Below are 283,333 nucleotides of genomic sequence, written 5' to 3'. Positions count from 1 at the left end.
GCTTTTCTCGAAGTATCTCGTCTAGAGCTGGTGCTCAGAAGTCCTTTGGGAGGTCAAGGGAATGGGCCTACAGAACCCAGAAATAGAAAACAGCTTGGTCCTTTCTCAGCGTATGTGACGTTGGTGTTTTCTGCCGGCATGGGAGGTAGGAGATGCTCATCACAGCCAGCTTGTTCAGGTTGCTGTGCTGTAGAAAGAGCACTTGGTTTGGGGCATGAGGCATGAAGCAGTAGTAGGTTCTGATGCTGACAGGGCCCTGGGCATCACTGGACCTCACAGCTCTGGAAGCCCTGTCTGCGATAGGGGGTGATCGTGTCTACCCTTCTCTGCCCCCTAAGTGGTGGGAACAGTCAAATGAGGTGGTACAGGGATGTGGACTGTAATGGTGTAAATCCAGACTGAGGGGAGACTGTTCTTTCCAAAGAGACAGCAGGGACAGCCGCAGAACCAGCCATGGTGACCCAGTTTCATCCCAGTTCTGCCCCACAGTCTCTGCAAAAGAGGGGATCAGTCTCTCTCTGGGCCAGGCTCCAGGACATTTTGAAAAGAAGGGTGGGGAGAGGGGGATGACCCTGACAATCTACATTTTGTGTTGGCTGGTTTGTCATTTACATTTTTTTTTTAAAGTCCTAGTGTGGGAATTTACAAGTACTGAGCTTTCCCATGATGGACAAAGGAGTTTTAAAACATCCTAAAGCTCCGAGGAGTCACAAAGGAGTAGAGAGTGCTTGAGGCCTCCCCCAGGGGTGGAGAGGGAATGAAGACCTAGCACCAGGATGACAAGATCGGGTCTAGAGAGAAGGGGGAAGAAGGCCTCGAGAAAGGTGAGATGGAAGAGACAGGCGGCAGACAGTCCTCCCTCCATCCTCTGGGCTCCCGCCGCGTTTTGCCCCTGGCCCACTTGGGGACCCCGATTGTGGGATGCATCTCATTGCACTGGTCCATCTGCTCAGGTCTGCCCCCATCCCTAGACTGAGCTCTTGAGAATACAGGCTGCATAGGATTTGCATCTTCTCAGAGCCAGACGGAGGGTCTGCAGACGGCAGGAGCACACGTATTTTTGAATAAGTGAATCAATCAATCACCATAAACATGGAAATATTAACTATCATCAATTTAGTCCTCACCATGGGCAGGTCAAACACTTCACATCTATTACCTTTTTTTAAAATCTTTATAGCAATCCCATGACATCAGTACTATTATTGCTATCTTGCAGCGGGGAGAAATGGGTTAACTCGAGTCTCTGCAAGCTGGAGATTCACACCCATATGTGAGTGATTCCAGAGCCTCTTCGAGGAAGTTGGCTGGCCAAGTGAGGTGGGAAAGACTGAGTTCTCTGGTCGCTCCAAGTAAGGTGGCACCGCACCTATGCCAAGCAGAATGTGAAGACGACCTCTTGGCTCTGGAAGACGACCAAGAAGAGAGTGGAAGGCAGAGGGGTATGTGGCATGGAGTGTTGCACCCCAGTTAGGAGGTGTGGGTCTTAGCCCCTGCCATGGCACTGGCTGTGACTCTGAGCAAAGCCCTCCTTTCCTGCGGAAACCCTGAGAACTGAGTGCATTGTTTTGATTGAATGGGTGCAAAAGTGTTCTGTACACTCTTGAGTGTGGCATCAAGAGGAATTGTTTTTTTTTTTAAAGATTTTATTTATTTATTCATAAGAGACAGAGATAGGCAGAGACGCAGGCAGAGGGAGAAGCAGGTTCCTTGCAGGGAGCCAGATGTGGGACTCGAACCTGGGACTCTGGGATCACGCCCTGGGCCAAAGGCAGATGCTCAACCGCTGAACCACCCAGGCGTCCCAAGAGGAGTTTGTTTGTTATTACTACTGTTGTTGCTGTTGGCTGGGAGCTGAGAAGAACTGGACCCTGGGCACTCCTTCTAGAATGAGTCGACCTAAGATGTGCTACTTTGGATGGGGATCATTCTGAACTGAAAACAATCAAGGCCCACGAGTCTCAGAAAGAAACTTTCACCTCCCTGTTCCCCCATCTGCCTAAAATGTTTTTTTTTCTTTTTTTTTTTTTTTTAATAGAGGACCTGTTCCAGTTAGGGAGCTATTACCATACATAATGGCAGTATGACATGAACTAGATTTGGTGGGCAGGGAGGAGCCCAACACGGCTAGTCTGATCCAAGTCCTCCCTTTGTCCCATTGTTCTGGGATGGCCCAGGAATGATCTGCTCACCAAATCTTTACCTTCCCATTCTTCCTTTACATTACCTTCCTTCCCTCTGAAGCCCCAGGCCCCTGAGTCCTTAGTCTAGAACAACACAGATTTTGCCTGTCTTTGGTATCTCTCACATTTATGTGGGTTCTCTGCATGTATGTAATTAAATTTGATTTTCTCTTGTTCATCTGTCTCATATCAATTTAATTCATAGACCAGCCAGAAGAACCTCGAGGAGCAGAAGAAGATTTTTTCTCCTGAGTAGTTGACCTCACTGGTCAGAGATGCTGCAAAGGAGAGATCTGAAGACAAACAGTCAGTAGAAATAAGAATTCTTACCATATCAGCAGCCCAGAATCTCTGTCTGCGCTGTCTGATGGAGCCAAAGTTGGGTGGGGAGCGTCCTTTTTCTCTCTCTAAATTGAGATTAGCAGGAAAAAGAAATATTTGTGGAAGTAGTTCCTTGGGTGTAGTGACAGGCAAATTTGGGTTTTACTGATCCATTTCCTCTCAAAGAGAGTACACTGCTTTTCTCTTCCTGTGTCTTCCATGTCATTTGTCATAAGAAGGAAAACCATAGGATGCAAACTCTGGCCTAGGTCCCATAAGTCTGCTGCTGGAGCAGCCTCATGGCCTTGGGGAGCTCACAGTTCTCTCCAGACCAGCGTCTATTTAAAGAAACTTGCTGCAGGTCAATGGGCACACGAGGTAAAGGCTGTCGCTAAGGGATGTCTTGGAAGCCAAAGTCACAAAATTGGTGGGCATAGGTGGAGCACTTAAGAGCTGTTAGAGTGCTTGCAACCTAACCCAGAGACTCCCTTGTTAGAATAAGTGAGCCACAGAATGGGTTGGAGGACACAAGGTCACCTGCTAACCTCAGAAAAACTTCTGTGCAACGAGGTACTCTGTAAAACAACACACAGTCCCTCACCCCGCAGCACATGCCTCTGAGGTGTCAGTGTGGTTTGGGGGAAACCCAGGACTTAGCTAAAGCTGTTAATGTGCATATAAAAAAAAACTGGGTGAGGTTTTTCCTTTCATCTTGTTCTGTGTTCTGAGAGCTTAATTTTATGACCAGTGAGGACACTCTCTCTGGTCTCCATCATCTAGAGGTGTATTTACCATAAGTGGAAGAGGCTGGCACTTCAAGATCTCCTCTTTGCCCAGCTGTGCCAGCTCTCAAGGGGGAAAAATATGTCAGGGGTGCCTGGCTGGCTCAGTCGGTAGAGTATGTGACTCTTGATCTTGGTGTTACAAATTTGAGCCCAAGTTGAGTGTAGAGATGATTTAAAAATAAAATCTTAAAAAAAAAGGACTTTAGGGTGCCTGGGTGGCTCAGTTGCTTAAGTGTCTGTCTTTGGCTCAGGTCATGATCCCATGGTCCTGGGATGGAGCCCCAAGTGGGGCTCCCTGCTGAGTAGGGAATCTACTTCTCCTTCTCCCTCTGCCCTTCCCCCTCACTCATGCGGACACACTCTCTCTCCTAAAGTAAATAAATAAATTAATTAAAATTTTAAAAAAATATAAAGCAACGGTTCTTGCTTTTGCAACCTACATCTTTAGAAAGGCAAAAGTGTAACACTGAGAGCATGTAAATCCCATTCCCTATATGCCTCCAGACAATTGTAGATGTTGCAAGAACCTAGAACATTAAAAGAAAAATTGTGTTGGACTTAAGAAAAAGGGAAGTTTAAGAAGCAATTTCCCTAAACCCCATTATCAACCTCAGAAAGTTCATTTTTCTCCTCAAGAGGGATGGTTTCCCCTCCAGTTGAACCTCAGCCACACCCCAGAGCCTACCATTAAACCTAAAATAGAGGATGGAGAAGTGGATTTCTTAATTGACACTGGTGAGGTTTTCTTTACCATCTGCTCAGAGGATTTCCTTCCACCTGTCCCTACTGATTCTATCCAGGATTGTTTGAGTCCCTGGGCAGCGCATTTTGTTGCCCATGTCCCAGGCCACCCCAATATCTTAGGCTCTCTTAACACTGTTCATGCCTTTTGAGTATCAAACCGCTCATCAGCTAGCCTTTTTGATAGAGCTGTGTTATGTAAATTTAATGCCACTATAATGTAGTGAAAAGGGCATTTTTCTCTCCCTTTCCTCAGACCAAGCCCTAAATCTCCTACTTCCTTTACTAGAAACTCAGTTTGATTTAAATTCATCTGAAAAGGATTTTTTTTTTAAGATTTATTTATTTGAGAGACAGAAAGAGTATGGTGGGGTGGGGGGGAGGTGGTGCAGAAGGAGAAGCAGACTTCTCACTAAGTGCAAAGCCCAATATGGGGCTCGATCCTAGGACCCTGGGATCATGACCTGAGCCCAAGGCAGCTGATTAACTGACTGAGCCACACAGGTGCCCTGAAGAGGATGTCTTTAAAAGATATTCCAATTAGTCCCTGGGCTACACATGCAAGTGGAGTTGGGTCGAATGCCAAGTCTGTGTGCACTGCATTACTTTGGAGAAGGAATAAATAGGTTCCATCAGTGGCTCAATATAGATTTTCCCTGCTACACGTAAGTAGAGCATCCCTATGAAATCTTTCACAAGCCCAAGTGGCAGAAAGTACAGAAGCAATTACTATCAATTCATATGGAAAAATTTTTTTTGACCATTTCCAGACCCAAAATTAACCTCTCTTTGGCTTTGGTGATACCTTAGGACACATCTTGCTAAGAGATGCACAGAATAAACCAAGACAAAGCACAGATGCTCGCAGACACGCTTCAAAGCTATGATGCTGAGACGCTGAAGGAGCTTCTTCGGGGAAGGAGCTTGGCAGGACGGCTCTCAGCCCTGGGGTGTGTGTGTGCTGCCTCTGTGAAGGCCCACTGCAAAACAAACGCTGAATGCTATTTTTGCTTTTTGCCTTTTTTTCGTAAAAACGAAAATCCTTTTGGGACTTCTTTCAGTTAGAGAAAGCAGAGACCAATGTAGATCTTTCATAAAAGCCAAGTGGTGTAAGGCAAACTTGTGAAAAGCGGGGGACACCTGGATCTTCTCTCCAGACATACAGAGTGAGGAGTTGAATTTATAATAGACTTTCTCTCGTAGGAGGGTGTACTTTTCTTTACTTCTTCACCCTGTAGCTCTCCAATCTTGCCAGTAAAAAAAGAAGGTAAATTTGATTGAGACTAAAATAAAATCTATCTATTTGTGCAGATCTTAGGGCCATAAACCTTTGTACTTCCTCTGCATCCTGTAGTCGCAAATCTGGCTATTATTCTTAGCTCCATTCCTGCTGATGCAGCCTGGTTTATAGCAATTGATCTCTGCTCAGCTTTCTTTTCAATCCCATTGCACCCTGACTCACAATTTCTTTTTGCATCTGCATTCAGAGGGAGAAAATGAACACCGGCTTGCATATTTCAGGAATATTGTGAGTCTCCCTCAACATTTTCTGAGAATTTAAAGCAGACTTAGATTCTGTAGCCTTTACCCAAGGCTGCATGCTTGTTCACTATGTTGATGATCTTTTACTTTGTGATCAAACTAAAGCACTTACAGACTCTCATTCTCCTAAAGGCCCTAGCTGAACCAGGCCAGAGAGCCTCCAGATTTAACTACAATGGGTGCAAACAACTATTATCTACTTAGGACATGAGATAATCTCGGGGCATTCGAAAGCTCACCCTAAAATGCCTGAAGTCAATTTTGTCTTTCTTCCCAAAATGCGAAAGCAGTTACATACTTTTTTAGGGGCAGCTGGCTATTGCTGCCGGTGGATCCTTAATTTTGCAACCCTTGCTAAACATCTGTATACCCTTCTCCTAGACAACACCTCAGAGCGTATATCCTGGCCCTCAGAGACATTAACCTCCTTCAAAGCCTTGGAACTAACATGCCAACACCCCTAGCTCTGGGCTTACTGAATTTTTAACAAGCTTTTTCAACTATATTGCCATAAAAATTGTGGAACTTGCTACCGGCATTTTAGGACAAACTTGTGCCTCTCAGATATATCTTACGGCATATTTTTTGTGCTAGTAGACCTTGTTGCATCAGGTATGGCCCCATGCTTCCATGCAGCAGTGGCTTCTGCCAGTTGGTTGACAAAGCCGATGCTCTTCTATTAGGCTTCCACATTCACCTCTGTTCTCGTGCGATGTCTTATAAGTTCACAAAACCCAGCATCCCTCTATACAGTGACAGACCACTTGTGAACAAGCTCTTGACTAGCCCTTCCATCATCGTACATGGTCGTACTACTTGAAATCCAGCTACCTTACTACCTCCTGATGATGGAGAGCCCACTCTATTGCCCAGGATTGCCTTACAAGTATAGAAATGGTCTCAAAACTACAAAAGGATCTCTCAGATATCCCTTTAAACATCCAGACTGACTTCTATTTTGTGGTGGCTCCTATAAATGATATTTCTGGGGAAACATAATAACTGGGTATGCCATAGATTCCCCCACATGAACAGTAGAGGCATATTCTTTTCCCATTAAAATCAGCCCGAGCTACTGAACTCTTAGCTCTTACTACAGCTTGCACATTGCCAGGAGGGAAAACTGCCACTATTTACACAGACTGCAAATATGCTTTTGGAGGCTGCCATGCTGTTGGCACAATTTGGTAATCCTGTGGATTCTTAACCTCTGCTGGTACTCCAGTTGCTAATGGGCCTATAATAGCCTGTTACAAGCTATTCACCTTCCTTCTAAAGTCACCATGGTTCATTTGTTCATTGTTCCCATACAAAGGAAACTGATGCTATATCCTTAGGAAATGATAGGACTAACACACCTTCTAAATACGCCACTCAGAATGGACCCCCTTAACCTCTCTCTACCCAATTTTCAAATCTGCCTTCATCCTTGACCGATACTATTAACTTGCAGATAGATGCTCCACAATCTGAAAAAGACAGTAGCATACGAAAGCATGCCAAACAAGTATCAGATGGATTATATATTTATTGGGCCAAATGGACTTCCTATGGCCTCCTTGTCTTTTTTTTTTTTTTTTTTAAGATTTTATTTATTTATTCATGAGAGACACACAGAGAAAAGCAGAGACATAGGCAGAGGGAGAGGCAGGCTCCCTTTAGGGAGCCTAATGCAGGACTCAATCCCAGGATCCTGGGATCATGACCTGAGCCAAAGGCAGACACTCAACCACTGAGCCACCCAGGTGCCCACCCCCTTTTTAACCCTTTGGTTTGTCCTTTTCTTCCACCAAATGGGACATATGTGCAGACAGGGGATAGTTAAGGAACTAAAAGCCAATTGGTTTCACCTTGGCATCTGCAAAATTTCTGACCAAATTATTTCCCTGTATACTACTTGTGAATCTCACCAAATTTCTGGAAGAAATTGATATGCCCCAGGAAGTCCTCCTAGGCTCACACTGCCCTTGGCTATATTTCAGATGGATTTTGTACATTTGCTCTCAGCCTTGGGCTATCACTGTCTGGTTATTATCTGAACATTTAGTGGATGGACTGAAGACATCCGGCTAGACAAGCTCATGCCACAACAGTGGTAAAGAAATTAATAACTGAGATTGTTTCTCATTTCCGCATCCCTTGATGGACTGAATCAGACCAAGGAACTCATTTTACAGCAGAGATAAACCACTTGCTTGTAAAAACTCTGGGGTACTCATTAGATTTCATGCCCTATATCATCCTCGATCATCAGAGCAAGTGGAAAGTAACAATCTAGACAGAAAAAGGACTTTAGGAAAAATCTGTCAAGAAACCGGACTTAAATGTCCAGAAGCATTGTCCTTGGTGCTTGTAAAGATCCAGAATACTCCAAGTAAGGGACATGGATTGACTCCTTTTGAAGGAGCATTTGGTTACCCCATACCTGTGGGCATCTCTCAAACTTCTGTGTTTAGTTAAGTGAACATTATGGGAACAGAAGTGAATAATTTAATGCTGTGACTAGCTAACTGTGAGAACTAAATAGTATACTTGAAACATATCACCCACAGGTAAAAGAGGCATGGCCACTGACAGATAAGCACTGCCATCCCTTCCAACTGGGAGACCAGGCATATATCAAGGTCTTTAGAAGCAAATGTGCTATCACCTCTCTGGGAAAGATCTTTTGAGGTACTGCTAACCACTTACACTGCTATCAAAATAAAAGAAAAATCCCCCTGGGTTCATGCAAACCATGTCGACGCAGACCCAGATCACTGCTGTCAAGACCATTGGAGACAAGCCTACAGGTGACCTTAAAGTGAGGACATCTGGGGCCAATTCCAGGTGCCAGAAGTGGTCAGCACCATGAAGTAGACAATTTTTCCCAAGATCATGGAGCAGGCAACTTTCCTTTCACCTATCCCTCCTTCAAAACAAATGAGCAGGTGAACAAACAAAAACACCCTACCTTCACACTACAGGCCAGCCTCAACGACAAAACCAAACACTCTCTTTCTTATTAATACTTTTCCATGTTTATGAATCAGAAAGCTGGTTGGAGAGCACATGTCTCTACTGTTGCACTTCCTGCCTCTGAGTCTCCACTATGGGTGCCTTTGCAATCTGCATCTTGCCTGTATTGGCTCTCTTTTTTTATCAGGTTGAGTGCGGACCACACACCCCCTTATGCCAGGTCACAACATCTGGCCCCACTGCTGGATGACCCCACTCCTGGAACTGGGATACGCTTTAAGAAGCTGTGGGGACACGTGGCTCCATTTGTTCTTTCCTGTTTGTCTTTGCTATAATCCATGTCTTCCCTCCCGCGGCAGCTCCCTTGCCACTCAGCTACTAGCCGGTTTTCTCTCTTCACAGTCCCAGACTCAGGTTTTTTGTTTTTTTTTTTTAAGATTTTATTTATTTATTTGACAGAGAGAGAGAGTGTGTGTGTATGAACGAGCGCAAGCAGGGGAATGTGAGGGAGAGGGAGAGAGAGAAGCAGACTCCCCACTAGGCAGGGAGCCCAACCTGGGGCTCTATCCCAGGACCATGAGATCATGACCTGAGCTGAAGGCAGATGCTTAACCAACTGAGCCACCCAGGAGCCCATGGCCTCAGTTTTTAATATGCGAAACTTCCAGGGAAGTTTTAGAGGAGGGAACTGTCAGGGTTCAGAACAAGTTGCCCTAAGCTGTGCTACTTTGGCATGTGGATTATTTCAAACTAAAAACAATCAAGGCCCACAAGACTCAAGAAGAAACTTTGACCTCCCCCCTTCCCCAACTGCCTAAAATGTGTTTTTTGTTTGTTTGTTTGTTCGTTTTTATACAGGACCTGCTCTAGTTAGGGGGCTATCACCATAGATAATGGCGATATGAAATGAACTAGGTATGGTGAACAAGAATGAGCCTAACAAGGCCAGTCTGATCCAAGCCCTCCCTTTGTCTCTTTGTCCATTGTTCCTGGGTGGCCCAGCAAAGATCTGCTCGCCAAACCTTTACCCTTCTCATTCTTCCTATACATTGCCTTCCTTCCCTCTGAAGCCCCAGACCCCTGAGTCCAGAGTCCAGAATGACATAGATACCTCATTTTGCCTGACTTTGGAATCTCTCACATTTACGTGGGTTCTCTGCATGTATGTAATTAAATTTGATTTTCTCCTGTTCATCTGTCTCATATCAATTTAATTAATAGACCAACCAGAAGAACCTCGAGGGGCAAAGGACATTTTTCTTCCCCAACACTTTCAATGACCTGGCAAGGCCACCTGCAGAGGTGACAAAGAGGTGGTGCTTTATTTATTTATTTATTTTTTTTTTAGAGGTGGTGCTTTAGACATCACACAGATGTGGGTCCAAATTCTGGTCCTGTCAAGTCATCTCACTTCTCAGAGCCTCCATTTCTTCATCTGTAAAGTCGAGGTTGAGGTGCAGCAAGAATTGAAATAGACAATGAATAGAAAGTACTGAGCACAGTGTCTACCTGGCATAGCCCAGTGCAATCTGTTAGTGGACATTATTAGCATTCTTATTACTCCTTCGGAACCCCTCTGTTCCTGAGTGGTGCAGATTTTGCCCTGGGACCCACAAGCACGGACAGTGGTGCCTGACCACTTGGCAAGTTCTGTGGCTGATCAGTCTTAGCCCTAGTGTGGTAGGAAGATACCCAGGTTGGACTCAGAAGACCCAAAGGAAAGCCAGACCTTGTGGCTTGCCCACCCTGTGACCTTGATGGAGTTCTTTGACTTCTCTGAGCCTCAGTTCCCTTACTGGCCTATCTACACACCTCCCAGGTCTATAGCAAGGCTCAACACTACAAAATCCCAGATATGACACTCCTTTGTAGATAAGGTGGTATTGCACAGATGTCAAGGTTGGCTTTTTTCTTCCCCTCCCTGCTGCTCTGTCAGCTCCCCGGCAACCTGCTGACAGCCCAGCAGCAGGGCCCTGCCTGTGTCACAGAGTCTGCCTTGAGTTGGCCTAATGTTAGCTGCTGGAGGATTGCACCATGGTGGTAGCCACAGCCCCAATAATTTGCATGCTTATGTCACAATTTTAGCTAAATGACTTTCAATTCATAGGTGGAGTCACCCAGCTACATGCAGGATGAAATTCCTGCTTGGCCACGCTCTGCATCTTGGACTCCAGTTAAGATGGAACATACACATATGTTTGTTTGTTTGTTTGTTTGTTTAAGATTTAATTTATTTGAGAGAGAAAGAGTGGGGGACGGGCAGAGGGAGAGGGAGAGAATCTCAAACAGACTTTTCACTAAGTGAGGAGCTGGGTGTGGGGCTCAATCTCACAACCCTGAGATCATAACCTGAGTCAAAACAAAGAGTTGGATGCTCAACCAACTGTGCCACCCAGGCACCCCCAAAGATGTGTTTTTTAAAAAAGGCAACCTTAATTGTTTGTCTTTATTCTCCCTCAAATAAAGGGATTTAGGGCTGCTGGAGATTTGTAACCTGTGGAGAGGCACAGAATCTTCTGAGATGTCATCGACTCAGCCTTTCTTGAAGCACAAGAATCCCCTTTCCTGACAAATCTCTCTTGAAAACTCCAGTGGTGGGGAACTTGCACTTCTCAAAATAGCCCACACTCACACTAGATGGCCCTCCCTGGAACAGTCACTTCTGGGGTGCCTCTGTGCAAGGAGTTTCTTCCCTCATTTCCTAGGAGTTCCATGAGGGTAGAAACTGTCTGCATCCATCATTGTTCCATCCCCAGTGCATCCCTGTGCTTGGGGCATGCCATGAACTCTCAGTAAACTGGGGTTCAAGTGCATTGAAAAGACCAAAAAGTTCTTCCTCATTTGAACTGAGAATTTGTCCCCCAGAGCATCTATGCACTGATCCTCATTGCTTCCCCCCAACCCCTCATTGAGCTTATATGAACTAAGAGTGTGTTCTCCCTCAACACGGGGGCAAATCTGGCAAACACCTTCCCCATACCCACAAGTTTTCTCTTTTCCAGGTTCAAGGTCAGTTTCATCAACCATTCCTGATGAGTCATGATTTAGAGACCCTTCCCCATCTTGGTGAGATCATGTTACTTGCCTCCTCTGAAACCTTTAATGGCTCCCCATGGCCTCCTGCAGCCCAAATTCCTTAGTCTGAATATACACTTAGTCCCTCCACTGTCTGTTCAGTCTTAATTCCATTGTTTTCTCCTACTCAGCAAAACACATCTAATCCTATTTCCTAGAACCCAACCTACTGGACCCTGCCTCTACCCTAAAATGCCATTGCCTGAAACACCTTCCTCATTCCTTCTGACTCCCCATCTCATCATTACCAAGGTCCAAAGCAAGTCCCACCCTCCCTCCTGATCCTCCCAGTGTATCGTGGAAAGAGGATATGCAGCGAAGCAAATCTAGGTATAAGTCTCAGAGACAGATCTTCACTGATCACAAGCATGTGCTTTTATAATCACATCGACCCTGGACAATTCCCTTATACTCTCTAAGCCTAAGATTTCTTCTTTCAAAAATGTAATGACCCCAGCCCCCCTCCCCATTTAGAGCAGTCTGAGGAATCATGAGACGATGTCTGGAAAGCCTTCTGTAAATGACAAGATGTACCAACTCCACACCTTGGAGCCTCTCAGATGTGCCCTGTGCCATTCACCAGGCACTGACAATACACGATCTAGATGTGTTAGTGATGCTTCTTCAGGGCAGGAGTACGCCAGTCCACATGGCTGGCTGTCATTTCCTGATGCCAGGCTCCATGCTAAGAGTTTCACAGGAGTTAACTTTTAAGCCTCATGGCAACCCCAGGAGGGAGATACTCCTATTCCGCTGCATAGATAAGAAACCAGAGGCTGGGAGAAGCTCGGAGTTTGTCAAGGTTACAGAGCTAACCATCCAGGGTCTGAATCCAGGTCTGCCTGACAGCAGAGGCCCTGTTTCTATCACTCTGTCTCTGACAAATTCTCCAGTTCAGTGAAACCTGGGTCTTTCGTTTGGGAGACTAACGAAATAGTATTAATAGTATTAATGATAGTATTAATAACTGGGCTGAATGGGAAGGCGAGGCTATCTCCAGGATTAATATCAAAGGCTCCACTTTAGGAGCACCTGGGTGGCTCAGTGCTTGTCTGCCTTTGGCTTAGATCATGATCCCAGGGTCCTGGGATCGAGTCATGCATCAGGCTCCCCGGAGGGAGCCTGCTTCTCCCTCTGCCTATGTCTCTGCCTCTCTCTCTCTGTGTCTCTCATGAATAAATAAATAAAATCTAAAAACAAAATAAAAAAAAGCTCCGCTTTAATAAATTTATGCTCAAATTTTCCACTCCCTCCAGACAAACTCTTGAAGGAAGAGTAGATATGTCAAAGTCCTTATAACCCATGTTGTTCTCATCCCATCAAATGCTTGCTTGCATGATGTGGGGCATCAGTGCTAAGAGACACCCCGCCCCTGAGAAGATAGAGATGGGGAGCAGTAGAACTTTTTTTTCAAGACAGAAACCGATAAGAACTAAAAAGATGTGCATACTGCTCATGGAAATAGTTCAGAAGGAATGATTTATGCCACTGTGGAGATAAGAGATATTTCTTGAGGAGGATGCCTCTCGGGCATACGCTGAAGGAGGAGATCATGGGGAGACATTCCAGGCAGGAGGAAAAAGAGTGGAAGACAGCACACAGCCCTGCCCAGGACATCTGCAAATGAGTTTATCTGGAGCACTCAGTGCCCAAGGACAGTGGGTATGGGCCAGAGAGGCCCTGCTCCACCCTAGACGGAATCAAGGTGCTTAATCCTGAGGTATGGGGAAGGTAGAGCAGGGGGCAGCTCCTGCTTGCCAGGTGTCTGATGCCTCTTGACGGAAGGGTGGTTTACTCTGCCAAGCTGTCACTCGGCTGTGAGGGAGCAACGGAAAAGCCAGCCAGAGAGGAGAGGAGACCGCCACAGCCCATCCCTTGTGAGCTCCAAGGTCATTACTGGGAAGGCCAAGTGGTGGTTTGCGAAGGAATGCTGGGGGACAGGGCAGTCAGAGGGCAGGTCGCTGGGGTTGTGTAAATTTCCAGAAAGGAAACGATCAGAGAGGTCATCCAGCCTGATTGGTCATTTTAGAGATGAGACAACAGGCCTTCTGAGAAAAGACTTGCCTGAGGTCACCAAATAATCAACTGACCTGCGTCTCAGAGCCAGAAGAGGGTTTAGAGGTCATGTTGTCCAACTTCTCCTTTTCCTGGGGAGGACACCAAAGTCCAAATCACCTGGGACGAGAAAGCCTCCTTTCAGGCCCTCTGTAAAGCCTTTCAGGCTTTCCTCTGCGTGGGCTTAGTCCATCCCTGTCTTTCAGTGGAGAAACCCATCTTAGAAAGGCCTACGGATGGCCTACAAGAGTAAGGAAATATTTTTCCGTGTTATCAATAGCAGCAAATTTTATTAACATTGCTAAACACTTGTACAATGATCACAAAATTGGCTCTTATATTCGCGCTCTCACCTGATTCTTAACTCAGCTCCTAGGAAGCAGATTTTATCAGCACCACTGCCGTGTGTTCCAGGGGAGCAAGTGAATGCTTGGGTGGACCATGACATCTTAGGAGAAGCCAGACTCAAATGGGAGACTTTGGGTCCTAAATTCAGTGTCCCCTCCCCACTTCATGTTAGGGCTAATAACAAATAGGTTTCAGAAAAAAGTCTGTTTGGATCACACCAGTGCTGCCTGCTTTATAGTAACTTTTACGTACAGTGCTTTGCCGTATTTTTTTTGCCATACAACAGAGCATAAGCTGCTTGAGTATAAGTGTGATTTATGAAGAAACCTGAAAACTTGGGAAGAGGTGCAGGGCTGCCTGGGGGAGCATGGTTGGGCTGGGCTGGGAGTCTGCTCTCTCGCAGGGAGCTCAGTCTGGCTTCAGCCCCGAGGCTCCCTACAGGCAGACTCAGAACCAGGCACTCCCTCTCAGGGCCCATCTCTTTAGCTGATAAGAGAATGCAGGTGGCTCGTTTTTTCCCACTCCCTGCTCTGATCTGCGTCCTTCCCCAGGGGGCCTGAAGAATCAGTAGATCTTCCTCTGAGGTCTCCAAAGAAAAAAGATCTGCGGGAGGGCAGACAATTGCTTCTGAATTCTATTCATTCATCCACCCAACATTTGTTATGTCCATTGTGCGCAGGGCTCTGTTTTGACATTTTTGGGAAATTAAAAATGAATACATTTTATGGAGGGCAATGCCTGCCCAAACCTGGACAAGTGTATATATACAGATACATACAAAACAGTAGTTGATAACATTTTTTAATAAAAGGAAACATTTTGGGGGGATCCCCAGGTGGCTCAGCGGTTTAGTGCCTGCCTTTGGCCTAGGGTGTGATCCTGGAGACCCGGGATCGAGTCCCACGTCGGGTTCCCTGCATAGAGCCTGCTTCTCCCTCTGCCTGTGTCTCTGCCTCTCTCTCTCTCTCTCTCTCTCTCTGTATGTCTATCATGAATAAATAATTTTTTTTAAAAAAAGGAAACATTTTGGAAAAAATGTGTTTGGTAAAAGGAAGCTTATTAAATCTTGGCAGATCCACATATTCAGATATTAGAAAGGATAATGTAGATATTTATGTATTTGACATTGAAGGATATCCATGATATGTTCAGTAAAAAACAAAATTGTGTGTGTGAATAAACATACTTAAATAAATGTATATGAATGTGATACACATATACATACTTGATCTCACAAAAAAATCTAGTCTGTCTGGTATACAGAAGACTATGTACTAAGACATAAACAGTAGTCTCTAAGGTGTGATTAAAAGATAATCTCGAGGGTACCTGTGTGGCTCAGCAGTTGAGCGTCTGGCTTTGGCCCAGGTTGTGATCCCTGGGGTCCTGGGATCGAGTCCCACATCGTGTGGGTCTCCCTGCTCAGCAGGGAGTCTGCTTCTCCCTGTCCCCACACCCCCTTAAATAACTAAATAAAAAAATTTTAAAAAAATGTTGAGATAATCACAGATGTTAATGATTTATGGAAATATAAAAGTAGATTCAAAAACTAGGTATAGGATGATCCAATTTTGATGCATCTTTATAATGAATATAGGAATTTTAAAAGCCTAGGATGTCATTCAACAAAAGGGAAATGGTTTGTTTCTTGATTTTGCTTTGCTGTATTATCTGGTCTCTATAACGAATATGTATAAACTGGGTAACAAGAAAGAAAAAGGAGTTTTCATTTTCCTAAGAAAGCATTAATAAAATAGAGTCCCTGCCTTTAAGATTTGATAAATTAACAGAGGAGGTGAGAGCAGTACACCCAGTGAAGTATATACCAGGCCTCTGTAGGTTTACTTTCTGTAAGAGGTGAATAACTAAAGTTGGGCAAGGGCTCAAGAGAAGATTTATGGAAGAGAGGACATTTGGGCCCTAGCTTCAGAGGTAAATTTGAACAAACTAAAATTGGAAGAAAAGCATTCTCAGCCGAGAAAAGGCTGGGGAGCTGCACACTGGATCAACTCTTCCTTATGAGCCACCTGCCAGGCCCACCTGAGCATCATGCTTCATCATGGAGCTAGCTCATACCTTTTCAAACAAGGCAACTAGGAATGGGTGCCAATCGTCCACTTTACATTCTGATTTGATCTTGTTACATATCAAATAGCTAAGTAAAAATGGGTTCAGCACCAACCAGGTAACTTCCTAATGAATTATTTCACAATTTGATAAATCATCAAATTTATCCAACACTCAAACTTCTTTAAGTCTCAGGGACAAGTAGGAATATCCTGTGCAGCAGATTAAGATCCTGGTTACATGTACCTATTAAAAAAAAAAAAAGCTATACGCTTGTCCTGGCACAACACAGGCCTTCTTAGCAAGGATGTTAGTAACTTTGCACCGGCAGAGTAACTTGCAAATGATTCTAGAATGCTCTGTCCCAGAAGAGAGTTGAGATAACTGGAAGGGTGGGGGATAAGTTCTGAGAATGGATTTGTTCACCTCTCTGGAATGTAAAGGTCCAGAAAGTCCTAATACGTCTGTTCTTAGAGATGTAGGAATATCCGCCTAAATCTCAGTAGAAACAGTACAGTCTGATTTTGAGTCACGACCCTGTCCACTCTGGCTCTGTGTGATGAGAGCTCTGCTCCAGGCAGGTGACTGATTCTTCCCCCAGTGCCCATTCATCTGTGTCATGGAACAACTGGGACCTTGATCTTCGAGAGTCTGGACTTTAGAGGTATTCAACACATAGCATTTGCTTTTGTTTTGTCTTTAATAGCAGAGCCCATTTTTAAAGGCAAACTTTGGTTCTTCCAGGACTGTAAAGCCCAGATTCCCCAGTATGGCAGAAAGCCAGGAAACAGGATTAAGAACCAAGATATTTAGTGTTAGGTACTTACTATTTTCTTGGGCAAGTCACTTTCCCTTTCTGGACTTCCACTCCTGAGAGAGAGAGAGAGAGAGAGAGAGAGAGAGAGAGAGAGGGAGAGAGAGAGGGAGAGGGAGAAAGCCTATTTAGGAAGACAACATGGTACTATCCCAAAGACTCAAAAGTCATGATCAGACTCTACTGTCCCCACAACCCTCCCCTCCTAAGCTGTTCCTCTCTCCTCCATTTCTGTCTCTCTGTCTCTGTTTCTCTGTCTCTGTCTCTCTATATCGGTTTCTCTCGTGTCTATTACAATGTTTATCTCCCAAAAAGCTCTCTGGGAGATGTTTTGGAGTGTGTTAGAGATGAGGATTGCCTATAGGTAGTTAGAGCCTTTGACACCTGAGGGCATCCGAAGTCTTAAGGCAAAAAGAATGTCCTGATGGGAGAGATGAGAATGGGGTAAGGAAGCAATTTGTACATAAAAGGAAACTTGGAACAAGAAGAGTAGGCTGAAGTAGACTTAAAAGTTAAGTAGGTAGGTAAGTAAGTAGGTTTGCTTCCCCTCTCATTCCTCCCTCCCTTTCCTCGTCTCCTTCCCTTCCAGTCCCAAAAAAGAAAGGAGGAAATGACCCTCAGTGCTTGCCATGTGGCAGCTGCCATTTTTGGTCCTGTATCAACTCAGAGTTCCCATACTTCAGCCATTTATGTAGCATGTTCATGGGTTTTGCTATGTCTATACTCCAGCTATACCATTGTCTACTTAAAATTTTTCTTTAAATCAACTGTCTTTTCTTTTCTTTCTTTGACTTACATACCTACTCTATCTTTGCATCTATTGGCAATATCTCTAAAAGGGTTGGGTATGTTAGCTATTTTTCTAAGGTATATTTAGATTGATATACAACTATTAGAATTTAAAGATGTTTGTCCCCATGTTACAGCCACATGTGCCACACTTTAAGATCTATCTAGATTAGCTCATTTGGTCTTCCCAGCTGCCCTAGGAAATAGAGATGATTGCTTATCCTACACATGAGGAAACTCATCCCAGAAGAGTCAAATAACACACCCAGTATCATGAAACTAGCAAAGACAAAGTAACACTTGAAGCTACTTATATCTCTAAGGCCCATGGTTCTTCTCTGAACACTGCCCAACAGTGAGAAGGGAGGAAGAAAAGAGCTATACAAAAACAAGATCAGTCCAAAGACATCCCAATGCATTTGATACAACCAGCTTGTTCAGTTTCCATAAACCAAGCCCCATCACCCGTTCTTGCCTCCCTGGCAGACTCCTGGTTTCCTCCTCCACAAGCAAGCCCCGTGTCTGGCACAAACCTGGTGCTTGCTTTATGTTTGTCAGGTGGTGGCTTTGGTCCAAGGGCAGATCCTGCAATGGCTGTCCTGGTGCCAAGGCTACTAGAGGCCACCCCGAACCGTGCCCTTTTTGCTTGCCAGCACTCAGATCACTACTTTTGTTTCAGTTTCTTGCCCAGGCAAACAAGCCAAGGCTCTGCCCTCAAGTTGAGGCTTGAGAAGAGTTTGCTATTTTAGGTAGCACGTTTATGACAGTGGGTGTTCATTCTGGAACAGTTTGAAAGGATTCTTTCATCTTCTCTCTCAACCAACAGCGTCTAGCTGCTTAGCACAGATACCTTGTTTGGCAAAGAAGGGCAAGATTTGCTGCCACTTCCCCCTTGGCCTCTTCACCTTAGTCCTTTCGGGGGTGCAGTCCTTCTGTGAACCTGAGAGAACGTGGCCAGGCTCATGTGAGGAAGACCTGGACTTGACATACCCCTCTGTTACATTCTCTGCCTTGCCAGTCGCTGGCTCTGGGGTTGGGGGCGTTGGGGGAAGAGATGGAAGAGTGTCAGGAGTAATGGAGCAAAGGAACTGATATTTCTTATAAGCCTATTGTGTATCAAACACTATACTAGATACTTGATATCTGTTATCTCATTTGATACTTTTAATAGCCTACAAGCTTAACTAATAGGGTTATCATGCTCATTTTGCAGATGAAGAAATCCAAGCCGGGAAGATTAAGTAACTTGCTTGTAGGCCACACAGCTATTAAAAAGCAGAGCCAGGGGGCACCTGGGTGGGTCAGTGATTGAGCATCTGCCTTTGGCTCAGGTTGTGATCCCAGGGTTCTGGGATCGAGTCCCGCCTCAGGCTCCTCAGGGAGAGCCTGCTTCTCCTTCTGCCTATGTCTCTGCCTCTTTCTGTGTCTGTCATGAATAAATAAATAACATCTTTAAAAAATAATAAAAAATAAAAAGCAGAACCAAGATTGGAGCCCAGGTCTATCTGCCTCCAAAACCTCAGTCTTTTCACTATACCAGGCTACCTTGTCTCTAGATGAGATATAGTTTACAGGGGACTAGGAAATCATTTAGTGCAGGATTTCTCAGGCTATGTGCGTCATAACACCAGTTCCTTAGATAGGAGGAGACCAGAGCATTTTGGAGAAAGTTGGTTTAAATAAAATTAAGTAAGTGTCTTTACTGTAGGACTTTTGGAGTTTTCAATATTCTGTGTACATAAATCTCCAAGAGGGAGCGGTAATGTGCAACAAAGTACCTAAGGAGACTGTTTATTTTCACACCAACTACCCAAGAAACCAGTATTTTACAGAACAGTTTGGAAAGTATTCATCAAACCAGACTCCCTTATTTGAGTATAAAAAAAGGAGGCAGGAGACTTGCCCAAGTAACATGACAAGCAGAAGCAGAGTAATTCCAAACACCCTGCAATCTCACTCTTGTCTTGCCTTCCCGTCTCAGTAGAGAGGCTCTGCCCATTTCCTCAGTCATTAGGAATGGAGTAAATACCCACCCCGTGCCAGGCACTGGGGTAAACAAGACACAGGGGAAAGGCAGCCACACAGCAGTGCAGAAATGATGTAGTGAATGGCACTGCCCTTAAGCCAGGCTTGTGGGGGGCAGAGGAGAGCTTCTTGGGAGACTGAGCAGGTCCAAGAACTCTGTTCCTGCTGGGTGCCAGCATACCTCACAAGAACCTAGAGCATATGCCTCCAACCCCTGACATACATTATGGATAGCAGGGCCATTTTAAGACTTCACTTCCTGTCACTTCCTCAAAATACTTCCTTCCCCTAGGGTGCCTGACCACAGAACAATGATAGAAAATCAGAGCTAGAAGAGATCTTGTTGTCTAGTTAATCCCCACCATACTACAAACAGGGGAAGTGAAGCTTGGAAGCCAACCAAGGTCTTGCAGTCATTGAGATCCAACATGGTGCTCTTACTCTCTTTGTTAGCCCATGGTTTCCTTGCAGTGTGATACTTAAGCTATTTAAGGTGAGACATCAAAACATAGTGTTTGTGAGCCTGCATTCCATCTGTGCAACGATGGGTGAAGGAAGGGAAGCACTTACATCCAGTGCCCACCTGCAAGGGAGCCTTCATGGTAGATCCTAGAAAAAACAAGACTGGCTGCTCCAGGTTCTAGGAGGTGGGTTTGGGGCCAACCTCTGCCTCTATATCACTATGTGCCTTTGGGTCAGTGTCACTTCCCATCTCTGGACCCGTTTCCTCATCTATGAGAAGGAGGAAGTTGGGTTTGTGATGTTTCTTTTAGCTAGTTCTGTGAATGTTTCATGGGAGGTAGCTTCATGTCAAAGGCCAAAGCCTGGATGACATCTGACTGCCTTTCAACCTCCTGTTCTATGGTCTCATCTTTTTAATCTCTGGCATTTACTGGGCACATTTTCTCTCTTGAGGTTATAGAACCTGTGTTTGAGAGACTCAAGGCCTGAGGTAGGAAGGCTGTGCTGCTGGCAGAGTATAAATGACAAGTCATTTGCTGTGGCAAGAGTAGTCTGGTAAGGTGGCCGCTTAGGCTGCAGGGAGGGAGGGTCCGCCTGTCCCTGAGGGATATTCTGGAGAATGCGGTCCCACCCCTCTGCTGGGCCCACCTCCACAGGCTTGAGCCAAGGCCAAGCCCTGATACAGTGCTGAGCTATTGACATGGTGCTGCCGATTGCCTTGGCAACCCAAAACAGTCCCAGGACATGGGCGCCACTAGTTCTAAAGCTTCCAGTTCTGAGATCAGAGACCATCCTTCCATCTACACTGTCTCCCTGCTTAGTATGCATTTTTCTGAGCTCAGAGGTAGATGTCAAGTAATTATTCTAGAGGAAATGTCCTCTGTAGTTCAGGTTAACTCTGGTATTCAGCGATTAATGCTCAATTTGGCCAGGATGATGGCCAAGATGATAATGGGTCTAGAAACCCAATTCTTATTGGAATGTTTTAAGGAATTACCTTCTAACTGAGATATTTAGCTTAGAGACATTTAGCTTCACGAGACAGAAGCAAGATTATGGTCTTCAGAACAGATGGGCTGTCACATTAAAGAGGGATTGGCTTTGTTTGGAATGGGCTCCAACATAGGAGTACCTGGTTGGTAGGTTGAAGCTCGACATAAGGACAACACTTTCCAGAACTCAGGTAAAGAGAAATAGTATGTCAAGGGATGCCGGATTTGTCCATCACTGAAGGACAAATGGAGTCTTGATGATCGTGAAAGAAATGTTTTTGAGACAACTGACAGATCAGCCAGGGTCAAGGGTATTTTATTAGGTGGTCAACTTAAGGTCCTTTTCAATTTGAAGGTGTGATTTCTGGGAAAATCCTCATAAGAAGATGGTTGCCCAGTAGTGCCTGAATCCTTCCTGAAAGAAAACAATTTGTACATTTCTCCAAATATCTCTGGATTTGTAGAAACCTCATCCTTTCCCTTACCAATAACTGTCATTCCTCCTTTGGACTTAGTAACAAATGCCTAGAGTTCTAAACTTCTAAGATTTCTCTATCTTGAAGTTCTTGGAGAATAAATAAGCATTCTCTTCTCTGTTGAGACATCTATCCCATAAACTGGGATTTCAGTACCCCATACTGCCTGTGTGTGTGTGTGTGTGTGTGTGTGTGTGTGTGTGTATTTTTCCATTTTTCTTTGCTAAGCTGGCATTATTTTACACTTGTGATTGTTGGATTGTAAATTAACGCTTCTGCTTTGGTTTCTTGATGAGATGATTAGAAATTTGGCTATAATTCACTGTTATCTTCACTCTGCCTTGGGCTGTTGGGAGGTGGAACGTCAATCTGATCTTTTTATTGCTGTTCCAGAGAGAGTGAATAGTGATTTAATTTATATAAATATAAGTGATTAAGAATGATTGAAGAGGCGTTAGATACTCCCAAATCCTTATTTCATGAAAGGTCTGACTATTTCCTCCAGTGATATTCCATCATACATGTTTGGAAACCAGATCTCAAGGGAGCACCCATATAACAACATGATCAGACTCGAACTCAGAAGATGCGAGTTTTAGTCATGGTTCCTTCACTGGGACAAACCACCCAGTGTCTTTGGATCTCAGTTTTCTCACCTGTAAAACAGAAGTCCATCTATTCATTCACTCAACAAAGCACTGTATGCAAGAGGTAATAACTGCTCTCTACCTGTGGAACTGCTACACATATGAATTGATGGAGATCTGTCTAGAGAAATTTCATAAATTAAAAAGTGCACTGAGAAGAGAAGGGGTTGTATTTTATATATAAGATGTAATCTAGAATATATTTTCCTTCCCAATAAAACCTGTTGTTCTAGGAAAGTGTTTCTTAACAGTTTTCCTATTTCTTTTTGGCTGATACCACTGGAAATATAGTAGATGAGAAGATTATTTTCCTCTCTCACCATCCTGTCCAAAGTGAAAGGTCTATGCATTTATGAAAGAATGCAGGTCATCCTCCTTCTAGGCTTGAGTTCTCTCTAGTTAGCTGGAAGTCTGCTCAACTGCTAGATCTCTCTGGACATGTACTTCTATGAAGCTCTGCACATGCCCTAAGTTGCATAAGGCATCAGGGCCACTTTTCAGTTCTGGGGAAGCTTAGGAAGGCAGCAAGACATAGCGATGAAAAACAGAAACAAAGCAAATAACACCCTACTCGTACAGACATCTTTGACATTCGTTAAAAGCCTCTGTCTCCTTCTCTGTACAATAAGGATTCTAACACACAGCATACCTAGCAGGCAGAGCTGTTGTGATTCTCCAGTGGTGCAGTTCTATGAAAGCACTTTGCTTTCACTTTAAAGGCCATATACCAATATCAGGGATGACTTTTCAGTGCTTACCATCTGAATGTGCCTTAACTATGCCGGCCCAGGCTGCAACCACAAGTGATGGTATCTGATTTTATGATCATTATCTATTTAATGAGTTTCCAACACTTGTATTTTCTAAGAGTCATTCTCTGTCTTTCTAAAAACCTATGTAGAATCATTCTCCCAACACAAAAGTTGAAAACTGACTTTACCTGAGAGTCCAGCTGTATGGCTAATGCCAACCTGTTTTCAGGAAGTAGAACTCCACTTCCTTTCCCTATTTAAGCTGCAGTCTCTCTGAAGTCATGGCCACCTATGAGTTAATGAAGGTGACTTTTTATTTCCAAGCCTTCAAGTCAATTCCAACATACTCCTTGCAACACCTCCTATCTTCCCACAGATAAACCTGCTGATAGACCGGAATGATTACTTAGCATTTATAAAGCACTTGGTGTCACAGAGGAATTTATGACTTGTTTTATTAGTTCTCCCTTAGAAACTCCCCAAAAGGATGGTTAACAAATGGTGAACAAATTGAGATCAGCATGTCAAACTGTTACCATAGATAAGACTTGTGTGGTTAATTCTTCTAGTAAGATCCTACAGGGTTGATCAACTTTTGATATTAATAATAAAGGGATTGTGAGAGCTCCAGCAACACTGTCAAGGAAAGTGGTTGGTTCTGATGGCCTTTCAAAACTCTAACCATTAAGCTAATGATTTCCAGATGCATATTCCCCCCAGCTGGCACAAACATTTCTCTGTTTCCTATATGGGTATCTTAATCTTCTCAGAAGTAGGACAGGGAGTCTGAGGCCCTGAGAAGTGACTGAGCAAGTTGGCTGCAGAGCCAAGACCACAGCACTTAGCACAAAGTAGCTGTGCAATAAACACTTGATGAATGAGTGACTGAAGGAACCCAAATGCAGTAATTGTTTTTCTCCCTCCACTATGCTCTACAAGGAACTAATTAGAGTCTTGTCATATTTTCTACTTTTCAGAAGTGAAGTGAGTTTCCTCAAGTCTACTTAAGTTCTTGTTCAGCACTATCCAATGCCACAGTCACAGGCCACATGTGCCTATGGAGCACTTAAAGTGTGGTGGGTCTACACTGGCATGGGCTATAAATAAATCTCAAATTCTAAAGGATTCATGTGAAAAAAATATTGTAAAAATCTCTCACTAGTAATTTTTCATATTGATTACATGTTGAAATGATAATAGTTGGGATATGCTGGGTTAAATAAAATATGAAAATTACACTTTAAAAAACTAAAATGACACTTTTTAATTTTTTTAGTGTGGCTACTAAAATTTTTAAAATTCTACTCATGGCTTGCATTTGTGGCTTGCATTATAGTTCTATTGGACAACACTATAGTCTAGAGAAGTTTTTAGAAAAGTAATTATATATAAATTTTTAATCTTTCGATAAAAGTGATTTCTTCAGGCTAGCCAAGAACTTAGGAAACAAATAGAAGGCTAATTAACTTTCTTTAACAACAAAAAGAAGACACTCCTCCTGCTTTTTCTTTTTTCTACCTAAGTCCTTTCCCTGAAGTTTCCATTGCATTCTACTTAACTACACGCCTGAAAACCTGGGAGTGCCATGAAAGCCCGGAGCTGGCTGGGTAGCTGGCCCGCCAGCCCAGGAAGCCAGGCACTAATCAAAAGAGCAGCTACCCCCATCCCAACTGCCAGAGGCACAGAAAGTCATCCAGAAGACCAGGGACATGTTTTTGGAGTAAACGCTTGGTAAACAAGTTTTGATCAAAACGATTACCATAATGATTGACATTTCTACAGCCCTTTGCCATTCATAAGGTACTTACACAAATACCTCCCATTTGATTCTCCTAACAGATCCTTAACATGGACATAATCAAGATCTCATTTAACAGATAAAAGTGCAAACCTCGAAGAGGTTAAGAGGCTGGTTCACAGTCACACCGCTATAAAGTGGTAGATGTGGTTTTAAACCCTAGTCTCCTAATATAGGGGTTAGATCTTATCTGAGGGCACTCCTGAATCTAAGGTGTAAGCTCGGACAGCCAGACCCAGGGCTCAGTGGCCCCAAGGTCTCCTGCAGTGCCTCTCTAGCACAGACCAATAGTGCAAAAGGAAAGGAAGATGTGAGAAGCAGCATAGAAGAAAGAAATCCTGTTAAGGAGATTACAGGTGTAATATACTGAAGAGAAACTGCCCTAGTGACACATCATAATCCCCACTGTAATTAACTTTTATGCCAGTACATAGAAGGAGTGTCATGGCCAAATCCTTATTGGCAGAATTCCTACTTACTGTTGGGCAAAAGTAAGCATTATTACTTCCATTGGAGAGATGAGGAAACTGAGACTCAAAGCCCCAGTGTCCATTCCACTGTCCTAAATTGGTTTGTGCATAAATATATAAATCACATGGGAGAGCCTGGCTGGGTTAGTCAGTAGATTGTGAGACTCTCAAGCTCAGGATCACGAGTGGAAGCCCCATGTTGGGTGTAGAGGCTATTTTAAAAAATAAAAAATTAAGAAATATATAAATCACGTGTATTTTTATTCTTGCCCCTTATTTTTTGTTTTTATTCATTAACTATTCAATAATTATCTTGATTTATATCCTAGTTTCTTTGGGTTTACTTTGTTTTCTTTTCCTGGCTTTTAAGAACACTTTAGGTTCTTAAAAATAAAATCTTTGTTTTCTAGTAAACACACTTAAGATTATGAATGTTCCCTCAAGTACCTCTCTCGCTGCATCCTTGGGTTTTGCTTACTTCCATTATGTATGATAGTATCAAAACCCATTTCATTAATAATTTCATTACTATTCAGATCTAAATATTTTATAATTTTCCTTGGGTTTCCTCTTTAACCCATGGATTATTGGAAGTGTCTATTTTTTATAGCTCTTTGGAATAGATATAAAGATTACACTTATTTTTTGAATAGATAATATATACAGATGGCACAAAATTTAGGGGATACAAGAAGTGTACAGTGAAAAGTCTTCAAAAGCTACATCTGAGAAAAAAAAAAAAAGAAAGAAAGAAAGGGATCCCTGGGTGGCTCAGTGGTTGAGCGCCTGCCTGCGGTCCAGGGCGTGATCCTGGAATCCCGGAATCGAGTCCCAAATCGGGCTCCCTGCCTGGAGCCTGCTTCTCTCTGTGTGTGTGTCTCTGCCTCTCTCTCTCTGTCTCTCATGAATAAATAAATAAAATCTTAAAAAAAAAAACTACATCTGAATGATTCCATTATGAGACATAACAGAAAAAGCAACTATAGGGACAGACAACAGATCAGGAGTTGTTACGGGCTGAGCTGTCCTGGGACAGGAGAAAATCTGGAGGCTGACAGGGCTGTGTTATAACCACATTGTGGTGGCAGTTACATGGCTGTATGCATTTGTCCAAATTCGAAGAAATGTCTCCTGCCAAGAGTAAATTCATTGGATGTAAATTATACTTTACATTTTTTTAAAAAAATAAACACTCTCTCCAGAACTTAATGGTAGTTTTCATCTAAAATTTGCAGCCATGGTTTTTCTCTTCCATACCATAGCAACCTCTATTTTAGTTACAAAGAAACTTCTAAAACTATCTAATTTTTCTAAAAGCTGCCTCACAGAATGATATTCTGAACTAGGACATATCCTTCATGGATCTTCCTTTATGGATCTCTGTATTCTACTGGGATTCACTGGGAGTAAGTCATCTTGAACACACATACCCCTATACCTGGGAGCTACCACAGCTGTTAGAAACTACTAGCACTGTCCAAAAAGCATAGGGATGCTGGCAAAGTTCAGTATCCACCTGTTTGGGTCACTGCTTGAGACCCAGCTGAAAAGTCAAGTTGACATTGTACTTAATGCCTTGAGGTCACTGGCTCGGCTATGATAGGTGAGTTAGCATTAGGGGGCCATAGGAGAAGCTTGCTAAGATGGCATGTTATAACTATCCATAGTCAAAGAAAAACAATCTAGTAGTCATTAATATTGCTAACTTTGTGATAGCCAGACATCTAGGATTAAGCAGGGAGTAGGTAAGGTATATCACCAGGAATAATAATCACCGTCCCTCCCTGAAGTCTGTATGTAGCAGCAGGCAGATGGGGTAAAAGAAAGCCTACTTTCAAAGGACTATTTATTAATGTATTCTTTACCTGAAGCCACAAAGTATTTAAAGATGCTGAGTCCTTGCTTTGCCATTAAGTGCAAGAGTATCAACAGAGAAGTCAACCTTTCTAAGCCTCAGCTTCCTCCTCTATAAAATAGAGAACATTCCATCCATTTCACCAGTTACTGGAGAGAATGAGGGCGATAGTGGGCAGAAAGACCAGCTATAGAGATGGCTTCAGTAACCACTGCATTTGTCAAATGAAGGCCTTCAATCCACCTTCTGTGATGACGAGGTTAGCCTTCCATCCTCATCCCAAGGAATGGGGAATGCCCAAGAGAAAGTATCAGTCTGTGAACTTCCAAACCAGAGTCATATCTACACCAAATGACATAATACATGAGTAAGGGCTCTAGATTCTATAAAACACTGTAAATGGCATCACTATCTCACTGTAAAAGGCATCCACACATCCCTTCCTATCTGGATAACTCAACCCGTTCTTCCAAACTCAGCTCAAGGGCCACCTCCTCCAGGAAGTTTTCCCAGCCACTCATCGTGAGCATTAATGGCCCTCCTCTGGGCTCCCAGAGTCTTTTGCACTGCAGCAGGATTGCGTCCATGTTTGTTTGTCTGTCACCTCCTCTGATCTGGAGGCTAGAGATCAAAGTGTACCTTCTTCTCGTTTGCATCTCGTGGGAAGCGTGGAGTCTGGCACGGGGTGGGCGTGCATAGGTGTTTGTCAGGTTTGTCAGCAGATTCTCACTGATGAAATGTAAGGCATTATTATGGCTTATCTCACAAAGTTCTGCTTTCACAAAGTCTCCCCCATGGCTTGGTGAGGCACAACCTCGCTTTATTCAGAACAACCTAGAGTGTTTTGTGTCTACTTCCTCATGGGACTTGCAGTGAGTCACCTCACTCTCTGGGCCAGACAAAAGCCACAGCACCCACACTGATGCTCTGAAGGAGCTGAGGGAGATGAGCCACCTGGCCAAAGGCACAAACTCCCGCTTCATTTTTCCCTCCCTATCCTTTTCCGGGGGCATCAGGAACACATTTCCGAGCTTGAGCCAGGAGGAACTCTCAGCCATGCATTTACTTCCCTCCCTGCTCTGGAATGCCTGACCCCTCTGATTGCTCTGCTGTGGAGCCCATCACTCGTTCCCACTGGCTTGCTGTGGGTGACACATACCTTGGTGACTTCCCAGAATCCTTGAGACAGTGGTTCCCAGTCTTTGCTACCCATGGGGATCACTAGAGAGCGTTCAGAGGTTCTTCACTGCAGCCCCACGTTATAGAGTCTGATGGGATCCATGTGTCATAGCTGGGATCCCTCGGAGAATAATGTATCATGTAGAAACTCAGTGGTCTTCAGAATGCCACTAGCTTATGACCCTACATGTTTCTCACATTCCCTGTGCCCCAGAGATGCAGAACCTCCAAAGTCGATGGGCCCAGCCCCTCAATCTCAGATCTGGAAGCTGAGGCCCAGAGAAGGTATGTGAGATGGCCGGGCCAGGACCTGAAACCACCTCTCCTAACCCAGGCTGGTGATTCTTCCGGGCCGCCTTCTGGGAGTGTCTAGCTCTCTGCACCAAGGGATTGGACGGGGAGGTCCTTAACACTTCTTTCAAATGAACTGCTAAGGCTCATAATAAATCTACACTAACCCCAGAAGAAGCCTACTTCGTTTGTATACTTTGGCCAAAGCTGTTCGTGGCTGTTGTCCAGACAATAATGAACAGGAAAAATTTGAAGTTAAGGGAGTCAGGAAGGTATCAAATGGGGATGGGTTGGGCCCAGCCTACCATGTAGAAGCAGAGTGACCTTGGTCAAGTTACTTCTGTGAGCCTCGGTTCCCTTACGTGGGCAGCTGGCCAGACAGTGTTGGCAGTGATGCCTCAGACAAAACCTGAGTGTCACGCTAGATTCCTCCAGTTCCACACCCCACACACCCATCAGGCATCAAGTCCTGACCATCCCTAAAATGATTCCTTTAATTCATGCATTTTTCTTGATCCTCTGACACTAGCCAGTTCAGGCTACTGTTCTTGCTGCTGTGCATCTCACCATGGCCCTTAGCTGACCTCCCTGTATCTCGTCACATCACTTCCAGTCTGCCCTCCATGCCAAAGTCAAAGCCTTCTCTTGAGGACAGGGACATCCGATGCTGGCATCCCATCCCCTGAAACCTTTCCTCCCATCTCAGGATGAATCTGAACTTCTTACCAGGCCTTCCAGGCTCTGGAGTCTGCCTACTCCAAAGGCCTGGTTTCTTATCTTCCTGCCCTACCCATCTCCATTCTCATACTCTTGCCCTGGTCACCTGGGCCCTTTCGGTTCCTCCAGAAATCACTCCCTGACTTCCCCAAGTCTGATTAGGCACCGTCTCTGCACTCCTACTCACTCTGAACTTCTTCAGTCATAGCCACAGACTCAGTTGCTACTGCCCCCTTATCTGTCCCTCCTCCACACCAGGTGCGGGGCCCACCCCCACCTGGTCTTCATTGTATGCCCGGTGTCAAGGACTGTGCTGGGTACTCTGGGAGACTCTTCAGTTTCTATTTCTGGAGGCATGAATAGGTGTGTAAAATTATGTGACATCGATTTAACAGGATTGTCACACAGAGTGAACAAGGTAACACAGGCAGGAAACCTGCGCAGTGTCTGATGTCACACAGTGTCACTGCACCACAGAGCAGTGATCGATAATCAGTTTTCCCCATCCCTGAAACCCTTCCAGTTTTTTATATCTCAGGTTCTGGGCTCTCATCTAAGTTTGCCTCTAACCAGTTACTTGGCTCTTCTGGTTCTTTGTTTTCTTTTCATTAATGTGATAGTATCACTCTAATGAGCAGAAAGAAAGAAAGAGAAAAGAAAGAAAGGAAAAGAAAAGAAAGAAAAAAAGAAAGAGAAAGAAAATTCTAGAAGTCTGTGAGTCCTCTTTCCTTCCGCCTTCTGGCTCACCCTCTCTCCCTCCAGGAATCAGAAGTGGGGAAGGACATAGTCCATGCTCCTCCTCAGCCCTTCTATGTCTACTGCAGGGACCATTTATCAGGCTGTTAGAAAAGATTATATTCTCTCAAGTCCAAAGAAGTCCAGGCCAGGCCTGCTCCCTTAATGGGCATACAAGGGACACCTCCTGGCTCTTGGCACTTGGCAGCCCTGGGGACTCAAAGTACCTTTTTGTTCCAAGGCTGAACCTTGTCTAAGCGATGACAGGTGAAGTTTCCCCCACACCCTGTGCCACTATGTGGTCATTCTGAGTGTTAGGGTGGGGAGTAGAGAGTGGGCAGGGCAGGCTAGATTGCAAGGGAACCTGAAGAAAGATGCCTGCACACACCCTTGCATCTACTGTCTCACTTCTGTGGCTGCCAACAAAGGACCTGGAGCCCTCTGGCAAGAAGCCGGAAGGAAGGAGGCAGGAGAAGAGCCTCCCCTCCCCACAGTGTACTTACTCTCCTGGTCAACCTTTGCTTATCTGCCCTCGAGTAACCTAAGAGTTCCCAGGGTTTCTTCTACACTCCTGCTCTCACAGCAGCTCTTGAGTCTATGCTAGACTGACAAGCTGGAGCAGGAGTAGGAGCAGGAGAGGAGTCGACCACCAGCTCTGGCCATGGTTGGGACTTGCAATGCAGCTCTCACACCCCTGGGCATCCTACTAAAGAAAGTCCATTCTGTGGTCTCCTCCTTTGTCTATTACAACTCGGGGGCCCATGATCCCACTCTCAAAAGTGCAGGAGCCACTACTCCAAAATAGAGACATCTATCAATTCCCTGTGAATATGCTTGCCAACTGGTTTATGGAACACACAGTCCCTGGAGTGCTTTCTCCTTAAAAGCAATGCAATTTCATTCAGACTTTGACTGAGCAACTGATTTATGCAAGTCCACCATCCCCAGTAGAAAGAGACAAGCGAAGCCAGCCTTCTTAGAACCCCTCCACCCAGCATAGGAAACAAGAGAGATATACAAACAGCTCAAGAGAGAACTGGGTAAATATGACAACCCAGCCAATGGACCAAAGGATTGACTCTGACTGGAAAGATCAGAGATTTTCCACAAAAGAAACCACATTTGAGCTAGACCCTGAAGGAAGAGTTGAATTCTCATGACCTGGGCTTTCTCATTGGCTCTCTTGAGTAAGGCTCTGTTAGTTTGACTTGGAAAAAAAAATCTCTGGGTTTTAGTAATGTGTGTTCTTAGTCTCTACTGCCATGTCAGATACCTTAGTAAAGGGACTGCTGTGCCGTGTGTCCTGAGACAGTCACCTTATCTCCATGGGCCTCAGGTTGGTCCTCTTGCTTTGTAAGATAGGATTCAGTTGTGTGCCCTGCTCCTCTTTCCATCCCTCTTGACCTCTTTAGATGCAGAGACCCACCCCAAAGCTAGAGACACAGCCTGTGCCCCACAAAAGTATTCCAAAGAGAATTATAATTGGCATGTAGGGTTCCTTCTAGGATTAACATTGTGCCATCTCCTAAGACTCCTTAAAAATATTAAAATTAAAACTAAAGAAAATAATAAAGAAGCTGTGGATTTATACCTGGAAAAACATTTGTTACAAAAATGGCGATTGCATTACCATGTTGAAGAAAATTACTATTTTCTTAAAGGTGGGGGGCAAGGGGGAGGAGGGGCAGAGGGAGGAGAGAGAGAGAATCTTAAGCAAGCTCCAACCCCAGCATGGAGACTGACTCAGGGCTCAATCTCACAACCTTGAGATCACAACCTGAGCTGAAATTAAGAGTCAGATGCTTAACCTACTAAGCCTCCCAGGCACCCCAGAAAATTACCATTTTAAAAGCAGATCAAAGAGGTAGACAACCCAACAGAGAAATGGGGGAAAGACTTGAACAAACCCTTCATAAAAGAAGATATCCAAATGGCAAATAACATTTAACAAGATGTTCTATTTCATTAGTCATCAGGAAATGCAAATTAAAACCACAATGTAATCCCACTCCCACCATCCAGAGCACCTACAATGAAAGGATTATAGCAGATGTTAACAAGGATGTGTGGCTACTAAAACTCTCACATGTTGCTTGTGGGTGTGTAAAACAGAGCAACTACTTGGAATAATGTTTGGCAGCCTCTAGTAAAATGAACATATGCATACCCAAAGACTTAGCAATTCCACTCCTAGATGTGTACCCAGCAGAATTACATACCTATATTCAGCAGAAGATATATGAGAATGTTCATAGCTAAGAGTGAAAACAACCCAGATTTCCACCAACATCAGAATGGGTAAATAAGTTATTCTTTATCTACACAATAGAATTCTACATAGCAAACTATGCACAAATCATGGATGAATTTCACATGCATCATGATGAGTAAAAGATGCCAGACATAAGAGAGAACATACAACATACTTCCATTTATGTGAAGTTGAAGGACAAAACAGATTATGGTGCTAGAACTCACAAGAGGGGCCCCTGGGTGACTCAACTGGTTGAGCAACCAATTCTTGATGTCAGCTCAGACTGTGATCTCAAGGTCATAAGATAGAACCCCAAGCCAGGCTCCACACTCAGTGGGGAGTCCACTTGAGATTCTCTCCCTCCTCTCTGCTCCACCCCTTGCTTATGCTCTCTCTCTTTCTAAAATAAATAGGTGAATAAATAACTAAATCTTTAAAAATTAAATTAAAAAAAGAGGTTACAAAAATGATTACCCTTGGGGAAATGGATTGATGACTAGAAGGGGGTACAAGTGGGGCTTTGGAATCCTGAAAAGTTTTATTTTATTTTATTTTTTAATCGAAAATAGTTAACATACAATGTTACATGAGTTTCGGGCATACAACATAGTGATTTGACAAGACTTTATGTCATCCTATGCTCACTGCAAGTGTAGCTACCACTGGTCACCACACAAGGCTACTACTATAGTACCATTGACTATACTCCATATGCTATAGCTTTCATCCCCATGATTTATCATTTCCTAACAGGAATCCTGTATCTCCCACTCCCTTTCACTCATTTTGCCCATCCCTCCACACCCCTCATCTGGCAATTTTTTTTCTTGATCTAGATGGTGGTTATGGAGATATATTCACTTTGTGAAAATTTATTGAACTATACACTAATGGCTATGCACTTTTCTGGATGTATGTTAAACCTCAGTAAAATTTATATTTAAAAGAAAGCAGGTCAGAACCTACTTTGGTTCCACATCTACATTTCAGACAACAGAAAATAATTTATGATAGGATAGAGAAGGCGATCTTCTCTCTCCATAAGTCATATTATTATTTAGCTATAATTAATAATGCAATACAATTTACCAAATCTGTGTACAATTTGATGAATTTTGAAAAATGTACAGTAGTGTACCCACCATCACAATGGTGATCTAGAAGATTTCCATTTCCCCAAAGGGTTCCCTTGTTTTCTACAGCTGACCCTTTCTCCTTACCCCTGGCTACCACTGACGGGCCTTTTTAAAAAAGAAATTATTAATTTATTGAAGTAATTTCTACAACCAAGGTGGGGTTCAAACTCACGACCCTGAGGTCAGGAGTCACATGCTCCACTAACTGAGCCTGCCAGGCACCCCATGCTTTTGAAACTTCACTGTATTTGTCCCTATTCTAGAATTTCATGTTAATGGCATGTGAGGATATTCTCTTGAAAACAATTTCCTTTAAACATGACAACGTACAGTAGGTTACATTTACTGAACTGAAAGTGTCACACTGCATTTGTCCCTTAATACAATTCTATCCACCCTGACAAAATGCACAATGTCCTTCATGAATGTTCTATGTGCAAATGAAATTAACTGGCTGAAGGCTGCATACTCTAAACTCAAAGAAGGATTATGTGAGAGGTGAGGAATACCCTATGGAGCCCCAGAGGTCAAAGCCAAAACCCAGGGGCCAGGGGCATGGGAGGCTGTAGTAGGCAGCTTAACAAAAGGAAGATTTCTCCGGAAGCCAAAGTGTATCAAACCCTGGAATGTGCTGAACCCAAGGCAAGTCAGCTCCCTGTCCAGAATGGACAGAGAGCAAGGTGGTTAACCATCAAGGTGTCAGAGAGGGGATTCAGGCAGGCAATTGGACTCAGTGGCTTCTAATGCCTATTGCAAATCTTATAATCCCATTACAGCTAATTGGGCTCTAGAGAAAATCACAAATATTTTTGACATCAAGTAGGATAAAGCAAAAAACTACATTTGTCAAGCACACATTTTACAGCAAGATGGGAATTTCCAGCTACAGTGAGGGGACATAACTCAAGGCTAGAGAAGCTTATTAGGAGGAACAAAAACATAAGAAATACTTATAATTAGAAGATAACAAGCCTGCATTTTTTTCTTCATCAATTTTATGAACAGCTTCCAGGCTGTGAAGTTAAGGAGGAAGTAGAAGAGATGTTTTTCAAGGCAATGCCTCGGTGCTTGCTAAGACTCTAACCTTCTCTGTGCAATTAACATACTTGGTGCACTTGGTGAGCCCCATGCAGTTCAATATAATCCAGCGAACATTAGCTGGGCCTCTGAAGCACTCAGCTGAGCACTGCACAGGACAGGACATGACTGAGTTACTGTCCTTGCCTTCAAAGTAAAATAAGCCTCTGCACAACGCCAGTCCGGGCCAGCCCAGGATGCTAATGGAGGAAAGAGCGCAAACTCCCACGAGAGCAGAAGACAAGTTAGGGCTTGAAGGGGAATGGGTTGCTTACCCTGGACCCGAAGAACAAGTTGATGGTCCACGATGAGAATCAACATTGCGGCATGCTTGGGAGAATTTCCCAAAAGCCAGGCCATTTGCTTATTTATTTTCTGTCTTGAGAATGAGTCTTGAGAATTCGGAGGTATTACTGGGAAACGTTGGCTTTAATCCATTTTGTTCAAGAGGCACTTAGTAGAATTTACTAACAACAATATTAGTAACAAAATGAGCTGGGTCTCCAAATAAATGGGTTCTGTATCTAAGATCGCAGAACCTTAGCCGAGCCTTTGCTTTCTCCAACTGGAAGAAAAATGAGATGGTCCCAAATCGATGGTTTCCACCAGCACTCTTGTGGAATGGCAGGAGTAAGAGGGAGCGGGGTGGTGACCCCCAACTCACTCTGCCCATACTGCCTCTACTTTTGTGCTTTGGTTGGGCTTCCTTTGAATAAAGAGCTATGCTACTTTAAAAGGTTAAAATATAGGGCTCACTACATAAACTGATGGGACTGTCCTGCAGCGGAAGGTTGGGCCTTGAATGAATGATCTCCAAGTACAAGTTCAGGACATTCTGTGATTTCTTTTTTTCTATTCATTATGATATTATTATGAGGGGCTCACTGTGCTAAACCATATAAATCACGTGGTTAAAGCTTTCCTTCTGGGAGTCTTAGTTTCGGCCCATGCTGGGGAAGGGGAGTGCCCGTGTGACTGACCCCCAATAAAAGCGTGGGGTCTTGGATGCAGGTAAGCTCCCCTCAAGACAACGTTTCAGAACTGCTGTCACAGCTCCTGGTTGGAGGAATTAAGGATGACCTGCCCGACTTCCCTGGGAGACTTGGAGGCTGGCACGTGTTTCCTCTGTGTTTTGGCCCCTGCGCCACTCTTCCTTCCCTTCACTGACTTTGCCTAAAAAGACCCTGGTTGAGGGTGGCTCAGTCGTTTATTGCCAGCCTTTGGCCCAGGGTGTGATCCCAGAGACCTGGGATCGAGTCCCACATGAGGCTCCCTGCATGGAGCCTGCTTCTTCCTCTGCCCGTGTCTCTGCCTCTCTCTCTCTCTGTGTCTCTCATGAATTAATAAATAAAATCTTAAAAAAAAAAAAAAAAGACCCTGACTGAAATACCTTTTGAGAAAAGGAAGGACAAAAGGGCAGGAGATGAGGAGTATTTGGTGTCAGGGTGGCTGTGGAGAGGCAGGTGGTATAGATGCAGAGGCTGAGCCACTGCTTGTCACAAAGAATCATCCAGCAATCTGAAAATGACAGCTCCCACTTTGTAAGAACTGACTTGCTGGCTCCTCTGGCTGCTTTTGGGAGTGCAGGCTAAAACGAGGGGCCAACAGCAGCCTGGGTGATGCCTTTGGTTTGGTTTTCTCCCCCAAGTGGGAGGAATAGAGGACTAGCTATTCTAAAAAGTGAGCTTGCCAGGGGAGGGGGGCAAAAAATTTGCCCTAGATGGTGGTTACAGAGATGTATTCATCTACTGCCTCTACTTTTGTGAAAATTTATTGAGCTGTACACTAATGGTTATGCACTTTTCTGGATGTGTATTAAACCTCAATAAAATTTATATTTAAAAGAAAGCAGGTCAGAACCTGCTTTGGTTCCACATCTACATTTCAGACAACAGAAAATAATTTATGATAAGATAGAGAAGATGATCTTCTCTCTCTCCATAAGTCATACTATTTATTGAGCTAGAATTCACAATGCAATAAAATTCACCAAATCTGTGTACAATTTGATGAGTTTTGAAAAATGTACAGTAGTGTACCCACCACCACAATGGTGATCTAGAAGAAATGAGTTCCCAGGAGCAAAACTTAAAATTGGAGGAAAAAAAGTGGGGAGGGTGGTCAACCATTTCTTCAGGCCCATACCCACCTCACATTCCAGCCAAGATCTCCCCACCAGCTGTAATGTTAACTCTGTAAATGCTGGATTCACTGCTTAGGATCAGAGTTTATTTGCAATGAGAAAAAAACAGGGAGAGGAAGGTTTTAGAATGACTTTGGATTCTGCTGCTCTGGCCTCTGAATGGGCAAAAGTGGAGAAGTGTTATAGGCTTGTAATTTCATCAATGTTAGAGAGATCATCCCAATCAAGGAAACTGGGGGAGGGGGGGAAGTATTTAGTAAGGCCAAGTTCCTTGCTTTTTTGTCACTGATGAGCAAATTAGAATTTCAACTCTTTGGATATTAAAACAAAATACGTCTCCATACTGATAATTTTTACTATGATTTTCGCCTGCTGGAGCCTCTGAGGAGAAGCAACTGGTAGGAAGAGGCAGAGGCACTCACCAGCTGAACACACACTTGGAGTTTTAAAAAGCTGTTTTTAGTAGCTGATGACCTCCTGTGAATCATATCCGATCTTGTAAACGCTGACCCTCACAGGCTAGTGACTTTCTTGCCAGCTGTGCATGTTTTTGAGTGGGTCAACTTGAACTCTACGCTGACAAGCCAGAAAGCCCTGCTTGTCACCTGGGCTGGGAACCCAGGCCTCTGGCCCTCCAGCATTGGCCTTTTTTGCTTGCCAAAGAAATGCCTTAGACCTGCTAGGAGTCCTGAATTCACTGATCCTAATTGCCTGGGCTAGACTGTGAGCTGAAACCTGATTCTGCTCTGAGCCATTTAAGCCTCAGCTGAGCTGAACTAAATTAAAGGCTGCCCACAGGCCCAAATAAAGCAAGATCTCTAGGCCGCTGGGTCTGGTGCAGGTATGGGGCACTCCTTTGGGATCCTAAATTATGAGGACATCATGGATCTGGCTGGACTGTCAGCATCCACAGAAATGTCCCCAGGAAAGACTTTAGGCTCTGATGGGACATCTGAAATCAGCTACTGATAGGATCTGTTCGTCTGATGCAGAGACCAGCTGCATTCTAACATGAGATTATCGCAGGAAGCTACAAGTCTGGGGAAGGTACATGATAGAGCCTCTGACTCCTTTGCCCTCTTCTGACAGATGGGACCCTGGACCACCTCGGGGACATGCTCCCTGGTCAGGCTCAGTTTGCAACTGTGCACTCCCTGGCCTGGCTCCTGGGGCATGTATCTTGTGAGGCATTTTTTATTATAAAATGCTGCTCCAGAAAAGGCTGCTCTCTGGATAGAAGATTAGGATAAAAGGGATGGGATGTTATGTAAACCCATTTAGAACACTGTTGAAAATTCAGGATTTCAACCTGACCAGTTCCAGAAGGTTCTTTTTGGTTCATTTGTATGGAAAACTTTTTCTATGAGAATGTTTGTGTTCCTCCTGCATGCAACCCTTCCAGGCGAACTTTTGGATGCTAGTTGGGGACGATTTTAAAATGTAAAGTTATGATTGCTAAATGGGACACAGTAAGTTTGAAAACGGCAGAAAAACAACAACAACAAAAGCGCCAGCATCCAGGGAGTTTCAGGGAGCATTAATGCTCTGTTTTTCAGAACTGTCTCTGAAAAGAAGCTTCCCCCTCTTTCTGAAGGAAAACACCCTGAGCTGCCTTTGCAAGCTGCCGGGAAGCTTTCAGCTCACACTTCCCGCTGAGCATCTGATCACAGCTGACAGCCTGACAGGGACAGCAGCAGGAGGCAGCCCCGTGCTTCCCAGCTAAACACAGAACCCTTCCAGATGCCTCTACACTTGAACTGGAGTCACAGACTACAAACCTTTGGTAACTGACAGCCTCCAGCAGGCCCTCAAAATCCAGGACTGAACTGAATTAATTGGATGGGGCTGGGAGCCTGTGGCCAGAATGCCCAGGAAAGGAGACCAATGCTGGGGTCCCTGGTAACCCGAGCTTCCTGTCTCTTTGTTTTCAGGAGGACAATGTGTACTCCTGTCACCACCTCGGCCCCAGAAAACCTTCAGACGAGCTTCAGTGAACTGTCCAGGGCTATGCCATACCTCGGACCGCTCCAAAAGGGTCACACTAACATAAGGAGAAGGCCCCCTGGGTTTTAAAGATAGACCCTTTGATTATCAGGCTGTGTCTTAACTGGTAAAGTCTGGAACTCCAAACCCCAGAACCCCAAAGTCCAGAACCCATGAGTGCGTTCAGTACCACAGGGTGGTCTCTTCCTGCTGCATGGGTGACCATAATTTTCCTGTAAAGATGCCTTGGCTGAGGGCCATGCAGAACACGAAGTGAACAGAGCAGACCCGAGACTGCCATTTTCAGAAAGTCTTCACAAGTTTGGTCCTTGACTGGCGCTGGGTATATGGATTTGGGGGAGGGTTCTTACTATTCCAGAAATGAGGAGTGGCTTCCCTGTGCTAGCTGTTTGTACAAACAGTGTGGTTTACGCTGACCATCTTTCCTTCTGGGAGACTAGAGCTTTGGTACATGCCAGGCAGAGGTCCCTATGTGACTGACCCCAGATGAAAAATCTTGCACCCCTAGGGTCAGGTGAGCTTCCCCAGTAGACAGCATTTCACACTTGCTGTGTTAGGGCAGCATTAAGTGCATCCCGTGTGACCCCCCTGGGAGAGAGCCACATCACACTCCTGAAGGCTCCTGTCGGCTCTTCTCCTGACTTTGCCCCCTGCACCTTTTCCCTGCGCTGGTCTGGCTCTGTGTCCTTTTGCTGTAGTAAGTCACAGCTGTGAGCACAGCTATATGTGAGTCCTCCTAACAAGCCATGGAACACAAGGTGGTCTTGCACACACCAACACTGTATGGAAAAAGAACAGGAAGGATGAAAGGGATTTACAGGAGGAAAAAAGAGAGCATAGGACAGAAAATGAGGAAAGTGAGGGAGAGAATCAATAAAGCAGTGGCACTGAATTTAGTGGCTGCTGGGGCTGTCACACCCAACATGAGTGTGAGGGCTCACAGAACTGTTCAGGAGGACAGTCCTCAGCTGACCCCCAGCCCAGGGGAATAGAATGACCAGCACTCTCAACTCTACCTGGGAAACATGGGTGGAAATGATCATTTTTTACCGGACATACAGGATCTGAGAGCCTCCGTGAAGTGTGCTGAACTTCCGTAACCACTCTGTGAGGCAGCCAGGATAAGGATTATTATTGCTCCTAACTCACAGAGTATTTTTTTTAAGATTTTATTTATTTACTCATCAGCGACACAGAGAGAGAAGCAGAGACACAGGCAGAGGGAGAAGCAGGCTCCCCGCAGGGAGCCCAATGTGGGACTCGATTCTGGGACTCCGGGATCCCGCCCTGAGCCAAAAGCAGACGCTCAACCACTGAGCCACCCAGGTGTCTCTTACAGAGTGTTTAAAGGCTTCCTGCTCCTTCCATCAAACCTGTGCCATATGTTCATACTTCTTCGATAAAACTTTCCTATAGTGTATGTTGGTATACTATGCACACTTGTCTTTGCTCCTGGACTTTAATGTACTTTAAAAGGGCATGGTCTGAATATTTCGCTTTCTTGTCATTTTTTGAGTGGGGGAGGGGATGATCTCGTCTCAGGATGAATGTGTTGTAGGAAGATAATGAAAATAAAACATGATAAAAACCATGTGCAATCTCTATTTTAGTCACCTCTGTATGCCACCCAGATCCAAGAATACCTTGGCACAAAGAAGGGGTTCAATCAAGAAGTCATCGATCTATTGTTAGCTAAAAGTGCTAGCCTGACAACACCTGCCTCATGGGGCTGTCTGGAGGATTAAATGAGCTAATGGATGGAAGTGAACTTTATAAATGGCGAAGCACTTTGTAGATCTGAACTATTATTAGAGCTAATAATAATTATGCATCATCAGCTTTATATTCATTTTTACAAATCTTTGAGAAGATGACTGCATTTTCCAAGTAGGCAGATGATCTGCTTACAGGGAGCCTGATGTTTCCATTCACAGATAGGGACTTGCAGGGCAGAGGGCTCAAAAGACTTACACAAAGTCACGTGCTTGTACCTGTGTCGATCTGTGGTTTCTCCTCAGAAATGAGATTTGACTTTACAGTCTGTTCTCAATTTCCAAGTAACATCATAATAGTTTCAACATTATAAGCTTTTTCTCTGCTCATTCCCTTTTTCCCTCTTGCTTATCAAAATTGTCACAAAGCTTTGATACCCAGAAATGGTATGCTGTCTCTTTATAAGGAGGTGGACAGAATGTGAGTATCGGAATAGATGGACTTGAGTTTGAATCTAGGCTCTGCTTCTTACTAGCCCAGCAACTTTGAACAAATGACTTAATTTCCATGAGATTTACTCATCTGCAAAGTGGGCCACTAATCACTACTTTCTAAAGATATGAAGACTAAAGATAAGGGATGTGGAGTCTCTAGCCCAGGCATCTAATAGACACTGCAAATAATAAGAGTTGAGTATCCATGTCATTGTCACTGTTATTATTAACAAGGTGAAATGGGAGAAAGAAGAATGACAAATTTCGGCTAGGAGAACCCTAGTGAAACTGGTCTGAGAGGTCCCTTATGAAACCAACCTCAAAAGGTCTTTCCCCTGAAAGACAACAAAAATAAGACCTTCGAGTCAGCAATTTCCAGCTCTGGGATGAGGCATCGACTAGAATCGACAGTCTCACCCAGGTGCAGGATTTCTTTCTAGCATCGGCTTTGCTGCCTCCCTGTGAGTCACCATACAGAGGAGACAAGGGTAGGAACAGCAGGATTTATCACTGCTTCTCATGAGTGAGTGTCTGTGGTAATGACAAAGGGATGATTGGGGTGGAGAAGGACAAATAAAAACTTTGATGAGGAGGACGAGGACTGGACAGGAACAAGCAAAGAGTAGAGGTGGAACCAGTCAGCCTGAAATCACGCATCATGATGATACCTTCTTAACTCAATTATCTCTTTGTAAAAATACCAATTGGGGGCCACCTAGGTGGCTCAGTGGTTGAGCGTCTGTCTTTGGCTCAGGGCGTGATCCTGGGGTCTTGGGATCGAATCCTCCATCAGGCTTCCCACAAGGAGCTTGCCTTTCCCTCTGCCTATGTCTCTGCCTCTCTGTGTCTCTCATGAATAAATAGATAAAAGTCCTTTTAAAAAAATAAAATGAAATCTCCATTCTTTATTAAAAAAAGAATACCAGGTGAGGTTGAACTATAGTAGATGGAAAATGTGGGGGGAGGGGTTGGGGGAGATGTCGCCATCATCAGAAAAAGACACATGGTCAGTGAGCTGGGAAGGAGCTCAAGGGTTACCTAGTCTCATGATTTTCCCTGCATCCACAGGAGTCTTCAGAGATGCTTCAAGGCCTCCACAAGTCATGAAGTGTTTCTTGCCAAGAGGATGGCTTGCTGCTTGAGAAACCTATTCGAGCTTTTAATCTGTTTTTGTTCTAGTCCTAGCGATCTAAAAATTAGTGATGTATGCCAGTGCCTATCTAGCTTCCATAGATAGACTCTAAAGCCCAGAGAGGACAATATACTTGTTCAGTGAAACACAAGGGTAGACCTGGGTCTCTAGCCTGTAAGTCTTGCTTCCCCATCCCATGTGGGAATTGTAGACAGACATACTGGTGACCAACCCATCACCATTCCATGTGACAGAAGATGTCAGACATGAGACTCTACTTTCCCCAAACCCAAAGGAAGTCTTCATGAGAGCCCTCTTCTTGTCATCAGGACTTGAGACTTAGAAGGCTGCAAGATTTGGGGATTGGAATTTCCAGCTTCCTGAGACATGGTCTCCCCAGATTGCTCTTCACTGACCTCTTCCAGCTTCTTAACCCAGTCTTTTTTACACATGTTGCCCTTCACCATCGGGCCCCTTGGGCTTGGCCTGCACCCACACACTGTTCATCGAGTGAGAGGTGCTGGACTTCTGTGCTCCCTGTTCTACTGGCTCTCACTGGGCCTGGATGGGCTCCTTGCAGTGCCCTTGGGCAGCTAATCAAGTCCATCCTTGAGTCCTCGAGTTCTTAAAGCTAGAAAAAACCTTTGAGGCCATCTAAATTAATCCCTTAATCTTGCAGATGAGGAAACTAGGGTGAAGAAAGCCTTGTAACTCATACAAAATCACACAGTTAAAGCAAGATTCAAATTCAGGCCACCTAACCCAACACCCACATCCAACACCTTTCCAATAATCACACCACTATTCTCCCTTCTAACTCAACTCAGTTTATTTTTTTCAAGATTTTATCTATTTATTTATTTGAGAGAGAGAGAGCGTGAACATGAGCATGCACGAGTAGTGGGGAGGAGCAGAGGGGGAAGGGAGAGAGAATCCCAAGAGGACTCCACGCTGAGCACAGAACCAAATGTGTGGCTTGATTCCATGACCCTGAGGTCACGACCTGAGCCCAAACCAGGAGTCAGACGCCTAACCAAGTGAGCCACCCAGGCATCCCCAATTCAATTCAGTTTCTTTTCTTTTTTTTATTTTATTATTATTATTTTTTTTATGATAGTCACACAGAGAGAGAGAGAGGCAGAGACATAGGCAGAGGGAGAAGCAGGCTCCATGCACTGGGAGCCCGACGTGGGACTCGATCCCGGGTCTCCAGGATCGCACCCTGGGCCAAAGGCAGGCGCTAAACCGCTGCGCCACCCAGGGATCCCCTCAACTCAGTTTCAATCAACACACGTTGGTGGACTATTTAATGTGCATTTCAGGAAAGGGGGAGAAGGAGGAAGGACACAAGGAGAAAGAGGCAGAAATCATGAATCGATCCAAAAGCAGCTACAAGGGGGACCAGGATGTGAAGGGTGTGTTTGTCATCCTTAAGCTTATCATCCAGAAGAAAAGTTAAGCAAGTACCTAACACGAAGCAAAATATGAGGGCTCTAAAAAGGTTCACACCTGCTAGATAAAAGCACAGGAAGTTTAAGATGCTTGAAAAAGGCTTCAGGGAGGAGGTAATACTTAAAACAGGTTAAATCACTTGACAGCCCATTCAAACTTCCTTCTAGTTGGCTCTTGGAGGCTAGAGAGCTAAAGAGCTTCCCTGACTCCCTTGCAGTTGGGGGTGGCTAGGTGACTCCTTTCCAGTCAAGGAGACAGAAACAGGTTCCTTTGACGGCAGCTTCTACCTCTTCTTTCTTCCTGCCTAGAACTTAGGAAGTGCTCAGATTATAGCTGCTCTCATGACAGCAGGTGGAAAAGGGCTGACAGAGAGAGCTGGTTTCTGAAAGGAGCCCAGGATGGAGCATCCATACCAGCCATAAAGGGCCTGCTCCTGAACTTCTTGTTGCATGACATGAATCCCATTTAATTCAGCCAGTGGAGCAGAACTTCTCCTAGATGGGAAGGGAGCAGTTGAACCCAAACCTTACAGGTTCACAGGCCTTGCAGAAGCCATCAGATTTTACCAAGCAGACACAGCGGGCAAGACCAGTGTAGGCTGACACTTCAGGATGGGGAAAGCATGGGGCATGTACTCAGCAGAGTGGGAGCAAGGACAGAGGGAAGTCAGAAGAGTGATAGGCAGCTTGGCCGGGGTGAGAGAACCCCCATGGGCTCCTAGTGTATGTGCAGACTCATTCAGAAGGCCAAGAGGAGGTGTTGAGGGAAGGGAGATCTTGCAGAGTTGGTGTTAATTCTTGGCACTAAACACCGAGTGCCTCAGTGAGCGTGCCGTGAGCCCTGGTTGAGCAGGCTTGGTGGCTGGTAAGGAGCCCTGGGCAACAGTGGGTGGCCTATTCATTCTAATCAGCAGTGCGCGTGTTACATTCCTGTTTGCTTAGTGTTTATGTGGAACATCAGGAACCACAGTACCGCAAACTCACTCCCATTCTGCTGGCACTACCCTTACTAGGCCACTTTCTTCCGCAGCCAGTTTTCAGGCTGGCAAACCGCAGCTAGGGCCCTCTGGCTGCCCCAAGCACCCTGCTTTGATGGCAGTACACGTCAGGCCACAAACATCTTCACTGAGAATGCTCGAAGATGAAAGCAATAAGAAGGTAAATATACAGTTGACCCTTGAATGATGCAGAGGGGAGGGGTGCTGCCCTGTGTGCAGTCAAAAATCTGCAATATAGAACTCTGGACTCCTCAAAAAATTTACTAATAGCCTGCTGACGACTAGAAGCCTTACCAATAACATAAAAAGTTACTTGGTGCCTATGTTGTTTGCTGTACGTATTATGTACTATATTCTTACAAAAAAGTAGGCTAGAGAAAATGTGATGTCCCGAAAATCATAAGGCAGAGAAAATACATTTTCAGTGCGGTACTATTTTACTGGGGGGAAAAATCCACATAGAAGCAGCCTCATGCATTTGAAGCCTGTGCTGTTTAAAAGTCAAATACTCATGGACAAATAAATATTATCTGGGATCATGTATAGGCAAATGGAAGTGGGAAAGATATTCAACCTGTGATGGCCTTCAACAAGTTTAAGAACCTCCGGGCAAACTACATGAAATAAATTCTTCCCAGGCCACTCTCATCCTTGTGCATGCTTCTCTGATTCAGGCACTTGAACTTCAGAGGCAGTGAGATGCAGTGGAAAAATACTGCTTCTAGGCTGTTTCCAACTAGCTGTTTGAACACAAAAGAATGTTTTCTATTACCTCCCCCTAGACTTCAATCTCCCCCTCTCTCGCCCTATACCTTGAGAGGTCTGGACCAGAAACACTCGTTTCCTCGTCTGAGCTCCCAGTGTGGCCAGTAGAGGGCCTCGCTCTGCCCCCATCTTCATACCAGGCCTCTGGGCTCAAGCCCCCAGATCGTTCTCTGGTGGCAAGAGTCCTGTTTCCTTCAAAGTCAGGGCATGCAACAGAAGCTCCATAAATCTGTCCCGAATGGAGAAATGAGCTGCCACAGTTACTCTTTGCTAAACGTTCTAGGAGAGAGGTACAGATGCTCTACAGGCCTAGGGTCCACATATGGCAGTTAAATGGCCCCATAATCGCAGCCCCCAAGCCCCAGACTAGTCTGCATGCAGAGAGAATGGGTATAAGTTAGTACAGTTTTTCATCAACCACATTCCATAGAACTAGTCCCACTAGCTCTTGATAAGGTTCTGAGAAAAAGGCTCTCTAGTCAGAAAGAGTTAAGAAATTTGCTAATTTGGGGTGCCTGGGTGGCTAAGGTCGTGATCCTGGGGTCCTGGGATTGAGTCCCGCATCAGGATCCCTGCAGGGAGCCTGCTTCTCCCTCTGCCTATGTCTCTGTCTCTCTCTCTGTGTTTCTCATGAATAAATAGATAAAATCTTTGGGGAAAAAAAAGAAATTTGGTAATTTTATTGCACATTCTCTCCCTCCACCCTTAAATTAGCCTAGTAAAAGATTTGAGAAGATGGTAATGGTATCTGGTCAATTTTGTGCGAGTGTTTCCCAAACATTTATTTCTGGAATTTGTTTTTTGGAGAATAACTATGAGCATAAATGTGGTTGGAGAAACACTGGTTTAATGTAAATGGTTTTTGCAGTGAAGTTTTCACTTATGAACCCTACTGAGGATGTGAAAAGCCCTCCTAGGACAAAAAAATCATCAGTTGCTGCATAAACAAATTGGCAGGACAAGGAAATGAGAGCAGATGTAAGAATTCAGGCCATTACTGTTATAATTATGATCTCATTTAGTGAATATCTATACAACATCAACAAATTATCTACCATGTATCAAAGAGGGGTTGTCAAGATAAATAAGGCAGGGTCCCATCTCTCCATGAGAGCATTGCCTAAATGGAAGAGTAAGTAACTTGCAAATACCTTCAAAGAAGGAACCCAGAAGAATCATGGAAACTGGATCTTGAATAATAAAAATAACGATAACATGAATAGTAGTACCTTTATATAGTGTTTACTATGTACCAAGTGCTGTTCTAAGTAAGCACTTTATGTATATGAACCCACTTAAACCTCACAACAATTTTACTGGGTACTTTGAGTACTTGCTTTTTACAAATCTGTTCAGTGAAGCTCAGAGAGATTAAGTAACTTGCCCAAGATCACACAACTAGAAAGGTGGCATAGGTGGGTGGCCTGGCTCTAGAGTACATGCTTTTCAGCACCAGGTTACACTGCTTCTCTAGGGAAGAGCAGTATACCAGACAGAAAAGGACAGAAACCTTCCCTGCAAAGGCAATAGGGAATGGTAAGTAGTTCTGTATGTACGAAACACAGAACACAAGGGGAGAAATAGCAGGCACACCTGTGCCAAAAAGTTCTGACTGTATCCTGTGGACTTGGGTTCTAGACCATTCTGCTAATGACCTCTAAGGAAGAAAGGAGAACATGTGCCATGGGGGCTCTGGGAGCGTCGCTTAAAGAAGCCTCCACCACCATCTGCAAAATTCATGAGGATTCCACATTTTACGCCATGATAGAATTGTTGTCTTAATATGAAATTTTTAAATAAAAAAAATTGTAATCACTTACCAGTTCCATCATCACCTTTCTACTTGGAACCCCAAGCAGATCTATCTGCATCTCTGGGGCCCAGTTAGGGGCAAAGCTGTAAACGGTGGAAGTTATGTGGGAGACCTGAGTCAGGGAAGGGCAGAGATTAGATCTGTGTCTTCAAGGATAGCTCTTTAGAATAGCAAGAGCCTAGGGCACCTGGGTGGCTCAGTCAGTTAAGCATCTGCCTTTGGCTCAGATCATGATCCCAGGGTCCTGGGATCGAGCCCCTCATTGGACTCCCTGCTCATTGGGGAGCCTGCTTCTGGGGCTCCCTCTGCTTGTGTGGTCGCGCGTGCTCTCTCTCTCAAATAAAATCTTTAAAAAAATAGAATAACAAGAGCCTAGAAGTAACTGAAATATCCATCAAGAGAGAACAGGTTACATAAATCATACTCATACGCTAAAACCTAGAGAAAAATGCAAAAGATCACATAAGGAAAAGTTTCTAAGGTAACATATGAAGCAAAAAGAGCAAAGCATGGACCGTGTGTACAGTGTACTCTCACTCATGTGGGAAGTGTACAAAGCCTGTGTGTTTTAAGGATGTCCACACATGCTTGTATAGGCAGGGAACATTCTGGAAGGATATGCAACAAACTGTCAGTCTCCAGGGAAGGACACTGGGAATGCCAAGTGAGAGAGCTTACTTTGCGAAAACTGCATACCCTTCCTAATTTGAATTTTTATCATGTGCCTGTGTCACTTTTCCAAGTAAAAGAAACAAGTAAAAGAAACAGTTTAGAGAGTCAGACTGCTTCAAACAAAAAATGGGAAAAAATGGTTTTTAAGGAAAAGAAAAGCTGAGGAGAACCCTGGCAGTAGCATGTTATGGATAGCGGCTGGGACAAAGACAGAGAGAGCGAGTAATTGTAGGGAAAGACCTAGAAAAAAAAAGAAAGAAAGGAAGGAAGAAAGGAAGGAAGGAGGGAAGGAAGGAAGGAAGGAAGGAAGAAAGAAAGAAAGAAAGAAAGAAAGAAAGAAAGAAAGAAAGAAAGAAAGAAAGAAAGAAAGAACTGCCCTAGAGTAAGTGGCAACAGGGATGAGAAGTTGCTGGACGCATATGCAGTACAAACGGGAGGACGTGGCAACTAATTAGTTGTGGAGGGTAGAAGAGAGGTGGAAGTTAACGATAACTTTGGTGCAGGGAGGAGTGCAGGAGCTGTTCACTCATAGAATGTGGGGGATGAGAGCTTAGTCTGGGACACACGGGCTTTGAGGCATCCTAGGACACCTATTAGAAATGCGAGTCTGGCGCCTATGATGACAGTCGCCTTGCTTACAGCAGCACTGGGCTCTCACAGAATCGAGAATGAAACGTGATTTCCTTTCCGAGCAGACAAGTGTTGACACAGCAGGTCCGAGATTGCTTATCCTCAGAAAGACCCGCTTTGCAAGGTTGGCCCTTGGCTGGTGTCTGTGAACTTGACTGGCAGCCAGTTTCCAGCACTGACAGGAAACTTCCTTGACACGACAAAGGGGGCTCGCTGTGCCTGGACTCTGTGCCAACAGCATGGTCTGTGCTCAACACCTGGCTTCCTTCTACAAGCCTGGGATTTTGGTGTGTACTAGGTCCCTGACCGGCCTCCAGTACAAATCTTAGATGTGAAGTCTCCCGTGAGTTTCCCTTGCAGCCAGCGTTTGAGCTGTGTTGTCACAACTGGCTGCTGGAGGGATTAAGCAGGTCCTGCGTAAGGCTGGTGGGAGAGGACTCTTGGGAGCTGGCTTCTGGTCTCCTCTGGAATTTGCCCCAAGTACCTTTGCCCTTCGTTAATTCTGCTTTGTATCCTTTCCCATGATTCATACAACTATAGGTTGAGGCCTGTGAGTGCTTCTGACAAATTAGCAAACCCGGGGGTGGTTGTGGGGACCCCTGAGCCACCTTCCCTCTGGAGGAGGTGGGGTGGGAGTTATGCTATAAATCTGCATGGCCTGTCTATCCTCCTCGCCAACCTCCAATCTCTGTCACAGTTCCAAATGAAGATGTAACATTGAATAAATGTTCAAAGAAATCCTGGAGCTTCTCAGAAAAAAAAAAATGGTGTAGTGCAAGGAAGGTGTGCTCCTACAGCTACACTTGTCTTGTGACTACGTCTTACCAGCTCTGTAGCGTGCTTAAAGCCAAGCTTCCCGTCTATGGGAACTTTAACAACATGCTTGGTGATGACTGCATGATCTCTAAATGCCTATACTTTCTGACCGCCTCTGACTCCGTGATTGCTCCATAGTGGATGGTTTGGGATTATCCCGAGACAAATCCCAACAGAAGAAACAAAGGCTGAAGGTCAAAAAGCCTGTAAAAGAAACACAGGGCAAATCTTCCAACCCTGGCCAGAATCCAAAGCAACCCCGATTAACATGTGACAGGTGGAGTGATGCACCAGAGACTTTTGATCTTTATTATTCCCAAGCTGTGCAGTCTAGGAATCTGTTCTTTCTCCCAGCCAGTCCCTGGCTCCAGGGGGTCTCAGTCATAAAGGCGTGGCTAAGGGAGGGGCTGTTAGGACAAGCAATGGTTCCTCCAACTGGCTCTACTCTGGAAACTCCCAAGGTCCCAAAGTGCTAAACCCTGTGTTCTCTGGGTGATGGGCGTGGGGGGTGGGGGATTTCATGGCCTTTTGGTGCTACAAGTCATAGTTTTGTCACCACCACACCTTACAGGATAATATCATGAGCTGGAGGTAAATCACGAGACCCGGCAACATCCGAGAGGTTGACTTCCTTCCTAGAGCTTTAATGTTGACCAATTAAGACTTGTTTCTTTTTAGTCTTTCCAGAATCAGCCTCACTCCTCCCCGGAAAACAGAACATCACTAGTCTTTCATCATCTCTGCAGGTGGGAGAGTTGATCCGATTACAAAAGGAGAGGCAAGAGGGCTGCTCACGCACCCTTTCATACCTGCATGCACAAGTAGGTAACTGAATTTCCTATTTAATTATAAAGACATCCAACTCTTTGTAAGACTTACTTTATTTTTTGTTTTTTTAAAAGAGAATCCTCAGTTTTAATTCTTTGATATAGGTACCTGAGTCTAGCCTTGCCTAATGTGGATCTTTTTCTTGGCAGTTTACTAAAAAACTTCTATTTTCTTCTTAATTCCACCCAAATAATCTGTTATTCAATACCTTGCAAAAACTCCCAGAGTCCTGAGTAGTTATGCTCCAGAAAGTCTTAGTTTCAAATGCCACACCACCTATGGACTTTGGATAAGTTACATAATCTCTCTTGGCCTCATTTTCCTCACCTGTAAAATGGGGCCTGGGGGCCATGAGGAGTAAATGTAATCATCCGTGTGACACAGTTAGCCTTGCACCTGTCACACAGCAAGCAAGGAATTATTCTGGTGAATGTACTCTCTGGTTCTCTTTCAACTCAGATCTTAGAGCATCCAACGTTGACAAAAGTAGTAGCTTATCTTCTCATTTCTCTCTCTTATATCAACTCATATTTGTTTTCTCTTTTCTTTTCCCCTTGTAGGTTCTTCTTTTAGACCTGCGAGTCCTATAGGTCCTGTCCAGTGGGCTCAGCAACTGTTGATGATGCTTCCTCCTAAACATCCACTATGAACACTTCCATCTTGGCCAACCAGCATGTGAGAACTTTCCAGACCAAAGGCAGCATTTTCATGTCAGATAAGACATCAAATTTTCCTTCATAGGAGGGGCTTCTGAGGAATTAAGGACTCATGGTTTCAGCCCAGGTCATAATCCCAGAGTCTTGAGGTTGACCCCACTCAGCATGGAATCTGCTTAAGACTCTTTCCCTCTCCCCCTACTCTCTATCTCTGATAAAATAAAGAAAATCTTAAATTTTTTTTTTTCTTCAGGTGCCTGGGTGGCTCAGTTGGTTAAGCATCTGCCTTCTGCTCAGGTCATGATCCTAGGGTCCTGGGATCAAGCTCCACATCAGGATCCCTGTTCAGTGGGGAGTCTGCTTCTCTCTCTCCCTCAACCCCTTCCCCCTGCTTGTGCCCTCTCTCTCTCAAATAAATATATAAAAACTTTAAAAAAATGTTTTCTTCATATGTGGCACTAGAAATTAATCATTAATGAGGGTTTCTAGAAAAAAGTTCATCTCTTCATTTAGTTCAGAGTGTTATATGTAACAAGGATATATGGTTAATTGAGATATCTAAATAACCACTTTTCTTTTTTGATCATGAGCCACATGCATTCTAGATGCTTCTTTCCTGTTGAGGTTGTATTCAAGTCCAACTGTTCATGCCAGAATAACAATGGTCACATGGCATGTTGTCTAGTTGTGCAGGTTTCTGGAAACTGCAGGGAAAAATAAGCATGAAACCTCATCACAAATCTAGTCAGGGTAGCTCCAAGGGGAGAAAAAAAGATGACATTTAAATATCACATTCAGGTAGCAGTATAGTTTTAAATGTCAGGGAATTGCAAATCAAAACCACGATGAGATATGGTTTCCTACCCACCACAATAGGATGGCTATAACAAAAAAGACAATAATAAATAAATAAAGATAATAACAAGTGTTGACAAGGAACCCTCACACAATGCTAGTGGGAATGAAAATGGTACAGTTACTTTTGAAAATAGTTTGGTAGTTCCTTAAAAGGATAAACAGTTATCATATATGTGATCCAGCAATTATACTCCTAGGTGTATACACAAGAAAAATGAAAACATATATCCAGATAAAAACTTGTACATGAATATTCATAGTAGTGTTATTCATAAGCCAAAAAATAGAAATAAGCCAGATGTCCATGAACTCATGAATAGGTAAACAAAATGTGGCAAATCCACACAATGGGATATTATTTGGCAATAAAAAGAAATGAAGTAGTGATAGAGGATGAACCTTAAAAGCATCATGTGAAGTGAAAGAAGTTACTCACAAAAGACCACATAGTGTATGATTCCTTTTATACAAAATGTGCGCAATAGGAAAATGTAGAGAGACAAAGTAAATTTGTGGTTGCTGGGGCTGAGGAGGATTATAGAGAAATAGAAATGACTACTAATTATGTACAGAATTTTTTTTTAGTATGGTGAAAATGTTCTAAAAGTAATCACAGTGATGGTCACTCAACTGTGAATATACTAAAAAAAACAAAACAAAACATTGAATTGCACACTTTAACTGGGTGGATTGCACAGTATGTCAATTACACCTCAATAAAAGTGTTGTATCAATAGGTAGAGAAGGAAGAAAGGAAGGAAAAGAAAAAGAAAGAAGAAAGAAAGAAAGAAAGAAAGAAAGAAAGAAGAAAGAAAGAAAGAGGAGTGAAGATAGGAAGAAAGAGAAAAGGAGGGAAGGAGGAAGGAAGGAAGAAAGGAAGAAAGAGAAAGGGAGGGAGGGAAAGAAGGAAGGAAGGAAAGAAGGAAGCAGTATAGGATCCTATCTTGACTTTAGAAACCAAACGCTAAGGTCAAAAACTCCTTTGAGTAATTGCAAACCCCTGGGCAAACCTTATCACCAGTGCAAACCTGGTAAGACGCGCAGTAAGGAAGACACTTCCGAGAAAACTAAACCTTCGGAAACAGATAAGAGTTGATCAGCTGAAAAGATACTTCAATATCACCTTCCTTTAGCCACTTTAAATTATTCTGTAAGCCAATCTAGATGACTCAACAATACTATTTATGAGGTAAAAGAGGAACCCTTGAGTATTCAATGCTATATGGCAACCAAACCAAATAAAGACGGTATTGACCAACTGAGTACTCCACACCCTGTAAACAACTCCTGGCTTATTCTAATCCCTGCCTGGGAGCTGTTTACAGTGTCTGATTTAGCACTGTGCCTGTAACATGGCAACTGAAATCAGCTTAGCCATCTGTCTTAGAAGTTCTCAGTTCACCACTTACTGTGAGGAACCAACTGAAGAAATATAATAAATAAGGCCCTCTTGACAGTGGCAACAAAGGAATACAAAATGTGTGAGACCCATACAGAGGAACTATAAAATGTTACTAAAGAACATAAGAAACTTGAATAAAAGGAACAATATCACATGTTCTAGGATGGGAAGACTCAGTATTCAAATGGAACCCCTCCAAGTTCTTCTGCAGGTTCAACATAATTCCAGTGAAATTTCCAATGGATGTACACGTGTGTGAGAGTGTATACATGAATTTGCACTAGCAGATGTGTGTGCACACGTGTATAGACAAATGCTTTGCAAGGGTTGGGGCACAACTTAGACAACTTGATGCTCAAGTTTTCTTGGATGAGACTATATCCAAGGATTTTTTGAGAAACATGAACAATGGTGATAGAATGAAGGAACAGCTACAGAACTAGATGGAGAGTCTGGAAATAGACCCTTATATAAGAAATGGTGTGGGATAACTGGCTAGTGTGAGAAGCCATGGTGTGTCCTGCTGCTGAGAGGCACTGGGCTGGAAAGCCTCTCGACTGCAGGGAAAGCCCTTGTGTTATATTGAAAAGTCCTAGATCTACAACACAGCTGATCTGATGACAAAAACCCAGACACAAGACATCTAGACAACGAGTCTAGATTGGCAATTATAGACTGGTTAATTGTCGCGGGGGGGCAGGGTTGAGAGTTGTTGTATTACTGGCATGACTTCCCACAGTACCAGGAATGAAAGCTCGAGCACAGAATATATAGAAGATTCCCCTAGGAGATGCCTTTGGTTGAGAGTCTGCCTTTGGCTCAGGTCATGGTCCTCGGGTCCTGGGATCCAGTCCCACATCAGGCTCCTCACAGGGAACCTGCCTCTCCCTCTGCCTGTGTCCCTGCCTTGCTCTCATGTATCTCATGAATAAATAAATAAATCTTTTTTAAAAACCAAAAACCAGAAGATTCCCCAATTCTAATCTCTGCAACCTGTAGTGAGCCTCAGAGGGATAAGGGAGACAACAGGGAGCAGTGAAAACTGTCCATCAAGGTATCCTTTACCTGACTTAAGTTAATGCTGGTGGTCTCTGATCCCGTCTGAATGTCTGATTTCTGCTGACCCTGAAACATACAGGGCCTTTGGCCTCCCATGACTCTCCATTTGGAAAAGTGCAAAATTAGATCTGTCTCTTACTCTATACACAAAAATAAAAAGAAATTCACCTTCTAAATCAACAATTCAACTTCTAGGAATCTCATCTATTACAATCTTCATAAAAAGTGTATCAAGATGTATGTAAAAGAATATTCCTTATAGCAATACTTCTACTGGCCAAAAGAGTAGGACAGTAGTCATGATAATAGCTAATGTGGAGGATTTGCTATGAGTGTGGCTTTGCTTGGAGCCTTTACACAGAGTCCCTTATTTGAGCTTTACAACAACCCCACGAAACAGGTGGTATTATTAGCTCCATTTTACAGATAGGGAAATGGTGGCACAGAGAGGTTATAGCACTATCCAAGGCCACACAGCTGAATTGGAGTCCAAATAATCTGTCTCCAATGCTTACCCTCTTATCTAGTACTCTTTACTGCCCTACCCAAACATCCATCATTCATTCATTCATTCAAAAATGTTTACTGAGTGCCATCATGTTCTAGGCACAGTGAACAAAAGTGGCCATGGTCTCTACACTCACTGAGCTTACAGTCTTTGGTGGGGTGGGGGGGGACAAGACATATAAAAACAATGTATAACTGCTAACTGTGATGAGTGCAAGAAAAGAAGGATATACAGTGCTTTGCTATGAGACCATGTCATAGATCATGTGATGGAACCCAGGGTGCAGGGAAGGCTTCCCGGAGGAAGTAACTTTGCAAGTGAGATCTGATGTGGGTGTAGGTTAGGGGCAGGTAGGTGTATGTGTGTGTAGAACAACTTGCACAACAATTCTGTGGCCAGAGGGAATGTGGTGATATCACTTGTCCCGGTAATTTAGAGGCCCTATTTTAGAGCCCTGGCCTCTGAGAAACCCACTCCTGTCACTCTGTAAACTCTCAACCAGAAGATCCTGGAGCTTGGTAGGGTGGAGGGTTATGGCAGTTTGGGCCATGTCTGGAGTGTATGCCTCCAGGGGTTGGGAGGGAAGGAGGTGCCCATACATTTTAGTTGTTGGGCTGGGACTCAGCATTCTTTGCATGCAAATAGCACTTTTGGTAATGCACATCTGTGGAATGGAATGAGTCTCATCAGGTCTAGAGGGACACCACTCCTTGTGACCAGGCCTTCAGACATGTTCCTCCCCAGAGAAGAGATGCAAATACAGACAGGCACAACAAATTGCCAGAGATAGAACTCAGTGTCAAAGGCACTATGCCATGGCACAACTGGAAGGTCCTGGCTGCTTCCTGGAGTTGGACACAATCACGCATCTGCTCCCCACTGGAAAGCAGGCTGCCCTAGACACGCTCATTCACTCCACAAACAGTAGGATTAAGGCACAGCTTGCATGCTGCAGGCAATACTAGGAAATACTGTATTTATAGATCTCATAGGGCCTCAAATCCTTTTTGGAATAAGAAACAGTAAAAAATAAATATGACACAACAGTTAGAAAAAGCAAGGCAAGCACACGTAAAAAGACCAAGTTTTGTAACAAAATATATTGTGAATATAACCATATGAAACAAACCAACCAAAATACCATAAATAGTAAACGGATTTGGAAGAAATATATACTTTTAAAAGAGTGTAAATGATGTTTTGCCTCTTAAATGTGGAATTATGTAAAGGTTTCCTACATTTTTATACTCCTCAAGGTTCTCAAATAAACACAGGCTACATTTTTGATGGCAAGATAGTAAACTTTATCTAAATCCACTCATTAATTAATTCAGTAGCTATTCATTGACTGCCTCTGGCACCAGGCATGGTTCTAGGCACCGTGATTCTATTGAATCTAGGGGATTCAACAGAGTAAGTGTTTGACATTTCAAGGGTCAGGAAGGGCAGTGTGACCAAGGCAGAGAGTAGAGGCAGGAGTGAGGAGATTACAGGGTATCAGGATGATGGAGACCCTGGCAGAGCATGAAAAGACTTTGGATTTTACTCTAAATGGTATTAAACAAAACACTAAGCAAGAGTCAAATGCTCTGGCAGTAAAACGGTACATAATCGCGTGGTTCTGATATTACAGTAAGTACTTCCGAGCAGAGTTAGAACTCTGGGTAGAGCTGTGAGGGAAGGTTCCCCAGGACTAGGATGCAACCAGCCAGGCCTGAAGGAAGGTGGGATTCACACAGATGTAGAAAAGGCCACACTGGGCAGACAATACCTATTGTGGCACAGACCTCTCTTTAACAAAATCACAACTGAAGGCTTACCTTGACAAGGAAATATTTTAAAGGTAGGAAGCTCTGTGTTGATAATAAACAACTAAACTTTTTGGGATAAAAATATGCCCAAAATGATGGTAGGAAATTATCAAGATGTTATTTCATAGACCCCTATTTGTTTCCATAAGACCTCCTGACTCTTATAAAATACTCACACTAGGGAGAAAAAGGAAATTCTAGAACTTTCGTGAAACTATGGAACAATGAGGATGAGCTTCCAGTTCCTTTTTTTTCCTCCCTGTTTTCCTGGTACCTGCTAAGTGGACCTGCCTAGCCATCAAATACAGGCATTTGACTGAACATGACAACCATCAGCCATGTGTTCTGCAAAGATGAGTTGGACTTGGCTCCCCAAGTCATTACACAAGGGTGTAATTTCAGAGTGCTTTGGAGACAGGTAGAGTGCCAGGCACAACATCAAGTCAACCATGAGGGTCACTCAACAAGCAATTATTGTACAAGGATCAAGGGAAGAAGGGAAGGGGGAGGAGGCCAGGGCATTCTCACGAAAGTAACTGACGATCTTTTACATCCTCCCACCAAAAGGAAGGTGACTTAGGCCCAACTTTTCCTGGCAACAGAAGGCAGCCCAGGTTGGGCTCGCTTTAGGTTCATTTCTCTCCCAGATCTAACAAGAGTCTCCCCTACAACAGCAGGTGAGCTGATAGTACTGGCAAGTGGGCTAGAATGGGAGACCCATTGGGGGGGAAAATGGGCAGCCAGAGGAAGTGCTCTGCATCTCCATGGCACTCAAGACTTCCATCTCTACCAAGAGATGCTGGGGTGATGGGTGGGAGTGGCAGGAGTGACTGGACACCATAAGCAGCCTGGCCCAGGAAGCTTATTTGTCTCTATGGGCCTGAAACTCCATTCCCCCACCCAGAGATGGAGGTAGCCAAGTGACATCAATGAGAGGGGTTCGGCCACAGCAAGTACCTAGCCAAAGAAACCTCTTGGTCCCCGTGGGCCTGAGACCCCTCCAACTTCCTGACTCTAAAAGACACCTATGCACCCCAGTCTGGGGAAACCCCTTTCCCCATAAGGAGCACCAACAGGGGCCTATGGTTCAGCAGGTGAACCAAACAGATCCGAATAACATTGCAAAGGCTCTGAAAATTAAACTGTCATCAAAACCACAGCCCCTCAAAGTAGGCCAGGACTTGGATGCTAAACCTCAGCACCCAGTGAATGCCTGCTAACCATCCTAACCTGAATACCCCACCATCCTAACATAATAGACAACATATCCAGGAAACAATGAAAAATAACCCATTGGGGCACCTAGCTGGCTTAGTCAGTTAAGTGTTGACTCTTGATATCAGCTCAGGCCATGATCTCAGAGTTGTGAGATTGAGCCCCACATCAGGCTCTGAGCTGGCCATGGAGCCTGCTTAAGATTCTCTCCTTCAACCTCTGCATCCCCTTCCTGAACTCCCCTGAACCACCCCCCACTCATGCATGCCTATATGCGTGCTCTTTCTCCCTCTCTCAATAAATAGATAAATTAAATTAAAAATTTAAAAAACTTCCCTTTATACTGAGGACCAAGAAAATCACAACTTGGATGAGAAAGGACAATCAACTGATGCCAAGATGTCAGAGTTATCAGACAAGGATTTTAAAGCAGTTATCACAAAAATGCTTCAACAATCAATTACATATCCTCTTCAAACAAAAGAAAAGATAGAGAATCTCAGCAAGAAATACAAACTCTAAAAAAGCATCAATGCAAATGGTAGAACTGAAAAATGTGATAATGAAAATCAAAATCTCACTGGATGGTTTCCATGTTAGAGAGGAGATGAAAGAATCTAATCAGTGAACTCGAGGGCAGACCAATAGAATTTAACCAGTGTGATCATCAGAGAAAATAGACTGGAAAAGAAAAAATGAACAGAGCTCAGAAATTGGTGGGACAATACCAAAAAAAAAGCCAACGTCCATCATTGGAGTCCCAGAAGTAGCGGTGCTAAAAGAGTCTTCAAAAGAACAATGGCTGAAAACTTTCCAAATTTCACAGACACAAACCTGCAGATTCAAGAAGCTGAGCGAATCACAAATAGAGTGAATCTCAAGAAATCCACACTAAGATACATGATCATTAAACTTCTAAAAACTAAAGGCAAATACAACAATTCTGAAAGCGGTCAGGGAGGAATGATGCATAGCCCATGGGAGAACATCAATTTGAATGACAGATTCGCACCAAAGCCATGGAGGCCAGCCAGAAGGTGTACCACGTTTTTCAAGTGCTAACAGAAAAGCTGTCAACTGTGAATTCTATGTCTAGCCAAATTATCCTTCATGAATGAAGGGGAAATAAAGCCACTCTTATGCAAAGGAAAGCTAAAAGGCTTGGACACCAGCAGATCTACCTTAGAAACTGGCTAAAGGAAGTTCTTGAAGTAGAAAGGAAACAATAAAAGAAAGTGTCCTGGAGCATCAGGAAGGAAGAAGGAATAGTGGAAAAAAACAGAAATATGGGCACACACAATAGACTCGTCTCCTCATGAGTTTTACAAAGCACATTGGATGACTGAAACAAAAATAAAACACCATTCGATACTCATGTAAAATATATTTAGAAGCAGGGAAGGTAAAGGGACTTAAATGAAAATAAGGTTTCCACACTTTATTCGAAGTGGTGAAGTCACATGTGTATAATGTAATACTGACAGCAACCACTAAGAAAACCATACAAAGAGATATACTCAAACATTATAAATAGGGAGCCTGGGTGGCTCAGTCGGTTAAGGGTCTGCCTTTGGCTCAGGTCATGTCCCAAGGTTCTGGGGTGAGCCTGGCATCAGGGTCCCTGCTCAGCAGGGGGCCTGCTTCTCCCTCTGCCCCTCCCTCTGTCACGCTCTCTCCCTCTGTCAAATAAATAAATAAAATCTAAAAAAAAAAATACTAGTAGGAAAAAGATAGTTATGGCAAAGATGTTGCTGGACTACCCCCTCAGCATGCTGCTTGTGCCTGTGCTGTCCACTAGGTAGCCACCAGGCACATGTGGCTACTGAGCACTGGAATAGTGGCTGGCCCGAACTGGGATGCATTGCTATGTGTCAAATACACATCAGGTTTCAAAGACTTCACACAAATAAACCAAAACACTCCCCCAAAAATCTCATTAGTAATTTTTATATTAATTACATGCTGAAATGACATGGAGGCTTACTGCATTAAGTGCAACAAACACATTTTGGACATTGATTTCAGCCGAGGTTTTTTTGTTACCACCTGGTTTTAAATGTAGCTACTAGAACATTTTCAATTCCATACATGGCTCCTGTGATAGTTCCGTTAGACAATGCAGCCCGACCCGTTGCTCTCTTGTCTGCCTTTACAAGAAAGGTTGCAAAACTGCACACGCACAGTCCAGCCATTCTTTGAGTCACGGGGCAGCTACGTGACAAGGTCTGGCCCTGGGGAAGCCTGCTGCAGTGGGACGTGAGGATGGGGATCTGAGAATGCTCTTCCTTTCCTGAGAAAAAGAGCCCAAGCCAGCTGCCACTGCCCCTTCTCCATTTCTTCCTGCCTTGAGAGAAGATTAATGCCAGGAGCTAGGGCAGATGATCTGTGGCCATGACAACAGAAGCCAACCTGCCAAGGAGGAGGGGAGAGAAAGGATATACAAGCCTGAGTTTCTTTTCTTTTTCTTTTTTCTTTTTTCTTTTTTCTTTTTTTTTAAGATTTTATTTATTTATTCATGGGAGACACACACACAGAGAGGCAGAGACACAGGCAGAAGGAGAAGCAGGCTCCATGCAGGGAGCCTGATGTGGAACACCATCCTAGGACCTCGGGATCACCACCTGAGTGGAAGGCAGATGCTCAACCACTGAGCCACTCAGGTGTCCCTAAGCCTGAGTCTCTGAGAGTAACACTTAGCAGCAGAGCCAAGGCCAGCAACTACTCAATTCCTATCCCTTGTAACAACAACAACAAAACAACAACAACAAATCCTTTTTCTCCTAAGGCACTTTAGGGGGTATGCTGTTACTTGCACAGGTTCCTAACTGATGGAATAATTAACTTTGCAGAGGGCAGATCTCTGGGCCTCAGCCCACAGCATGTGGCCTCCAGGGCTGGCATAACCTTTCTGGGCTATATCTGGGCTCTCTTCTCCTTGGCTCCTCTCCAGCTCATGAGCACTGCCCACCCACCCCTGCCCACCACCACCTTACTTCATGCCCATTACAAAACGATTGCCTCTCCCTGTAGGTCAAAACCCAAAAGATCTGGTTTAAAACTTCAGACCCCCACCCCCAGGCTAAATCAATCACAACAATTAAAATCCTTTAAAAAAAAATCCTATTTTAAAAGAATATTTAATGGCACAGGAAAAGGTTCATAATATATTTTAAAGTGAAAAAAACAGGTTATAAGATGTTACACAAATCTTTATTCCAACTTGCTTCAAAATTTTCAGTCTGGGAAACACACATCAGTTACAGGTTGGCAAAACCATGGTGACAAGGAAGGCTGGCCTCATCTTCAGGTCATCACATGCTTTCCTCTCCAAGGGGAAGTAGTCAAACCCATCAAAAGCCTAAGGATAAAACTTTCATTATATGAAAACCACGATGATATCTAATCTGAACCAGCAAACACATGGTGGTGGGAAGCAGGCCCTAGTACACAGGTCCTGGTAGCCAGAGGAAATGCTCCAAACCCACGGAATCTCCAGACAAAATCCCCAGCTCCACTGGCTGTCCCGTCTTCAGCATCCATGTTCATCCTGGCCAGTCTGAACATGCTCTTCCCACTGGGTTCCGGTGGCTCTCATTCTCCATCAGTGTGCTCCTGGGGGAAAAGAAGAGGCTGGCCCTCTTGCCAGTGCGCCTGACAGAGGCCCTTCTCACCGCACTGGACCACCTGGGCATCAAAGCCCACTTCATGCCTCCGGTCTTAGCTGCCTGAACCCGAAGTGGAGCCAGCAGAAATGAAATTTTGTTGATACTTCTAGGCACCAGGTGGCCTTAAGGCTTGGGATCTGTTGATCTAGTCTCTAGATCCAGTTTGTGCAACCTTGGGCCAATCACTGTTATGGGAAAACTTCAGCTCAAACACTCAGTCTCAGAGCTTCCAGCATCACCATCGGGCAATTCCATGTCCATCATGAAGGGCAGCTGAATTGGCAAACTGTGGCGCATGTCTTGTTGCCCCTCACCCCCCTTCACTCACAGGAGATGGCATCTTTCACCCAGGGGCCCAGGCCCGAACCAGTCTGGACGCCGCTCTCACACCCAACATGGAACTCAGTGGCAGAACTTTTAGCCTCTGCCTTCAAAATGTATCCCAAATCCAAGTGCCTCTCACCTTTTTATACTCTACTGCCCCAGTTAAGGCTATCGTCACCTCAACCTGGACGCCTTTGAGAGCCTCCTTACTGGCCTCTGCTCCTGGCTGCTACCCTTGCTCCCTAGAATCTGCCAACCTGTAGCCAGAACAGCTCCATCCATGAGGCCATGTCGCTCCTCTGCTCTCACTGCCTGGATGTCTTTCCATCTCCCTCAGAAGCAAATCTGAAGCCCTTTCCAAGGTCCCCGAGCCCCGAGTCTAGACCCCACCTCTTGTGTCTCCCCACCAGTTCCATCACTCCTTCTCTCCGGCTCAGAGACCGCACAGCCATCCATCCCCTCTGCCTGGACCTTTATCCATCTGCACTTCCTTCATGTCTGTTCCCATGTCACCTCCTTGGATGGGTACTACATGACATAAATGGCCTGTCTCCTCCCACCAGAATATAAGCTACTTGATGGCAGGAGCTTCCCTTGTCCATTGCTGTGTCCCCAACACCACATAGAGTGTCCAGGAGTGTGCTGAATGACCAAATCAGTGCATAAATACCTGGCTCGAAGCCTATCTGATGATTGTGCTGATTTGCTGTCGTTTCTATTGAAGAATGAAAAGGAACTTGTTCCTCAAAAGAGAAACATCCAAAGATGTCACAAAGCTGACTCTGATTCAACCAGAAAGGATGCCCAAAGCTCAGCCTGCTCAGAGAGTTCTCCCCAAAAAGCAATTCCTGGTTTTGGTCCGGAAGGGGGGTCTTTTCAACCCTCAATCCTCCACAGAAGAGTATCAAAAGCTCTGGTGTAGACGATTCCTAAAGGCTTCTCTAACCCAAAAGTCAAATACAGGGAGGGGATCAGAGGAAGCAAAGATACCTTCCCTGGTTTGTACTTCCCTTGGAGTCGCTACTGCTCTGAAAGTGGCCAGAGAGGCACAAGGAAGAACCTGATGCCGTGTGACATTATTGCCCTGATAATGAAGGCCCTTGCAAGCGTTAGGGCTGCAGTGGTAAATTCTCACTGAGCCCTGCTGTCTCAGGAGTGTAATGTCAAACAATCTGCTAACAGATGAGGAAATTGCATCAAGGAAGCCAGCTCATCCTTGGGGAAATGAGAACACAGGCTCTGACGTCAGCGCGACACCAGCATCTTATATTAGCAGAGGCTACGTTGTTTCAGAAATGCTGCTGCTGTCTGCCTCATTATGAAAATTATACAGAAATCTACAGCAGATGTCACTGCCAGCTTCTAGACTGTGAATCAATGACACCAATGCTTCAGGAGTCAAATTAGAAGGCTAGACAAGGTCATTGAACTTGAGTATTAAACAAGGTAATGGGCTGTAATACAGTTTCTGGAACAAGTGTTCAATAAATGCTAGCTGCTGGTAGTCAGGGCAATGTGAAATTGACTGTTACTAGTTTCCTGGGTGGATTGACTCATTCATTCAGCACGCATCTTCAGGGCCCCTACTATGTGCTAGGCAAACAAGAGAGGGAAAAGGTTATGAACAATGACCCTGCCTTTTGTAAGTTAACAATAGAAATCACAGTGCTTACGGTAACAAAGAGCCACTAACATTTTCTGAGCACTTGCTCTGCACTGGGGACTGCTGGATCCTTTTCTAAAATTTTATTATTATTATTATTATTATTATTATTATTATTATTATGATTTGTTTATTTATTCATGATAGAGAGACAGAGAGAGGCAGAGACACAGGCAGAGGGAGAAGCAGGCTCCATGCAGGGAGCCCGATGTGGGACTCGATCCCGGGACTCCAGGATCACGCCCTGGGCCAAAGGCAGGTGCTCAACCGCTGAGCCACCCAGGGATCCCCAAGTTATTATTATTTTTAAAAAGATTTTTCTAATTTATTTTGCGAGAGAGAGGGAGGGAGAGGACAGAGGGAGAGAGAGGGACAGAGGGAGAGAGAGACCCTCAAGCAGACTCCCAGTTAAGCTCAGAGCCTGATTCTCAAGGAGGATAAATAGAGGCCTCACCTTCTGGTGAGTTAAAGGAAGATTTCTATAAACAAAACAAGAAAACTGCTAATATGAGATGCTACTGCTTCAGCTGGTGGAGGAGGTTAGCCCGGAGCTCCAAATCCCAGAATCTGTAGCAGCAGCCTAATCAGACTGGCGGGCAGGAGTGCATTTAGCTGCATCGCTAATGCGGAGGGGAGGGTTCTTCCCAGATCTTTTGCCAGAGGAATGGAACCATCCTCATTTGACTTCCAAACTTCCTGGCATTGGTACCTATGAGAAATACAAAGAATAAACTGAGACATTTACTCCCCCTACGAATCCCCACAGCATCTCGTCTATAAGCCCTCAAGGGCACTTGCCACTTTCTGCCCTACTACTGTAGAGACTCCCTGATACAGAAGGGGCTAATTTTTACTGAATGTATTACCTGGAAAGGCTAAACTTGTAAATAAATAATACCAGGCACCCTTTGTGGAAAGAGCCCTCAAGGCGCTTGAGGAAACTGTACTGTGATCTGCCCGAGGTCATGCAAAGAACCAGTAGCACACCAAACACCAAAATCCAGCTGAATCACCACCCAATGGTCTTTTCAGGACACCATATTGCCCCTTCTAACCATGTCAAAGGCTGAAAAACTTTGAGAGGAAAAAGGAGAAACGCAAGTAAGAGTATCTAGAATGTAGCCAGAGGCTGAAGAACTTGATGGCAGTAGGGCAAAATCCGTGCCTCTTCACCTGGGCAAACGTGCTAACAGTGATAACAAATATAATCATGGTAATCACGGAGAGCATTTATATGGCTGGTACCATGTGCCCGGTACCATTCCAGGGGCTTTACAAATAGTAACTCTTAAAATCCTTACAGTTGCGTCAGATGGGTTCCGTTACTATCTCCATTTTTCAGCGAGGTTAAGTACGAAAGGTTAAATCACTTGCCAAGTTAGCAAGCATTAATTTCTAATAGAAATGGACATTTATTGCACACTTGCCATGCGCCAGAACCCGAGTCCAGCTACCGTACAAGCCCCATTATTTCGCTGAACACTCAAAGCAACCCTGAGATAAGTACTATCACGGTCGGCCCCGGCCGAGGAAACCAGGGGGCTCGGGAGGGTAACTTCCGTCCGGCTGAGCTCCGAGGCCGCGCGCGGCGAGCTGCTACAGCCCGGCGGCCAGGGGACGGGGCACCGGCCCGAGCTGTTGGCTCCCGGGCGCGGAGCCGGGCGCCCCGCGCACTCCCCGTCCGGGCGGCGCCAGGGCCGATCTGCGGGCGAGGAGCGCGGCGCCCAGCCCCCAGCCCCCAGCCCCGAGCCCCGAGACGCAGGCGCCCAATTCTCGGCGCGCGGCGAGCCGCTGCTGCCCCCTGCTGCCCGGGACCCCGCCCGCCTCGGCCCTCCCGGGAGCGCGGCCCGGGCCGCTCGCGGCGCCACCCCGCACCCCCGCGGCCGCCGGAGAGAACCCAAGTCCGCGGCCCTGCGCTCCCGGCGCTGCCCCTCCGCGCCCCCTTCGCTCCCGCAGCCAACCGCGCCGCTCCGACCCCTCCACGCGCCCCAACCCGGGGTTGCCATGGTGATGCGCGACCCGGGAGACGCGCCGGGAGGGGCGGGGTCGCGAGCGCGCGCCCGGGGTCGGCAGCGGCGGCAACACCCCGCCCCCCGCCCCCGGTTACCATGGTGATGCGGGGCCCGGAGATGCGCCGGGCGGGGCGGGGTCGGCGGGCTGGGGGCGCGCTCCCCCGCTCCAGGCAGCTCGCGGGAAGGGCGGCGGGGCGCGTTCTTCCTCGGCCCCCGCCAGAGGGCTTCGGGGCTCAGGGGAGTCGGGAAAGTTCTCTGCAGCCCTCGCCACCGGGTCGCAGACACTAGGGGGGCTCCCTGAATTCCAGGGGTGACGGGGCCTCGGTTATCAGTTGCCATGGTGATGCGGGAGATGGTGGGTGACGAGTGGCCTGCGGCTGGCCTCCAGCTTCCCCCCTCACCTCTGGCTGTGGGTGACGGAGAGGGGGGCGCCTGGGTGGCTCAGTGGTTGAGCGCCTGCCTTTGGCCCAGGGCGGGATCCTGGGTCCTGGGATCGAGTCCTGCGTCAGGCTCCTGGCCCAGAGCCTGCTTCTCCCTCTGCCTCTCTCTCTCTGTGTCTCTTGGGAATAAATAAATGCAATTTTTAAAAAAAGAAAAGAGTCACACCAAGGCCCTACCTAGACCCTTAGGATGGTTGGGGCCGGGGTCACTGGGGCCTGGGACTTGCTTCCTGAGGCCCCTGGTGATTCCACCCTGTTGGCTGCCAAGAGTACAGGAGGGTAGGCAGGTCCCTGTCTTGCCAGACTCCTTGACCTTTTCAAAGACGCCTAATTTTAACCATTCTCCTACTCCTACTAATTTTTTATCCAATCTCTCGTTACCATAAACAATTCTATAGTAACATCCTTGTGTATACCTCTGTGTGCATGTGCGGTTTTTTCTGTAGAAGTTACAAAAGTCAAATTGCTGTCAAAAGACAAATGCAATTTTGATTTTCATGGATAGGGCCAAACTGCTCTCCAAAGACACTAGCAAATTTACAACCCTACCAAAACTGGAATCCAATAATTTTAATTAGAATTATATCAACTGTGATGAACTGTTGTGAAAGAATTTTTCCAGAGCCAATGCCATTAAGCCAATTTAATTCTTTTTTAAATTGTTGTTGTTTTAAGTAATCTCTACCCAACCTGCTACAGAAACTGGTGACTCTGAGATCCCCAAAGTCAAGAGTTGCTTGCTCTACCTGCCAAGCCAGACAGGTGCCCCACCAATTTAATTATTTGATCAGTTTTTAAAAAATCCAATATAGTCAAACAGTATCCATCCGATTTTTATTTACTTCATGGGATGACTTTTACATGTAAACTTCTTAATAAATATTCTACTTATTTAATAATTTATATATCAAGTTTTACTTTCATTTATACTATTGTGAAGTATCTTATGTCAACATCATTTTACTGAAGAAGAAAAAAAAAGAGAACTGACATTCTGAAGCTGGCCTGACACTGGGGCTTGGCCATATTACTCTCCTATTGGACATAAACAAATCACAGAATATTGACCTCAAACAAGGTTACTCTGAGGGCATGATAAAATGAGCAAGGCTACTTTATAACTTTGTCTAAGCACAGACAAAAACATGGTCACTATCACACTTAGAAAATACGGAACATTCTCTCTTGACTAGAATGAGTGAGTGCTACTTCTTTACCTATTAGTTTTACCCTTGTTATAGTTTGCCTTCTTTAGAGGTTAGATTTGTTGAGATACCCAATCATAGAATTTCCCTTACTTTCTGAAAGCATCCAATCTAGAGCAAACCCTGCTTTCATAGACATTCCCCGAATCCCCCAACCAAAGCTCAAACCGTGTAAGGTTCTTTCTAACCCTTTTTCCTGAGATGGCACATAGTTCCCCCAGGGCGTGTGTTCTCCCTCCTGCAATTTGTTCAAAGACAGGTGTGTTCCCGGTATCTTTGGCTAGAGGGCATTGCCGCTAGCACGTTCAAATATTCTTCAGTAAAATTTTGCAAGCTTAAAATTTCTCAGTGGCAGTTCTTCATCAGTGTTTAATAAAGTACAAATTTTACCTGGGCAGTCTATTTCAGTTTGATTATTTCAACCTGCTAAAAAACAAAACTCAACCTAATGAACTTTAAGATCTAACTGGCTTTATTAAGCAATTTAAGAATCCCGGAGCATCCTAACAAGTAGAGGGGAGCCCTGAGGAGTTGTACAAAATGGAAGGCTTTTATAAGGAAGGAGGGTGGGACAAAAAGTTATTAGCAAAAGAAAAGAAAGGATTGTTTCAGGGCAAGGTTACAGGCCCTTAGGGGGATAGGTAGGGGGGCTTATTAGGTGGATTACTTCATTCTCCTTTGGGGGATGGAGAGCCCAAATGACAAATTACCTCATTGTTGTTAACCAGAAATTTCCAGATTGATTGGTTTAAAATTCCACTCCTGGAGAGATCGAAAGTTCAATTAAATCTTGGTTTGGTTTGAGGGCCTGGGGGCAAGGGACTCCTCCTTGGGACTAGTGGCTTTTTTTTTTTTTTTTTAAACAAACCAGATCTGAGTTTTTCATTTTTCCAATTTTCAGTGTTCCCTCAAAGGTATGAGTCTTCTGAGTCTGTTTTTAATAACATCTTTAGCAGGTGGATCTTAACCCAGTTTAACCCAAATAAACTTTGTCAGTTTTATTTTGTGTTATTTATTTTTATCACTGATAGTCATTATGAATTGGACAGAGGTGGCTAATTTTTGTCTGTTTCTTGAGTCAAGAACCATCAGTAATGCAATGATGTAGGACCTGGCTACAAAGCAAAGATGTTGTGCAACTGACAGGCTTACTATGTGCCGCATATCCTTATTAGGCACAGGAAACACAGACCTTGCTTGAAGGAATTCACAGTCTAATCAGAAAGATGTAGGAACTGCCTGGCCTCAATTTGCCATTGGGTGAGAATGAAACAGGCCTTCCAGATGGAGGGGACAGCCAAATACAAGGCTTTTATTCATTCAGTATATATTCATTGAGTGGGACTCTCTGCCAGGAATTGGGCTTGGCATTGGGATGCAGGGATGAGCAAGTTCCATGAGGCCCCTGTCCTCACAGAACTCTCAGTCCAGTGTGGAAGATGCACGTTAGATAATCTCACCAATGATCACTATGTGTGATAACCGTTGCAAAAAGAACCCCAGGATTCTGTGGGAGCTGGGATAATGGCCACCTTATCATTCAGGTCAAGGAAGTGAGGGTTCAAGGCAGGCTTCTTTGAGATAGTGACTTTTAATGTGAGATGTGAAGGATGATTTGGAAGAGCGTTCCTGACAGTGGGAACAATCCATGGCCATAAATGAGAGCCACTAGGCTCTTTTGAAAGCATGAAAAGAGCAAATGTGGCTGGAATAAAGCGGGCCTGGGTAGGATGCTGGGGGAGGAAGTTGGTAGCCAGGTGTCTGTCCTGCTGATGAGAGAGAGCTTGGTTCTTGTCTCCCGGAGTCGAAGAATGAATCTCAAGGACCAAGGAGAGTGAGGACAGCAATAGAAGTTTATTAAGCAAAGATACAGAGAAAACTCTCAGAAGTGAGAGGGGTCCTGACAGGGTTGCCACCAAAGGTTTTTTTGTCTGGCCTTTTATGCAAAACCTGACTAGGGAGTGGATGGCCTTGAGATTGTTTGAGTGAATGACATATGACTGTTTTGAGTCTTGGTGATTTCTTGATAGCCATCAAAGGAAGATACTCCCTAGTATTTTGGAACCACGGGGCCAGATTTACTGCCTTATCTCTGTTTTTGTTGCCTTATCTCTGTTGCATCTCAGTGTCCTTGGGATTTATGGGAGCCTGAGTCTGGGGCCCCCCCCTTATCTTTCCCTGCCTAGCCCTATCTGTCTCAAACTCACTGCAAGTTTTCATCCAGCATGTTAAGGAGTTTGCATTTTAACTGCAAAGCAATAGCCAAGGAAGAGTATCAAGAAGAGTGGTGTGATTAGATCAGAAATACATTTTTACAGTGTCGATGTGGAGAGTGGTTGATGGTTGGTGGGAGGGTAATAAATGCACGAAATCAATTAGAAGGAGATTACTCCACTTGTTCAAGGGAGCAATGATCATAATTGGACCAGGCAGTGCTCAGAGGGGGGAAGTCTTCAGTGGGATGTTGAGGATGGCATGAGATTGGTATGGCTTGAGGACTGTGTGAGGTAAGGACATGTCTAGTGAAAAATATGGAAACAACCCTGTTTGTGAACCGAATTGTGTTCCCCTCAAATTCGTGTGTTGAAGTCCTAATTCCCAGTCCCTTAGAACGCAACTGGAGGGGCGCCTGGGTGGCTCAGTCAGCTAAGCATCTACCTTCGGCTCAGGTCATGATCAGGGTCCTGGGATTGAGCCCTACACCGGGCTCGCTGCTCAGTGGGGAGCCTGCTTCTCCCTCTCCTGCTCTTCCTGCTTGTGTACTCTCTCTCTGTCTTCAAAAAAATAAATAAATAAAATCTTAAAAAAAAAAAGAATGCAAATGGATTTGGAGACAGGTAATTAAGGTTAAATAAAGTGGGTCCTCTGGGTAGGTCCTAATCCAATATGACTGGTGTCCTCATGAGAAGAGGAGGAGATACCAGGGATCAGAGGAAAGGCTGTGTGAGGGCATCACAAGAAGGCAGCCATCTGCAAGCCCAAAGAGATAGGCTTAGGGAGAAACCAGACCTGTCCATATCCCTATCTCCGACCTCCCCTGCTCCAGAGCTGTGAGAGAATATGTTTCTGTTGTTTAAGTGACTCAGTTAAAGGTTTTTTGTTATGGTGGCCTCAGCAGTCTAATATAAACCCAAATGTCAAAAAAATAGGGCAGTTGGAAAATAAATTATGCTGTATCCGTGCTATGGAAAAGAGTCTCCAAAAAAAAAAAAAAAAAGAGTCTCATCCTGAGATTGGCCCGTGGAAATTCAAGATTGTGACTTCACGAGTCTCACTTAATATCCTCTCTTCAGCTGAAGGAATTTCATTGCATTTACAAGGACCAATATTGAACTTTAGGAGCAGACATGGGCTGTCATGGTCACGGTGGCCTCTTTAGTGCAGGCTGTAGTTAAATTCACTACTTTGGGCAGGGTTGCCTTGGGCATCCAGCGGGAGAAAGAGCTAAGAGCTGGTGCCTTACCTCCAGGCAACAGCAGCTGGCCCAGGGCTGTGAGGAGTGGGGGATGTGGCTCCTGGATAGCAGAAGGTTCAGTCTCAGCAGAAAATTGCCAAAAAGCAAGCTGGACAAAAGAAGAAAGAAAGACATGACGAAAAGGCTGCTGCCAAAGCCACCTTCATATATGCTTGCACTATTTGTAGGACACAAATGCCAGACGCGAAGACCTTCCAGCAGCACTTTGAATGCAAACATCCTAAGACTCCACTTGGAGTGGACTCCATTGACTGATGTTTTAGACATAGTGTTGTTTATAGGTGAGTCTGTGACATCTTTGACTCTTGTACTGTCTCAGAACTTAGGCAACAAACATGCAGCTTCTTGCTTGCTTTCTTCTTTCTTTCATTCTTTTTTTCTTTTAAGATTTTATTTATTTATTCATGAGAGGCACACAGAGAGAGGCAGAGACATAGGCAGAGGGAGAAGCAGACTCCCTGTGGAGAACCCCATGTGGGACTTGATCCCAGGACACCAGGATCAACCTGAGCCAAAGGCAGATGTTCAATCACTGAGCCCCCCAGGCATCCCCTGGGCAGCTGCTTTTCTAACAAACCGTTCATCAGCAAAAATAAAGGGGTTACAGAAACGCTCATTTTTATGCTGTCCCCTTCTGGGCTTCATGCAAAGAAAGACAATGCTGTGTAAATGCACAGTTGACTCTGATGTGAAAATCTGAAAATCAATCCATCCTTGTTATAAATTCTTTTTTTTACAGCTGTGATTATACCGATGTTTCAGACCGTGTAAAATAACTCATTTCATGAAGTAGTACTTTGATTTTACAACAACAATAAACAAATGTATAAATAAATTTGCTACGTTATAGCAGCAACGATCCCAAGCATCACTTGCATTGTTTCTTTTGCTTTCCTTTGTCTCTATTATTCTTTCTTTCTTTTTTTCCCCCAATTTATAACCTCTTGCAGTAATTGCGTGCCATTGGCTTATGTAGTAATTTTCTTTTCCATTTATGAAAATTCACCCTATGAATTTTTTAAGGAATGAAGTAACCTTGTAATGGCAGTGGCGGGGAGGGGAGGGGGGGAGGAACTATTCTATGCAAATATTTAAAAGAATAAGGCAAGGGGGGAAAATAAGGTAGAACTCTATATACTGATATGAAAAGATGCAAACCATATGGCTAAGTGGGGAAAAAAGCATGTCGATTATGAACCTATTTTTGTTTTTTAATCAAACCACTTATTAAAAGAGGTTTAGGAAAAAATCTGGAAGCCTATGCAGCCAACTTTTAAAATACCTGAAAAGTTCTACCATTTAAGTATCTAAGTTCTGTCACATGGATAATTTCCTGCAGCAGGGAAACTGTAATACGCTGGAGGCTAAGAAAGGACTTACTGTCCATGACACATGAGTGAGTGTGGGCTTTGGGGTCAAACCACATATAAGTACTAGTAAATCTTAATATCTGTCTTAGTGTGTGTGTGCATCTTATTTTTAAAATAAGCATAGCCATAAATACAAGTCCTAATATTTTCTTCTCCCACCCCAATGGATTATCTTGTATACCCCCTGTATCCTACTTGAGAGAATACCAGTAACTCTACAGATAGAACATTCCAGCAAGTGGTAGTTTGTTAGAACAGTGTGTTTATGCAATTAGAAGACAATTTTGTGTATAAAACACGCACTGTGTATGATTGAGAGCACACAACTGTTCGGAGAAAGGAGGTAACAACACTCCCAGGTATTTGTTTTCTAATTCAAGAAAGGGGGGATAATGGACTTTGACGATCTCTAAAAAGTTTTCCCACTGGTTTTCTGAAAGTCCCGGACCTCTCAAGTCATTGATTAAAGCATTTGAAGTGGCTGTACTGGATTGAAGTGGTGTCCTTTTTTTTTTTTTTTTTTTTTTTAAGTGGTGTCCTTAAAGGAAATTGTGTCCAGAATGGCGGTTCAATAGTGTGCTATGTGGCAATCTTTGAAATAAAGTCATTTAAAGTCATTTAGTGTGATTTGGTGTGGTTTTTCAACATTGAAGAGGGTTTGTTTTCTGAAACTTGAATTTAATAAAGGAATTTAATAGCCATCTGCTCATAATACATCAAAATATCGGTTTTTCAGACTTTTAACTACTGCTGGAGGTGGAGGTTTCGGAAAGAAGCATAAGCATAAGCATAAGCTAAATGTTAATCACTGTTACTTAGTGGATAAATGAAGATTGCACATTGCCAAAACAATTGGGTACATTTTTGAGAAATTATTTTGTTTATCAAAATGAAATTCAGAGAACTTTTAAGCAAGAAGTACACAGACAGTCAAAATGGTATTGAGTTAGAAAAAGTTAATGAATCAGTACTTCAATCTTTACTGAAACTCTCTGTGCTAGAGTTAGTGAAGGACGCACAATACTACTGGCTGACATTTACCATGACATTTATTGTGCTATGTGACAGGCTGAGCCAAATCAAAGGCTTGGGTTATCTGCACAGCTGCCCACAACACTAATCTGTGAGTAGCACTAAAATGTCAACGGGACAAATGGGAAATAGAGGCCAGTTCCTTGAGAACTTCACACAGGATCCTTTCAGAGTTGGCAAACTGTTAAGTGGTCTTGCTCCCACTAATGAGGGTAAAGGGACGTAGATCAAACTGAGAAGGGGACTTTCAAGATAGGCTGACCTGAAGGTGAAGAAGGAGCCTGCAATGTGGGGAACCAAGAGAAGGATGTTCCAGGCAGCAGGATGGTGATTGCAAATGCCCTGGTCTCGAGTGTTAAGGAAAGAGAAGGGAAGTAACTGTGGCTGGAGCACAGAGCCTGGGAGGGAGATGTTTGGCTGGAGCGGATGAAAAGAAATGGATGGACCTGGAATGATACTTCTAGTTAGAACTGACAGGGTTTACTAGACAGAAGACAGGAGGTAACTATGACTCCTAAGATTGCAGTTGCTGCATATGGGTGGATGGTGGACAGGTGGCTGTCTCACCATCCCCCCCAGTTGCTAAAGCTCAAAAGTCATCCCAGATTCCGTTTGATTTACCCCCCTCCCCCATTTGAGCCATCAACTAATACTGTTGGTTCCTGTCTGGTAAGCATCCCACACCCATTGCTCATTCCCTGTCCTCACTGCCACCACCCTGTGCCAAACCATCATCTTTTCCTTCCTGGACAACCACAGCCCTTCCTAACTCGGCAGGACTGCCATGCTGCTTGCATGGCATCTCTGATGGGCCATCCTCCATGCAGTAGCCAGAGGGCTCTTCCTAAAATATAAATCAGTATGGCACTTCCCCTCAAAACCCTCAGGTGAGATAAGCTAAATGACTATCAGTAGGGAACTGCTTGAATAAATAATCCCTTTTAATTAATTGATTAATAATTAACACTTACTTATTATTAATTCCACCCACATAATGGAAGACTGTGCAAACATACCAAAAAAAAAAAAAAAATGGTCATGAGAAGGTTCTGCCAGAACTGATACAAATGAGCTCTAGGACAGGAAGTAAAAAAGCCAGGTGTGGCTATTATGGCACCGTTTGTAAAAGCAAAAGGGGACAGGGAGAGTGTGTGAGCATCTGATTGTGCTCGTGTGTGATGTCTCTATAAAGAAGCACAAGACACTTGCACCTAAATGGCTTCCAGAGAGAGGAGCAGGCAGGTTGGGGATGGTGAGGAGAGAGGTAATTTACCTTTGGTACTTCTGAATTTTGAATCACATGACCATGTTGCCTGTTCAACAATAAATCAATTAAATTAAAATGTTTATATGAATTAAGTAATGGAATCTCTGATCTCACTTCCCATCTCACTTTACAGAAAATCTAGTCTCCTCATCCTTCTGCACAAAGTCTCCCAGCGGGACCCTGCCCCATCTCTGTCTTAGCCTTCCAGTACTTTCTCACCAAGGTCCAGCCACCCTGACCTCCTCTTGAACCTCAACAGACTAAGCAGAGTCCCTTCTTGGGGTCTTTGCTCTGGTTGATTCCTGTATCTCAACCTCCTTGACGGTCCTCCATGGCTCACTCCTCAAAGTCTCTGTTCCGAAGTCACCTTCTCAGAGATGTCTTCCTTGACCTCAACTAATTTTTTTTTTTTTTTTTTTTATGATAGTCACAGAGAGAGAGAGAGAGAGAGGCAGAGACACAGGCAGAGGGAGAAGCAGGCTCCATGCACTGGGAGCCTGATGTGGGATTCGATCCCCGGTCTCCAGGATCGCGCCCTGGGCCAAAGGCAGGCGCCAAACCGCTGCGCCACCCAGGGATCCCTTTTTTTTTTTTTAATTTTTTTTTTTTTTTTAATTTACCTTGACCTCAACTAAATGTCCTTCTCTTCATCTCCCACATTCTGCTAGAAAAATCCACTCTCTACTTTCCTCATAACAATTACTGTGATCTCACATTATTTTATTCACTTGTTCACTGCATGTCTCTCCTGCCATGCTCATCTGCCACCATAATCTCCATGCCTAGAACAGAGCTTGGCTCATACTCTACAATAAATATTTGTTAATGAATGAATATCATTCTGTTTTTGCTGCAGCCTCATGGTGGCCCTGGCAGCCATGATATATATTGTAGCTCTTATTTCTTTCTAGTTCCTGGTGACAGCATGCAGACTAGAGTTCCAATGCTGGTTTCTCTTTTTCTTAGCTCTATGACCTTGGGCAAGTCACAAATGTCACCAGGCTTTGTGGAGATCAAACGAAATCCCAGGTATAAAGTGCATCTCTGGCAGGGCTCACCCAGTGGGAGCTCACTGCAACCCAGGGGGCTGACTAAATAGGAACAGCTGTTGTCCATTTGAGGATGAGGAGATGCACCCAGTCAGGGGCAGTGACCTACTCAAGGTCATGTAACATGGGTGGCAGAGGCAGGTCTTCACTTCCAGGGCTTCTGACTCTCTGCTAAGCACCTGAAGCCAAAAGGATTTTTCTCCTTACTGCGTTTGAATCCTGCAAAAGCTTCTGCTCTCCTCCTCTGGGAATGGAGTCTACACTTCTAAAATCAACCACCGCAATAATTTCCCTCTTTAGTGGGAATTGGTCATTTGTCTTTTGCTTTTCTACTCATAAACACTTGATATGTTTTGGCCTGGAAAACAGTACATAGGGTTTCTAAACAACACCATCAAATTAAATGCAGTGACGCATTGGCTTAGGGAAGCCGTTCTTCTCATCATTTCTTAAAAGCAATGAAATGGTTGATCAGTTTTGCCTGTGCATGTTTATTTGTTATAACTGATAGAAACACCACCATTGAAAGCTGCAGAACTGAACCTGCCTTAGAATCAAAGTGCCGAAATATAAAGTCATTTTCCAGACATTATGCTTACATTTTATTTTCTCAATTCAGACCTCAGACTGCAGGAACAAGGGCTGGCTTTGTAATCACCTGGAGGAAGCAGTGAATCTCTGAAATTTGACAACAGATGTCACCAGCACTGTGTTGCTCACAGAACCGCCCGTGCTACCTTGCATTTTGGCACTCATACATTTTCTGGGATTTACCTACGTTATTGGAGAGAGTGTGGAGGCTTATTGTCAAAAATGCCCGCCTCCCTGTGCCACCATATCTGACCTTGTTTATCCCTGCAATGACTTTGGGAGGTCATGAACATTCTCTCCATTTTATAGGCAAGGGAAACCAAGGCTCGGTGTGGCCCAGTCATGCTCCCAGTCATACCTGTCTGTCTCCAAAACTGTGGTCTTTCCGTACCGTCCTTGGACAAAGTCCAGTGTCACGATAACAGTCCCCTGTGTGTGCCACCCCTGGAGAGTATCTACCTTGTAGCTGTGCTTCTGAGTCAATTAGAGCTGCTCAGATTAGGGATGTCACGCTGGAGCAGATCAATAGAGGCAGAGTGGGCTGAAATGCAGAATCTAAACGAGTGAAATGAAGGCACGGAAGCTCCTAGAAGCAGAATCCCAAAAGGCCCCCTGGCTTGCAGCTCCCTGATGCCAAGTCACTGACATTTGAAAAGCTTTAACAAAATGTGTGTCCTATTTTCCTTTTTTGCCTTTTCTCTGTGAAGTAGCAATCAGCTTTGTCATTCATTCTTCAGGCAACCAGTAGGGATGTGCCAGGGAGACTGCAACTGAAAACTTCAGATGTCTCTTTCTCGCAAAATCTAGGAAACAAAGAAGCTGTTTTGTGCTCTTTAATTCACATCAGTGTTCAATAGAGTGCCGAGATGTACCCTCATGCCACCAAAGCCTGCAGGCGGTCGGGGAGGGCAGGGATGAAAGAGTGTGAGGCACGGAGGCCACCTCCAGGCTTTTGGGGGAGGGGACGTGTGGGACAAAGGACAGCAGCCTGGTGAGTAGGACCTCTGGCTGTGGGGCCCAGCCACCTGTTTTTCCACACGTGCAACAGGTAAGGCTGGTGCTGGCTCCAGCATGACAGCCACAGGGCTAGACCATCTCAAGGGCTGGGAGGAGGTAAGGGCCCCACAGCCCTCACTTTAAGCTCCCCCATGTCCCCCTGGCCTCAAGGTTTCTGGGGCTTTTTCTTAGTCTCCAAGCTGAATTGTCTAGTTCCTTTGTTCTGCACACAGAATCACCAGGTTGGCCAAGGGGAGTGGGGGAGAAGGGAAGCTCAAGTCAACAGGTGCTTCAGTTGTGAAAACAATGATTTTGGGGCCAGAAGCAGTTCCACAGAGACACCTCCTAAGAAAGTGTGGCAGCATGGGCCTGCTCCATCCATCTGGTGGTGTTGATGAGTGAACACGAGTGGCCTCTTAAGCCCATTCATTTCCCACCCCATGAGGGCAGGTTTCTGGCAGGATCTATACCTGGTTGAGGGCAGCTATGAAGGTGTGCACCTGTCCAATGGCTTGGTCTCAGGGGGTGGAATGTAACCCCATTCCATGTATCCTGTTTTAGTTTCCTTCCACCTGACATTATCCCACATATTTATCTGTTTATTATATACCACCTTTCTCCACTAGAACGGGAGTTCCGCGAAAGCAAAGACGTCTTTGTCCACCACTAAAACCCCAGCTGCTTGAACAATATGAAGCCCATGGTAGGGACTGGGTCTTTATTGAATGAATGAACGAATAAATTAATGAGGTCCTCATGATACCCTTGGCTGAAGTAAAAAGCTGCATTGGCCAGGTATAGACACAACCTTTATTTTCTCATGAGTAAGTGTAGTACTTACCTCCTGGGGGTGACTGTAAGGATTAATTAGCTCATTCACATAAAGGGTTTAGAGCAGTGTCTATCACCCAGTATGCATTCAATAATGTTAGCTATTATTATTGTCAAATTTAGCCTGGACTGGTATTGTTATTCCCAAGGAACCGAGGGTAAAACTATAGTACCGAGAAACTAAGCCACATGTCCAAGGTTGTTAGGCAAAGTGATAGACAGCAATTCAAACCCTGTCTAATCTCTACATTATGAGACATGTCTGCCACCAAAATAAATAGGGTGGCTGAGTGGGTCAGTTCTCAGAGTAAAATTCCAAATTCTATTCTATAGCAGATCTGGAAAGTTTGTGGGGATAGGCATGAAGGGTCCTAAAGCAATGAAGCCACCTTGTTAATAGCCATTCATTCATTGCTAATTTTCCATATACATACTAAGCGCCAGCCCCAGTGCTGCAAAGGAGGAATATTGAAATATTCAAAGCATAGGTCCTGTAGTCAGGACATGCCAGTTCGCACAGGCAACAGAAAAGACTTTGGAGAGATCTCAGCTGAATGAGGTGTGCTGGTTGCACTCTCTATGCCAATATCAAATAAAGGCTTGTACTACAAAAGAAAAATATGAATTTCATTAAACAAGATATCACAGTCTAGTGAAAAAGAACAGTAAACAGAAAAAAGTAACACAAAAGCATTATGGGTGTTGCGATCAGGTGCCTTTTATGGGATGTTGCCTGCCTAGATGAGGAAAATTCTGCTAACCTCTGTTCAGACTTCTGTAAGTTTAGGACTAATCTGTATGTTATTGGCTGTAAGGAACAGAAACATGCAAGCAAGAAATCAAAGAAGTTTTTATAGACCTCAAACAAGGAATCAAAGAAGTTAGTAGACAGGGAATCTTCAAGGTTGGCTAAAGCAAAGATCCAAGTTTTATCTTTGAAACAACTTCCAGAATGGTGGCATGAGGAGCTCTGTAGACCATCTCCCCAGTGAAACAGCCATAACTGGCAAAAGTATTTTTTAAAAAGACACTTTAAATTCTCTACAAAAATTGACTTACTGACATAAGGAAAATGAAGAAACATTTCATGGTAAGTAAGAACAGCAAAAGTCTATGCCATTTGAGCCATGGCTTGTTCCCTCCTCTCTCTCCCAGCTCAGCACAGCGAATGAAGCTCTGCCCCCAATGGATGCAGATAAGAACACAGGACTCCTTCTTTCCCTAGATCCCTCCTGATGGCTAGAATACTGCAGGCCACCTAGACTTCTCATCCCACCTAGCTCCATGTGACAGAGGCTAATTCCAGGTAAGAATGGCTAAGGCATCTGGGATTACTTTCCTCTACTCAGCCCCCACTCAGAAGATAGAAGCTCTACCCCAGGAATGGCACATTGAGTATACAGGCACTCTGACTGCCCTTTCTCCACCTCGATCATAGGGCAGAAGTTCCATACCAGGAGAGGCAAGTCAAGAGGACCAGAGGCTATGACCCCACCCAGCAACCCACTTGCCCAGCAGGGATATTATTGCAAGAGAAGTAGGCTGCTAGAGGAGTGGTATGGAGGTTTATTTCAGGGGAAGAAGGGAGGCCTAAGAACAGAAAACTCTGACGCTCTCCTCAAAAGAGCTGATGTTATGGGAACAGAATGAAGCAAAGTTCAGACCTAAGGGGGCCCTCAAAAACACTGAAGACTTTGGTATAAGTACTTACCAGAAGATTGGTACACCCTTGAAAGCAACAAGCTAGCCCTAGACCATCTAATAGGATAATAGAGAGAGTCATGCAAAAAGACAGCTAGACTAGCCCTTCTGGGATCAGAATAAGCCTTAAAGACTATCCCTGCAAAGAAGTCTAGATGTCACTGGAGCAAACTGTGTAGCAATTTATGCCCCCAGGGCATTGTCAAAAACAATAGAACAATCAGTCATCAATTAATGGAGGCTAACACCTGGGTATGATACTGAGAGAGGCAGACAGTCACACAGAGATAAGAAAAAAGGTAGTCTAAGAGTCCTGACAAATACATTGGCTTGGAAGGGTGACTGTGCTCATGCCCAAGGCTATACTTTCTAAGAAGCAACACCAGAGGCTGGACCCTGTAGGGGAACTAGATTCTACCAAAATATTCCAGCAAAGTCACTAGCCAAATAAATAAGCAAACAAGTCTAGGGGAGGTTGGGGACTCTATCTAGAGTTGTGACAGTATATTATCTAAAACGTCCAGTTTTCCAAAAACATCATGATACACACAAAGAAATCAAAAGTATGGCCAATCAGGAACAGAAGCAGGCAACAGAAAAACCTCCTTTCAGAAGGCCCAGATGCCAGACTGAAGACATCGACGCAGCTGTCATGAATATATTTCAAGAACTAAAGGAAGCCATCCTAAAGAAGGAAAGGAATAGAGCTAAGGCAATTGGTAGAAGTGAGAAGTGAAAGCTGAGAGTCTAAAGAAAAGAAATTCTTAAAATGAGACCCAAGAGCATGAAGAGGTTGGGCTTCTGAGAATAGGCCAACAGCCTTCAATAGCTACTTACCTTCTCCATTTTATAGAGCACATTTCAACAGTTCTCATTTTCTAAAAAAAAAAAAAAGTCTAAATGCTCAGTGTTGTCTCATAAGAGAGGAAAACGTGTTCTGGATGGATTTTCATCAGTGATGAGTAAGCCTTAGCTATCTGGAAATTTCACATCAGCAACAGAAATGACTTCTGAGAGATCTCAGTTGAATGAGGTGCGCTGGCTGCGCTCTCTATGCCAATATCAAATAAAGGCTTGTACTACAAAAGGAAAATGTGAATTTCATTAAACAAATGCCTATTCTCATTAATCTTACTATTTAGTATTGGATGCAATCATCATTAAAAATACATCAATGAATCCATCAAGAGCATTCTGCTGCTTCCAGCTAAATGTTTGTTCCCATATCTTGAAATGTGGGAAGTATCTCATGTGGCTAAATATTTTGATGATCAAGCTTCCTGGGAGTTTCTTCATTTGGCTGTTGGATTGTAAGCAAAGGCATCCAAGAAAAACAAGTCCTGTTCAAAAACGAGGCAACTTTTTTTCTGTTGCTCACTTTCCTTTTGTGCAACAAACACTTGCAAGAGCAGGTCTTCTTATAATCAGTGAAACAAAGTCAGTAACATTTGTCACATTAGAAATAAAAAATTAAAAACTTGGTTTTTTTGAAAGGGTAATTTAACAATAGTTCTAAGTAAATATGTTTGGTTTCATTAAAAAATGAGTTAATGAAGGTAAAATGACAATGTTTCATCCAATGGAGCATACCAATAGAGAGATGGAAATTATAAAAAAGAATCAAATGGAAATTCTGCAGTTGAAACGACTGAAATGAAAAAAGTCACTAGCAGTATTTAATTGTAGATTTGCGATGGCACAAAGAAGAATTCACGAATTTGAAAATAGATTAATAGAGATTATGCAATGAAGAACAAACAAAAAAGAAGAAAGAAAAATGAACAGATCCTCAGAGACCAATCCTATCAATGTACACATAATGGAAGACTAAAAACGAAAGGAACAAAAAAGAATATTTGAAGAAATTGTGGCCAAAACCTTTCTAAATTTGTTGGAAACTATGAATCTAAACATACCAGAAGCTCAGTGAATTCCTAGTAAATTTAGAAAGATCTACACTATACACATCATAACATTGCTGAAGGATGAAGACAGAGATAGTCTTAAAAGCAGCAACGGAGAAGCAATCATATAGATGGATTCCTTAATCGTATCAACAGCTGATTTCTCATCAGAAACTAAAGGGCAGTGGGATGACATACTCAAATGCTTTTAAAAACTCTACATCAAGTAAAACTATGCTTCTGTGAAGAAGCTAAGACATTCCCACATAAACAAAAACTGAAAGAATTGTTGCTAGCAGAATTTTCTTTAAAAAAAAAAAGATTTTATTTATTTATTCATGAGAGACAGAGAGAGAGGCAGAGACACAGGCAGAGGGAGAAGTAGGCTCCCTGCAGAGAGCCCGATGTGGGACTTGATCCCAGGACCCCAGGATCATGCCCTGAGCTGAAGGCAGATGCTTAACCGCTGAGCCACCCAGGTGCCCCAAGATTTCTTTTTTTTTTTTTTGATGATTGAGTAGTATTCCATTGTGTGTGTGTGTGTGTGTGTGTGTGTGTGTGTGTGTGTGTGTATGGAGAAATAAGATGTGAGATATATATATATAAACTCTGTTGATGGACATCTGGGCTCTCTCCATAGCTTGGCTCTTGTGGACATTGCTGCTATAAACATTGAAGTGCAGGTGCCCCTTCAGATCACTACATTTGTATCTTTGGGGTAAACACATAGCAGTGCAATTGCTGGGTCATAGGGTAGCTCTATTTTCAATTTTTTGAGGAACCTCTATACTGTTTTCCAGAGTGGCTGCATGAGCTTGCATTCCCACCAACAGTGTACGAGAGTTCCTCTTTCTCCGCATCCTAAGAGACTCACTTTGGATTCAAAGACACAAACAGTTTAAAGTAGAAGGATGGGGCAACCCCGGTGGCCCAGCAGTTTAGCTCCGCCTTCAGCCCTGGGTGTGATCCTGGAGATCCGGAATTGAGTCCCACGTCAGGCTTCCTGCATGGAGCCTGTTTCTCCCTCTGCCTGTCATGAATAAATAAATAAAATAAAAATAATAAAGTAGAAGGATGGGGGACACTTGGGTGGCTCAGTGGTTGAGGATCTGCCTTTGACTCAGGGCATGGTCCTGGGGTTCCAGGATCAAGTCCCACATGGAGCTCCCTGCATGGAGCCTGCTTCTCACTCTGCCTATGTCTCTGCCTCTGTCTTTCTGTGTCTCTTATGAATAAATAAATAAAATCTTTTAAAAAATAGAATAAAATAAAGTAGAAGGTTGGGACAAGATCTACCATGTAAACAGCAACCAAAAGAGAATTGGAGTGGTTGTAAAAACAAGGGACAAATAGACTATAGATAAAAATTGTTATTAGGGAAAAAGATATTTATATGACAAAATGGTCATTCTATGATGCACATATAACAATTATAAACATATATGCAGCTAATAAAATTACCACAAAGTACACAAAGTGGAAACTGAGAGAATTGAAGGGAGAAATACACAATTCAACAATAACAGTTGTATATTTCGATAGCTTATTATTAATAATGGATAGAACAACTAGATAGTAGAGCAACAAGGAAACTGAAGACATGACCAACTATACCCAACAGACATCTATAGAGCTCTACACCCAACCAGAACAGAATGTACATTTTTTTCTCAGGTGCCCATGGAACATTCTATAGGACACACTCATACATCAGGCCTTTGGAGAAACCTTAATAAATTTAAAAGGGCTGAAATCATATAGTGTATATTGTCTGAAAACAACAGACTGAATTTAGAAGTCAATAACAAAAGGATATTCGGGAGTTACATGAATATGTGAAAATGAAACAACAAGGGAATCATAGGGAAAATTGAAAATACTTTGAATAAAAACAAAAACACAACCAACCACACCAAAGCTTATGGGATGCAGCTAAGGCAAAGCTCAGAGCGGTAAATATGTAGATTCAAAACAAAGCAAGATCTCAAGTTAGTAACCTCATATTTCACTTTAGCTTTCTTTAAACAAGAAAAAGAAGAACAAACTAAACCAGGAGAAAGCAAAAAGAAAGAAATGGTAAATCTCAAAGTGGAAATGAATTAAACAGAGAACAGAAAAACAAGGGGAAAAAAATCAACAAAACCAAAATTAGTTCTTTGAAAGATCAACAAAATTGAAAAACCATTAGTTAGACTGACGAAGAAAAATGAGAAAAGACTCAAATTACTAAAATCAAGAATGAAAGAGGGACACTATCATGAGTCTTATGAGATTAAAATGTATTACAAGGGAATACGATTAACAATTGTAGTGGATAAACAATATGAAATGAACAGACTCCTAGAAAGACAAAAACAACCAAAACTGTCTTAAGGAAACATGGAAAATCTGAATAGATGTATCATAACGATATGAAATTGGTAATCAACCTTCTCACAAAGAAAAGCCTGGCCCACATGGCTTCTTGTGACTTCTACCAAATGTTTAAAGAAGAATTAATATCAATCCCTTACAGGGACACCTTTAGTGGCTCAGCGGTTGAGTGTCTGCCTTTGGCCCGAGGCATGATCCCAGGGTCTGGGATTGAGTCCCACATCGGGTTCCTTGCGGGGAACCTGCTTCTCCCTCGGCTGTGTCTGTGCCTCTCTCTCTGTGTCTCTCATGAATAAACAAATAAATAAAATCTTTAAAAAAAAATCAATCCCTTACAAACTCTTCCAGAAAGAAGAAGAAAACATTTTCTAACTAATTCTATGAGGCCAATATTACCCTGATATGAAAACCAGGAAAAATATTGCAAGATTCCTCATAGATATAGATGCAATAATCCTCAACAAAATTTTGTTTTATTATGCTTCTAAGTCTTTCCTTTCTTTTTTTTTTTTTTTAAGATTTATTTATTTATTCATGATAGACATAGAGAGAGAGAGACAGAGGGAAGGAGAGAGAGGCAGACACAGAAGCAGGCTCCATGCTGGGAGCCCAGCGTGGGACTTGATCCTGGGACTCCAGGACCACAGCCTGGGCCAAAGGTCGGTGCTAAACCACTGAGCCACCCAGAGATCCCCACCCTGCCTTGGCTTTTTTCCTTTCTTAATCAGAGCTAAAGTCCTTATGATGGTCCCAAAACACCCTCCATTATTGAAGCTCTTTCCCTCCTCCTTCAGTACTGCTATGCCACAACCTCTCCAAAATTATGTGATCTTTATTATGGCACCTCTAAGTAGGTGAGATCATATGATGCTGAGATCAGAACCTGAGCTGAGGGGCTAATGGGTGGCTCAGTCTGTTAAGCATCCAATTCTTGACTTCGGCTCAGGTCATGATCTCAGGGTCATAAGATTGAACTCCGTGTTGGGTTCCCTGCTCAGTGGGGAGTCTGCTTGAGATTCTTTCCATCCCTCTATATCCCTCCCCATCAGCTTTCTCTCTCTCTCAAATAAACAAATGAATATTTAAACAACAATAAAAAGGACCTGAGCTAAGATGAAGAGCCAGATGCTCAACTAACTGAGCCACCCAGGTGCCCCTATATTGGGTATTTTTAAAGTATCTGCAATGTTTAAGATTATTTGGTATATTGGAATGTCTAATTAAAAAGTGTAATTGAGTCATGGATTTTGATTTATGATTTTAACATTAAAAAGTTTACATGACTTAATTAAGTTGTGAACTGATTTGAAACATACAAGAAGCCTTAAGGTCACCATATTGCAAGTGTTACCAAAGTATTTCAAAGTTTTTATTTAATAGACAGATAAAATACCTAAAAAAATAAAATCAACTTATTAAATATAATGATGCAGTTGAAAATGTTAAGTTAATTGCAAAGGCCCCCTGAAACTTGATTACTAAAGTTTGCTAGATCGGGTGCCTGGGTGGCTCAGTTGGTTAAAACGTTTGCCTCGGCTCAGGTCATGATCCCAGTATCCTAGGATGGAGTCTTGCATCTGGCTCCCTGCTCAGCTGGGAGTCTGCTTCTCCCTCTTCCTCTACGCCCCCCCTCATGTTTTCTCTCTCACTCTCTCTCTCTCTCAAATAAATAAAATCTCTTTTAAAAAGTTTGCTAGATGTAGAGGTAGAATAAAGATTTAGAAGTTGGATTTAAAAGTTTAAAGAACAAAGTTTTTAATTTTGAACTTTAATATAGTGTGAATTTAAAACTGCAAGTAGGGGATCCGGGGGTGGCTCAGCGGTTTGGCGCCCGCCTTTGGCCCAGGGTGTGATCCTGGAGTCCTGGGATCAAGTCCCACATCAGGGTCCTGCTTCTCCGTCTGCCTGTGTCTCTGCCTCTCTCTCTCTCTCTCTCTCTCTCTCTCTCTCTCTCTGTGTCTCTCATGAATAAATAAATAAAAATAAAATAAAACTGAAATAAAAAAAAAAAGTAGTCTTTTCTGTGTATAAAAGTCATCCTTCGGTGACCCACGCTGATACTTCAAGGATGGGCATATAACCCACCAGAGCCAGTGAGAACATGTTTTCCAGAATTTCTAGAAAGGTGAAGCTATTATTTTCTCCTTTCTACGAGAGCTATCAAGCATATCTTCTCTTTTCCCTTAGTCAATAGTATAGCTGAGGGCTGCTTGGGTGGCTCAGCGGTTGAGTGTTTGCCTTCAGCTCAGGTTGTGATCCTGGAATCCTGGGATCAAGTCCCACATCGGGCTCCCTGCAGGGAGCCTGCTTCTCCCTCTGATTGTGTCTCTGCCTCTCTCTGTGTGTCTCTCATGAACAAATAAGTAAAATCTTAAAAAAAAAAACCAATGTTTAAAAAAATAGTATAGATGATATGAAGTCTAGAACAATGGGACTATTGTGTACACAAGAGAACCAGGACCTATTTTATGATGGGACAAATATGGAGCCAGAGGAAAAAGCTAAAAGGACAGCACAGTCAGATGAAAGGAAACTAAGCCTTTGTGACATAATTTGAGCTGCTGGATGAACACTTACCTAAACCTACTGTTAGACTCTTTGGTGATGTGATCTGACAAATCTTTTTCCATTTAAGACAATATCAGTTGGGTTTTCTGAAGGTATCTTGACCAGTAGAAGGAGTCTGAAGTGGTAGTGTTGTGGATCGAGCCAGGATTTGGATTCAGATGCACCTGAGTTCATATCCTCACTTAGCACTCACAAGCTGTGAGGCCATGGACAACACTTCTTTCTGGGACCCGGTCCTCTTTTGAAAAATGGCAATAAACCCCCACCCACATACCAAAGGTGCCTAGCATAGCGCCTCTCCAATACTGTAGGTGACTAATATGCTCATTTAACACATTCTAGTTGCCAAGGACCAATGAGGAACAGACTCTCTGCCTCATGGATGTCTGTTCCTTTCCTTCCTTCCTTTTCCTTTTATTTTTATATGCTTATGTCACATGTGCCCCAACAGTAACTGTGCAGCTGAATGGAATCTTTCTCCCATCCATGGGAAATACAAAGTCAGTGTTGTCTCACTTTTCGGAGATTCCAGCACATTTTGTTCCTCCAGCAAGATGCCCAAGATCCCTTTGGTTTATGTTATTGTTATTTGTGTCCTTGGTTTATTGTCCTCACTATGCTCAGTATCTTACTGACAACCCAGCATGGGACTTGGTATACATTAGGTGCTTAATAAGCATTTGCTGAATGAATCCAGTAATTTAAATCCAAACAAAGGATGCCTGGGAGGCTCAGTTGGTTAACTCTCCGCCTTCAGCTCAGGTCATGATCCTGGAGTCCTGGGACAAAGCCCCATATCAGGCTCCCAGCTCCGTGGGGAGTCTGCTTCCTCCTCTGCCCATCCTCCTGCTTGTGCACTCTCTCTCTCTCTTTCACTCTCTCTCTCAAATAAATAAAGTCTTTAAAAAAATTGAAATCCAAAGAAAGGCCTTTAAACTCTCATTCAGTCTGTTTTCTCATATAGAAAATAGGGACAAGGGCTATCTACACTTGGCTGCTTTCTCCTGCCCATGAATGCCTGCTCCTGTTCCTGCAAGCTAGATGGCGCTCACCTTTTCTCAGCTCTCCTGTTTGATCGTCCACTCCTCCACTGGGATCTTGAAGCTGTTGACGATTAAGAGACTGAAACCATAGCACGCTAACAGCTGATGTGGCAACTTCCATCACGGGCTTCATTTTGCTGCCTTGGCTTTGCCTGTGGATAAGATTGAGATACACTATTAACTTGGATGCTTCACTGGAGGGCTGTTTTGTGCCTTCAGTAATGAGATTTGGCAGTTCTCTGCTATTCTCTACCGGAGCTGGAGCTGAGCCTGTTGGTTCCAGGCATCTGGTTAAACTGTCCTCTGATTTTATCTTTAATTCTTATGTATGAGTAAAATCAAGTCATTTGGGGAGCAGTTTCCTTCACCCACCTCTGTATCAGTTAGCAATGTGTTTAGTGCAAGAAACAGAAAACTAGACTCAAATGGTTATAATCCAATAAAGGCTTCTTTATCTCATATAACAAGACCAAAGGTAGTTGGCTGCTGGTTTGGGTTCAGCAGCTCAACCATGCCAGGACACATACCTCTGTGATTCCCTTGATACTTCCCTCATGGTAACAAGATGGCTGTCACCACATCAACCATCATGTCTGTGTTCAAAGCAGAAGGAGAAAAGAAAAGCTTTCAGAACCTCCATCCCCATCCTACACACAACTCAGCAGAACTTTGGTGTAGGTCTCTTTAGCCAGAACTGGATCATGAGGCCACCCATAGCTGGGAAAGTGGGGAACAGGACCATAGAGATAGGCTTAGCCCAGTTGTGATCCATGGCATCAATCTGGACACAAAGTCTTCCTGGGTATGCCTGCCTCAACCTTCTTCAGATGCTGCTGCTGTGGTGTTTGCATGATGATGCCCAGAGTTGCCACCTTTTAGGTTTTTATTCAACAGGTCATGTTTGCTGGCCCTCTCTGCCTCTTGAGATCTGAATAAGATTGGCTAGAACTCTTGGCTCCAAGTCCTGTCAGATTCCCCTGAGGTATCGGTGAATTGTCAGGTGGGGTAGGAAGGGTAGGAATATGGCTGACACTCTCAATGTCAATTCTACCTTCGGACTCCTATTTCTCCAAGTGTTATCTCTCTTCCACTCTGGGTCCCTTTGAATGTTCCCATACTGTTCTGTCCTCTCCAGCATCACCCAATCTCCTCCAAAGAAAAGAAAACCAAACCACACAAAGTGAAAATGACAGACTTTAATAATGTGTGACAGTCCCAGGGACAAGTAGCCTTGTGCACCATCCTGCAAGCACCACATTGCATTGCCCACCTCATTCTTAAAATCCATCTGGTCACCCAGGGGCTTCCTTCAGGCACTTTGCCCCACACAGTCCAGGCCATCATCTTGCGGCAGCTACCCACACCCCCTTCTCTGCTTTCTTCTCTCCTCTTTCCTTCTTCCTTTCTGGATGAGAATATAGTTCTCAGCAAAACAAAGACCTAAGGCAGAGCAGTTTGGCTTCTCCTCTTTGGTGCCCTAACCCTGTCAACACTGGAACTCCTGTCTTTTACCCTTAGTGACTTATCAAGGTATTTTTTTTTCCAAAATAGGAGCAATTCCCACCTCTACTCCCCACCAGAGAAATGCCAAATATGAATACCATTTGACTTTGTTACATGCCCCACTGTAATGTTGAGTGATAGAGATCTCAAATAATTCTTGAGTTTGAGCATCTGAAGGGGAGGGGGTGAGGCTAGACCAGAATTCATTGGTTTGAAGCTTTCTTTCGGAGGACCTTCAGGTAGGAATGGCTCCTCGTGGCCCATATCACTCCATAGGCTCTCTTCACTGATCTCTGGGGCAAAGCTCAGCCCCAGAGCTCATAAAGGCTTACCATGCCTCCACTTTGTTTTGACATTCTTTATGTAGATAGCTACTCAAGGTGAGAGTGCAGAGGGTTTTTGTCTTTTTGCTTTTGTGCAATGAGCATGCATAAATGAGCACATTAGTTTGTAAGTATATATGTGTAAACCCACATACATGAAACTTGACTTCACACAAGGCTTTCACATTCAGCATCTCCCTGGATTTTCCAGTGACATTGAAGTTTGGAGCTTCCAGGGAAATGTTCTGTTTCTAGACCTGGATATCAGACATACAGGAATTTTGTGAAGATTTTGTGAAATTCACTGAGCTGTATGCTTATGATTCTGGTTTGTCCTTTTTTAGAATTTTTAATTGAAGTATAGTTGACATACAACATTGTCTTAATTCCAGGTGTACAACATAGTGGTTCGACAATTCTGTACATGACGCAAGGCTTGCCACATAAGTGTAGTTTACCGTCTGTCACCATACAAAATGTTTGCAGTATTATTGACTGCACTCCCTATGCTGTACTTTTTTTCATCCTTTTGACTTTTTGTTTCTAAATCTATATTACATTTCAATTTTAAATATGCTGCCCCAAGATCCCCACTATAGGTTTCATGGAAGGTGGACACAGCTTGGCGTGATAGGGAAGGTACTGCATTAAGGCTCCAGAAATTTAGGTTCTAGGCTAGCCCACCTTTGTCTTAACCTGCCTCAATGTCACTACCTTATTTCTGAAGTATTACTAATACTTCTGCCAAATCCATAGATTATTTGAGGGTAAATGAGATGGTGGATGTAGAAGAATGTTGAAAAGAGGTGTGCAAGTAATAATGCTCTCCACTTCATGGCTCATAATTCTCCTTTGTTGGGGGGCAGTGAGGGGAGAGCAAGGTGCTGGCTCAAAAGTGACTCAGTGATCCAAACCCTCCCAGAAGCAACTTAGAGCCCTGGCCTGGCGCTGGACTTCAAAATCCGGTTTCTGATGAGGGCAGCAAATCAGGTGAAAATCAAGACAAATTATTCGCAGGGTTGGCCAGTCCTGACCCTCCGGGCATGCTCTCTGTAGAAGCTGACCCCTATGTCGATAAAGTCCCAGGCATTAGCCGCCTCCCTCTGCCCTCTGTCAGGACTCCTGGCCCACCACCAGGAGATGCGGCCAGCGCCTCCTTGGGTCTCTCTTCATTAGCAGCCCCTTCCAGAGGAAGGGAGCAAGCAACCTCTGCTCCAGGCCAGAGGGCCCAGAGGGAGGGGTAGATTGGGTTCTCTGAAAGATCAATTGGGCCAGTGGAGGGAATGGTCAGAAGCCAAATTAAAAGCATGGCATCACTCATGCCATGGGTGCCTATGACGTTGTAATATATGGTCCAAATTAAAGACTTAAGAAAAACACTGTGGTGTGGGATCAGGGGGAAGAGAGCGAGGCAGAGGGGCTGAGGGTGGGCTGAAGGTAGAGGAGTTCAGTTCCAGATAAGTGGGCTCTGCAGCTCCCCCATCCCCTAGCCCCCTTACTCTGCAACACATGACACCCCCTGCACCCCTTACCTTAGATACATCATGCAAATTGGTTGTGGTTATTTTCGATTACGTCTGCGGTGGGTGTGCACTGCTCGGAGGGACCTCTCCCTGCCAGGGGCTTCACACTGCAAGCCCCCAGGACTCTGCCTGAAAACCCTTTCTGGCGGCAGAAGTACCTGGGTGTTGCTGGTCTTAGGAGCAGCCCTTAGCCACTGCGGAACAGGAGGCGGTGGATTAACCAATATTCCCATCCTGTCCCCCTCACGTGGGACAACACCCCCTGGAATTCCCCTCAGAGTTGAGTCCTGTGCCCACTCCCCTGGATAACTCCTCTTCCTGTCCTGTTCTGCTTCCCCAGTCCCCTGCTGTGCCTACGGGTCCCTCCCAAACAGCCATCAACACTCAGATCCTAGCTTCTGCCAGAACCAACCTGAGACGGTATGTCTTCCTTGCTGGAATGTAAACTCTACAAGAGCAGGAGTCTCTGTTTCCTTCAGGGATGTAGTCTCAGTGCCTAGAAACGTGCCTGGCACATCAGGGGCTCTGCAAAAACATTTGTTGAACAGATTGTGCGCTGAATGACAATTCACAGATATTTGTGGCGTGCCTACTGCCAAGTTCTGTGCCAGGCAGCCAGGACATTGTGAGAACAAGACAGGTGCAAGACCTGCTGCCTTCGGGCTCACAGTCTAGTGGGAGGAGAAAAACAGACAGCCACTGCAGGTGATCATGACGGGGACGCACAGAGGAGACCCAGGGTGGAGACCCCAGGGTGACAGAAGCAGACCTGCCTTCCCAGGTGGGCAACCTGTGCAGTCATACAGGGCCCGTGCTGGTTTGAGGCTTTGCTGTTGCCATCTGGAAACTCAGTTAGTTTCCAACAGGGCCCCACATTCCCCTTTTGCATGGTGCCCAGCAAATCACGTGTCTGGTACTTATGGGTGTAAGATCCACATTAAGACCTGAGAGGCTGTGTGGAGGGAGAGGGAATGAGAAGTACTGTGGCTCCACGCAGGAGCCATAGCGTGTAAAAAGCCTCAGAGGTGGGAAAGAGTCCAGAACTTTCTAGAAACTGAAGTACTTTTGTCCCTCTGGAGGTTCGAGGACACAGGGATGCCAGAGAGGGTGGCGGAGGCCAGACTGTGAAGGGCTCTGTGAGTGTCCAGAGGTCCTAGCAGGTGTTTCAAGGGGCCGGGCAGGATGGTGCAGAGGCAAGGTCAAGGGCAGAGAGCCCAGTTAGAGCTGGTTCCAAGAGTCCCGGGCAGAGAGACAGGGAGAAGCTGGCAGATCTGAGTGGCCTTAGGAAGTGGGAGCTCTCTCAGTGACTGATTGGATATGGAGAGAGAAATCATGCCAAGTCCATGTTTACCCAACTCCTTGGAACGGAGGCCCCTTGGGGAGTGGCTCCCATGGAGGCCCGGGCATCATGCCCCTCAGGTGCGGGCTTGTGATGCACCCCAACTCGAGCCGGGGGTACGAAACCCCTGCAAGAGAGGCCTGGCTCCAGCTTCTCTTCTCCCAGCTAAAACACAAGCTCCAAATGAGCTTTCTGCCAGGAACTTTAAAATGTGAAAAATGACCGTAGAGCCTGCATCTGCCTCCCAGCGCCTGATGCGGTGGGAGCCTCCTCAGGGCGTGAGACGAGGAGAGGGGAGCCCATGGCACCAAGGGGACTGAGTCCCCAAGGTCAGATCGTGCCATTCCGGTGAATCCTGGAGCACGGAGTGTCAAGCAGGCCGTTGGCTGTAATCTCACCCCCCCCCCCCTTCCACGGATGGAGAGGCAGGCTCTGCAGGGCAGAAAGGAAGCGCCCCAGGTCCTGAGGGCGGGGAGAGCATCCTGGGCTCCTGACTCCCATTCCGGTGCTAGTTCCATCCTTCCGTGCGGCCCCCTGACCCATTACTCTTGGCCTCCTCTGCCCCAAAGGATTTGGGAAAAATGCAGCTCCAGGTCACGACGTGCCTCAAGGTGCTTTGGGCTTCGGAGAATAAAAACGGTAACTCAAAATGCTTTAACCAGTAGTTCTCAGAGTGTGGTTTCCCAGGACCAGCCAGCAGCAGCATCACCTGGGAGCTTGTTAGTAACGTAAATGCTTGGCTTTGCCTGCTGAATGGGAGATGCTGAGAGCGGGGTCCAGCCACCTGTGTTTTAACAGGTGACGTTAATGCTCACTCAAGTTTGAGAACCACTGACATAAGCATTAAAGATGTTTATTATCTCACAAAACCCGAGGCCCCAGGGCTGGATATTTCAGCAGCCTGAGGGCTTTAGAAGGACCTAAGTTCCCTCTGCCTGTCCATGCCTTCCTGTCGGTGTATGGGCCTCTGTCTTTAGGCTCCATCCTCCCCAGTCACCAGCTGGCTGCCTCCACTGACAGCTTAGCTGTGAGAACATCAGGTAGCAGAGCAGACTGTGCTTGCCAAACATCTCTCTCTCACTCTTTTTTTTTTAGAGAGACAGGTGGGGGGGGGGGTGCAGGTGTGCTTGGGGGGAGGGGCAGAGGGAGAGAGAATATCAAGCAGACTCTCTGCTGAGCATGAAGCTCTACTCGGGGCTCGACCTCACAACCCTGAGATCATGCCTTGAGCTGAAAGCAAGAGTGGGCTACTTAACCAACTGAGCCACCCAGGCCCCCCTGCCAGACATCTCTCTTAATCAATGAGGGAACCTTTCCGGGACGACTCGGTGGCTCAGCAGTTGAGCATCTGCCTTTGGCTCAGGTCGTGATCCCGGGATCCCGCATCAGGCTTCCCGCAGAGAGTCTGCTTCTCCCTCTGCCTGCGCCTCTGCCTCTCTCTCCATGTCTCCCATGAATAAATTTTAAAAAAAAATTTAAAAAATGAGGGAACCTTTCCTAGAAGTCCCACAGCAGACAGCCCCCCGCATCTCATTGGCCATAAGGGGGCCATGTGCCCTTCCCAAACCAATCCCTGGATGGCAAAAGAGAGCGATTATAATTGATTAGAAGTCATCTCCTGCTCCTGACAGGAAAGCCAGCAGAGCGACCAAAAACTCAGATTTGCCAGCCCGTCCAGCCTTCAATCCTGGCCCTGCCATTTACTCATTTTGTGACCTTGGTCAAGTTACTTAACGTCTCCATGCCTCTGTTTCCTCATCTGCAAAATGGACATAATAATAACACCTATCTCAGGATTGTCAGGACCAAGTGAATTCCTATTTGTAGAGCACTTCAGATAGTACCTGGTGATGTGGCAGTTTGTTAAATAAGTACCATACACGCTGTTCTTTATCTTGATCTTTTTCTTTGTTTTGCTTTGTTCTAACTTCATGATAGAGCTCAGAGATCATCCAATAATAGTACAGAGAGCACTGCTTCATCCACTTAATAGATATTTACGTATATATTTGTTTCAGTTGCAGAATATTCCATTACATGAGTACATAATTTGCTCAATAATTAGGTTATTTTCATTTCTTTGCTCTTACAAACAATGCTGCAATGGAGAAACCTGTGTGTGAGTACATAGGTAGGACTGCATCTCAGAAAGAAAATGAAGGTTGAAGGATTCATGCATCTGTAATTTTGATAGATACTGCCCCACGGCCCTCCCTAGCAGTTAGACCAACCTTCCCTCCCACGGCAGTGTGCGAGAGGCTGCTTCCCCTAGGCTCACCCCCCCAAACAGCCACCATTGCTCAGCCCCTCCCATGCCATGACAGTCCATGTGCCTTGTTGCTCTCATTGGCTGGGGAAGAAAGAGCTGGGAGAGGTAGGAGAGGAGCTCACACCTGGTAAGGTCCTTCCCAGTTTTCAGAGTACATCCTCTCCTGTAGCAGATGATCTTTGGGTGCCGGCTCCCAGTACGCTTCCATCGCCAACCCACTACAGTCAACACTCGTGTCTTTCAGAGGACTGCACCTGGCCCGCATTGATGGAGGACAGGAAGTGCCTGGAAAGGCATGGCCTCCTCAGGAGAATTGACTTTCCCCCATCACTGATGAGTGCAGGAGTATAAATAGCTCAGCATCTTTGCTCCCCAGATGTGACAACTCTGAGATGTGGCCTACACTATCTGCGGGGCACCCCTGCAGGATACACCTGAAGTGGGGCTTGGATGGAGAGATGACACACCCTTTGCTTGGCTTCTGTCCATTCCCTGCTTGATTTCCAGCTTTCCTGGGAATGCTCCACAGTGAGATACAGTCTATTCTCTATCATGATATTACATCATATTACATGGTTTCTTTTCATAGGAATCCTTGTCTCAGGGTCAACTCTTGGGAGCCCTAACCTAAGGCACCTTCTGTGGTCTCCTTCTTGCTTCCCTCTCATTGTACTTATTATACAGAAGAGAAAACAGGTCGGGAAGTGACTAGTTGGAAGTTGTGGGGCTGCCAAGCAGTGCAGGTGGGACTAGTACCCGGGACTTCTAACTCCTCATCTGCCATCCTTCGAAAGACACACTGAAGCACCAATCCTGGCTGAGAGTGAAATTTTTTCCTTCCTCTTTCCTCATCTCCCAAACACAGTGAATCTTCTCTAAACACCTGAGCATTGCAGGTGCATCTCTCCATATGGTGTGTCTGGGTCCTTGGTCCTCTGCTTCATCTTGTCTCCGAAGTGATTATGCTGTCTGATAATAAAATCAGTTCCTTATTTCATGTCGGTCACATCCTAAATGCTGAGTTTGACTATAATTGCAGCAAGCAGACCATAATACATTTATTTAACATACCCTGAGTTAGGACCTCTTGCATACATTTGCATTCCATTTGCATCTATTTGATTAAACTCAGGGAAAAAAAATCAGTAGATGCAGCCCTTAAGTCAAGCTGGCTTGAAAGCACTGGAGGAGCACTGAGCATGGCCCTGCCCCCGGGTCTGCACTCCATCAGTGGCTGAGCAGACTCTCCCCTCTGCTCTACCTACAGGGCTTACCTGAGCAGGAGCTGAGACTCAGGTGAGCCTCACCTTACCCCAAGACTCACCAGACCCAGAACTGGGGCGATGTCCCTGTGTCCCAATCCCCTCTCCCACCCATGTCACCTCAGACCATGCTCCATGAAGGCCAACCTCACCTCTGTCTGGTTACTGCTGGATTTCCAGAGCCTGTTAGATGAATGAATGAATGAACGAACAAGTTCCTTCCTGTTTATTTTTGTGAAGGACATCTCTGCTCCTGTCCTTCTCTTGCTCAGAAACCCACAGAGGCTCCTTACGAACTTACAGGGTAAAATCCAGGCCTTCCTCCCAGCGTTCAAAGGCATTCATGTCTTATTCCAAACCTCGGAGAGTACAGACACTGGCTGCATATCTACCATGCCAGGCCTGGGACAGTGATCCTGAAACTGGGCTTGCAGAAGTGAAAGAGGTGAGCTCTCTGAATTTCCCCTCCTCCTTCTGCACCCTCAGTTAGAAGATCCCTGAGGTCCAGGAGAGATGGAAGAGAAGGCTCAGAAATGATACAGAGACCCGCCTGGGAGGGGACAGTGGGTAGGAATGACCTGGCTGGTATCTATCCCGGAGGACGTAGTGTCAGGGTTAGCCTCAGGTAGGCAAGACCCTGCCTGCACTTCCCCGATCTTTCCAGGAGGGGGCGGCAGCATCCCTGGTTACAGGCACCTGAGCATCTCCGAGTTTCTGGGGCAGGATGTCCTGGGAGTAACCCAACGAATGCGTGAGCCAGGTGTTTGCAAGTATGGGAGAGGGTCTGGGCATGTGACTGAGGGCCCAGAGTGAGAACACGTGTGTCTATGGGTGCATGTATTCATTCGCCTCTCTCCCTCATTCACAAGTGTTGCAGTAAGTGTCTACCCTGTGCCGAGCCCCGCTCTAGATGCTGAGGACACAGCAGTGAGTCAGATGGATAGGGTCCTTGCTTTCATTAGACCAGGCTGGGTGGAGGGGAGACAAAGAAAAAAAAGGAGGCACAGAACTAGAGTGACATCAGAGGGTGATAAGGAAGGCCTCAGGTGGAATGTGGGGGTGCATTTGGACCAGGAGGTCGGAGAGCAGCCCCTCCAGGCAGGTGGCATTGGAGCTGAGGCCAGAAGGACAAGGAGGAAAAGGCCAAGCAAAGCTGTGAGAGAGAGTTCCCACCAGAGGGAAGAAAGAGCAAAGCTGTGACGGGTGCCTGTACGAGTCTGAGTGTGAACAGTTTGCATCGTGGTCTAAGATAGAAGGTCCTCAGACTTTAACTCGGGGATTGGTGTGATGTTTGGGTTACAGCTTGAAGCCTCTCTGGCCACAGAGTGGAACATGGTTTGGAACTGAGCAGTGTAGACAGTGAGGAGGCTACTGCAATGGTCTGGGCGAGAGGGGTTGAGGCTGCACCCCAGTTGTGGCGCTGGAGCTGAGAAGGGCCCGGACTCAGGTGCTTCGGAGGGGGTGCTGATGGTGGGGCAGGAGGAGGAAGCAAGGGCACCCCTGAGGTCTTGGCCTGGGCCAGGCTGGACTCCTATGTGTGTGTGTGGGGGAGGGGGAGCAGCTTTGCATGTTAACAGCCTGTTTTTGCCTGGAGTCTGGCTTCCTGGTTCCCCTGACCAGCTCAGGCCTCTGACAGGGCTGGCGGGGGGACAGTCACTTCTCCACATCCTCCTCCCTCCTCTGCCTTTTGGAGAGAGGCTTCCCCATGCTGGGCCTTCAGGGACAGAACATTCTGCTCGGGTCCTGCTGGGGCCTGTCAGCTCCAGGCAGCTTCCCACCGCCCATAGCTGTTCTCCCCACTCCTTCGGTCCTTCCTGGGGGAGACCATGGGCTTTGGAGAAAAACTCACAGGACTTAATTCTCGAGCCGCGGTCCCACGTCATGAGGAAGCCCAGGCTGCATGGAAGGCTGCTCAGCTGAAATCACCACCACCAACCGCCACCAACGCCCCACGCACGAGTGAAGAAGGCAGATTCCAGCCTCAGCCCCCGAGCTCCCCCAGTGAATGGCAACAGGAGCCGAGGGGCCGGTCTCTGCCTCCCGCTGGCCACGCCACACAGCCACACACACATAGTAAGCGTTGCTGTTTTAAGTCATGACTGTCAGCAGCAGATAACCGAGAGCTCTGCCCTGAGCAGGTGGATGAGTCAGTAAGCTGCTTCCCTTCTCTGGGTCTCCGTGTCATGCGCTGTGGGATAAGGATGATGACACCCAGGGTGAGGTACCCGCAGGAGAAATCCGAGTAACACTGGAAGGGTGGACTCATCTGGGAAGGGTCACCCAGGCAGGAAGCAGGAGCTTGAGTCTATGTGATATGTGGTCTAAAGTCAGGGTCCCATACCCAGAAGCACCCCCAAAAGGGCCAAGCTGGATGGGCCAAGGATGGGATGAGGTGGTGTCTGCAGAAATGGAGCAATATTCAGGGGCTTAGTGCTCCTAGGTGCATGGTCCTATGTGTGTCATTGTGGGGACTGCCTCTCAGAGCCACACAGGTGCCGTGCAGGCCCTTCCCACCCCAAGTAGCTCAGGGCCTGGACCACTTCTGCTGTGGTCACACCCTGGGCCTCACCTCACCAGGACCTGGGAGGGATTGACCCCTAGACGCCATCTCTCTCCACCCCGTCTTCTACCTCCACCACTAAACCTGCTCTGAAACCCACTTTCGGCCTCCGGCCTCTCTGCCTTCCTCTCATCAGGCCCCAGTCGAGGGGCCATCTGCTGATCCACCACCTGATCCTGGGCAAGACACACAGCCAGCCTGGCTGTCACTTTCTTTGCCTGACCAGAGGGGAGGACCATCCCTCTTTGCTGAGTTCTCATCAGGATTAAAGATGTTAATAACCGCACAGCAGTGCCTATGTGCTTCTAGGAGGTGCTAGAAGGGTGGAGGTGGGGAGAGTCACATGGCAATGCCCCTGCAGGGGGAAGCCTCCCTTCCAAGCCTCCAAGGATGCTCGGCCTGCCTCTCCAGCACCCGGGCTAAGCTAGTCTGGGCTGGTGATGTGGGCCACCGCCAGAACCCCTGGCCGCCCACGGTGTGTGACGGAGCCTGTTGCCAGGCAACAGGCCCCAGCTAGGGCCCTAAGTCCCAAGGTCAGCCGCCCACCAGCTGGCCTGCTATTTCTGGACTGTGGGGGCCATCAGGGGCCTCCTAGATTTCTCTCCTCCATCTTGCCTAAGAGGGAGGAGGGAGCAGGCTGTGCTTTACAGACTCCATAAGTTGTTATGCCCCTTGAGAGGCAGACCCAGGAGAGGCAGGATTGGCAACACCCAATCTGCCATCAGGCTTGGGGACCTGTGAAGGGAGGGGGCAGGGGGCTTGCCAAAGACAGAGCAAGGCAGGGGAGGAGCACAGGCTCTAGAACCTGGGTCCACCTGCTACTTCCCATGCCCACTGCAGAGATAATACAGACAGGTCAGAGAGGGCAAGTGATTGACCCAAGACCACACAGCGAATGAAGGCTGAAGTGACGTCCAGACATGGTGATTCCAAGGCATGGTTTATGCACGCGTGTAGCTTGCAGGCTGGTCTCCCTGGAGCAGCAGGTGTCTACAGAGTGTCTCAGGGGCCTTGGAGGGGAGGTGACAGAGGAGCTGGGCTCCCAAGTGGGGCTCTGACACTACCTCTCCTTTTCATTCATTTTATTTGGGTCTCACATGGAACAATGGAAGGCTAACTGTTTTTGAAAAATCACTGACCCCTTTTGCAGCTTAATCACATCGTGACGTGGAAACTAAGGCTCAGAGAGGGGACAGGGCTTGGTCAGGCAGCACAACCAGGACTAGGAGCCAGGGCTCCTGACCCTCACCACCACCTCACCCTCACTGCATCTCACCAGGGCTGCTCCAGGAGGAAGGGAGATCCCACAGATGGTGGACATGGGGACTTTGCACACACCAAGCAGCACCTGATCAAATGCCTAAGCACCAGGACCTTGACCTAAGCCATGCCCCGTCCCCTTCTTTCCCATTCGTCTTGGCACTTGGTGCTCTCAGGAATCATCATGTTATCTATGGACTCGCTTGTCCAGAGTCAGCCTCCCTGCAGCTGAAGGCCAGCCCTGGGGGGCAGGGACTGGGGCCACCTCGCCATTATCTCTGTCCCCCTGCACCACGCTGGGCTAAGTATCAGGAATGATGACACTGAGTCCTCACAACATCCCCCACAGGGACATTTATCGTTTTTGGTCACCCACTATCCATCCTCCTCTTCCTAATATCACCCTGATTCCCTCTGAGGGATTACCTTTCCCACCCCATGGGATAACTTCTCTAGTTCTCCCCTCCCACTGCAGAATGTAGTAATAATAATAATAATAATAATAATAATAATATCAAGTAACTTTATCAAGTGCCTTCTGGATGCCAGCTGTTATTCTTAGGGCTAAACACACATCTTCACTGCATCTTCTCAGTAAACACAGCGCACTTCCAGAGGGCCAAAGCAAGCTCAAAGATGAACGTGTTTCTATGGAGCCGACTGGGATTTGAGCGGAGAAGGGCTGGCTCTAGAAGCTACACGCTTTATCACTGCCCTGTGCACGTCACTTCTCACTGTGTTCATATGGCCCAGGCTGGACACATTACCTCATTCCACTGTGTGGGGTTTTGACTCCCGAGGATGCAGGGATGGAGGGATGCAGGAGCTGCTCATTTTATCCTCAGGGCCCTGATAATCTGCTAGTGACTGTTCTGATTCCTACCTGATTCCAAGCCTGGTTCTGCAGACTTCCCCTCAAGTCTGTGATTACTTACTGAGAAGTAAAGGAGAAGTAAATTCTCCTTTTACTCCAGTACCAGAGGATCTAACCAATGCAGGACGAACAGCTGATGTAGCGGTTAGCTGCTACTGTGGAACAAAACACTCCCCTGAAAATTAGTGGATTATAACAACCAGCGATTATTTCTCACAATCCTATAGGTTATTTGGGAAGTTCTGGTTTGGACCAGCTCATCTGGGGTCAGATGGTTAGGATGGACTCATGCACCTTCCTGGCAGTTGACAGGCTGATCAGTCTGGGGGCGCTCAGCTGGAAGGCCTCATGTGCCTCATGTGGCCCCCATCCTCCAGCAACCTGGCTCAGGCCCAATCCCAGGGTGGCCTCAGCATTCTGAAGCGCAGCAAGCACTTTGCAAGCCTCTGCTTATGTCACATTTGCTATTGTCCCATTGGCCAAAGCAAGTGACAAGGCCGTGCGGGTGGGAATCAGGTATGGGAGGACGGCAAAGGGCGTGAACTGAGGGAGGGGATGTATGCGGGGCCATCTCCACCATTTACCAGGGCGGGAGTGATTCCCAGAGGCGGGTGCTGTGACCATTGCTTTTGCACAGACGAGTCACTGAGGTCAGGGGGGGAGAGTGACTCTCCCAGGGGCACAGTGTGGTAGACGCAGAGCCAGGGGTTTCCAGACACTCTAGAATCTCTGGCCTCAGCCCCCGAGTTAAGGCAGGGCCAGGGGTTTTCTCTCTGGTGTGAAACAAGCTGATACGACAAATCCTTCTTGCAGTGAGGAAAGGCTACATTTGTTGGGCAAAATTAGTGAGTCCCAGTCCCCGTGTGGAGTGCTGACCTAGGATAATTGCCTTTATGCACAGAAAAATAAGAAAGAGACCTGAAAGCGCTTTCCAGAGCCCAGAAAGGTCGCCTTCTTTAAAAAATCAATTACCTATTCTCACTTCAGAGAAAACACTTCACACACCCATTATACATTCTAAGGAGAATTCCCCGCTGCCGGCTGAAACCTGCCTGCGAGTTCTTCCCAGGGCCGAGCGGCCAGAGGACCCCAATTACCTTGGCCATCCACACTGCGGGCGCCAGGACGCGGTGGCTGTCTCCACAACCTGCCGTTTTCATCCCGAAGAAAACCCCGGAGTGTAAAATAGTCCTCGGATTTGGATTCTCCGCGCCCTGCCTGGGGATGGATCGGGGTTTCTGTCCCCTTCCCCTCCCACCACGCTCCGTGTCTCCTGGGGGAGCTACGAGGACAGCTCTGACAGCACACGGACCCCGTTTCATCCTTGTTCCTGCCGCTTCCTAATCAGGCGAAACCGGCTAGTGACTCAACCGCTCTGGACCTTGGTCTTCTCGTCTGTAAAACGGGCACAATAATAGCATCTCACATTGCTGGGCACAGCGCCGGGTGCCCTAAGGAGCCATCGCAGGTGGCAATGCCTTGGGCAAGGGCAAGGGCAAGGGCAAGGGCAAGGGAGGGGATGTTTGTCATGCACTTTCCCTGTCTCTCAAGTCTTGGCCTCTCCCCAGTCCTGGCTGGTGGACAGTGGAGGGTAGGCTTGGGCTCTGGAGTAGGGTTCAAATCCCCCATCAGCCACTCACCAGCCGGAGGACTTGAGGCAAGCCAGCTCACTTCTTTGTGCCTTGGTTTTGTCCTCTGTATAATGGGGCCAGCCCTGGTACCTCCTTGGGAGGGAGAGCAGAGTCTAGCCTAGTAGGGAGTGAGCTAACCTTCCTGAGTGCTGAGGAAGGCACAGGGTCCTCCCCCCTTGGCTCCCTCCCCGGGGATGGCAAGAGGATCAAGGAGGAGGGTGAGAGAGGTCAGCTCCACTTCAACCCATGGACTTGGAGGTGCCCTCAGGTGGGTGAGTGGAGGTCTGGGAGTACCAAGGTGCAGGGCGGGGCGCAGGGCGGGTGGCCGAGGCTCGGGTGGACAGAAGGCATGGACAGAAGGTTTCACTAGGCTTGTAATGAGATGGAGAACCAGGCTGCGTTCTCCAGGAGCAAAGGACTGCGTGCAGCTGGAGGGAGGGAGGATGTGTGACGCCACAGGTGGGCAAGCCCTGGCCTGGGCCACAGCACCCCTGTAGAGGACATCTCCCCAAGGAGGGCAGTGACGACTCTGTGCCACTCTGCCCCAGGTCCACGTCCTCCCTTCTCACTGACCCCCATTTCTCTGTCTTTAAAATGAGGATGGGGGCATCTGGGTGGTTCAGTGGTTGAGCACCTGCCTTTGGCTCAAGTCGTGATCCTGGGGTCCTGAGATCGAGTCCTGCATCAGGCTCCCCATAGGGAGCCTTCTTCTCCCTCTGCCTCTCTGTGTTTCTCATGAATGAATAAATAAAATCTTAATAAAAAGAGAGAGAACAGTATGCAGTTTCCCTGGCACTGTGCCCTTAGAGACAGTCCCATAGGTAAGGACTATGAGCAGGGTGGGTGGCAGCAGTTGTCATGTCATTGATGCATCTTGGCATTGGTCAGCTAGTCCTGGAGGCTCTGACTTCAGATTCCGCCCCCAGACTCTGACCATTGCCCAGCCTCCTGGCCTGGGATTATGGCGCTTGTCCCCATGTCCCCTCCCTGCCCCTCACACAAATCTATTACCAACATGGAAGCTGAGGGACCCTTTGAAAATGGAAGCCAGATCTTGTCTCCAGGCTCAAGACCCCCCAGAGACTCCCCCTACCACTGGGAGGAAAAGCCAAAGACCTTGCAGAGACCTCTAGGCCCTGCCTGGTCTGCGACCTCCCACCTCGTTCCCACCCACCGCCCCCCCTCTGCTGCAGCCACCCTGGTCCCCCCACCCTCCATCAGCATGTTTGTGCCTGCTGCTCCCCCTCCCCAGTTGTGGCCTGGCTTGCCCCCCACTTCAGTCGGTCCTCTGCTGCATGTCCCCTCTGCAGGGAGGCCTACCCTGCTACCCTGACACTCTCTAGCCCATTGTCCCGAATTCTCTTCTGCATTTTTTTAATATTTTATTTTTATTTTTTTAAAAGATTGTATTTATTTTGAGAGACATAGAGCGTGTGTAAGAGAGAGCATGAGCAGGGGAGGGCGTAGAGGGAGAGGGAGGAGCAGACTCCCCACTGAGCAGGAGCCCAATGCAATGCAGGGCTCCATCCCAGGGCCCTGCGATCATGACCTGAGCCAAAGACAGACGCTTAACCGACTGAGCCATGCAGGCGCCCCTAGAATTCTCTTCTTCAAAGCACTCACTGCCCACTACATACTTTTATTTGCTGTACCTGTCTCCCTGCCCTGGGCCCTAAGTGCCAAGAAAGTAGAAGCTGAATGCTTGATGGCTGTGGCTCCCCAGCAGCCGGCCTGGGCTGGCCCATTGGCTCCTCTGTGACGGGGACATACCAGCCCCTCTCACTTGCTGACCTCTGAGAAGGAGTGGGCCCCCCGTGGGCATTGCTTCCAGTAACATTGTGAGGGCAGTTATCAGCATGACTTCCTGGATAGACAGAAGAGGACGCTGAGGCTGCCAGAGCCCCATGACCTGCCCTGGGTCACTCTGTGGGTAGGAGGAGGCCTGAGGCACTGGGTTGTGCCCCTTGAGCCAGCTCAGGCCTGGAGTCCCCAGGCAGGAAAGGTCAGTGGGCAGATGGGCTGGGTTCCCAGCAAGCACCTGGAAGCCCCAGCATATGTCAGCAGGTGGACAGGTAAGTGCGGTCTTGAAGGGTGGTCAAGATTCGGGTGGGGCTGAAGCCCCAGGCAACAGCATCTGGAACATACCAGGGCCTGAGCTCCTCCCAGGCTCCGGGCGTCCGTGCAGGCTTCTTTCAGGGCCAGTGGGCAGGGTGAATGGGCGGTGGGCCCTGTCGGGGCAATTAGAGGGCACAAAGCTGAAGGGTTGGCAGTTTGGGATGTGGCCTGGGGAAGCTTCTCTGGGCAAACACAGAATAAAGGCCCTGCCTGCCCCTCTCACCCCTGCCCAATGCCAGATTATGTAATGTGTTGATGCTGTGAGTGGCATCCACCCAACCCTGTGAGAACTCTGCCTACACCCCAGGAAATGAGTCTCGGGAGACTGACCCAGCTGGCTCCTGGCTCACCAGCCCCCAGCCTGCCCGACGCACACGCACACGCACACGCACATGCACATGCATACACACGTGCGCACACACACACGCACACCACTGTCCAAACAAAAAGTAAAAACCTGACTTTGGACTCAGTCACTTCAGAACTTTGTATTGAGTACCTGCTGTGATAGTGGGTGTTCTTCTAGGCCCCGGGAATACCGTAGAGTACATGACAGGCAGACATGGCAGTCCTTGGGGAACTAGCACTTGGGGGTGATGGGGACACAAAGGACACGACAAACACTTGGAGGGCGAGGTTGTGAGAGGTGCTTGGGAGAAAGATAAAAAATAAAGCCAGCAGTTGGAGATCCCTGGGTGGCTCAGAGGTTTAGCGCCTGCCTTCGGCCCGGGGCATGATCCTGGAGTCCCGGGATCGAGTCCCATGTCGAGCTCCCTCCATGGAGCCTGCTTCTCCCCCTGCCTGTCTCTCTCTCTCTCTCTCTCTCTCTCTCTCTGTGTGTGTGTGTGTTTGTGTGTGTCATGAATAAATAAATAAAATCTTTAAAAAAAATAAATCCAGCAAAAAAGACATGAGGGAAAAGAGGGACCTGGGTGGATACTGGGGTGGAGGATGGGAAGGGAAGAATTTCAGGAGAGCAAACAAGTGCAAAGGCCCTGCAGCAGGAATGTGTGGCTGTTATGTGAGTCCTCAAAACTAACACAGTCGTGTGGGACTGGAACAGGGTGGGGACAGTAGCCGATTAAAGGCCTGTGAGGGTCTGCATGTGATGGAGAGGGTTTCAGTTGTTACCTGCTATGAGATGGAAGCCACTGCGGGGGTTTTAGCGGACGGACCTTGGGTCAGACGTGGCCCTGGAAGCATACACAGTGTTACTCATCTACAGATGGAGCTGGTGACCTGGTACCTCCTGAGGGGATCTACAGCCTGCCGGGTACCACACATGGCACACCCATGCTTTATTTTGAGTTCCCGGGAGCTCTGGGATGGAAGAGTCTGGCCGGAGGGAATAACCATCCTGTCCTGCTGGCAGTGGCCTGATAGGACCAGACAGGGCTATGGCTGCTGTTGAGAGGAGAAAGAGGCCTCTATATTGCCTGGTGGTCTAGCGTCTGAGCCCTAAGGTGACCCTCCAGCTGGAAAAACCCTCTGGGCCACCAACGCCTACTGCTTCTCCTCCCATTTTTACCTGTAGTGTTTTCATACCGATGGAAGAGTTAAAAGAATCATACAATGGACACACCCAATGACGCTTGACCCCACTTATTTGCATGTGATCCCATAGCTTCTCCCATCTCCCTCTCCCTTTCTCTCTTTCCCTGTCTCTAGAGAGCAGGGACAGAGGAGGTATGGCTCTCATAATGTTTCACCCCTAAATGCTTCAGCATGTACCCCCTTACCACCTAAAAATAAGGCCATTCTTCTATACAGCAAAAACACCAAAATAACCCAAATGCTGAGCAGTGTTACAATACGGTCATCATGTGTTGGTACCAGCCCCTCGGCTTCTGGTCTGTCAACTCCTAGCCCGTACCCTGAGTTCTCCAAATAGCTCGACCGTGTCCTCTACAGCCGTTTCACTTTGACTTTCCTCAATCCAGGATTCCATCAAGGATTAGACACTTCATTTGCCTGTTACACTCCTTCAGTGTCAGATGTAGAATGAATAGTGCCCACTGTACCACCCACATCGCCTTTTTTTTCCCCCCCTTTCTTGACACTGACATTCTTTAAGAGAGCCCAGTTGTCATGAATGACCCTCCATTTGGGCGTATCTGATTGTTTCCTTGTGATTAGGTTCGGGTGGAACATTCTGGGCAACAACACCACAGAGATGAGGTCGTGTTCCCCGCACTGACCTTCCCCTTGTGTGTTACATAAGGAGGACATCATGCCAGCTTGTCCGATCTTTAGTGATGTTAAATGTGATCATTCGATTCAAGTGGTTCCAACAGATCTCTCCATTGTAAAGTTAATCTTTCCCTTTGTAAATAATAATCCATCTGTGTAATGAATTATGATGTTGCAGACTGTGTGAATGTCCTGTGTGAATTCCCCCCACAAATTTTCACACAGTGATTTTAGCAGCCTTTGCCTGAGACCTTGCCTGAATCAATGACTGCATTGCTGGCTGCAGTGTGGAGGTTTTCCTAACTTTATTAACCATTCTACATTCTTCAGTAAAGAAAGTCCTCCCCCACCTTTTTGTAGTATTACCACCCACTTATGGACTATTTAATCATTCATTGCTATTCAATGTGTTAAAAATCCAGGATGATTGTCACTTTTTTCACGTTCAAATTGTTCCAAGTTTGGTCTGTGGAAGTGCCTTCAATCTGACTCTATATGTGCCCTAACTTTTTTTCATAATAAATTTATTGAGGCATACTTGACATAGAATAAATTGCAAATATATTTAAAGTGTACAGTTAATACGTTTCGACATATGTCTACACCCATGAACTCATGATCATGTTCAAGAGAGCGAACATACCTGTCCCTCCAATTGTTTCCTGGTGCAATTCCATCTTCATCTGATCACCCTCCTCTCCAGCCCTTCACCAATCCGCTGAGTCATGTGGATGAGCTTGCTTTTGGTAAATGGAAGCACCCTTCTGCACTCCCCTGCGTTATTTCATTCCCCTCAGCATCGTCACTGCCATCCTTCCCTGTTACTGTGGGTACCCAGACGTCATCACTCTTGTGGCCGAGTGGCATTCCGACAGATAGGCACATCACAGTTTGTCCACGTGTCGATATAATGCTGGACATCCTGGCTGTTTTCAGTTTGGGGCTATTACACATAAAGCTACTCTGAACATTCGTGTAAGTCTTTGCAAAAAACATACACTTCTTTTTCCCTTGAGTAAACATCTAGGACTGGGATGGCTTGATCATACAGGAGGGGTATATTTAATTTTTTGAGAATCTGTCCACGTGTTCTCAAGGTGATTGTGACACTTTCCATGCCTGGCTGCAGTGCCTGAGTTCTCACGGAGCACATCCTCCCCCAGACCGTCGTGGTCAGTCCAAAGAATCATAGCCATTCTATTAGGTGTGTGGTGATAATCTTGCTGGGATTTTCCTTTTTAAATTTCAATTTGAAAAACTCAAAACATTTAAATTCCCTTAGTGACAAGTGATGCCGAGCATCTTTTCACGAGCTGTTTGCCATATGTTTGTTTTCACTCGTTACATGTCTATTGAAATCTTTGGCCAGTTTGGTACTGGGTTGTTTTTCTTACTCTTCAGTGTTGGGAGTTCTCTAAATATTCTGGATACAAATCTTTTATTAAATATGTGAAGATTTGTAAAGATTTGTAAAGATTTGTAAATCTTTGTAAAGATTTTCTCCCAGTCTGTGCTCTGTCTTCGCGTTCTCTGAAGGGTCCCTCGAAATGCAGAAATTTTACATTTTGATGTAGTTCGATTCAATCACTTGTTCTTTTATGGATTGTGCTTTGGGTGGCATGTCTAAGGGATATCTGCTCAACCGTAGACTAAAAAGATTTTCTCCTGCGTTTTTTTCTGGAAGTTTTATTGTGTTTGGTTTTATCTTCAGGTCTATGAACTGTTTTGAGTTAATTTGAGTATACAATGTGAGGCATAAATTGAAATTCTTTTTTCTTCCTTCATACGTTTATCCAGTTATTTCAGCACCATTGTTTAAAAAAGATTTTATTTTCATTTTGTTCTTATTTTTTATTTTTTTAGATTTTGTTTGTTTATTCATGAGAGACACAGAGAGGCAGAGATATAGGCAGAGGGAGAAGCAGGCTCCCTGCAGGGAGCCTGATGCAGGACTCAATCCCAGGACCCAGGGATCACGACCTGAGCCAAAGGCAGACGCTCAACCACTGAGCCACCCAGGTACTCCCAAAATATTTTATTTTTAAATAATCTCTATCAGCAACCTGGGGCTCAAACTCACAACCCAGAGATCAAGAGTCACATGCTCCACTGACTGAGCCAGCCAGGCACCTCCCACTGCCATTTTAATTTTTTTAATTTTTTTTAAATTTTTATTTTTTTTTAATGAAAGTCACAGAGAGAGAGAGAGAGAGGCAGAGATACAGGCAGAGGGGGAAGCAGGCTCCATGCACCGGGAGCCCGACGTGGGATTTGATCCCGGGTCTCCAGGATCGCGCCCTGGGCCAAAGGCAGGCGCCAAACCGCTGCGCCACCCAGGGATCCCCCCACTGCCATTTTTAAAAAGGCGATCCTTTCTCTACTGCATTGCTTTCATAACTGTCAAAAATCAGTTGTTCGAATGTGTATGGATCTATTTTTGGACTCTGTTCTGTCTTATGATCTATATGTCTGTCTTATGTCACTATCCTACTGTTCTGATGACTGTAACTTCATAATAATTCTTAAAAACAGTATTAGTCTTCTAAGTTTTTTTTTTTTTTCCAGATCTGTTTTGAGCATTTTAGGTCCTTTTTATTTCCATATGAGCTTTAAAATAAGCTTGTCGGGATCCCTGGGTGGCGCAGTGGTTTGGCGCTTGCCTTTGGCCCAGGGCGCGATCCTGGAGACCCGGGATCGAATCCCACATCGGGCTCCCGGTGAATGGAGCCTGCTTCTCCCTCTGCCTATGTCTCTGCCTCTCTCTCTCTCTCTCTGTGACTATCATAAATAAATAAAAATTAAAAAAAAATTTAAAAAAAATAAAAATAAAAAAAATAAAATAAGCTTGTCAATTTTTACAGAAAACCTGCTGGGATTTTGGTTGGGATTGCACCAAACCTATAGATCAATTTGGGGAGAATTGCCGTCTTAATATTGAGTTTTCTCACCCTGAACAAGGTACAGTTGACTCTCGTTATTCACAGTAGTTATGGTCTATAAAGTCTCTGTGAATGTTGAATTAGTGAATACTGAACTATTGCTTCTAAGGGAAATGCAAGGTTAGGTTCCTAGAGCCTCTGGTCATGGTTTTGTCAATTGATCAATAAACAACCTTATTTTATGTGTGTTTTTGTTTAAAGGGAACTTATGTGATATCTATGGTTGATTTATTAAACATTGAACTCACAGCCAACAGCGCTATAACTCATGCCTGAATGAAGTTTAACACACACATATTCTCAGTAAGGCATATCACAGCCTTCTCGCACAAAGGAACCCCAGATCCACTTCGGCACTATGCTTGGTGGTGATTTTAAAATCACCAACAAAAAAGGCAAATGTGAAAAATGTAGCACTAAAAAGATTGCAAAAAGGACACTTGCTCACTTGCTTATGGTATGAAAGCTGAAACAAGAAGGCAGAACGTCGCCTGGTTTGACCTCAGCTGGGAATGCACATCAGGCTACTCAAATTTTTTGCTGCCCTGTGCACGTCTGAGTAACTGCAACACCACTGCCATTATTGATTTTGGGGTTCTGGATACATTTTAGCATATTTGTGAATTTCCAAGTGTGGAATCTGCGAATAATGAGGACTGACTTACATTTCTCCATGTATTTAGGCTTTCCTTAATTTCTCTTAGCAATGCTTTGTAAGGTTAACTGTGCAAGTCTTTCATATCTTTTGCCAGATTTATCTCTAAGTAGTTCAGCATTTTTAATGATATTGTAAATGGGTTTTTTTTCTGTTTCAATTCTTGATTATTCATTGCTAGCATATAAAAATACAATTGACTGTTGTATATTGATCTTATATCCCGGAGCCTTGCCAAACTCAATTAATTCTGGGAGGTTTTTTGTAGATTCCATTGGATATTCTACATAGATGGTGATGTCATGTGCTAATCGAGACAGCTATACCTCTTTCTAATCTCATGCCTTATCTTTAATTGTATTTCTCACATTTGCACTGGCTAATTGAATAGTAAGTATTGAATAGTAAGAGTAGACATCCTTTCTTGTTCCTGACATACGAGGGAAAGCATTCCGCCTTTTACCTTTAGGTATGACGTTAGCTGGAGCTTTTCACAAATGCCTAAGGAAGAACACCATGCAAGGGTTTTTAGACCTTGCTGAGAAAGGTATAGCTCAGTCACTGGTAGCAGAAAAATTTGATGCCTACCCAGGCTGGAGCTGACCTGGAATTTCTTGGGGGTGGGGGTTAGCAAAAGGCCACCCTTCAGAGGGAGTGTGTTTGTCAGGGGTGGGCAGCAGGCCTTCAGCCAACCATCATGGGCAGCGGAAGGGGAAGACTGGGTCCCCGAGGGATAGGTGGCCTTCAGACTACCTGGACTGCACACGGACTTGCAGAGAGAGCATTGCTGCATCTCTGAGTCACACCAGGCTATGGGCAATTGTGTGCAGGCCATGGAGGGGTTTTGGATTCAGGAGGGCTGTAGACAGATTTTCACCTGGCGGAGGCTGCAAGGTCATGGGTGGATCAAATGCTGGGCCCCTGGCAGGGGTAAGAAACCACCATGGTTTCTTTTTCTTTTCCCCCATCGCCCCCTACCAGGCTACCTCCCAAGCTGGAAATTGCAGGAAGCCTTTTCCTTCTGCAATGTCCCCCCAGAGTCTTCTACTGAGGTCTTAAAATTGTGCTCACTTTACAGGAGAAATGCCTAAAGGCTTCTGCTGCTCATCATGGAGTATTTATAGAAGGAGCGTTTGAAACAAGAGGGGCAATGAATTAGTAACTGACACAGGTGGGCTGAACCCCAGATTTCAACCACTCTCTGAAGCTGGTAGGGGAGGGCCAGGAGGGTCTCAAAAATAGGTAGGGTTGGGGAAGGGGTCAAAGGAACTGTCAGAGGAAGAGAGCTTGGGGCCCTGAGAGCAGAGAACTGGCAGGCTCCAGTGGGAGGGCAACTGGCTCAGCTCTGCAGGCACCCACAGCTAATCACCTTTGTTCCCAGATTACTGTTCATTTGATGACCCAGGGAAATAAAGGGCTACTTTTCTGTGCTGGAGTTGGTGGCCTCCTCTCCCAGGCCCCGTCCACAGGCCTGGCCAGGCTGCCTGTCCAGAATCACGGATGTCTGCAGGCTGCATGCCGCCCACAGAACTGGGGCCGGACCCCAAGTGTCCTCGCCCCTAGGTCCACGTCTGAGCCAGGGTTCTCAGAGCGTGTCCTCTGTGTGTTCCGCCCCTGACTCCACGCCTCTGCCTAGTTGCCTTCAGGACTGTCCGCTTGTGACACGGAGCTCGGCACACAGTAGGGGCTCAGGGAACATCCTGATGATGAAGGAATGTAGGTCTAGGTGTATTTCATCTTTGAATTTCCAGTGAGCGGCGGCAGAGAACACGCTCAGTGAATGCTCAGCATGGGGAGGAAGAAAGCAGAGTCGGTGTAGAGAAGCTCGTGAGTCCACTGGAGAGATCAGAGGGGGGTTTTTCAGTGTTCAATAAAGTGCTGAGCACTTTATTTGTATTAATTCCTTTGACCCTCAGAATAATCCTGTGATGGTGTTTATCATCTTTTCTCCATCTTAGAGCTTGTAAACTGCCCAAGATCACACAGGAAGTGGCAGGCCTGGGACTTTAACCCAGGCACTGGATTTCAGACACCACTCTTAATCACCACAAAATACTGTCTCTTCACCCATCTCTGCTGTGTCCCCAGCACTAGAAAATGGCACTCCATACATACTAACTGAAGAAATGACATATTAACAGACAATGATCCCAAGCCAACTCTCTGCATCAGGTGGTTCTGTTGGTTGCACCATGAGGCTGTTATCCCAGCTCTGAATAAGCTTCCTTAGAGGCCCCCTAGCCAATGTGGTTCTTTCTTTTCTTTTGAACCCAGGCCTGCAGGACTTTTATTAATGATAATGCCTAACCTTTATTGGGGTGATCTAGAGAGGCACGCACATGGCACAGATGGCTACTTGCCTCCCTGACACCCAGATTCCGTCAACCTTGGTAACAGGACTGCTGCCCCCTCTGCTTCCCAGCCTCCTTGGCACTGGACATGGCCATGCTAAGCTCTAACTGATGTGATGTAAGTGGAAAGGTGGTGTGGGACTTCAGGGAAGCTTCCATGGAAGGAGGGGGCTGGCTCTCTTCCATGTCCCTCCTTGATGTTGCCTGGGATGAGGAGAACATGCCTGATGCTCCACTAGCCATCCTGGACTGGGAAGTGACCTTGTTTCAGCCACTTGCTGAAGAGGTCAGAACAGGAAGACAGAAGGAGATAGGATCTCCCCATGTATGAAGCTGTGGATTGCCCTGGATTAATAGCCTCTCATTTCCTTTATTTTTTTTTTTAAAGATTTTATTTTATTTATTTGAGAGAGAGTGAATGAGTGGGGGGAGAGATAGAGGGAGAAGCAGACTCCCCGCTGAGCAGGAAGCCAGAGGCAAGGTTTGATCCCAGGACTCTGAGATCATGACCCAAGCAGAAGGTAGACACTTAATCTACTGAGCCACCCAGGCACCCCCTCACATTTTTTTTTATGTAAGAGAGCTCAGCTTATCTCTTGCTTCACCTGCGGCTATCTGGGATCTCCGTTCAGGTAACCAGACCTAATCCTCACAGATAAGGGTGCGGTTATAATGCCCATTTTTTTCATTGGATAAAATCAAGTCCTAAAGAGCTAGAGCAACTTGACCCCTGGCAGTCTTGCAGAAGGGCCTGCGAGATGCATCCACCACACTCGGGCGCCCCCAGCAGAAGGCTAACTGCTCAGAGTGCTGGGTCAGCGCTAGCTGCAGAGTAGCTGGTCTCTGCCAGACGGGCACCGGGAGTGTGAGGATTTTGGCAGAGGCCTGGTCTGCTGGCTGGAGGAGCTGTTCTCTGTGTTCTCACCACATTCAAGTTGTCTGGGCCAGGGCCCTACAGCATTTTGGCAGGGGATTCAGACTGCGGTTATTAAATTCCTCATATTCTGCTCTGCCCTCAAGGAACCGGTAGACCAAGCGGAGACAATTATTGGAGGCCTTTGCAAGAGGGAAGTCATTCCAGCTCCATGTGAAACAGGATGGGGTGGCTAACATCCCCTGATGGGGAGTCAGGATCTGAGAGCTGCAACAATGGTCTTGTTTAGCTTCTCCTGAGGCAGGCCTCAAAGCATTTTCCCAGAAGCCCAGTGTCAGGAGACGTTAATAGGTGTTCAATGTGGAAACATTAGTGATCACAGAAGCTTGAGAAACTGGGCTCATGCAGACCTTCTCAGGGCCTTTATCATGCACTGGGACATGAGCAGGGTGAGAATGAGACACACAGAATTCCTTAACAGTCCAAGCATCTTTTCTAGAGAAACTCTTAAAGAATTTAAAAATATTAAAAATATTATCAATAGATACCATTTATGGATTTACTTCACATCAGGCACTGTGCTATGGATGACACACGAACGATCTCATTAATTCTCAGAAAAACCTATGAGGTGGATACTGGTATTGTTGCTATGTTATAGCTAAGAGGACAGGCTCAGAGAGGAACATGCCAAGATCATGAGACTGTACGTGGTAAAGCAGTAATCCAAACCCTTCTGTCTGATTCCGGAATCCACCATACGATTAGGCCCCAAGAGGAGAAAGATTGCCACATCCCACACAGCTGGCAGGAGGCCAGGCTGGATCAGGATCCAGGTTTTTTGATTCTTGTTCCAATTGGGTTTTCCTACTTTGCCGCTTCTAGATTTGAACGTATGTCAGATGGTGAGTGATGTCCATCTCCCTATCCAGCACTTCCCTCCATGCACCCAGAGTGGCAGTGGCTAAGAGACCAGCTGGAGATGAAGCAGGAATCCGGGGCCTGGTTCTTGCCTCATCGCCAGCATGCTGCATGGCCCCCTCATTTACCTTTATGAGTCTGACACATGACACAGGGACACAGCCCTGAACTGGATCCGTCCATTGTGGGCCATGCTGTCTACCACAGGCCCTGCTCACGAATGCTGCCCTCTGCCCTGTGGGCTCCCCAGCAAGTTCCTTTCGCCGGGGCTGTGTTCCTACTGATATAATCAGCTCTCATCTATCTACTTACTAGATATGTATGGAATGCCTCCTATGGGCCCTGTCAGGGGCTGTTTAAGGATAGGAGAGACTATTTACATCTATACACACACTTGTGCAGGTATTTATATAGGTATGTTATACAGAAAACGACTTTCTGCTAGTGACAGTGCTAAAGAGTGCTAATGTTAAAGAGAGAGTGATGGTGAGGAGGCATTTCTTTAAATGAGGGGGCCAGGGAAGGGCTCTCAGGTGTGTAACTGGAGACCGAGATGAAGCAAGAAATTATGTGCTCCAGGCAGAAGGAGCAGCAAGTGCGAGGGTCCCAAGATGGAAATGTCCTGTGTGTGCTTCAAGGTCAGCAACAGGGGTGCCTGGGTGGCTCAGTCGGTTGAGCATCTGACTCTTGATTTTGGCTCAAGTCATGATCTTGGGGTATGGGATCAAGCCCTACATTGGGCTCCACACTGGGTGGGGAGTCTGCTTAAGATTCTCTTTCCCTCTCCCTCTGCCCCTCTTTGCTCTCTCTCTCACAACAAACAAGGAAGGAAGGAAGGAAGGAAGGAAGGAAGGAAGGAAGGAAGGAAGGAAGGAAGAGCAATAAGGCCCAACAGGCCAGAGGGTAGAGGCTGGAGGTGCTGGGTAGCAAGCAGGCCTGAGCATTAAGTGTGGGGAGAGGCGGCAGGTGGAGGAGTGCCTTCTACAGGCCAAGGAGAGGGTCTGGGTAATATCCTCTGTGCAATGAAGATCTACTGAGGCTCTTGCACCTTGGCTTGTTCTGCTGTGTGTGGGCTGGATGGAGAGCTGGGTCTCAAATGCCATCAACCCTCGTTTAGCTCCTCAGGGTGGGATGTGGTGAGGCAAACACCTCCCAGGAGCCAGGGAGGTGCTGCGACGCTTCAAGTGGAGAGGCCAGCGCAGGGCGAGGGACGGTGCTACATCCGCTGCGGGCTATCTGGGTGCTGCTGGCTCAGGGGCCGTAGTGGGGTGGGAGAGGGCTGGGTCCACATAGGGAGCTCGGACGGATGAGTGTGGCCTCAGGCCTCCCACCTCCAGCAGGTCTCCAGGTCTTTGCTCCAGAGCCCCTGGAGCTTCCCTCCTGCTTGGCCCGGCCCACCATGATGCCCTGCCTGTCCTGAGGCTCCTTCCTCTGGACCCAGGGCTCCTTGCTAGCAGGGCCTGGGAGGCTTCGGGAGCAGGTTTAGTAGAGGTCAGTGAGGGCCCAGATGCCTGCCTGCTCCTTCCATGGGAGCGAGCCTGGCCAGCTCCAGACACCTAGAGCCCTCCCTCCCAGGGCCTGGGTGACACAGACCTCTCTGCTCGGCATGTGTGGTCCTCAACGGACCCTGCGTTATGGTGACCTGTTCCTCATCACCCATGCCGAATCCAACATGTTGGGAGCCCTGAGAGCCTCATTTCGGAGGCCTGCCCTACTTGGACCCCATGCCTAGGACACAGGGACAAGGAAATGCTCTGAGCAGTGCCCACCATGTAGTTTGCATGACAAACCTTTAGTCTCGCCAGCCACCCTTCCATGAAGTGGGTATTTACTACTTCCTGGATGAGAAAATGAAGTCAGAAAGGTGATCTGTCTCAAGGTCAAGGGAGCCAGTACATAGCAGAGTCAGTCTGCTAGGTACCTAATACTTGCTGGATCAGTGACTGCATCGGACTCTTAAAGTCCCTATTTGCGATTCTCCCCTCATCTGCCATTAATAAGTAGTACAATGGTGTCGACATCTCTAACACCCACCAGGATGACTGCAATAAAAAAGACAGTAGCAAGTGTTGGTGAGGAGGTGAAAAAAGGAGAACCTTTGCACCTCGTTGGTGGGAACGTGAAATTGTGCAGTGTCTTTGGAAAGCAATCTGGCGGTTCCTCAACCACTGTAGTTACCGTACGACCAGCAATTCTGCGACGTATGTTAGGTGTCCAAGGCAATCAGAAACACAGGTCTGTGCAGAAACTTGTGCACAAAGGTTCACAGCAGCATTATTTCTAAGAGCCCCCAAACAGGAATAATCCAATGTCCACCAACGATGCATGAAGACAGGGAACACGGTGTTTCCACACGATGGAGTACGATTCAACAATAAACAGGGACAAAGCACTGACACACGGGAGGACATGGATGGGCCTGGAGACTACTGTGAAGTGAGAGGAGCCAGACACCAAAGGCCACTTAGTGTGTGATTCCATTTACATGGAATGTCCAGAATAGGCAAATCCATTTACAAAAGATAGATTAGCGGTTGCCTCGGGCTGGGAGTGAGCATTTGGGAGGGGATGAGAAGCGATTGCTAACGGGTGTGATTTCTTTTCTGAGGTGGGAAGAATGTTCTGGAATCGGACGGTGCAATGGTTACACAACTAACTTTGAATATATGAAAAACGCCTGACCCGTATGATTCAAAAGGGTGAATTATTTCAGCTAAGTTATTAAAGCAAACTTGTGGGTCGTCCTTCTCCAGGCTCCAGGCTAAGCCCAGAAGGATCCTTTGCAAGAAGCTTCGTCCCCAGACACCAAAGCCTGTGCCTGGAATGTGGCGTGTTCACTCTCAGATCAGGGAGGAAGGCAGACTTATCTGTTCCTCTGGCACACATTCCAGAGGCCTGACTCGGCCTCCAGTTTTATGATTCCTGGGTCCACAGGTCCAATCCCCGAGCAGCCCGAGTGGTGGGCCCCAAGTAAAACACTGGGGCCCACCACTTACCTTACAGACTGAGCAGCTTTCCAGAAGGCTGTGCAGGCCCGGGAGCCTGGGCTTAGCGGCCAGCAGACTCTGGGAACATCCCAAACCTGCCTTTCTGGGAGAAGGGAACTCTAGGAGCATCTGTTGAAAGCCTACTAAGTGCTGGGCCCAATAGGAGGTTCCCAGTTGGCCTCAACGGTTCTGGAGGGAGCACTGTCACTGCCATCTTGCTCGAGAAAAGAGATGTGCAGTGAGACTAAATGCCCTGTCCTCACCAGCAAAGGGTAGAAGTTCCCTTTTCCTGGGGCACCAAGCACTCACCCGGCACTCCACAGGACTCTGGGCTTTAGCTGTCTCATCAGCAGAGGGACACACATCTACCCCACCTCCCATGTGGCCTGGTAGCTATTAACAGAAGCACCTGGCTTTTAATGAGTGCCAGGCCTCATTCCTCATGGGCTGTGGCTGCCGCTGGCCAGGCCAGGGGAGATGGGCTAGACGGTCTTTCTTCCACCAAGGTCACCACTGTGGCTTCACCCAGTTAGAGCCCTCTGCTCTCTGGATGTGGGTGTTACCCCCTCAGCCCACAAAGGTGCTCTCTCCTGCCCCTCCCAGAGCCCACCGCTCCCCCTGAGCTTTTCAGGGATGGCCCTGTTCCCTTCCCCCGCTGCTGTGGTCTGGGGACTTCTCTTATCTCTAGGATAAAAATCCTGAGGGCAAAAGTTGCAGAAGCAGTGCTGGGGCTGGAGGGGAATCCCTGTGACAGCTGGCCAGGCTGGTGTGGATTCCTGTGCCCTGGGCGGGTTCTTCCTTCTGAGGGCCTGCTCCCAGGGTGGGGTGGGAAGGCTAGTCCAAGGCCACCAGGCAGTTTTCTCAGGCAGCCAGGTGTCCCTTGCTCTGGTGCTGCTCAGCCACGAGGACTGGGAGCTGCGGGGCTGGCTTCTCCCTCCCCCCAAGGACGGGCGGCAACAAAACCACAAAGCACTCATTTTCAAATCACATATGGCTTCTCTGACCCCATCAAGTAACTTTATTCACACAAACGTCCCTTAATTTACAAAGCCTCAGTCATTCATACACATTAGGGGGAATCCACAGTGTTCAAGGAACTTAAATATAATGTATCATACCAACCCAAGTAAACCAAGTACAAAAAATATTCATATAAAGTTGTTCACACGAAGGTCCTAGATTACCAGCTTCTGTGCAAAAAAAGAAAATAAAGAAAAATAGATTTATTAACTAGTATTTGAAGCTAACTCTGTGCCTGGGTTACTCTGTGCCTCCCTCACACCCAAGTCAGCCCCACGGTGAGTGCTGAATCCTTGCAACATACTCCCCGGCTCTGATGGGAGAGGCCCCCTTGGGCACAAAAGATTTCTTCAAAGTGTTCCTGAACAAACTCCCTTCCACTTGTGGCCTCTCTTGGAAAAAGATGTGGGGACCTCCGGGCGACTGATGGCAGTGGGTTCACCTCTTGATGGTGGCCATTGGAAGCTGACATTTGCCAACTCTCGTGTCCCACCTCCTAGCTCCCCCTCTGAGGAGCATCTCCATGGACAGGAATCCCCATCCTCTGAGCCTGGCAGGCAGGATCAGGGCCGGCCTGGTGTCCCAAAGGCTGTGCCTCAGCCCAGTGTGGGAGGATGGTCTCAGCCCCAAGCTTGTCTATTGTCAGGGGGTCCTCCAGTCGCACCATGCCTGTCTGGGGGCCAACACAGGCTAAAGAAGGGGAAAGGAATTGGGGGGAAGCAACAGCACAAGAGCCACCTGTGCCCCCAGATGTGTGTGTATGGTGGGGCAGGGGTGCAAGGAGGATCAAAGGTGAGAGGTGCTCTTGTTGGGTAGGGCCAGGGGCCCAGGCAGCATGGAGCAAGGTGAGGGCACAGAGTTTGGGGTTCCCTTCATAGGGGGTGGATGCCCAACTTCTGCTGTTCCGAGTTTCCAAAAGATACTCTGAGGCTGAAACCCAGGCATCCATCAAGATCTGTCTTCTAAAAAGGTAAGCTGCAACACAGAAACATAGAAAATAGAATGTTCCTACAGTGCCAGCTTTTAAACCTTTTCTTAGAAAAAATGACTCAAGCAAAAATAATGTTATTGCTCCAAACACTGGTTTTCTAGGAGACAGCTGATATGTCAAGGTGCAGAGAACCTTGGAGGAAGGGAATGGTTGAGGCAGGGAATGTCCGGGGGGCGAGAAGGCTGCGAGGAAGGTGGTGAGTGGTCTTAGCACCGCGGGGTCGGGAGCAGAGGGAGTGCTGGGCGCGCGCCCCTCCCGTCTCCACTTTCATTCGCTCTGGGACTACCACTGGCAGTGCTGGACAGGAGGCCAGGCCAGGAGTCAGCTCTCCACCAGTGTTGGGCACATTTCTCCTCCAGCTGTAAACAGGGTATTTCTTAAGTAAACAATGAATAGCTCCCTCCTAAAGGCAGCCGACAGGGGGCCAAACCACAGCAAGGTGGGAGGCCAGAATTTTCACTCTCCTGTCCCAATGCCTCTGGGATGAGTGGAGGGGCTAAGGCCTGAAGCCTTAGTCCCCGGTGCCCAGAAAGGGGTCAGCCAGAGCCAGGCTTGAACGCACAGACTGTGGCATCCTCCTGGCTAGAGGTAAGAGGCAGGGGACCTGCTGGGTCATGAGAGGCAGAGAGAGAACACCTGGTGGAAGCATGGTTTTTCTGTTCTCAGCTAAAGTTGCTGCTAGTACCCTGGTGGTGGCGGGGAGCCCTGTGCCCGGCTGCAGCCTAGAGGAAGGATTGGGCAAGGACTGGGGGCGGCGGGGGGTGGGGGGAGACCCTTTCCTCGTGGCTCTCTGTGGGTGGGAGTGAAGTTTAAGTGCCAGGAGGACAGGTAGGGAGGACACTGCCGACCTCCAGCTGAGCCAGCAGGTCTGGTCAAGGTAGGGCATGGGATAAGGCACTATGATCTGTCTTGCTGAGTCCTCTTGCCGGTGGGGAAACTGAGCTTAAGACCCACCGGGTCTCAGGCCCAGAACCTCCCCACTATGGGCTAACTGGTTCACAGATCCAAGGAGAAAAGAATGACCACTATTTTAAGGTTTGGAAACTCCTAGAACTTGGACAGGCCTTACGGATGTGGTGATGCTGAGGTGAGGTGGCAGATACAGGTGGAGGGAATGAAGGGCAGGAAGAGGCAGGAGGCTGGGCCACAGCGGGACTGCTGGGGGTGGGGTGGCTGAGAAGTGGATGGGAACTAACCGGGTCTAATCACGGCTAGTCCACTGGCTGTGGGCAGAGCCGGTGTTTACTTTGGGCTGCCGTCCACCTGACTACCTGGGCACCTAAGCTGGGCAAAGCAGGGAGCAGGGATGGGGGGGGACAGGAGGGAGAGACAGGCACTCGGGGCTAACGAGTTGGCCGTGGTGAGCCAGGGAGGGAGGCCCTGCCACCAAGCAAGGGTAGGCTGAGTCCTGCAAGACCAGGGTGTGTAGAAGCCTGCCACCCCTCCCAGGCTGCCTGTCTTGCCCTGAAGGCAGAGAGACATCCTGTGACCTACACGGTTACTCTGATGCCAAGAGAAATAACAGAGGGGGACTACCCCAGCTCTGAGACCTGATCCAGATGGAGGATAGAGCCCTGGGAGGGCAGAGGAAAATCAAAGGAAAGGGAATACCTTGTTAGGCCTGAGCCTTCACCTGGGACCTGCAGACGGGGCTGCAGCCAGGGAGGGCGGGGGTGGGGGGCACAAGCAGAGAAGGGGAGTGAGCTGCAGGCAGGGAAGCTGTGCTCCCTACCCTCCCAGGGGCAGTTCAGGGCACACTCCTGGAGGCCCCAGAAGCCAGAAGGGAGCCAGGGTGCAGGCGGGCACAAAGGATTTCACAAGGAAGGGAAAGGCATGGCTCCCACCCGCTGCCCTAACTGTGGCCAACCGGCTGCCTTGGTACTTAAGGGGCTTGAGAAAGGGTGAGAGGATGCCAGCAAACACGTGGTGAGTTTGCAAGTTTGGGCTGGTGCTGCCTTAGTCTGTCCCAAATGCCCAGGGCCAAAGGACTGCCGCTTTTGGGGAAAAGCCCTCCTCCTTGGTCACACACCAACCCGAACAATCTCTGACTGCCTCCCCTATCAATCCTATGCTGGTTTAGATAGAACAAAAAATGAACATAAAAGAATTCCTTTCCCCTTCCCCCTGAGACCCTGTCTTGCTTGACTGTAAAGGGGGGGAAAGCCTTTGGAGATGCCCCAGTAGCTTGTGGGTGAAAGGGACAACATAGGCCCAGCCACCTGCCCCTTTGAGGAACAAACACTCCGGTTCAGAAGCCCGAGAGGAGGGAGCAGTGTGTGAGCCGCAGAGGGCCAGATGGCCACACAGACGCTGGTGCTGAGGTCAATAGGGCCACGCTGGGGAAGCTCTAAGGTGGTGGCAGGCCACAAATGGACACCTGACAGCTGCGGGGGGTGGAGGGTGGGGGTAGTGGTGTTCCTAACTCATCCCCTCCCTGTTCTTGGCGGGTCTATTCTTTTCCCACCAGACACGTTTATGCTGAGGGAGGGCATCTAACAGTGAGTCCCTGGGGGTGAGGAAGATGGCGCTTGACACTGTCGCCGGCTCTGACTCCACGGGCCCACGTGCAGGGGACACACCCTTCACTGCAAGGAGATGACAGTGGCAGCCAGTTCAGGACACCCTGTTCTTATGGCCAGGTCACAACCAGATCTCTGGGACTTAGGTGGTCTCTGTGACAACCAGGATGTTTGGCGGGCACACATGGGAAGGAGATGATCCAGGAGGCAGGAGGTGATGGGTGCTGTCCTCACAGGAGTGACAGATGCCCACCGAAGACCCAGCCATGTTCCAGGCAGAGGTTTGGCACGACAGTTTTTTCCTGGGGTCTTCCTCTGGGAGGGAAACCACTAACAGAAAGGTAGGCTTGTAGAGCTAGGCTGGGCTGGCGCTTGACCACTGGGAAGTGGGGAATAGTCACCTCTGTAGGGCCCCCCATCGCCTTTCCCTCCCCTTCCCCCCCAGTACTCCTGGTTATAAAGGGCAGAAGAGGGAATGGACTCCCACTACTGCGAGTCCTGGTGTGGCCCAGGTCTTCCAGCAGCTGAAAGAGAACAAACCCGCAGTTTAGACTTTCTTTTCTGCGTCCTCCTGGCCAAACCCTGTCTTCTTCCTCTTTCAGGTGGTTCTTCGCCTCGGACCATTTGTAAGGCCCAAGGGCTGGCCAGGAGCAGCCCCCGGGGGGTCCGGCTGCCTCCTGTCTTCAAGTCTCACTCATGTTCTGGGACCCAGCCTGGTTCTCCACAGAAAGGCTGGCCTTCTCTGGGGAAGTGAGGTGTTCTAAGCAGAACCAAGGGGCGGGTGAAACAAAGGAGATAGAGGGAAAATAAAGGAACAAAACAACATAGCTCCCTAACCCCTTATAAAAATTAACAATGAAATTTATACATATGCTTTGTCCATGTTGTTTCTCCGTAGCATAGTTTCCTGCTCTTCTGAAGTTTTAATCGTTTAAATTAAAAAAGGAGGAAAAAAAAAGGACAAAAAATAAAATAAGATTTTAAAAAATTAAGCAAAACTAAAAGGAGTGGGAGGGAAACCCAAACAAAAGCTTCACATTGCCGGAGATCCAGCTGTCGGGAGATCACCAACTGACCAAGCCACTGCCTGCACCCTCTGCCGTCCTCTGTGTGAGACACGATGAGACTGTGGGTCCCGAGGATCAACCTGGAAGACAGAAGATAGAAGGCAGGGGATAAATGGACACTAGGCTGGTGGGCTTGGGGTACCTCCAAGCTCCAGATGCCAGACTAGAGGCCAGCACCCATCCCAGAGACGGCAGAAGCTGTGATGGGCTGGGGAGGTTTCTAAATACCTTACAGGGAGTGACTCTAGATTCCCTACAACCGTCCTACCATTGACACACATTATTCTCCCAGGGAAACTGAGGCACGGGTTAAGTCACATGATTAAACATCACACTGACAGAGAAGCAGACCCTGGCTGGGAACCCAGGCCTGCTGGCTGTGGCTACAAAATCCTATCACGAACCCCATCCCTGCACTACTAGGAAAAGATGCCATGGGACCCTAGCCATCAGTCTTTCCAGGCTTCGGCCCCCGTCCCTCCTTGCCCTAATTGTGCTGTACTGAAGCTTCATGGCACGCTTGAGTTTATCCTATTTCACAGACAAGTGAGGCTCAGCCCCCTAACCTGTCTGAGTTAACCAAAGCTCTTAGGTCTCAAAAGGGACCAGAATCCCACAGCCAGGGGCAGGGGTGATTCGGGAGTTGGGTTAAGAATGAGGTTCTGGGGGCTCTGGGTGGCTCAGTTGGTTAAGTGCCTGCCTTTGGCTCAGGTCATTGATCTCAGGGTCCTGGGATCGAGCCCCACGTTGGGCTCCTTGCTCTTGCTCAGCAGGAAACCTGCTTCTCCCTCTGCTTGCTCACCATCCCTGCCCTTCTGCTCTGTCAAATAAATAAAATTCTTAAAAAAGAAAAAAAAAAAAAAAGAACGAGGTCCTAGAGCCAGAACCTGTGGCCATTAACAGGTTCTGCCACTTGACTGTGGCAAATTTAAGCCCTTTGCTCCTTGGTCTTGTTTCCTGTACCGAATCACAGGTTATTATGAGGGCCAAATGAATACACAGAACTTGACGCAGTGCCTGGTCCTATTATGATTAGCTATTCTTTGGGAATTGCTGGGTGCCAGCCTCATGAACAAGACCAGCTACCAGCCTTTCAGGGACCCGTCTTAGTGCAGGCCTAGAACACAAGAGCCTACGGAGATCAGCCTCGAACCAGCGACTGCCACCAGCCCGCTGTCGCAGCCCGAGCTGCTCAGTCAGGGCTACGTAGAACCCCATCCTAGGCAGGCACCCAGGGCAACAATGCTTCATCTACGCGGCACATGGACTCATCTTGGGCTTTCAGAGTGCCTGCTCTCACCCTGAACAATGCAAACAGAGCAGTCTTCCATGGCATGCTGGAAATCCCTCCAAATCCCCCCCTGCTCTGGCTTCATTTTTTTGGGGGGGGGGTATTTATTTATTCATGAGATAGAAGGAGAGAGGCAGAGACACAAGCAGAGGAGGGAGTCCGATGCAGGACTCGATCCTAGGACCCCGGGATCACAACCTGAGCCAAAGGCAGACGCTCAGGGTCCTGAACCATCCAGGTGTCCCCTGGCTTCACTCTTGTGTAAGCTCCACGCAGCCCGAAAAGGTGTGCCCTCCCAACCCTGCATCCTCCTCACCATCACTTGGCACCTGTGCAGTCTGACCACATGGGCCTGTTGTCCTCAGCTCTCAGGGAGACACTCAGCTAGTCCTCATGGGAGGCAGTGGGGTCCAGCAATGCTGAGCCTCACTTGTCTGTGAATGTTTGCATCCTACCATCAACCTGTGCCTCTGTGAGAAATGGCTCTTCTTTGAGGTCTGACTAGAGTAACAACTATCAAGTACCTGGTCCACAGCAGGAACTGACTCACTCCATGAGCCCATCCTGTCCTCGTCCCCAACTGGAAATGATGGATGTGTTAGGTTTGGACAGGATGTAGTCTGCAGTCACTGGACCACCCAAACTGCTCCTAGGTGGGTGAGGGTGGCATGGAAGGAATGCAAGGCCTGCCAGAGAAATGTACCAGTGCCTTCTGGAAAGCCATCTGGCCAGGTATTTTCAGAGCCTCAGGTAATTTTCGACCTCTAGACCCTAAAATTCCACTTCCGGAGACCCAGCTTGACTGGTCACCTTACATGTGAAAAGGACTTCACAAATAAAGACGTTCATTGAAGGGTGATCTAAAGTACGAGGCAACAACCCACAAATCCAAAAAGAAAAGACTGAAGCAAATAATCTATCCACTCAGTGATGTATTACAGAGGAAATGAGAAGGCAGGTGGCATTCTGACATTACGGCAGAAGCACTTCCCCGGCTTAAGGGGAAGGAACAAGCAGGCTACGCCTTCCTGCGGCGTACAGTATGGGCAGAACTATGTAATAAACAAAAAACCTCCATGTGTAGGAATATCTGTCAAGAAATGCATCAAAATGCTGTACTTGTCACGTGTGTATTTTCTCCTTCCCCTGGTGAATACTGAGTACACATCACATTGCCATGCTTTACTTTGCAATGGCAAAAACAGAGCACTCTAAGGGATGAGAAGAGCTGGCAGCCCCAAAGAAAGGTCCCTGGAATAGCAGGCCAAGAGCCTAGACCCAGGCTCTCTTCTGGGCTCTTCCACACACAGTGGGCAGTGGAGAATTTTCTGTAGCTGTCAGGTGAGGTCAGATTGTACAATTTCTTTCTCCAGCGCAAGGCAAGGAGTAAAGTGGGGATGAATTATAAAGGTGCCGGAGAAGTATTTCATCTGGAAGAAAACAGTGGTTTTCTCAGCCTCAACCTCTGCCTCTGCTGCTTGTTTCCCTGTCTGTTAAGTCTCCTCAATCAACAACAACAACAAAATCCATTGGTGTGTCTTGTATCCCAGTTTCTGACTTGGCAAAATAAAATTACCAGAAGCACATCCCGGGCTGACCTAGAAACTATCTCGAGCTCTGGCTTATTCAGCATGCCTAGGCCTTCTTATGCTTTCAGGACAAAGCAGAGCAACCAGGAGCCGGGGGGAGGCTCGAGGGGAACCTCACCATCCAAGTCCTTGTGAAATACAACAAGAAAAGCCCAGGAAACTGTATGCTAACATGTTATCTGCTAAGATAATCTCTTGGACCAGTTATGACATTTTCAGCACTGCTTTCCTCCATCCCTTGCAGGACCCAAGCTAAGGACAACCTACTCAAAGGGATGCCCATCAGCAGGAAGGTGGCCCATAGCAGCAGAAAAGCAGTGGTCAGGGAGGCAGAGAGATTCAGAGGCCAGAGTCTCCTTTTACATAATAAACCAGCAGAACAGAGTGTGCCCACGGAAGGTCAAACCAACAGCATAGCTCTCTGCAAGAACTCCTGAGACACCAGCGTGTAATGACCGCTGTAATCACTGGGTCCCTTGCCAGGAAGCCAGGCTGACATTTCCCACAGGCTCCTCCACCCTCCCCTGACTTTGGCACTGGGTCCCGTCCTCCTGTAGGATGCCTCAGGACAGCCTACAGGTCTAGGTCTGCTTCTCTCCCGGGGACAGGGCCAAGAAAGAGGACTCTCAGAGAGAGGGCCGTGCCTTCGGGGTTGGTCCTTTTATAGAAGGCCCACCTGCCACCTGCCTCAGGGAGCCAGTGGTGGCAGCTGCATCACCAGGGAGAGAGGCTCTACAGCCATGAGAAGGGCTCAGACTGCATGGTCCTGGGTTATAGCAGCAGCCCCTCCCAGGCACATGCTGGGGCAGTAGATGGTTCAAGGGCCCAGCCCGGGGAAGGGAGGGCTGGGGCGCTGGAGGAGCTTCTGACTTCACCCGAGCAGATGTCACCCCTCGGCTCCCTGACTCCTAATGACCAGCTCTGACCTGGGCCTGCCTTGTGTGATTAACCTCTGCGTGATGTCAGCAGCACACCCCCTCTTTCGCCTTTCTGATCATCTCATTTTGTGAGGATGACTGCCCCATTTTAACAAGGGGATGGGCCCAGAGAGGTGGAGCAGCTGGGCCCATGCACAGAGCTGCTGAGCCACAGAACCAGCGATTTGTCCCCGCAGGCCCAGCGCCACTCACTGCCCGGGCTTCCCGCTCGGACTCTGTCCGTGGTCCCTGCAGCTCCCTCAGCACTTCTGACCTTATTTCTCTGTAATTATGGTCACAGCAATTGCTCATCCAGCATCGAACATTCCAAGGGCTTTGTAGGGAACAACCCTATTAGGGCAACTTTCAGCTCTTCCATGCTGCTTCCCACTAACCACGTTCCCACACGGAGCCTCCGTGTTACGGCTACTGCCCCATCTCACCTCCACAACCCTATGAGGTAGGCGCTCCGGTTGCCCAGTTGCACCAACGCCCAGAGAGAAGGGCTGCACAGCTAATGGGTGGGAGAGGACAGGGTCTGCCCACGGCTCCTACTTTTAGCATTAACTGTCCTGGGAAATCCCTTCCTGGAGAGACAAGAGCTTAAGTGGAATTTAAAACCCACTTAATCCCTTCATTTATAAACACATTTACTCAGAAAAGGGTTCATGGAGGGCTTGGCTTAGGTATTTCTGCACAAGTCTGGTGTCTAGAGCACATTGGAGGATGTGGAGCCACCAGGCTATGAGCAGACTTCTAGCAAGTTCCTCTGCCAGCTAAGCAGTTGTTTGGGCTCCCATTAATGCCACCAGCAGTTTGGAGAACAAGAAGTGGGGAGAGGATGGGATGCATGGGTTCCCCCGCCCACCACCTCCCCTACCCCTCGGCCCACAGACATGATCATCTAGGGAAAGAGAAGGCTATCCTGTACTCTAGAAGTGTGGTCCTCCTACTTTGTTGATGTCAACATGTCATTTTTAGATGAAACTAAATGGCGGTGGTTCCCTGTCTGTACCATCCTTCCAAATGTTTAAGTCTGGCAGCGGCAGGGTATAAGAATCTCTAGGAGCCTAGAGATTCAGCTACGTTTCAGTTGAGCATCTTTCCTCAAGTGCTCTCTCGGGGGAAACAGTACAAGCTGTGGTGACGGTCCTGGGTTCAAATCTGGTCTCTGACACTTACCAACCATTTATATTATCTGAGTCTCCTTTTCCATACTAGCAAGTGGGGATGCTGCTCTTTACCCTTCTAGGGTCTGCAGTGAGGATTCAAGTAAGCTGCCTATTCCAGCACCTGGTACGGAGTCGGACACTCCATATGATCTATCCTGTTGTTCACTGTGTTAATGGTCACTCTGGTTCTTCGACCAGAGCTGTGCAACTTATCTAGAGATGAGGCTTAATTCAGGAATTTTCTGTCCTACATCTGCAATATGGAGACGTAAGGGGAAGGCAGTGGAGGTGGTAGTAGAGGGAAGGGGAGCTCTCCAAATACCCTCTTGAAATGAGTCTCTGCCACACCATTGCTGTAATGCCCCCAGGACAGCCAGATGGTGGCAAAGGTATCCTCAGTACCTTTCAAACTGCTCAGGCCTAAAGATGGATTTTTAAAGCCCAGGAACCTCGAAATCTGAAATACAACCTAGCTGTCTGCGAGGACCTATCCTCTGTGGTATTATACAAAAATGTCATAACTACGTTGAAAGGATGGGCCGGTAGCCCAGGTACCACAGCACATGTCAGAAGGAGGACTCACATAGCAGTCTACAGGTTCTGAGGCGGCACAGAGCACTGAAGCTCATGCCACCTGCTGTGAAGGTGTGAAGCAACCATAAGCATGTATGATGTCAGGTGCCAGTCACTACATACACTCGTGCCACTCAGCAAAATAAAAAGGTTAAATGATTAGTGCATGCTTAACTGGGATTCAAACCTAAAGTCTGGTTTTCTCTGTCCCTCTCATCTATTTTTTAAAAAAGATTTTATTTCTTTATTCATTAGAGACACAGAATGAGAGAGAGAGGCAGAGACACAGGCAGAGGGAGAAGCAGGCTCCATGCAGGGAGCCTGATGAGGGACTTGATTCCAGGACCCTAAGATCACAACCTGAGCCAAAGGCAGATGCTCAACCACTGAGCCACCCAGGTGTCCCCCAAGAACTCATTCTTAACCAAAGCTCCCCGTGCAGTCCTGCAAGCTGATATTATTACTGTACTTAAGGCTATCTTTGACATGCTAGACATCATGCATGCCAGGCTTCATAAGCAAAGCTTCCTTTGTCCAAACAAAGGACTGTGTAGGAATTATCTCCATTTTACAGACGGGCAAACCAAGGCTCAGGTATCCATTTTCTGTGTATCATCTGTGGAGGTACAGAGGCAAGGCAATGGATGTCACAGTCACAGAGAGCAGGCCTCTCCTAAGTAGGATTAGCTTCAAAATGAGTCATTCCTCACTTGTTTAATACACCAAAGCAGCTGGATTTTCATACTCACATATTGACATGTCAGCCCTGGGCCAGGGGGGTGGGGGGTGTCAGTGGCCCTGGCACTACTGTCCATTCCCATCTGTCAGAGGGACAGAGGCCAGGGAGCCAAGCTTTCTGATACACCATTTAGCTAAGGCTTTGCTAGCCACAGCGGGGCTCAGAGAGGGGCAAGACTAGGGTCAACCGTGCTACAAGTGGCCCACAGCACAGCACAGGGGTAAAAAAAACCAGGGGTGGACATGACAGATGGGGTAGCCATACTGTCCATCTTTGGATCTACAGAGGGCATGATGTCAGGGATGCCATCTGCTCTGGGCTCTGAGCCCTGACCAGGAGGCCAAAAGAAGGCACAAGTTTAGGGGTAGGTACTGAATGTGGGGTGAATGTCATTCAAAGAGCATCACGTTCCAAGAGTGGCAAAGAGCTGATGCTCCGTCAAGGGTCTGGGCTTTGAGGTAGGAGATCTAAAACGGGTAGCTTGGCTCTCCCCACTACTAGGTGAGGTCCCCAAGCCAAAACTTTCTCAACATTGTAGTCATGTCTGCCGTGCAGGGTGTGACATCCAGTGACAGTGTCTGTACTGGGCACAGTGAAGTACACAGGAGGCAATTAACATATGGGGACAGCAGCCTTACGTCCCACCCCAACCCCAAACCTCACCAGCTCACTGGCCTGGGCGAGACAACTTGGCATCATGCCAGCCCCCTTTCTGCTCTGGGCCTCGGTAAGTGCTGGTCGGCTTCTAAGCGCCAGTCCCTTGACCCGCCCTGTTGCTGTCAGCTGGCCCCCTCCACATGCCTTCCCCCAGGGACGCTGGGCCCTGTGCCCCGGCAAGCACTCAGGGAGTGACCACAGACCTCCACGGGCCATGCCCTGTGCGCCCCCCATCTACCCTAAGGACAGGACAGTCCTGTGCTTCTCGAGCATCTCAGGTTTGCCAGACCCATGAATCAAACGCTGGCTGACTGACAGGAACTGGGAGCTAGTGTAGGGTAACAAAAGAATTAATTTACAAGTCTCACAGAGTCATTCAGCATACAGGATCTTAACACAAAAATACGGTTATAAAATCCCTGCCTATAGCTGAGTTCCCACGGAACATCCCACCATGCTAGGTGAAGAGAGAGATGCTCACCATCACCTCAGAAAACCGGGCCACTTGTCCAGGCTCCAGCAGGTGGCAAGGGAAGAGCTGGGATGTCCTCAGTGCTCATTTCCTATCTGGCCGCACCGCACCACCTCCCCCCACACACCTCCAGAGCCCTGTGGGGAAAATGAGGCACATGGGGACCAAGGGTCTCCCTGACAGGACACAGCCCACCTGCTACAGAACCAGGAGGCTCTGCTGCCAATGTCAGCTCTCTGCCACTCCTTCCCTCAGGAGGCCACCTTGCAAAGGGAAAGAAAGTAAGGTCTTCTGTTCAATCTGGAGAGGGAAGCCTGAAATCCAGGGGTGGCCAGCAGGACCCAGCCTGGCTTCAGTAAGTCCCCCAGGGCAAGCCAGCCACAGAAAGAGGCAAACGAGAAGGCTGGCCTTGCAGACTAGGAGCCTTGGCTTTGGCCTCAATGCTGTGGTCTTCCCCAGATCTTCAAGACCACATGGCCTATCCTTCAGGTCTGACCACCTATAAAATGCAATGATGCCCAACACTGCTCCTCAGCGGGCCAGTGGCTCAAGAGGTGGTGGTGGCGTTCCAGCTGGGGGTGCTGTCAGGTAGGGTGAACTGCACCCCACATTCGAAGCACATGGGTTGCTTAAATAGGTAGTGATGGTGGTATGGGGCAGCAGCAGGGCAGGCCCCCCACCCCCTGCCCTGAGAAACTGAACACCAGCTCTCAAGCAGCTGGGAGGGAGGGGCCCTCCCTCCCAGCTTCCACATCCTTTTCACCCACTTCTGCGTGTCCAGAGGGGGCAGCCCTGTGAATTCTGAAAAGCGGCCTGTTGCCCAGGCTGTAACAGCACAGATGCAACCACAGGAATGGACTCCCATGTGGCCACCTACTAAGAGACACTGAAGCAGAATGTAGAAAAAACGATGAAGGACCCCGTGTGGTGGTAGGAACCCCCGTTTCCAGTCTCATCTAGCTTTCTCCCTGCTCCCTGCTGGGGATCTTGTTTCTTTCTAACGTTTTTTGAAGATTTTATTTTATTTATTCATTCACAAGAGACAGAGGCAGAGACACAGGCAGAGAGAGAAGCAGGCTCCTGGTGGGGAACCCGATGTGGGACTCAATCCCAGGACCCTGGGATCACGACCTGAGCCGAAGGCAGATGCTTAACCACTCAGCCACCCAGGTGCCCCTGACCTCGTTTCTTCCTATGCAGCTGAGGGGCTTGGGACCAGGACAGGGGTTCTCAATCCGGGGTCCTTAGAATTGTGAGGAGGCATAGGGTCTGCAAATGCCAGAGGGCATATGAAGTATCACAGTGCAGGTCAGCCCCCTTTTTCTGGAGGGACACCCCTGATGCTTGGATTCTGAGAAGGGCCCACGCACAAGGAATCTAGATCTACAAGCACTTCGCCAAGGCTCTTATCTATCAAGGCAAAACTCTTACCAGAAAGCAGCACAGGAGTGCTAAAAGGGGTTCCCCAGGGCACAGCTGAGCAGGGCAAGCTGCATGGGGGCTGAGGGCTAAGGGGCGTTCTGCGGGGGAGGCAAGCTTCAGCCTCCTGTACCATAGTCCTGCCTACCAGTGGGACAGGGGAGGTCCCTCTCCTTACAGATTCTCCAGGCAAACTTGAGACTCAAAGCAGATAAAGGCCATGGAGAGGAGACAGGCTCTATGCCGACCGAGTCAGCTGAGCTCAGTCGGTGGCCCACTTACCACAGTGAGGACACGCACTCTCTTGCAGCAATCGCTGGCAGGCCCAATGTACGGCAGGACACGGTTTACTGAGAGAAGGGAGGCGAGCGGAGCTTCAAGCCAAGATGGCGTGTGCTGCACACAGACGCCAGCCTTATCTCCAGTGTGTCAGAAAGTTGGGCTGGGGCAGTGAATGCTCCTACATAAATTGCAGCAGGCAGTTACCACAGGAGCTTACAGACTTGGAGACTTGGTCATATTATAGCAGTGCTCATGTTGTCACCATTGTGGACTTGCTTCATATTGTTTTCTTTTTTTAAAATTTTTTTTATTTATTTATGATAGTCACAGAGAGAGAGAGAGAGAGGCAGAGACACAGGCAGAGGGAGAAGCAGGCTCCATGCACCGGGAGCCCGACGTGGGATTCGATCCCGGGTCTCCAGGATCGCGCCCTGGGCCAAAGGCAGGCGCTAAACCGCTGCGCCACCCAGGGATCCCTGCTTCATATTGTTTTAAACCTTTTTGATTTCTCAAAGTGAGCTGCCCCAAATGCTAGATTCAAAAGCTTGCCAAATGCACAAAAGGAAGAATGGCTGGGGCGCCTGGCTGGCTCAGTTGGTGAAGCATGTGACTCCTGATCTCCGGGTTGTGAATTCGAGCCCTATGGTGGGTGTAAAATCTTAAAAAAAAACAAGCCCCCCAAAACCCCAAATACCAAAACTTGAAATCAAAGGAAGAATTAAAGGCAAGACCTAAGAGTCTGAGATCTGGAGGGCTCTCTAGTGACCAGCGAGCGGTCCATAGGACTGTACTCTAAGTCATCCCATGGGGGGCTGATGACGCAGACCTATTTAAACCTGGTCTTTCTGGCCTTGAACGTCACATCTGGAGCTCCTCAGGGAGCTGGGAAGCACCTGAGCTGGTAAACAGGTACTGGCTGGCACTCCAGACTGTCTGCAGAAACAGCCCTGGTAATTGGCAGTCGGCTACAGGGACATCCTCACTAATTCCCTCCCTCAACTTATTAAGTATAGGGATGAAATGAAAGCTGCCAACTGCCTCAACAGTCCCCAAAGAGACTGAGGTTCAGCTGTGGCTGCTGTGATTAGCAGACAAAGGGCTCCAGGGAGAGGCTGGGCTCCCGGGAGAACCCTCCTCACCGGCCCTTTGCCAGGAGTGTGTCTAAGGTGCTGTCCCAACTGAAGGAGAGGTCGCTCTTCCACATGGCGACAGGACAGTCTGTGGTTGGAAAAGGAAAGACTCAAACAAGGTCATGCCCAGAGTGGTCTGGGCAAAGGGAGACCATATGGACTTCTGGTTATAGCAACCAGACTGAAGCACAGTGAGCTGAGGAGAACTCACTGGGGGCACCTGCTAAGGGGCTTGGAGCTCTCTTAGGGAAAAGAAGAGCACTGCAGATTGCTAGTGAAAGGGAATGATTAGCCTGTAAGGATTTGTCAAAAACAAACAGACCGAATGAAGGCAACACACAGAGCTGTCCGTTAGTGAGCTCTCGCGGTGCACGAGGAAAAGCACTGGGGACTTCCTATTTCTTGTGCATTTAGTCTTCACACCAGCAGACAGTGAACGTCAGTGATAAATGAGTATCATTTAGCAGACAGGAAATGGGGACCCCGAGAAGTTAGGGGACTTGCCCAAAGTCACCCAGCTGGGAAGTAAGAGAGTGGCAATTTAAACCCAGATTTATCAACATACCAGGTCCCAAAACCAGTCTCTTACAGACACTAACATGGAAGCACAGGGCTCCCATATGGGCCGTTGCCGCCTCCCTTTGTGTGCTCAGGAGGGTGTCACCTCACACCTTCTAAAGAAGGCTGGCCCTGTCAGGTGTAGCATCTCTTCCCTCCCGCAGGGAGTCAATAGCTCTTGCCTGTGACCTGCTCATCTGCCAGAAAACCACGGCCTTGTACATACACCATCACCACCACCTGCTTCCGCTTTCTTTTCCAGGGTGAAGGTTACCCTCCTTAGGCTGACATTCAAAGCTCTGGACAACTTAGTGCTATTTAGCTCTCCCACATTATCTCTGCATGACCCAACCCAAAGATCTGCTCTTGACACAAATTCTCAATGTTCTCATGCTGTGTTCCTTGCTTGCACCACCCTTGCCGGCCCTCCTTTCTTCAGGGGTTATCTAAGTCACAGGTCCTACAGGGTGCCATTACTTCTTCAACCAAAAGCCAGCGTTCCCTCCACTGAGTTCCGGGGAGCATGGAGGTCTGCACCACTGCAGACATACGAATGTGACCTACCTTCAGAAGCCTATGGAAAAAGAGCATGGTCTCCAGGGCTCCAGCCCTGGAGCTGGTACTTGCTAGCCATGTGGCCAGTGGGATAAATCACTTACTGTCTTTGGAGTGGGAAGGACATCCTACCCAGGACCTGCATGAGGATTTCAAGAGGTAAGAAACAGTGGGGTGAGACACATGGGCGGCTCAGAGGTTGAGCGTCTGTCCTTGGCTCAGGGCGTGATCCCATTGTCCAGGGATGGAGTCCGTGATCCCATTGTCCAGGGATGGAATCCCGCATGGGGCTCCCTGCAGGAAGTCTGCTTATTCCTCTGCCTATATCTCTGCCTCTCTGTGTCTCTTATGAATAAATAAGCATTTGTAAATAAGTATAAAACTTGGATCCATTCTCCAGGGAAGGAGATGAGGTTAACAGGTAGAGCAAGCTTCTACCCCACACCCTACACATAGTTCAAACCAAGGGGTCTGAGGACAGCTGAAGGACTGACTCTGAAATCCCTTTCCATCAGCTTGATGTCAAGTTCAGGCCATGGGGTCGCCCCTCAGCTCTTCGCACTGACGTGCCTGAGGGCAACTGAGAACAGAGCGCCCTGCACCCCTCCCCCTTCTCCTCTCCTTAACCCAAAATAAAAAGTTATTTCCCAGTGCACAAATAGAAGTGGCCCTCAAAGTCAATTTTATAGCCAGCGATCATGATCCTGATGTTACATAACCATGGGGAAAAACAACAACAAAAAAACCAACAACCCCCCCCCCCCCCCCACCACCACCACAAAACCCAGAGAATGAGATGCAGGCGCTTCAAAGCTGCTCTTTGGCAGAACCACCAGCCTGCCCACGTGACAGGACACTGCACAGGTTTTCGGTTTGGAAAAGCAAAAGTAAACACACAAAAAAACAACTAATCGCTATGTTCTTGGGACACAATTATAGCAGAGTGCATATGCGAATAAAGACAGAGAAGAGCCAGACACATCAGTCACCTAATGAGAAGCTGATTACAATGGAAACAACAAAACACAGCAAGATACAGTCATTGCATGAAGGCTGTGAAGGCAGCCCTGGGTCTCAGGAGGGCACCTGGGGCTCAGGAAGGTGTCCTATGCTTAGCCCCAAATTTGGGATCCAGCAGCTCCCCAAGAAGATGCAGATAATCCCTTACCCATCCAGAGGAGAGGATGGGTTTGTGGCCCTATGTCCAAGACCCACCTTGTATTTCTCACTCCCCAAATCCCCTCCCTCTCCTGCAGTGTCCACAGTCTCGTAAATGGCTCTCCTCCCCACCCAGTGATTCATGGGGGCACCCTTCATCTCCCTCATTCAGCCCACTTGCAAGCCCCCAGCAATCTCCAAAGGCACTTTAAATTCACTCTGCCCCATCCCGTGTACCATCCACCCTAACCTGGGGGACTCGACTTCCTAGCTGGGCTCCCACATCCATGCTTGCCCTCTCTGATCCTGGCCGAGTGCTTCTGTAGACACGGAAACTGAGGGGGCAAGCTGCTGTGACTTATCAATACCTCCCCAGCCAGGCTCATCAGGTTCCTGTCTCCTCCCAGCCTTTCCCACTTTGCCCCTGCCAGTTCACTGCCCCTCTGCCTGGCAGACACACCTCATTCCTCAGGTCTGAGTTTCAATGGCATCTCCTATGAAAGACTTTATCAGACCCCCTTGGGGAGCTCCCTGCTATTCTATTTCCTCCATCCATCCATGCCTGGTCAAACCTGTAGTTGTCCCTTAGGATAGGTCTCTCAAAACGAGGTCTAAGTGTTTGGAGGGTGGGGACCAGGTCTGAGCTGCCCCCGATGTGCTGCAAGAACCAACCACTGCCTGCACCATACTTAGGCTACCCAAAAAATTAATGGGCCCCTATGGGGTGTGTGTGTGTTTTCTTTATTGGCAGGGGTGGGTGGGAAGCATGCGAACCTGCACATGTTCTGAGACTACTTCCAGCTGTCACAGTGTGGCTGAGAACAAGTAGGAAAAGACAACAGAACCCAAGAGCTATGGAGGGCCTATTGCGTGCCTGGCATCCCAAGGCTAGCTTTACATCAACTTTCCATTTAATCCACCTGAAAATCCTATGGGGTTAGTACTATCAGTAATCAGTTGTATAAATGAGGACTCCAAGGCTCAGAGAGATGCTTAAGTAGTTTAGCTGGACTGAGGTCAGGGATTACTCTCATCTCCATGGCCCAAGCTGGGCACAGAGCAGGTGCTCAATACATGTCTGGGGAATGAACAAGTGAAGATTTCTCGTTGTGATTCAAAGCCTATGTCTGAGACTCCACTTAGAGACCTAAGCCAGACCTGTGCATCCTATTGCTTCCCCATTCCCTACGTGCAGCTGCCTCTCAAGTTCCCCTTTCTGGAAGGGTGATCTCCCCTTCTACCACAAAGACCACACAGGGCCCCATATTCCCCTGGTGGTACTTTGCTGGAGATCATCCCGAGATGCTCATTGTTATTATGGCTCAGAAGTCTACTCTCCCAGGGCCAGGAAAGCCCATGGAGAAATTTAATTTTCTTCTTCCTCCCAGGAACAGGTGGCTGCAGGACCTCACCTCATCCTAAGGATACATGAGCTGAGGGAGAAACCAAGTAAGATCAGGAATCCTAAGTCCCGGAAACACCCTCTGTGGGATTCACAAACATAACAGGGCTGAGGGAACAGGGAGAGAGGGGGCGGGGGAGTGGTCCCTTAGGTACCCTGGTTTTCTGGACAAGGAAACCACGGCCCACAGAGAAGTAACTTGCCCAGAGTCCCAAAGTTAGGTAGTTATGGAAGGCAGAGACATGATCAGGACCTGGCAGGCCCCTCTTCTCAGCTCTTATACCTAGATCTAAGCTTTTTGAGGGCAAATGGTTAAGAGGTAAGGTATGTGGTTGTGTGTTTAACAGACAGTAATGTGGCAGATTGTGCCTTTACCCTCTTTTGCCAGAGCAACTCTCAATCCTAAGTGTGCATCAGCATCACTCAGATGGCTTGCTGAACAGCCCCCTCCCTGGTTTTCAACTCTGCAGGACTGAAGGGGGACCAGAAGTATGCACTCGGACAGTTCCCAGGGGATGCTGCCAGTCTGGGGACCACATTGAGAAAGTTGCTCACTGACACTGTGTTAGGGGATGGGAGCCAGGGAGTAGGCATAGGGAGGAGTATGGCAGTAGCTTGTCAATCTCTTCAAGTTCACAGGATAGAATCCTGATTTATTAAGTAGGAAACCCCTTACTTGTGACTTCCTCAGTTCCTTCCACTGATAAAATGGAAGCAATCTTCTGAACGCTCATCAAACTTTACCCAGGCCACATAACCAGGCTGCAGATCCTAAAGACTCACATCTGGTTCCGCCTATAGCGCCACGAGCTTACACCCAACTCACCCAACACCCAAGGACACCCAGGGTAGGCAGGAAACCAAAGTTCCAGAACAGCTATCTCACTGCTCTAGGACTTCCAAAACCCTGGGCCGCAGTGATATGCTCTCCAAAGGCTTCCTGTGCTACACCCGGTAGCACAGTGTCCTGCCCTGAGCATTTGAGGGTGGGGAAGGGAAGAGGATCTCTGGGTCACATCCGTGGTGACATCTGGATTTCAGTTTAGGCAATCTGGCCTAAACTACTAAATAATTTTTTCTAGAAGGTAAGAATCACTGTGTTGTCTGGGGTGTGGTATACTCACACTCATTTCTGCTGCCCCATGCAAACCAGGGGTTCCTTCCAAACATTCATTAAATCCTAGTATGCAATCTGGTTACTAACAACAAATGAGTCTTTACTTGCGACTTCCAGTTCTCCTTATGTCTGTACAAGGCTGGGCTGGGCCGGTAAGGTCCACGCACTCTGCCAAGATCTGACTGCACTGTACTTCCAGCCCATGCCTCAGATGTGCCCCAGACCAGAGCCTTCTAGAAGGACATGTCTTAGACATGTCTGAAAAAAGCAGAAAGGCAAAAAATAGAAGGGTGCTGTCCCTGATATATGTAAGGGTTTCCTTCTAAAGGGATGGGAGTAAATGCACAATGAATCAATGGGCTCACACCATCTCTGACTCTGCCTGGAACAGCTGGCTAATACTAAAATCCAACATCATATACCAAAGCCCACCTGCCTTCCATCATTGCCACAGTACTGGCGTAGGATGACGTAAAGCCCAGGTTACCCTCTGTGAGATTACCACCCAGGCTCCACATCCAGCTCCTTTTTGCAGCCTAGAAAAACAGACGCCTTTTCATCTTCCTCAGTATGCCCTGTGGTGTGCCTAGGTGGCTCTAATCCATTCCTCCCGAGTCCCTAGACATCATTTTCTTTTACAAAGAAACAAAACACAGAAATCTGACCTGTGTATGATGCAGGCTGAGTTATAGCTTTCCCTTGGCACCTCTAACTGAAAGTGAAATTCCTTTAAAGTTGGGAAATTCATTGCAGTATTTTATGGTATTGATTTATTTTAAACTTGGTTGGCAGTTTTAAGGCCTGCCATGCTTCTGAATCCTAGAAATGCTGGAAGAGGTCTCCATTTCCTTTGATTGTGTAATACTGCAGAGGACTCACCAGTGGCAATGAAAGGAGGGCTGGGAGCTTGTGTGTCACTGCCCTGGTTTATCAAGATGGAACCCTGGCTTTTCTTTCCCCAGGTCCAGGGTCTAGAAGGCATCTCTGGTTGGGATCTCACTACCAGAACAGTAGTACCCTTTCCCCTGGCCAGCTGGATCCTGTACCCGACACACCCTCAGGGCACTAAGGTGAGCTTCTGGTGAGGTCTGAGCTATGACCTGCTCACTTGTCACCTGGCTTACAAAGTGCCTCTCAACTTACCTTCAAAAACCAGCCCAGGGTGCCACCTCCTCCAGGAAGCTTTCCCTCCACCCTCTTGAGGCTTCCTGTTCTCTCTCCTAGGCCACAGCTTCTACAACTAAGTATCCATGTCTTTCTCCCACTGCTACATCGTGAACCCCTGGAGGATAACACTTGTAGTCTACACTGTCACCACCACCACCATCAGGAGGGCTCTTGTTCATTAAATGCAGCTTGGCTCCAGCATCTTGCAACCACAGGGCTGAGGACAGCCATATCAATGATGGAGACTCCCAATGACGACTACTGCCATCTTGCTTTGGGTCCTCAGTGTCAAATGCCCAGGCTAAGTCCACTTGGGAAGGGCTTCTGCCAGGATCTGTCCTGGCAGAGGGAAGGAAGAGAGACAACAGGCTGCCAATGGGTCCCATTGGAGTCCCTTCCTCACTGGTGCCACAGGCTGCCCCGTCAGCACTCCCTCTGTGCCAGTGCTTTCCCAGAAGCATGCTTCCAGTCTCCCACCTTCTGACCTTTGGGTAGTTTTGACTTCTGCCTGCTACGTGCCTTCTGCCTACTACTGCCTGCCCCCCAGGAGTTAGGTGGGTACCTCAGCTGCCCACATCTGAGGCTGTCTCAGTGTACCCCAAGAGGAATCCACAGAGCTGACCTCACCTGAAGGAGGGGACGGTATACATCCTTAGACCCTGAGAGATGCCCATGGGCAGCACCATACACCAATAGCTAGGGGGCCACCTAAATGGTGCTCCTCTGAGGAGGGAGTCCACCATCCACCTGAAATTAGAAGCCCATCAAAAGCTGCTTTTAAAGAGGCTGCAGGAAGCAGAACTGAACAGTGAAAATTTCCAGTCAGCTACCTCGTTTGGAATCCTGGCTCTCAGAACTCAGCAAAGGGATTCTCCACATCCTCATCTGCAGCAGGATGGAAGGCCGGTGGTGGTTACGCAGATGCTATGTGATAATTACATATGTGGTGTCAACGATCAAAGAAAGTGTGGAAAGTATTTAATTCAGAGCTGAAGAGAAAGAACAAGGCCTCTCTGCTCAGCACAAGTCAGGGGCCCCTCGAAGCAGGTTTTTATAACCAGAAGCTGTTATTGTTGGTAGGAGTGTCTGTGTCCCAGGGGAAGAGGAAATGGGACTTGGACGGACCCCAACCATCAAGCAACCTTGCTTACAGCTGGCCGATTACAAAAGTGACTTTGCTTTGCCCAAAGGGCCACCGTCTGGGCTGGGAGGAGCCAAGGATGCCAGGGAGGAGTAGAATGTGAGCAACAACAGCCCTGGGGCAGGCCTGTCCCCTCACAGATGCTTTGATGTCCTGCAGAGCTCCAAGGGACAGACTATCCCTGGGGGCCACCAGCCCCATTACATAACCCACAGCTCAGCTCAGCTTTCTACCGTTGATACAGCTGGAGCTGTTAGGGGATGACAACTCCAAGGGCAAAAGCTGGCCCCCAAGGAGTCGCCTGGCCTTAAAAACATCAGCCTTCCTGACCTAGGGGAACCCCTAGAAAACATGAGCAGACAGACCAGGCCTCACAGTCTCTCTATATGCCAGTACCTAAGGCCACCAAGTCCTCACAGTAGAGGCAGAGCTCCCAGGGAGAAGAGAAGTAAACCTTCTGGAGCTTCACCCCCATCTCTCTGCTCGTAGCCCTGTGGAATGCTAGCGAGACAGGCAAGGCAAGGCTAAGAAGTCCACTTTACAGACTGGGACTCAAAGGAGGCTCAGAAACTGGAGATCTGCTTGGGTCAAAGGATTGATGATCACCGGCTACATACATTCCCCTCCCAATTATCACTCAACTTGAAATAAAACCCTTATTCTCTAAGGATCTAATCACCTTCTTCAGGGTAAGGATGGCATTTTCCTCCTTCCATACTTCCTTTGGAAAGTTCAAGGCTCCACCAGAGACTAAGTGGGATGAGCCTCTGGGGTGTAGGAATCAAACTGATGCTGGTCTCTTTGGCAGTTAAGGCTGCATGGAGAAGGGGTCGTCCTGGCTTATCCCTCTCGTTGGGCTACCTGGCTGTTCACCATGAGCACATTGCATTTTTTTTTTTTTTTTTAAGTACAAGAAACCATCTCCCAACTAAATAGAAGGCTACTAACTGCCCTGCGCCTTGTGCCCGCATCATTCATCTCACATGCCACTCCGTGTGCTTTGTTGAATTACAAAGACATGTGATTCCTACAGATGATGCAATGAGGCAACATCCCCTATCAGTGGACACCAGGGCCTTAGACCTGGGTTCAAGTCTATGCTTTGCTCCTTATTGCTGTGACCTTTGGGAAGATGAAATGATGGGTCAAAATGCACTTGGCCCCAGGGATGACCAGTGATTAGGAGCACCTTCGGCCACCTTTAGCACTGTTGCCCTTCTTTCAAAACCTAACCCCTCAGCACCCCCACCCCTGACACAGGCTCCAGGTGGGGGTGTCAGGCCCCCGCAGCTCAGTTTCATGCAGCTACCTCCCACAAGGGCCTGTAGTCTTGTGGGTGAAGGCCATGTCTTTTTTATTTATTCAGGAGAGATGGGGGTGGGGGTGGGGACAGAGACACAAGCAGAGGGAGAAGCAGGCTCCATGCAGAAATGAAGGCCATGTCTTAGAAGCTCCTGGACTTGTTCATGTCTGTCCTCACGGCTGGGCAAGGGAAGTAACACTCAATTGAGTGAGAGGCCCGAAAACCTATTTGTCCCATTCCCAACTTCTCACCGAAAACTTGGTTTTAACTCACCCTCCAGGGACTCTGTTTTGAAAACTGCTGTTTAAAATGAACTAACAATTAGAATTTTTCTTTCTTTCTTTATTTTTTTTATTTATTCTTTTAAGTTTCTGGGATCACTTCTGATGAACTCGACACCTGATAATGTGACACGATTCTGGTGTAATTCTGCCAAAAGTACAGAAACCATCTGAATCGTTTTCTACAACTTGCATGTGAGCAATCATGCTGTTGCCTGTTAGAGGAGCTGAAGCAGCTTGTGAATACTCAGAAGACCATCAGGGACCCAACCAGTGGGTTGCATACCTCCACCTCCAATCTCGGAAGACAGGAATGTGAAGCCCAGGTCAAGGGATCACAACTCAGGTCCTCCAGCATGTGAGCCCAGAGCTGTGGATGTGGCCTGGAGAATCATAGAAAATATTCTTCCTTCCATACATGAGGTCTTGATGGCCGTCTACCATCAGAGACAAAAAATCCAGCCCAATTTATTTTATTTTATTTTATTTTATTTTATTTTTTTTTAAAGATTTTATTTATTTATTCTTGAGAGATAGAAGGAGAGACAGAGCCAGAGACACAGGCAGAGACAGAGCCAGAGACACAGGCAGAGGGAGAAGCAGGCTCCATGCACCGGGAGCCTGATGTGGGATTCGATCCTGGGTCTCCAGGATCGCGCCCTGGGCCAAAGGCAGGCGCCAAACCGCTGCGCCACCCAGGGATCCCCAGCCCAATTTATTGTTGAAGTAATAGAGGATATATTTATCCGGCCCAGAGCTGGGTCTTTGGACATCAGGCCAAGGATAAATATATCCTCTATTACTTCAACAATAAATTGGGCTGGATTTTTTGTCTCTGATGGTAGACGGCCATCAAGACCTCATGTATGGAAGGAAGAATATTTTCTATGATTCTCCAGGCCACATCCACATCTAATTTCCTTCTGGAGTCCTGTGATACCTGCTCCAAATTAAGTGTCATCCAAGTGCCACAACTTCTAAAGGCCCTGGTAACCGAGGCTTGGCTATGAGCCAGCAAACTTGGCGGTGAATGCAAACTCCCTCATCTCACAGCACCCACCCTGGGTACCTGGGTCCCTAAAACACCAGTTTAGCTTTACCCACTTTGGGTAAGGTCTGTGGCTGGCTGGGAGGAGACATTAGGAATTATTAAACATCTTCAAAAAAAAAAATGACAAATAAGGGAGAGCTAGAATCCACCACTGAGTAATCTTTAAAAATAGTTAAGTTTTCTGGGATCCCTGGGTGGCGCAGCGGTTTGGCGCCTGCCTTTGGCCCAGGGCGCGATCCTGGAGACCCGGGATCGAATCCCACATCAGGCTCCCGGTGCATGGAGCCTGCTTCTCCCTCCGCCTGTGTCTCTGCCTCTCTCTCTCTCTCTCTCTGTGACTATCATAAATAAATAAAAATTAAAAAAAAAAAAATAGTTAAGTTTTCTGGAACAAGAAATTGGCCAGAATTGCCTGGAGTCCAGCTTTGTTTAAAAAAAAAGAAGAAAAGAAAGAAAGAAAGAAAGAAGAAAGAAAAGAAAGAAAAGAAAGAAAAGAAAGAAAGAAAAGCTAGAAAGAAAAGCTATTGGTAATCTTCCAAGGCAAGACTACTAAGGACCACTATCTTCAGAGATGAACAGAAGGCAAGACAATACTTTCACCTCAAGCCAAAGTGTGTATCTAAAATTTAGCACTTCGTTTAGGCAGTTTATATAGAGGGCATTTTCACAACCTCCTGTGATTCCAACAACCTCAAAAAGAGGTATCCCATTTTATGGATAATAAAACCTCAGTAAGATAAATATGATCTACCCTCATTTAATGGATAAGACCCAGAGAGGTAAAATAACTTGTCTGAGGTCACATGGGGGCCAGTAAGCCACAAAGATGGGACCACTTAGTCCTGGACAGTCCACTAGGCAACACTCCTTTCAGAGGAATCCCATGTTTCCAATCCAAAGTGCATTTGTTCACTGTTGCAAGAAAAACTAAAACCAGTGAGTCCTGATCTGAACATTACTCTGACCTCTACAATCCCAGATTATGGAGGCCTTTCTTAAGGACACAAAAATTCGGTCCCTTTATTTAGGGCCTTGAATAACTCCTGCTTTCTAGGTCTCCAGAGGCCCCTTACTCCTCAGCAGCTCTCTTTCAAAGAACATTCCAAGAGTCATCTATCCCATTGGTTCTCAGAGGTGTGGTCTGGAGTGCGGGACTCCACAAAGCCAAACCTGTTCAAGGTAATACGAAGACGTGTTGGTCTTTTTCACTTTCATCCTCTCAAGTGTACAGTGGAGTTTTCCGAAGGTTACATGCTGAGTGACACAGCACCAGGGTAAAATCAGAAGCAAATAGGAGAAACCAGCTGATTATAAAGGCAGACAGGAAAATGATTTGTAAGAATATTAAAACAATGCCATTCTACTCGTTAAATTTTGAAAATATTTCTCATAGATGTTAACATAAGTATCATAATCTGAGTTATTCATTTGAAAACCTTTAAAATTTTCTCAACTTTAATTTTTAATACTACCAGTATCCTTAGATATAACCCAAAACAAGCTTTGTAGAGTCTTCAATTTCTAAAGTATAACTGGAAAAAAAACCTGGAGAATCACTGGTCAATTCTGTCTGCAATTCCCTTCCTCTCATTCCCTCTCAAACCTGCTCTGGTTCGAGAGCGGTTCTCTTCCTTATATGCCACCAAAATTGCTCAGGAGTGCCAATGACTTCCCAGTTGCTAAAAGTCAAAGGTCAATCATCAGTCCCCATCTCCCTCAACCCACCAGCATCATATGGGCCATGGCCAATTGCTCCCTTCTCCTCCTGTCTTGTCTTCACCCGCTTCCAGAACACCATACTCCAGGTCTCCTATCTGGCTCCTTTCCCTCTCCCCAACTCCACTACGGGATGGCCCAGAGCCCAGTCATTCTTTGAGATTTCTAGGCCTACTCTGGCGCCTTGGCCATCTCTGAATTTCCATCTCTAGACCAGATCTCTCCCCCGAACTCCAGGCTCATCCAACTACCCACACCTCACCTCTGTACTTGGATTTTTATTTTTTATTTTATTTTATTTTTTAAATTTTTATTTATTTATGATAGTCAGAGAGAGAGAGAGAGAGAGAGAGAGAGAGAGAGAGAGAGAGAGAGAGGCAGAGACACAGGCAGAGGGAGAAGCAGGCTCCATGCACCGGGAGCCTGACGTGGGATTCGATCCTGGGTCTCCAGGATTGCGCCCTGGGCCAAAGGCAGGCGCCAAACCGCTGCGCCACCCAGGGATCCCTGTACTTGGATTTTTAAATAGGCATTCCAAACTTTCCCATGACAGCAAAGCCTAACCTTCTCCAGCCCAACCTGTCCCTCTCCATGTCCTTTCTCATCTCATTTGGTGGCAACTCTGTCCTTCCAAAGACTTCCAAGGCCAAAACTTCCAAGTCATCTTTGATTCCTTTCTTTCAGATCTTACATTCAATTCAGCAGGAAGTGGCTGGTTGACTTCAAAATTCACCCAAAATTTATCTCACCTCCCTGGCTCCATTGTTCTAAGCTTCTATTCTCTCTCACCCGGCTTGCTACAGTAGTCTCCCACCTGTTCTCCTGTAGTTTACTTTTATCACAGCAGCCAGGATAATCCTCTCCAAGATCAGTTATTCCATGGCTGAATGAACATGTGTTCAAGACTTTCTGTCTTACCCAGGCACAAAACACAAAATTCTTACAATGGCCTACAGGCCTACTCTAGTTGACTCCCAGTTACCTTTCTTTCTTGCTTTTCTTATCACATTCCCCTCCCTGGGTATCTATCCAGCCTTCAAGTCTTTATACTGGCTGTTCCTTCTGTCTGGGACACTTTTTCCAGAAATCCTCGTGACTCCCTTCCTCAACTCCTAACCTTTACTCAAATGTGGCTGTCTCAAGAGACCCACCCTCATCTCTTGATTTAAAAGTACACCTCCACCCTCCACCTCCCAGCATTCTGATCTCTCTTATCCTGTGGTACACACCCCCCATACTTAGCATTCTCGAACATACTCCTTATATTTATTATTTCCCCACCAGATTATAAGTGCAACAACTCCAAGAATTTTTGTCTATTTTATCCACTAACATCTTCTGTTACTAAAATAATCACTGGCAAATAGTCTGTCAATAAATATGCTAAATACGTGGAGTTAGCCTCTCTATAAAGTTTAAGTGGGAAGCGCAGGGCAGGGGAAGAGTCTGGAGACAATAGTTATTTCCAACTCAAGTCTCTCATTCCTTAACTGGCCAGATACAGCTCATTGTCATCACAAATGATATGAAGCTTCTGGCATCACAAGGGCCAGCTCCTTGTGATTAGACCTGGGCCCAGGCCCACAAGTCCAAGTGCCCTGCTGGGACAGGCTAGGCTAGGCTACAATCAAATAGGCACCAACTGACCAAGCATTATCATCACCAGAGGTCAGAGCCTGGGACACTCAGCAGAGCTATGTGCCTCATCTTTTCTTATGCCAAGGTCACTTAATTTCTCTGACCTGAAGGAATCAACCTTCTTTTAGCTAAAACTTTGCCCTGCCAAACAGCACAAATCCCAAGTGTGGCTGTACAAATGGAGACCTGATATCAATTAGATGGGACAACCCCACAATCCTAACCCAAATTCAGGTTTTTCTTCCAATGACGACCTTCATCTTACCCCATGACAAACTTGAATGCTAACAGGTTGTTGTTGTTGTTTTTTTTTTTAAGATTTATTTATATTTGAGAGCTAAAAAGAGTAAGCATTTTGGGTGGGGGAGGGCCTAAGGGAGAGGGAGAGAATCTCAAGCAGACTCCATGCTGAGCAAGGCTCAGATCTCCTGAGATCAGGACCTGAGTTGAAACCAAGAGTCAGGTGCTTAACCAACTACACCATCCAGGTGTCCCTCTAGGAATTTTTTTTTTTTTTTTTTTTTTAAGTGGAAGGGATGAGATGGAAATGAGAGGTGGTAGCATGAGATACAACTACAACGTGGTCTAGCCAACCCTTTCTGGGCTCTAACATGGCACTAGCCCAAACCAAGCTCTAGAGAAAATTCTTACTCAGTGGGCTGCAGGAGTGCTCAATGTTTGTGGGAAGGAGTGAAACCTAGAGTCACTCCAGGAGTAAGTTCACTGAGAACACTACAGATGTGACCAGACTCCACACCACACTCACCAACAGCACTAGCACTCTGAGAGCTAGGAAGGGAAAGGAAGGGACCAAGAACCCACTCAGGTGACAGATGGCTCTGTGCCCAGTTTGGTTCCTGGGAGTGGCACCACCCCTCACCACCTCCTCTCAAGTCTTCACCAAGTATAAGGGTAGCTTATTTCCAGCTCACCATAATTCAGAAAAAAGGTAGGAGGGAGGGAGGGTCATGAGTAAGATACACCTATACCTAAATTTGAAACATAGCAGATAAATGACTTCACCTCTTGTGGGGTGGCAAAGATGAAACAAAATGCTACTGCCCACCTGGTGTATATGGTAGTCAACGTTCTTTTCCCTTCCCACAAAAGTAGGCTGGATTATTTGAAAGTAAGTCAAATCTGACCACTAAGCCAGCCAGCATTTGTGTCTAATGCCATTAACCTCCCCAAAATTTATTACTTTCTTTCTACTTCCACACCCGGCCAGCTGCCCTGATGATCCAGGCACTCCTCTACCCTCAGTGCTTCTCAGTTTCACATTCAACCACATCTCCTTGCTGGGAGTGTGACCAAAAGGGTTGGTCCAACTGGTCTCCCAGGCTCCAGCCCAACTCAGGCTTCCATGGGCTGAAGTTCTTAACACTGACTGTTCTGCTCTGGTCCTCAGGTGGCTCCCAAATGCCTACACCAAGGTCGCATTCCAGGGTTCCCTTTTCACCTTGTTTCCCTTGCTTACACCTCAGGGTCTGGTCCAACCGCACAACTGCTGCCCTTTCTGGTATACACTTTTTGGATGTTCTGCCTTAGCTCTGCCTACTACTCTCCTGGCAGGTCACTGATTACTAAAGATCTGCCCTCTCCACCACCCCTTACCACTGGAGATGCTCAAATGTGCTAGGCTCCCTCTGGTTTTGAGTCCTTTGCAGAGGGTTGGTCCTTTTTCCTGGAATGCCACACCCCTCCCCCAATTCCCTACTCCTGCCTCTGGGCACCAACCCTAAAAGACTAAATGTCCCTTAATACCATTTCTCCTTTGGCCTAGAACACCTATGGCAAATATTGACCAATGTTTTTCTCCTTAACTAATTCAACTAAGCCGCAGAATTCATGAGGATGGGGCTGTATTCTGAATTTGCTTCCCACTTGTTAGCCCAGAGCCTAGCACAGCACTTGACAAATGAAAGCCTACGACCCATCTCTTATATAAGCAGACTTCCATGTAGGATTGATTATTCACTCACACATCCTTTACACTATCTCAAATGGAGGAAACGCATCATATGTCTAAACTAGTAGGAGACATCATGGTACATATAACAGAATGTCAATCACTGAAAACTGCACTTCCAAGGTATCACATGGGGAGATGCTCAGATTAGTGCTGAAAGAGTAGAAAACCAAACTGTATCTAAATATAGGATGAGCTAAACCGTGCAGAATTGGATAGGTGAATAGGAGGAATACATTAAGGATACAGTTTATTCTCTGAAAAAAATTGTCTGTACCTTTTGCACATTTTCTCCAGTAAACATTTATTAATTGATGAGAAGAAGTATTTCTACAACACTTGAGACTCCGCTCAAATGCCATGTCCACTCAGAAAACTTCTCTAGACTTTCCAGCTCTTATTCCACCCCACAGATCTCAAGACTTGTGTGGGTCTCTCATAACAAGCACTTCGTGGTCTTCAACCCTGCATCTCCCCCCAGCTCCACAGGGCCCACCATGGGGCCCCGAGATGAAGAATCCAGTCCAGGAAGTGGGCATGCAGAACAAAAAGAGTACACTCACCTAGTTTAAAAACACTCAAGATGCTTTGCCCTGAATTTTAAGCAGCACATGTGACCTGGTCCATTCTGGTTTCAAGTTCAAAGGCATCAGGCCGGTCCTGTGGGTTAGCAGCTAACATATCTTTCAAGAGCTGCTTGATCCCCTCAGACATGGAAGTCCTGCGTTTCTGGGGGATATGCAACTCCATCTTTGGGTTTTCTAGCAGCGCCTCACCAACAGGGACGATTTCGGTCCCCTGTTTGATATAGGTCCCCAGGAGCTCCTTCTTGGTCTCAGAGTCAATAAAAGTGATTCTTTCTATCATTGCCCAGATGATAATGCCCAGGGCAAAGATGTCGGCCTTGGCTGTGTAGTGTCCCTCCCAGACTTCAGGGGCCATATAGAAGTCTGAGCCGCAGGCTGAGGACAGCCAGTATTTATTCACATTCACATTTTTGTTGTCTGGATGGCCCTCTTTCCCTCGGGGGGCTAACCCAGCACACACCTTGCTGAGTCCAAAATCTGCCACCTTGAGGATGGGGGTGCCAGACCGCTCCGTGATGAGGATGTTGTCTGGCTTTAGGTCCCTGTGCACGATGTGGTTTTTGTGCAGGAAGGCAATGGCGCTTGTGAGCTGTAGCATGAAGCTTTTGTTGGTGGCGGGGTCCGGCCTCCGGGACAGGACGTACTGATTCAGGTCTCCACCTTCACAGAACTCCATGACAAACCAGAGATAGCAGGGCTCCTCAGCATAACCCAGGATCCTTTCTCCTAAATTGAAGAAGACCGGAAAGAGCTTGAGTGCCACAGACACATCCCCAACACACTCAGATCACATGCAGGCAGCACAGCCAGGTTTAGCTGGACAATGCTGACGAGGCTCCAAGCCAGGAGGACCAGCAAACCTGGTAGTGAGCCAGCACCATGCAGAGTGGGCCCATCTCTACTCACTTGGGGTGAGGTGAGGTCTGCCGGGATAAAGGACACGGGTGGCAGACACTGAGGTCGAGCACCCGGCTCTGGCAGTATCGGTGCCTAGGTAAGGAACTGGTTAACTGTGCCAACCGGTTCAATGGGTAACCAGGAGGCACCGGCACTTAGTTCACCTTTCCAAGTTTCTGCCTCTGCTGCCTCACCTGCAAATGCCTGCATGTAATCACTCACAGAATACCTACACGGGCCCTTGACATTAAGCTAATATTTACCACCCCCACCCCCTGGGAGGTAGGATGAAATAGCCCCATCTTCAAAGATGAAAAACCTGATGCTCATAGAGATGGAGGAGTCCAGGGACTCCAATCCATGTGACCGGGAAGCCACTGTGTTTCACTATAGTGTGTCCGGACAGACTACTCCATGTCCCATGGGACTGCTGATGAGGCAAAGTCAAGTGTGCAAGAAGGTCATAAAAGGGCTGTTAATCCACAACAGGCAAAAAGGACCTCTCCTCCCCTCACTCCTAACTTTTAAGACTCAGCAATGCACCTAGAATGGTACCACAATTGTTTATTTTAGAGGCATACTCCCAGCAGTGTTTCCTGCTCGCCCACTGTATCTGCTTAGCACAAGTTAGTTTCTTTCTAGAGATGAGGGGCTGTTACAGACCAATCTCCTTCGTTTCAAGGAGATAACAGGCTATGTATCTAAGACAGCAAGCATTTTAAGTATCTGCATCAAAGTCAACTTGTACTAGGAACAGTGAAGGTGGACAGGAGTTGCCAGATCTGGGAGTCAGAAGGCACAAGACCTGAGTTACACTTTAAAGACAGGCAGTAGATCAGTTGAGAGAAGCAAGAAAAGAATTCTAGGCTGAGAGATGGGATGGATAATGGAACACAGGAGAGGCCTAAACAGGAAGGAAATCTGGTGGGAACGGGAGTCCAAAGTAGACACAAAAGTTAGTAGAATCAAGTTGTGCTGGCATGAAACTCCAGCTCTGCCTTTCCAGAAGCCTTTCCTTTTTGAACCACAGCAACTCCAGGAAAGCTGGTGACTGACATCTCCAAACAAACCCCAACATTCTTTATAAGGTAATTAACGGCACACTGAGTCCTTCTGTGGAAGTTATTTGAGGACTATAACTGCCCCCAAAGTCTAAATAGGCGAAAGTCTGATCTTGCTGATGAAAAGGCAGGGCCTGTGGTGGGTGGTCATATGGATCACTCATAACTGAGCCTGAACACCAGTCCTCTGACCCCGAGCACAGGGTCTCCATTCCACCAGAAAACAAGAGCTACACCTCCTTAAATAGCCACTGCCAAAGCAGAGTCTATGGAAACCACTGCCTTCGGAGTTCTAGGTTGAGGCAGGATGAAGAGATGGACAAGGCAAAACCTTTGGGTTTTTGGCCACAATCTGACAGACCTCACTTCCCCTGTAATTATATAATTTGTTTGTTTATATTACAATCAAAGCAATACAGGTAGAACCAGTTTAGGGCAGATGGGGTGTTTTCTTTTTAAATTAGCTCTTTCCTATCTCATAATCCTCTTTCTAGGTCACTGGCTCTGGTGGGCTGATGCTCTTTATCTGAAAACACTGCAAAATGATGCAGTGATCCAAAGCCCAAATCAAACCTGACTCCAGAGTAAAGACCCATAAAAAGGAGGGCAAGAAAGGTCTGCTGGTGGTAGAGCCAGAAAGGAAGCGATTAAAACGCCATCAAATTCCTTCTGTGAGGGCCACCATCAGAAAACAGTACAACTTTTTCACTGAAACAGTGGGGAAATAAAGGGTGGGGAATGGTGATTACTTTATATACAAAGTTGGTAACCAGGGCAACTCAAGTAAAAAGAAAACAAGTCTGCAAAACAGACTACATTGTAAGTCCAGGTTATGAGAACCCAGGGAAAGAAAAGGAGGGTAAGCAAGTGCCCTGGGGGGGAGGGAGGGTGCGCGTGACTGAAGAGCAGGCTCTAGGGGAGCAAACTGAGCTCAGGAGATGCTACAGGAAGGGGTTTGTGGAGAGGAAAGCACTGGAGGAAGCAGCGGGCTCCAAATCAGAGCAGCTTCAGGGAGCATGACAGAATGGAAAACCATGGAAAGCGGCCACTTGTCCCAGAGGCAAGAAGCACTTCTTCCTTGCATGGGCCCAGGCCGTGGGCTCACTTCAGCAGAAACCACAGCATGTGTTTTCAGGCAGGAATCCCCCCGCTGCCCCCACTCCCCTCACAAACCAAAGAGAGGTGTGAGAATTCCAGTCTTTTCCTTTGGGCAGATTGCCCACCTGGGCCCCTGCCTACCTCAGGGCAGGATGGAGGGAGGGTGCATGGGGCCTAATGTATTTCTGTTGAGAAGCCAGCCAGGGTGAAGTCACAGGAAGGGCTCAGGCTAGAAGGTGACAAGTCTGGGGTTAGATGCCAGCTCTGCCCTCCGGTTAACTGGGTGGTCTCTTAGCTCAAAGGAAAACACAAGGAGACAGACACCACGCAAAGAACCTGGGGCAAAGGTCGGGGAAGATGGCTATAGCTTTGTGAGCCTGTCACATCCACCAACATTGAGGGGGCACTGACACCATATACTCCTGGGACTCCGGTGACGGACAAACAGATTTTGCAGAGCCTCCGTTACTTTGGGGGGAATGACATCCTGACCATCAATGACATCTCCAGCGGGCCTCAGCCAAGTCCAAGGAAGCCATGGACTCCAATAACCCCAGGGCTGTAGGCCACAGAATTGAAGCTCTCACATGCTAGGAAACCGAGGACGTTGAAATCAGAAAATGAGCACAGAGGGGGCACTTGAGGGGATGAGCACTGGGTGATATGCTATATGTTGGCAAACTGAACTAAAAAAAAAGAAAAAAAGAAAAAAAGAAAAAAAGAAAGAAAAATCAGAAAATCAAAGTGGAGAACTGTATCCTATTGCTCAGGCTGTAAATAGCCAAAACCATGTTTTCTAGCCAGAGCAAGCGGGTTTTTTTGTTTTGTTTTGTTTTGTTTTTTTTAAAGATTTATTTATTTATGATAGAGAGAGAGAGAGGCAGAGACACAGGCAGAGGGAGAAGCAGGCTCCATGCTGGGAGCCCGACGTGGGACTTGATCCCAGGACTCCAGGATCGCACCCTGGGGCAAAGGCAGGCGCTAAACTGCTGAGCCACCCAGGGATCCCCCAAGCAAGTGGTTTTTGAGGTGTTCTCTCTCTAGAAGCCTTCCCTCTCCTCAAATCTGCTGGTGCATCCAAATATGTTTCTTTGCACCCTGCCTGAATGCCAACCTACCTGATGCTTGCCTGATTTCCCAGGGAACTTCCCTCTTCTGATGGACCACAGCCCCAGTGTTATAATTTACCAAGGCAACTGCACATGGAGGAAGGGAAAGTACTCCAACTTTTAGGGGATCACCAAACCATGGTCCTAAAATGACACCAGTTCTTGGAGACACATCACTGGGGTCCGCCAGTGTATAGGGGCTCGTGAAGGTCAAGTGATCCAAGGGAGCTTCAGTGCCCGCCCAGCTCACAGCAGGCCCAGTGGTCATCAAGCCCACCCTGTGGCTGCCCCCAGTTTCAGGACATAGAACTGGAATGCACAAGCATCAACTATGTAGAATCCCCATGTGAAGTTTACAGTTTGAGGAGAGAGAAACAAAATTAAATTTTGTAATTTCCTTGTTTGGTACAGCCTGATGGTCCTGTAGGGTAAGAGTGAAAAATTTAGCTTCCCAGATCATGAGAAAAGATGGAAGTGTTAGGGATTTGAGGCAAATTAACGTGGGAGAGGCCACTGGCTTCCAGGCACCATTTAAAAGGCTCACTGCGTGAGCAGTCCCTTCTCCTGGACATGCTTTTACAGATGGGGAAACCAGGAGGAAGGTTAAGTAACTTGCCCCAGATCACTGCTGTGGCTGCTTGGGTAAGACGTGAGCCTCCACTGCTAAGCCCTTCTATCGCACGATGATGCTGCCTGGAGTCTGGGAGGCTAAGAAACACACTTGATTAGAGACAGGCCCACCTTCAGCACAGTTTGACTGCCCTCAAATCCAACAGCCAGAAGACTACAGAATAAACTCGATTTTGAAACCTATTCTATGACACAGTTTACGGGGAGACAGAGAAAATGGGGGAAAACAAGTCAAACAGGTGTCTCCCAACAAATGTGGCCTGCTTTGTTCAGAAACCTGAGGCTTAAGGATGTCAGCGCAAGCTCTGGGACAGCAGGCAACTCCTAGAAAGGGATACAACATACCCAGGGGTTTATGAGCCTATTCCCAAGCTGCCTCCAGAAGATGGGACGTCCTTGCGCTCGTTCATTCCATTTAAACACTTCCTAGGCATACACTGCTTGTCAGACCCTGGAGGAGATTAGCAGTAATCCCTGCCCTTGTAGATGTTTCTTGGTCATTAATAACCAGCCACAGCACCCACAGCCATGACAACAGACTAGGGTGCAATTCTGTGCGAGCAGTGGGCAAGGTGGTTAGGAGAGGCAGGCAGGCTGCGGATCACTCAAGGGTGGCCCTTGAGCAGTGTCTCCCAGGATGGAGTGTGTGCACACCACACAGCAGGGTGTGAGCTCACAGCGAGGGACCCAAGTTATCGGAGGAGGCTGAGGTGAAGCTGCTCTGGAGTTGGGTCCGAAGGAACCAAAGGCTTTGAATTTAGGCACCAAGAAATGGGAACTAAAAGTTCTTGACATGTTTTAGAACAATATCCTGCTTGCTGAGTCTTAAGTCACCAATTTTAAGTCCTATCATTTAAGATATCAGGCTGCTAACAACACTACTACACGCCCCTGCTTAGGCTTAGTTCTGGTTGTCAAGACACAGACACGTTGGAGAGCAGGTCTCAGAATCACTACTACAAGTTCCCTCTGAAGGCATGAGGAGTTAAGAGATAAAGATGGATTGGCAGCTGAGAGGTGCATCAGGAGTTTCTGAAACCCAAAGAGAAGTGAGGACTGGAAAGGGAGGAGGTAAAAAGGGGTTGGGGCTAAGCCAAGGGTAGGGGGGAGAGGCCTTGGGAGGTTTAAAAGTCAAATGAACTTAGTAACTAATATCACATGTCCTATGTGACAAGAAAGAAGCACAGAGAATAGCCAATCCTCTCTTCTTACTCCAAACCCCTATCTACTGAGACCATAATCCTATTCCTTTCTACAGGGAGGAAATGAAGGCTCAAGATCAATTACTTGCCTGTGGTCTCACAGCCAGTAGAGGATGGGGTACCCAGGCTCTGCAGTCTGGATTCCTAACCATGATGTTCTTCTACTACCGCCTTTGTGCCAGAAGCAAAACTGAATGCCTAGATGTTCTACTGCCCCACTGTGACACAGGTTCTTTGTCAAGTTCACGGTATTCCTCCAAGGACTTTCCTGTTCATCAAGTCCCTTATGTTGATAGTGCAACCACACCACCTGCAGATTCATTTTTCAATAGAGCACCAATTAGGATTTGGACTTAAATGTGCTAAGATAGTTCAGCAGTGTGTGTCACAAGTTTTATTAATGCTCAACCCATTTGACAACAACAACAACAAAAAAATCTCATGAGGAATTTATTCTAAGAGTATCAAAAAGATAAACAGAAACAAACGAAACTCCTATCACAGACAGCAACAAAAAGGGTACACACTAAGCACCCCAAGCACCCAGGGCTGGTTTCCTATATGACAAAGTAAAGGCAAAGGATTGAAAAGAAGGGTCCAAGGATAGTTAGTGGCTAATTAAGGTACTGCCACTTGGCTGAATGCTTTAAAGGGCCATATTGTACTTCTAATTTACTTAAATAAAAAGTCAAAAGAGAAGGTCACATAAAAGGTCAGAAGGAAGTTTAATGTGAAATGGAAAAATAGAATATAAAATTATAATTTTAAGATAAAAGGTTAGAAAAAAAAAAAAAACCTAGATAAATGAACTCTGAATTCATTGGGATTAGTCATCCCTGGTTTTGATTTAGTTAAAAACCGTACATTAGTATTTTAAAGAAGTGGCTCAGTTGAAAATCAGTCCTGAGAAGCTGAAGACAAGGACCCTTCGCAAGACAAAGAAAGATGAGCAGAGACCAAGCCCTGGGCTCAATGACCTTGGGCTGTGTCCTGTCACTATAAAGAGGCTGGGTCCAGTATCAACACCCAGGGTGTGTTCAAAGTACTTCACAAGAGTAGTCAAATGTCATTGTGCACTAGACAATCAACCCCTTAGGATGGCTGCCAAGATAGATACAGTGTCCTATAGAAGCCAAGGGGCCAAGAACCTGCAGGCCTAATAGAAAGGATGGAACAAGGGCCAGAGAGCCAGCCAGGCCCAGGGTCGACACCACAACCCTTCATTTACATGGCTATGTGACCCTGGGCAAATGTCTTAAGACCCTATCAATCTGTTTCATTATCCATAAATTGGGAGACACCTACCTAACTGGGCTATCATAAGGCATCACTATGATACAGGAAGCATTGTGGATGGCACCTGGACACCAGAGGATACAACTACTGGGTGTGAATTGTTAATGTGTGCGGACACTGCCCTTGGGTAGTCATAAGGCAGCACTGTCAAGCACGTGGAAATTGGAAAGAGCTTCTGGATGTAGATGTAGAGCCAAATAATCCCTCACTGGTGGTACTGTACAACTTACTGGACCTTGATGGATCTGGATTTTCTCCTGTATAAGACCAGGTTACAAAAACACCAACTTCAAGTGGGAGGATTAGATGAGAGAGCAAGCATGAAAATACCAAGCCTAGCTATTAGTACTTGAACGTTACAGGGATCTTGTTAAAATGCAAACTCTGCCAGCTAGGCAGAGTGGGAAATAACCCCTGGTGGCCCGGACCCATTTTTCTCTCCACATGTGACTGCCTTACCACTTATCTAGGTCTCATCTCTGGCCAGAATGCTTCTGTTTTTACCCTTTTACAACCTATCCTGCCCTCCCCTAAACTTAGTCCACATTCCTGGCAGCTGTTCCCATAAGAGCACCTCTGAGAGGTTGCAGTGAGGTAACATCTGTTGTGCTCCATCCATCTGTTTATCTCCTCCATGAGATCGCGCATTCACGGCGGAAGGAAACCAAGTCTCTATGTGCCTCACATGTAACAGGCGCTCAATAATTGCGTGAAACGAAATGAGATGAGAACTGTGAGCTAGAGGCTTAAAAACGAAACAGGGAAAGTTCTAGTAGTAGGTGTTTTGAATGTCTATTTTAAAGACAACCAGGTAAGAATCTTCAATTTGAGTCACTAAGGACCTAATTCTTGGAAGTTTACACTATAAAAAGCCTACCTGGTGCAACCCAATTAGCCCAAACTCTCAATTAAGCCAGTTGTTGTTTCTGTCTCCTGAGGCTGGTATCTAAAATTCCCAGTGCACAGAGAAGGCAGGCAGGCAGGAGGAGAGGTCTGTGTGGCTGTCTTAAGACATTCAAGAGCAGATCAGGAAGGAGGAACAGGGTCCCCGGCAGCTGAGACACATGGGAGGCAGTGCCGAACAAATTGGCAGTGCCAAGTACTGATTAGCACATAATTAAAAAACAAACAGTAAAAAAAAAAAAAAAAAAAAAAAACAAACAGTAGGCATTAGTTTCTGAGTAAAATGTGATTATGCATTTAACTACTAAGAAAAACAGGAGAACCCAGAACTTAAGCCACCTGTCCCAAGAGTGTAGCACAGCTGTTAGAAGAATGGACTCAAGCTTGAATGCTTAGGCTCGGACCCGAGTGGTTATTTGCTTAGCTGTTTCACATGGGGCAATTTTACTAACTTGGTTTCCTCACCTGTAAAATAGGGGTAATTATAACACTGACTTCAAAAGGGGGTTGTGAGGACTGAATCAGTTAATGGGTATAAAGTCTAGAATAGCACCTGGCCCACAACAGAAAGTACGCTGTAACTATTAATAGGGTAAAAGTGGAACCCAAACCTTCAAACTCCCAGTTACTACTACCTCGTTGTATCCCGTTAATTTCCAAGGCCCTTGACACCTCTGATCTATTTTGGAGTAGCCAAACACCACACCTGATTGGGATCTCTTGCCTTTGAGGGTTCTCTAAACTCAGGCCAAGCCATAGTAGAGAATTCAGAGCTGCTTTCTTGGGGGGGGGGGGGGGGGGGGTGGCGGCGGCCAGCTCTGAGCCTCCCTTTCCCTAGGCACTCAACAGGATGGGGGTGGCGGGGGAAGGGCAATGTGCAGGCTGACAGCCAATCTACTGCTAAGACCCTGGTTTCCCTCCCACACTCGGTCCCCCCTTCAGCTTACTCAAGTCCACCTTCTCTGCTTCCCATGCCTGTATATTCCCCCAGGGAACCTCTGCTGTTAGCTTTCTAGGTAACATTCAGGACCTAATTGTGATCATCTGGGCCTGAGTCTTCTGCATACCTCGCAGCAGAGGAAACTTTGCACATCCTCTTCTTACAGAGTACCTGGTACAAATGCACAGAAAAGACTTACCAAAGACCTAGATTCCCACCACTGTGAAGCTGCCTGAGGATCTCTTGAGCACAGAAAACATGAAATAGTTGGTAAAGCAGAACTAATATCTTACCAAGATGGGATAAGTTAGATCCTTAGATTTTCCAAACTTCTATTTGGTTTTATGAGCCTTGGGTTTGTCCTGGAGAGGATGTATCATATATATAAGCTCCTTATTAGTCGCTATGTGTCAGAAGAGTCAGTGTGTGCATTAGAGAGCATGCAGGAATTTAACTGTAGTCTGACAAGGAGTTCAGCCTTGCCTGCAGTCTAAGTGGCAGCAATCTTGAATTTAGTTTTAGGTGCATTCAGGAGAGGGTCCTTTGGCAATGGAAATAAGGGGATAAAAGCAAACTGTTGATGCTTTAACTCCTGTTTTTTGTGACAAGTATTTAAAAGCTAAGCACATCAACCAAATAATTTACAGGATTGTTAATCTGGTTTTAAAAAGCCTAGGAGGCTGGTTTGAATGCTGCCACTAACTCATGTGGATCAAGTCCTGTCTTTTTTAGACTTATTTCCCTCCCTGTGAAACAGAAGACCAGATGAGGCTGCCTAAGACTACCAGTGACTCTGGAACTTCTGCTCACTACATAATGCTCTAGGTGTTTGGTCTACGTTCAGAGAAAGAGAAGGAGACCTAGAAGCTTATTAAACAAAGTTGAATGAAACCAAGAATTGCATTAAGAAGTTTCTCATTTCTTTTTGATACTGGATTTACAGGTCAAATAATTTAAGCCTACAGAAATGCCTTGCTTATTCACTGGAGCCCTGATACTGAAGAAAGGGGGAAAAAAAAAACCCAACTGTTCCCTATTTGGGCCAATTGTGAAATAAATCCCACTTCTTCTCTATCTATACAGTCCTGGGCACTCTTCTTTCAAGCCTATCTTCTCCGCCAACTCGTAGCTAACTCTAGATTATCTTCCTGTTAATCCTGTGCAACACTCTGTAGAAAGCTCTTGTTAACCAGACAACTTGCCTTTTCCTCCTGTGACCCTGATTAGCACCTAAGTCTTCTACAGGTCCTCAAACTTTCAAAATTAAATTCCTTTGGGGCAGACTGCCCTGCCCCTCCCCCCATCTTTCCCCCAGTGAAAAGCTACCATGGGGACTCAGTAAAATTATGTAGATTTACTTCAATTGAGACTTTAAGGTAGATTAACACTTTTTTGGTCTATTTCAAAATTATTCTAAATTGCAGGACACTGGGCAAAAGGTGACTGCAAAGGAGTTTGTTTAATGACAGGGTTGAACCAGATTATCTTTAAGATTCCTTCCAGCTCTGACATTTCTGAGTGATAGCAGCACACTGTAAATCCAGCGCCCCAGGGCTGATTAAGATGCTAAATTCTGAAAGCTGAAGGCAGGAAAACTTCACCTACAGCAATGTGGGTCTTTTTGTCCTTCACTTTTAATATTAAAGAGAAAACAATGCCCATTTAACTGCTAGCTAAATTAACATTTGACATGTAAATTTCTTTTTTTTTTTTAATTTTTATTTATTTATGATAGGCACACAGTGAGAGAGAGGCAGAGACACAGGCAGAGGGAGAAGCAGGCTCCATGCACCGGGAGCCCGACGTGGGACTCGATCCCAGGTCTCCAGGATCGCGCCCTGGGCCAAAGGCAGGCGCCAAACCACTGCGCCACCCAGGGATCCCCGACATGTAAATTTCAATGTCCCTTTCATCAGCCCGGTTGTGTACATTACCTTTATTGCTCTGTCTCTGAGCTCAGAGCATTACCTGACCCACAGAAGAGGCTCAAATATTTTCAAAACTGCTTACAACTGAGTGGGACAACTGAAGTGTGTGGCCTAAAGCAACATACTGTTTGGCTAGACCTGTTTTAAATCACAAAGGGAGGCACACCACAGTTTCTCTCAACCTGGTGTTACCCAGACAATAGGATGTTTCCGTGGTCAAGAGTTTGGGAAACTTGAACAAGGACAGAACTAATCTCAAAGGGGATGATGAAAGAGGACTCAAAATGTGGACTTGCTGAGTTTCCTCCTTATCTGAGCACTTAGGGACATTCCCAGGCTGCACAGCAGCTCGAGGACACAGGCACCCTTATCTTATGGATAAAGGAATGCTCCCCACAGGTTTTAAACTTCTTATCCCAAGTCTCATGTAAGTCTGTTGAGACAAGCCATGACTTAAAGCCATGACTTAAAGTGAGCCTAACTGTAAAGCTGATGGTATTAATCACTAGACTATCCGGCCACCTTTACGGTGCAGTTCTGTCAAATTCTACGTGTGAGAGAATCTAAACATTATTTATAGGTAAGGAGAGAAAGCCAAGACTTCACACCAAGGTGAAGTTTCAAGATTGGCATCAATGAACTGAGAGTAGAAGGGTAGAGAATTCACTGGCAAAGTGAATTCTCACATCCCAAAGCAACTGAGTATTATAGAAGTCCAGAATATTGGCTAATCACCTTGGAGAAGACAGGGAGAATGTAAGTGAATAGCTTGTAGGATACAGGTAAGCTCAAGAATCTCCCGGAAAGTCTTCAATCACTATGGGGAGAGGGTGGGCTTTTCAGAATGGATGAGGCAGGGCTGGGCATAAAAAGTGAAACCTGTTTTTGAAAAAGGACTCCAGGTGATACTGATAATACCTTCAACCCACCGTCCAAGCAACAGACTTGAAATGGGACAGAGCTCTCCTGGGATGGGGTGCAGGAGTTCAAAACTGGGCAAAACAAAATGCCCTATCCAACTCTATCCCCTCAATCCTACTCATTCTTAAAGATCAGTTCCAGTTTATTCTTGGGGAAGTGAGGGCATTATTACCCATCTTGAAAGGATCTAGAACTTAAATCAAGACAGATCTGGGTGTTATGTCACTTAAGCTCTGAAAAATTGCTAAGCAAACTCCACTTCCCTTACAAGCTGATTAACCTCGTCAACTTCTATCTGTTTAACCTCTAATCCTTAGTTTCTCCGTTTATAGAAAGAGGAGAGGATTTACTTTTAAAGTTATTACCTAAAGTCACTCTGTAAGACATCTAGGACATAGCTGGATCTCAGATTAGTAACCTTTCTGCTGAGGAAGTCTTCCAAGACCTTTCTAGCCCACTGGCCTTCTCCTCTCTTTAGAGAACCTTTGGCTACTTACAAGTCTGAACAAAACATGTCAACACTGAGCACTCAAGATGAACTCGTGCCCTAAACACAGCAAAAACTCAAATTAGGATTAGCCCTCCCATGACTGCAAAGCTACCTTGCTTCCCTGAGCCCCATGTTCCCTATAAACATGCAACCCAGGCAGCCTGGGGGGGGGGGGGGGGGGTTAGAAAAAGATTAAGTATGTAAGGCAGAGGAAAAGAAGAAAAAGATGTTACATGTTATGTGACAGCTATAGGCCCACCTGGGGGATTATTATTCAGCAGGACCCAGAGGACTTAGCCAGGAAACCCGCCAGTTTGGTTGACTGCCTTGGGATGGAATGGGCCGGTGGGGGTGGGGGTGCGTGTCTCAGAGGAAAACAAGAGTAGGAAGCAAGAGTTTGGAGGTGGAGCTGAAGGGTGTCAGGACATTTGGGACCAGACACGGAGGGGGTGTGGGTGGGTTCAGTAAAGTTCTTTTTTGTTTGCTTTGGGAGGGAAAGAGAAGAGGCCCTAGAGAGGGGGCTCTGAAGTTCTTCCCACCAACTCAGCCCCGTCCTCTTCACTCCCCCTGTGGAATCTCAAAGTGCTGCAAGTTTAATAGTAACCGTCCACCTTTACTGAGCACTTAACTAAAAGCACGGCGAGCACTTCCATGAACTCTTTTTTTTTTTTTTTTTTTTTTTAATGAGAATAGCACCTCCAGTCAGTGCCAGGGACTCATCCGGGGTCCTGAGGTGCAAGGGGAGCCCAAGCGCCTGGGCCCCGGGGAGGAGGGCGTGTCTGGGCCCAGGCTGACAAGACCGGGGCCGGGGCCGGGGCCCGGGCATCCAGAGCGGCGAGTCCAGGCCCCGTGAGGGCGGGCCGGCCGGCCGCCGCCTACCTTTGAGCGAGGTCTCCACCAGGCGCAGGTAAAGCTGCGAGCTCTTGTTGCCGTGGCTCATGCGCTGGGCGAGCCCGTTGCGCTGCAGGACGCACTCCTCAAACTGCACGACGTTCTGGTGGCGCCGCTTGAGGCTGGTCAGGGCCCAGAACTCGGCCAGCGCCAGCTCCACGTTCTCGGGGGCGTCGCAGCGGATCTTCTTGACCGCCACCCGGGCCCCGCTGCGCCCGGCCACTGCCTCGTAAACCACGCCGTAGCTGCCGCGCCCGATCTCCGCCAACAGGCTGTACCGCGGCCGCGCCGACCCGCCGCCGCTCTCTGGCCGCCGCCGCGCCAGGTAGGCCTCGCCCGGGGCCTCGGCCGCCGCCGGATCCATGGCCTGGGCCGCCGCCGGCCTCAGCTTCGCGCTGGGCGCCCGCGGCACTGGGCTTCGCCTTTTCCGCTCGGGGCTTTGTGTACCTCTGCGGGCGCCGTCCTCCTCCCCCGTTTCCATGGCTGCGGGCGGCGGGGGGAGCAGCAACGGCGCTGCCCGGGTCCCCCCTGCCTCATCCCTCCGTCCGGCCCCGGGACGCGGAGGAGCGGGACCTTGGATTGTGACCTGCGGGCGAGAGAGTCGGTTAACCAACTAGGCCGAAGCGGGGAGGCAAGGAGCGTAGGCCGCAGGGCGTCCCACCTCCGCCTCCTCCGGCCGCCGCGGCCCCTTTAAGACGGAAGCCGCCGCCGCTGACTGAACGGGGGGAAGGGAGGGGAAAGCGGGAAGGGCGACACCACGAGGCTGTGGCTCAGAGGGGGAACAGGAAAGAATAGCAAAACACGCCCCGCCTTCTCAGCCAGCTTGTCGTCTAGGACTAGGAAAAACTAGGACCAGCAGTCTTTACGACTTAAGGAAACTGCCTTGAGAAGCCGTTCTGACTGCGGAACTCTTTTTCCCCGCCTCGTCCCCTCCGGGATCACCCTCCCCGCATCCCGCCTTGGGTTCTCCCGGGTGTAAACAGTCCATTGAATTAAGCCGGAGCGGAGCCCGGCGGAACGACCCAAGTCCCCGAGGGCGGCGGGTGGAGGAGGTTGGCTCAGAAGTTCCGCGTCCCTGACCCCGCCAACCTGGGGACCCAGCGGCCCTCCCCCAGCGCCCGCGGGGGCGGAGGTGGGTGCAGCCTCCGCGCTGGCTCGGACTCCGCAGACTGCGCCCTTACCTGGCCGGCGCGCCTCCACTTCCGGGCGGCCCGCTTCCCCCCTGGCGCCCTGGGCCGGGGATGGTCCGCTCCAGGCCAGGGCTGCCTCGCGTACGGAGCGGCGCGGGAGGCGGCGGCCCGGGCCGGGTGTGCCTGGGAGCCCGCGGCGGCGCGGGTGGCGGCGGCGGCGCTCGCGGGGGAAGAGCGGGTGTCCGGGCTCCCGCGGCTCTCCACGTGCTCGCGCCGGCTGAGCCCTTTACATAACCTGTTTATATAAGCTGCGCCTCCCGCCCGCACTCGGGCCAGCGGGGGCTCCTGGTGGCCCATCCCCCGGGAGGCCGGCCGCGCGCCGCGCCGCCTGGGTCCTGCCAGGGTCGACGGAGCAGCCGCAGCCGGGCGCACCGGGCACGCCGCGCCGGGGCCCAATCACAGGCGAGAACACCCAGCCCACGAAAAATAGGCGCCAAACTCCCGGGATCCGCTGCGCCCCCCTCCGAGGCTCTGCGGCCGCCCGCCCCCTGCAGCCTCCTCCCTCTCCGCCTTCGCTGCTTGAAGAGGGGCTGCGCGCAGTAGGCTCCTAATAAACACTCGTTGGTTGATTGGCTTGGTCGGTTTGATTGATTCATAGGCAGTGCCTGGGAACCTCCCGGACTGGATTGGAGTCCACACGCTGCCTCCCAGGAGCCCGTTGATTCGGGGCAAATCATCGTCAGGTTCTGTGCCTCGGTTTTCTGTTCTGCAAAATGGGTGATTGGACCTTAATCTCCCAGCGCTGATAGAGCCAAATGAAATACATGTAATTTATGTATAAATACATATATTAAGAGTGACTAAGTATATATGAGTACACATAGTAAGTAGCTAATTGGGTGCAAGGCTGAAAGTGCTGTTTTGTTCACTGCTTTGTACTCCAGTGGCCTAGTAGGTGCCTGTGATTTTTAAACTGAATCTGTTGAGTATTTATTGGATTTCTATAATGTGCTAGGCACTGTTCTAAGTCGCTGGGGAAAGAGCAATGAACAAGACAATCTTTACCTTCAATGAGGGTCTATACCCCTGAAGGAGACAAGTGATATGGTGACCTTGTGCAAGTTAATTAACTTTCATGTGTCTTTACTTCCCATCTGTAAGATGGGAAGAACAGTGTTGGAGGCACTGTGCTTATACAGTTTAAACACTGAGAACAGGACAAGGTCTTGCACACACTAAGTGTTAGATACTATTAACTAAACACATAGAATAATTTTTGACATGGATAAGTGTGATGGAGAAAATGAGTGAAAAAGTGCTTTGGGTTTGGGACAGGTCACTTCTGAGTATGAAGGTCATTCGTTGAAAGGTTGTAACTTTGGAGGGGGGGTAAAAATTAAATTTTACATGTTTAAGTTACAAGGATAGTAAGGAATTCTCATGTACTTTTTTTTTTTTTTTTTTTACATATAGAACCTTAATGAATTTGTGTGTCATCCTTGCGCAGGGGCCATGCTAATTTCTGTATAGTTTGAATTTTTAGTGTATGTGCTGCTGAAGTGAACACAAGAATTCTGATACACTTTTTTTTTCTGTTTTTTTTTTCTGTTTTTTTTTTCCTCTGATATACTTTTAACCAAAATAACAAATTGTTATGTTTTGCTATGTTTGCATTATCATAGACTCTCTTGTGTATGTGTACGTAATATGTACATATACTTTTTCCCCCTAAGTCATTTTAGAGTGGGTTTTCAGACATTATGCCTCTTTATCCAATACACTTGTGTGTGTATATATATATATATATATATATATATATATATATATTTCCTAAGAATGTGGACATTCTCTTGCAGAATCTCAGTTGTAATGATCAAAATCAGGAATTTTAACAATGGTATGGTTCTTTTAATACACCTTTAATATTTAAATTTTGCTAATTGTGCCAATAATGTAGCCATTCCTCAGGATCCAATTCAGGTTTCATTTGGCTGTCCTCTCTTTTTAGTTTCCTTTAATCTGGAGAAGCAGTTAGTTACTCAACCTTTGCCTTTCATGACCTTGACATTTTTGAAGAATACTGGTAAATTATTTTGTATTTGTCCTTAATTTATAGCTGTCTGTTATTTCCTTGATTAGGTTCAGGTTATACATTTTTGGCAGGAATGCCACTGAAAGAAAGTTGTGTCCTGAGTGTATCACATCAGAAGGCACATGACATTGGTTTGTCTCAATATTAGTGGTATTAACTTTGATCATTTGGTTAAGATGATGTCCCCCAAGGTACTCAGCTGAAAAGTTACTATTTCCCTTTTGTAATTAATAAGTATCTTGTGGGAAGATATTTTGAGGCTATCCTATTTTTTTAAAGATTTTATTTATTTATTCATGAGAGAGAGGCAGAGACATAGATAGAGGGAGAACCAGGCTCCTTGCAGAGAGCCTTGTGTGGGACTCCATCCTGGACCCAGGATCATGCCCTGAGCTGAAGGTAGCCGCTCAACTACTGCTCCACCCAGGTGACCTGAGACTATCCTATTTTTCATCTTACTCTCTGCCCACTTGTTTTAGCATTCACCTGAATCAGTTATTATTATAATGGTTGCAAGATGGTGATTGGTTTGCAAGAGCCACCATAACAAAATATTAGACTGGGTGGCTTAACAGAAATTCATTTCCTTGGGATACCCGATGGCTCAGCAGTTAAGCTCTGCTTTCATGATCAGGGCGTGCTCCTAGAGTTCAGGGATGGAGTCCCACATCGGGTTCCCTGAGGGGAGCCTGCTTCTCCCTCTGCCTATGTCTCTGCCTCTCTCTCTCTCTGTCTCTCATGAATAAATAAATAAAATATTTTTAAAAATCTCATTTCCTCACAGTTCTGGAGGCTAGAAGTCCAAGATCAAAGTGTTTAATTTTTCTTCTGAGACTCTCCTCTTGGCCTGATTTTAGTTGCCTTCTTTTTCCCCACAAGATGGTTCCTCTGTGTGCGCATCTTTTCCTTTTCTTGTAAGGACACAAGTCATATTGGATTAGGGCTCCACCCTAATGAGCTCATGTTAATCATCTCTTTAAAGACCTATTTCCAAATATGTTACATTCTAAGGTAATGAGGCTTATGAATTAAACATGAATTTAGGTGGGAGGGAACCTGAAGCCAACCATGCTAAAACTAGTAGTAAGTCATTTAAGAAAGAAGGAAGAAGTATATAGAAGCTGTGAGACAGCAATAAGCTTGATGTTAAACTTTAGCCAGTTGATGAGTGTGTTAAGTGGTACAACCACTTTGGAAAAAAAAAAAAGTTTGGCAGTTTCTTATGAAATTAAATATACATCTACCCTATGGCCCAGCACCTCCATGCCTAGGTATTTACCCAAGATACATGAAAATGTATCTTTAAAGGTTTTATTTATTTATCCATGAGAGACACACAGAGAGAGGCAGAGACGTAGGCAGAGGGAGAAGTATGTGGGGAGCCGAATGTGGGACTCCACCCCCGGACCCTGGGACCACACCCTGAGCCAAAGGCAGACAGACGCTCAACCACTGAGCCACCCAGGTGTCCCTTCACAAATACACTTTTATAAGAATGCATCTAGTGGCTTTTCCCGTAAGAGTCCCAAACCGGGAAACACTCTAATGTTCGTCAATAAGTGAATGGATATCTGAGCTGTGGTATTCCTTTAACTTGAGGTGCTGCTGGGGGTGGGGGTGGGGGGCAGGGACAGGGAGGAACATAACAAAGATGAATTAAAATAATGATGCCAAATGAAAGAAGCCAGGCACAGAAGAGTACATACTACACGATTCTGTATACAGTTCTTGGAAATGCAAACTAATTTAGTGACAAAAGTCAGAGTAGTAAGTGAGGTGGGGAGGGAGGTACAACAGAGGAAAACTTTTTGGGCTGATAGCTATGTTTATTATCTTGTGATAGTTTCACGGGGGTTTATGTTAAAGTCACTTCAAATTGTACACTTTAAATAGGTGCAGTTTATGTATATCAGTTTTGCAGCTTTACCTCATTAGAGCTGTAAAAAGATGGATTAAAAAGAGTACATGCTGCATGGCTCCATTAATATAACGTCAAGCAACATTGATCTGTGGTGGCAGAAAACATATCAGTGGTTAGCTCTGGGGTGGGAATTGACTGCTGTGGGGCACAAGAGAATTTTCTGGGTGATGGAATTTTATTGTATGGAGATTATACCGCAATAAAATTGATTTAAAAGGTGAAAAAACAAACCCAGGTCCTGCCATGCTGGGAACACATGTATCTTTATTCAGAGCTGCTGCTGCTTTTTAAAAAAAAATTTTAAGATTTTATTTATTTATTCGCAAGAGACACACAGAAGCGGAGACCTAGGTGGAGGGAGAAGCAGGCTCCCTGCAGGGAGCCCCAAGCGGGACTCGATCCCAGGACCCCGGGATCATGACCTGAGCCAAAGGCAGATGCTCAATCACTAAGCCACTCAGGCACCCCTTTACTCAGAGCTTCTAAGGACAAGGGGCTGCATGGTGCCAAGGCAGGGCTGTCCCCATTTCTGCCATTCTGGGTCCCAGAGGTTGAGCAAGGCCAATGGAGTCTTTTCTCCCAGCGAGTTCTCCCACCTGAGTCTTAAAAGAGAGATTGGATCTGAAGTTCTGGGAGAACCACAAGAAGACTTCAGTCTTTTTGTGTGTGTGAGAAGGGCCAGGCTGCTTGAGACATTGTTGATGGCTTGACTAATTTTTCCCCCTTTACTCCAGCTTTTATTAAATGACCGAAGGAACCTTATACTTCTTATTATAACCAATAGCCAATGGCCATGAAAGTTGTCAGCCACAGGAATTAGCAAAGTATTCTCATGCCAATCCTGTGAGATGGTTACTATCATTGGCCCCATTTTAGAGACAAAGAGACTGAAAAGGGAGGAGTTTGCCCAGCTAGGATTGGAACTGAGACCCCAGACTCTTCACTTTATATTTCTGGCTCAGCTCTGCCCAGGGTAAGCAATTATATGAAAATGATGGCAAGGCTTCTTCCACGCTGTTCTCTGTTGGCACACGTGCCTAACTCCATGTCCCTGTAACGTCAGATGGTGCCAGAAGTGACTGGAGCCCAATATTTAGTAATGGAAGAAATGTAGGAAGAAAGAGGGGGCAGCAGTGAGGTGTAGGCCCTTCCACTAGGGCCCTTGCCTTGGAGGGACTGACATAGAACATGAGATGCAGTGGAATTATGTGATTCCAAATAACATTAGTCCTACCCAGGACACTAAAGCCATTTGTGAAGAGGTAGCAAGGCACAGAGCAGGTGCCGTTTTAGAAGAGTGCTTTGGGAAAACCTTTCTAAGGAGGTGACCATTTGCAGAGAGACCTAATAGAAGTAAAAGAATCAGCCAAATGCCGATCTACTGGAGAGCATTTGTGTTAGAGGGAAGAGCAGGTACAAAAGAGGCCAGTGTGGCTGGAGTGCCTCGAATGGGGGAGGAGAAGCAGGAAACAAGGGAGAGATGTGGCGAGACAGAGACTTGTGGGCCATGATGAGGACTTGGGATTTACTCAGCATTTGTGATCTAGCGAGCACCACAGAAAGCAAAGGAGCAGGAGAGCTGAGGCTTGCAGACGCTGTTACTCTGAGAACTGCCCAGAGGGAAAAGGCAGAGTGGTGATGCTCCCTGCCCATCCCAGGATTTCAGGGGGAAGAGGACGCCCCAGGGGCAGCTGTAGGGATGGTTCCTATGGGAAAGTGGGGAACTGTAGCCCAGGAGGGGAAGGCTGGGTGGAGCAGAGGAGTGTGGATGGAATGGAAGCTGGAAGGGGTGTGAGATGGCTCTAGTGGACCAGGGCCAGTGAGTGGGGGGATGGGGTGGGAGGGTGGCACTGGGTGGCAGGGCGCCAAGGCAGAGAATGCTGTGAAATGGTGGTTGTACCAGAGGGAGGTGAGGCTCTTACAGGGGTGGAGGATGAAACTTCACTTTGGAGGCCTATGGAGGTGCTGAAAGAGAGGCTCCAGGCCGGTACCTCAAAGGAGGGTACATTCTGAGCAGGGGACTCAGGAAGGCCCAGAGGAGGCTCTGCAGCCATCTTGCATTCCCCTCCCATATGGGAACTGGTTTTACTGGGTGCCAGGAGGGGCATCCCTGAGGAAAACTGGAGGGTGTTATGCTACCCCAACACCAAGGAGCTCAGACAACCATGTGGGAGAGACGGTTTGTCTTCATTTAGTGAGTGGGAAGATTGGGTCCTGGAAGCTGTTCCAACCAAATAAGTGCAACAGCAGGGGTCTGCCCCAGCAGCCTTGGGTTTGGATATCCAAGCTCTTGACCCCTTATACAGGTGTTTTCAAGCTTGAGTACACACAGGCATCCCCTGGAGGGCTGGTCAAAAAACCAGGTGGTTGACCCCAGCCCCAGAGTGGCTGCTAATCAGGAAGCCTTGGGTAGGGCTTGATCATTTGCAGCTCTAGCTAGGTCCCGGGTGATGCTCTTGCTGTTGCTGGTCCAGGGAATGACCACACTTTGAAAACCACAACATTATGCTATGCTGTCCCTAGACTGAGCACAAAGCTGAAGCCATTATAAAGGATTGGCATTCTGGCAAAGAATTTGGAGATGGATTGGAGCTATTACAAAGAAAACTAAGCAAATAAGACACACAGTGATTATTAAAGCAAAGAAAACAAAAACGATTTATAAGAAAAACATTGTAATCATCATAAACTACAACATTTAGCTGGAAATAATATTACATTGTCATTATAATGTAAAAACAGCACATTGATTTAACCAAAAATTATGCTATAATTATTTGGGGAAAATTGGAGCAAGAAAGTGTGTGTTGTGTGAGTGTGTGTGTGTGTGTGTGTGTGTGTGTGGAGAGAAAGAAGAGAGAGGAAAACTAAATTCTTATTCTCCCTAGCTGTAAGTTAATAGAAAAGTCTACAATTAAAAAATCTTGGAAGTGGCACCATAATTGGGTTTGAAGAGACAACCACAGAACGAGTTATTGCTTCATGGGCAAGGCTTGTGGGTGGCACAGGGGATATTTCTTTCTTTCCTTTTTTTTTTTTAAGATTTTATTTATTTATTAATGAGAGACAGGGAGGCAGAGACATAGGCAGAGGGAGAAGCAGATCGAAATGTGGGACTCGATCCTGGCACTGCAGGATCATGCCCTGAGCCGAAGGCCAACGCTCAACCTCTGAGCCACCCAGGCGTCCCACAGGGGATATTTCTTATAAGCCTTGCCATAGGATCTAGTTTGTAATAGTAACTAACTCTTTTTTTTTTTAATGTTTTATTTTATTGAAACCAGATGAAATTGTTTCAGTTCAAATGGAAGAATTAATATCCGAGAATATTTAAGAAATCAATGAAAATAAGAATGCCTCATGGAAAATAGTTTTACCAGATATTAATACTTTACTTGTAAAACCATCCAAATAGATGGATAGATATCATTGACCAAACTTTAATCAGACTTCCTTACGCCCTCTTCTAAATGAGACCTTGACCTTGGGTTTCCGTGTCTCTCCTTATTGGGCCTGAATTGCCCACTAACTCTTAAACATTGTGTGTATTTATTACTTGGATTGAAATAAATTGACATTTTTAATGTCAACTTAATGATTTTGAAATTTTTAATTGACATTAAAAATAAAAGTGGGCATGGGATTTAGCTACCACTGAAGCAGCCTGTCAGCTTGGTGGCGCTGTTCAGCTTCTGGCTGTGATGCCCACCTGTTGTCCTGTATCACCTAAAGGCATCAGAAGAGCTACAAGTCAAGTTAAGCTCTCAAATCATACCCTGTGGATACTGCACTAGAGACATCCTGTCCCCAGCAAGACTCAACAAAGGTGGCCTCTTGTCTCTTTAACAAGGGTCCGAGTCACAGAAAACAAAGATGGAAGCAGATACAGGTACCTTGTTTCTCAAACTTAATAGATTGTTCTAATTTCATGTTCTTCCTATTGGCCACCGAAAGGCTCTGAAATTCCAACCTTTCTTCCTCTTCTGTCTGGGGATTGCATAAAAATTCTCTGTGTCAGTCTATGTATCTGAACATTTGCTGCAGAAAATTGGTTGCTAGGTTCTTAGGAGTTGTTTATGATTTTTGGAAAGATAAGGGAATACAATGCAGAGCTAGCAGAGCAAACTCCCCGATTCTGTTAACTACTGGGACATTCAAAATAAATGGTTGGGGAATCTGGTTGAAATGTATATAGCCACAAGGCGACAAAGTACACTCACTGATCAAAGTGTAAAGAATTCAGCCTTTTAGGAAGGCAATTTGAGATCTCATTGTTTATTAATATAGTTGAAAATACACTGGATCTAGAGATTCCATTTCTACAACTTCCCCTATAGAAATACTTACCCAAGGAAGCAATATATGTACAATGAGGATTTTTATTGTGGTTATTTGAAATAGTAAAATATTAGAAATACTCTGGTGGCAGAGACAGGGGATTAGTTATATAAGCATTTGAATATAAAGTAGCCATCAGGGATCCCTGGGTGGTGCAGCGGTTTGGCGCCTGCCTTTGGCTCAGGGCGTGATCCTGGAGACCCGGGATCGAATCCCACATCAGGCTCCCGGTGCATGGAGCCTGCTTCTCCCTCTGCCTGTGTCTCTGCCTCTCTCTCTCTCTCTCTCTCTCTATCATAAATTTAAAAAAAAAAAAACTTAAAAAAAAATAAAGTAGCCATCAAAAAGAAGGAATTAGCTCTGTATATACTACCATGGAACTAGTCACAACATATTATTACATTTAAAAAAGCAAATATAAACTAGGATCTCTAGTGTGACTTCATATTTTATTTCAATATACATAAATTCATCACTGCTAATCTTCACTGAGTGATTTCTCTGTATTTGTTGCTGTCCTAAGTGCTCTACTTAGACTTATTATTCCAAAAAGCATAGAGGGTAGGCTTCATCATTTCCCTTTTCCATAGAAACTGAGGCACAGGGGTGCCTTTGTGGCTCAGTTGGTTAAGCATCTGCCTTTGGCTTGGATCATGATCCCGGGGGTCCTGGGATTGAGTCTCATGTGGGGCTCCCTGCCCAGTGGGGAGTCTGCTTCTCTCCCTCTGCTGCTCTCTCTGAAAGGAAAGAAAGAAGAGAAGAAAGAAAAGAAAAGAAAAGAAAAAAGAAAAGAAAAGAAAGGAAGGGAGAAAGAAAGAAAAGAAAAGAAAGAAAGAAAGAAAGAAAGAAAGAAAGAAAGAAAGAAAAAGAAAAGAAGAAAGAAAGAAAGAAAGAAAGAAAGAAAGAAAGAAAAAGAAAAGAAGAAAGAAAGAAAGAAAGAAAGAAAGAAAGAAAGAAAGAGAAAAAAGTAAGGAAAGAAAGAAACTGAGGCACAGAGAGGTTATGTGATTTTCTCAAGGCCATGTCACTAAGAAGATGGAGCTTGATTTTAAACCTGGGCATATCTGATTTGAAAGCTAATGGGTCAGGCAGCCCAGGTGGCTTAGCGGTTTGGCACCGCCTTCAGCACAGGGTGTGATCTTGGAGACCTGGGATCGAGTCCCATGTCGGGCTCCCTGCATGGAGCCTGCTTCTGCCTCTGCCTCTCTCTCTCTCTCTGTGTCTCTCATGAATAAATAAATAAAATATTAAAAAAAAAAAGAAAGCTCATGGTCTTTTTCAAAAAAATTTTTTATTATTATTTTTTTAAAAGCTTGTGGTCTTAAACCATCACATGATATGACCTGTGTACTTATATTTTTGTTTCATGCATATATAAAGGAGACATTTAGATAAATAATACTGTAGATGCCAAGAATTCCCTTCAAGTGCTTCTTTTACTTTCAACATATTTTTATAGTTTGACCTTTTAATATGTGTCTTTTGGTTATTAATTTTAAGTACCTTTTTATAGAGATGAAAAAACAATAAAATTCAGTTAAAAAATAATGTGCAATAATGTTGACTACACCTCATTGCTCATTTGCTCAACAAATACTGATGAACTCCAGTTTGCCAGATAGGGCACTGAGATGAGTAACATACAATTCCCGTCAGGAAGGAACTCATTGGAGAGACACAAAGAAATATCCAATCTATAGCCTTTTATTTTAAAATTGAGGCATAATTGACATTTAATATTAGCTTCACTTGTACAACATAAGGAGTCAGTATTTGTATGTATAATGAAATGAACTCCACAATAAGTCATCACACATAGTTACAAAATTATTTTTCTTATGATGAGAACTTTCAAGATTTACTCTCTTATCCACTTTCAAGTATATAATACAGTATTATTAACTCTAGTCACTGTGCTATCCACCACCTCCCCATGACTTACTTATTTTATAACTGAAAATTTGTACCTTTGACTCTCTTCACTCATTTCACCTACCCTCTAATTCTGGCAACCACTAATTTGTTCTCTGTATCTGTGAGCTTGAGTTGTTGGGGTGTTTTGTTTTTGTTTTGCTTTTCTTCTTATTTAGGCTCCACATATAAGTGAGATCATACAGTATTTGTCTTCCTCTATCTGGCTTATTTCACTTAGCATAATGCCTTTAAATTTCATCAATGTTGTCACAAATGGGAAGATCTCATTCTTTTTTATGGCTGAGTAATGTTCCTATCTATCTATAAAAATATATATATATTCATTTTTTAAATTAATTTTTATTGGTGTTCAATTTACCAACATACAGAAAAACACCCAGTGCTCATCCCGTCAAGTGTCCACCTCAGTGCCCGTCACCCATTCCCCTCCAACACCCGCCCTCCTCCCCTTCCACCACCCCTAGTTCGTTTCCCAGAGTTAGGAGTCTTTATGTTCTGTCTCCCTTCCTGATATTTCCCAACATTTCTTTTCCCTTCCTTTATATTCCCTTTCACTATTATTTATATTCCCCAAATGAATGAGAACATACACTGTTTGTCCTTCTCCGATTGACTTATTTCACTCAGCATAATACCCTCCAGTTCTATCCATGTTGAAGCAAATGGTGGGTATTTGTCGTTTCTAATTGCTGAGTAATATTCCATTGTATACATAGACCACATCTTTTTTATCCATTCATCTTTCGATGGACACTGAGGCTCCTTCCACAGTTTGGCTATTGTGGCCATTGCTGATAGAAACATCGGGGTGCAGGTGTCCCGACGTTTCATTGCATCTGAATCTTTGGGGTAAATCCCCAACAGTGCAATTGCTGGGTCGTAGGGCAGGTCTATTTTTAACTCTTTGAGGAACCTCCACACAGTTTTCCAGAGTGGCTGCACCAGTTCACATTCCTCCAACAGTGTAAGAGGCTTCCCTTTTCTCCGCATCCTCTCCAACATTTGTTGTTTCCTGCCTTGTTCATTTCCCCATTCTCACTGGTGTGAGGTGGTATCTCATTGTGGTTTTGATTTGTATTTCCCTGATGGCAAGTGATGCAGAGCATTTTCTCATGTGCATGTTGGCCATGTCCATGTCTTCCTCTGTGAGATTTCTCTTCATGTCTTTTGCCCATTTCCTGATTGGATTGTTTGTTTCTTTGGTGTTGAGTTTAATAAGTTCTTTATAGATTTTGGAAACTAGCCCTTTATCTGATATGTCGTTTGCAAATATCTTCTCCCATTCTGTAGGTTGTCTTTTAGTTTTGTTGACTGTATCCTTTGCTGTGCAAAAGCTTCTTATCTTGATGAAGTCCCAATAGTTCATTTTTGCTTTTGTTTCTTTTGCCTTTGTGGATGTATCTTGCAAGAAGTTACTGTGGCCGAGCTCAAAAAGGGTGTTGCCTGTGTTCTCCTCTAGGATTTTGATGGAATCTTGTCTCACATTTAGATCTTTCATCCATTTTGAGTTGATCTTTGTGTATGGTGAAAGAGAGTGGTCCAGTTTCATTCTTCTGCATGTGGATGTCCAATTTTCCCAGCACCATTTATTGAAGAGACTGTCTTTCTTCCAATGGATAGTCTTTCCTCCTTTATCGAATATTAGATGACCATACATTTCAGGGTCCACTTCTGGGTTCTCTATTCTGTTCCATTGATCTATGTGTCTGTTTTTGTGCCAGTACCACACTGTGTCTGTTTTTGTGCCAGTACCACACTGTGTCTGTTTTTGTGCCAGTATCACACTGTATATTCCTATATATATATGTGTGTGAGATATATACATACATATACATATATATGTATATATATCTCAATGTATATATATGTATATACATATATATGTGTGTATATATCTCAATGACACTTAAGTTGTTTCTGTATCTTGGCCATTGTAAATAATGCTACCATAAACATGGGGGTGCACATATCTTTTTGAGTTGGTATTTCAGTTTTCTTTAGTTTTCTACACAGAAGTAGAATTGCTGTATCCAATGGTAAGTCTATATTTAATTTATTGATGATTTACTGATGAATTTTGTACTGTTTTATGTAGTGGTTGCAGCAATTCCAGACTGCAGTTCTGTCCAGGTCTGTTGCACTGTAATTTTTTTTAAGTTTGTTTGTTTGTTTGTTTATTTATGAGAGGCAGAAACATAGGCAGAGGGAGAAGCAGGCTCCCTGTAGGGAGCTTGATGTGGGGTTTGATCCCAGGAACCCAGAATCACAACCTGAGCCGATGGCAGATGCTCAACCACTGAGCCATCCAGGCGTCCCTATTGTACTGTAATTTTACTCTCAATTTTAGCTGGCCAGTGAGGAATGAGGCTGTACCATCGGTATCAATCTCGAAGTGTTATGCGTTGCAACTAATGAGAGCCAGGTGCTGAGCTGGGCCTGGAACGTTACACATTGCTTCCTTTATATATAAAGAAGAACAACTCTATAGAACTCATTATTGGTTCAGTCAACATTTACTGGGCACTTAGCCCTGTGTGTGAGTTGGGGATCTGGATGAGCAAGACAAGTTGCCTGCTGATAAACTCTCACTGCATTGTGAGGAAAACTGCCATGTTTATAAATATAGTTCTATGTTGGTGAATGTAATGGTAATAACATTTAAGAAGCACTTTCTAGGCACTGGTTCAAACACTTCTCATGTATACTAATTTATTGCGAAGTACTACTATTATTTCTATCTTATAGATGAGGCACAGAGAGGTTAGGCAACTTGCCCAAGATCACACAGGTAGGAAGTAGGTCAGGGATTTCCAATCCAGGTAAGTGCTTTGAGGAGCACAACCAGATCCCAGCCTGCAGTGAAACAATCATAATAAAAATAGTATTAACAACCATAACAGTACCTGTCACAAATCACACGGAGCTATGTTGAGTTTTAAGTGCTTGCACATACTTAGCTCAGTATTTGGTAGTCCTAAACATAAGGCGACCCTCTCTTTTTTCACAATAAGAAGATTGCAAAAAGGAAAATATTTGGGGGGGCCAACTCGAATATATAAATTCTTTTTCTTTTTTTTCAATTTTTATTTATTTATGATAGTCACACAGAGAGAGAGCGAGAGAGGCAGAGACACAGGCAGAGGGAGAAGCAGGCCCCATGCACCGGGAGCCCAACGTGGGATTCGATCCCGGGTCTCCAGGATCGTGCCCTGGGCCAAAGGCAGGCGCCAAACCACTGCGCCACCCAGGGATCCTGAATATATAAATTCTTAAGGCTGTAGGTAAAATAATCAAATGTCTCTATGTGTAATATTTATTATTTTAGGTATGCATATATATACTTTCAAGATTAATCTATTATTTAAATAATATTTAAATATATTATATATTAATGAATAATATCTTCAGTGAGAAGTACTGGTTTTTTTCTGCTCTCACACTTTTATTTATTTATTTTTTTAATTTTTATTTATTTATGATAGTCAGAGAGAGAGAGAGAGAGAGAGAGAGAGGGGGGCAGAGACACAGGCAGAGGGAGAAGGCAGGCTCCATGCACCGGGAGCCTGATGTGGGATTCGATCCGGGGTCTCCAGGATCGCGCCCTGGGCCAAAGGCCGGCGCCAAACCGCTGCGCCATCCAGGGATCCCTGCTCTCACACTTTTACAAAACAATTTTATTCCTTCTTTTCCCATGTGTCTTTAATGTCAGGATCATTATTATTACTGAGGATGGTCTCTGAATCACCCAGCTCACTTTCTAGATCACATAAATTTCACTCCTATTGAAATAGTGTGTGATGCAGCACTTTTTGAACCTGTATTGATTCTCTCGCTAAAAGATTTTAACCTCAAAGTCCCGATTCACTTAATCTTAGGACACTATTGTTTTTTGGTTTGTCCTATTGGTTTATAATTGCGATCACAACATCCTAGCATTTAATTTGTTGCTTTTAAAGTCATCTGTAGGGATCCCTGGGTGGCGCAGTGGTTTGGCGCCTGCCTTTGGCCCAGGGCGCGATCCTGGAGACTCGGAATCGAATCCCACGTCAGGCTCCCAGTGCATGGAGCCTGCTTCTCCCTCTGCCTGTGTCTCTGCCTCTCTCTCTCTGTGACTATCATAAATAAATAAAAATTAAAAAAAAAATAAAGTCATCTGTAGAAGGCTTGTCTCATTATACAGGGTATGAAGCCAACCCCCAGTAGAATAACTATGTCTGTATTAAAATTTTTTTACTTTTTTTTTCTGAGACCACTTCAATGGGGTGACTTCTATAAACTGGTCTTCCTCAAAGAATACTTTGTTGCTTAAAATCAAGTAATTGAGAGCCTAGGGAATATGTAATATTCTGTCAGCTTTTGTAAGAACTTAAATATAAGGCAACTTTCACTTCATGCTGTGGGGTGATTTTTTTAGGGAAAAACACTCTGTCTTATGTCCAGGTATATAGCATCTGTTAACCTCACCTGTTAAACATGGTGAACCTGTCTGTGCAAATCCGCATGGTGCCACTATCCTACTTAACACATGTGTAAATTGAAACTCAGAAGGTAGGGTGACTTACCCAAAGTGCCTAGCAGATGGCAGAGCCAGAACATAACTCAAATCCAAGTGTATCTGGTCCTCTCACCCCCACCTCTCCCATTAAAGCACTGGAAAAGTTTCTAAACCAACTTCCTAATATAGATGGCTGGCCCTGGTAGGTCTGTGGGGCTGTGTTGACAGAATGCTAACACTGATTAATTTATTATTCTTTTATTGCCTTCTGCTTGTATAGCTGTGTGCAGTATTTCATAAAGAGAATGGCAGAGCAATTTGCAAATATAAAACCCAGATGCTTAATTTTAATTTCTGGGTTTCTGTTTCAAATCCACTGCAGAACAAGGCAGGTTATTTATGTTATAAATAAATGCTCCAGCATCTATGTCTAAAGATCCCCGGAAGCTGCTGCTCTTAGGTCCTAAAGTGATATATTTCCTTGCATTTGTTTTGCTCTTGAAAGGCAACAGTTTCAGGTTTGAAGTGGGAAGTCAGTAGTGCCTTTCTGGGGAGTGCAAGGTCTTTTACAGGTATGTGCTGGAGCTGGTTCCTCTGGGCCCAGGAGAGCTGATCATGTGCATCTCTTCCCAGCTTTGCTCAGTGATATCACATTGGCAGCTTGAAATTAGCCATGGTGGGAGAAGCTACCCCATGGGAACTGGCAAACCTTACAAATCAAGGCTCCTTCCTACCCCACATCCCTCCCCCAAATGATTGAATCTCCCCGTGCCTTGGGAATAGTAAGAGCACTTCCCTTCTAGGTTATTCTGAAGATGTAGTGAGATAAAGCTTGTAAAGCACATGGCATTGCTTGTATATTTATTTAAATAAATAATGCATACTAAGAGTTGAAAACAAACAAACAAATGCTACAGTGAGTGAGAAGTAAGTTTCCTTCTCAACCAGGACCTCAATTCCAATTTCTATTCTGAAAGGCAACTTATTTCTCCAAATCCTTCTAGAGATATGTAAACATATATCCATGTATACAGGCGTGTGTGTGTGTGTGTGTGTGTGTATATGATCTTTCTTCTTGACCCATGTATATTTTTTTAAATGACAACATAGTATGACATGATTTTGCTCCTAGCCATATATGTATCATATTTATATGAGAAAGGGAGATAGACAGGCATATATCTATCTATCTCTATCTCTAGCCATCATCCTCATCCTCATTCTCATCCTCATCCTCACCATCTATGATGGATAAACAGGCTCATATAGATCTAGCTTGTTATTTTTTAGGACTGCCCATTATTCCATTTGTGGATGCCCCATGGTTTATTTAACGAGCCCTCTATGGGTGACTTTTAAGTTGTTTCCTATCTCTTGCCAGTATGAACAATGGGCATTGAACAATTTGTCTTGTGCACATAAACATGAGTATATCTAGGCTTATTTCCTAGAAATGGAGCTCTTGGGTGAAAGGCCATGGCCACCTTACATTCTGATTTGATTGTCCAATTGCTCTTCACAGGGAGTGCCAATTTACTCTCCAACCCACAGCGCAGTGGGTCAGTGAGTCCCCATAGCCTCGGGACGTTGTCCAACTTTTTGATCTGTGACATCTGACAGTCCTTGGCACCTGGATAGGTATATGATTGTCATAATTATTACTGGTGGAAAAACCCAGATCCAGGGAGGAAAGGAGCTTGCCTACCCTCACCCATATACAGGCTTCTGCACACAATGCAAAGAACTGGTGGGTCCAGGTTGATACAGATGCCCTTAGCCCTGCCAGGAAGCAGGGAGCAACCCTTAAGCAATGGAGTTCTGCGAATTCTGCTTTGCAGGCTCTTTATCTTCCCTGTTTTTCTAGCATGAAATTTCTCAGGAACACTAAGGATCAAGAGGGTGAGAAGCTCTAGTGCTCTGGGAGGCTTTCAGTACAGCTCGTTCATGATCGCTGAATAGAATCAGTTTTCTGAAATACAGACCTCATCATCTCATCCTTCTCTTTAAAACTTTCTATGACCCCCCCTCCCCCATTCCCCAAAGTTCCTAGATCAGCAGCACCAGTAGCACCTGGGACCTGATTAGCAATGTGCATTTTTGGGCCCACCATCAACAGGTTGAATCAGACTCCCTGGAGGTGGGGCTCAGCATCCTGGCTTCAGCCAACCACCAAGTGATGCTGATGGGCGCTCCAGTTTGGGCACCAGTGTCTTACAGAATGAAGTGGCCTCTCTTCATCATATACTCCTAACTCACCTTTACTTTTCCCTCCCATGACTTCTAGACATACCTAGCTACTGGCTCCTCAAACCTCCCTATACTTTCTCACCTCTGTGCTTGGGGAGTAGAAACCCCTAGTTGCCCTCTATAAAGCAATGGAAGCTACCATTTTTGAAATCCCGTTTTGTAGCCTCCCTTGCAACTGTGTTCTAGCCCATGGGATTTGAGCAGCAGTGAAGCATGCAACTTCCTCTTGTGCCCTCAAAAGGAAAGAACATGTCTCCTGCCGCTGGAATACAGACATGATGGTTTGTAACCAGGCAAATAGACAAAGGCCAGGCCTCAGGTATGGTGGAGCATCAGGAGGGAAGGGGCCTGGGTCCCTGACACTATAGGGTTACCACAGGGGGGGCCCTAGACCACTTAAGCCTAGACTGTAATAAAAGAAAGAAACTTCCATTAGGCCAGTGTTACTTGAGGTCTGTGTAAAACAACTATCTTCCCTAATACACTACCTTCAGGTGTGCTGATCCTCCATCTGCCTGGCAACAGACCTCTCCTTCCTTTTAAGGACAAAATCAAATGCACCTCCTTTCCCTGGTCCTAGGAGAGATGATTTCTCTCTCTCTCTTTCTTTCCTTTTTTAAAGATTTTATTTATTTATGAGAGATACACAGAGAGAGAGAGGCAGAGGAGAAGCAGGTTCCATGCAGAGAGCCCGACGTGGGACTCGATCCTGAGACTCTAGCTAGGATCACGCCCTGGGTTGAAGGCAGGCACTAAACCGCCAAACCACTCAGGGATCCCTGATTTCTCTCTCCACCTCAGAGCTCTGTTTGCTGGCAAGCATAGTGTCAAATCACACACACACACACACACACACACACACACACCCTCCTTGACTTGGGGTGAAGAGGGGGCATGAGCTTTGTCATGGTGGAATATTCCACAGGTCTGGCTCACTGTCTGACGCACAGTGGATTCTAATGAACATTTTTCAGTGGCAACTCTAAGCTTCTGTGTTTTTCTGTACTCCCTGCTAAATTGTTCTTTGGTGAATTCTTTGGATGAGAAATGAGAACCAATTTGTGATCTGGAACGGTGGTTAGAACTGTTTTTCCCTTCCCAGAATGACTGTGGACCAAGTAGGTTGAGACTGGCCATCAGTAGGTGCTTTGGGGATGACCTCGGGGGTTAGGTGTAGGAAGATAATAAAGCAGGAGAAAGAATTCATTATGTTTCTGCACAACCCATGAAGCCCCATCTCCCCATGTTTGTTCTGAATGGTGTGGAGAGGTCTCAAGGTCAAGACTTGTGAGAAATTGTGACACAGCGAGACCTTTTTCAAAAGGCCACTCAGTCATTGCAAACCTATGTTTCATGTCCCGGGAGCCTCCTGGTTTCTCAGAACAATGTTTGTTCTTTGGGACCAAGCTATGCCAGAACACTCTGACCTTTATTCTGACTCAGAACTAAAAAGTCTAAAGCATATATTGTCAATCAGATTGGTGATCTCTCTTGTGCTCTCTTGCTCTCTCCAAGGGCTAACAAGTTGTTAATATTCCATTGGTTCATCAAATATTTATTGGGTATCAGCTTTTTGCCAGGCACTGTATAAGGTGCTTGGAATACAAAGATGAAAAAGGTGCTCTCCCTGTCTTCGCTCACTAAGTGCAGGTGCAAATGTATGAAAGAATGATCACAATAATACAAGAATTTCCAAAGTGTGGTCCCAGGACACCTGGAGCACCCTGAGACCCTTGAGGGGATCCATGAGGCCAAAACTAATTTCTTAATAACACTAAGACATTATTTGCCCTTTTCACTCTTAATTTTTCATGTGTGTATAGTAGAATTTTCCAGAGACTGCATGATGTCTGTTATCAAAACATATTATAATGCAGAAGCAGACAGGAGAATCGGTTGTCTGTGAAGCCAGACATTCAAGGGAATTTGTAAATTTGTGAAACAGTGTCACTCCTCTCACTATTTTTCAAAAAATTCACTTCATAAAAAATGATTTGTCTATATTAACACAAAAATGAGCTTATCATGGTTTTAAAGATAACAAATACCTAAAAAAACCTCCATTTTAATTTATGAGATAGAAAATACCAATGAAATAGCCCACATAAACAAAATCTCTTTGCAGCCCTCAATACTTTTTAAAAAATTTTTCACTCTGAGATCATTGTAGGTTCAAAAGGGCGGGGTGGGGGTGGGGGAGAAAGATGACAGGGTCTGTATACTCTTAACCCACTTTCCCCTGATGGTGAACATCCTGTGTAACTTTAGTACAGTGTAACTTTAGTACAACCAGGAGATTGGCAGTGATACAATCCAACTTCCTTATCCAGATTCTACCCATTTTATGTGTGTGTGTGTGTGTGTGTGTGTGTGTGTGTGTTTAATTTACACCACTTTATCCCACGCATAGATTTGTGTGACTGCCATCACAGTCAAGATGTCTAACAATTCCATCACAGGGTTCTTTCCTACTACCCTCTTGTCCCTACAGCCACCTCCCTCTCTCCTCTCTGGCCCCTGTTCTCCCTCTCTACAATTTTGTCATCAAGAATGTTCTATAAATGGAATAATGCCTTATGTAACCTCTTGAGATTGGCTTTCTGACTCAGCATAATTCCGTTGAGATCCATCCGAGGTGTTGTGTGTATCCAGAATGTACCCCTTGCTATGGCTGAGTAGTGTTCCATGATGTAGATGTACCACAGTTTACTGAACAGTTCCCCTATGGAAGGACTGTTTCTGATTTCTGGCTATTGCAAATAAAGTTGCTATGAGCATTCATGTACAGGTTTTTGAATGAACAGAAGCTTTTACTTGTCTGGGGTAAATGCTTCCAAATACAATCAATCGCTGAGTAGCACAGTAAACGTATTTCATTTTGTAAGAAATCATCACTTTTTTTTCTTGAGTGGCTGTATCATTTTACATTCCAAATTATAAGTGATCTAGTTTCTCTGCATCTCCACCAGCATTTGCTGTTATCACTATATTTTATCTTAGCTATTCTGATAGTTGTGTAGTAATATCTCATGATGATTTGAATTCACATTTCCTGATGGCTAATGATGTTGAAAATATTTTTATGTGCTTACTTGCTATATCCTTTTCAATGCAATGCCTATTCATGATCTTTGCCCATTTTCTAATTGGATTGTTTGTTCTCACTTTTGGGTTTGGAGCGCTCTTTATGTATTCTTGATACTAGTCCTTTGTCAGATATTTGGTTTGCAAATATTTTCTCCCAGTGTTTTGTCCTTTTCACAGGTCCTTTCTTGGAGCAAAAGATTTTCATTTTGCACTATCCAATTTATTATTATTATTTTTTATAAATCATGCTTTTACTAAGAACTTTTCACCCAGCCCTAGATCACAAAGATTTAAAAAAATTTCCCCCCAGAAGTTATATAGTGTTGGGGTGCCTGGCTGGGTCAGTCAGTTGAGCAGCCAACTCTTGATTTGGGCTGGGAGCATGACCTCTGAGTCCTGGGATTGAGTCCTGCATTAGGCTCCTTGCTCAGTGGGGAGTCTATTTGAGAATTCCAGCCCCACCCCTCACACCCCTGCTCTCTCTCTCTGTCAAATAAATGGATCTTTTAAAAAAATTGTGTAGTATTACATTTTACAACTAATCTTTTTTTGATGAAAAATTGTGAGTTAATTTTTGCATAAGCTGTGAGGTTTAGGTCAAGGTTCATTTGCCTTTAAATGTCAGTAATTTCTAAGGGACCCTGGACCAAAGATTTGAGAACTTCTTTAGTAAGGTATATGAGGTACTCCAAGACAGGTACGTGCAAAGTGCTGTAGAAAGGTTAATTTTGAGTGAGGCAGTTCTTGAAGACTTTCCAGGGGAGGTGACATTTGAGTTCTGCTTTGGAGGATGAATAGGATTTTACCAAGCAGAGAAGAAACCGTTTCTTTTCTCTGTCTTCCATAGCCAGTGATAGTCTCAGTGATGAAGACAACAAAGAAAAGGACCTAAAGAGTTAGGCAGACCGTGGTTGAAATGCTTCTTAAGGGATGCCTGACGGGCTCAGCAGTTGAGTGTCTGCCTTGGGCTCAGGGTATGATCCCAGGATCCGGACCAAGTCCCTATTGGGCTCCCTGTGAGGAGCTGGCTTCTCCCTCTGCCTGTGTCTCTGCCTCTTTCTGTGTGTCTCTCATGAATAAATAAATAAAAGCTTAAAAAAATGAAATCCTTCTTAATTAGCTAAGTTACTTACTTTTCCTAAGCCTCAGTTTTCTTACCTGTAAAATGGAGAGAGTAATTCTTTCTTTTCAAGGAAACTGTGAGGATTAAATAAGTAGCTAAACTGGCAAGGATGGTACCTGAGACAGGATAGGCACCCAATAAATTACTTTCTCTTCTTGTTTCATTATTTCCTTTATGTTTTATTTATGTTAAGAAGTTAGACCATTCCTTTGACGTTCAGCCTATATTGGTTTCATTCTTTTTTTCCCCACATTGCTCTAGATAAGTGGTTCTCAGACTTTATGTATCAGCTGTCACAAAGCTGATACTCAATATTTAGGCCTGAAGGGCTTTAAAACACACGTCACAGAACTTCTGATTCAGTAGGTCTGGGGTAAGGCCTGGGGATCTGCCTTTCTTTTTATTGAGATGGGAGGATTTGCATTTCTTACATGCTTCCAGGTGATGCTGATACTGCTGGTCTGGAGAACACACTTTTGAGAACCACTGTCATAGGTATTCCCAGTAATTGTCTCAATAAATTGTATAGAAGGAATCAAAGTATTCATGTTCTACTGTAAATAGGTTTTCAAGGAAATGGCTTCTTGTGTATGGTTTTCAACATCCATAGGGATTCCCCAAAAACTCAATGAGGAGATTTCTGGTTTTAGAATAGCTAGGTTTTGGGGATGCCTGGGCGGCTCAGTGGTTGAGCATCTGTCTTTGGCTTGGGTTGTGATCCACGGGTTCTGGGATCGAGTCTTGCATCAGGCTCCCAGCGGGGAGCCTGCTTCTCCCTCTGCCTGTGTCTCTGCCATTCTCTGTGTGTCTCTCATGAATAAATAAATAAAATCTTAAAAAAAATATGGCTAGGTTTTGTTTTTAATTGTGGTAAAAAAAAAAAAAAAACCATAAACACCTAACATGTGTACCATCTTTACCATGTATGAGTGTGCAGTTCAGTAGTGTTAATGAACTACATTCAAGGTTGGCCTGGTTTTCTATCTTGTTCTCTTGTCATTGAATCCACTTCGGGTAATAAGAACATGCAAACACCCTTTCCATCTTTGCTGAGACCAGGAGACATCTCTATGAGACACAATAAATAAAGGCAGAATCTGTGTTGGGGAATGACAGAAGGTTTGGTAGAGTGGAGGAGGGTCAACCATCCCGCCTAAGGAGGGGCATATACTGATGGACAGCCCATTCACCCCAGCATCCTGGAAGATTCTAGAATTGGCAGAACCAGGTTTTGCAGGATGCGGGGGGTAAGGCAATGCTTTGCTGCAATTGCCACTTTGGCCTTCTCCAGGCATATTTGGACATCTGCTACTGAAGAGTTGACTTATGGAAAGAATCCTTAACCTGAGATCCCCGCTGTCCTTGACAGTGGGAGCTAGTTTCTGTGTAGGTGTGCATATGAGCTCATGACTGGGGTAGAATGAACACATCAGATTCTCAGAGAGAGGGGGAATGTCTGAGATGCATTAAAGGATGAACCACTCATTGACTAGATTTCTAAGCTCTCACCCTGGGCTTATCTCCTGGGTATATTTTTGCCTTCTCACACCTTTGAGCTCTGTACACACAGGTACTTTGACTAGAGAATCCTTCCCTTGTCAGTAGAGTGAATTCTCACTCCTTCCAGACTCTTTTGAAATACTGGTTTTCTAGGGGGCGTCTTCCCCGACCCCCCCCCCCAGCCTCCTGTGTGGGTTGGGGTGACTCTCTCTGTGCTTCCCTAAGGTTCTGTACACCTCCCTCATCTCCTTTAGAGGGATACGTCTGCTGCCTCTGGAGGCAAAAGCCCCTTTTCTCCCAATGCCCTGGTTAGAGAGCTGAGTAATAATCTCCCAGCAGCACCTGCTTGCCCAGTCTCAGGATAAAGTACTTGCTAATTGGGCTGAGAGCTGGACTGGGCAGATGCTTGGGAGTAAATAAGCCCAGGCCCTTGAATTACATTTCAAAGCTTAGTGGAAGGCAGAGTGAAATGACTGGAAAAAGAAAAAGGGGAAGACAGGGCAATCACTAAAACTCTTTTTTGCCTCTGTCCTTAGTTTACCTACCAGGGCTGGGTTTACTGAGGCTCTTCTGGATACTGTGAACTTGAACCTGAACTTGGGAAAGGGAAGGTGAGGTCAAGGTGTTGCTTTGATTCAGCACCAGGTGCTAGTATCCGCCAGGAGAAGGGTGAGAAGTGTCTAAGTTGGTGCAACCCTAACCCCCACAATATATGGAACAGACATTATTATTTGGAAGCCACCCTGCACCTGAACCCCGATGATCTATCTGAAGAATTCTTCATGTTATGTGTCTTGATGGAAGGCAGATACCCTTTGTTTCTGTTACAGGAGTTTTAATCTCTAACATTTTTTTTTCATCTTCGTAAGAATGTCCATCTCTCTGCTCACATTGCCTGTCTGTTCTCACATGTGGTCTACTTTTTCCATGAGTGCCTTTAGCATGGTAATCATAGTTAATTTGAAATTCCCAGTCTGATCATTTCAACATCCTGCTATCTCTAAATCTGGTTCTGATGTTTCCTCTGTCTCTTCAAACTGTGTTTTTGCCTTTTAGTATGCCTTGTGATTTTTGTTGTTGTTGAAAGCCAGGCTGGATCAAAGAAACTTTGGGAAATGGGCCTTTAGTGGTATGGTGGTAGCACATAAGGGAGACAAGCATGCTATAGTCCTGTGATTAGGTCTCAGTCTTCTCATGAGGTTGTGTGTCTGGGCTGTGGACTTCACAAGCATTTCTCAGTTTCTCCCTCCTGTAGGTAGGACAAGATGGCTGGAGAATGCTGAAGCTGGGTGTTTTCTTCCCCTAGGTCAGTTAGGCTCTGATAAAACCCCAAGAGATTAAACTGGTAAAATAGTTTCTCCTGAGGGTAGGCATTGGTAAGAAGGACAGAGTGCTTTGGTATATTTCCTCTTGCCCTGGCAGAGAGGCATGAAGGGATTTTCCTCCCAATTTCACTGAAATTCCAGTGTTCACTGCGAGAACCTGGTCAAGCTACTGGAGGAAAAACTCATAAAATTCTGGGGGCTCCCCATGACTGGGGGCCCCTAGAGGTTTTATCTCTCAGCCTTATTCACACTGAGCCTCCTACAACTCCTCAGGTCTGCCTACGTGTACACTGGTTCCCATGGAGGTTTCAGCTTCAGTGAGTTGTGATTCTCTGTATCTGCCTGTCTGTCCAATTTTAGGGGCAGCAGTCTGCCCTGGGATCTCATTTCTTTTACAGATCCAAGAAGAGTTGTCGATTTTTCAGTGCTTTCAGCTCTGCACTTGTTAGGACAGAGTGATGATGACTTCCGAGTTCCTTACATGCTGGACCAGAAACTGGGAAGTTGGGTTTTTGTTTTTGTTTTTCTATGTTGTAGTAAAATATCTATAACATGAAATTTATCATTTTATATTAAGGACCATCCTTAAGCGTGCAGTTCCAAGGCATTAAGTACATGCACGGTGTTATGCAACCATCACCACCATGCATCTGCAGAACTTTCTTATCACCCCAAACTGAAACTCCATATTTATTGAACAGTAACTCTCCCATTATGTAAGTGCTAACTTTTATACTGTTGTTGATGTCATCATTATTATTACATAGTGAACAACTGCAATTGTTTGGTTAGGAGGCCGGGCATGTTTTGGGTGGGGCATCATGATTTACTTTAAGAAGGGGGCCGATGGGCTCAGTGTGTATATTTAGGGAGGAAGGGGCACCCGTGGGGAACAACCGGGGGACTGAGTGTGCTATGGATGTTCCTTCAAGTCAGAGCAAAGCAAGCCCTGGAAGTCTGTCCTAAATGAAAGCATTTATCAGGGTAAATGTCCTGACTCCACATTGACTTCATTTCACCAGTTTTATTTTATTGTTTCATCTGCCCAGGAATGGAACCTTGAAACTCCCAGAGAGATGAATGGGAAGATTCCATGTGCTAATCTCATTTCCAAATGTAATTGGTACCTGAATTACGAAGCTCTCTGCTTCCAAAGGCTATGTTAACAAAGCCATCCATTCTCCTCTCCATCCAGGTGGGCCAGTGTGCCCCAGTGATACATGTTCATTGTTCCAGCAGTGGAGAAGTAGCGGAGTTGGTACAACCTTTCTGGAGGGCAATTTGGCAGTATGGATCAAAATTTTAAATTTGTAGAACCTTCGGCCCAGCAATTTCATTTCAAGGATTTAATTCATCTCAAAGAGGTAATTGGACAAATGGGTAGAAATGTTTGTACAAAGATGTTTAATGCAGCTTTGTTTACAGTTGTGAAAAATTGGAAACATTCTAAATGTCCAATATAGAGGACAGTTTATGTCAATTACGGCATCCACGATGGCATGTTTACTATGTGACTGTTGCCAAAGAGGGGTTTGAGCTGTAAGTAAGGAGAAACCTCCAGAGTATTCATGCATATCCTGCAGAGTATTTCCCTCCTTCACGTTCTCCCGCTAGAATGACCCTTAGTTATAATACCCAAACTGGTAGTGTGGGTGTGTCTCTCAACAACAATGCTGTTCTTGGGGCAAATGTTTATATAGGAAACCATTTATATTTAGACCCCCAAACTCATTAGAACATTTTAACAAAATTATTTGAGAGAAAAAGTTTCACATTATATCCCAATTAAAAAATGGATAGAGGGGCGACTGCGTGGTTCAGTTGGTTAAGCATCTGCCTTTGGCTCAGGTCATGATCTCAGTGTCCTGGGATTGAGTCCCACATCGGGCTTCCTGCTCAAAGGGGAACCTGCTTCTCCCTGTTCCTCTGCGTGTCACTCCCCTTGCTTGTGCTCTCTCTCTCTGTATCAAAATAAATAAATAAATAAATAAAATCTTTAGTAAAAAAATTGGGTAGATTAGAAATACATGGAGAAATGTTGAAAAGTAACCAAGTGACCCAGACTGTCCAGCTCCTAACATGGTAGTTTTAAAAAACATAAAGGTATGTGTATGTGTGTGTATGTATATTTATACGCATTTATACGTGTGTGTGTATATGTATATACATATACACACACACAGAAAAGTCATATATACATTTAACGGAGCTTTACCTTAGTAAGATTTCAGGAAATTTATTGAGGGTTTTGAGTTAATCTGTATTTAATTTTTCCCACTTAATATAATGGGAATTGGTTTCCTTTTGATATTTTTATAAGGACATCTGTTTTTTAGGACCTAGTTAGTGAAATGAAATGGGATATGCCAGGACTGGGAGGGGACCCTGCTGCCCTAAGGCTGATTCCTACCTCCATGGCTTCCCTGGTCCCCAGTTCCAGTTCTACCCCAGAGCCCCCAGGGCTGAGGTCTGCCCACCTTGCTGATCCTTGTAGGGGCTCCTGAACCTGAGTGACCACCTCTGGCACAGCCCCTGGACCCCTCATGCTTGCACCTGAGCTGGGTTTCCCCAATTCTGGCATCTCCCCCTTTTGCTTGCCGGTTCCCCCAATCTGGGGAGAGTAGCTACTTTCCAGGTTCCAAGCTGGAGCCCCTCTCTGCCTCACCAGTTCCAAGTCCTTCCCTCTAACAGATGATCCTCCTCAGCAACCAGATTGGGGGGCTGGAAGCAAACAAGCAACAAATGCACAACTGTAGTAAAAGTCAAAACCCAAAAACGATGTTGAAAAGCAGGTTATAAACAGTGGTTACCCTCGTTAAGAAGCTTTTAGCTGCATGTAACTCAAAGTGGTGAAAATGTGAATGAAATCATATTATCTCTCTCAAGAAGTCAGATTTGGCAGCACAATGATGTCATCAAGGACTCATCAATTTCCCCTTTGCCCATGGCAAGGACTGGGTTGTGTGCCTCATTCTTAAACCAATCAGTGCCCACAGGGAATGGGTACCACCCCGAGAGCTGACCAGCAGATCTCAGCCTAAACTGCCTCTCAGCAATACCTGTGAGGTCTGGGTTCCTGAGGCCACAGCAACCCAGTGTGTGGCATCTCTCTGGGGGGTGGGACCTAGGGCTTCACCTAGATCTTTTAATTCCCTAGGTGTTTTTGATGGCAGCACGAATCAGAACCACTCTTTCACACTAATCCTAATTCATCCCCTGGGGCCGGGAAAGAGGCCATTTTACCTGAAGCACTTGGCCCCCAGACACCTGAAGAATAATTAGGGTTGTAACTGAGAAAATGACAGAAAGGCTTCCTTATGTGGACTCATGATAGTATTTGACAAATATGGTGTGCTCCTGTTTCTTTAGGTGAAAACATCATATAAATATATAAAATGACATATACGTCAAGAAAAAATTCTGGAAGACCATAGATCAAACTTGTAATCATGATTATCACAGTGTGGTGTAGGGGAGAATTAATTATAGCTGGTTTTCACCTACTTGTTGAACTTGTACAATGACCATTAATCACCTAAACAGAAAAATAATGAAGATACATGCATTTTGGGGAAAAAAAAGACAAAAGAAGATGTTGTGAGGGATGAAATGCTGCTTTATCCCTGGGAGGTAACCTCTGTGGGGAGAGCCAAGTTCCTTGTTCAATAACTGATTGCTACAGGCTTAACATTTATCACAGATCCAGCAAGTGTTTCACTCTTTCCCAAGGGACCAGGAGGAAGGTAAGCTCTGATCAGGACACACCCACTTCCCTTGCCAGCAATTGGGTTAACCAGGACATATGATGCAATTATGGCCAGTAAGATGTGACAAGGCATCTGTGGAATGTTTCTTTATTTTTCAAAGAGGCACAGGAAGAGAGGGTCTCCTCTTCCCTGAGCCATATTCTTCTGTATATGTGATGCCTTAATATTGAAGGCACAGTTTTGTGATTATGTGGGAATGGCAGCGTGGAAATGCTTGGTAGCAGATTTTTTATTTATTTATTTTTTTAAATTTATTTATGATAGTCACACAGAGAGAGAGAGAGAGAGAGAGAGAGAGAGAGAGGCAGAGACACAGGCAGAGGGAGAAGCAGGCTCCATGCACCGGGAGCCCGACGTGGGATTCGATCCCGGGTCTCCAGGATCGCGCCCTGGGCCAAAGGCAGGCACCAAACCGCTGCGCCACCCAGGGATTCCCTGGTAGCAGATTTTTTAAACCGGAAGTGTAATTTCCATTACAGTAAAGTCCGCAAACCTTAAGTGTATATAGCTTTGCAACTTTTTATGTCTGTATACACTCGAGGAATCACTACCGGATGAAGATGCAGAACATATCCAGCACTTCACAGGGTTCTCTTGTGCTCCTTCCCAGGCAATATCCAGCCTGTTCTGATTCCCAGCTCCGTACATTATTGTATCTGAACTTCCTATATTTGATTCATACAATACTTACTGTTTTGTTTTTGGCTTCTTTCATTCAGGATGTTTTCTTTGACATTCTTTTATGTTTTTATGTACATCAGTAATTTATCTTAAAAGTCACTGTGTTGTGTTCCAGGGGTACTGCAATTTTGTTTTATCCATTTCCTACTGATGGACATTTGAGCTATTTCCAGTTTTTGGCTATTTTGAGAGCGAAAAAATGTGCAATAAACATTCCACGTATCCATCTTTGGGGGGATGAGTGTCCTCGTTTTTCCTGAATGTACATCTAGGAGTGAAATTGCTGAGTCATTGGATAGATAAAACTTTAGTTAGTTAGTTGATACTGCCAGTTTCCAAAGTGGTTTAACTAACCTATACTCCTGCCAGAAATGTCTGAGATTTCTAGTTGTTGTTGTTGTTGTTGTTTTTCCTGTTGTTTTGTTGTGCCCAAGATTGCGAATCTGAGAAACCACCAAGGAGCCAGACACTGATGCAAGCTCACGAGGGTTTATTAGCAAGCTCGAGCTTGGGTCCAAGTATACCTGACACAGCGGAGCAGGGACTTGGACCCCCGAAGTGGGTTACAGCTGGGTTTTTTATAGGCTGGTCTAGGGGATTTTCAGAAGGGGTGGAGGAATTTCTCAAGTTCTGTTTACATTTTGATATGGGGCTTTCAAGGGCATTGAGCTCTGTTCTCATTCTAATATGGGACTTTCTACCACAGGTGTGGGCTCTGTTGTCTTTCTGCTATGGGATTACCTGCCAAGGACATTGAGGACATTCTGCAGTTTTTCCTATAAAGTTCAGCTCTTATTCACAGGGGCCTAAGATGGCTGTACTTGTGTTAATGCTAAACTTGAGGTGGAATGGCCTTAATTTTTCTCGGCCTCCACAATTTTACGCACTTATCAACACTTGATATTGCCAGTCTTTAGTTTTGTCCATTCTGGTGATGAGTAGTGATATCTTGTAGTTTTAATTTGCATTTCTCTGACAAGTTTTTCTTTTTCTTTCTTTCTTTCTTTCTTTCTTTCTTTCTTTCTTTCTTTCTTTCTTTTTTTTTTTTTTAAGATTTTATTTATTTATTCATGAGAGATACAGAGAGAGAGAGGCAGAGACACAGGCAGAGGGAGAAGCAGGCTCCATGCAGGGAGCCCAACATGGGACTCGATCCTGGGACCCCAGGATAATGCCCTGAGCTGAAGGCTGATGCTCAACTGCTGAGCCACCCAGGTGCCCCTCTGACAAGTTTTTCAAGTGCATTTTGGTCATTTTCTCTTCTAAGAGGTGTCTGTTAAAGTCCTTTTCCCTTCCTAAAGTGGGTCGTTTTGTCTTACTGGCTTGTAGGTGTTATTTATATTCTGGATATAAGTTCTTGGTCAGATATATGGAATGCAAATATCTTCTCCCAGTCTGTAGATTGCTTCTTCACTTACTTAATAATACCTTTTGATGAACCTAAGTTCTTATATTTAATGAAGTCTAAATGTTTTCAGTATAGTGGGTTTTAGGGAGTTTCTTTTTGTGCTCAGTTTCAGAGAGATTTGCCTATCCCTAAGATCATGAAGATACTTTTCTGTATTTTCCTTGAGAGGCTTGATTCTTTTTAACTTTTACTTTTAGGTCTGTGGTCCACATCACATTAATATTTATATATGGTGTGAGGTAAAGATTCATTTTTTCCCCCATACAGCCTGTTTTCTATATGGATATCCCATTTCTCCAGTGCCTCTGAAATTCAGTGGAAACAAAATGAACATACATATTTGGTTCCATTTCTGGACTCTCAATTCTGTTCCACTCGTCTGTTTGTCTATCCTTGTACCAATACTGCACTGCCTTAATTATTATAACTTGATATTAAGTGTTGATATCTGGTAGTGTATGTTCTTCTTCAAGATAGCCTAGGCTTCTCCTTTGTATTTCCATAGAAATTATAGAATTAACTTGATGAGTTCCACACATAAACTTTGTGGGAATTTCATTGTGATTGTATTAAATCTATAAGTCAATTTAAGGAGGATTGACTTGACAATATTCAGTCTTCCAATCTATGGTCTATTTCTCCATTTAGATCTTCTGGAAGACTTTGTTGAACATCTGATTTCATTTCATCAGCACCAGAGTTACCTCACCTCGATCTTCTTGTCATTATATAATAGGATCATATAAATGTATTACATAAATATTTTCCTTACTGCTTAAGTAATTTTTTTCCTGGTTACTTGCAGCCAAAAACATCTCAACTAATATAACTAACATAAGCTTGTCCTGTGGTGTGATGGATTAAGCAGAAGACTTGAGTCTGTGCTATATCCTGTGTAGCCATGAGTAAGTCACCTAACCTCTCTTGGCCTGCTTCCTTATCCATGGAAACCTCATGAGGTTGGAAAGTTCTTCTCCTTTTCACAAACCAGTGAACACTGGCTCATCTTTTGTGTCTCAATATCATTTTCTTTGGGAAGGCTTCTCTGACTCTTTCATTTAAAACCTAGATATTTCATAAAAAAGAAAAAAAATAGATATTCTTTTCAGGGTGCCTGAGTGGCTTAGTTGGTTGAGCATATGACTCTGGATTTTGGTTTGGGTCATGTTCTTGAGGTCAGGGGGTCAAGGTCCATGTCGGGCTCTGTGCTGGGTGTGGAGCCTGCTTGGGATTCTCTTTCTCCCTCTGCCCCCACCCTGCTCATGCTCTCTGTCTCTCTCTAAAAAAAGATAAAAATAAAAATCAATAGATATTCTTTTCCTGTACATGCCTTTAAAAACATGTAAAAGCATGTAATGTAATATTATTGTTTGCATGTTTGTCTCCATCAGTGCTTTACTGGATCAGTCAGGGACTGGGACTTGGTAGGGAACAGAGAGTGCAATTAAAGGGCTTAACTAAAGAGAGTTTAATGAAAAGACAATTATAGAGGAATAGCAAGGATTAAGGAAACCCATAAGGGATGACGAGGTGTCCCAGGGACCAGCCACAGAGGCAAGCCATTATCTCTGAAGAATTGAGATAAAGGAAGTATTACTGGAACCCAATGAGACTTGTAGCTATGAAAGAGGGGCTGCCCAACAGATGCTCTGGGCTATAGGGGAACATGCCATCATGAAACCATGGGCGGATGGAGAGGAGAATCAATACCCACCCCTCTCTCTCCTCTCACCCTCTGACTTCAGCTCCCATAGGATCAACCCAACCAGAAGGCAGAGGGTGAAGGAGTCCAGGTGATACCATCTATAGAGATCATCCTCTCAAGCCTCAAAGTAGAGCAGCATGAGGCAGAAAATGGATATGGGAGAAGAAATAGCTAATGGTGAGTATACTCACCTTCAGCATGAGCTTCTTGAGATTGGACACTGGTCTTTGAAAAATACGTTGCCATAGTGTTTTATACACCTGTTACAAAAAATCCAAACATCATAGAAAATTATAAAAACAAAAAGCCTCTATTAGCTCCAGAATAACCATGGATAACTATTTGTTAGATAATATTTCAGGTTTTATATGCAGGCACACTGAATATGTGGGTCTGTGGAAGATTGTGTTTCCCAAAACAACCACATCAGTATTTCTGGTCTCATCTGCTCTTCCAGACATGGCCACTCCTCATCACTAGGCGAGTCTATTTCCCCTCCCATGGAATCGGGAGAGGGCTCTGTGATTGCCTTGACAGGTAGAATGTGGCAGAAGTGATGCTGCATGACTTCTAAGGACAAATTATGAAAGACAAGATGGCTTTACCTGGAAATCTCTTTTTTCCTGGGATGCTCACTCTGGGAAGCCAGCCACCACATTATGTAGAAGCCCCAGTCACGTGAAGAGACCTCATGTAAGTGTGGTGGCTAATTGCCCAACTGAGGTCCCAGCTGACACTCAGCATTAATTGCCAGATAAGTGAAAGAATGAGCTTCCAGATGATTCCAGCTTCCAGCATTTTGAGCTACCTCAGCTGATGCTGCACGGAGCAGAGGCACTTATCTTTACCAAGCCTGCCCAAATTGAAGATCCATAAGCAAAAATAAAATTGTTTTAAGCCACTGGAATTTTGAGTGACTTGTTACGCGTAGTCATAATAACGAGAACCGAGGTCATATCAGGGGGTTAAACTCTCAGGCTCTCCTGGAGTCACACTGGCTGAGTTCTTCTCTGCCACTTATTCTTTGCCTAACTTCGGGCAAGTTGTTCAAATTCCCATTCTTACTTTCTTCACCTGTAAAATGGGCACAGCGACATGAAACCTCTCACAGAGTAAGATTCGTGTATGAAACAATCCACTCAGTTCCCAGCACAGAGTAATTCTTATGATTCTTGATCATTGATTCCCTCAAAGACTACTAGGAAAACTTGCTGATGAAACAAAGCCAAGGGTATTAAGCTTCCTGCAGAAAGGGAGAAAGTCACCTTGAGAAAGTTGTAGTGGTGCTGGAAAGGGAAAGTATTTTTTATATATATATTTTTTTATTGGAGTTCGATTTGCCAACATATAGCATAACACCCAGTGCTCATCCCGTCAGTGGCCCCCTCAGTGCCCATCACCCAGTCACCCCAACCCCCCGCCCACCTCCCCTTCCACTACCCCTTGTTCGTTTCCCAGAGTTAGGAGTCTCTCATGTTCAGTCACCCTCTCTGATTTTCCCCACTCATTTTCTCTCCTGGGAAGGGAAAGCATTAAGAAAGAATGCTGCTGGGTGTTAAAGGCTGCGCTGGTCACGTAAGAGGGTGCCTCCTTGAGGTGGGTCATAGGGCACAGGTAACTGGATGAGACTGGGCAAAGTTTAGAACCTGAGAGCTTTAGACTGGTGGGCCCAAAGGACTTGAAGTGAGTCCAGATAAGCAAATTTTGTTTCTATAAGTGAGGCATTGGGTTGGTTCTGTCTTATCTTCTGAAAGCAGGTATTTCCTAGAGCAAGCAACGAAAGTATTACTTGGTCGCAGTATTTAATGCGGGGACAAAAAAAGAGTGTTGCTTTCCGTTCTCATTATTATACTTTTTTTTTTTTTTCATGGAAAAGGGCTCCTGGCCTACCCCACTTATTATATTGAAACTTGCCTTTCCTTTGAATGCCATTGCTTGGCTATCTTTCCTTATCAGTACATATCAATTCATTTTCTTCTTTGTAGCAGCTGCTTGATATTTACTTGTGTGGCTGCAGCATGATCCGTTTGCCTTTTCACATATCAATAGACACCTAGTGTGTGTATACAGTGTGTGGCGGGGGGACCCAGACCCGTAGCACGTGCCTGGCGTGCAGAGCTCAGAAAGGGTTTGTGACTGAAGGGAATGTGTATGTGAAAGCTGTAAAAGGCCATGTAGAAGTAAGGTATGGGTGGATGGTTGGGCTCCCCTGTCACTGCATCTTATTTTGTCCTGGCGTTATCACCCGTGTGAGGAATCATCTCAGGGTATGCATGACATGGGAGAGCCCCAGAGGTTCCTGCATGCCCCCAGGGAAGAATGGAGGAGAAGCATGAAAAATAGTGAACCTGGAGAGTGGCCAGGTGACAAGCTGAATCAGGGCTGCATGGAGGGTACAGTTGAGACTCTGAACCATGCAGGTGCCCAAGGAAAGAGATGGAGCATTGAATCCATGCCAGTGGGAACAGGTCATAAATTTCAGCTCCTGCCATCAGGACAGTACTGACCAGACAGGGCAGAGGGCACCTCATGGAACCAGCAAGGCCCCAGAGAACCAGACAAGGGCCATTTCTTCCTGTTGCCACAGGGACATTTCCCCTGCCTCCAAATGTCATCAAGGAAACATCTGAAGACCGAAAAAGCAGTGCTGGAGGGGGTTTTTGACTTATAATCAGACATAACATTTATGAAGAAGAGGCTGATACAAAACATAGCCATAGGCTTCTCAATAAGGGGTAGTACCTCCACACCAATGGGGGGCATTTGGCATCTGAAAAATGGGGTGCAGGGGATTTCCTCCCACTTTTTGATTATGAAGCAGAAAAGTAAGAAGAATAACTGAACAAATGCACATGTATTCATTGCCTAGATTTCTTGCTTGTTGTGTTTTTTTCCACATAATTGTTTTATCTATTTTTTGAAGCAGTTTAAACTAAATTACAGATATCCTGACATTTCACCCCAAATGCATCTCTGAAAAACAAGAACATTTTTTTCTGCATAATGTGGGGGCGTTCTTAACTGACAGTGGGGAGCACTGCTGGCAGTTACGTGGGTGAGGGGCAGAGATGCTAAATGTCCTGCGATGCATGGTCTACTTCAACTCCAGGAAGACTGTCGGCCCAGACTTGTCGGTCTGATAGCATCATTCTGCACAAAGCCTGCTCTATAGAAAGACAAGTTTGTGTAGGAGGATGTGTGGGAGTATGTGGGAAGGGTGCTATCATATATTTATTCATTTAATACATGTCTTTATTATTAAGGTAACACATACACTGGTAAGATGTGGGGACACACACAAAAAAAGTTATATAGGAGAAGCAGGAAAAAAAATCAACTGTAGTCTCATCTTCCAGGGTCAGCAACTGTTAACATCTTGACACATTTCCTCTAGTCTCTGTCTATTCACATATTGAGATCATACTATCTCTATGTATTATACTATATGTCTATATCTGTACTTATGTCTATATCTATACTAGTTGTCTATCTTAGGAAGGCTTACTTTTAATTGGTTACTTAAGGTCTCCTGACTCCTGCCTACTCTCCAGGGGAATGGGAGCTAGAGAGAAAGAGGAAATCTGTTTTTGAAATGAAAACTATGCCACATTAGAAAAAAAATGAGCCAGATGGGTCACTTGTTAATTTGCTGGCACCCTACCTACTCATGACACTCCGTTAATCCTCAGAATGACTTTGTGATGTAGGGTGTATCATGCCCATTTGTTGAATGAGATACATAAGGCTGAGGGAGCTTAGGAAGCTACCCAAAGGCTCCATAACCTGTGTGCTTTGCCATTCTGACTTACAATCCTGAATACAACCACAGGCTTCCTGACCAGCTCCTGGGAGAGGGAAGCAGAGATACTGGGGATGCAGGGTATGTACTTGCCTGGGAATCCTGGGCCATAAGAGACTCACAGACTCTCTTCTACTGAATCTGGAACAACAAATAGGATGTCTCCAGTTTGGAGGGGGTCCCTCTTCCCCCCTTTGATCATCTATTTCTCAGTTGGGGTATGGTTTGAGAACAAAGAGCTTGCCCACCTATGTGTGTGTATTTGGATCTGTGGCCAGTACCTGGAGTGAAAACACAAATTACCTGTAGTAGTTTAAAGATGGCTGCAAATTCTTTAACATTCTTTCCATTCAAGAGGAGGAATCTATCTTTCTCCCCTTGAGACTGGGCAGGCTCCATGAGTGCTTGACTAACAGAATACAGTAGAAGTGAAGTTGTGCCTGCATTCAGGCCAACACCCTTAGAGACTAGAAGCTCCACATGCCATCTCTTGGGACACATGCTCTTACAATCCAGCTGCCATGCTGTGAGGAAACCCAAGCAGCCCCATGGAGAAGCCACGTAGAGATAATATAGGCCATTGGTCTGTGTAGCCCCAGCTGAACTGTTAGCCATCAGCTAGCACCAACTGGCTACCCAATGGGAGTGAACCATCTTGGAGGTGAATCCTTCAGCCCCCTCAAATCTCCCCAGCTGATGCTGCATGGAGCAGAGATGAACCAACCCTGCCAAGGCCTGCCCAGATTGCAGATTTGTGAGCAAAGTAACTGATCATTGTTATTTTAAGCCACTACGTTTTTGGAATGGTTTTTTGTGCAGTATTAGATAACCAGAGTGCCACCACTTTCTGAGCTGATCTTCTAAGGAAATTTGTATGTGAAACCTTACACACATACTATCTCCTTTAATCCTCACACTTCCCTCTTAGGCAAGAAAAATAATAGCTAACATGAATTCATGAATTGCTATATGCCTAGTGCAGTTCAAAAATCCTTTTCCTATGCCAACTCATTTAGTTGTCCCAATGACCCTGTTTCATATGTACTTTTATCCTTGTTTCACAGATGTAGAAACAGGTACAGAGAAGCCACGCATGTAGTGGCAGAGCCAAGGGCTCAGTTGTCGGATGTGGAAGCCAGCCATCCTGAGCACTGTTCCGCCACTCAGGCAAGGGCTGATGAGAAGGCTTAGTCTCAGAGAGGTGGAGTGACTTCCCCGAGGGTGCACAGCTCTTGAAAGCCTTTGGAATGCTCATCCTCCAGGTTCCTCCATTGAAATTGCCAGGGTCCTAACAGTGTTGACTGCCCCCTGGGTCTGTCTCTGTGTGATCCTGGCTGGCTCTGATCTCTGACGGTGTCCTCCAGCTTGATCTGCTTCCTTACTCCGCAGCTGTGGTACCCAGTGTCCTTGGGCTGTTCCCACACATTCAGTTCCATCTTCAAAGCACTGGATTTTTCCGATCAAGAAGGCACTTTAGAAGATTGTGCCTCAGGCTTAGGAAGACTTTCCAAAAGAACTTTCTAACATTCCAAGGATAGTTTGTGCTTTGACCACTACCTGGCTCCAGGCGGATCTCTTGGTCCTTCCTGCTCAGCTGTCCCCTCTTCTGCACCTTGTACCCCCTCTCCTTTGCAAATGAGGGGTGGGAGTGAGCAGGGCAGGATGTCAGGGAGAGGAGAAAGTGAACATGAGCTCTGCAGTCACATAGATTTGTGGCCTAGGGTGATTATTTAATCTCTACTTGTCTGTAAAGTGGGATTAGGAGTAAGTAGCCTCTTCTTTAAAAAAAAAAAAAAAAGATTTTATTTATTTATTCATGAGAGACAGAGAGAGAGAGAGAGGGAGGCAGAGACACAGGCAGAGGGAGGAGCAGCCTCCATGCAGGGAGCCCAATGTGGGACTTGATCCCGGGTCTCCTGAGCTTCAGCCCTGGGCTGAAGGCAGCGCTAAACCGCTGAGCCACCCGGGCTGCCCAATAGCCTCTTCTTCATAGGGTTGTTGTGAAAATCAAATGATGTAAGTGTTTCCTGGAGCCTCTTTCAGTATCAGATTTGTTACCTGTAGCTCCACAATTGCCTGTAGGTCCCACAATAGTAAGAGAATGTCTAGAGGCTTCTGCAGAAGTCTCTGTGGCCATCTGCTGAAGCCCATGTGTCTGCCCACGAGTGCAGAGGAGCAAAGTGTGCCTTCTGCCTCATTTCTGCCTCCCAGATGTAGGCAGAACTTCCAAGAATGTCTCCCAGAATGTGCCAGTAGGATTAGTCCACCAAAGGAGTTCTATGCGCAGGAAGGTGAAGATTCAGGAAGTCTCTGGCTCAGTTGCTGGCTCAAAGGTCATGTTGCATCAGCTGAAATGCATACCTCAGGAACCTGCTACCACTCTTGGTTCCAGGGCCACACCGCCTCTGCCTTGATTAAAGGCAACAAAACTGATGTCCCATGACCTTCCTCTCGGTAAAACGAAGTGAAGCCCCAGTCAATGGACCTCTACTGTCACTGCTGCAAGGAAAAATAATGCTCCAAAAACACATGGTTGTTAGTGCAGAAAGAGAAAGGACATTCTCCACCTCACTTCTAGCTTCCAAACAGCACGGCCATTTTTGGAAGACGGGTTCCTCAAGGACCCAATCTGTACACTTGGGTTTGCCAGCCTCTAGCATGTGGTAAAGTATGCACAGAGGGCGGTAAGGAGCTGACCGAGCCAACCCTTGATATCAGAAACACATCCCAAATGTAGGAACCATTTTCCTGTTCACTACATTCATTTGTGCTTGATCACTATCCCTTTCCAGTAACTTTCTTTGCTGGTACCCTAAGCGCATGCACCATCTGCTTCCACTAGCCTATGAGCCCAATGAGGAAAAGAGTAGCAGCTATAGCTTGGGCCTTCCAAGGCAGAGAGGTAGAAAGTAGGCAGAACATCCATTTCTTCTGTGCTCCGACGAACCAGCTTGACAGAACAAAGGGCCTGGCCATGGGATCCTGGAGGCCTAGACTCAAAATTAATTCCCTGAAGGAAGCCCTCAAAAAGGTGAGGCTATGTGATGGCTCCAGGGCATGTGTGGGCAGAAGAGGACAAAGCCTGAGGCAGGTGGAAAGAAGACTTTCTCCCACCCACCTGAGCTATCTTGGTGGGACACCAATTATGAAGGAAGAGAAGCAGAAGACATGCCAGTTCCTGGCAGCAGCTTCTCCCAAAGCTAATCTGGGTCGCATCTGGCAAGGGTGGATGCTGTCTGAGGCATCTGGTACCTGAGCTCCTAAATAAGCATAGCTGGAGAGCATGTTAGAAATCAGCCCTGGGTGGTTCCGTGCAACACAGAGGGCTCTGGAGTCAGGCAGTCGGGGTTATGCACACAGTGACCTGCGGGGAAGTGACTTCAACCCTCTGAGCCTCTGTTTCCTCCTCTATAAAGGATGGTTCACACCTCTACTGCAGGTGTGGGTAGCACTGTGTATAGAGCCCAGTCCAGAGTAAGTCCTGCATATAGTGAAGCAGTTACTAAAATGAAAAGGGAGAGGGAATGGGCTCATATTGAGAGGCTCTTTGTCAGCCTCTCTCTCTACACCATCTCCCTTAGTTCTCCTAGCAGGTCAGGGCCTCCAAGTCATGAATAGTAACTCCCAGAGCTTGCAGTCGGCAGCACAGAAACAATCCTATGAAATAGGAATTCTTCTCCCTGGGTTATACATTTTTTTCTTTTTCTTTCTTTCTTTCTTTCTTTCTTTCTTTTTTTTTTTAGAGGGGGAGAGGGACAGAGGGAAAGAGAGAGGGAGAGAGAGAATCTCAAGCAGACTCCCAGCAAAGTGCAGAACCCATTGTAGGGCTCGATCTCGTGACCCTGAGATCATGACTTGAGCCGAAATCAAGAGTCAGACATTTAACTGACTGAACCACCCAGGTGTCCCTGTCCTCCCTGCTGTAGAGAGAAGGAAACTTTAGGAGAACAGACGCTTTCAGGGCCTCACTTGCATCCTCCTGCCCTTACTACCCCTTCCAACCATGGACACCTGCATTTCTTTGTGCAGGCATTTCCTGTTGCCATTGGCCTGGCAGGCTAGAAACGCTAGAACATCAACAATCACCAACAGCTTTCAACCACTGACTGGTGGGAGTTTGTGCATAAATAGTCTGTCTGTGTTGAGACGCCTGAGTGGCTCAGTGGTTGAGCGTATACCTTTGGCTTAGGGCATGATCCCTAAGGAGTGGGTCTTGCATCAAGTCCCACATCAGGCTCCCCACAGGGAGCCTACTTCTTCCTCTGCCTACGTCTCTCTGCCTCTCTCTGTGTATCTCTCATGAATAAATAAATAAAATCTTTAAAAAAAAATAGCCTATCTGTGTTGACCCTCAAGGGGATAACCCTGAGGTGTTGGTTCTGCTCTGTGTCCCAGAAATTCCCCATGGGATTAAACTTCCCATCTAATAAGATATAGTTATCCTTATTACACATGAACAAGTTCTCACCCTCTCTCCCAAAAGAGCAGAAGCACCATCCCAACAGACATTGTATCCACTGCTAGCTATACTAATGGTTCCCCCAGTTCTGTCACAGTCCCACTGAAGATTGTTATTGGAAGACCAAATTGTAAAATTAAGTTTCAAAAACTTGTATATAAAACAAAAATGTGGGAAGAATCAAATAGCTCATGAGATCCAGTTAGCAAAATGTCACTAATGTTGGGAACCGGTATGATATTTTCTGGAATGTCATGACAATCAAGATCTCTAAGGAGTATTATTTGTGGCAGAGAACAGAATTGATGTATTTATGGAGCACAACACAGGGAAGGTAGACTGTTGTCCTTGCTAGGTAAAAGCAAATGAACCTTGCATACACATTGATATGGGGTGCAGTGAGGCATTAGACAATCCAGTAGCTGCATACTAAGTGCTCATGGCCATGTTGATGTATTCTAGTAAATCTAGTAAATCTAGTAAATCAAAACAGTAACTGCAGTGGGAAGCATCACTAGTTATATTTATAAGAGTTCATACTCAGTTTTCAAGATCTGTCTGATTTCCTCGTAGGTCAGACTCATAGGTGAGTTAATTGGGGTATGTGATAGGTATCACTATCCCTACTTTTCTCATCTTTGAAAGTGACATCAATCTTTGCAATTTCCCCAGCAATTTGATATTACTTCTAGTTTGCCACTGCAATAAGAGGGGAAAGTTCTAAGAGTTTCCACTCAATCTTTCCTACCATAATGATCCTCCTCCTATTGGTCAGAGAGCCTGTGTGAGGACTCTGCCAGTTGTCTAGTATGTCTATTTAAATGATGAATTTGGAAGCTGAAAAAATGACCTACAGGGTGGGTTTGTGGATGAACTGGTTCTGCTGTGACTCTGACTTGAGCTGAGATTCTATTATCTGACCACTACTAACCCCCACTTTGGGCTGCGGTGGTGTTTTGGGTCTCCAGGAAGAAGTATCAGTTCAGAGCCAGTGTCTAGTTACCTACAAAATTTTCTTTTTCTTGCTAATAAAGTCACTTTAGCAAATGACTGCAGGTCCTTCTGGGGGAATTCTTTCAGGAAGATTTTACTGTGCATATTTGAGGCAATGGCACAGAGCCATTCTTCAAGGATACCCCACCACTCCTTCAGTCAAAGGGCTCTTATTGTGGGAATTGACCTAGACTTCGAAATTGGGTGAGAGATATGGACTCTTTCCTGTGGACACTGGTCAGGTTTTTGGCTACCAGACCTTGAATCTTTTCCTGTTGTAGAAATCAAGCAGTTCACTCCTAGAGTGCCCATCTATTTCATCCTTAGGATTCCATGATCAATTAACCATTACCAAAGATCTTTGTGTACCAGGACAGTCTAGTTACTGGTACCTCCCTGCTGCCATTTAAGATAGATATACCTACCTAGTCTTTAGCAGTTAAGTGATGCCATTTGTCTTCCACTACTTCATGATCCCATGATTTTCACTGATATCAGGGATCCCATATCAATGGTGACATTCGCTATAGTTGAACCTATCATTCAAAAAGCAACCACAGAGCTTTCAAGAATATAGGTACTCCCCTTTCAAATGTATTTCTCAATGCCTTAAAATCAAGAGAATGTTTTTTTTTAAAAAAAGGTTTCATTTATTTATTAATGAGAGAAAAAAGAGAGAAGCAGAGACATAGACAGAGGTAGAAGCAGGCTCCCTGCAGGGAGCCTGATGTAGGACTCAATCCCAGGACCCCAGGATGATGACCTGAGTCAAAGGCAGATGCTCAACCACTGAGCCACCCAGGTGCCTCTCAAGAGAATATCTTCTGGGTGTTCTCATGGAACATGGTGGGTGGGTGAGCAAGTTGTACAGGATAAACCCAATCAAACCTTCTCATGTAATAAAAAAAAAAAAAAAAAAAAAAAAAAAAAAAAGGGATCCCTGGGTGGCGCAGCGGTTTGGCGCCTGCCTTTGGCCCAGGGCGCGATCCTGGAGACCCGGGATCGAATCCCACGTCAGGCTCCCGGTGCATGGAGCCTGCTTCTCCCTCCGCCTGTGTCTCTGCCTCTCTCTCTCTCTCTCTGTGACTATCATAAATAAATAAATAAATAAAAAAAAAAAAAAAAAAAAAAAAAAAAAACCTTCTCATGTCCCTTTATCTTTGAATTTCTTCTTCCATATAATTCCAGGCATGTAAATCCAGTTTTCAGACTCTCAGTTTAATTAATTGTTGGTCACTGTTGAGTTCAAGTTTCAGTCAGTTGCTTAGTGAGCAGTTTGAGACACCTCCATGGGTATGAGATAACATATTAAATCTGGAGTCTTTAGTAGGTTCATCTACATCAATGAATGTGCTCACTGTAGTGTTCTAGCCCACTAGATCCTTGGTCTAACAGTCTTCAAATCCAGACCTACACATGATCCTAGATGTGTGCTGATATATATTAGCAAAATTTTATAATTCTTGAATATTTAAGCTGCTTCCTCCTACGTTATAATTAGTATACTAATATTTCACCCTAGTTATGGGTTTAGTGGCAACAAGAGGTGGTTACGGTGGGTCTAAGGCATTGCCTTAGATAAAGTTATCACAGGGTTCAGGGGGAAAATATGCCAAGAAAGAAAGAAAGAAAGAAAGAAAGGAAGAAAGAAAGAAAGAAAGAAAGAAAGAAAGAAAGAAAGAAAGAAAGAAAGAAAATGCTATTGTCCAAATACACCAGAGGGAAAGCTACTGCCACCAGTAATGTGTGCTCAGAATGACGTAGGGGTTCAAGATTGTCAGTTTAATCTGGATTCAATCAGATGTTCTCCTTTCACATTTTATGATCCCATTCTTTCCCAACCCAATTTCACATGAACAACTCTATGAAGATGTGAATTCAGTTGTTATTGAAATTCAGCATCTCACACAATTAAATTCTATACTTCCAGTCATATCAACCTTATGTCTTTAGGAAATAAAATATTCTTTTAACTTCTATTCCTTTTTTTTTTTTTTTAGAAGGAGGGATAGGGGCAGAGGAGAGGGAGAGAGAGAGAGAGAGAGAATCTCAAGCGAGGCCCAATTCCAAGACCCTGAGATCATGACCTGAGCTGAAATCGAGAGTCAGATGCTCAACCCACTGAGCCATCCAAGTGCCTCTTTTAACTTCTCAGACCATGGTTTGAACTGAACTTGGCATTTTTTCTCTGTAAGCATTCGAGTCTGCTCAAGGAATATATCCCACACTATAATCATTAGAGTCATCATTATGGCCATAGAGTCAACTGAAGCATCTCAGTGGGCTCCCTGGGCACTTGTTTCAGTTGGCCCTTCATCACAGCCAACCACAGGTGATAGCATATTTAATCAGCACTGCATGCAATGGATTACCAGCATCTCATTTCCCATTGGTGAGGAGCTCATTATTGCCCTCAAGCCCAAGGGCATGACCACACCAACACCCAAATCCCATTTTTACAGGTCTGTCTCTGGAGACTACTCCTATAGCAGCCAGGGTCCAGTCAAGAGATAAAAACTACACAGAAACTTGAACAGAGAAAGTTTAATATAAAATTAACTATGAGAGAAGATTGGAGTAACAGAGAATTGGCTAGTGAGAAGTAAAGAACTGTGAAGAATGCAGGAATACTGGCTATAAGGCTCTGAGGGTAATCCTACCCTTGGGACCAAGAGAATGCCCTAGAGCTGTGATCTAGACCTTAGGGAGGACTTATTGAGTCTCTGAGGTACTGCACCTGCAGCAATTGCTGGACATTTGCCCTCTGCGGTCCCAGCAGGGAACCATCTGCCCAGAGATGCCATGCCTTAGAACTTGCTATAAAATTGCCCAAGGGGGTGCTAGGGGAGGCTGTTCACCGGGAGGTACTTGGTCTGTAGCATTCCACTCTGAAGTCACCTGAAGAGGTTCTGGAAAAAGCTGCTTCCCTCTGGGCACTGCTGGCTGCAGTACACTGTAGTTGCTGGCGCCTGCTCTCCAGAGGCCAGGTGTTGGAGAAGCCACTCAAGCTGCTGGAGCCAGGCAGTGGAGAGGCCATAGACACTGCAGGAGAAGCCATGTGTGTTATAGGAGCTGGGCCCAGCAGAAGCCACAAGTGCAGACCCTGGTGCTGCATAGACCAGGCTGCGCCATGGAAGCCTACCCAGAAGAGTGGGCTGGAAACAAGAAGAGAAACGCCTTCCTTCTTCAGGATCTGTCCCTTGCCGCGAGTGACAAAACTTGACATTGTACCAGCTGACAAAGGAGAAATAATGACAGGGCACACTTTCAGTATTGCAGACCAGGCAATGAGGGGTGGAACAGAGGTGGCAAATTTATAATTGGTGCACTGAGAAAACATTGTGAATTATCTAATGCTGCACTGTCCAATACAATAGCTGCATGTCACATGTGGCTAGAGGCTACTATTTATAATAATTAAAATTAAGTAAAGGTTTAAAACTCTAATCCTCTGTCACACTGGCCACATTTTAAGTTCTCAATAGCCACGTGTGGCTAAGGGATACTACGTTAGAACAGTGCAGATATAGAATATTCTATCACAGACATCATCACAGAAATTTCTGTCAAACAGTTCTGATCTAATGTATCTTTCGTTTTAAAGATTTGATTGATTTATTCAAGAGGGAGAGAGCAGGGGGAGGAGAAGAGGGAGAGGGACAAGCAGATTCCATGCTGAGTGCAGAACCTGATGTGAGGCTTCATCTCAGGACCTTGAGATCATGACCTGAGCCGAAACCAAGAGTCTGACGCTTAACCAACTGAGCCACCCAGGTGCCCCTGATCTAATGAATCTTGATTGCCTCTTTGCTTTGGCTGCTAGAAATCTTGGAGATAAATTCAATCTCAAGATCAAGGATAAAATTAATCTCTAGCAGAGTGCAAGCCTATAATCCTGCCCTTGGCCTCCTTCATCTCAATTTCCTAATCAATTCATTTTATCTTGCTCTATTCATTTCGGTAACTAATTTTAACATGCATTTTGGAATTAGGATGGGCAAAATAAAGAGTTTTTGAGTAGAACTCACTTATTTTAAAAGCTGGGTCAGTCCTTAGAGATCAACCAGTTCATTTTCCAAATGTAGAAGTCAAAGCCCAGAGAGTGAAAGCAAGTCACCCAAAGTCAGAGGCAGAACCAGGATGATGATTCAGTTCTCATGACTCCCATCCCAGGTCTTACCACACAAGACTTGTTCTATGTCCAAGATTTGAGAGACAGGGTAATGTCGTCCAAGGAAATAATTAGACCTGAGATTTGAACTATGATTCATGGCTCTCCTTTGAGGCTCAAAGGCTCAGAGAAGGAATATATAAGCAGGTGCAGGGAGGGGTTGTGGGAGCCCAGGACAGACCTGTCAGGATTACAGACCTTACATTGGCCTCTCTATTCATCGACAGGACTGGTTGTGCTTCTGCCACCATCACTCAGGACCCTGTTTACACCTTTGATGTGTTTTGACTCCAACCTGCCCTGCTGCCCTCCTGTGAATCTCTGTTCCACTCTGTCCCCAGTGATGCCTCTGTCCCCTCACCTGACCACTGTCCCTTATGCAACTGCAAGGCCATAGCATGCTGTGATTAGCAGGAATTATGGATGTATATGTGAAAGCTGTCTGTGTATATTTATGGCTCATATAAATGACACAGGAAGAGGCTGTGAGATGCCAGCCTTATGCTGTGGGGCATTTTGGGTGTATACGCACCTCTGGACAAGTTCTTAAATCTGCCTGCTTCTCTATCCGTACCGCCCCACCCCAGCACAGACTTGTCATCTCTCATCTCTAACATATAAGAGCCTTCTAATGGTCCCCCAGCCCTAACTCTTCATTCTCTTTTCTGCAACAAATATGCCTTAAAAAAAAAAAAAGCATAACTCACACACTGTAAAATTCCTTCTTTTTCGTGTGCAGCGTTGTGAGTTTTGACAGACACACACACACAGTCAGGTAACTATCACCTTAATCAAGATATATAGAACAGTTCTGTGACCCCAAAAGTTTCCCTGTGCCCTATTACAGTCAAGCCCTCCCTCCCCCCATCCCTCAGCAATGATTGATCTGTTTTCTATTTGTAGTTTCGGCTTTTCTAAAATAGCATACACACAGAATGAAACAGTAGGTACTCTCTTGAGTCTTCTTTCACACAGCAGAATTCTTAGGAGATTTAGTCGCTACAGGTATGTGTGATTTGTTTCTTTTTGCTGTTTAGTAGTGGGCATTCTGTTTATCTCTTGGCCAGTCAGTGGGCATCTGGATTGTTTCCAGGTTTTGGTGATTTTGTACAAAGCTGCTATGGACATCGGCTTCCAATGTGTGCGTGTGTGTGAACATAGTCTACCTGGCTAAATACCTAAAATGGGATTACTGGATTAGATGGTAATAAAAGTATTTTTAACTTTACATGAACCTGCCAAATTGTTTTCCAAAGTCATCGTACCATTTTACGTCTCCACCAGCAATATAGGAGAGTTCTAGCTCCTCCACATCCTCACCAGCACTTGGTATGGTCTTTTTTTTTTTTTTTTTTTTTAAATAAGAGGGATCTTTTAAATAAAATAAAAAAAATAAATAAGAGGGATCTTTTAAAAAATCAGATTTGATCACTTCAGGCCCCAGCTGAAAGTCCTTTATTGCTTTTTATTGCTCAAAGTTCTCAAAGTGGCCTTCAAGATTCTGAAATTTTGCCTGCTGAGTGCCTGCTCTCAGACCAACTGTTACTATTTCTTCACCTGTCACATCAGCATGAGGCCCTCTTATACCACCATGTATCGATCACAACTGTAGCAGATAATTAGCTGTGTAACTGGATGCTGAATATCTCTGCTCCTCATTAGAACATCTGCTCCCTGAGGGCAGGAGCACATCCATCTTCTCACTGCTGTATCTGCAGAGCCCGCACACAGTATGTGCTTAAGAAGGGTCTCTTGGGGACAGCCCTGGTGGCACAGCGGTTTAGTGCCGCCTGCAGCCTGGGGTGTGATCCTGGAGACCCGGGATCAAGTCCCACATCGGGCTCCCTGCATGGAGCCTGCTTCTCCCTCTGCCTGCGTCTCTGCCTCTGAATAAATTAAAAAAAAAAAAAAAGAAGAAGGGTCTCTTGGTAAGAGATCTCATTTCATTGTGTCAGCCACCTAAACGGAGGGATGATTATTTTTGTTTTACAGAAAGGCTCAGAGAGGTGCAGCAAATTGCCCATGTCACTCAGCTGGAACCAATTTTGAGTCTTGGTCATTCTGAAGCCATTCCTCTTCCCCAAGTCATCTGGTCTGAAGGCCCTCTGATCCCATGTTTATAGATGGCTGGGAGGCCCTACATCCCAGGGAGGAGGAAGCCACCTGCTGAGAGTGACCCAGACACTCATTATCTCTGTTGGTTTTCTCTTCACTGTAAAGGTCTGCATGCTTCCAAAGCCAGTGAACCAAACTGTGGAATCAGCTGGGCTTGCCCTTTGTCTCATTTTCCTAAGGTCACCTGGGAAGATAAAATGGAGGCAAGAGGGGTTATTCAGGTTTCTCATATTCCTCATATCATTGCTCCCCACACCAGCCCTGTATTTTCACCCATTTCACAGTGGAGAGAAGGGCCCAGGCAAAGGCGAAGACAGAGGCAGAGGCCTGCCCTAAGTCACACAGTGAATGCTGCCATTTCCGTTCATCTTAGGGGATGACCAGCCAGGAATGTTTCAGGAGAAATGAAGGGATCCCATCCAGATGTCATTATGTATCAATGTCACCCAGAGGGCTTATTAAAACTCAGATTTATGGCTTCACCCTCAGAGAGCCTGATTCAATGGGTCTGGGTGGGGTCTGATAATTTGCATTTCTAACAAGTTCTCTGGTAAAGCTTGGAGGGGGATCAGGGGTTGGGAAGGGGGAACCTTTGCCTTCTGGTCTGCTTATTTCTTCAGGCCAGTGGGGGTCTCACTAACCCTAGGGTCCTAATAATAATAACAACGATAATATCCCACATTTTGTTGAGCTGCTACTACGTGCTTGATACTGTTAGGACTTCACACACAATAACTCACTCAAACCCACACTATCCCCATTTTCCATGTGGGGGAAGTGAGGCACAGAGGTGTTAGGTGTTGCTCAAGGTTTTAGCACCTATAAGAACCAGAGCTGAGCTTTGAACCCAGGCAGTCTGGTTCCAAGCCCACACCTATGAATACCACACTATATGTACTCTCCGCTCATCAGTACCTGCCCTTGCATCAAGGATGAAGGGGGCCAGGCCTACCCAAATGCACTTCAGGGCACAGGCCAGAGGCCATATTCACCATTTGGTTTTCAGTCCACGCCCCACCCCCCATTTAGTTCTTGGACTACATTTAAATGGAATGCAGACCTTCCCCAGAGTCTCAACAAAGTGACAGTTGACACATCTGCTGGCATTAAGAAAGCCAGTCGCCAGCATAACGCTACTTGTTGACAACTCCTCAGCTAGACGCAATCAGCAATTACGCACTGTCAGAGGCTTATAAATAGCTTCCCCCTTGGAGGTAGTGGCTCCGGAAGGCAAAGGTGTCTTGAAGGGGATTCTGTAGCGACAAGCTGGTGATGACACATGAGGGCTTGGAGAACAAAGCTTTATACTGAACAGTGGCCAAAAATAACTCCTTTATGTTGGGAGGAAAAGCCATCGGAACTTCATGGCGGTGGAGGAAAAAAAATGCAGATGTCAACTTTCCCGAGGCTGTTATGAGTGGCTAAAAGCGACACATTTAGCTGCATAGTTCCAGAGAACATCAGAGGCAAGTACAATGTCAGAGCTGGAGAGATTCTAAAAGATGTAGGAGCCACTCCCTTCCCATCAGGAATTTGAGACCCAGTGAGGGTCAGGTCCTGCTTAGAGTCCTACAGAGAAGCAGTTGTTTTGGCCTCTGAGGCAGTGAGTGGGCTCAGGGGGCTGCAAGGTGAGCTGCAGGTTGTCTAGGCAGAGGGATGCACACAGAAGAAGCCAATCAAAGGTGGGCTTGCAGGAGAGACTGGTTTTGGCATACTTTGTCCAACTTGCATAGTTGGGGACATTTCTTTCTGAGTTTGTTTTTTTTTTTAAGATTTGTATTTATTTATTCATGAGAGACACAGAGAGAGAGAGCCAGATACATAGGCAGAGGGAGAAGCAGCTCCCTGTGGGGAGCCCAATGTGGGACAGTATCCCAGGACCCTGGGATCACGACCTGAGCCAAAGGCAGATGCTCAACAATTGAGCTACCCAGGTGCCCCAGGAACATTTAGAATACACACATTTTATCAGGTCATTCCCCTCTTCAAAAACTTCCAGTGGCTTCCCATTGGACAGGAAGAAACCCAAACCCTTGTGGAATGGATAAAGTTGTACAAGCTCACACAGGGCAGTACAGCATGGTGGTGGAGACATGGACCACAGTATCAGAGAGACGTGGGTTCAAGTCTTGGCTCTGCCACTCATTAGCTGTGTGATCTTCAGGAAGTGACTCAGTCTTTCAGATGTTCAGCTGCAAATTGGGCAAATAGTAGCAACCAAGCTCATATATTTGAGAGGCTCAGAGGCACTAATACAAGTAAAGGTGCCCAGCCAGAATGCTCGACTCATAGTACTCAGTGCTATTAAGATTACTATTAATTATTCTAGATACGACATTCGAGGCCCTCCTTGACTTGGTCCCAGCCTCCATCTCCAGCCTCATCTCTTTTCCTGCTTCGCTCTCACATGTAGGTGGGAACGATTTGTCATGGCTCCTCAGCATCAGGCTCTCTGTTCTTTCTGCCTTGACAGTCCTTTCTTCTCCTAGCTTTGAAGACTCAGCTATGGTGTCTCCTTGCCTGGGACGTATTTCTTGACTCCTAGCTGGTGCTCTGAAGCTTCTTCTGTGAAGAAGAAGGTCAATCAGAGAGGTTAAGAACAGGAACTTGGAGTTTTCAGCAGTCTGAGTCTGAGTCCTGATCCTGCCAACTGCTCTCTGTGCAACTGGAGATGTGCCTCCTAAGCTCCAGTTTCTGTAGGGGGATGACAGCAGTGACCTCAGGGTTTCTGTAAGATGACCCCTCTAAAGGGCTTAGCACAGGCTCTGGCACATAGCAAGTACTCAATTATAGTACTTATTAAGTGCCATGAAGTAGTTGTTATTTTAACAAGGAGTAACTTTAAGTACCTGGCTATACTTGGTTGCTTTTTCATTCTGGCTTCACCCTGGGCTAGTGCCTAATTTGTAGGTTACATCTCTGGGGGTTTTTCGTATAAAACAGGTCTGTGTCTTTGTCCATCTATCTGCTATCCCTCCATTCCTACACCCCCCACCCTTGCCACCCCATCCATCCACCCCCCTACCATTCTTCCACCCATCCATCCACTGTACATCTATCTGGCCACCAGCCACCCCTTCTATCCACCATCCTTCTCTCTATCCCTCATCTCCCATTCACACACCATCTACCCTCTCTCCTCAATCCACCCACCATATGCCATCTACCCATCCTTCCATCCTCTCCACCCACTATGTATGCTTCAGAACCATGGAGATGTAGGCAGAATAAGTGAAGGCAGTGGGACATCACAGAAAGATCAGGAGCTTTGGCATCAGACAGACCTGAATTCTAAGCCAGGCTAACTTCATGACATTTCTTCCCTGTGAGCATTTGGCAGGACACTTCTCAAACTGCATCTAACCAGAGTAAATGTCCTCATTCTGAACATTTGAACCCGTTTATGTGTGTGTATGTTCACCTGAGCCTCTCCTGGGGCTTGATTCTCTGCGGATTCCCAGCTAGAGATGAGTGAGTTCCCATCTTATCCTGTGAAGCTCATATCAGCACCTGTGTGTTGACGCCACCTTGAAACATCTTTTATAAGAGACTCCTTTCTAATTGTTGGCATTATTATTTTTGCTTGCTCCTAATTTTGTCCCCTTTCCCCACCTAGTTGAGAGGTCCTCGAGACCAGGGACAATTTTCTTAGTCCTTGCATCTGCTTCCATGTCTGATATCATGCTTCTCCCTGGAGGCTGTCCTTGATTGCTATGCCATCCCTGGACCCCCTACAATAACAACAACAATATTAACAACAATAGTAATAGCTAATACTTACTGAGCACTTACTATGTGCCAGATTTTGCCCCTGCATTCATTATTTCCTTTGAGCTTTACCACCATGCCACAAAGCCGAGTCACTGGCCCAGGATTACAAAGCTGCTAATTGGCAGAGCCAAGAGTGAATGCAGCAGTCTGACGCCAGAGCCCGTGTTCTTCTCCATGACACTACACCACCTCCTCTGCTATCGGAGGGATAGATATGACTATATTTGTCCCACTTGCGTCAAAGGATGGTCTGAACACAATAAAATGAAATAGCTGAAGAATGCTTTAAAAATTAAAAAAAAAAAAAAAAGGAGTTAGTTCAAAGGAAAAGCATTGTCATTAAGCCTGGGGGATTTCCAGTACTTATTTCATAGTGCAGATCCCCTGACATTATCATCTGGCACCGTCTCCCCTCAATAAAGCCTCCCAAGGGAAAGGCGTTGAGAAACTAGTGGTAATTGGGAGGAAATTGCTTCTCGCAGGTCTTTTTGAGGCAACCTTCAATCTCTGCCTTGCAGATAAAGTAGGTTTCTGAGAAGTTCAGTTTTGGTGCCTCATTTGAAGGAATGACAGAGAAGTGAAAAGTAATTATCTTTTTTGGGATTTGGGTGCTAGGGAGCTGGATCTTTGTGTTATCTGTCTCCCCTTCTAGACCTGAGGATCACCTCTGTCCAGGGCTGGGCTATATCTGTTTCTGTCCTTCTGGTTCATTGTAGGTATTCCATATTGTGCTGGCAAATGACTCCTAGGGAGGAAGGATCCTGTCTGAGATGAGTAACCAGTATAGCTTTACCCATCTAGGGGGGAAGGGGAGAAAGGGCTTTACCCAGGACTGGGTGGGTGGCTGCCCCACGGGCGGTAGAAGAAGCAAAATTAACCCAAATCATACCACTGATGGGTTTCTTCTGAAAAGGGGATTCTTAATCCAAAGCAGGTGGGGAAAGGGATAGGTGTCCACTGGTCAGGCATCCAAATTCATCAGTTGGGGCAAGACCTCTTTCTGCTCCAATCCCTTGCAGACAGCACAAACTGTAACTACTCTTATCTGTCACCAGCAAGAAAATAGCAGAGCTCGTTAGCTGGGCGATGACTTTCCTGCCAAATCCAGGAAACTCAAGACAATGGAATTATGCATCCATTAAAGAGAATGAGGCAGAGGATCGTGACAGTTAACATTTGCTATGTCAGGAACTCTGATAGGCACTTTGCAGGCATTATCTCATTTAATCTAACAGGCTCATGAGGCAGGTTCTATTATTATCACTCTTGACAGAGGAGGCACTTGGAAAAGTTGAGTCGCCTTCCCAAATGGATCGCATGGCTCAGTCTCTGGAGGACAGTCCCTTATCCTCCAGCTTTTTATTGTGAAAATTTTCAAACTTACGGAAAACTTGCAAGCCTCGTGCAATGAACACCCATATATCCTTTATGTGGTTTTACCAACTGCCAACAACTTGCCATATTTGTGCCATACTCAGGAATTACAATAATAATACTTTGATAAATGCATTCTATCCCTTCTGTATTCAGATTTATGTCCTATATTCAGATTTCTCCAGTTGTCCCCCAACTGTCCTTTATAGCTAATTTCTTTCCAATCTCAGATCCCACTACATTTGGTAGTTGCCTTCAATCTAGAACAGTTGTCAACTTTTTTTTTTTTAAGATATTATTTATTTTACAGAAAGAGAAAGAGAGAGAGAGAGATTGAGAGAGAGAGAGAGAGAGAGAGAACAATCTGGGGGCATGGCAGGGAGAGAAGCAGACTCCCCAACAGGTAGGGAGCCCAATGTGGGTTCCCGGAACCCTGGGATCATGACCTGAGCTAAAGGCAGATGCTTAACTGAGTCACCCAGGCGCTCTGCTTTTTTTCTTTTTCCCTCTCATAACATTGACATTTTTGAAGAGTCTAGGAGACTATGTCACATTCTCGATTTGTTTGTTTCTTCCCAGCTAGATTCAGGATGTGCATTTTTGGCAGGAATGTCTTGCAAGTAATTGTGCGCTTGCTAGTACATCACATAAGAAGCGTGTGGTACTAGTGCATCCTTCACCAATGAGGCCAAATTTGATCTTTTGATGAAAGCAGTGGTCATCAGATTTCTCATTGGAAGAGAACTCTCCTCACTCTGTAAATAAGTACGCCGTGGGGTGATACTTGAGACTGCATGAACACCTTGCTCTTCATACAGATCAGTCTACTGCACAGAGACTTATACATACAGACACGGGATGTGTCCACGGTACATTATTAAATTTAAAAAGCAGAATTGTGTGGGTAGTTATAGCCTTCCTTCCTTTGTAAGTGATTACACCTGTGAGTAAATGCATTGGAGGGGGGTGTTGCCTGGAAAAGGATTGGTCTGGCTGGGCCGTTTATATAAGGGAAGCTGTGAGTACCTGTGCACCTTTTCTCATTTGCTGCTCATTTTTCCACGATGGAATCTTCCAGTTGGTCTGGTAGGACAAAGCCTGACTCTCAGAGTAGGGAGGAGGATGGGGCCTCAGCCTTCAGATTATACCTCTTACTTAACTCAGCTCTTTCCTGGCTTCCAAGGCCAGAGTCTCTTGCCTCAACCCAGAAAGACACCCTTTAATCTTTTGCCTGAGGGCGAGGGGTCCTCACGCAGAGGCCTCTAACAGCTTCTTTTTTATGGACTTCTAACACACCAGCCATTTCCTGCCCTGTCTGTACCCTATTTTAGGAGGCACATGACACCTCCCACTCCTGAGCCTTTTGGGGAATCCAGGCACAAATTAGATGGCTTGCCCGCTCTCTGCTGCTTTGTACAGGTTTCAGCTTTTTTAGCTTTGCTATGTCGGTCACCATTTGTCCATTTGCTACAGAACTTCTGTGTTTGATTGCTGTTGTCCTCTCTTTTGCTTCATCTTTTTGGCTCACTTTTTTATCTCTTTCCTTTCACTGTAATGGGAATTTGCAAGGGGCCATGCCTGCGTGCTTCATCGGTTATGCTTAACCCCAAATCCATACCATTCTTAGGTTTGTATGGTTTCAATTTTTAACATGAGCCCTTAGTTTGTAAAATAAACTAAAATATTATATATATATATATATATATCATTCAGTTTAAGTATATGTAATTCACATATATTTTTATATAATGTATATTGCATATAAAATATATATATTTTCTTTTCTTTTAAAAATATATGTGTATTTTAGGGGCACCTGAGTGGCTCAGTGGTTGAGTGTCTGCCTTTGGCTAAGGTCATGATCCCTGGGTCCTGGGATTGAGTCCCTCATCAGGCTCCCCACAGGGAGCCTGCTTCTCCCTCTGCCTGTGTCTCTGCCTCTCTCTGTGTGTCTCTAATGAATAAATAAATAAAATCTTAAAAAATATATACATGTGTATTTTAAAGACACCACATACAAGAGGCATTAATAGTCAGGAGCCTGCTGATTGCAACTGAGAGAAATTCACCTCAAACCGGTTTAAATAAGGAGATGATTTACTGGCTCACATAACTGAGATGTCCAGGGTGAGGGCATGGGAACTCCACGGACACCAAAAACATCGTCAGGACTTTTTCTCTTTCCATCTTTGGTTTTCTGTTACAGCCTTTCTCCACTGCTCCGCATTGGCACATTTTTCCACCTGCAAAATGGGGCTGTCAGGAAGCCTGAGTGATGGAAAGGGTTGGCAATTAAGGCACTCAGCAAACAGAGAAGGTTTCTGAAATCCTAACCAGTAATAAGCATAATTGCTTTTCAGAAATCTACCCAAAGCCCCCGCCCCCAAGAACACGCACACAATGAGGCAGAGGAGGACGCTCAGCTTTGCATCAGGAGCTGCCTGAGCTGAGAAAATGGGAAGGGATCTGGTGAATGAGTCAGTTGCCAGCCCTGGTACAGGCTGATCTACCTGTCTTGAGGAGCCATGGGCCACTCAAGAGTTGCTCGGGGTTTCCTCATTCTTCAGGCTGAGCACTGGAGTAGGGGTGGGGGTGGGGTGCTGGCCAGAAAGGTCTCAAGGTCACAACTGGCTCACTTTTCATGCTGATGAGGACACGTGTCCGTGACTGATCTCTCCAGCAGTTAGGGGCTGAGCTCTGTTTTGCCGGGCTGCAGGACAGGGATGTAGCCTATTGGCACAGCAGATACTGGGATAACGGGAGATGTTACACTCAGTGAGAAACACTAGAAACTGCAGGAGGCAAGAAGATGTGCTATAAGTTTAGAATGAGTAGGTGCTTCTTGTGGCGGGGTGCGGGGTGCATCCCTGAGAGTTTCTTAGCAGATGTAAGTGTGGGACCTCAGACAAATGATTGTATTTCTTTTAGCCTCAGTTTTCTTATCTAGAAAACGGGACAGCATCAGCCCCTTACCTTACAGATGTTGAAATCTAGAGCACGTTATTTTCCACTTTTTTCCTGTTCTGTGTATGGAAATAAATACCTTAATAAGCCTGTGGAGCAGTGAAGTTGGCCAGACCATGTGTGCTGTAAGCCACTTGCTTATGTCTTGCTGCTGCTGTTAGGTCTGTAAGTGAAAAGGCTGAGTAGGGAGGGCATGACACGGAGGCTTTCCCACAGAGGGCGCAGTAAAGGAACCTGTTGGCAGAAATCCTGAGGGAGGACTTCCCAACTACAAAACTGAGGTCTGAGCAAAGCTCTTGGTCTACAAGCAGGGACCCCAATGGATGGGGCTACGTATGATGTCCCAAGAGGTCAGACACTGTGATGAATGGACATGGACGGTGTTGGGACAAGGCTTGCTCATTGCAGAGGCTTTAAAACTGTAGCTACTATTATTTAAATTATCACCACAAAAAGCCCTCTTGTCACTCTCTGCTGCCCCTCAAGGGATTGGAAGCTGTGGGTCTTGAGCTAGGCTACCTTCACAGGTGTTTTGTATCTTTCCTGGGAAATGCAATTAATAGAAGGAAGTGAAATTCATTGAGCCTCCTTAGCAATATGGGAACAAAAAATACAAATGAAAACCACAAAACAATATTTTGTCTATTTGGCAAAGATTTTGTTTTTAAGGTTTTAGTATCCAGCATGGGTCTGAGTGGGGAGAAATCAACAGTCTTAAATCATGTAGGTAGGAGTAGACATTGCTAACTACTTTTCATGAAGGCAATATGACCAAAAAAAAAAAAAAAAAAGGCATCAAGAGCATTAAAAACATGCATGTCATGGGATCCCTGGGTGGCGCAGTGGTTTGGCGCCTGCCTTTGGCCCAGGGCGCGATCCTGGAGACCCGGGATCGAATCCCACATCAGGCTCCCGGTGCATGGAGCCTGCTTCTCCCTCTGCCTGTGTCTCTGCCTCTCTCTCTTTCTCTCTGTATGACTATCATAAATAAATAAAAAAATTTAAAAAAAAAATAAACTCATTTTCATAAAAAAAAAAAAAAAAACACATGCATGTCCTTTGACATAGCAATTCCACTTCCAGATACAATATTTAGTGGATACTTGCAAAGATTTAATTAAAAGGTATGCTAGACTGATGGTTGCAGTGCAAAATGTAAAATAATGTTCAGCACCAGATTCTTAAATAAAGGTGCATCTGCTCATAGGACTAAGCAGCCATTCTAAATGATGTTTTTAGAAGTGTGGTCATTGGTGTGAATATAAAGTTAATTGGAGGAAACCAGGGAAAAAACTGCAGGTGTTGTATGATCCCTGGAATGGATGTGAGCTTTTCATCTCCCCAGAATGTTCAGGGCAGGCCATGTCATGACAGGCTGTCTCCTGAGTCAAGCTGGGCCACTGAAGGCCATCCCTAGGATGATGCTAAAACCCTCAGAAGAGAAACAACTATCCTTCTATAGGCCTAAGGCCTGCCAAGAGTTGTGGTATCCCCCTTTGCCATCATGTGGGAGAATCTGCCTGAGATGAAATTAAACAACGGAAAGTAGAACAAGGAGATGTGGGAAGACAGATTCAGATGACATTCATTGAGCTCCTGGATCCACTTGCTCCTGAAGTCAGACCCCTGGGATTTTCAACTCTACGAGTCAATGCATCTCTTTTATTGCTTACATTGGTTTGAATTGGATTTCTTTCTATTTAAAGAGTCTTGGCTAAAATAAGCCCTGTTTTTTTGAAAATCAGTAACAAGAAAGTATTCCATAAAAAAGAAGTATTCATAAAGGTAGACACCAAGATGTTTATTGTGATTTTCTTTGAGTACCCAAGGCTATGTTGTTGCTTTTCTTTTTGTTTGAATATGTAGTAAATTTAAAACATGCCCCCCCCCAAAAAAACCTCCCCCAAGCCCAAATATGTCCACAAATTCTTTGATACCTCTGCCAACAGAAGATGGGGTCTCTGTTCTCTCCCACTGAATCTGGAGGACCTGAGTGACTGAATGCCCTCTAGAGTGTGGTGGAAATTATGCTCTGTGACTTATAATGCTAAGTCATAAAATGCCATGAGGCTTTGGTCCAGTTTTTCTGGTACACAAGCCTTGGAGCCTGGAGCTTCCACATAAGAAGTCTGAGGCAGCCTTGCTAGGAGGAAGGCCAGGCCACATGGACAGTCCCCGTGTATGTGTTCTTGCTGACAGCCCCAGCTGACGTCCCAGCAAATACCCAGCATCTATGACCAAACATTTAAATTCAGATACTTCTAGATCATTTCTCCCCCCCACCAATAAAGTCAGTCCCAGACTTTGGTCTTCCCAGTTGATGGTCCATGCTGGTGCAAATATGCCATGGCTACTGTCCTTTCCGAATTGTTGACCCACAGAATGTGGGAGCATAATAAAGTTATTTTAAGCTGCTAAATTCTGGAATGGTTTGTTACACAAAAATAGGTAATTGAAACATAGATATTTTCTGATTATTCTGCAACAAACAAGGCTTGTTTCATATTTAAGAATTTAAAAAGAAAAACTAATAGGAAATGTTACTCTTAAAAGTTGCATACATAAAAACAAACAAAAAAACACAGCACCATCTAGGAACAGAAATTGGTGTCCCCCCTCAAAGAAAGAAAGAAAGAAAGAAAGAAAGAAAGAAAGAAAGAAAGAAAGAAAAAGAAAGAAAGAAAGAGAAAGAAAGTTGGTCTTCCACCTGCCTGTTTCTCTAGGTCAAGGTGACAGATATCATTTGTCTTTATAGTCTACTGCTTGCTGGATGGGGGTGGGAGGCAATATGAATGAGTTAATGTCCTAGAGTCTTTGTGACCCCTCATATCCTAAATTATTGAATTCTTAGAAGCAGCTGTCTTATCAAAAAGGTTAAAGTAATTTCAGCCTAATTGCAAATGTCGACAAATCCTCGAAAAATAATCTAACAGCATGTAGTATATGCATTAGGATGCTTATGTTTGAAAGTAAAGATAAAATGTAACTCAGGGGCACCTGGCTGACTCAGTCCGTAGAGCATGTGACTCTTGATCTGGGGGTTGTGAATTCAAGCCCCACGTTTGGGGCAGATATTACTTAAAAAAACAAACAAACAAACAAACAAGGAACTTAATGTGGTTTAAAGGAGAGAGAGACAGAGACAGAGAGAGACAGAGAATTTATTGAGTAACTAAAAAGCTGAGGGGGTGGGAGCACCTGGGTGGTTCAGTGGTTGAGCCTTTGGTTGAGCCTGAGTGGTTGAGCCTGAGCCTTTAGCTCAGTCGTGATCCCGGTGTCCTGGGATGAAGTCCTGTATCAGGCTCCCCTCTCTGCAGGCTTCTCCCTCTGCCTATGTTTCTGCCTCTCTCTCTCTCTCTCTCTCTCTCTCTCATGAATGAACAAATAAATAAAATCTTAAAAAAAATTAAAAGCTGAGGGATAGACAAATTTCAGGGGAGGCTTATTCCAGCAGCAATGTGACCCAGGTCAATTTCTTTTTGTGTATTTCTCTCCTTTGCTTCCTCGCAGGAGGGGGCGGTGGTGGTGTGCTAATTCTTATTAAGCGATGGGACCTCCCCTATGGCCACAAAATTGATGTTAGCAGCATAGGAGCTATATGCTTTCTGGCTCTGGTCATAGCTATGCATTTTCCTCTTGGTGGAAAAAAGAAGTGTTGAATCTGAGTCTAGTTGGTCCCATGGGTCTAGCTTTGATCATGTAATTATCCTTAAATCCATCGCTGTGTGTGGTGGTGGGTGGGTGTGGGGATTGATAGAACATCCTGATTGGATTAAACGAAAATTTACTCAAGGGATTAAGGGTTGATCAGTCCCACCTAAACTCTATGGGTGGCATATTCCAGTTCTAATGAAGAAAGGGGAAAGGAAAAGTATGGAGTGAGACACATGTCTCTGTAGCAAGAGGCACATTAATCTTTATGTCCTTGTCCCAGTAGCCCTACTTCTGGGGGAATGTTCTAAAATACAAGAAAAGGCTTATTTATGGAGATGCTGACTCTTATTTACAGGAGTAAAATTCTAGAAGCATCCTCAATGTCCAATTCACCCATTTATTTCAGTTATTAAGGTCTTTTACAATGGGGTAGACATTTGTACTAGACTCTGGGGACACATGCAAGTAATAAGACACAATCTGGATGTGACACTCAAGGTTCAGAGGGGAAAATAAAGTAAATGTGCAGTTTTACTAGGGCAGTAAGTATGAATACAGTAGATGCACAATGCTGTGGAAACCCAGAGGAAACACACCCAACTTGGGTTTTGAGAATGATGATAGGAGGGCTTCCTGCAGGAAGAAAGACCTAAAGGACCAGTGAGAGTTGCCACACAAGGGCAGTGGAAATGATGTAGGGACGGTGGGGGGAAAGAGGGGAAACATTTGAAAACTACCAATGCCTAGGTCCTTAGGTCCTACCCCCAAAAGATTTGTTTTCTGTTAGTCTGGGGTAGGACCTCGGCATAGTTTGCCTTAGGGGAGTCCTGTCAGTGTTTAAAATAAACAGCTGGATAAACTGTATGGGGTGGATAGGATATGAGACCTCAAGACCATTGCTTAACTATGGAGAGGTGATTGCTCTAATGTGGGAACTGAGGCAAGGAGAGGCATCTATCCTGGTTCTGAAATAAATTAGGAATGGTGATGGCGTAGGGTGCTATTCAAGTGTTCCCCCCTCTCCTGCTTCTTTCCCTCCCTGTTCCTTCCCTCTCTCCCTTCTCATTCCCTCCCCCCTCCCCCCCTCCTCCCTTCCTCTCTCCCTCCCTCCCTCCCTTCTTCTCTCCTTACAGAGTACCTAGCAGGGTCAGGCTGTTTCCAGCCAGCACAAAGCCCTTCCAGACACCTTCCTGTGGACGTGCCTCTGGATTTGTTGAACACTTTCTGTGGTTGGACAGCTTGTGGAGTCCACAGGGTGACAGGGTGGGAGGATGCATATGGGGTTTGCCCAGATATCAGAGACAGTGGCTCCCAATAAAATCAACCGAGGGCACAGCCCCATGGAAGTCACAGGAACTGGGGGTGGGGGGGTGTACTTCTGGTTCCATGGGCTGTGGAGTGGGAGGTTCCAAGCTCTTTGAGGGAGCAGTGGGGTAGGATACCAGTTGAGATGGGATAGAGGGTCTGGCATCTTTGGGAGCTGCATGTCATTCATTTGACTGTCTGGTGCCAGAGGGAGAGGTGAGTGACAGGACAGGAGAGGGTACTGGTTGTCAGGTAAGCCTATTAGAGTACTTGGACTTCATCCTGAGGGCAAGAAGGAGCCAATGCCTATATCTGATCGGAGAGTCTCATGATCAGATCTGCCCCCCAGGAGATCCCAGCGCTGCTGTGTGGAGAACACCCCACCCGTGGCAGACCTGGCCTCTGTCTTGGGGCTTTGCCGCTCACAAGTGAGGAAGTGGTTTCACCTCTCTGAGCATCAGTGTCCTCATCTATAAAACAGAGATGAAAATGTTTACCTTCTTTGGGTTGTCGCGAGGATACATACAATGTAATAAGGCGAATAAAGCCAGAGAGCACCATGCTTAAGAGGACTGACGACCAGGGAGCCAGATTACCTGCTTTAAATCCTGGCTCTGTCGTTACCAGCTGTCTGACTTTGGAAAGTCTCCTGACCTCTCTCTGTTTCAGTTTTCCCATCCACAGAATGGAGATATGATCATTCGTCCTTCCTAGGATTGTTAGGAAGATTAATATTATTATAATATTAAAACAGTGATCCGTTATAGAATGAATAAGTCCTGGAAATGAAAGACACAGCACAAGGAATATAGCAGATGCTACTGAAATAGCGACATATCCATTGGGACAGGGGGTCGCTGTAGTTGTGATGAGCATCGCGTCACATATAAACTTGTTGAGTCACTATGTTGTACACCCGAAACTAATGGGACATTGTGTGTCAGCTATACTCACAAAACCAAACCAAAAAACAGTGACCAAAGAAGTGTTTGCTAGTAAAGTAGCTGAAAGGGCACAGGAGGGGCCCAAAGCCGAATGGCAGGTCAGGTGTGTCAGAGCCCGATCTGAGTTAAAGCCTCTCCCTGTACAATGCCTTTCCAGTTAGACTGTTCATCTCCTCACTATTGTTATGAATCTTTTCTCTAATATGAGAGGAGAGCACAGACCCGAACCATAAACACCACATAACACTGCTCCTAGGAAACACCTGGCGCTTAGCAATGATTAGTGATCAGAGAAGCAATGTCCCCTCTGCCATGCAGTGTTGAGTGGGAGGATCAGCACAGTTAAGAAAAGGGTGTGCGAAGGGGGCTGAAGAAATCCTGGGGTGGGTCTGTGCCCCCCTGGATCCGCGTTTGTATTCTGAGTTTGAGACTTGGCCCTGCCGGTTAGTAGAAGTGTGACCTTGAGCAAGTCACTTAATGTCTCTGTATCCCACTTTTCTCATCTGAAAACTGGAGGGAATGTAACAGTATCTCCTCTAGGGGCGCTTTGTAAGAAATACTTGAGCTGGCACATGTACCCGGCACATGCTAAACGCTGAAAAAGCTTTTAAAAGCTACGACGATGATGGAAACGGTGATGGAGGTTCTTGAGTGTTTACTCCGTGCCAGGCTTTACCTTCATTGTCTTATTCCAGACCCACACAGACTCCAGAAGGCAGGATTTCTATCTGTCTTTTTCCAGAGAGGTGAGAGCTTGGACTCAGGGACTTGACACACCTTGCCAAGGTCACACAGCAAGTATAAGGTCAGGCTGGGATTTGAATTTCCATCTGTTTGATTACAAGAGTCTAAACCTTCAACCACCCACCATCCTTTCTCCTGTCAGTCAGCAGCACCCCCAGACTTCAATGGGGGGTGAAAAGCATATCCTATTATTTTCATACCCTCCACCACTCTACTCCCACACCCAAGGGCTCGTCCCAGAGTGGGCGCCAGGAAGTGTTTGCTGAGTGAATTGATGATCTCCCACACCTCGCAGCCTTCCATCTCTACATCCTTGAACCAGCAGCCTCTACTGAACACAAGAGGAAGAGTGACGAAAAAAAAAATCTTGGTCCCCAAGGATACAATTAATCAGAATGCTTCAGTTGCGTACATACCTCTGTCTATATAAATATGTGTATTTGTATCTATATAAATAGTAGCACTCACAAAGGTTGCTGGCTCAGTGATGTGGTTGAATGGGAGACTGACAGCATGATTCATGGCTCAGGTCAAATTTAACTCTAACCTGTTGTGCAAGACAGATTTACTCTGAGAACCCTTTCTGCTGCATAATTGCCATGGGCCCACCTTCTCCCCAGGGAGAGGATATTTCCACACCAGCCCACACAGATTCTTCTGCTGGAGTCCTTGGCTACTTTCCCAGCAGTGTGGGCCCAGGTGAGATCCAACCAGGCAGTCGTTGTTGGCAAAGGTAGAAGAAGCAATCAAAAGCCACAGCCTGAGGCATCCTGCCAGGAACCTGGAAGGTGAGATGGAGACCCCTCTGGGATAGGTGGTCTAGGAAAAGCTTCTCATCTAGCCAGGCCAGTCAGCTGTCCCGTTCGTACAGCTGTCCTGTCTGTTATTTACCTAGAGCATCCGTCCAAATGTGTCCCTCCAGCCATTTGTTAATTCAATCATTAACAAATCCATCCATCCATCATATTCTCCCATCCATCAGAGCCTATCCTTCCAAGCTTCGAATGTGTGCGCAGCATCTGCTATGTACCAGACACAGTGCTGAACACTGGGAATATAGTAAACAAGTCAGATATTTTGCCCTCACGGAGCTTATGTTCTAGCACGAGTTCAGAAAATAAGCAGATAATCATGCCTGTGTTTTTTTAGTTATGGGCTCCAGGAAGTAAATGTAGAAAAGGGGTAGGTGGTATTTAGGGATCTAATCCCGTGGATGGACATTGACTTAGTCTTGGGGTCAGAGAAGGCTTCTGAGAATTGATGGGTGAGAAAGAGCCGTCCATCTATCTGAGAGCCAAATGGAACTTTCAGGGCGGAGAGGACTTCTGAGTGAGCATGGAGGAAAGGCAATGGAGTGCATTAAGGACGTTACAATGACAAACGACTGGTGGGGGAGGCGTTGGGAGGCTTGATCTGGAGGCTCTGGAAGGATTTCGTGTCTGAAAACGTTCCAGTTTCCCTGTGGTTCCATTTTCTCTGAAGAAGTGGGAGTTTCACAGCTTTGTTTAACAGGAAGGTAGGAAACCATGGTGGAAAAGCACAGAGCTAACCTGAGCAATTGGCTCTACGGTTCTACAGGTGTAGGACCTTGTGAGGCAAGCTCTTTAACCTGAACCTCAGCTCGGAACCTCAGGGGCGCCTGGGTGGCTCAGTCAGTTGAACGTCTGACTCTTAATTTTGGCTCAGGTCATGACCTCAGGGTCATGAGATTGAGCCCTAAGTAGGGCTCTGCACTCACTGTGGAGCCTGCTTGGGATTCTCTCTCTCTCTCTCTCTCTCTCTCTCCCTCTCCCTCCTTCTGCTCTTCTGCTGCCTCTAAAATAAATAAATAAGAATTTCTCTGAGCCTCCGATTTTTCACCTATAAATAATAATAATAATTCTGCTGGTCTTTCTTCCTTTGTTTAATATTTAAAGAGCTCCTCTTATGTCCCAGGTGCTTTTATGGACACTGGTAATATTCCAATGACCAAAACAGACTAAAGCACTGTGTTGCTATACAGATTAAATGAGATAATGCAAATGAAACATTAGATACTATGCCTGGCCCGTTGCCTATGATTATTAGATGGTGGCTGTTTTAACTAGTATTTTAAAAAGTCAATCAAGGAACACATTCCTAATATGGCTCAGTATACTGCCCCCCCCCCCCATGGAGGTAGCCGGTGGCATATTCCCCTGCAGTCCTAGCACCCCCACTCACCTGTTCTACCAATTCAGAAACCAGAGAGGCATCTTGCATTCCTCTCTCCTCCTCATACTTGACAGCCAGTCGTCACCAAGTTCTGCTCTTCCTGTTTTCTAAATATCTCATGTGTACCCACTCATCTCCAGCCTCCTTCATTGACATAGCTTGGGGCTCTTAATGTCACACCTGTCTGACAGACATTGTTAATTAATTGCTTACCTGAAATGTACATTCTCGTCATCTTCTTCTACACTGAAAAACATCATTGTTTTTCATTGTGTCTGTAATATCTATGTATCTCAGGTTACTCACATTCCCAGCCTCTCTTGCATTTAGGAGTGACAGTTGTGACAAAGAAGAGGGAAACAAAAATCTTGTGGAGGTGAAAAGGATACGGCATGGAGCCTTGTCTTATACCTGTTCTGAATTTTTCTTTCCTTAAACATGCATGTGATGTCTGGAGCTGTGGCAGCTATCTTGGAACTGTGAAGTAATAAGCTGGAACGGAAGGACCCCACCATCACCACCAACAACAAAAAGATCCTGGATTTTTGGTAAAATAGCTAACTGCTGACCTCTAAATTTTGTGTGGAAAGAAGAGGAAACCCCTCCTTTGTGTAAGCCGCTGTCATTTGGGGTTTCTGTTATTGGGCATAAATGGATTCCTACATGGTCTGCATGTTGTGTTATCAGCTTCCCAACTTGCCGCTTGCCTCCCCTGGGGCGAGCCCCCCCAATTCATTCCCTGCATAGCAGCCACAGGTATGTTTTGAGGCATACAAATCAGTTCCCTTCGGTGCTGAAAACTTTGCAAAGGTTTCTCATCATCTACAATAGTCCCTGGGCATGCTGTTATTTTCTGGCTAAATAAGGGTTCTCAAGCATCTCAGCACCTTGATGAGTTTTTTTCTGATGAATATTGAGATATTAATCTCTCACTCAACTCATATGACACTGCTGTTATTGCAATAGCATTTCAAATAGAGTATTAAATTTAACTTTACCTGACTTTAAAGAAAAAGAAGAAACGGAAGTAAAATTGAAGTACTTGATGATTTTCAAATAGTTTTTCTTCACACAAGGGTTATTATATCTTAATAGATCTCTCTAAGGAAATTATTAAGGAGACATGAAAACTGAGTGCAGGGATCCCTGGGTGGCGCAGTGGTTTGGCGCTTGCCTTTGGCCCAGGGCGCGATCCTGGAGACCCGGGATCGAATCCCACATCAGGCTCCCGGTGCATGGAGCCTGTTTCTCCCTCTGCCTATGTCTCTGCCTCTCTCTCTGTCTCTCTGTGACTATCATAAATAAAAAATAAAAAATAAAACAACTGAGTGCAATGTGGGATTGGATTGGATTCTGGACCAGGAAAAGGACATGATTGGGAAAACTGGCAATATTTTAATAAGATCTGTAGTTCTGTTGATAGTATTATATCAGTGTTGATTTCATGGTTTCAATGACTGTATAGGGTCATATAAAAGGTTAACATTAGGGGAAACCAGTAAAGGGCATACTGAGTCCTCTGTATTATTTTTTCAACTTCTCCATAATTCTAGAATTACATCAAAATAAAAAGTTTTTTTAAAAAACCACTTTAAGGAAAAAATTTATAAAACACAAAAGAGCAGAGTAAGTTTTTTATTGAATTACAATTGACATACCAGATGAGTAGTTTCTAATTCTGTTCTGATTCAAGAGAATATGGAGCACTTCTTGGTGTGAAATGTGATGGCATGAGCACTTCTAGAATTCCTTTCATTTTCTCTTCCTAAACTTCCAGATTTTTGTTAATTATTTTTATGTTGTCAAGATTTTAGAACATTGACTTGTTTGTGGGCTTCCTCATTGCTACTGGAGCTGTTTAATCCTAATTATGTATTTAAGTAATTCTGTACTCACCACTCTCTGTTTCCTGAATTCTTTACTTTGGTTTATTTCTTTATTGGATTTCATAAATGAATACTTTAAAAAAATGTCTCTGACTCTTAAAGATAGAGAACTGAGGGTTGATGGAGCGGGGGAGGGATGGGGTAGATGGGGGAGGGGTAGTAAGGAGGGCAATTGTGATGAGTACTGGGTGTGGTATGTGAGGAGTCACTGAATATTTCTGAAACCAATATTGCACTGTACATTAACTACTGAGAATTTAAATAAAAATTTGAAGAAAAAATGCCACACAATGTGTCTTTGCTCCTAGGTTCGCGTGTACTTGAAAATGTCTATGTGCTGCCATTTCGTTTATACAAATGAAAACTTGACTAGGTATAAAATTATGGGATTTTGGTTTGGATCTTGTAGACATTGCTCTACTGTTTTTCTGTCATTGGTGTTTAAAGCAATTTATATACAGTGCCGTTGACTTTTCGGTATATACTGTTTTATGAAGTTTAATGCATGTAATGTTGATATAACCACAACCGGAATCAGAATGCAAAACAGTTCTGTTATCCTTCAAAATTTCCTTATGCTGCCCCTTTTTGACAACTCTTGCCCCATCCACTGACTTCTGACAACCAGAGATCTATTATTTGTCCTTATCGTTTTGGCCTATAGATGTCATATAGTGGCATTATGTAATATGTAACCTTTTAAAAAATATATTTATTTATTTATTTATTTGAGAGAGAGAGTGAGCGTGAAGGAGGGAGGAACAGAAGGAGACGGAGAGGGAGAGAATCCTCAAGTAGACTCCACGCTAAGCATGGGAGGGACTTGATCCCAGGACCCTAAGGTCTGAAGCTGAAGACCTGAGCTGAAATCAAGAGTTGGAAGCTCAACCGACTGAACCATCCAGGTGCCCCACAATATGTGATCTTTTGATTCTGACTTCTTTCATTCAGCTTAATGCTTCGGAGTTACATCCATATTGTTATATGCATCAATACTTTGTTTTTATTATTTCTTACAATGTATTTAGTATTACATTATACTGATGGTACACACTTCATTTATCGCTTGTTGAAGGACAGAGTGGCTATACCGTTCTCCTTCCCCCAACAGTGGATGAGAGTTCTAGTTGCTCTGAATCCTTATGAGCACTTAGTATAGTTAGATGGTTTTCCCCCACTTAGTTGTAGCCATCCTATTTGGTATATAATGATGATGGTTTAATTTGCATTTACATAAGCAAATGATGGTTGAGTATCTATCTATTTGTGGCTTTTTTACCTCTCATATATCTTCTCTGGTAACATGGCTATTGACCCATTTTTGGTCTTATTACTGCTGAATTTGGAGCATTCTTTATATATTCTGAATAAAAGTTCCTTACAGACTATGTGATTTGGAAATATTTTCTCTCCATGTATAGCTTGTTTTTTCATTCTCTTAGCAGAAAAAGTTTTCAATTTTCATGGAGTTCAATTTATCAATAATTTTAATGGACTATGTTTTTGTGTCATATCTGTGAACTCTGCCTAACTAAAGGTCATGGAGAGTGCTTCTATCTTTTCTTTTAAGTGTTTTATGTTTTATCTGTGATCATATTGTGTTAATTTTTTGTATAAGAGAAATTTTGTATAAGAGAATTTTTGTGAGAATATAAGTTGAGGTTCATTTTTTTTGCACATGAATGTCTAATTAATTGTTCCACCATCATTTGTCAAAAAGACTATCTTTCTTGTATTGAATTGCTTTCACAACTTTGTTGAAAAACAATTGACTGTGTTTATGTGGGTCCGTGTCTGTACTCTCTATTTTGTTCCATTGATCTATGTGTCTGTCCTTTGTTTAATACCTCACCTCAATGTCTTTGTTACTGTGGCTTTACAATAGATGTTAAAATTGGTTAGTGTGAGCCCTCCAACATTGTTCTTTTCATCAAAGTCATTTTGGCTGTTCTAGTTCTTTTGCATCCCCATATAAATTTTAGAATTATTTCTATTTAGAATTATATTCTAAATTCTATATTTAGAATTATATCTATATTATATCTAACTGAAGTACCTGCTTCAGTTAGTTTAGGGATAATGGGTATCTTAACTGTTGCCTCTCAATCAGTGAGCATGGTGTGTCTTTTCATTTAACTTCAGTTTTTTCATCAGCATTTGGGAATTTTCAGCATACAGATCCCATACATGTTTTGTTAAATTTATACTTACATATTTTACTTTTTGAGGACTTATTATAGATGGTACTGTTTTTAAAACTTCAGTTCCTAATTGTTCATTGATAGTATATATAGATAAAATTAATAATCGTATTTACAAAAAACAATTTACACTCTGACCTTCTATTTTATGAGCTTGCTAAACACGCTTGTTAGTTCTGGAAGTTTTTTCTTTTTGTAGATTGTTTGGAATTTTCTGTATAGACAATCATAGTATTTATGAATACAGTTCTTTTTTTCCATCTGCATGGCTTTTATTTTTTTTACTTGCCTTTCTGCAGTGGCCAGGACTTATAGTACAATGTTGAGTCAGTAGTGAGAGTGAGCATCCTTGCCTTGTTCCCAGTCTTAGGGAAAGCATTTAACCTTTCACCATTATGTGTGATGTTAACTGTCAGTATTTTGTAGAGGCCCTTGATCAGGTTAGGGAGAATTCCTTCTAATCTTAGTGTGCTCAGAGCCTCAAAAAAAATCACAAATGGATATTGGGTGCAGTTTAAGTGCTTTTTCTGCATTAGATAATATGATCATGTGGTTTTCTTCTTTACCATGTTAATGTGATGGGTTACATTGATATTCAAATATTGACCCAGACTGCACTCCCCAGATAACCCTCACTTGGTAAAGATATATTAGGTGTACATGTGTATGTACATATGTTATACACACACACTCACATTGCGTGTATGTGTACATATATATGTGTGTGTATAGTTTGCTAATACTTTTTGAAACCATGTACTTGTGTGTATATATACACGTGTGTGTGTGTGTGTGTGTGTGTGTGTGTCTGTGTGTGTGGTTTGCTAATATTTTGTTGAAACCATAGGGGCCTGGAGCTATGTTGTTCAGAATATTTTAAACTACTTATTTGATTTCTTAGACATGGGAATATTAAGGTCATCTATTTCTTCTTGGGTGAGATTTGGTAGTTTGCTGCTTTCAAGAAATCAGTCCATTTCAACTAAGTTGTCAAATTTAAGTGGGTAGAGTTGTTCATAGTTTTTTTTTCTTTATTATCCACTTATGTCTATGGGATCTATAGTGATAGTCTGTTTCATTCTGGATACTGATAATTCACATCTTCTCTCTTTTTGTTAGTCTGGCTAGATAGAGATTTATCTATTTTATTGACAGTTTCACAGTAGCAGTTTTGGTTTGATCAATTTTCTCTATTATTACTTGTTTTCATATCATCAATTTCTGATCTTTATCATTGTATCTTTTTTATTTCCTTCCTTCTGATTGTTTCTGGTTATTTTGTTCCTTCTTTTCCTCATTTCATAAGGTGGAATCTTAGACGGTGGATTTTATACCTATATGACACCTGCCCACATACATGCATTTAATGATCTACATTTCCCCCTACACACTGCTTTAGCTATATCCTACACATGTGGGGAGGTATTTTCATTTTCCATTATTTCAAACTGTTCTAATTTCCCTTGATACTTCTTGTTTGATGCATGGATTATTTAAAAGTGTTTTTTTGTTTGCTTGTTTTTTAATTTTCTAAGTATTGGGGGGCTTTTATAGGTCACTTTTTAAAAAGAATGTTTTATTTATTTATTCATAGAGACAGAGAGAGAGAGGCAGAGGGAGAAGCAGGCTCCATGCAGGGAGCCTGATGTGGGACTCAATCCCCGGTCCCCAGGATCACACCCCAGGCTGCAGGCGGCGCCAAACCGCTGCGCCACTGGGGCTACCCTTCTAGGTCACTTTTTGTTGTGAATTTCTGATTTAAGTCTGTTATCTTCAGGGGTATTTTTTGGATGTTTTCAAATTTTCAAACTTGTGAAGGCTTATTTCGTGACCCAGAAGATGGTCTATTTTGGTGACTGTTCTTTGGACATTTGAAAAGAATATGTATTCTGCTGTTCTTGAATGAAGTATTCTGCAAATGTAGAATCAATTCAGTTCCTTGATGAGGAACCAACTGTTGTTGGTTCTTCTCTATCCTGCTGACTCTCTCTGTGCTTGTCCTGTCGGTTACTGAGAGAGTAATAGTCACATCTCCAAATATAATTATGGATGTGTTCATTTCTCCTTTCCAGCTCAGTAGTTTTTACTGATTTTGAAACTCTGTTGTTAGATACAGGCACTTAAGAATATGGGACACCTGGGTGGCTCAGTGGTTGAGCACCTGCCTTTGGCTCAGGGTGTGATCCTGCGGTCTCAGGATCCAGTCCCACATCAGGCTTCCTGCCTGGAGCCTGCTTCTCCCTCTGCCTACATCTCTGCTTCTCTCTTCTGTGTCTCTCATGAATGAATAAATAAAATCTTTTTTTAAAAAAAAGAATATTATGTCTTGGGGTGCCTGGGTGACTCAGCTAGTTAAGTGTCCAACTCTTGATTTTGGTTCAGGTCATGATTTCTCAGGGTTGTGAGATTGAGCCCCACAATGGGCTCCTCGCTGAGGGTGGAGCCTGATTACAATTCTCTCTCTCTCTCTCTCTCTCTCTCTCTCTCTTCCTCTACCCCTCCCTCTCTCTCAATAAAGGAAGGTTGTACCTTTTTTGTGAAATGACCCTTGTATGCAGGCTCTCTCCCTCTCTCTCAATAAAGGAAGGTTGTACCTTTTTTGTGAAATGATCCTTGTATCATTATTTAGTGGTACTTCTCTCTTCTATGAGGCATACTTTGATAATAATAGAGCCACCCCAGTTTTCTTTTTCTTAGTATTTGCATGATACATTCTTTTTCATCCTTTTACTTCTAACCTACATCATGAATTTAAGATGGAATTCTTGCATGCAGCTTATAATTGAGTCTTTTTTAACTTCAAATCTGATCATCTCTGTCTTTTAATTGTATGTTTACACCATTTTCATTTGGTGTAATTATTGAGAAGTTTGAATTTAGGTCTCCTATCTTATTTTACTTTTTTCATTTTTGACTTCTGTTTTTTCTTTGCTTTGTTTTCCTTTTCTGACTTCTTTTGGATTTTTTGAAAATTTTTTTAGTATTCCATTTTTCTCTTTTTATTTACTATATCTCTTTGTATGCAGTTTTTAGTGGTTGCTGTATTATAATATATATGCTTGATGTAGGGAATACAATATATATACTTGACTTTTAACAGTTTACTAGAATCAAGAGGATGTGGTAATTAATTTAATATGGGGATAGGAAAAAATAAAGGATTAAATATGACACTGAAGTTTCTGGATCAGGAACTGAGTATAAAGTAATGTCATCCACTACCAAGGTGAATTTAAAAGGAGGAGCAGATCTCAGGAAAATGAGTTTTGTTTGGAATATATAGAGTTTGGGATGCTTGTGGATCAATTGAGTGGAGATGTCAGAAGGCAATTTTTTAAAAAGATTTTATTTATTTATTTTAGAGAGAGAGGACATGAGTGAGGGGAGGAGCAGAGAGAGAAAGAGAAAGAGAGAGAGAGAGAGAGAGAGAATTCCCAGGCTGACTCCCAATTGAGCACAGAACCTGATGCAGGGCTCTATCCCAGGACACTGAGATCATGACCTGAGCTGAAATCAAGAGTCACATGCTTACCTGACTGAGCCACCCAGGTGCCCCATCAGAAGGCAATTTATCATATGGATTTGAAGTTAGGAGAAAGGTCCTGAGCTGAAGGATAGATTTGGAAGTCCTCATTTGCAGTTGGCATCTATTGTTTTTGACACTTAACATCTTTTAGTATCCCATCTGCAACTCTTGGCCACATGAAAGGGACTAACCCACTCTTAACTCTAGAAGTGGGAGTTGAGTGGACTCAACTAATTATCATATCCCATTCCTCCTGGCCACAGGAGGGGATTGGCTTAGGGCTAGTTAGATCTGTAACCAAATTTGACCAATGAGAATAAGGTCCAATATTTCTGTCCCATTGTCTCAGGGAGACACACTTTGTTTCTAGTTGAAGTTAACCTGATAGGAAGTAAGATCTGAAGATACTGCTGCCATCTTTCTTCCCTGAAGGAAGAATCATCTGCAAATACATGAGCAAAAGAGGGAACAGAGCTGAGGGATGCTGGGAATGAGTGGGTCCAGGGGATACTATTTGAGCCTCTGGTCAATCTGTGCTCAATCTCTGGACTTATCAATCATGTGAGCCATATTTCTTAAATTATGTGTGATTGGGCTTTCTATTCTTTTTGAGTAAAGAGTTCTGACTGATATATAAGCATCTAGTGGGTGTGGAAGCCATGGTGGTGAATGAGAGTGTGGAATAAGAGTGGGTCAAGTGTGAGTGAAGAGGGAGACCCATTTAAGGGATAGGTAGAGGAAAAGGAGACCATGAGAAAGCATGAGAGGAGCACTCAGAGAGACAAAGGAAGGGCTCTTTGTCTTAGAAGCCCCAGAAAAAGAGTGAGTCAAGAAATAGAGAGGAATTAGCAATGTAAAATACTTACGGAGGATCAGTCAAGATAAGGACTGAGAAGGGCCCTTTGGATCTTCCAACAAGGAGACTGTTGACAAAATAGTTGTAGTTAACCAAAGTAGAAGGATTCTCTGAAATAATCATTACTTTATACCCTCTTCTGCAAATGAGGAAATTGAGGCAATGAGATACTTATTTTTTTTTTTAGTAACAGATATAAAATTACAAGTAAAGAACAGAACTCAAAGGGTCCTTGTAGGTCACTTGATCTAATTACTTATCCAATACTTGAATCTCTTATACAATATCTCTGAAGGCTGTGCTTAAATGCAGCTACTGAGAAAGAACTCATTACTTCCCAGATCCTGTGAGAACTCTCCAGTTTCTGACTTCTTAACCATGTTCTCTTTACCCCACAGAGCAGACACATGCCAAGAGATTGTATACATCCTGAGTTGAGCTGTGGAAAAGTTGGTTGGATTTGAGGAACTCAGAAGATTAAGTCAGATTTTGAATGTTAAGAGGGATTTTTGGCTGAGATGGAACCCTCTTTTCATAACTCCGTCCATTCCTTAAATAAAGCCAAATCCCAGGATGCCTGGGTGGCTCAGCGGTTGAGAGTCTGCCTTCAGCCCAGGGTGTGATCCTGGAGTCCCAGGATCGAGTCCTGCATCGGGCTTCCTGCATGGACCCTGCTTCTTCTTCTGCCTATGTCTCTACCTCTCTCTCTCTTCTCTCTCTCTCATGAATAAATAAATAGAATCTTAAAAAAAACAAAAAAGCCAAATCCCTTGGGAGTTTCAGGACCAAGACATCCCAGGGCCAGCACTAGATTTCCATGGGCATGCTCACAGGCAACATAAACATAGTATACCAAAAGTTGAACTCCTCACCTTCCTCCACTAAAACCTGCTTTTACTCTTGAGATTCTGACTCCCCTTACATCCAAGGGCTCAGGACAGAACCCCAGAGATCTCCTTGACTCTTCTCTCTTCCTCCACTCTCCATTTCTTATGAATCACTGGTATCCCTGGAATGTGTTAATTTCTCCTTGATCCATCATCACATCCAAATAGAGGCCACCATTACCTCCTGCCCAGACCATGATCAGTCTCCAGCTGGTTTCCTACACCCAGTGTCTTCCTCTACAATCTGCTCTCCACACTGAAGCCTTATCAGACCCAGGCTCAGCACCCTTCAGTGACTTTCCACTACCCTAAGGAAAAAGTACAGGCTCCCTGACATGGTCTAGAGTTGGTCCTTAACCCTGAGTCTTCTGCTTACTCTTCAGCCTCCCTTTCTCACACTCATGGCTTCTGCCTCCTTGAAGAAGCCATGCTATTTTTCTCTTTTATTCCCTTGTGCTACATGCCATTCCCATTCTTGGTACTTCTTTGTGTCCCCTCCTTCTTCTCTTTCATAAATACCAATGAATTCTTTGTTTGGATGTCAACTCCCCAAGAAAGCCTCCCCTAACTACTCCCACCACAGGCAGAACTGCCCTCCCCATCCCGTTCTCTCAGTAGCCACTGGAACTCCTCTCTTACACAGAACTTATAGTCTTCTCTACTCATTTTGGAATATTTCTTGCCTCTTTGACTTTAAGACCCATGAGAACAGGAAACTCATCTTCCCTCTTTATCACTGTATTCTTACTGCCTGGCACAGTGCTAGCACACAGTGTGTGTTGTGTGCACAATTCTGTGGTTTAATTATTCGTTTAATGCTTATGGTGTTGTTGGCACCATTTGACTGAAAAGAAGCTGAGCTCAAATGAGTTAATGTTGAGACATTCTTACTGCACCTTATAAAATCCAGCTGGAAATCCTCGAAATTCTCCACTGCTGTCTTAGAAGGTGCTAGATGTAACACCGAAGACGGGAATCATTAAAGCCTCTCCAAGAGACCAACCCTCAAAAATTTATCCTCTTCAATACTGGAAATTTCTTTCCTGAAGACGAGTAAGCCCCATGATGACATCAAAGCCAATCAGATCTTCTGATTAGGGACGCCTGGGTGGTTAATGGTTGGGCGTCTGCCTTAGGCTCAGGGCATGATCCTGGAGTCCCAGGATCAAGTCCCACATCGGGCTCCCTGCATGGAGCCTGCTTCTCCCTCTGCCTATGTCTCTGCCTCTCTCTCTATGTCTCTCATGACTAAATAAATAAAATCCTTTAAAAAAAAATCTTCTGATTAGCATGAAACTAATTACTATGAGTCAGTGATTCAAGCCCACATCTAAAGTCTTAAAGGTCCAACCATCTATTCACTCATTTATTCAGCACATATTTATTGAGTCTTTATGTCAGTCTCTCTGCTAGATGCTGAGGGCGCAAGAGACACAGGGTCCCTGCACATTAGTTAACATGATTGTTGCCAGTTAGACCATAGGGAAAGAAATGCCTACTTTATTTATTTATTTGAGAGAGAGAGAGAGAGATGGAGCAGAGGGAGAGGGGTAAGTAGACTCTGAGCTGAGGGCAGAGCCTGATGCAGGGCTCCATCTCATGACAATGATATCATGACCTGAGCCGAAATCAAGAGTCGGACACTCAACTGACTGAGCCAGCCAGGCACCTCAAGAAATGCCTATTAATTAAATAATACCTTGTGATTGTGTGCTTGCTTTGGCAACACATATACTAAAATACCTTGTGATTGTGATTAGTGCTATGAAGGAAAGCACTGAGTACTCTAAGAGCATATAAAGAGAAAGAGAGGACTGGATACAAGTTTCAAGAATCACAGTTTCCCTGAAGTAGTAACCTAAGGTGTATGTGTTTTTTTTCCTAGGCAATAAAGTGAGCAAAGAGTGTTCCAGGCAGAGGGAGCAGCAGAGCAAAGAGGCTTAGAAAATGGAAAGGGGCATGATGCCTTTTAGCTGCTGAAGGAAGGCAGCTGGCATGGAATTTGAGAGAAGAAATAGGCAAAATGAGGCTGGAGAAGAAATTACATCCAGACCATACAGATCCTTGTACACCACGGTAGGGATTTACAGTTTTTATTTAAGAATAATGAAGAGTTCTCACAATGAACTAGTCAACTCTGAGAAAACAGGAGTAGCTGGTGTCAAATATTTGCCATGCATTTAATTGTTACAACATCCATGCATGGTAGATGTGCTGATTTTAAAACTTGATTGCAAATTGACACTCTTCATTTAGAGATAGGGCCTATATCCCCCCCCCCCCTTAATCTGGGCTCACTTGTGATGATTTTGACAAAGAGAATATAAAGCAAATGATACTGTGTGACTTCCAAGAAGTTGCTAGGTCATTAAAGGTCATGCAACTTCAGCCTGTTAAGTGGAACTCTAGCTCTTTGGGTCCTGAGCCACCACCCTGAGGATGCCATGCTGGAGAGGCCACTAGTCATTGTTCCAGATGAACTCAGCCTTTAGTCACCCCAGTATAGGACTATATGAGTGAAGAAACCTCCAGGCCATTTCAACCCCCATCATTTGGATTCTCCCATTTGAGGCCCCAGACTTCGTGCAGCAGAGAAAAACCATAACTCTTATGTCCTGTCTGAGTTCCTGACCTAAGAATCTGTGAGCATAATAAAATGATTTTGTTATGCCATAAAGTGTTAATGTAGTTTTTTATGCAGAAATCGACAGCTAAAAGAGTAAGTACTATTATTCCTGTCCTGTTTTACAGACGAGGAAACTGAGTTTCAGAAAGACAAAGCAACTTGATCCGGGTCCCACAGGTAGTCAGTGGCAGAGCCAAGATCTGAACTGAGGTCTGGCTGATTGATTGGAGCTTACTCTCTTCCAATTATTCTAGATGACTCTGACTGAGTCAGTCTCTTTGACAAAATCTCCCAAGTCCCCCATTACTTTCTTCAACCTGGAGAGCCTCCTTGGCCAATCTACATTTCAATGACTAAGATATGGTTAGAGGAGCAGCCTTTATGAAATATTTGATTCACATCCTTTTCAAATAATTGAAAGATATTCACTCTGCAATCAGTTCTTTCCTGATTTTATTTTCTCCTCTGCACTCCCAGGCAGGAGCCAGATACTTCTGCCAAGCCTGACGGATCTGCTCCTCCTCTCCCCACACTGCCCCCAGTGCAAATACCCACTGGCCCCCATTAAATCCCAATCAGGCTTGGAGATAGCTGATTCAGCCCCCTCCCTTGCCTCCCAGGAAGAGTTAGGGATGAGCAAATCACTTATTGGAGTAATTCTGGGAGCTGAGGCAGAGCCATGGCTGGAAGCCACCCGCTAACTAGAAACCCAGGACATCAATCAACCAAACTGATTTTTCCGCTGCTGCAGCCATTTAAACAGTTATCTTTGCTCAGGGCTTTGTCCAAAGTTACTCAACCAGTGGGTTCCTGGGCGATAAGTCACCACAACCTCACTCCACTGTCTCTGTGTCCTGGGGCTGCCTCTTTACTCACTTCTCAAGAGGGGTTGAAGTTCATTTGTTGCACTCTAAAAAGAAAAGAGCCTGCACTTCTTGTGCACACGTTCTGGTTATAGCAGGAAGATGAAAGGGGAGCCCAAGGTCTGTTGGGATATCAATATACTTCTCATTTGACGCCCTGCAGAGGCTGGGGGAAGAGATTTTACATTCATTTTTATACCGCCCCCTGCTGGTCCCATTGCTCAACTGCAATAGATGCATGATTCAACTGGGGGATGGGAGTTGCTGGGAGCCGGGTGCTTATAAACCAGGTTCAGCGGGGAGGAGAGTCTTTAGCCATACCAACCTCCTCTCCACACTTTACATATGGGGAAACTGATGCCGGAAATAAAAATGTGATATACTCAAGGTTGTGATTTAAAGTCATGTTAAGGTTATAACTAGTCTCTCCATGACTAGCACTTTGTCTAGTTTCTAAGAGTGCCCAGGACACAGTGTCTCTGGTTGCCATCATAGCATGAAATCAGAAGATCCCGGTTTCTAATCCAAGCTCTGCCACTTAATAGCTGTCATGAGAAGACAATTCCCTGAGTCTCAGATTTCTCATCTGTAAGCTAAGGATGAAAAGACAAGGTATAAAACAGGGTTTTCTAAGAGTTCCTTCGTCCACGCGTCTATTTAAAAACTGCTGAGTAGGGCAGCCCGGGTGACTCAGCAGTTTAGCGCCTGCCTTCAGCCCAGGGCATGATCCTGGAGACCCAGAATCGAGTCCCACATCGGGCTTCCTGCATGGAGCCTGCTTCTCCCTCTGCCTATGTCTCTGCCTCTCTCTCTCTCTCTCTCTCTGTCTCTCATGAATCAATAAATAAAATCTTTAACAACAACAAAACTGCTGAGTATCTACTATGTGCCAGGCACTGTGCTGAGTATTTGGAATATAACAACACGTAGGATGGTGCACTACCTATTCTCCTTGAGGGTGGCAGTCTAGTGAGACATGTGCCATCACATGGGCAAAAATTCAACAATTGTTGAAAAAGGAAACATTTTCCGTTTGACTCTCCAACTTTTCAAGTATCTGGAGGCTCAGGGCCTTGCCCCAGCTGTATCAGTCTAGGAATGTTGATGACTTGAAGGGATTAAGTTATTTGAAGGTCAAGACCACGTAAATCTTTATATTCTCCAGTGTGCCTGGCCCCAGGATGTGCTCAGTAAATATTTGTTTGGCTGCGTAGATGCCCCAAGTTCTGGCTCCCTCTGCCTTCCCGGCTGCCAGCCGATTGCTGTCCGTGGTGCTGAAAAGCAAATTCCTGCTACTCAGCATGAGGCAGCGCAGGTGCTGAGGCAGAAAATGGAGCCCAGGGGAAGTGAATAGAGAGGGGGAAGAATGAGCCAACTTTTCACTGGCTATTAGTGACATCTTCATTTTGCCATATCTTGGAAACCAAAGCTGGTATTTCTTTTTCCAGCTGTCCTCATTTGGCATTTCTTGCTAGCTGAGAACATTAGGTAGGTAGGTGTTCTTTTTGATAACCACACAAGGTAATAATGTCTAAGATGGATAAGGGGGTGGCTCCTGGGAGCCCATAGTCCCATAAAGCACTGTTTGAAAATGTTGAAAATTGGTGGTCCTGGGCGCCTAGGTGGCTCAGCAGTTAAGTGTCTGCCTTTGGCTCAGGTCATGATCCCTCGGCCCCGGGATCGAGCCCTACACTGGGCTCCCTGCATGGAGCCTGCTTCTCTGTCTGCCTCTGCCTCTGCCTCTCTCTGTGTGTCTCTCATGAATAAATAAATAAAATCTTTTAAAAAGAGAAAATTGGTGGTCCTTTTTCCAGTCTCTTCCTGAGCAAGTAAAAGGCAGCAGTCATAGATGCTCCCCACCCCTAGTTGATTTCACCCATGTCTGCCCCCCAGAAGAGTGGGAATCCCTGAGTCAGAAGTGGCCATAGGGAAACCAGAGATAGGCAAGTCTGGAGCTGGTGAGTTTCCAATTGGCCAAGGATTCCTTTTGACCAGTATTTTATGTGATAATATGTTCATTCATTCATTCAGTCTATGAATATTTATCATGTGCCTACCATGACCTGGCATTGCTATAGGAGCTCCAGATAGAGTCAAGTTAAGAAAATCAAGGCCCCTGACTTCCTGGAACTTACATTCCAGTGGGGGAGATAAACAATAAACAACTATAGAAATGAATGTGTTGTATAAATCCAGGCAAGAGGGAAGATAATGAAAAAGAACACTCTTTTAAGTAAGATGATCGTGGAAGGCCTCTTTGAAGAGGTGAAATCTGAGCATAGATGTAAATTAATTGAAACAATAAGACATGTAAATATTTGAGTAGGACAATGTTCCAGGCAGAGGGAACAAAAGAGCAAAAGTGTTGAGTGGGAAAAAGATGTTCAAGGACAGCAAAGAGGTCAATGTGAGTGGAACAGATTTATCAAAGGGGACGTTAGAAAGGGTTGGATAAATACACAGAACCCAGATCCCATGTTTTGAGGAGGAAAATCAAGATGCTCAGAATAAAAGAAACACAGAATGACAGTTGTAGCCACACCTTCCATGGATAAACCAAAATACTCTGGATGTCACTAGAGATATAAGGATAATTAGAGCTCCTGCCTAGATAGATCTCACCATGTCTAACGATCTAATAAATGGAGGCCAGAGGGAGTTAACAATTTACTATTTATTCAGCCAACATTTTTTGAGTACCTGCTATGTACCCAAAGACCATTGTCTAAAGCAAGTCTCAGGTTTAGAAATGGAAACAGAGGGAATGAATCACTGGATGAAACCAGAATATCTAAAGGCAAGTAAGAAGCTCCACATAGCAGAGGGCTGAGGTAAAGCCACTTCTTTCTGATACTTATCTGTTCTCCAATAGGGCCTCTTGAGGAACAGCAGTGGTCTAGAGTAGGCTAATCCTAGAAACAGGTGCTTTAGAAGCCCCAACCATTGAGTCTGAGTCAAGCAGCATGGGCTACTTCCTGCCAGACTACATAAGGAAAGCAGCTCATATTTCAGGCATCTTTGCTAAGAATTTCACTTAGTCTTCCATGAGGTGGTTGGAGTTTCCTTATCACCCCCATTAGGAGACTCCCAGGTTCCCAAAATAAATCCTGCCAAACAAAAAGAGTCCCTCCTTCACTGGTCTTGGGTTGCAAAGGAATTTTATACACCCTGCCTTGTAGCTGCAGGATCCTCAGCAAATTTGAAATGTTGGCAGAGTAATGTCAATTCTTTTGACAAAGGAGAAACTGAAGCTTGGAAAAATTAAATGACTTCTCCAGGGTTACAGAATGCTTAAAGTGATGAAATAGGACTCAGTCCTGAATCTGCCTGACCCCAAAGCCATTTGCAGTCCTAATCTGTTCTTGGATCTCAAGCATGGAGATCATGTTTGGCTTTTTAAAAAAACAATCAATCCTCCGTTTGGCTTTTTTGAAAAACAACCATCCTCTGGATATTTAGAACCAAATTTATAATGGTAGCACCAGACATCTCTGCCCCTTCTATGGCACAGTCTCATTCTTAATCTCTCTTAATCCTCCCAACAATATTGGAAGGTAATAGTGATGAGAATAATAGTTAACATTCACTGAGCACTGAATATGTAGTAGGCACTTTCCTAAGCATTTTACATGTACTAACTTCATATTTGCAACACCTGTGAAGTAAGCGCCATTTTATTCCCATTTCATAGGTAAGAAAATTGAATCCCAGAGAGAGAGAAAAATAACTTGCCAAAAATCACACAGCTAGTCAGGCAGAGCCAGGTGGTGTGGCTCTGGAGCTCTTGCTCTTAATCACTGTACTCCACTGATAAAACAACCATTACTCAGAGAGGTAATCAACTTGCCCAGTTATATACAGTCCAGAAATGATGGTTCAATGCAAGCCCAGGATCAAACTCCAGATTATTTCCATTGCCCCACACTGCCTTTCTCAATAGTAAAGCAGAAAAAAGGAGAGGGCTTGTTCTATGACACCTTCATGGAGCACAGAGTGATTTAATGCTGCCAAGGAGCCTCATGGGGATTTTATTTAAATGATGATCTGCATTGTGCAGTTGTCTGATATTCACTCCCACTTACTTTTCTCAAATGTGGAAACCATGTCACTCTGTTCACCCTTCCCAGTGCATAAATACTTCACTGGGGAAGGGATTTGGGGTGTTCAGAAAGTTTCCTCCTTAAGTGCTGTTATTGCAGGGACCTGTAAGGATGACTCAGAGAGGGAGAAGCTGTAATGGAAAATTAATTATTTTACCAGAGATGGGACCCAGGATGAATACTCAGAATTAAACCAATAAAGGCCTTTTAATGAGGGCAAGGAGGAGTGCTGAGTGGTCATTGACCAGTTAGTTATTCAAAGGGAAGTCAAGAACAGGGCTTCCCATCTTCCATTTCCCAGAACTTTTAATATCTCTAATGTGTCTCAGAGCCGTGAGGTGTGCCTGTTGGAGAGTATATTTCCTTGTGTCTGCTGTGTGTGCATTTGAGTGTGGTTGTGTTTCTGTGAGTTTGTGTGTCAGCCTGAAGGCTGGTGAGGGTCTGTGTATGTGATTGTGTTTGTGTGTGTCTGCTCTTGTCCTTGTGTGTGCATCAATGTGTGTTTGGTGTGAATCTATGGGTGTGGGCTTGAGGATACTTGTGGGTCTCTGGCTCTAAGTCCCTGAGGGCCTCCAGGAGGGGATATTGGGTTAGAAATTGACGTGTTGGTGGGGCAGGGATGGAGGAAGCACTTACAGAGCAGGTGTTTTAATGCTTCTGTGATGTAGGAGAAGAGATGGAAATAGAGGATAAACACTATAAAACCTTCAAAAATTTTTTTCTCCTGAACTGGGGAGGATGAGCTACCATTAGTAATAATAGAAGGTTATAAATTAACAATAGTATCATAGAACTAGTCATATGAGCTCCATTTAGCGAGTACCCACTCTAAGCTTTTTTTTGTACTTTAGCTGCGTTCTCATCATTACTCTGTGCTACCGTTATGTCCATTTCAAAGAGAAGGCAGCTGGAGCTCAGAGAGGTAAAGTAACTTTCCCAAGGTTGCACACCTAGGAGGACTGGGGCCAGGAAGAGCATTCAGGTCTGCCTAACTCCAGGGCCTGAACTTTGCCCCCCATCGTCAGACTGTCTTCCTTGGCCGGCATCAACCACTACCCCCAGCTCTAGCCAAGCCCCTGCCCTGGCAGGATGAGCCTCAGAATAGCAAGGAGAGGGGCCGAGGCTGGCTGGTAGAACAGATGTGATACAACGGGAATAACTAAGTTCTAGGCCCCGCTGGCCATGAGGTGGCTGTGTGGCCCTTATAGCACTACCTCTTCTCCGGACCTTACTTTCCTCACCACTAAAACAACGATTCGAATTCATCTGGTTCCATAGGTGTTCTCGCTCTATGTGGGTCATAGGGCTGGGGCTTCATAGGGGCCCCCACATTATCTGGGGAGCATTGATGTGGAAAATCAGCTCTGCGTGAGGGCAGAAGAGAAAGCTCAAGACATGTGTCCACCCAGCCTAGGACACTTGCCTTTCCACATACAGTGGCCATGCCGGCTTGACCCTCAGCACACCTTCCCACTACCTTCTCCCACTTCTCTCTCGCGTGCCTCCCTGGACCGCAGTGATGAAAATTGTTTTGCCCAGACTCCCTTGCAGCTCGGGTTCTGGATGCAGATTACATTCTGCCAATTAGCAGAGGTCAGGCAACCGAAATGGAACGGAGGTCATCTTTCTGCTGCTTGGGCTGTCTCCTCCAACAAGAGCAGTCATGGAGGTGTGGGGGGGCTACACAGCAGCATTTCAGGGATGAGGGGCCACCTCTGGGAGTGGAGGGGCTGCTGTGATGGCAACGTGGTGGCTCTCTGGATCATAATGTTGTGGTAAGTTCTTGAGCTCCCTGTTTGCAGGGATGGCTTCTGTCTGCCTACTTTCTTACAGTGTGACTGGTGTCATACAGTGTTCTCAGATTCATTCCCAGAAGCCCAGTCTAGTCCTCCAGCACATGTCCCCCCAACCCCAACAACATCTTTTTTAAATTCCCCAATTTGCTGCATTAAATCTCTGTTAGTGAAAGTTCGGGATAGTTTCTTTCATCCACACTGAACCTTGACTGATCAGCATGGTGTATCCCTACTTAGCCTTCAAAACCCAGCCTCAGGGATCCCTGGGTGGTGCAGTGGTTTGGCGCCTGCCTTTGGCCCAGGGCGTGATCCTGGAGACCCGGGATCGAATCCCACGTTGGGCTCCTGGAGCGTGGAGCCTGCTTCTCCCTCTGCCTGTGTCTCTGCCTCTCTCTCTCTCTGTATGACTATCATAAATAAATAAAAATTAAAAAAAAATAGTTTAAAAAAAAAAAACCCAGCCTCAGCCTTCAGCTCTGGGATGACCACCCTTAAGCTAGGCTGACTTAGGTACCTCTCCCCCATGATTCCACAGTCACCGAGTCGCAGACTTTTCCACATGGTACTGAAATTAACTGTTCACTTTCTATCACCCCCATCAAACTGTGATCCCCAGATGGCAGGGATTGAGTCTTCTCAGCCATGCCACTGGGTGTTTAGCAGAGAACCTGGCCTATGGCAGGCAGTCTGTGAGCATTTTGTGGGATGAATGCAGAAAAGGTACCAACTTGCCAGTTTAGGAGAAACTGTGAGATTTACAGACTGAAAATAAAGCAATTTAATCTCCCCCTTTGGCAAAAAGAAACTTACTTCTCATTAAGAGCTATTATTAGGGGTGATGGACCTCATGGAGCTTGTGGGATGATGAGGAGCATTTCAGATCAAATATCCAGAGTCCCTTGGTAGAGTTGTCCTCCCACTGATGTTCAGACTACTCCTGAGGAATATAAGGACAGGTGGCTTTTGAGAAGCAGCGTGATGAGTGAGGAGCCCCGGCTTTCCAGGCTGACAGACTGGGGTTCATATACCAGCTCCTCTACTTCTTACTGGCTGTGCAGCCTCAAGCAAGTGACTGCACTCCTCTGAGCTCAGTTTCCTCCTCTGTAAGGTAGACCTAATGGTCTCTATGTCATAGGGTGGTTGTGAGCGGTACATAGGGTGGTTTAGGAGAAGAGATGAGCGCCTGGTGGAAACTTGATACGTGGGGACTGCGATATGATTTGGGTGATTGGAGATGTAAGGTTTTTCTCTTCTTCATTTGAGCAAAACATTTCCCACCATTGACCTCCTGTTTGGTGACAGAGGTCAAGAGTGGGCTCCAGGTGTGGGAAGTTCTCTCCAATTTCTGTTCATCGACTCCGCTCTCAGCACCGGCCTGTGTCTCTCAGCTAGGAGAAAAACAACCACTTCCTCCCTGTTGTTACAGGAGAGCTCTCCTCAACCAGGAAAATAGACACCTTCTTTTGTCTGTCCTGCCCCTCCATTTTTAGCCATTTGAAAGTGTACAGTTCAGCGGCCTTAAGCACATTCATTATATTGTGCATCCATCACTGCTGTCTATTTCCAGAACGTTTTCATCACCCTAAACAAAAACCCTGTGCCTTTTAAGCAGTAACGCGTCCCTTGGTGGCTTCTGTTCCCCTTTCTGTCTCTGAGTTTGCCTGCTCCAGATGCCTCACTGAAGCAGTGAGATGGGGACAGTTCAGCCGAGAGCGGGTCCTGCAAGTCAGGAGTATGGGTCTTCTTCCAAGCTGGATGAAAACCACTGGAGTGTTTTAAACAGGGATGTAGCACAGTTGGAGGTGCATTTTAATTTTCATTATTTTTTTAAAAGATTATTTATTTATTTATTCGGGGTGGGGCAGAGACACAGGCAGAGGGAGAAACAGGCTCCATGCAGGGAGCCTGACGTGGGACTCGATCCCGGGACTCCGGGATCACACCCCGGGCTGCAGGCAGCGCAAAACCGCTGCACCACTGGGACTGCCTAATTTTCATTTTTTTTTTTTTAAGATTTTGTCTATTTAAGAGACAGAGAGAGCACACAGAGGGAGAAGCAAACTCCCTGATGAGCAGGGAGCCCAACGTAGGGCTCAATCCCGGGACCTTGAGATCATGACCTGAACTGAAGGCAGATGCTTAATGGCCTGAGCCACTCAGATGCATCCCTCCGAGGTACATTTTTAAAAGAATCTCTCCGGCTGTGGAGGAGCCAGTAGTAGGTAGGGGTAGGAGTGGAAGCAGAAGCCAGGTGGGGAAGTGGTGGGTGCTAGCCCAAGGCGACAGAGCCATGGTCGTGAAGACCTCTGATGAATCAGAAGGGGGGCAAGAGAAAGGGGAGTGAAGCATGAGTCCTCTGGAGGATGACATCCTCCTCAACTCTCCTTGCCTCTAAGCCTTCCTCTGAACTGTTCCCTCTGCCTGGATGTCCTTTCCTCCCCTTTGCCTGGACAACTCCTACTTGGGATCATTTCTCACTTAGCTCTCCTGTCCTCCAGGAAACCTTCCCCTCCTCAAGTACAGCTTCGGAACTCCTTGGCCCTGTTCCCGTGACAGCCAGGTGCACACATGGTGGCTCCAGCATCAGAGGACACCACAGCCGGGACACAGGAAGCCAGTTGGAGACAGGAACTGAATCCCACTGGAGCGCTCCGTGTGCTCCATGTCAGCTACTCCCAAGTTCCCAGTGCAACAGGTGAAGCAAGAAAATATGTAGAACTTCAAGATGAGATAGAAGCAGGACAGGGAGAAGCCAGGAAGCAATAGGACCCCTGCTTGGGGCACAAACCCTGGTCCCCCTGGCCTGGTTTCAGGTGGCGCTCTGCCCTCTTCTCCCTGCATGGCTCCGTGCCAACAACGTACCCTTTCCAGCCTCTCTTCCTGATCTGTAGCGTGGGGGTAGCAAGTGCACCTGATTGCAGGGTCACTGGGAAAATCAGGTGTTATTATTAACTGGGAACGATTTGCTACAGGGCCAGGCATGGAGGAAGGCCTTAGGAAATGCTGGTTTTACTTATCTTTCTTCTGCCAAGTTCTTCCTTTTCCTTCCGAACAGAATGATTCAGGGGCTGATTGTTGCAAATATTTTCTTCTCTTCAGTGTTTGCTTTTGGCCCACTTGGAGATCTGAATTAGAGCCTTGTCATGCCAGGAAGAGAGCATGACGGAGCTTTGGAATCAGTTCTGACACCTGCATGGAGCTGGTGCTGTCCGCCTATGTTCAGATGACTCAGGAGCCCAGAGAGGCGAGGGACCCATCAGTTGCCACACGGCACGTAAGTAGGAACATTGGGGTTTGAGCCCAAGTGGGCCTGTGATTCCACGGTTTCCCATCCCACGTGCTGCTGCCTGTAGGGCTGAGATGTGACCCTGGGCATCACTGAGACTGTGTAAAGGATGCTGCAGAAGGAAACGAAAAGCAGATGAATGAACCATTTGTTTGTCAGGCTCACAATTGGCTCCGGGAGTGAAGAATGCCAAACCCTGATGGTGTAAAGCGGGATTATCTGTGGTGTCTCTACTCTGTCTCTACCCTGGCTGTCCTTACTCCTCTTTGTGATGAACAATGGTTGAAAGATGCCCCCACTCCTCTATCTGGTGCCTGCTGACTCCCAGGAATGGGAGCTGTTGTACTCCATCTCTTAGAGCCTTTGTCTGTTCCAAGGTTATTACCAAGAGCTTATGGAGGTAGAGGTGGAGAGGCTGAGCAGGAGGTGAAGAATAAGGAGGCTGGAGACAGACTGAGGATGCAGTTGGCTTTAGGGAGGAAGAAGCTGCTGCAGCCCCAGGCTCCCAGATCCCTGGGGTGGCAGTGAGTGGACTCCACCCAAGTCCCCTGGGTCCCCTGGTGGGAGGGGGGCACAGCTTGACCTGTGGGCAGGAACTCACTGAGCCTGGGCCATGGTCACTGGACACTGGGGACAGGGGCTGCCACACTGACTTATGAAGTCCTTTGCAGCTGCCCATCAGACCCCATATGCTGCCTGAGAAAATGGACAAGGGGGAAAAGAAAGGCAAATTTGGACCCCCAAGAGTCCTCTCTGAAAGGGAGGAGGTACAATCATCTCCAGGCTGGAGGGGAGCATGAGGGGGCTGAGCCCTGGGGCCCAAGGGACTGGGTTCAACTCCTCCTCCCTCCCTTTGAGACAGACTTCCGCTGTCTCATGAGTTTGAAGATACATCATGATGTCTCTGCCACACACCTGCTGGTGGGGAGGGTGCAGCGCAACATGCGGATGTGTGTGGAACATAGTAGGTGCCCAGCAAATGGCTCCTTCCATCTTCCTCCTTGTCATGAATCAGGTGCAGGGAGAGGACAGCGCCCCAGAGAACGGAGAATGCTGGTGCGTCAGAGCGCGAACGATGGCATTCATCACACGGACAGATGGTGACGGAGCACTCATTAAGTGTTGACTGCGTGAAATGATGCTGCCCACGTCCTGTTTCACTCTTCACAAGAGCCCGATGAGCTAGAAACTTATCCCCATTTTATAGATAAGCAAACAGGAGCTGAAGTTGGGAACTTGTCTCAGGTCTCTCCACCCATGAGCTGGAGATGTAGGCAAACCCACTTTTTCCTCACTGGGGAGATGGGGATAATATTCACTACCTGACCAGGTGGTGAGGACTAAGCCCGACAACTCTGGCTGAGTGCCTAGTGCAGCATCGGTGCCCAGGGAATGGGCAGCCCCCACCAGACTTCTGAAACAGTCCTGCCTCCCACCACAAACTGTGTGTCTGCTGTTGAGTGAGGAGAGAGGCATGTTCTCTTCCAGACTCAGAGACCACCCCCCATCCCCACTCCCCACCCCACCCATGTTCTGGAAGGTACTTGTAGCCGTGAGAGTGCAGCCTTCAAGCTGCTGCTGGCACGGGCCGAGGGCGCACAGGAGGTAGGGATGCCCCCCACCCGGAGTGCAGGCAAAGGCACATCGCAGCCCATATTTTGAGGGGGATTTCAAGATACTCATTTTGTGTTGCCACCAGAGCAAAGTAAACCGCAGCTCCTGGCTGCCGGGGAAGGGCTGAGCTCCTGCCAGGGCTGGTTGTGCCTGGCACCAGCCCAGGCATGTACCAGAGTCGGCTATGGGTGCAGGCAAGTGTACACACAAAAACATTCCAGGACACCCGTGACCAGCCACATGCGGAGCTGCCGTAGCACCCAGCACCTGGTCTGCCTTCCCCTTCTCGTCGCTTCCCTTGTCTGGGGCTCTCTGCCTTTTCTGTGGTCTCTAGATCCCTGTAGGTTCCGAGCCTGTCCTCTTGCCTGGTTTCCTTCTCTCCCTTCCTCTGACTGTCCCTCCACCCGCCCCCCAACGCCGTCTCGGTGGCCCCATCTCTGGCACTCTACGTCTCTCCGTTTTCCTGCGGGCTCCTTGTCTGGATCACGCCCTGTCTCTCCGACAGTGTCTCTTTCTCTTTCTGATCCTCTTTGAATCTTCTGTTTCAGCTTCTCTCTCTGTGTCCCCATCTGTCTCCAGATCTGTCCTGTCTGACTCTCTCTCTCTCTCTTTCTCTCCCTCTGTCCCCATCTGTCTCTGTGTCTCTCTGTCTGCTGGTCTCTGGCTCTCTTTCTCTGGCTCTCTTTCTCCAACACTTTCTGTCTCTGCCCTTCCCTACCTCTCTCTCTTTATTCCTGTGACTCTCTCCTGGAAACGCATCAAAGACTGAAGTGGCCGGATTTCAAGTGACAAACAGCACTACACCCAGGATCCAGCCCCCTCCCTGCACGGCTGCCTTCCTCCTCCACATCCCCTGTCACGAAGAGAAGCCTATTGTGTGGGGCCCAGGGAGTTTGAGTTGAAGGGCCCGGGGGTCTGCGCCTCTGACTGCTCTGAGCTACTTCCCCATTGGCTCCCAGCAGCTTGTGCTCAGCAAGGGCTGAGCGACAGGGGGAGGCTCTAGTCCATAAAAGGGGGGGCGAGGCACCAGAACTGCCATTCTGAGGGGCTTTGGTGGTGCTCACGGCCGCCTCATTGGCACTTCCTTCGGAGCCCGAGTCTGGGAGACCCCTGAGTCCTGAGCCAGCCACCTGCCACCACCCTGCGACCTGCTCAGCCAGAAGCTGCCTGGGGACAAAGCAGGGCACAGGTAATGTCCGGAGGGGCACGAGAATCTCTCTTTTGATCATATTTGTTTTTCCTGGTCCTCTGGACCTGGGGGTGGTAGGAGCTCGGGCTGGGGGATTTCAGGTCTGGGGCTGATAATCTGGCAGATACAGTTACAGTTACGAGGCTGGGTTGCGAGCGCCAGATCCGTCCGTGTGAGACGGATGGTTCTTCGGAATCCACCCTCCGCACAGCCCCGGCTTAAACAGGTGGGTTCTTCTCTCCCAGGAGGACCACCCCTCCGTGTCAGCTCCAGGGTCATCTTCTTCCCCAACAGCCTGCACACACAGTTCCCATCTGAGGATGGGATGCCCTGGGTGGAAGAAGTGAGTTTGGCCCCTTGGGAAGGTTTTAAAGGTCAGTGATTCTCACCGGACTCACAGAACAAGGTCTGAGGGGACATTAATGAGATTCAGGGCTCTGGCATTTACCAGGTATCATGTACATCACTGTACAGCCAAGTTCAGCCTTTTCATCCCTTTTTGGATCATGTTTAATTTTTGACAGGGTACTGGCTTGAGTGGTTTCCTTTGACATCATTTACACGGAAATGATGTTTGGGGCTATTTTGTTGGGAGGGAATGGGGAAAGAGTGACAGCATGCCACGAGACTCAGGCTTCGCAGTATTTTTCTTGTCAATTTTACTTTGAAAGGACTTGTTGCTCTCATGTAAATTAGAGCCTGAGAAGTCCAAGTTGGGCAGGGAAAAAGATGCTCAGAGGGGAAAGCCATTTGCTCCCTGGTAAAGACATCCCTGTCCAAAGAAGAGTATTATTGAATCCCAAAGTTTGACTCTAGCAAAAAAGCTGGTGAGCTTCAGAGAAAAGAGAAAAAGGGAAAAAAAATGCTTGGTGACAACACAGAGGTTGAATAGTAGATTCTGTGACCCTATACTTTTTCCTGGGTATCTTTTATCTAGAATCTCTCCAAGCTTTACAAACATTCCTTAATTAAGCCTCCAACCTTCCCAGGGGAAACAAGCTCTTCAGGTTATTGGATCTGATTTCAATTCCCTTCCCACAGACTGAAAGTCTTCATTACCGTCTTTCTTCCAAGGGTTGGTAAAATATACAAGTCTTTCTAATTTGACAGGCATTCCGGTCAAGATCCATTGCAAATGTTTCAGAATGTCAACCCCTGGCCTCCCCCTCCCACTGCCACAGCTCCCTCTCTTTCCCCCTTCTTCCTCCCCTCAATCCCACCCCACCTTGCCTTTTGTTCTATTTTTTGCAGGTCATTTATCTCCAGGCTTTGAGATCTGCGTGGGGGAGCTGTTGCAGCAGCCGAAGGGTGAGCTGTGCTGCCTGGGGGAGGTTTGCGTTTGCTGACGGGATCTCAAGCCCACTGCTTTGCCCCAGATGAGCTAGAGGTGTGATGGGTGGCGGGCGAATCCCGTGTCTCCGCTGGCAGCTGGGAGTGGGATGTCGCAGTGCTTCCTGAGGCATGTTTTAGCAGAGCAGGCAAAGGGACGGGCTTGGGGGCTATTGGAGGCAATTTGCAATCACCATAAAGCAAATGGAAAGGGATGAGGGTCTTGGGATAACTCCTGGGAGCCAGGAATGTTCCATAGATTGTCTAAATGTGCGTCTCACAATACCCAGATCTGGGGTCAAATCCCAGTCTCACCACTCATTTGCTGTGTGATTTGGGACAGCAGCTGAAGGTTCATTTCCTCACCCACACGGTACGGATAATAGTATTCACCTTATTGTGAAACTCCCGCTGGGTACTCTAATATGCCTGGCATCCAGTAGGTACTCAATGAGTGCTAGTGTGACTGCTCAAGTTCCCACCGTCTGGAGCGCAGAGTTGGGCCCCTTTCCCCTCAATCTGTTATAATATCCCTCATCATTCCACACCATCCAACTGTGAGCTACGTCAGTGTCTGTCCATGTCTGTTGGGGTGGGGGAATAGGTCCAGGAAATAGGTCTCGTATTTCAGTTTGCGGGGCTGGCACTCCCCTCCCCTCCCCATCCCATCCTCTCCACACCAACAGAAGACCATTTCTTCATCTGTTGCCTCAGGATCATGAAGTCTTCCCGATCGATCCTCCCTAGCCCCCCTCCCACTGCCTACCTCCTTGGGCCATTCTTGCACAATTGTTGTATTTATTAGATGTCTTCCATCATTCTAAGTGGGATCAATAGTTGGTGGTTTGATTTCAACTCGTGTCTGAGAAAGTGCAGTCAGCTAGCTGATTTCTCTCACCGTTTTCGTTCATCTCAGCCCATAAATGTTGGTTAATCTCATGGCATCTGACAAAGGTCTAAAACGATTTCACTGAGACAGGGCTGGCCATTGTGGTGGCAGTAAATATTTCTGGAGACACTCAGCAAGCCCAGGATCAGGCCCTGGAGATGGAAAGGTGTCCTGGGTCCTTTGATGCTGGGCCTCATAAATCCTACCCCAGCCCAGGTCCAGATTGATGTTCCTGGCAGGAGGTAGATGGCCCAGATCCACAAGACACATATCCGGGCTCGGGACGCTTCTCTGGGAGGCCATCCAGCTGAACCCATGGCCGGAGTGGGGGGCTGCAGGCACGTTCACTGCATTTCTCCACCGTCATTTGGCTCTTTGACTAAATGAACCTGTTGACCTGTTACTGGATAGTTCTGTTTAAGCTGAGAAGGGTTGAGTGAGTAGTTATGTGATTGGATCTCTGGTCCACTGGCAGGAGGAGGAACTGATGTTTGTGATTCCCACAGTAGGTCAAAGCCCTGGATCCAAGTCCACTTTCTGTCCTGCCTTCCCTGTCTCTGGTTCTGTGCCCTCCCCTCCTCTTTTTTCCTCACCTCCCCACCTCTGCTCCTCCGTACCTTCTGCCTCTGGTTCCCATCACCTCTCTCACTGTTTGTTCTTTCATCAGTTCTCTGCTTCTTTGGTGTGTTTATCTCTTTCTCTGTGTGCAAGAGTCTCTACCACTCTAGTTGGCACACCCACGTGTATGTGCCTCTTTGTCTCTGTCTCCTTCTCTGCATCTGTATTCCCGTCCCTCTCTTTGCTTTTCTCCTTAACCCTTAACTGCATCAAATAACAAAGGGTATGACTCCTGCTTTTAAAAATCATTCTTTTAAAACCCCCCATGACCACCGAGGGCAGGGCCCCTTCACTCTGGTCTCTGAACAGCAAATGGCCCAAGAAAGAGGGCCAGCCCTGAGGGTGGGCCCTCATTACCATGTTCTCTGCTTTGATTCTTGCTGGACTACATGGTAGTTTCACTTGCCATCTGATTTCTGAGCCCCCCGTGTCCCCCAGTTGAGAATCCATTCTTTGTCAATGACCCTAAAGGCCTCACAGGAACACTGTCCTCCACTTTTCAGGATCTGCCTTTGCCAGTCCCTGGAGACCTGCAGAGGTGAACTTTGTGTGTTTTCTGGTGGGATAGAAGTCCAGCAACTATCTCAGCTTCAGGAATGTGAGAGTTTGGTAGGAGGGTCCGCTGGATATCCAACGTGACCACACACCTCAGGGAAGGTTTGTGGGTGGAGCACAGACCACCTTTCAAGCCTGCTTCTGCTATGTCTTTGCCTCTTGGCCTGGACCTGGTGATTTTGTCTCTCTGAGACTCTCTTTCCTCATCTGGAAAATGGGGCTCATCATGCCAGCCTCGTGGAATCTCCTGAGGGTGAACAAGCAATAATTGAGCTGAAAAGCAGAGCAGTGAGTTGGCCTCCGTGGCTGTGCCTTAACCAGGGATGGACCAGAGCCCAGCTCTGCCATGCATGTGATCAGGACCCTGGGGCCCTTTGTCACTTGGTTCTCACCCTTCCTTCCTGGAGCCTGAGCCTGTACCAGTAGCAGCTACCCCAGGAGGGGCCACAGGAGGCCACAGGTCTGGCACAGAGCCACCGTGCAGTACTCCACAGCTGCTGTGAGGCAGGTTGTTGGGGGGTCATTGAAACACCATCTCCTCAGCGCAAGTCACCGCCTGGGGGGTGGGAGGCCCCAGCTCTGTCTCCACTTCCCTCCTGACTCATGATGTGACCTTAACAAGTGACTTCATTCCTACCTTTTCCCATTTCCTCTTCTATCAAATAGGGATAATCATATGCGATAAAGTGCCGGGAGAGATAATTGCAATGTTAAATCAAGCCATTATTATTCCATGCTGGCTTTTTAATGCTTGCTGCTCCTCTGAGCCCTCTGACTACAATATAGAAATATCACCAAAAGGAGATGAGAGGGTGGGCAGGCAGTCCCTTCCCTTTCCAGGAACCCTGGGCCCTGGGTAGGAGAGAGGACTACTGTGTGCTGGCCCTTTGAGCCATGCTGTCACTGGGACAGCCCTGGCGCAGGGCAAGGGGGTGATGCGTCCCCTTCAGGGACAAGTGAGAAGCGCAGGCTTGAGGAGGGGAATAATTCCACTCTGATTTTTCCCCAGAAAGTCAGCTTCAGAATGATGAGAATAATTAGAATTAGGAAAATGATTGTAAGATTAGTGAAAACAGGGGTCAGCAGACCTGGTCGGTAAGAGACCAGCTAGTATATATTTTGGGCATTCGGGGCGTCCAGTCCCTGTCTCAACACCCAGCTGTGCTTCTGCAGCATGAGAGCAGCCACGGATGATAGTAAGCAGATGGAATGGGCATTGGGTGCGTTCTCAGGGTTCCCCAGAGAAATGGAAACAGTAGGATGTGAACATATAGAGAAAGAGATTTGGTAAAAGAATCCAGCGATTGATGGAGGCTGATGAGGCCAAAATGTCCTCTCCTGCCCCCCACCAGCCCCTGCGTCCCTCACCGGGCTGTCACAAAGCCCATGAGGTAGTGGCTGAGGAAGTCCCACACATCTGCAAGGAAAGAGGGTTTTTCTTTGGGAGGGCTGCTGGGAGGCCCCCCTGGCCCACCCAGCCCATGAAAAGAGGTGCCTCCTTCCCTGCAGGCCGTGCAAGCAAGCTCCCCATTGGGGTCTGTGCACCTGACGCTGCCCCTCAGCCCACCACGTGGGCTTGCTTGCGCTTCTCACCCCGTGAGCTTCCAAGTTCCTTTTCTTCTCAGTTCGTTCTGGATGGGAGTTGAGGGGCAGACAGGGCTATCTCTGATGGACGAGAGCTCCCCTGAGCAAATCCCCTGAGCAAAGGTGAAAATGCTCCTGAAGGACCCATCTGGCAGTGCACGATAATTTGTTTATCCTACAATAGAAAGGAAATAGGATTGCTTGGGAAAATCTCAGGGCTTGTGTGTCTTTATTAGAGTCACCTTTTAACCCAGAAAGATCTGGTCAGAAGCCTAACTCCCATTCACAAGCTAAGTGAACTTGGGCAAGCGACTTCTCCTTCTCGGCCTCAGTCTTCTCCTCTATATAAAGGGTATAAAGACGTTTGCTCCCACCTTGTGGTGAGGACGAGAATCACGTGTGTGAAGGGGGAACACACAACCTGGCACCCAGTGGGCTTTTGAGCTGTGGTGGCTGTTACTGGACTGATGTGACCATGAATACAGAGCTCTCATCCCTGCCTGGCACACAGTAGGACCACCACATGTGGAAGTTCATTCATTCAACAACTTGTTTTTTGGAGTTTCACCTGTGTGTGTTCCAGGCCTTTGTTATCACTCCTTTTGACCTCTTTCTTTTTGTATCTCCTGAAGTGCAGGAGTTGAATGGAGCTTTCATACTCCACTATCTAAAGCACCTACTATGTGCCAGGCACCCTGCCTGGTGTGCCCTGTGCATGATCTCTTATTTAATTCCCACACCAACCCCCTGGTACACTATTATTAGCCCCATTATGTGACCAAGGAAACAGAGACACAGCAAAGTTAATTTTCCCAGACGGGGTGAGGGGAGAGTCGGGGTTTGAATCCACATAACTAAGCCCTTGGTGATTCTGCTTCTGGGTCAGGAAGGGATTGGAGGTGCTCCTTTCCTTTCTGCTTAGAGGAACCCTCCGACCCCACGGTGCTTCTCCAAGTTGTTAGAATAGGCCATGCAGGGGCTGCAAAGTCAACTCTCTGTCGAATGCTTGGCAGCAGACACGAGGGAAACTGCCAGGTAGGGACATTGGTGACCAAGCTGCATGTGTCATTTGGGTGACAGTTGCCATATGGCAGCACGGGCCCGATATCTCTAGTACTTCTGATTTTTTAAAGATAAATTGGAAATTAAGATTTGAAAATTCCCCAATTTAAAAATGTTGGCAACAGAATTAAAACCAAAAAGAAGAAGAAACCCCTGTGCAAGTCAAAATACCCAGTGCCATTTGCTGTTTGTTCCACTGGCCACCAGGCTGTAGCCTCTGAACATTTGCCATGTGCAGGGAGAGTGCTGCGGTTGGGGGAGAGCAGGAGCCTCAGCCCTGCCCATCCCTCCTGACCCCCATTGCTGCCTTGACCCTCCCTGGGCACTCCCATGCCCTTCAGGTCCCTCCCCAGTTCTTCCTGGGAAACACACTGAGGTCTAGGGAGCCAGGGCCGTGATGGGGGGAGGGAGGCATGGGGTGGTGGGGAGAGAGGGGCTTTGCTGGAAGACAGGGACTCGGCCCTTCCCAGGACCAAGGAACCACAGCTCTGATCACGCCTTGAGGAAGTCTGGAAAAAAAATCAAAGCCTCACAACAAAGCCCCTAATATTCAGCATGTGACCTGGTTCCTTCTGCCTCTCTTGTCTCCTGGGCCTTCCCTCTTTCTGTGCCTCCCGCCTGTCTCTCTCGCTCCTCTGTCTCTGTTTCTCCCTCCCTCTGTCTCTGGACTGTTTTTCACTAAGCCCGCCTCATCCCTCCCCAGCCCCTTCCCCTTCCTGTCTGCCCTCTTCTCTTCCTTTCCCCCCCCCCCCTTGGCTCCCTGGTTTCCATAACATTTTCTCAATTTCCTCTAGCAGTGTTGACTCTAGACTGCTGCAGACCCCGTGAGGTTTCTCTGGGGGCATGGAGAGGTGCAATCCAGAAAAATTCAAACTAAGCTTCCCAGACGTCCAGGGGTGATCTGTGTATTCACTCAACAAACCCTGGGACGAGCTCTTGTTCACAATGGAGCCCCAGGTGCTGCACTGGGCACCCCATTCACTCCCCCATTCATTCATCAATCCTCAGATGGCCCTAGTCTTTCCACAACATTAGAATGAGGTGCAGACCCCTCACCTTAGCCTAAAGGGGCCCCCACTATCTGGCCACAGCTCAACTCTCTGCTCTTCTACCCCAGTCTCCTGCCTTATGTTCTCTTATCCACCCTGGTCTCTTTGTCATCCTCAAACGCACCACACACCCTCACTGTAGTGACTTTCACCTGCAGAGACGAAGCCCCCCACTGGTTAGAAACTCAGAAAGCAGGAGCACTTGTGTCATAGAGCCAGCATAGTGACTGTGGGAGTTCAGAAGGTCAGGCAGACTTCCTGGAGGAGGTAACCAAGGCTGAGTTTTGAAGAACAAATACGAGTTAGCCAGGTCAGTGGGAGATAGGAGTGGATGGGTGGGGTGAGGAAGGTGCTCCGGGAAGAGGGAATCCCTTCGGTGAAACATGAAAAATGGGGTACAGGGGCCACTACTTTGGAGTTGCAGGTGGTGTGGTCAGGCCCACATCAGACGAAGCTCACAGCCAGTCTGGGTGCTGCACATTTGCTGGGCTGCCTTAGACAGATGACATAGTCTCTGGGCTTCCATTTCCCTGCCTATAGAATGGAAAGAATATTAGTCCCAGGTTTATGGGATTGTTATGAGACCTCCTTCCATTAAGACACAGCTGAGGCTCAGCACAGCCCGGCATGCAGTGAACACCAGTCAGTGCCAGCTCTGTTTGGTGGGAAAGCCCTGGAGCAGCTAGCTAAGGGGCAGCCTTCCTTTCAAGGGCAGTGGAGAGCCGGGAAGCAGGGCAGGGGTGGAATCAGGCTGGTAAGACCAGAGGCTCCCTGGAGCCTGGGCCAGAGAAACTGGAGACTTGGGCTGGGAGTGGGGTAGACTGGAGGAGCCTGGCCAGTGCACTGTGGTAAGAAGATGGGCTCGAGTTAGACGCCCCCAAGATACAAGTCCCAGCTTTGCCACTTACCAGCTCAAGAACATTGGCAGCCTTCTTAACTCAGTCTTCTGATCTGTAAAGTGGGAGCGACAATGGGACCCACCCCAGAGAGTCACTGTGAGTACAAATGAGTTTCCTCGTGAGAACAGCTCAGAACATCATGAGTACTTAACAACCATCTGATCAGCTAGGATTATTATTAAATATGAAGTTAGTGGATGAAAGGAAAGGCCGCTGACGTTATTTTTGCCTGGGACACAAAGGATCTCTGAACAGGCCTCCTAACCTGGAAGCCACGCCATGCGGGAAGCATCAGGCTAGGAGGTGTGTGGTGTAGGCTTCTCCTCCCCTGCAGGTAATTCACTGCTGATCTTGTACTGAGCCAGCTCTGCCATCACCATCCGCTGATATCAGAGAAAACATGAGCTGCCTGCTTTGCATCTGAGCATAAAAGGCACTGCTGGCTCTCCTGGAACCCCAAGCCACTCAGCAGGTGGTAGAGCATGAGAGAACATGGGGGGTGGGGAGGGCGAGAGAGGTGGACCCACGTCCACTCTTCTGGGTTTTCTTCTCTGAGCTTCCCCGCTTCGTGGAGCAGAACGTGCCCAGCCTCAAGAGAGGCCTGGGTTCCCACCTTCAATCGCTATGTGACCCTAGATCAGCCAGGCCTCTCTGAGCACCTGTTTTCTCATCTATAAAGTGGGGATGATGAGGGGCCAGGCCTGACCCAGCCTAACAGGTCTGACTGCAGAATTGCCATGCTACGCAGGGCATTTCAGGGCGGACAGGGGGGATCTGAGAAGGAACTGGAGGCAGGGAGGCCCGCTTGGAGAAGGTGGAAGTATGGCCACGGTAAGTAGAAGTGGTGGGGTGAAAAAGGCAAATTCTAGAGAACTTACAAGGCAGATAGGACAGGTCTGGGGACAAGCTGAGAAGTCGGGGGCAAAGGCAGGTGATGGGGCCTCAGAGAATCTAGGAAAGCAGATGCCGAATGTCTTCCCACTCGGTAGGTGGGTAAAGTGGATTTTGAAGGCTGGCAGACCCAGATCAAGTCCTGGCTTGTCTGTTGCCTGACTGGTGCTGGTGATCGCTTCCCATCTTGAGCCTCGACTTCCCCATCTGTCTGATGAAAATAGACAGACCCTCCTCCAGAGCTGTCGTGCAGATGGAAGGTGAACAGGTGGGAAAGCTGCTGGCACGTAGCAGGTACTCAGCACATTAATTCTCTTCCTTGGCCCCCAACTTTGGGCACCCACTGTGCCTCCCTGGGCCTCTATTTTCCTGACTGTGAGATGGGAATGAGAACAAGAACGTTAGCCTTACAGTGTTGCCTACAGGGGTCAGTGAGATGGCTCAGGACACCCATGCAGAGTAGGCGCTCACTGGTTCATTATCTTCTCTTTCTCCGTCCCCAGCAGGAAGCGCTGAGCCAGAATGGCGTGGCAGGGGCTGCTGCTGGCCGCCTGCCTCCTTGTGCTCCCCTCTGCCACAGCGGACTGCCTGTCCCAGTGCTCCTTGTGTGCTGTGAAGACCCAGGATGGGCCCAAGCCCATCGAGCCCCTGGTAGGTTTCAGGATGTCCAGGTCCTAGGCCCACGTGCAGAAGGGACATCTGTGTGCAGGGCACGGACAGCTGTGTGTCTGTCCTGTAGGCTTGTCCTACTTGTGCAGGATACATCCTGCCCCGGGGTAGGTCTGAGTACCTGGGGCTGTAGGTTCCCACCTCCATCCCCACCTCAGACCTTACCACCACTGCCTCGCTCAGGTCTGGGACCTACAATGCAGGTTTCCAGGGAGCCTGATGCCTGGCAACAGGGAGGGCCATTAAGGAGGCTGTGCTGCCTGAGAGTTGGCAGCCTTCTGGTAACTTTCCAGGGCTTCTTACCATTCCCAATCTAGTCACTCCTACAGAAGGAGGTCTTTCCATCACCACTAAATGCCAGGATCCAAGGCTTGACCCCTCTCCTAGGTCTCAGCCTCTCTTGACCTGGCCTTGTTTGCTTTGCTTTGAATCAAACTCCCCCACGTGTCTCTCCTTTGATGGCAGACAGGTGAGACTAAAGGTCCCAAGGGTGTGGTGGACAGAGCACAGCTTTGGTTCTGCCACTTTCTCACTCCACGACCCTGGAACTCATCCCTCTTCAGTTTCCACATCTGCAACATGGGGGTGATTCTATGAGCTAACAAGGCAAAGTTCTAGACACACAGTCCTAGAGGCTCTTCATTGAGAGGCATGCTGGGTGCCAGCTGCTGCCTGCTCTCAGTCACTGGAGAGCACAGTGGTTAGGCATGAGGGCTTATGGCATTAGCCTGCCTGGGTCCAAGTTCCAGAATTATCCAGCATTGTCATTGTCATCCTCACGACCATCATTGTGATCACGTTCGAATTCCCCCAGCATTCCTATGAAGGAGCTACTTTTATCCCCTGGGTTTGATGAGCCCTCAGACCCATCACATGTGTTCTCTCCACCATCCTGCATGGCTCCGTGCCTCTCTGTAATGTGTTAAGAACATCCTTCACACCTGGGGAAGGTGGGGAGAACCAAGTACTCCCTCTGGAATCAAGCTGAAGAGGATGAGTGAGTGCACCAAATAGCTCTCTGGGAAGATCTTAGCTGTGATGTTGGCATTGCCATCTGTAGCCACGTTTCCTTGGGAAAGCTAGTCCACTCTCTGTCTCTCGCACGCAGGCATAGAGTCCCCTATCTTCATGCACCTCTCTGGGAGCATTAAGGTGGGAAGCCCGAACTTTAGTAATGGCAGAGACTTTTTGATATTCTCAATAAAGGGCTCTCTGGGGCAAGGGAGTGCATGTGGCCTGGCAGTTGGATGGTGATGACATCACCACTCTGGTCTTTTCGGGTTTCTGCAGATCTGTTCCCTGGAATGCCAGGCTGCTCTGCTGCCTGCTGAGGAGTGGGAGAGATGCCAGAGCCTTCTCTCTTTTTTCACCCCCTTCACCTTTGGGCTCAACAGCAAAGAAGACTGGGAGACCAAGGCCGCTTTGGAGGAGCCCTATAGTGAGCTGGTTAAGCGCCCTGAGCCCTTCCCGAAGGAGCTTGAGAAAAACAGGTTTTTCCTCAGCACCCCAACAGAGGAGAATGCACTGAGCAGGAGCCTGGCGGAGAAGCTCAGGGGTCTCTCTGGCAAGTTGGGGGAGGGAGGGGAGTCTGAGCTGATGGGGGACACTCAGCTGAATGATGATGCCATGGAGGCTGGGGCATTGGATTCCAATGAGGAGGACCCCAAGGAGCAGGTCAAACGCTATGGGGGCTTCTTGCGCAAATACCCCAAGAGAAGCTCAGAGGTGGCTGGGGAGGGGAACGGGGATGGGGATGCGGTGGGTCATGAGGACCTGTATAAACGCTATGGGGGCTTCTTGAGGCGCATCCGTCCCAAGCTCAAATGGGACAACCAGAAACGCTATGGAGGTTTTCTCCGGCGCCAGTTCAAGGTGGTAACTCGGTCTCAGGAAGACCCTAATGCCTACTCTGGAGAGCTTCTTGACGGGTAAACTCTTCCCCATTGTGGAGTTGAGTCAGGAGCTTCCCCTGACCCCCTCCCAAACTGGAGTTCCCTCATTCATCCTGCCGTATATCCCCGTCCCCATGTTCAATTCAGGCTTGTGTGCAAAGCACCCAAACCCAGCCTGCCTCTTTTATGCCCGGGGCACAGTGTTTGTCTGGGGTCAGTGAGGAAGAAGGATGGAGGTTCACTTCTCCAGTAGTCTCAGTGCTTGGCTCCAACTCTAGACCTTTGAAACTCTGGCCAACAGCAGCTTTTGCTATGAACTCCCCCCACCCCCATTAATGTGACTCCCCAGTTTCAGGAATCTAGACTGACTTGTTTTTCTTACCTCTAGATAAATAGCAAAACAAGATAAATAAACAAATAGAAATCCTAGCACTTTATCCCAAACCTAATGGACCTCCTTGAGGAGACCATGCTTTAGGCAAAACGCTCAAACACTGCATTTTATTGGAGCAGGGAGTCTTACACGAGAGAGTTCAGTCCTCTAGTGGGCATGTGTTCAGTTGAGTTCTCTGCGTTCTCCTCATTTAGAAACATACTTCTTGAAGAACCAGGTTCCTGGACTCCAGTTCATGTTGGTACCTTGGATAGCACCCAGCCTCAAGTAAGAGGAAGGGGCATGAAAACCCCTCCCCAAATGGTAAGGAGAGCAGTCTTCCCACTGAATACTGAAATGATCCAGAAGGGAGCAAGACAAAGCAATCTGCTCTGTGCCGCAAACTCAAAATGTGGACCAGTTCCCTCAGCCCTCATTAAACTAATTAAACAGATCGGCATCACACTCCTACCCCAGGATGAACTGAAGCTGAGTCAAGTTGATGAGGTTAAGCACGACCATGTTCTTGAGCAGCTGAATTGGCCGCCAAGAGTCTTAGCCATCTGGTCAAACATATGCATTGGGCATTGGGTAAGGGAATCCAGAAGCAACAGCTAGAAAGACAAAAAGGCCCTTTTCAACCCCTGTGATGATTCTTTCCTCTTAATGTCTCAGAATAAAACCAGAAAGAGCCATGAAGTGATTAAGTGCTTGAGGCCAAATGAATTCCCTTGATTCAGATAACCCAGAATCAGAGGCAGAGACCTCCCAATGCCTTGGTTTCAATCAAAGTCTTCTCTCTCTCTGTTGCTCTTACTTGCTCATCCCTAGGCACTATGATTTGGTTTGCAGGCCCAAGAGGCTGGGCTGGATAGGAAAGGAAATGGTCTTGAATTCAGTTAATTTGTATAAGATGCTACTGAGCATACCTCTTCGTGTGCAGCCCCCAGATCTCATGATGTTCTGAAATGTGTAGATTGTTTTAGGGTTACCTTGTATGCTTTAAAAAAAAATCCCACTTATGCAATTTACCCAGAATTTGCTTTATTCCTTAGCAGGCCTGTGTTATTTCCTACTCCTTCAGTGCAATAAATAAAAGAAATATGGTGATGACTCGGGTGTGTATGTGTGCGCCTCAGTCCCCAGAGTGTAGAAAGACCATTTGCAGAAAAGAGTGCTGGGGAATGAAAAATGCACACACACACACACACACACACACGCACATTCACATCAGAAAACTAAGTGTAGGATGAGAGAAAGAGCACAAACTTTAGAGCACCATTGCCCTAAATTTGAGATCTGTGTGATGTTGGTTTAGTTTCCTCTTCTGTAAAAGAAAGACAACCCCCACCCCCGACTCCCAGGGACTTTCTCCTATGCTGAGTTACCAAGGCGGGAGGAGCAGATGTTGCTAGACAAAGGTGAAGAACCCTCTAGAGAGTGGGTAGCATAATGTCCTTTACTAAAATGACATGCTTTATTAAATGGCATCAAGGAGAGGTCTTTAAATAGTGCTGGTGTGGAAGAGTCTCAGTGGCTCCAGACCTTGTGGGTCTGGCTTTCTGAGTGACTCTATAGAAAACACAGGACCAGGGAGGTCTCCCTCCTTCTTTCCTTCATTCAAGAAAGAATTAATTGAAAACTCTACTGTATGGTAGGTCTTTTTCTAGGTGCTGGAGGTACAGGAAAATAAAATGAACAAAGTCTCAGTTCTTACAGAACTCACAGTCTATGGCACGGAGAGACAAGTAAACCAAAATAGAAATCTAAAGTGAAAAATTAAATTTAAAAAATAAATAAAATGTAATGAATTTAAAATTAAATATAAATGAAATTTAAAATAGTGGTAATTATTGTGAAGGGAACACTTGGGATTTAGTAATAATGGATAATAGAGGTAGGAGAGGAATATCCCTAGGGCATTCAGGATCCTTCTTGAGGAATATTCCATTCTCGATGTTCATAGGATCATCAAGTTGGAAGGAATCTAAGGCTGGGATTATCTCCTCCAACTAGCTACTCTTTGCCAAATTGACACATTGATAATAAATTTTAACTTGGATTTCACAACCTATTGCTATTCCTTAATGATTCAGTGTGAGGAAGTTCTATCTTTATTTGGGTTGAAGTTAGATTTCTGTCCCTTTAATACATTGGGTCTTGATCTTGCTGTCTATCAGCCCAGGAGCCTGTCTAGGGAAGAATTTTCTGTGACTTGTAGACAAATGGCTCCTAACTATCTCAAATGGGTCAAACGAACAAACAAACAAACAAACAAAACCCCAAGTAATTTGTTGGCTCACATAAATGAAGAGTACAGGCTATTAGCTTTGAGTACAGCTTGAGCAAGGAGCTCAAGAAGAACACCAGGACTTCTCTATCACTAACCTCTTTTCTCCTCTGTGTTGAATTCATTCTAAGACTTCACATGCTTTTAAGATGCTACCATACCATGCAAGTTCAGGTCTAGTATGCTATTCCCACAGAAAATCCCCATCAAAGTGTTACTGTACCTCATTAGCTCTGATTGTGTCATTCATCCTATCCTGAGCTAATGCCAATCATTATGGACAAGCCAATGCAATGCTCTGATTGTCAGGACTGAACGACATGGATAGCCAGGAATCGATTCAACCCAACTCAAAGCAGTTGGACTAGGAGTGGGAAAGAGGATGGTTTTTGGAGGACAACTGGCGCATGGTTCCCAATGAAGAAAGAATAAATGCCAGCCCACCATTAATAGATGGTCACCTCCCCTAATGAGTGAAAGTAGCTGGGTGGGAACTGTGGCAAACTGGAGAGTGTGATGGGGAATATGGGCTCAAAGCAGCCAGATTTGATTTTTAAAAGACCACAGAAATCTGACTTTGCATTTTTTTCATGTAAGTAATTTTTTAAAAGAAGTATTGAGTAGGACAAACAGTAACATGCTTGGGATGAGATGCATCACTTTCTTACCATTATTTTGTGACTTCTTTCTAAATTTTTTTAAAATAAGAAACACTTCTTTTTTGGGGTTTTAAAATTTTCCCCATATGCCATGGATTCTAGAATGCTATTGCTCTGGACTTCCTTTTCTGGACCCATTTCACTTGGTCAATGAGGCATGGCCACATGAGGTGGAAGAAACATGGTTGGGGTCCCAGAGATCTGGGTGAGGATCCCACTGTCCTGGGTGGCTCTGGGCATGCCGCTGCACTCCACGGAGCCTCAGTTGTGGGTTTTTAAAACAGTTATTCATTTATTTTAGAGAGAGAGAGAGAGAGAGTGTGTAGGGAGGGGCAGAAGGAGAGAGAGAGAGAGAAAGCAGACTCCCCCCTGAGCACAGAGCCTAACCCTGAGATCATGACCTGAGTGGAAACTGAGAGTCACATGCTTAACCGACAGATCCAACCAGGCACCCCTGAGCCTCAGTTTTCAATCTGTCAGTTGGGGAGGAAAATACTGACTTCCCTTGAGGGAGGAGAGGATTTGGTAACATGAAGTCTATGATGCACCCGCCACACCAGAGGTATATGATGATAGTTGCTGCCCCATCTAAAGGGTGGTGCCTCTGATTACAGTATTCCAGATGTCACCTGAGTGAGGCAGACACCTGTTGAAAGAAGAAAATTTTCCTGATGGTAAGAGAAGGATGAAATTAAAAAAATTTTTTTTATTAAACTATAAGATATGTGCTGTAGAGTGTACTCAATCTTAAGTGTGCAGCTCAGTGGATTCTTACATATGTATACGCCTGTGTGACCACCACTCGGATCACAATATAAAATATTTCCAGCACCCCAGAGAGGTGATCATTTTTTTTTTTATGAGCTGTTTGAGGGGATGGAGAGCAAGCCATATGAAGGATTGGAACAAAAATACCACAGACCCTGCAGAGTCCTGATTCTTTGTCCATGTCACCAAGGCCCCTGTGCAGCAATCAGAGAGCAGTCGTTGGCTAAGGGATGCCAACATCCCGGTAGCCTTAGAAGAGCGTGTTACTAATAAGCACACCGTTTCCACGACAACGCCATACACCATCAGCAGTGAGGAAAGTCTTGTTATAACGATCATGACAATCATAATGATCTCTCGGATTTGGATCGCCCCTCCCCCACCCCGAGCTCCAAGCTCTTCACACAAACAAGCCCAATGATGGGGCTTGTCTATTAATTAAAGGCCCCCAAGTGAAGACAACAAAAATCCCCATGACAATGCTGGGAACAATGGTTCCCTAATAGATGTCATTTTGGCATTCTTGATTCATGTACTGGGTCCGTGTGGACTTCCATTGTAGCTGTAGGAGGTTTATAACAAAGATGTATAATTACTCTTCTGATATGCAAATTTGCATGTAAGTTGCACTCCCACCCTATTTGTCTTGTCTCTGTCTAACTTAAGCCAAGCCCCATTATTCTTTGTCCCCAGGACTCCCCTCATTCTTAATTCCTTTTGACGTGAAGTTTGCCATCCGAAAATGTCCACCCGTCTCGGTCTTAAACTCCCCGTTACATGAGCATAGCTCCTAAAGAGACTGCCCTGGTGTCTATGAAATTTGGGAGTGCTTTCTTGTCCCTGGTAAGAACCATGCAGGGTTTGGACTTGGAAGGAGCACTGGACTGAGAGTCCGGGGACCTAGGGACCAGAGTGTGGCCAGGCTCTGCTAACTGGCCATGGGGTGGGCTTTGAGTTCTCCAGGACAGTTTTCTCTTTTGTAAAATGAAAAAGATTAAAAAGATGATATCATTAGGGCTTTTGTCATTTCCAGAGCTGACACATAGCACTTGTTCTATATCAAGCACTGAGTCAAAAAATGATGAACAGAGCAAAAGAGCCTCAGTTTCCTCCTTGTCTGACAATGAGGGTGATGGTTTCTGCCCTGGCAGGTAGTGGGGGTCACATAAGAAGAAGACATAGGGACAGTACTTGGCCCAAAGCTGGGTGATTAGTGCTAGTACCCTCCCAACCTGAATCCATCCTATCTCTTGATGAACATTTATTGAGCAACTGTTGTATACCTTGCACTGGGGTAGGGGCAGGGGATTCAGTTGTGATCAAGTAGAGTCCTCACTTCACAGGGCTCACTTTGTGGGAGGAGGGGACCAATCACCTATAAATTAACCAATGGGTCAATATTTCAGTTGGGCATGAGTGCTATGAAGGAAATTAGAGGTACCGGACGCAAGTGATGGCAGATGGGAGGAGTTACTCAGGGGAGTCCCAGAGGCCTCTCTGGCTGGGGTGCATGTTTGACCAGAGGTATGTAGGAAGTGGGGAGAGGGAGCCTTGTGTGTATCTGGGTAGAGTCAGGGGAGAGCATTCCGGACAGGTACATAGGCGGAGAAGAGGGTGCATAGTTGCTGTGTAGAGAAGGGGGGGGGGGGGTGGAGAGTGAGGGCAGAGGGTAGGAGGCAGGCTGCAGACGCAAACAGGGCAGGTCACAGAGGGCCTCCCAGAACTCGGTCCTGGCATGCACCATTTCCCATGGAATTACTAGAGCCTCCTTTACTCTCCGAGTCTGTTTTGGGTAATATATCATCTCGTTGCCCAACTTATGGGCATGGAAAGGATCTTGACTTTTGCTCGGGGTGAGATAGGAGCATTGGAAGGTCGTAAGCACAGGCGGGACATTACCTGACACAAAAATTCAGAGGGGTCAGGCCAGCTGCCATGGGGAGAGCAGGCTGCAGGGAGCATGGGCGTCATTCTGTGGTCCTGTCAGAGAATGGCACCTTCCAAGGTGCGCAGGAGAGCTGCAGAAGCTTTTCTTCCTTGGGATGGAGGGGCCCCAGGCAGAGTATTCTCTTCTTAACGGGAAGTGATGAACACCAAGGCCATGAGCAGGCAGTGGTGTGTCCTCAGTTGGTGGATTGCACTTAAGAAACCAGTCTGTAGGGACATCTGGGTGGCTCAGTGGTTGAGTGCCTGCCTTTGGCTCAGGTCATGATTCCCAGATCCTAGGATCGAGTCCTGAATCAGGCTCCCCATAGAGAGCCTGCTTCTCCCTCTGCCTATGTCCGTGTCTCTCTCATGAATTAAAAAGAAAGAAAAAAAAGAAGAAAGAAAGAAAGAAGAAAGAAAGAAAGAAGAAAGAAAGAAAGAAAGAAAGAAAGAAAGAAAGAAAGAAAGAAAGAAAGAAGAAAGAAAGAAAAGAAACCAGTCTGTAGACACCAGCTAGCAGCATTCCACCTGCCCTGCCCCATCTCAGCCTTGGAACAATGTTGCCTTGGTGGTTTGAGCTTTGTGCTTTTGGAGAGAAAAGTCCCTGAATTGGGACTTTACATAAAAAATTCATCATTGGAAAGTGTATAAATCAAATTTTTATAAATCAGATTGTATTTTAATGCACTAGGGAATATTGCTATTCAATTTCCTTATTGATTTTACAGATTACGACACTATCTCTTGCCTGTTTAGAAACATTTGACAATGGGGCAGTCCAAGTGGCTCAGCGGCTTAGCGCCACCTTCAGTCCAGGGTGTGGTCCTGGAGACCCGGGATCCGGTCCCACATGGGGCTCCCTGCATGGAGCCTGCTTCTCCCTCTGCCTGTGTCTCTGCCTCTCTCTCTCTCTCTCTCTCTCTCTCTCCCTCATGAATAAATAAATAAAATCTTAAAAAAAAAAAGAAACATTTGACAAACTCTTAAAAGCATCAAGAAGGCTCCTGTGAAATGAACCAACAGTCAGGGTTCAGGTATCAGACATTTACTGAGCCTCCATCCTGGGCCAAGGCACAGTGAGTGTCAAAACATGTGTGACCTTTGCCCTGAAGGAGTTTCCAGTTCAGCAGAGACCTGATAGAGCAAATAACTGTGAAGAATACATAAGGAGTTACTCTGGGGAGGAATGTGTTGCAAAGGGAGCTTCAGATGTAGAGAACAGAGGCCTGGCCTGATGGCAGTGCTGAGAGGGCTTCATGAAGCCATGGACCCGAAGCTGAGATCTGAAGGAGGAGCAGGAGTTAGCCAGGTGTAAGTGCGGGTGAGTGTAGGGCGTTTTCAGGAGAAAATCAGCAAGGGCAGAGGTCCAGAGGTGGAAGGAGCAGTGTGTGGGCAAGCATCAGGAGGAAAGCCAGGGTGCCCACGCTTGATCACGCCAGACCTGTAGGCCATGTTGTGATGGCCCTATTTCAAGAACAAGGGAGGCAAGTGGAGGATTTCAAGCAATGAAGTGACATGGTCAGGTGTGCTGAAACAGTTTTCTGGAACAAGGTGAGGCATAAATATTTATATATAAACCTACAACAAAGAAAATAATACCACCTTTGGTCCCACCCCTTAGAGACAGCTGGATCAATGTAGTAACACCTCCTCCCAGGGTGGCTTCCCTGCTTATCTCTGAACACTGGATGACATGCTGTCCTCATTTAACGCTATACGTCTTAAGCATTTTTTATACATTCTTCCTAAGTGTCATTTCTAATTGACATAATCACAATAGTTCACAAATTGGATCTACCATAAAGTTAACCCAGGCATTTCCCCATGGGTAGAGGGACTGAACATCCCCATCTGCCCGAACATTCACAAGATTATGCCTTTGCCTTGGTGTCATCATAGCGCCTCTTTCACTTTTAAGAGTCTTGAGTGAATAATTACATGCTCCCTCTTCCTAGAGGATGAACATTTGAGTTGCTCGTGTTATTATTAATATCATTGTACCGCTGTGGTATATAACCCCGTGATATGGGCGTTTCAGCCAATCAGCTTAAAAGAGCCGGAGGGTCACCACCAGTCCTTGCTGAAAACACTCTCAGAATTCACCTCGTTGTGTTCCTCGAACTCCAGACATCCACCTGCCATCTGTCACAGACACACTCCTGGCACCACCCTGTATTTAACGTTCATCTCTCATTCAACTTATTTTTTTTAAAACGTCCGTGAATTGGTTGACCGGGGAAGAAAACTTCACGTCACTACACAATGGGGAAGCCAGTATTAAATTCTGCTAACAGAAGGGGCATAACAACAAATTCAAGGAATAATATGAGGGGCAGCCCTGGGCCAAGATTAGTCAGGGACAGAAGAAAAGGAAGCTTTGCAAGTGTCTATGGCTGGGAAAGACTCTCCAGCTTTGAACTGAGCCTCTCCCTCTGATACAATCAGAAGGTTACAAAGAGCATGATGCTTGTCTCCCTCTGGGGTTCCGGTGGAGGGGGTTGCGGGGGGCAAAGCAGGGCCCAGCATCACCTGGGGGAGCTGTAGTCACTAAGGTCTGAAGTAGCCTCAGATCACAGCCATGTGTGTGCTCACGAGCTTGGTCTTTACTGCCAAGGTTTTTGGCCTGCTGGTGGCGTGCTTCTCCCGGGTGTCCGTGTACGGAGTGCTGCTCTGTGCCAGGCCCTGAGCTGTCAACCTGTCAGCAGACTCACTGGCTCCCTTGTGCATTCATTGTGGGGACGCACAGGCCACCTGCCTGTTCTCCTGGAGTGTACACTTGAGAGGATGAGACAGCAGTGAACCAGGAAAACCCCATTACAACTTTATATAAGTTAAATCCTGTAAGAGCTTTAATTTTTTAAAAAGATTTTATTTATTTGTCTGAGAGAGAGAGAGAGCACGAGCAGGGGGAGAGGCAGAGAGACAAACAGCATTCCCACTGAGCAAGGAGCCCAATGTGGGACTCCATCCTAGGACTCTGGGATCACAACCTGAGCTGAAGGCAGATGCTTAACCGACTGAGCCACCCAGGCACCCCTAATTTTAAAAAAATTAATGAGCTTTATTTTTAGTTTTAAGATTATAAGGAAATTGAGTGTCAGTACAGCATTCCTATCTACCACTTCAGCTCCCCAAGTACCTATGGTGTTTGCTATTATTAACATCTCGCATTAGTGTGAGGCATTTGTTGTAACTGATAAGCCAAATGCCGAGACATTATTATTTGGGTTTGCTCTTCATGTCGCAGTCTGTGGATTTTTACAAATGTGTAAGGACATGTGTCCACCATTATGGTATCACATAGAATAGTAGTTTCACTTGCTAAAAATCCCCTGCACTCCACCTGTTCACCTCTCCAGCATCCCCTCCTCCATCTTCTAGTACCCACTGTTCTATCTCCATAGTTGAGCCTTTTCCAGAACATCATATAGTTGGAATCATCCTATACAGTACATACAGTATATATAATGTCTAGTAGGTAGCCTTTTCAGGTTGGCTTCTCTCACTTAGCAATGCACTGAAGCTTCCTCCATGTCTTTTCGTGGCTGGATAGCTCATTTCTCTTTAGCGCTGAAAGCTTCTCTGTTGTCTGAAGGCACCACAATTTATTTACCCACTCACCTACTGAAGGACATCTTGGTTGCTTCCATGTTTTGGCAATTCTAAATAAAGCTACTATAAACATCTATGCTCAGGTTTTGGTGTGGGCAACATTTTTAACCTGGAGTTTTATTTTTTATTGAAGTTACAATTTAACTACTAAAGTTTTTTTTTTTTTTAATGGCCTTTGGTCAATAGGGGGTAAGATGAAAGGGACTGGCTCTTTTGATAATATGGTCAGAGAAGATGATTTTCAGAATAAGACCTCAAGGGTGGGTAGGAACCAGTCATGGCAGAGGCTGAGGGGAGAGCATCCCCAGAAGAGGGAGGAGCAAGGGCAAAGGCCCTGAGGCAGGAAGGCACTGGGGTGTGAGAAACAGCAGAGGCCAGTGTGGTCTGGTGCTGGCTGAAGGAGGTGGAGAGCTAAGCAGACCTGTAGGCCACAGTGGGCATCCCAGATTTTATCGCCAGTGCTCTGGGAAGTCATTTGAGACCTTAAAGTAGGGGGTGCAGGGCTGAGAACTGCAAGGTGCTTATAGACATTACCCCAGGGGATCTCCAGCACCCGACAGGGGCAGAACACAGTCTCCATTTGCAGATCAGAAAAGTGAGGCTCTGAGCCAGAGAAGGCTGGCCGTCCCCGTCCCCATCTAACTCAACTCCAGGGCCACTGCTGCACAGAGCCGGGGAAGAGAGACATGCGGAATCCGAAGGGAAGCCTCTGAATATCTCTCTCCATTGCAGGCTGGGCAGACAGCTTCAGAATTCAATTAGGCCATAAGGAGATTAGCGAAGGAAGTCGGCTTTGACCTCCAGGGCGGAGGGTGGGCAAGGCAGGGAGAGGGTGTGTGTATGTGTGGGGGGTGGGGGGGTTGAGGGTTGTGGTTTCAGATTAGACAGAGGAATTAGGTAATGGGTATGGCCAGAATCTAATTGCCCGTAGACCAACCTCTTTAGAGGAAATGGAGTCCTTTGTTGTCATGGTAACCATTTAAAAAAAAAGGGTTCAGCAGGTCCATGAACAGCAAGAGAGAGTCACCCTGGACACAGAAGTATCACATCCTGGCAAGCTCTCTGGTCCCCAGGTGCATCAGGACCTATAACAGAGATGGCATAAACCAGATGAAGTTTCTCTCTTGTGAAAAAGTCAGGGGTGGGCAGCCTAGGGCTGGGTTTTACTTATTTAGTTTTTGCTGCATAAACAAACTGCCCCCAAACTTAGTGGCTGAAAACAACAATTTATTTCTCCTCTTCTGCGCGGTGGTGGGGCCCCTCCCCTGCAGTTTGATCTGGGCTCGCTGTGCAGCTGCAGCCAGCGGGAGGCTGCCTGCCGGGGCTGGGTGCTCCCACGTGGCCTCTCTCTGGGGGCTGGCGGGGCTGGCGGCTGGGGGTCTGGGCCCAGACCCTCGCCTCATGGTAGGCGAAGCTGTCTTCCTTGCCCAGGGTCTCAGCTCAGCACTCTCAGAGGGCAGTGCAGAAGCTGCCTGGCAATAGCCCCACCTCAGAAGTCACCCTAATGCCGAACCTGCCTCATTTTGCTCATCAGAGTCACAGGACCCATCCAGGTCCAGGGGAGGGACACACACATCTCTTGATGGGAAGAGGGCAAAGTCACATTGTCAGGAGGCATCGGGAAGGGAGGGATCGTTCCAAACACTCTATCACAGGATCAAATTGATGTTCTGCTCCACAGAGTTATTGGAATCCGGGGGTCCTTCCAGCTCAACACTCCCCCATCCCTAGTGTGCAGCTCTGGCCCTCCGGGTCCAAGGGAATAGCTAGATGCTGCCCACCACCACAGCTGGGAGACTGGGGAAACAATCGAAAAAGAGAGGGAGAAGGACACAAACACCAGCTGGCTTTCTGGAAGGGTTGCTGGAGATTGCCACAGAACGGTTCCGCTTAGATCTCACTGGGCAGATCTCAGCCACATGGCCCCACTTGGCTGCAAGGGAGGCAGGGAGCCAGAATCTTTGTTCCAGGTGGCCAATGCCCATTCAGAATCTGAGGTTCTATTTCTCAGGAGAAAGGGGAGCGGGGATATGGGGCCCCAGCAGTTCCTGGCACTCTATGAAAGTCTACCCTTGAGATGATACAACGCCCGGAAGGAAATCACACCAGCTCATGTAGGATGGAGAACTGTCCCCTCACTAGGCAAATGCTTATAATCCCACAAAGGGTTAGAAGTCAAACCCACATCATTGTGTATTTGGTATTTAAAGTATTCATAACATTGAAGAGACTTCTTTTTTTTTTTTTTGCATATTAGAGTACAAACAAATTAGCTTTGTGACTCCAATTTAAACTGTGTAATGGATTTTAGACTTGTGATTCTTCTGTCAAGAAGCAAACAAACCTTCTTATCCCAAATTTATAAATACTACCAAAATGTATAAGAGAGTTTGAGATTCATTGTAGGTATAAGTTTTTAAATTAGATTTTCCAAAGTGGTTTAGATGCTTTGGAAACTTTTGCTTGTCAGGTCAGGCAATGGGAGTATTTAAGAAAGGAAACTGAATGTGCTAAATTTGTACGTCCTGTGTAAAATGTTGAAGATAATTTAATTAACCAAGTTTGCAAATGGGATGGATCATTTAACTGAGTATGAGTGGATTTTTTTTAAAGATTTTATTTATTCATGAGAGACAGAGAGAGAGAGAGAGAGAGGCAGAGACACAGGCAGAGGGAGAAGCAGGCTCCATGCAGGGAGCCTGATGTGGGACTGGATCCTGGGTCTCCAGGATCACACCCTGAGCCAAAGGCAGGCACCAAACCGCTGAGTCACCCAGGGATCCCCAGTATGAGTGGATTGACCATTAATCAAAAGCCCCCTTGAAAGCGACTGTATAGAAATAGAATAATGGTTTGTAAATTGGACTTAAAGGCTTACGAATAACTAGATTTTTTAAAAGGCTACTGTAATACATTGAATATTAATTAAACAACGATATTTCCAAGGAACCTTTTCTGTATACAAAAAAATCTTCCCTACACCGATATTCTCAAGCTCACTTAAGAGCTAAACTGGGATTTTTGGGTGACCCCAAAGTCCCTGCTTATGCCCTGGCCACACAGTGATGCCAGCCTGGGTGGAGAACATTAGGGGAATGGAACTGGCAGGACATGGCACCTGACTGATGATGGGGCAGGGTAGGGGGTGGCAAGAGAAGAGCCATGACAAAGGATCTGTCTGCAGGTTGGGCACAGGTGTGTGTGCTCAGACTCCAGGTAAGTGCCCCTGGGAGGATGCCCACTGTCCAGTCTCACTCGGTGCAAACTCCCAGGGCTACACATTGACTTTCACTGGAGACTTTCCTCTGGAGAGTGAGAGGAGATCCCAGGGGACCCTCAGGAAAGTGTCAGGGTGGACACAGCAGTCCTCTGGTTAGCTCTGGAAGACAGGGGCTCTGTGAGCCATCTCCTCACTCTGTGCCTGGGAAAGATGAATCCTGGACATACCAATAGTCTGGAAATAACCATTGCCAACTTTGGTAGTCAATGCTGTGGGAGCCATAGCCCATTTCTGGCTGGTGAACCCCACTGCGTTGGGTCTAGGCAGAAAAGTGCCCTCTCTTCACCAAGTCTATCAGCCGAGCCCCAGGCTTGGGGCTGCAAAAGGCCGGCCCCTCATTCGTGTGGGTGCAATTCGCACTCCGGAGCTCACTTGGGATGAGGGCTGAAACTAGTCCACAGCTGAGACCACTTTCTTACTTAGCAGCATGGTGTGGGAAGTGGTGCTGGCTGTTCACAAGACTCATCTGAAGGTCAGGGTTCCTCCTGGACCCTCAGTCTCCTCTTCATATTGGGTAGCCATCACCGAAGGTCCTCAGTGTTTGTGGAGTGAATGAGTTGAGTTACGTACAGCCCTGGCACACAGTGGGCCATCCATTTAGATTCCGTTGCCTCTCCAGAGGCCCAGTCTCTTCTGTGGCGATCCAGGGAAGTCTCAAGGAGCATCCTGAGCATCCTGCTCCTCTGTAGTGACCTTGCTTCAGTCTTGAGAACTGCATCTGGTCTTTATGGAGATCTTAAGGGGCAGGAACTCTTCGGTCCAGCTCTTCGGGATAGGTCTGCAAAGTTGCTGCATCCACAGGAGGTGGCAGCAGAGAGGCAGGTGGCCGAGAGCCACCTGTGTCTGGTCTGGGAGCGCCCCCTCGTGGCGAGACGGAGCAACACACGTTGAGGGAGGTTTTCCCTCCATCCCGGCGGTCTTGTGGTTGTAGACGGAAAATAAGAATTTATGTGAGAGCTCAGGGGCCTATTTAATATAAATGGGCGCTTGTGAGCATTATGATGAGAAGTCTTCTCTGTACTTCCTATTAAAATAGAATGTTCTTCAGGGCTGTCTTTTTTCTTTGGCTGCAAACGATGAAGCAATTTCCTCATTGCAAAGAAGAGGAAGTAAGGCTTGCTGAAGCTCTCCTCAGCAGGGAAGACCGTGAGCTTGGGCAATTGGCTTTCAGAAATTGAAGCCTCACTCAAGAACAAAGCACTTTTCTTTCTCCACCCATCCCATCTTTTCTCCACTCCAAATTTAAAATTAAGATAAAAACAGGACCAATTTATTTTGTCACCTGGCCCTGAAGCTCTGGGGAAAAATTTAAATAATAATGATGGTGATGATAAAAGCAACAATAACAAACTGCAAGTGCTGAGGGTTCTCCATGGAGGCTGAAATGCCTGAGTGGAAGAGCATTTCATGAGCACAGACCAGAATCTGGGGAGGTGCTATGGGTTGAATTCAGCTGCTCAGATATATAAGTGAGCAAGTGTGCTTCTGTGAGAGGGGAGACTAGGAGGGGCTTTGTAATTAAACCATATTCAAGGTACTTCAATAGTACAAAAAAGTGGGGGTGCTGGAGTGACCTAATATTTGTTGAGCCCCTATTATTACCACATGGCTCTTACTAGTGCATCTTTATCATAGGCGTGACAAATAAAGGCAATCATCTCCTTCTACCAATTCAAAAACAGAGGCTTAGAGAAGGAAAAGGATGAACTCAAAGTAACATAATTGGAAACTGAAGGCCTGTGATCTGAACCCAAATCTAATGCCAGCCCTAAGTGTTTGCCTCAGCATTGGGTCAACTGGTCTACCAACATTCATTCAGTCCTTTTGTTATTGTTTTACTCTTTTTAAAGATTTTATTTATTTATCCATGAGAGCCACAGAGAGAGGCAGAGACATAGGCAGAAGCTCCCTGCAGCGAGCCTGATGTGGGACTCGATCCCTGGATCCCAGGATCCCAGGATCACGACCTGAGCCAGAGGCAGATGCTCAACTGCTGAGTCACCCGGGTGCCCCTGGTCCTTCCTTTGTTCAATACTTACTATGCACCTGGAGACCTTCCAAGCAGTGATTACTTGGGTGGCCTGAATTAGCCTCATTCTCTACTTTTCTTCATTAACTTGTTCACCTAACCACTTGTTCTTAATTTTATTCATGCAAGTTGTTTACTTATCCATTCTCTCACTTATTTCCTCCTTATTCATTCACTCACTTGATCATCAATTCACTTGCTCATTCATTCTTAGGATCATTCACTTATTTATTTATTTGTTTGTTTGCTCATTATTTGCTCTTTCTCTTACTCCATCTCTTCACTTCCCTAATCCTAATTTACTCATTTCTTCACTAATCCATACACTCACTTATGTATCATCCTATCCATCTGTTCTTCCACCTATCCCTCACATATCCATTTATCCTCCCATCCATAACTCATTTCATCCATCCATCCATCGATCCATCCATTCACCTCCATTCTTTTGGGCCTCAGGTTGATCCTGAAAATCAAGAAGTGGTTAAAATCCAGTTCTAACCTCTGCCATACTTACCATCCAGTGGTGGTGAATAAGAAGAGAGGCCTCACTTCACTGTAATGACAAGGGGCTGGCAGAGCACAGAGGGAATCCTAAGTCATCTGGAGGGTGAGAAGTTCTGGAGGAGAACTAGGCAAAGTCCTAAAAACAGAATTAGCCAAATGGAACTTGTTGGAGGCAGAAGGAATTTCAGGCAAAGGGAATAACTTGTAAGCTTACTTGGAGGCAGGGCAGGGGCCTGTAGGTGTGGCTGGAATTTCAGAAACAAATAGAAGGAAGGGTAGGGAGGCAGTAAAGGGTGGGTGTGACTGCCTGTAGCCACATTTGTTTCTCTCCTAGGCATTGACTTCTAAGATATTTGGCTTTGTACATTGTGAGGATGGCTCTGTTTGGAGCTCTGTCTGCCTTAATCCCCTTCTGGCTTCCATTAGCTCTGAGAGAACAGTCCTGTAGGACTATGAGAAATCCAGGCATCCTCTTATGTCCTTAGTGATAGCCTACCTCTCTATCACTATTACAGCCAGGGGTGAAGAGTTACCGTTAACCCTCATCTTTGTCTGTGATCATATCTTCGAGATCACTGCAGCACAGCCCTCCCTGGGTTCCACTTCCTCCTTCATATCTGAGACATTCCAGTTCTTCACCCCATCTACTCCTTTATTATTAGCCAGGCTGACATTTACCTAATTTGACTCTCCCATTATTTCTTGCCAGTATCTCTTTACCAGCCTCCTTTTTCATCTCTATGCCTCCAGCAGCTTCCTGCAGCCCCCACCCATTCCTCTGCCCCCCAGAGTGGCCTCTCTGAAACTCCAATACCCTCGGTCATACAACTGAATATAACCCTTCAAGGACACCCTTTTCCAGACCAATGGATCAAGTCCAAACTCCCTGGCCAGGCATTCAAAGTCCTTTCCCATCTAGTGCATTCCATTTCTCCAGGCTTGCCTGACCCCACCTTCTTAGTTATATATTCCATGCTTACCAAAGCCCCAGAAGCTCCCTGATACATCCTACTCCTATTCACTTTTGCCTCTGCAACACTGGTCTTCACCTGCAATGGCTTTCCCTATCTTATCTCCCCCAGAAGACTCCTGCTCATCCTTCAAAAAATGGTTGGATACATCCATTTACCTTGTCATGGTTGCTATTTCGCCAGTCATCATTTACTTTACCTCAAGGGCTTTTTTCCAACTATCTGTCTCCCTTTACTGGACTGAGAGTCCCTGGGAGACAAAGCCTTTTCACAGTCCTCCCTGCATTCTCAGAGCCTAGAACAGAGCCTGGAATGCAGAAGGTGCTCAATAAATCTATAGAAGAATAAATGAATGAATGAACAAAATATCTCTATGCATACCTGAGTCTGGATTGGACTGATGACTCTTCCTGGGTCCTCAGAGATGTGTGTCCAGCCTGGCCATTTAGCCTGTTACCGGAGCAGTTTTACAGACCTTGGCAAAGGTCTGAAAAAATGCTAGGACAATCTGGTTGCTTGGCATTTGGAACTGGCTTCCAAAGGCTTGTCTTCCCAGAAAGGTCTCATCTCTAATGCTGATGGGCAGAACAATGTTCTGAGGGTGGGACAGGCCACCCAGAGAATACACAGCTGCCAGGCTGTCAGTGAGCTGAAGTCTGGAATCAGAGCCAAGGCCCTTGGGAAGAAGGCAGTGGCACATGAAGATTCATTCAAAGGTGCTGGCAGCTGCTTCCCTGGGCTAACTTGATGCTGCTCTGCACTGACATTCCTGTAGCACATGCTGGGAAGTCCTCCCCATTGTCAGCCCCTGGTACAGATGGCCCAGCCTTCTGCTTTGGCCCTATAAGAAAGACACCACACGTCCAAGAGGAGGCAGAGTGAGATGTTAGAACGCAACTCCTGAGGACCCATCCCTAACTAGGAAGTGACCTTAGCAAGTTCTTTCACTTCTTTGGTTCTCAATTTATAACTTCAGCCATAACACAAAGGTGACATTAGCACCTACGCTATGGGGCTATTGAAGATTAGATGAGATAATACATCTCAAGCCCTTAAAAAACTATGAGGCAAACAGGAAAAGTTTAATAAGAGTTAGCTGTTATCATTTCCTGAGTCTTTACCACAAGGTTAACAAACACAAGTGCCTAACTATTATGGAATCTTTTTTTGAACCCATGACTCTAAGATCAAGAGTCACATGTTCTTCTAACTGAGACAACCGGGTACCCCTGGGGTCTTAATTTTTAATCCAATCTGAAAATGTCTGCCCTTTAATTGGGGCGTTTAGAGCATTTATATTTAATGTGATAATTAATATCATTGGGTTTAAATCCACCATATTGCTATTTGTTTCTTATTTGTCCCATTTGTTGTTTCCTTTCTCTTTTTCTTCTTTCTTTTTTTTATTTTTATTTTTTTTTAATTTTATTTATTTATTTTTTTTATTCATGATAGTCACAGAGAGAGAGAGAGAGAGAGAGGCAGAGACACAGGCAGAGGGAGAAGCAGGCTCCATGCACCGGGAGTCCGATGTGGGATTCGATCCCGGGTCTCCAGGATCGCGCCCTGGGCCAAAGGCAGGCGCCAAACCGCTGCGCCACCCAGGGATCCCCTCTTCTTTCTTTTAAATCAACTATTTTTCATGATTACATTTTATCTTCTTTGTTGGTTTGTTAGCTATAACTTTTTTGTTTAAATTTTATTTATATTACATTAAATGTAAATGTTTATATTTAAATAATAAAATTTTATATTATTTTTTAGAGCAGTTTCAGGTTCACAGCAAAATAGAGAGGAAAGTATAGAGGTTTTTTTTTTTTTTTAAAGATTTTATTTATTTATTCATGACAGAAGGAGACAGAGAGAGGCAGAGACACAGGCAGAGGGAGAGGAGAGAAGCAGGCTCCATGCAAGGTCTCCAAGATCACACCCCAGGCCGAAGGTGGTGCCAAACTGCTGGGCCACCGGGGCTGCCCAAATATAGAGATTTACCATACATCCTTTACTGTCACACATGCACAACCTCCCCCATTATCAATATTTCCACCATTTGTTACATGTGATAAACCTAGATTGCTATACAAAATAATGCTGATTCTTCTCAGGATCCATCACAACCACCCCTCTTTGTTTCCAGAACCATAACTAGACTCAGATCCCATTAGGTCCCAACACTTGAAGTAAAAGATGAGCTATAATCCAAAAGAATTACTTGGGTTTTCTAATTTTCATGGACAGAAACCCCGGGAACATGTGTGAGAATGAACACTAAGAGGGTAGGATAATGGTAGAAGGAACATAAAGTTGGATCAGGCAAATTTATTGACATGGGCTCACTAAGCAAGGATTCCATCTTTAATGATGTAGCTCAGGAAGTCAGGAAGGGCTCTGTTTGTTTGGTTGATTGATTGGCTGCAGGATGGACCAAAAGTTGGTCAGCTCACTGTGAATGAATTGGAAATGTCCAACCTCCTTTGGTTTAATGTAGAGATAGGGACTTAGGGACTTGGAGAGATTGGAATATTAGAATGGATTTGTCATTTAAGATCTAGCTTACATGAGGAGAGTCCAGAAGACATACCTTTCACCAATACTCTGAGAAATACATTTGTGAGAGGAGTCCCAGCATCCTTGAAGAACTCCATGATCAGTCTTCTCTGTAGGCCAGACCTCACAGTGGGAACAGAAGCCATGCAACTGGAAAACTTAAAAGCAATGGGAATCCTGGGGTGATAGGAGCCATGTGGCTGCATTCAACCAAGAGCAAGGTGGGTGTGATGACCATAATGGAGCAGAATCCAAACAGCAATTAGAATAGTGTGATTCATGTTGACCACGGCATTCCTAGAAGTGAACAAGTATTCATGGTATTAACCGTGGTATTTCCTAGAAGTAAAATAGGAAGCCTACTTCTTACTTGATCTGTATAAGCAGAAGAGTTCTAGGTCAAGTGAACAAGAGTATAATTCAAATAATAAAACAGGATCATGTTCCCTCAATTGATCCCCAGACTTGAGTCGTTTTACAGACCCAGAGCCCCTTAAATGAAGGGGCAGCCAGGTCCCCTTGAGGAAGTGTCCTGATATACTCCCGAAATTTTATACTGATAATCTTTTCCCAGTCTTCTCTGCAAAGAGACCTACAGCCTTTTGCCCATGTAACTGTACGTCAGGGAAAAAGGAAATAACCAGACCATTCAGGGAATATTGGACACTGGTTCTGACATTAATTCTAAAGACCTAAAATGTTGCTGTGGCCCACCAGTCAGAGTGGAAGCTTATGGAGGTCAGGTGATCAATAGGGTTTTAGATCAGATCTGTCTCACAGTGGGTTCCCAAACCCGACCTCTGGTCATTTCTCCCCTTCTAGAATGTATAATCAGAACTGACATATTTAGCAGCTAGCAGAATCCCTGCAACGGTTCCCTGATCTGTGGAGTGAGGGATATTATGGTAGGAAAGGCCAAGGGGAAGCCACTAGAACTGTCTCTACTTAGGAAAATAATGAATCAAAAACAAAAGCACATTCCTATTGGATTGCAGATATCAGTGCCACCATCAAGGACTTGAAAGATGCAGGGGTGGTGATTCCCACCATCTCCCCATTCAACACTCTCATTTAGTCTGTGCGGAAGAGAGACAGAGCTTGGACAATGACAGTGGATTATCATAAGCTTAACTAAGTGATGCCTCCGGTTGCAGCTGCCATACCAGATGTGGTTTCATTCCTTGAGCAAATTAACATATCCCCCAGTACTTGGTATGCAGCTACTGATCTGGCAAATGCCTTTTCTCCATCCTTGTCCGTAAGGTCCACCAGAAGCAGTTTGCTTTCAGCTGGCAAGGGGAGCAACACACCTTCCCTGTCTTACTTTGGGGGTACATCAATTCTCCAGACCCACATTATGATTTAGTTTTCAGGGATCTTGATCACGTTTCCCTTACACAAGACATTGTGCTGGTCTCTT

The 283,333-nt window shown here is 45.9% G+C and overlaps 2 protein-coding genes and 1 non-coding gene across 7 annotated transcripts; 1 reads left to right on the top strand and 2 right to left on the bottom strand.

The window, feature by feature from the left end:
- Positions 1-117,588: 117,588 nt before the first annotated feature.
- STK35 (serine/threonine kinase 35) lies at positions 117,589-163,149 on the bottom strand. The gene is made up of 4 exons (XM_041732713.1): positions 162,626-163,149; positions 161,433-162,030; positions 148,055-148,804; positions 117,589-122,274 (listed from the first exon to the last, which is right to left on the bottom strand). The coding sequence occupies exons 1-3, from the start codon at positions 162,929-162,931 to the stop codon at positions 148,092-148,094; spliced, it is 1,617 nt and encodes a 538-aa protein (XP_041588647.1). The 5' UTR covers positions 162,932-163,149; the 3' UTR covers positions 117,589-122,274; positions 148,055-148,091.
- PDYN (prodynorphin) lies at positions 161,637-264,430 on the top strand. 5 transcript variants are annotated; one of them, XM_041732716.1, is made up of 7 exons: positions 161,637-161,769; positions 247,924-248,120; positions 248,525-248,699; positions 249,727-251,514; positions 252,766-252,822; positions 260,897-261,041; positions 262,350-264,430. In XM_041732716.1, the coding sequence occupies exons 6-7, from the start codon at positions 260,913-260,915 to the stop codon at positions 262,989-262,991; spliced, it is 771 nt and encodes a 256-aa protein (XP_041588650.1). In that variant the 5' UTR covers positions 161,637-161,769; positions 247,924-248,120; positions 248,525-248,699; positions 249,727-251,514; positions 252,766-252,822; positions 260,897-260,912; the 3' UTR covers positions 262,992-264,430. The 5 variants fall into 5 exon arrangements, with proteins under 5 accessions (XP_041588650.1, XP_041588648.1, XP_041588652.1 ...); XM_041732714.1 differs by having other exon boundaries at positions 260,894-261,041; XM_041732715.1 differs by lacking the exon at positions 161,637-161,769 and adding an exon at positions 229,432-229,475 and having other exon boundaries at positions 260,894-261,041.
- Positions 164,036-164,141, bottom strand: LOC121478478. Its single transcript, XR_005984487.1, has one exon. It is a non-coding gene; the product is annotated as a U6 spliceosomal RNA (small nuclear RNA).
- Positions 264,431-283,333: the final 18,903 nt, after the last annotated feature.

The sequence above is a fragment of the Vulpes lagopus genome, chromosome 18 (assembly GCF_018345385.1).
Source record: "Vulpes lagopus strain Blue_001 chromosome 18, ASM1834538v1, whole genome shotgun sequence".
NCBI classification, from domain to species: Eukaryota; Metazoa; Chordata; class Mammalia; order Carnivora; family Canidae; genus Vulpes; species Vulpes lagopus.
Note: the sequence above shows the minus strand (reverse complement) of the source record. Positions and strands in the feature narration are given on the sequence as shown.

Bases quoted from the DNA above. Each gene is read 5' to 3' on its own strand.
- PDYN (XM_041732718.1), top strand. From the start codon at position 260,913: ATGGCGTGGCAGGGGCTGCTGCTGGCCGCCTGCCTCCTTGTGCTCCCC. The intron at 261,042-262,349 runs GTAGGTTTCAGG...GGGTTTCTGCAG, and splicing joins CCAAGCCCATCGAGCCCCTG to ATCTGTTCCCTGGAATGCCA.
- STK35 (XM_041732713.1), bottom strand. From the start codon at position 162,931: ATGGGCCACCAGGAGCCCCCGCTGGCCCGAGTGCGGGCGGGAGGCGCA. The intron at 162,031-162,625 runs GTAAGGGCGCAG...TCTCGCCCGCAG, and splicing joins AGTGGAGGCGCGCCGGCCAG to GTCACAATCCAAGGTCCCGC. The intron at 148,805-161,432 runs GTAGGCGGCGGC...TCTTCAATTTAG, and splicing joins GGTGGAGACCTCGCTCAAAG to GAGAAAGGATCCTGGGTTAT.